The 288,283-nt window shown below is 40.0% G+C and overlaps 7 protein-coding genes across 15 annotated transcripts; 4 read left to right on the forward strand and 3 right to left on the reverse strand.

The window, feature by feature from the left end:
* Positions 1-6,875: 6,875 nt before the first annotated feature.
* Positions 6,876-10,753, reverse strand: rpl32 (ribosomal protein L32). Its single transcript, XM_030734042.1, has 4 exons — positions 10,693-10,753; positions 10,017-10,117; positions 9,728-9,909; positions 6,876-7,041 (listed from the first exon to the last, which is right to left on the reverse strand). Exons 2-4 carry the CDS (start codon positions 10,110-10,112, stop codon positions 6,912-6,914), a joined length of 408 nt encoding a protein of 135 aa, XP_030589902.1. The 5' UTR covers positions 10,113-10,117; positions 10,693-10,753; the 3' UTR covers positions 6,876-6,911.
* Positions 10,754-10,940: 187 nt separating this feature from the next.
* ssuh2rs1 (ssu-2 homolog, related sequence 1) lies at positions 10,941-20,597 on the forward strand. 4 transcript variants are annotated; one of them, XM_030734039.1, is made up of 14 exons: positions 10,941-11,388; positions 11,492-11,534; positions 11,636-11,700; positions 13,660-13,761; positions 15,044-15,119; positions 15,296-15,425; positions 15,563-15,623; positions 15,843-15,964; positions 16,081-16,143; positions 16,240-16,322; positions 16,441-16,533; positions 16,668-16,773; positions 19,833-19,940; positions 20,047-20,597. In XM_030734039.1, the coding sequence occupies exons 2-14, from the start codon at positions 11,512-11,514 to the stop codon at positions 20,185-20,187; spliced, it is 1,173 nt and encodes a 390-aa protein (XP_030589899.1). In that variant the 5' UTR covers positions 10,941-11,388; positions 11,492-11,511; the 3' UTR covers positions 20,188-20,597. The 4 variants fall into 4 exon arrangements, with proteins under 4 accessions (XP_030589899.1, XP_030589901.1, XP_030589898.1 ...); XM_030734041.1 differs by having other exon boundaries at positions 13,663-13,761; XM_030734038.1 differs by having other exon boundaries at positions 10,941-11,534.
* Positions 20,598-20,789: 192 nt separating this feature from the next.
* On the forward strand, positions 20,790-42,011 carry dcaf1 (ddb1 and cul4 associated factor 1). The gene is made up of 25 exons (XM_030734130.1): positions 20,790-20,985; positions 24,890-25,010; positions 25,702-25,778; positions 25,867-25,940; positions 26,039-26,152; positions 27,323-27,460; positions 27,630-28,226; positions 28,787-28,888; positions 29,450-29,608; positions 29,926-30,105; positions 30,256-30,465; positions 30,610-30,779; positions 30,923-31,047; positions 31,412-31,647; positions 33,445-34,526; positions 34,629-34,827; positions 35,876-35,958; positions 36,386-36,470; positions 36,560-36,793; positions 37,311-37,404; positions 37,872-37,976; positions 38,153-38,226; positions 38,305-38,400; positions 38,485-38,782; positions 40,646-42,011. Exons 2-25 carry the CDS (start codon positions 24,898-24,900, stop codon positions 40,699-40,701), a joined length of 4,701 nt encoding a protein of 1,566 aa, XP_030589990.1. The 5' UTR covers positions 20,790-20,985; positions 24,890-24,897; the 3' UTR covers positions 40,702-42,011.
* A 5,867-nt stretch (positions 42,012-47,878) lies between these two features.
* LOC115783130 (dedicator of cytokinesis protein 3-like) lies at positions 47,879-105,360 on the forward strand. 3 transcript variants are annotated; one of them, XM_030733796.1, is made up of 54 exons: positions 47,879-47,915; positions 56,736-56,819; positions 58,738-58,778; positions 60,708-60,763; positions 68,035-68,131; positions 69,559-69,707; positions 71,293-71,377; positions 72,662-72,703; positions 73,948-74,102; positions 74,289-74,370; positions 74,468-74,528; positions 74,623-74,770; positions 75,763-75,851; positions 77,082-77,207; positions 79,906-80,030; positions 80,128-80,290; positions 80,415-80,521; positions 81,069-81,240; positions 81,324-81,421; positions 81,865-81,948; positions 82,026-82,126; positions 82,238-82,319; positions 82,734-82,904; positions 83,578-83,770; positions 83,928-84,055; positions 84,168-84,314; positions 84,425-84,523; positions 84,621-84,715; positions 84,909-84,984; positions 85,110-85,210; positions 85,316-85,374; positions 86,087-86,235; positions 86,347-86,432; positions 86,546-86,572; positions 86,669-86,764; positions 86,854-86,914; positions 87,021-87,114; positions 89,979-90,127; positions 92,363-92,449; positions 92,708-92,812; positions 93,477-93,618; positions 93,980-94,146; positions 98,201-98,287; positions 98,451-98,630; positions 98,726-98,809; positions 98,910-99,026; positions 99,149-99,291; positions 99,511-99,646; positions 99,892-99,973; positions 101,237-101,352; positions 101,479-101,563; positions 101,655-101,777; positions 102,223-102,305; positions 103,567-105,360. In XM_030733796.1, the coding sequence occupies exons 1-54, from the start codon at positions 47,879-47,881 to the stop codon at positions 104,173-104,175; spliced, it is 6,261 nt and encodes a 2,086-aa protein (XP_030589656.1). In that variant the 3' UTR covers positions 104,176-105,360. The 3 variants fall into 3 exon arrangements, with proteins under 3 accessions (XP_030589656.1, XP_030589658.1, XP_030589657.1); XM_030733798.1 differs by having other exon boundaries at positions 99,170-99,291; XM_030733797.1 differs by having other exon boundaries at positions 99,167-99,291; positions 103,567-104,175.
* A 3,771-nt stretch (positions 105,361-109,131) lies between these two features.
* Positions 109,132-146,389, reverse strand: LOC115783470 (poly(rC)-binding protein 4-like). Its single transcript, XM_030734302.1, has 14 exons — positions 146,010-146,389; positions 132,938-133,127; positions 132,462-132,485; positions 131,066-131,098; positions 127,610-127,726; positions 124,013-124,144; positions 121,778-121,906; positions 120,481-120,555; positions 117,943-118,014; positions 115,507-115,548; positions 115,335-115,410; positions 114,864-114,913; positions 112,002-112,171; positions 109,132-110,079 (listed from the first exon to the last, which is right to left on the reverse strand). Exons 2-14 carry the CDS (start codon positions 133,043-133,045, stop codon positions 109,734-109,736), a joined length of 1,374 nt encoding a protein of 457 aa, XP_030590162.1. The 5' UTR covers positions 133,046-133,127; positions 146,010-146,389; the 3' UTR covers positions 109,132-109,733.
* A 14,557-nt stretch (positions 146,390-160,946) lies between these two features.
* LOC115783311 (dystroglycan-like) lies at positions 160,947-173,178 on the forward strand. 4 transcript variants are annotated; one of them, XM_030734083.1, is made up of 3 exons: positions 160,947-161,896; positions 169,057-169,620; positions 170,643-173,178. In XM_030734083.1, the coding sequence occupies exons 2-3, from the start codon at positions 169,201-169,203 to the stop codon at positions 172,950-172,952; spliced, it is 2,730 nt and encodes a 909-aa protein (XP_030589943.1). In that variant the 5' UTR covers positions 160,947-161,896; positions 169,057-169,200; the 3' UTR covers positions 172,953-173,178. The 4 variants fall into 4 exon arrangements, with proteins under 4 accessions (XP_030589943.1, XP_030589942.1, XP_030589941.1 ...); XM_030734082.1 differs by lacking the exon at positions 160,947-161,896 and adding an exon at positions 162,586-162,711; XM_030734081.1 differs by lacking the exon at positions 160,947-161,896 and adding an exon at positions 162,611-162,867.
* Positions 173,179-186,228: 13,050 nt separating this feature from the next.
* LOC115783334 (metabotropic glutamate receptor 7-like) lies at positions 186,229-259,373 on the reverse strand. The gene is made up of 12 exons (XM_030734117.1): positions 259,328-259,373; positions 257,885-259,199; positions 231,492-231,708; positions 223,127-223,262; positions 222,395-222,549; positions 218,728-218,865; positions 216,752-216,952; positions 209,282-209,421; positions 203,357-204,292; positions 193,365-193,617; positions 187,269-187,291; positions 186,229-186,951 (listed from the first exon to the last, which is right to left on the reverse strand). The coding sequence occupies exons 2-12, from the start codon at positions 258,386-258,388 to the stop codon at positions 186,913-186,915; spliced, it is 2,742 nt and encodes a 913-aa protein (XP_030589977.1). The 5' UTR covers positions 258,389-259,199; positions 259,328-259,373; the 3' UTR covers positions 186,229-186,912.
* Between the last annotated feature and the right edge of the window lie 28,910 nt (positions 259,374-288,283).

Raw genomic sequence — 288,283 nt, forward strand, 5'->3', positions numbered from 1 at the left:
TATAAATGGAAAATTTTAATCTGAACAACTTTATGAAAATCAAATGCATTTCCTCTGAGGCCTGACATCTCATGTTTCCCTGTCAGGAGGGTTAGAGGACCCTTTGCTAATCCTTCAGGGCCCTCCACCCATCACTGCACCTGTCTGACCATTTGTTATGAACAAAAGCCTCGACGCCTGCCACTTCCTGACCCGCACTACAACCACCATCAAAACAAACCCCTTCTTCAGCCTCACTGGCAGCACCTTGAAACCTCATCTGCCCCTGTTTTTGGCTCACCGCAGGCTGATTAAAAAAACAAAACAAAGGTGGAATATTAAGAAAAAACCATAAAGTCAAACCAAAATACATAAAATTCAGACAAAACTTTAGACCCTTTGTTCAAACAACGGCCTTTTGCCCAGGTGTGTAAAGTGATTACAAACAAACATTTCCATGTTTCTATCTGCTGTTGCATGGAGCCTAATTAGTCAGCTGTTCCAGTGGACACAATACTCTTTGGTGTAGATAATTTCCTCTGAGACTTTTGTCCTTAATACCCCATTTACAGTGTGAGCGAGTGTAGTCTTTCAGAGCGAGACTAATTAATTTCCACCAGAATAAAGAGAATCAGGAGATGGAGCAGTGTGTCGGACTGATAAAAACCTCTGGGAACAGACTGGCAGTGTTATAAATATGGACTCTTACATTTCCTCTAGACTAGAAATCAACATCACCGATTTAGGGTGAATGATAAGGTATTGATAAGTTTAAGAATGCACAGTTTTTTGCTGTGACCTTGAAATTAAAACAGAGTCAAAGTGAAAAAAGGCAGAGAAAGGGGTGCAAAATGTTTCAGAATCAGAGAAGACGATGACTTATGACTGCTTTCACTGGTTTAGTGCTGATCCGTCTCCGCTGCTGTAGAGAAACTGCTGAAAAGAGCTTTCATTTACTTTACATTAACATTATTCCAGAAAGGCGGCCCTGGAGCTTAACCTCAACATCGATCAAACTGACCACACTGCCATCTTATGGTGATCAGCTTCAGCTGCAAGTACAAGTGTGAGGAGCAAAATGACTAATTCACTTGTCAGCCAGCACATATCAGTGTGGAAAAAAAAGGAGCCAGAGGAAATGCATGTCCCACACATCACACTCCTGCGTTCCTGTTCACCTCTAAGATGGATCATCCAAGAATTTTTTTCAAGCAAATGTTCAGTTTCACAGGTTTCAAGCATAATTACACGTTTATATTTAACAGGCCTGCTGCACAAATGCAGTTTTTAAATTAGTGGAGATAATGTACATAAAGAATTAAAGATAAATACAGAGATAAACTAGTGTAAGTTATTTTGTGAAATTACATAACAAAACTCTGGATACACTGTAGAAGTCTTGCATGTCTTGTTAAATATCAAATCTCAGTGTAGATTTTACCTTTTGTCCTTCCTCTGATGACACCCAGTCGGCATCTGAGAGAAAAGGAGAACATCCTTCTCTTTCCTCCTGCAGACCGGCTGCCTTTCCTCAGAGAATCTGTCTGAGGAAAGGCAAAGAAGAGCTGTTTGGACGTGAGGTGCCCTTTTCCAAATGCAACCCTTGCTGACATGTTCATTTTCTGACCAGTGAAAAGGAAAAAATAGATTCTGTCCTCTTCCTGACACTCTCACCATCTCTCAGACATTGCAGTCTCTGTCTGCCCTGCTGTTCTTATGTTCTCCTCTCTTTCTCTCTGGAGAACATCCAGTCCTCTCAGGTGAATCTTCCAGGCCACTCCACAAACAGGTGCTGGTTTTGAAATGAGGAAAGCTTCAGATCCAAGACTCTGCCTGTTTTTCCCAACCATCATTGGTAACTTACTTCCACATCCTAAAAGCCACAAGCTGACTGGCCAAATAAATGTTATGTTTTTGCTTCTCTGGCAATGTCAGTTTTTACAGGAACAGATGGCAGAGGGCTCAGGGCTGTGGGGCACAGCTTGTCTGCCAGAATGCAATGGAAACTTTCTCTGCAGGGAGCCGGCTCTCAACATCATCAAGCAGTACACAATCTGAGCAGGCCAATTGAAGCAATGGCTTTTGATTACATTGTTTTTGCTCTATTGATACAACATAAGCAATTACATGAATGTGCCAGCAGAGACTTTATCTGAACACGTTCATCCATAGAGTCAAACTGACTCTAGGCTCACAGTCCAAAACCAGTGAACTAACACAAGTCAGTAATTGTTGGCGCATCCTGTTCCCTTCTATACAGAAGGGTTGAACAATGTCCTTTATGGCTGAGAGAGCTTTTAGTCAGAGATAATGTCATCAAGCTTAACTTGGGATTAGGTAAGGCATATGAATCTTTACAGAAAGCCTTGTTATGAACTGCCTGGGGCAGGTTTCACAAATAATGTGTGCTCCTTTTACTTAGATCAGTGGTTCCCAAAGTGTGGGCAGCGCCCCACTGGTGGGCCGCAGTAATTGAAATTCAGTTTTAAATTACTCACAAGTATGCATAGTTACATATTCACATAAATGCATTTATATAAAAAGTGAATTAAAATTGGTGATAGGAGGTGGTTAGTTTGTGATATTACTCATTATTCTGACTTTAATTTATTGCTCTTGCATTGATGTTTGTGTCTCAGTAACAAATGGGTCACATACAGGTACTAACCTATTATGACTCTTGGACTCTATATTAGAGAGGCTTTGTGGCTATAAATACTCCTTACTTATCTTACACTAGACCTCACTTGAGCCACTGTCTGAAACAAGCTATAATAGCCCCTCTCCCTTCAAGCAAACTTTTTTTCTGATTGGTTGCCCCTCACAAACATAGGGCTGATCAGCAGATGGGCATATTAAGCCAGAGGTGTCCATATTAAGGATATTTGTTTCCATTTACATCATACAGAGCCAAAAACAGAAAAAAGAAATGCCTGAAAGAGCACATTTAGAGCAGGCTGATGCATGTGCATGATCTAAATCTTTGGCTATTTTAATACAAAACTGTACCAGTCCAATAATCCTTTTAGTGTCTTAAAGGTCACATTTATGATTTTAATGGTTTATGTGGAGACCCTTATGAGTGAAAAAACAAGGGAACAGTTTACCCTGCCCGGGATAGGGTTACCGGGGCCCCACCCTGGAGCCAGGCCTGAGGAGGGAGCTCGAGGGAGAGCGTCTGGTGGCCAGGCATTAGCCCGTGGTGCTTGGCCGGGCGCAGCCCGAAGAGGTCACATGGGCCCGCCCTCCTGCAGGCCCACCACCCGCAGGAGGTGTCGTAGGGGTCGGGTGCAGTGTGTGTCGGGTGGTGGCCGAGGGCGGAGGCCCTGGCGGACTGATCCCCGGCTATCGAAACTGGCTATTGGGACATAGAATGTCACCTCTCTGGTGGGGAAGGAGCCTGAGCTAGTGCGTGAGGTTGAGAGATACCAGCTAGATATAGTTGGGCTCACCTCAACGCATGGCCTGGGCTCTGGAACCAGTCTCCTGGAGAAGGGCTGGACTCTGTTCCAGTCTGGAGTTGCCCTCGGTGAGAGGCGGCGAGCTGGGGTGGGTATTCTTGTATCCCCCCGGCTTGCTGCCTGTACGTCGGAGTTTTCACCGGTGGACGAGAGGGTAGTTTCCCTGCGCCTTCGGGCTGGGGAACGGGTCCTGACTGTTGTTTGCGCTTATGCGCCGAATGACAGTTCAGGGTACCCACCCTTTTTGGAGTTGCTGGGCGGGGTGCTGGAGAGTGCTCCATCTGGTGACTCCATAGTCTTGCTGGGAGACTTCAACGCTCACGTGGGCAATGACAGTGAGACCTGGAGGGGCGTGATTGGGAGGAACGGCCTGCCCGATCTGAACCCGAATGGTGTTTTGTTATTGGACTTCTGTGCAAACCACAGTTTGTCCATAACAAACACCGTGTTCGAACACAAGGATGTCCATAAGTGCACATGGCACCAGGACACCCTAGGTCGCAGGTCGATGATCGATTTTGTAATCGTATCATCAGATCTGCGGCCGTATGTTCTGGACACTCGGGTGAAGAGAGGAGCTGAGCTGTCAACTGATCACCACCTGGTGGTGAGTTGGATCAGGTGGCGGGGGAAGATGCTGGACAGACCTGGCACACCTAAACGTATTGTGAGGGTGCGCTGGGAACGCCTGGCAGAAGCCCCAGTCCGGGAGATCTTCAACTCCCAACTCCGGCAGAACTTCGACAGCATTCCGAGGGAGGCTGAGGACATTGAGTCCGAATGGACCATGTTCCGCACCTCCATTGTTGAGGCTGCTGCTCAGAGCTGTGGCTACAAGGTGGTTGGTGCCTGTCGTGGTGGTAACCCCCGAACCAGATGGTGGTCACCGGAGGTGAAGGGAGCCATCAAGCTGAAGAAAGAGTCCTATCGGGCTTGGTTAGCCTGTGGGACTCCGGAGGCAGCTGACAGGTATCGACAGGCCAAGCGGAATGCAGCTCGGGTAGTGGCCAAAGCAGAAACTCGGGTGTGGGAGGAGTTCGGTGAGGCTATGGAAAAAGACTTTTGGACGGCATCGAAGCGATTCTGGCAAACCATCAGGCGACTCAGGAGGGGAAAGCAGTGCTTCACTCACACTGTTTATAGTGCGGGGGGGGGGGGGGGGGGGGGGGTGCTGCTGACTTCAACTGAGGCTATAGTCGGACGGTGGAAGGAATACTTCGAGGACCTTCTGAATCCCACTGACACGCCTTCTGTAGTGGAAGCAGAGTCTGGGGATGAGGGGGATGACTTGACCATCACTGGGGGTGAGGTCACTGAGGTAGTTAAACAACTCCTTGGTGGCAGAGCCCCTGGGGTGGACGAGATTCGCCCTGAGTTCCTGAAGGCTCTGGATGTTGTAGGGCTGTCTTGGTTGACACGCCTCTGCAACATCGCGTGGAGATCTGGGGCAGTGCCATTGGATTGGCAGACCGGGGTGGTGGTCCCCATCTTTAAGAAGGGAGACCGGAGGGTGTGCTCCAACTTTCGGGGGATTACACTACTCAGCCTCCCCGATAAGGTCTATGCCAGGGTGCTGGAAAGGAGGGTGCGTCTGTTAGTCGAACCTCGGATTCAGGAGGAACAATGCGGTTTTCGTCCTGGTCGTGGAACGCTGGACCAGCTCTTTATCCTCTCAAGGATATTCGAGTGTGCGTGGGAGTTTGCCCAACCAGTCTACATGTGCTTTGTGGACTTGGAGAAGGCATTCGACCGTGTCCCTCGGGGTGTCCTTTGGGAGGTTCTGCGGGAGTATGGGGTGTCTGGCCCATTGTTGCGGGCCATTCAGTCCTTGTACAACCACAGTGAGAGCTTGGTCCGTATAGCCAGTAATAAGTCGGATTCGTTTCCTGTGGGTGTTGGACTCTGTCAGGGCTGCCCTTTGTCACCGATTCTGTTCATAATTTTTATGGACAGAATTTCTAGGCGTAGCCAGGTGGCGGAAGGCTTCTTCCTTGGTGGCCTCAGAGTCTCATCTCTGGTTTTTGCAGATGATGCGGTTCTGTTGGCTTCATCAGGGGGGGGCCTCCAGCTCGCAGTGGAACGGTTCGAAGCCGAGTGTGAAGCGGCTGGCATGAGAATCAGCACCTCTAAGTCTGAGGCCATGGTCCTCAGCCGGAAAAGGGTGGAGTGCCATCTCCGGCTCAGGAACGAGTTCTTGCCTCAAGTGGAGGAGTTTAAGTATCTCGGGGTCTTGTTCACGAGTGATGGGAGAAGGGAACGGGAGATCGACAGGCGGATCGGGGCTGCTTCTGCAGTGATGCGGACGCTGCACCGGTCCGTCGTGGTGAAGAGGGAGCTTAGCGTAAAAGCGAAGCTCTCGATTTACCGGTCGATCTACGTTCCTACCCTCACCTATGGTCACGAGCTTTGGGTAGTGACCAAAATAATAAGATCGCGAATACAAGCGGCAGAAATGAGTTTCCTTCGAAGGGTGGCTGGCCTCTCCCTTAGAGATAAGGTGAGGAGTGCGGCCATCCAGGAGGGGCTCAGAGTAGAGCCGCTGCTCCTCCACATCGAAAGGAGCCAGTTGAGGTGGCTCGGGCATCTGATTAGGATGCCTCCTGGGTGAGGTGTTCCGGGCATGTCCCACCGGGAAGAGGCCCCGTGGTAGACCCAGGACACGCTGGAGAGATTATGTATCTCGGCTGGCCTGGGAACGCCTTGGGGTCCCTCCGGATGAGCTGGAGGAGGTGGCTGGGGAGAGGGAAGCCTGGGCTTCTCTGCTTAGGCTTCTGCCCCCGCGACCCGGCCCCGGATAAGCGGAAGAAAATGGATGGATGGATGGATGGTTTATGTGGCTAAATAAAAGGGGGAGGATCTCAAGTCCAGAATATTCTTTAAGGTCAGCAGGCCTTAAAACATAAATTTAGCACCAAATGTAACTGTAGTCTGGTCTAGATCAGGTTGTAAGAAAAGTGTTTATACAGAAGTTCTGTGACCTCATCTGCTTAAAATACAGGTCAATGCTCCTCTTCAGGCATCTCGCCCCTTTTGTTCTGTTCCAGTCATCCCGAAGAAGGTGGGCAACAATTTGATTTACCCAAGGGACAATGCAACCAGCTCTTTAATTCATGTAAGCATTTCTTACCATTTCTATGCCTGTGCAACATAAAATGGCTCATCTCTAAAGTTAGATGTCCCGAATGTCAATTTTTTTTTTTTCAAGAAATGTACATTTGACCAAAAGCCCAAACACTTCAGTTTTCCCATAAACTTTGGATTAATGATTTTGTTCACAAAGTATTAGTGCCAATTTTCATCTTTATACCAGTACTAGCATTTCAGGTTTAACACATTAAATTTGTTTCAGACATTCCCAAAAGTCCAGACTTAAGGCATGAGCTTTAAAAACAGGCAATGAAGTGCAAAAGAAAAAAAAAAAAGATCCTGGAGACATTTTCCATTTTAAAGTGTTTATTGTGAATAACCAGTTTATTCGTTCTCCTCACTCCTGAGCCTGGCGTTGGGGTTTGTGACCTTGATTGCCAGCTGAGCTGCCCTCTCCACGATCAGCTTCCTGTTCTTGGAGGAGACATTGTGGGCAATCTCAGCGCAGTGAGTCCTACAGAGGCAGAGAACAAGGTGTTTTCACTGAAATGCCAAAAAGTGGGATATACCTTTTGTGAAATTATTGGTTGATACTCATACCAAAGTTTAAAATAATTATTTTAAACAAGTCTTTCAGCCCTTTACTCTGAATGAGCACAAATTCAAATGCAAGTTTATGGAACACTAGCAAAATGTCAAAAAGTCAAGTACTGGGATGCAGTCTATGGTCTGGCAAAGACAATCCTCAAAGTCAAATCATAAATCACCTGAAAACTAAGCAGCTGATTGTCTGTCTTTGCTCCTGGCCTTTTGCACTGTACCCATATTTAAATATACAGCTAACTGCGATGGTTATGCATAAGGTAAGCACAAGTACAACAAATTGTAATACATGGTAGTGTAGGGAGTTAATAACCCCTATGTAGTGGAATGTGGCCAGAACCACATATTTCTCGATTTGCTGAGTAGATCTTTGGATTTCAACTTTCTGCATTTTATTTTTGCTTTTGTATGTCAGGGTGTCAGAAAAGACAAACATTGTATCACCACATTCTTCCACTACATTTACACTTTTTTTTTTTTAAATCCTCATCTCAACTTAAGAGCCTAACACGTCACGACCACCAATAAATGTCACGCTTTATTTCCCCTTAACCTGTAAGGGAAAAACAAAATGCAAAAGAAACACTGTGCATAAACACCTTAAATTGTGCAATGACAAAACAAAGGTATTATGTATAATACACAGTTTGAAATCAGTCTATCACAGTGGCACAACAAGATTTAAACGTCCCCTGAATCTATGTAGAAGGCCGTATGTGGACCTCATGGGAAAAAAGATGCCCTCAAAGTAAGCAGGAAACTTGTTTTAGCCGATGTCTACTGGTGTTTTTATCTGCCATTTGAACAGCAGCTCTAAACACCCATTTGAGCTGGTGTATTCTGTTTCACAGAGTGTTGTCAAACACTCATCTCTGATTTGAAGCCTATTTATGCAACTCTAATAATGATCCATAAGTAGAACAACATATATAAACATGTTAATTTTGAAGGAAAACAAGCAAAAAAATAAAAATCAGAAATACTTTAATTTCAGCTTAGCTCTTGCTGAAACAGAATCATCTTCACTGACTAGACTATTATCTCTGTGGATTTATGCTTGCACTCAAAAATTTATTTTTAAAAGAGAGAAGCCAATGAGAAGAGCCAGGCCTCCCCCTTGACCCACAGACCATAAAATTTGCCCTCAAGAGATTATAACTACTACTTTTAAAACTAGTTTGCCATTTCCTTTCATTACTTCAGTAGGGAAAGGAAAAAAAAAAAAAAAAAAAAAAAGTACTTAAAGTTCCAATACAGCTAAGAGACTAGGGCCTAAATTCTCCTATGGCAAGCAGCATGGATGCTTTCAGCCTTTTTAACACAAGCTCCTGTAGAGGAGACACCTTCTGAATCAAACTGCCAAAACATCCAATACTCTCAAAACAGATCAATTCACATCTCGGAAAACTGGCCGAGTGGCTTTATTATTCAATCAGACTAAACTCTTTCTGATATTAGTAAACTGTATTACAAGAAGTTAAATTCCTGCTCTGTCTGATGATGGGAAAACGCTGTAGTTTTCTATGCCTTCTTCCCTTTAACACTAAAGCCTCCACACTGTTTTGAAAGAGTGACCTGATAAAATTTGAGAACAAGATTTCTGGGAATTTAACTTTTTATGAATTATAATAACAATGAGCGTCCACATACAAGATCCTTCTTTTAAAACATCATCTGCATTTTTGGTTATTACCATGAAACTGCTGAGCTATTACACTATTCTCATGATGTAAAACCACCACAACAAAAAGAAGATGAGTGGCTGTCATTTTTGATTCTACAGTTAAGAGTTACAAAAATACATATTTTTGTGACAATTTTTCTGGCTCCAAGTAAGTCTTTGGGTGTTAATGCACAAAGGCATAACTGATCCACTTAATGCGAAGGCTAAGAATTTCAAGCCTGACTTGTTTTGTTTTCCTAGTTTTTTTTTTTTTTTTTTTTTTGCTCACTTGATAAACAAAAAAGTATTTTAAGATTGAGAAAATTAAAACCTACATCCTTAAAAAAAATAAATAAATAAATAAAAAGTAAAAAAAGTACAGTCCTCATGACTTTACTTTGATGGAAGGACAATTTTTTTATACGCCAGAAAAAACGAAAACCCTTTAAGAAAAAGGAAAAGCAGCAACTTTTACCTGAATGTCCCAGTCGAAAAAGACTGAGAATGCAAACACCCATCATTGTTAAAACTGTTCAATGCATCCAGTACTTATAAATATGTGAATTGCACATCATTTATGCAGAGGGTTCAAAGAAAAATCACCAGCTTTATAACAAGATAATTTTTCAATAAATTCCGTTTATTGGGGTTTCGGTGACTTAAACATAAAAGCACCATAAAAACCCTCCAATATATAACCAAAAGCTACACAAACACACACACACAAAATGCTCTCCTTGTACCTGTCTAACTTACTGTGTTTACAGAACTCAGTTAATAGTAATTTCTTAGAACTTGAAACACTTTTGTGAGAGCTAAAATTGCAAGACAAGAATAATAATTAGAAAACACTGGAAAATGTACATTATTCCATAACTACCTCCTTTACTTATAAAGCCGCAGTAATCTACATGTATGTGCATTCATAACTTACTTGTTGCTCATCATCAGGACCTCGAGCTCCTTCACATTGTGCACCAGGAACTTCTTGAAACCAGTTGGCAGCATGTACTTGGTCTTCTTGTTGCTACCATAACCGATGTTGGGCATCAGCATCTGGCCCTTGAACCTCCTGCGGACCCTGTTGTCAATACCTCTGGGCTTACGCCAGTTTTTCTGTAGGTATATTTGAAAAAACGTGCAGGTATTAAAACTCACTGCCATGAGTTTGTCCTTGCAAGTAAATAACCAAAACTGACGGGCATCTATGACATCACACTTACCGCAATCTTGACATATCTGTCGGACTGATGGCGAATGAACTTCTTAGTTCGCTTTTTGACAATCTTGGGCTTAGTGAGGGGCCTGAGGGCTGCCATGATGACTGAGAACAGTTTAAAAAGACAGGTTTAGTACAGAATCTGCATGCCAGCTTCAGTAGACACTGTCATGCAAATCTCTTAAGAACTGGTTGAAACAAAAGCTAAGCATAGCGTTTATGTCTCGGAGTATCTGCCTTCCCGAATGAGCCTCAAAGCAGACGTGCAGAACATCATTAGCTAGCGCCCACAGTGGCGTCAATGTTTAGCTAGCTAGCCAGCCATGCTACTCCGCTGTGCGGATTTCACGGGAGTTTGTATTTTTATGTTTAACCCCAATAGTGTATGCTCCATTTTGTACTCTGTCTTGTATTATATTTATTCCACGCTGCTTTTTTGTGAGACACATGGTACAGCAGGGGTTTAATGATTACTACAACCCCATGTTACGTCGATGGCGCTGACAGCCGGTAAATTTCTTTAGTAGCAGCACTTTGCTCAATTAACGCACATATGACATAATTAAACTGTACATTTTAGCCCATATATGTACAACAAATGCCAATGATTCGTGAACCATGTCGTGATGAGTAAATAATGGCCTGAATTTAGCGGATTGATTTAGATAGTATCAACTCACCCGCCGATGTAAATCCGAAAGGGACCTGATCGACAGCGGAAGGAAAGAAAAAGGACTTCCGTGGGTGTTGCAAAGGATTATGGGTGCTGTAGTCTATCAAAAGGAAAGAAAAAGGACTTCCGTGGGTGTTGCAAAGGATTATGGGTGCTGTAGTCTATCAAAAGGAAAGAAAAAGGACTTCCGTGGGTGTTGCAAAGGATTATGGGTGCTGTAGTCTATCAAAAGGAAAGAAAAAGGACTTCCGTGGGTGTTGCAAAGGATTATGGGTGCTGTAGTCTATCAAAACTGCAAGAAGCTACTTTACGACGCAACTGGATACTTCTTTCTCAAAACTTAACGAGCTAAATATTTGGAATCTGGCCGTTGTTATTATTCGTAAAGTGTTTGTTATCTTCCGGTGGTACTCTGAGGCTTTGAGCTGGACATACATTTTTTGTTTTTTTTTAATTTTTTGTAATACGTTCCCATAATGATTAGTGCGTACTTCCTGAACGGAAGGTTTCGTTTTTAATGTGTGTTCTTGGGGCGGGGGTCCCTTCCTGTACTTCTCCAAACTGTTATTAAATCCTCCTTCTCCACAGTTCCCAAATCGAAAAAACCATAAAGTTTTTTGATCCTGTTGGACTGTTAAAGCCGGAACTGGCAGTGCTGAAGTAGCTGAAAACAGGAGGGAGGTGTGACGTGATGTGATAAAAGGTGAACAGTTTTCTGTCACATGATGATGACTTGTGATGAACTGACTGACAGTACGTGATTAGATCGCGTTTAAAGACTGCACGGTGTGAATTTTCTCGTGTAGGTGCTGTGAAACACTTTGAAATGGACCGTCAGCCTTTAATTACGTAAGTGTCGCATGGCTATTGTATTTTTGCTCCAAACTTTAACGCAGCTCGCTTATTCTGACCCCAAGATTGATTTAACGTTCGTTTCCCGGTGATTACAGCCAGCCAGGTAAAGATTATGGACTTGCCACCCCCGGCTATATACCAGCCGCTGCAGGGGCACCAGGTAAGATATTTTACCCCTATTGTTATTTTCTCACTCATTGTAAACGAATGCTAAATGTAAGGAATATCCTACTTTATAGTGAATGTTTAGTGTGCCAAAAAGTGATTTCCGGGATTTGCCAGAAATTGCCTGATTGCCTCCATTTAAACAACTTGCTGACTTATAATCTGCGAAACATATGTCAAAAATATTTCTCATTAATTATATGAAATCATTTTGAGCGAGAAACAACATTTCTGTGAAGGCAGAAGCTGCAATCACTTTGCTAAAAAGTGATCGCAGATATATAAAAGTGATTTTAGATATTCTTTATTTATTAGGGTTAAAACTGCCATTGATATTAAAAATGTCTTTTTAAAGAGAAATCTGAAGGCAGCAGAAATAAAAGCAAATATACCTAATAAAGGTCAGTGGAAGAGAATGGATGGATGGATAACATTAAAGTTCTATAAAGATATTTTAAGTGGCCAAAAAAGACCGGATTGGTTATACTGTAGGTGTAGGTGTTATCTGTGTAGCTAACACAGAATCATAAAGATACGTGCAAAACAGGTAATTTCTTTATTTTATTTTTTTTTATATAGAAGTCTTTAATAAATCCAGTTGACTGCACTCCTTTTTTCTTCTTTTTTAAAACTAATATAAGGAAATGCATTATACATAAAAGCACACAGAAACATCGAAAATCACTATATGGCAGACGATCGGCTTTTGGCACATCTGTTGCACAACACCTGACGTTCCCGCAACTTTTAGAGCGCCTTCTTTTGCTGTGTTGCGCTCTTGTTTTGAAGGGTTGTTACGTTTGTGATGCGATACTCTGCTGGTTTCCAGGTCGACAGTGCGGATAACCACGATGTAGTAAAAGAATCAGGAAACAAACTGGTATTTGGATTGTTTATAAGTTCACGTTTTGTAAGAAACAAGCTTGTATCGTCATTTACTTCATTATCTTTATTTTATCGATTTTATTTATAACACCGCGTAGAAATGCACACTTCGAAATAGAGAGCTTGCTGGCAAAGATGGCTAAGATCTAAAACCAAATTAGCGCCCATGGAAAAGTGGAATGATGTATGGAATGTTGATTGTACGTCTTATGAGCGATGCTATTTATTTATCTGAGGAATTAATGTCATTTCATTTGTTCATATAAGTTAAATTGCAACTTAACTTGTCGAGTCTACAGGCAGTATGTGTTTTGTGAACGTTTAATTTGTTTATTTAATAGAGATGTGATACACTTGTTAATATTTAATTTTTGGTTGCATTTTTTGAGTTGTGATTGATATGTGAATATGATGTACATAAGAATTACATGTCACTCTGCTTTTGTTCTGTAGCATTCGCGGTGTCACAGTGTCTGGTGTATGGTGCACTTCAAAAAGAAGAAATAAAATGACACCCGTTTGAAACTCTACGGGTCTTGTTCATACAGGCCAAGGGGCCTCTACACTCATTGAGTCAAACTATTGTAGTAAATAATTCCAGTTTTCCGACTGTGGGAGTGACATCATCAAGACGTACAGGTCGTTTTAGGTGGCTGGAGGTGTCCTGTGTAGTGCAATATAATGCTCGGCAGGTGTAGTTTTAAGGAAGTGAGATCCATCACTGCAGAAACACTGCACCAGAGATAAGAGATTAATCTTGTCTCTTGTCTCTGCACCACACTGAAGTGTTTAGTGCAGCAAAAACCCTGTCAGAATAGATGTGATTGTGGAAGAGGGCCAACATAAGTCACACTGCACCCTAACACTGCACACTAACACACTAACGTGTAACTTGGGGATGCCCCAAGATTTCTGAATAGACTGAGTGATGCACAGTGGTGTCTTTTACAGATTTCTTTTTTATGATCTGGCTGTGGATTGTGAAAATGTTAGAACATGAGAGAAGATTTGTATGATTTCAGAGTCTGTATCTGGATGTGAATGAACTCGTTCTAATGGTTTGTTTCAGCAGGGTTTGCCCCACCTGCAGCTGACACCCAGGGCCCCAGTGCTCCTCCAGCCAGCATGTTTGACAGCATGCCTGGATATGAAGGAACAATTGCAGGAGGAGGTATGATATACTGCACATACTTTGCTTTTGCTACTGTGAAGAATGCCCCATGTGGAGGCGCAAAGTCTTTGATAAAAATAAATTATCAAAATATAAAAAAATTGAATTTAAACATAAATCATATTGATAAATTGTGTTAATAATAACTGACATCATTACTTAAATAAAAAATAATTTTTTTGTTTAAAAATTAAATGGTTTTATTACTATTTTTCTTTTTAAAAAAAACTTATTTTATGACCCTTTTTTTCATTATAAGTCTTCAGTAACACATGATGTCACACACTTCAAAATTTGGGAGAAGTAACTTTGAGTTAACCATGTTCGTGCCTCTGTAGTGTAGTGGTTTACACATTTGCTAACAAGTGAAACAGCACTGGCTTGAACTTGGGAGGATCTCTTTGGGTTTGTGTCAGTAATCCATCTGATGTAAATAAATAATTTTTAAAAAATAATCTGCCAAATCAAATACGTGGTGCTACCTGTTGTGAATAAGAGAGCAGCCTTTAAGTACCCTGACGGAGTTTCATCTGACTCTGACTTAGCCATGTTAACTGCTGCCTTTAACATTGTCTCCTCACTTTGCTGCTTCTCTCACTTAGATACGCTCACTAGATACGCAAAAGGGTGGGTGCTTGTTTATGTGTGTTATTACTGCATTTGATTCAGAATTACTTTGACAATGTTGTGACTCAGTTTAACAGGAGGTAAAATAATAAACCTGAAATGAATGGCAGAAAGGTGAGAAGACAGGGAATACAGTACTTATAAATAAATCATTTTGGAAAGCAATATAATGCAACAGTATACAATTTTACAGTAAAACTCCTATGATGATGAAGTAGCATATAGTAATATAGTATTTCACAAGTATTTCACAAGGTTCCCAAATACATACTGTATACTGTGTGCTCCATTTTATAGGTGTACCTAATATATATGGTGTTAAATAAATCATGTGTTTATTACTGCAGTTGTACTTTTGGGGGGTATTGGATTTGGCTGCGGCATTGAAAGGTTGCCCTCATTTTTGTAAATCTTTCTAAAAAAACAAAACAGAAATTGTCAATTAAAATTAGCCCAGTTCAATATTTTCAATTAAAGCAGGACATTATCAGCATGTTTTCCAGACATGGATTAAGCCTAGTTCCAGACTAAAAGAAAGCCTCAACTAAACAAAGTTGCCATCTAGGGCTACATTTTATCCATGTTCAGGAAACCAGCCCTTTGTCTTGTTTGCCTTTTTTTTGCTGCATGAAACTAAAAACATTTTGTTTTCAAGGTGGATTTCTGCCACCTCCCATGCCTGCATACCCAGCGCAGCATCCTGAGCCTGCACCAGAACAACCCCAGTGGAAGTAAGGCTCTAACTATTTTCTTTCGACATCATAGCCAAGGGTACTGCAAAACACTTTCTATAATGGGATTTAGGAACAAAAGCCATTTCAGAGTTTCAGCGCTTTGACAACTGTTACTTCCTATTAAAAGATTAGACTATGTGACATACTCTATCACCTTCCTTCATTGCTGGCAGCATCCCCTCAATAACTGAAGATACAGCCCGGAACGCCTTCATCCTGTTCACAAAGAGTAAATGCTGCTACAGTTCTGCACCGGCAAAGGAAGGTGTGATCACAGACATGGAGGCATTCAATACGTACAGGGTAAGATGAAGTAGTCTGTTTTTGAAAACCCTGCAACAATGACAACGGAACTTTTTAATACATTAAGAGCACGAATAATCGTTAATAATAACCAATAACAATATTGTGCTTTTCTGTTTGTTTTTTTTTTTTTTTAGTACCGCCTGGAAACATTCACTGAATCCAGATCTACAGAGTGGAGTCACGAGCCATACGCTGGTACATTACTGTTATCTTTTTTTATGTTAAAAACTGTCATTAAGTCTAAAGTAACATCTTTAACCTGGATTTTGTGTCAAACAGTCCAAAACTCAAAGGCAGATTTATTTATCAGTATATTACAGTGAATAAAATTCTATTGGTTCACTAGTCAGTAGACTCTTTGTGCATTACTTCAGCTGTAGGCCAACTATTTAGGATGCATTTTATTTTTAACAGGTCAGCAGGTGGATGCCTATATCCAACCACCTCCAGGGCCCTGGGATCTTCCTGCTAAAACCCCCAATTTTTTTGTGGATGACAAACAAACTATCAAAGTTCCTTACACATCATCCATGAAGGCAAGCTGTATAAAATTTGTTAAAAAAAACAAAAACAAAAAACTTCTATAACTATTTTTACTGTTTTTTTTTTTTTTTTTTTTTAACTTCATGATTTTACCTCATTTCATTCACAGCCCTGCCATAACTGTTTGGGAATGGGACGAAAGCCATGCAAAGACTGTGCCGGCTGTGGTAATGTGAGTATCTTGCACAAGCCTTAGTGGAAAAAAGTTCACCTGCTAAAAGTCATCTTTTAGCAGGTGAATCTTATTTATTTATTTTGCTCCTGACAGAAAGTTTGTTGGGTGTGCAATGGATCTGGCTATCGTCATGGAGCTGATCGCTGCAACCACTGCAATGGCAGAGGGAGGGAAAAGTAAGCATCACCCATAGATTTCTAATATAGCTTTCTGATAAAGGATCAAACAGGGTCATGGATAATCACTGTCATGTTTACATTTTCCTACAAAATACTGATAGTTATTCTTTTACAGCTGCAACCGCTGCTTTGGGCAGGGATCAAGGCAGTGTGACACATGCCATGGAAAACAACAACTCCTGGTCTACATCAAGCTCAATGTGAAATGGTGCGCATTCCTAAATATTAAGAGCTTCTCAGTTGGCCAACACAATAGTCTGTTAATAAACTGAATCTCATCCACATACAATTTAAAGCTGTTGTATAATACGACTGGACTTCCTCTTATGTATATGCTTGCAGGACTAACAACTCTGATGCATACATTGTGGATCAGTTAAGCGGACTTCAGGGGGAAAACCTTAGCAAGGTGTCTGGCAAGGAGCTCTTCAGAGACACCCAGTACATGGTAAAAATCAATGATGATATTACTATCCATAAATTCGCTATAATACTTGGTACACTGCAAGAAAACATTTTTAAAAAATGCATCATCACATCTTTGTAACCAAAGAAGAAAAAATACCCAGAAGATTTTCTAATAATGTGACAGTTAATTAGTGCTCCAATTTGTAGTCTTGTGAAAAAGTTCTCTACTACTGCTTTCATAGGAATTAAGAGGGTAAGTAGCAGACAGGTGCTTCTAATCAAATGCACTTGATTAATTGAGCATCAGCAAGTGTGGACACCCCCACCCCCTTGCATAAAAGTAGACATTTTGTCAGTTTGCTGGTCTGGAGCATTCAGGTGGTGTTAACACAATACCACAATCTTCCTAGGAGTAGACATCCAAGAAAATTTACCCCGGTGTTAGACCATGCAATGCTCAGGCAAATTGCAAGAAACCCAAGAGTTACATCTCAGACTCTAAAGGCCTCAGCTAGCATGTTAAATGTGAAAGTTTATGACAGACCAATTAGAAAAATACTGAACAAGTGTGGCTTGTTGGGAAGAGTTGCCAGGAGAAAGCTTGTCTCTAAAAAGAACACAGCAACTTTTCTTAGGTTTGCAGAGTTGCATTTGAGCAAACGACAAGACTTACGGAACAATGCGCTTCGGACAGCTAAGACTAAAGTGAAGATGTCTGACAGTAATACAAAACGCTGCTTTTGGAGAAACACAAACACAGCGTATCAGCACAAACATCTCATACCAGCTGTAAAGCACAGTGGTGGGGTGATGTTTTGGGCATGTTTTGCAGCCACAGGCGCCTTGCAGTCATTGACTTGTCTGTATATCAAAGTATACTGCAGTCAAATTTGAGGCCTGACAGCTAAAGCTTGATGAAAATTGGGTCATTCAACAGGAGTCCAGATCTCCACCTGATTGAAATGCTGTGGTGGGACTTTAAGAGAGCTGTGCATATATGAGCAAAATTCAATAAACTGAAGCAACATTATAGCAAAAAGAGTGGGTCAGAATTCCTCCACAACATTGTGAGAGACTGATAAAGTGATACAGAAAATAATTACTTCAAAGTCTTAGGCTAAAGGTGGTCACAGGACTGCTTTGTAATGATGGGTCAGTCACCAGAGGTGGGAAGTAACGAAGTACAAATACTTTGTTACTGTACTTAAGTAGATTTCGGGTATCTGTACTTTACTTGAGTATTTATTTTTCTGACTACTTTTTACTTTTACTGTGCATCCATCAGTCCAACTGGAAGAACAAAACAGAGCAGGCCATAGCAGGAAGGAGAAACGGGATCACCCCTCACAGGACCTTGATTTTTCTGAGTGCCAGTCTTTTGTTTTTTATAATTTATATTTGGAGCACTCTATTCTATGTTGAGTATATAAATAAACATTGGATATAATGTATGTTTTTACATTAGTAATTCATTTTACACATATTTTTGAAATAAAATCTGAGGAGCTACTTAGTGAGCCAAGCCAAAAGAACCGGCTCTCAAAAAAGAGCCAGAATTCCCACCACTTCTGCACAGTCATGTGAGAATTTTTGACTACCGTATTTTTCGTACTATACGTCGCTCCGGAGTATAGGTCGCACCAGCCAAAAAATGCATAATAAAGAAGAAAAAAACATATATAGGTCGCACTGGACTATAAGTCGCACTTTTTGGGGGGGGGGGGGGGTTGATAGAATCCGAGACCCAGAGCAGAAATTCCATCTTGAACGGCAATTTAAAATAATAATGGATTAAAAAACAGGACGAACACAGTTACGCCTACGTTATGCTAACGTAGCACATTCAGCTACATGACGCACAACGAACACGTGTTCGGTATTGTAACGTTGTAAACACACTTCCAAAGTCGGCGATATTCACAACAAAGGTCGTCTTTATTAACAGAAAAACGGCTGCTGTAGGCCACAGCCACGCCAACCACAACTACAACAGCGGAACAGCAACACACACACAGGCAAGCTCTCGGTCTTTTTCTCTCTCTCCATGCTGCCTTCACGAACCTCCCGAACAGTCCGAAATCCCACAACATCAACACGCTCTCTAACTAAGAGAATCGCTACAGTATGTTAACGTAACATTAAGTTATTCAGATAACCATAGCATAAAGAACATACTAACAAGTTAACCAAACCATCAATCCATTGAATTCTTCATCCTCGGTGTCACTTCTAAACAATTCCGTACACTCCGTAGACGAAGCGCCGCTTCCTCTTCTGTGTCGCGTTAGTCAGACTTGTCGTCAGCTGCAGTTCCAATTATTCCAGCCTTTCTGAATCCCAACAGGATGGTTTGTCACTGAAGCCCATGTTTTCTTGATCCATCCAATGACTTCCAGGAAAGTTGGGTGGCGCATTCTCCCAGTTGCCGTTAAGCTGTGCTCTCCATCCATCATCCACTGCGCCCACAGGTTACGCAAGACTGCCTTAAAGCTGCAGTTCACGGAGATGTCAAGTGGCTGGAGTATTTTGGTTCATGTGTTATAAATGTCACATATACGTCGCTCCGGAGTATAGGTCGCACCCCCAGCCAAACTATGAAAAAAAGTGCGACTTATACTCCGGAAAATACGGTAACTATTTAGCACCTTAATTAATATTGCAAGAGGAAACAATATGTTAAAATAATAAAATAAAATATCACTATTTTAGCCCACCCCCTGCACATTTCACACAAATGTTGCTTGTAACTGTAGTTCTTGTGTATTAGACTGTGACAACTATGAAAACATTGCTAACCACAAAGAACACACTGCTGCTGAACACATCCTGTGAGACCATGGTGTAGGACTAGTTGCTTTTGTACTGTTTTAACTATGCCATTTTTATATCAGCTTGTCAGAGGTCATAACTGTATGCCTTTGCATCTCTGGTAATGTAATAAATTACATTACCAGAGATGCAAAGGCATACAGTTATGGTAATGTAATAAATTAAACTCTTTTTTACCCTGCTTGAAACATCTATCAATAAGTCAGTGCAGTTTAAACAGTGACAGTGTCTCCGTGCTCAACTTCAATTTACTGTGATCACCCTTTGCAGGTATACCCACTGGTGAGCTTCCCTGAGCCTTCAGTGGTAAGTGCTTCTCAGCGCCTTGTTGGTGATCACCAGGGCAAGTACTCACAGACATCACGTATTCTACAGCAGGTATTTATATTATGTTAATAGAATATAAACATTTTTGTTTGGACATGAAAATACTTAGTCACAGCATAATTTTGCACCATGTCATATTTACTTTCTTTCTCTGCAGCGTCAAATCATAGAGCTGATCCCTGTCACCAAGGTCACGTACACCTGGAAAGGAAACTCACACATTTACTTTGTTTATGGAAACGAGTTTAAAGTTGATGCAGACAACTATCCTGCCACCTGTTGCTGTACTGTAATGTAAACACAGTAATTAGGCATATTGGAACAAAGGAAACCATATTTACCCATTTACAGTTCTGTCTTGTTGATTTAAAAGGGATCTAACTTTTAAGGCAAACATGGCCTTATTAAAGTTTGATGTGCAGAAGCAATTAAAAAAAGCTCTGAATTGACCACCTCACAAATTAATGGAATTGAAAAAGCTTCTTTAATTTTGCATGCCACTGCATAAGTCACAGCTACAAGATAGCTCCTTTAATGTATTCACTATGGAAAAACAAAGCTTACTGAAACAATGTAAACTCTAATTATGCTATGTTAACTGAATCCCTTTGTCTTGTGATTGTCTAGTGATTTTTTTTTTCCATTATAAGTAAAATTCTTTCTTTTTTTTTTTCTTTTTTTTTTGAAGCAGTGTCATTTTTATTTGAACGACCTATTTTCCTGTTGTGGAAACTGTTTTTTTTTTTTGTTTGTTTTTTGTTTTGTTTTTTTTTTAAAACTTGTATGGCTTTGTAATACTTGCTTTGCAAAACAAAAAAAAACTGCTAATTAAAAAATTTCGTAATGTTTTGCTGTGTGGTTGACTTCGTCATTACTAGTCGACGGTCGCTCGTGAAATGACGTGCAGAACGTGTTCGCCATAATGATAATAAACCGTCAACACAACGCTGCAATAAAGCAAATTAAGCTGGGACTGTGAGTCAGTGATTGATGAGTCGATAATCAGTCTTCGGCTATTTAAGTCTGGATTAACACAGGTGGATGCGAATCTTGGTGAAACTGAGAAAAACGAGCAAGACCTGAGCGGAATAACAAGGTAAAGTTAGCATGCTAGCTAACTACCCAGGTTCACCTGTGATGCTTCTAGCTAGTTTCTCGGTACTGTGCATGTGCAGGAAGGTCTTTTAGGTCCAAGCATAATTTGAGTCTAAAAGGATAAATTGTGCCTGTCTGGACAGTTCGGCCTTTCTGTAAACTGCAGTTCTGGAATCGAATAGTGGCGACTTTAGCGTGCTAAGTAGATTAGCCTTCTTATTTAACAGCTAGCCAAACATCGCAACAGGCAGTATATGTGAGTTTGCTGCTGTCTGCTTCGGTTACGGTTAAGTGCATGTAGGAAAACACACAACTCGTTTGAGTTTAAATGATGTTTCAAAAAGAACATAAAATACTTTTGGCAAACACTCGCTCGAACAGAAGTTTGACAGTTGCAGCAGTCCCTTGAGGACAACTGCAGCTGCACGCTCAGCTGTGAAAAGGCAACGGAGCGAGTCAACGTGCTCGCGCTTTGTTCTCCCGACCAGTGAGTGAACTACGAAGCGAGATTAATGGCTTAGCGAGCTATGTCGAGCCTAAAGTCAGAGTTTTCGGAAGTGTTTCTCATTTTCGTGGCTAAATTGCCGTGGTAACTTACGAGTGTTGTGCCAAAAAGTGATCATCTGCCATAGAGTGATTTACGATGTTTGTGTGATTTTTATGTGTAATGTCTTTGCTTATATTGGTAAATAGAGTGCAGTCAGCATGATTTAAGAAAGGCTTATATATAAAATGAAGAAATAACTTGTTTTTCAAGAATCTTTCGTAGTCTGTGTTATTGTATCTACATTATAATCAATCCATTGCTTTTTGGCCACTTATAACATAAAGATATTTTATTTATTGTGATTTCTGCAGCCTTCTTAGCCAGAATTCTGTTTAAAAAGACATTTTTAATGTAAAGGACAGTTTTTACCTTGATTTAAAAAAAAAAACGAATATATCGAAGTCACTTTGTCAAGAACTGATAGCAGCTTCTACCTTGTGATTGAAAGGATGTTTCTCTCTTAAAATGACCTGAAATCATTCATAAGAGATATGTTTGACACATGTTAAACAAATTATAGGTCAACGAGTCATTTGTAGCCGTTTAAATACAGGCAATCGCTTTCTGGCAAATACCGGAAATCACTTTTTGGCAGACGATCACTTTCTAGTACAACACCGGGTCGAGAGCAGGTTATGTTCCAAGTCTCGGTTTAAAATCAGCTAGAAGCGCCACGTTTTCACCGATTCTCTTATTTGTGTTTTAAGTGCGTTATACATTCTCTGCTGGGAATATGCAAGATGGTAAGCCGTACCTTACTAAAACTATGTCAAGAGAGCATGTATTAATTTGGTGATGCAGAAAATGTATAAATCTTGTACTTCATTCTAATCTGCTTCAGAGTCTCCTTTACTCTGGTGGAATTGCAGCCATTAGAAGACAGAACACACTAAGTTTACCTGTTAAATCAGTCAAATTAATTTCACTTTGATCTGACTACAAACTAAAGCCTCTTTATTAGGGTGTGGGACAGTAACGTTTGAGGTCTAAACGGATCAAGTTTGAAGTTTCCGAGCTCTAATGTGCAGCCGCACTTTAGAAATAAACAGCAGCACTGAGAATTTTTTTTTTTTTTTTACTGCTCTGCAGGATAAATCTGAAATGAACAATGTTCTGCTACATTAATCTCGTTTTATTTGAAAGAGTTTTGTGTTTTACTGTTTTTTTTTTTTTTGTTTGTTTGTTTGTTTGTTTGTTTTAAATATATATTATATATATTCAGAGATTTTTAATCTGCTTTATCAGCATCATCTGATAGAGTCTCTGATTGGAGTAGGTTGCACTTTTAGGGATCATCTTGTGCAGAAGAAGAGTCATATAACCTGCAAAACTTTTTTTTTTTTCTTTTTTTTTTAATGAGCCCCTATGGACCGTGGAGCAGGAAGTCTGGCTTAACAGAGGAAGCAGATAACTGGTTTTAGGATGGTGGTCATCTCCAACTGAGGTTTTTGGTTTTGTCAAGTCAGTAAACCCAAAGAAATCCTGACTACTTTGAACTTTGTTCCTAGGGTACCCCTCTGAGCAAAACAACCTTCAGTTCAAATAAATGAATAGGTGATCCTGAATTACTAACTAGGCAAAGTGGGTAAATGCGCAATGGCTCCAAAATTCTGAAAGTCTGTCATTTTATGATTCATGTGGTGCTGTGCAAAAGTCTTGAGCCAACCCTCCTTTTTAATTTTGCGTCAAAGTTTTTCTTTGGATATTGGCTGCTTTTTTTCTTTTTTTTTTTTCTCATTTTCAATCCAGTCCTTGTGTTTTGTTTGTCAAGCAGCTTAACTGGTATATGAATCATTCAAGCAAAATAGTATTTTTGCATCAACAAAATGATTACCAAAGAATCTGTTGGTGGAGAATGTGGCATATCTTGGCATGGTGTGCACTGTCTTCAAAAAAAGTTGGATAAGCTGAGAAGAAGCAGCAGGCCTAAAAACTACAGCAGATGAACAATATCTGAAAGTTATGTCCTTAAGAAATTGGGGGGGGGGGGGGGCAGCAAAGACATGGCACAGGACCTGAGAGATGCATCTAGCACTTTAGTTGATCCATCTACTGTTCACCAAAACCTGGTGAACAGTAGTATTCTTGAGGAAGTGAAATTGGGGGAAAAGGCTGAGGTATGCCAGATTACACAAGAATTGGACTCAAAATCAGTGACAAAAGGTCTTATGGAGTGAGGAATGTAAATGTGAAATTTTTGGTTCAAATCATTGTCAATATGTATGTCAAAAGATGAGCTTTGAATGTCCTTTAAGAAGCCCAGACAACTAATTTTGAAGACAAATTAAAGAAATTACAAGAAAGCTTGCCTAAGAGTTCAGCTTATGTTGAAGAATAATGGTGGTCACACTAAATATTGACATTCAAACTCGTTGGAATTGTGCAGTGTTTTTGCCTTGTACATTGTATTCCCATTTGTGTTTGTACGATTTATTAAAATGTGCATTCTTCAATTTTTTTTTTTTCCTAGCAAAATATAAAGAAATGAGGGGAGGTTCAAGACCTTTGCACATTGCACATTGTCCAGATTAATGACAGAACATGGTGACGTTGGTGATGTTTTAATTGTACGTTCTTGTGGCCGAGCCTCAAGATAAGATGCACTGAGACAGAGAAGTTAGTCTAGTATTTTCTGATCTGTTGCTCTCTTTCTAATGTATTATTTAATTGTTTATTATTTGGTTGATCCACTGTTTAATTAATTTACTGGAGTTTACCTTTAAACATTTGTCCTTTATTCATTGAGTAAAAAAAATGATCCCTAACAGTATATATTCCTCAACTATGTAAAATTGTCAGGTCCTCCTTCCTGACCATGAACAGAAATTTAGCTTGAATTTTATGCCTTGAATTAATCATTTGTTGTTAAATTGTCATAATTATTTGACACAGAAACTGACTTGTAAAACCTCCGGCAATGTCATATTACATCATCAGAGAAACTTAAAGTCTCTCACCACCAATTGTCATTCCCAGTACATTTAACAATCTTCTCTCATGTTTAAATGTATGACATTTAGGAAATGGTGAAATAAATGCCCTTTTTTTTCTGGCAGGCAAAATAAAATGTATTTATATCACTAATTTTCTGACTGCTGATGAAACAAAACAAGAGATTTAGCATTTTTAGTCACAGACTAGTGTTAATACTAGTAAATATTCATATTTGAGAAGTTGGTACCACATAATTTATAATAAAAGGAATCTTTTAATCACCTTATCTTTTTAGTTGTAAAATAGTGTGGTTTTTGGGTGTCTGGGGAAATGGTAAAACTGAAAAAAGCACAGGTTGTTAAAGGCTTCTTAAGAGGTTAATCCAGACACAATATTAAATGCATTTCTTGTGCCATGCTTACAGGCTGTGCTATGGCATCGGCATCTGCCAGTGTGGACTCCAAGGCAGAGCTGACTGCTCTACTTGAACAGTGGGAGAGGGAGCAACAAGGCAGTACACAGGAGCTGGTCAGCATCCTCACCAAGTAAGTAGCTTTGTATGTTGTTTATGCTGGTGATGCCCAGTCTTTTTAATCATCATACTATTGAACAGTCAGTGTTGCAAACTTCTTCTAGCATCTGGAGGCAGAACCTGGATGTTTTAATCATTCATATATTTAGCCAAATAACTAATATCCCATAATTTACAGATACATAATTCTTAATTTTTGCTGATTATTGTGGATTTTTTTTTTTATCTATTGTATTTTGCTTTTAAAACATACTGAAAGTTTAGCAGTACAGTTGATCTTTCAGACTTCTCAGCCGTTTATCCCATATGTGGCTACAATCATGTATTTTTAATTTTAGCTAGCTTTTTATTTGTTTTAACAAACCACCTGATCAAATACTTTGAGCTAATTCTTACTTTTAAGTATCTTTTTCAACTGGTCATTGATTACTTTTGGCTAAATGGTTAGACCTTTGTGCTTTTTGCTATTGAGTTTTTATTATTCAAGCTTTTTTTTTTTTTTTTTTTTTTTTCTTTTAATGATGTTATGTTGTTGTCCACCATTGTAATAGAAAATAAGGAAGAGCATAGATCCTCTTAAAGCTAATCTTTCTATCATTTGGAAACTGCCCCTGCATAAAAGTGACTGTTTTATGCAATGTAATAGGAATGATTTGACGGTGACGTAAAAAGGGTTAAACATGCTAATGTGCTGTAATTTTCAGAATCTCAGAGCTTGTTGAGAAGGAGACAGAGGAATACCACAAAGCAGACCCTGACCCTTTTGACGATCGACATCCTGGTATGACCAATAAACAGACCACAGAATTGCAAGTCTGTTGCTGATTTAAGTATCATTTATGCTTTTATATGTCCATTGTGGCCTCTAGGGAGAGCTGATCCAGAATGCATGTTAGGGCACCTCCTCAAGATCCTGTTCAAGAATGATGACTTCATGAATGCAGTAAGAATATTGCATAGATTTGATATCATTACATTCAAAGTAATGGGCATTTTTAGCAGCTCCCTCAGAAGATGATTAATTTTTATTTCCCTTTATAGCTTGTGAACAGCTATGTGATGACCAGCAGAGAATTTTCCCTTAATGCTGCAGCTTGTCGTCTGCTTCAGAACATCATGCCCGGATTGGAGACAGCTGTGGTCTTTCAAGAAAAAGTATGTGACTCCTAACTTCATTCTGAGATCACATTTAGTCTATTTTCTGTTTTCTGGTTGGAAGAAAACAGAAGAAACTGTATTTCAGCTGTTATTGTAGCCTTTAACATTTGTGGAGTTTGAAGATGGTGTATTCAGTGTTTAAAGGTACATAAGTTGACTACAACAGAAAGTTTGCAATGTGACTTGATTTTCATTTAACTCACAATTTTAGACAAACACAGTCCGACTGAACTTTTATTTATCTTGTGTGTATTGAACACATTGAGTAATCAATAACAGTATAGGCTGGAAAAATTGAACTTCTGAAATTAGTATCTCCATAAAACCTCCTTCAGCAGCAACAACTCCTATCAGATGTTTCCTGTAGCTGCTTGTGGGACTTCCACTATCACATGCATGCACACAAAACTGTTGCTGATTGAACAGGCCTCAACAGGCAAGGCCACAGCCTCTCAGTTTGCTTATTTAGGCCATTCCAAAGCATTACATTCTTTTTAATTACTCTGTTCATTTGCATGGCTGCTTCTGATCCATTTCTTGTCATCTATCCTCTAAGCATCAGGTAATGGACTGCTGCTCTAGCACTTCTCTGTAAACATTTCTTGATACAAATTTGCATCCAGAATCTGAAAAGCAAAGAAGTCCCAAACCATGGTGCTTTCTTTGTCATGCTAAACAGCTTTGATGCTTTTGAGTTTCTGTGCAGTCCCCTTTTCCCCTCAAAACATCAGGTAGTTTTTGCTGCCAGTCTGTTGAGTCACAAAGCAAGATTAATTTCTTTGACGCAGTGATATTGACTGACAGACCACCCCATCACGTTTAAATATGCTGTCTAAACATGGAATTTTTGTTTGTTGAGTCACAGTCCAGCCTGCAAGTTGAACTTTACTTGCAACTCTGTTTGTGGCCTGTGGAAATAAATGCCATGCTTCTTTTCAAAGCAGAAATCTTTAAACCTTTTATTTTAAAAAAAGAACATCCATATTTACAATGTGTATATATACTTGCATTTAGACATTTTTGTAAGATTGTCTTGGAAGTCATAATACATTCTTAATTGAGCAAACAACAATAAAAGCCAACTTTGAAATTTGGTGCTCAACATGTTTTCTATTCATATTCTTGTGTCTGCGTGTATGTCATCACTCCTGTGTTTGCTCTTCTTAGGAGGGCATAGTTGAAAGACTCTTTAAGTGGGCTCAGGAGGCCGAGCAGCCCCTCAGAATCTATGCCACAGGCTTGTTGGCAGGTGCCATGGAGAATCAAGACATTGCAGCAAACTACAGAGAGGAGAACTCTGTTTTGGTCAGTTGAGGTTTCTGCTCTCTCACATATCAGGCTACATTAATGAAGTAATGGCATGTAATGATAAACAAGTAATTATAACAGTACATTAAAAATATTATCCAGCAGTTTGATCCTAACCAGTAGGTGGTGTAAAGTAGCTTGCTTTTTTCTGCCTTACTTTTGACAGGTGCCTTTGATGCTGCATCGGTTGCGTGAGCTTCAGGATAAGGATGCTGAGAACAAAAGGGATATCAAGCGGCCCAGCCCCAGGAAGACACTGAGCCAGCCTTTGTTACCTCTAGATGAGGAGACAGTTGATGGAGGCTTTGAAGAGAAGCCATTCACACCGGGTAAAAATGGAACAGAAAAGGAGGGGATGGGACAACAGGACGATGGTGAAATTTCCTTTTCAACTATCGAGCCTGAAAACGAGCTTTCGTTTCGTCTTAACTCGCCTCACAAAACCAGCAGCCGTGTCAACTCTGCTGTTAAAACCATGATGAAGCCCATGTCTGCTCCGGGATCACTGGCACACCAAGGCATGTCTGATGGCAGCAGTTACCTAAAAAGAAAGGCAGAGAGGGAGAGTGGCAGGATCTCAAAACAGAAGCTAAATTTCTCTTTGCCAGAGCCAGAGAGGAACTTCAGTGAGCTTTCCAATAGCAGCTGGTCTGAGATGAGCCCCTGGGTGATTGGCAACAACTATCATCTGTACCCTTTGACCCCAGAGATTGAGCAGAGGCTAATTCTGCAGTATCTCACACCTCTGGGGGAATATCAGGAGGTTGGTCCATTTTTATAGACTGTTTACAGCTGTAATGATTGGCTGAATAATTGATATGAATTCATATTTTTACAGTTTGTTAATTGAAAGTAAAGGTTTAAATTGTTTCAGCATCCAAAATGTGATTTTTTTTTTTTTTTTTTTTTTTTTTTTTTAAGCATATGACAGTGAACTCAATATTTCAACATTTTGGACTTTGACTATTGGCGCTTATACTTTTTTAAAATGTTTTTTTCAGCTCTTTATAATATGGCTTTTTAGTATTTGTAACTGTGCATAATGTATTTGAGTGCTTTTAGGAAGTGAAAGTGTATCCCCTGTCTTGGCCACATATTTACCAGCAGATGTCAGTCTTCCATAATTATAATCAAAGAGGGGGAAAAAAAATCTTCTGACCATTTAAAAATTTTGTTTTTTAGGAGCGACCTCGTACATTTTCAGTTCATCATGGAAAATTTTTTAAAAACTGGCAAACTTTGTCATTTAGAATTTCTTAAAGTAAAATACATGGACCAGATTTATGAGTTCTCCATGTTCATTCCTTTTTCTCCTTCCTACAGCTGTTGGCAGTGTTCATGCAGATGGGAGCTCGTGAGTTGCTAATGCATTATATGGATTTAAAGCAGACCAATGATGTGCAACTTACCTTTGAGGCTCTCAAGGTAAACACACTGTTCTGTATGTCTGTGTAGATTCTCAGTCATCCAGGTCATAGTAGTCTCTGGAGCTTGAAAAAGGCGACTGGACTTCTGAACAGAGGAGGTGGATTACGTCACCAACTTTCCCCCGCTTACAGTGCTGTCCTGAGCTCCCTTCCCAGACGTCTCAACCCCCATCCACACCTTTGTTCCAGTGACCTCAATAGGCCACAGGAAACAATGGAGCGGAGTCCTAAATTGGTTTCAACTGAAACCACTGATTAAATATGACCCACGCCCCCTTCACACCTGGGCACATGTGTTCACGCACATGATCAATAGAGGGTCATAACCACCTCCAGGGGACTACGCCCACAGGGGTTTAAATACCTGGGTCTCTCCACCATTTGGTTGAGAACTGAAGAAGCCTTTCGGATGAGAGGTGAAACGTCTTCAAGAAACAAAAAGAAGTCCAGTCGCCTTTTTCAAGCTCCAGAGACACTATTCTGTAGTTGACCTTTCATAGTGCTGAAGCACAACAACAAGCTCCTCCAAAGCTTACCAATTTACTTTTCATCCTCACAGTATCTGGCTTCGCTGCTATTGCATAAGAAGTTTGCTGCAGAGTTTGTTGCTCATGGAGGAGTTCAGAAGTTGCTGGAAATCCCCAGGCCTTCAATGGCTGCTACTGGAGTGTCACTGTGCCTCTACTATCTTGCCTATAACCAGGATGCCATGGAAAGGGTACAAAGAGTCACAATAAAATACAACAACTGGAATTGTCCCATAATTCTGCTACTTAAGTTTTGGTTGCGGTTTTTTTTGTGTGGGCTAAAGTCACAAAGTTAGAGGCAGTCAAAGCCTGTTGTAAAAAAATTGCAGTGATTTATTTCTCAATATTTTTGTGTGCATATAAATATGTTGGTGCACTATAGAAGATAACATAATTCTGTATCATCACTCAAAAATCATTTATGCTGAGCTATTTGATTAGAAGCCACTCTTAGATTTAACACTGGTATGAGTTCACATTTATGTTCATGGCTTTCTCTTCTTTCAAGGTGTGCATGTTGCCACACTCCATCCTATCAGATGTGGTCGGCTACACGCTGTGGCTGCTGGAATGCTCACATGCATCCGGCTGCTGCCACGCCACCATGTTCTTCTCCATTTCCTTTTCCTTCCGTGCTGTCCTGGAGCTATTCGACAAGCAGGATGGACTCAGACGTCTTGTCAATCTGGTGAGTCAAACCAGCAGTCCTCACTCTGACATATAGACTCTGTGTTTACCCATAGATGATATGTTTGAAACAATACAGTATCAATATTTTATTCTAATGTAGCAGATGCTGATTGTGTATTTACATATGATGTGTACTGACTGCTTTCAGATTAGCACACTGGAGATCCTGAATCCTGAGGATCAAGGTGCACTGCTGAGTGATGATGAGATTTTCTCCAGCAGGCAGACGGCCAAGCACACCTGCATGGCCCTACGCAGGTACTTTGAGGCCCATCTGGCTATCAAGGTGGAGCACGTGAAGCAATCCCTTCAGCGCACAGAGGGGGGTGCCCCCATTCACTCACAACCATACTACAAGGTGAGCAGAGGACATTTTATCCATTAAACATTTTTGAAATGTTTTATGCAGGTGTTGGATGCAGATATGCTGGTTTTTGTTTATGCTTTAGTAATGGATATGTGTTCATGAAGTAATCTTTTGCAATGGTGTCTCATTTCTCAGGCTGTCAGCTATAGCCGTGAGCAGGTTGTGGAAATGATGGAGTTTCTGATAGAGCACGGTCCACCACGACTCTATTGGGAACCAGCAGAGGTCTTTCACAAGCTGTCATGTGTTCAGCTCCTCCTGCAGCTCATATCGATTGCTTGCGATTGGAGGACCTACTATGGCAGGTATTGACAAGAAAGTCATTGTTAAATACCTTTTTCTTTTTATACATTTTACCTTTTCATACATTTTAGCGATTTAGAGACCTAGACAGTGAGTTTTATTAGTGTATTCGTATAGTGATTTTATAATTTTTCTTTCCCTGTAGGAGCGACACTGTGCGCTATGCCCTTGACATCCTGAGTATCCTCACAGTTGTTCCAAAGACCCAGCTTCTGTTGTCAGAGGCTGTTGCTGTGCTTGATGAGGGAGGATCTACCGTTTCCACCGTTGGTAAGTGACACCATTTTAGTTGACATCCATCTACCAAAAACCCAAATTCTGTTCAGTGTATATCTACGATTAAATTTTCATCTTGTGGTATTAAGTCTTGTTCTACTTGCATTGCACTGGTATTCACTAAATGGGTACAGTCAAACAGCTTTTTATGTGCCCATGTCTTCACAGTGCCATTAGAGAATTTCTTGTACAATAAAATAAAAATTTATTATCACTATCCACAGAATGTAATAACATGAAGCAGCTTTGTTTTCATTTGTTTATTTCATGGAACCTTTGCCCAGTCCTTTTGAGATATGGCATAACTCCAGGTATTATTCCTTTGCAGGGTTTTTAATTTGTTTTACTTTTCTCTCAGGGATGAGTATAGTCCTGGCAGTGGCAGAAGGAGAGGTATTCGTGAATGATGCAGAGATTCAGAAGTCAGCACTGCAGGTTGTCATCAACTGCGTTTGCGCGCCAGATAAACGCATGTCCAGCATTGGCAAGTTCATTGCAGGAACCCCCCGCCGTCGTCTTCCACAGCAGACCAAAGCCAATGAGAGTGTGCTCACTAAGATGTGGAATGTAGTGCAGTCCAACAATGGCATCAAGGTAGAATCGACATACTGCACTCACTAAAAACATGATGATTCTTATATTTTTAAGATGTAGGGATTTTTAAGCACTGACAAAAATGGACTTGGTTTGTTTCTGGTCAGTCTGTAATACAGTGAGTCTAAGTCTAAGAGTGTGTATGACTGCAGTGTTAAATCAAATGGATTTATTTTACATCTTTTGTAATGGGTAAGACTACTTAAAGGGTAAACCTCTTAAAACCACAAGCACCCACATTAATATATTGAGGCACACCACTGATGAGACACTAAGGAGATTGAGTCCTGTGCAGCACCCACTTACAGTACTAGTGCAGGTGAGATATTACAGAAAGAACTACCTAAATAGTGTGACTTTTGAATTCAAAGGCTGCAAGAAAGATGTGGTCTGCTGGTGAAAACTCACTAAGTTACCAGCTGTATAGTACAGAGATGTACTGAAGCTGCAAAAGTTTTATAGTTATCTCGCAGCCTAAGCTTTTAAAATAAACCAAGCAAAAGAGAACTTTTTTTCCTTTTTATTTTTTTTTATTTTTTTTTTTAGGAAGTACAATATTCCCTTTCATTGTTATGCTGATGACATTCAAATTTATTTCCATATTAAATTGTATGCTTCTGTCTACGTCCAGTGTTCTTTTTGCAGCTTCTGTTTAACCATCTGCAAGATGTCAAAGACTGGTCAAGACAGAATTGTTTTACCCTAAATGAAAACAAGACTGACTTTAGAGTGAAGTTGTATCCCATTGGATAAGTTAACTGATATCCCTGGTCTTCTAGCTCCTCATTTTTCCCTGACTGTTAGAAATCTTGGAGGTTTTTCAGCAGTTCTTTAAAGTTGAGAAACAAGTGACCACAGTTCTGAAGACCGGTTTTTAGCAGTTGTGCAAAATTGCCAAAGCAAAATCCTATCTTCCCCCAAAAGACCTCAGAAAACATATTCATGCCTTCATCACCTCTTGAGTGGACTGCTGCAATTCTCTGTATTTGGGTCTTGAACACTCATCTCGCCATCGCTTGCAGTTAGTCCAAAATGTTGCTGCATGCCTTGAGGTATTAGAAGGCATAATTACATCACTCCAGTCTTAGCAAGTTTACACTGGCTCCCTGTCTGTTTTTGTATTAATTTTAAGATTATTTTACTTTTAAAGTTTTAAATAGTATGGCACCCAGCTATTTAACCAAGCTTCTCAACCTATATATTCCCAAAAGAGCACTGAGATCATCTAGCCAGATGCTCTTAGTGTAGCCAAGGTCTTGATTTAGATGCTCTTAGTGTAGCCAAGGTCTTGATTTAAGCATAGAGGTGATGAGGCTTTCGCAGTCGCAGCCCCTAGACTCTGGAATAACCTGCCACTTGATATCCATAATGCAGAGTCTATACAGTCTTTTAAATCCCATCTTAAAACTTCCTTTTTTTTTTTTTTTTTCTTTTCTTTTTTTTTTCTTTCTTTATTTATTTATTTTTTGTTTTTTTGTTTTATTTTTAACTAACTTGTAAAGTACTTTGGCCAACCTTGTTTTTAAATGTGCTATAGAAATAAAATTGTCATTGATGTTGGCATTTCTGTCAGGGAAGAAGAGAGGATGAGAGGAAGCATAAAATATGACAATAAAAAGCACTTTTATCTATGATAAAGTACTGAATCACACACATTAACATTTACAGAATTGGTCCACTGCTTATTATGTTCTCTGCTTGAACACCACTGTTACTTCCCTCAGTTGGGAGCCTTCCTAATCAGGACACTTTCTGCCAGCCCTTGCTTCTAACTTACATTTTGTGTCTGTCCTCTAGGTGCTGCTATCCCTGCTGACAGTGAAGATGCCCATTACAGATGCAGATCAGATTCGAGCTCTGGCCTGTAAAGCTCTGGTGGGTCTGTCTCGGTCCAGCAGCGTCAGACAAATCATCAGCAAGCTGCCTTTGTTCAGCAGCGGACACATCCAGCAGCTCATGAAGGAGCCCGTGCTCCAGGACAAACGCAGTGAACATGTCAAGTTCTGTAAGTTTGCTGCTGAGCTGATCGAAAGGATCTCTGGGAAACCATTGCTGATTGGTACAGATGTGTCTCTGGCATGGTTGCAGAGGGCCAGTGTGGTTGCTCAGTCCAGGATTACCTTCCCTGAGAAAGAGCTACTGCTGCTTATTAGGAACCATCTTGTGGCCAAAGGCCTTCATGACACAGCCACCACACTCACCAAGGAGGCAGATCTCCCAATGGCATGTCTGTCTCACTCTTCACATTCGTCTTCTACCTACCCACCTGTTGCTCCTCCCCCTCCTGCCTCTCCTGTTGCTACTCTGCCTCGCACACCACGGTTGGCCAATGGTGTTGGATCAAGACTTGTGACCCATCCCTCTCATTCATCCACTCCAGGATCCAGCCATCCTCAAACACGTCCGTCAACATCACAGCCCAGTGGGATGCCTGCTTCTTCTACTGCTTTTCCATCAACATCTGTCCCTCATTGTAACAGTGGCTCTCCATTGATTGGACGAATTGTTTTCTCACGTGAACGGCAAACAGGTTGCAATACAGTAACCTGTAAAAAACCTCGGGTGCTGAGGCAGAAGTCTGATCACGGGGCCTTCAGCCAGAGTCCAGCTATGAAGAAGCAGTTTGACAGGCATCTGCCCTCCCCCCCTGCGTTAGACAGCATTATCACAGAGTACCTGAGGGAGCAGCATGCACGCTGTAAAAACCCTGTCGCAACCTGCCCGCCATTTTCTCTTTTCACCCCGCATCAGTGCCCTGAGCCCAAACAGAGACGCCAAGCACCCACCAACTTTACATCCCGACACACACGGAGAGTCGTATATCCAAAATATGGAGGTGTTGATGGAGGATGCTTTGACAGACATCTTATCTTTAGCAGGTGTGTAGCTTTGTTTTATTTTCTGTTTTGGAGTCTCAAGAGCCATTTAATTGGTCAGCCCCCCAAAACCATTTCTTTATATTCTTTGTTCTTTTTGTCCAGGTTTCGTCCTATCTCGGTGTTCAGGGAGGCAGACGAGGATGAAAGTGGATTCATGTGTTGTGCCTTTTCAGCCCGTGAGCGGTTCCTGATGCTTGGAACATGTACAGGGCAGCTCAAACTCTACAATGTGTTTACAGGCCAGGAGGAAGCCAGCTACAGCTGTCACAGTTCAGCTATCACTCACCTGGAGCCATCACGGGTTAGTAGCAGAAACCATTAATATATCAACAGTTGTGTGTTTTGATTTTTGTTATCATCTTGGTGTTTGACCATGACTGCACCAAGCGTATTTTTCCCCTCTGTACTTACCTTAAACCTGAATTTAACAAACATTTCACATCATATGATTCACAGCACAACTAGTATGGTTGGTTCAGTGTGCGTTTTATGTTGGGTGTTTTTATTGTGCAATGTTGGGATTTCCAAGACAGAAGATGACAGTATGGGGGGGGTCTGACTTCAAAACGGTGGTGCTACATCAACATTGGCGATGTTTCAAGTTGGCCTTCTGATCAAAGATTGAATTTAGGATAATCATCTTGTAATGTCCACTAAACAACCAACAGAATTTAAGGATGAAATCACACACTGACAAACATGACAGTGACACTTATTGAAAAAGCCAAAACAAACTTGAACATAATAGATGACAGTATTTGTTCAATTGTTTTAGGATTCTTAAATAAAAAAAAAAGGGAGGGGGGGGGGGGTCTAGTTGAGTTATGGCAGCAGGAGCCTTGTTTGTATGATGTGTCCTCCAGCTGTTATGACCACAACAAGGAGGACAGAACAAGGAAAGAAATGGCCGAGGAATTGCAGCCGTGCGTCATCATCTTACAGTCCACATGCATCATACTCGACGTTGTACCCAAGGTTGATTAGATCTGTGTTGCAGTGTGCCTCACAGTAAACTTACAAGATTGCTGACATCTCAGTGTGTAGATGCCTTTACACAAGTGTGATGAAGAAACTTCAAAACCTCTAGCACACATACACTGAGACTAGATGTTTTAAGAAGACATCCTATCAAGTATTTACATCTTAAAGTGAAACACTTGCATTTTAAAATATTCTGAAGTTTGTTTGTTTTTTAATGAGGGAGAAGGGAATGCAATTATAATTTTTACATTAAGGCTTTTTGCATGTCGGGGGAAGGGGGTATCTTCTACTAATTGCTTTTTCAAGAACAGTATTGTTTGAAAACATGTCTAAAAGAGGATTTCTAATCATTGTTATTTCTTTTTTAGGATGGTTCTCTGCTCTTAACTTCAGCTTCTTGGAGTTACCCGCTGTCTGCACTGTGGGGTATGAAATCGGTGTTCATCATGAAGTAAGCAATATTTTCACAAAGCTCTAAAGTCATATTTACCCAGCTACATCGCACTGCACATTAAAAAAAAAAAAAATCATTAAGTATAATGCATAATTTAAATATATTTTTGGAGTATGAAACTATTAGAAACTACTACCACATAACTGCTGATTAAGTCTGTCATGATCTTACTGCCTCCATGTATGTGGTCTTCTTTGCTCAGTGGCACAGCAGCTTTATTCTGTCAAAGGAGCTGAAATGTGGTTTAATTATGCACGCTAATGGCCTCTGGGCTGTAGCCTTCATGGAAAACAAGCATGTGGCTTTATCCATCTGAAGAGTTTAACCAAAGCAATATTTAGACCTTGAGTTTCTCTACAGTATGAGACAAAAGTGTTCTGCTGGTTTTGGGTTTTTGCTTAAGTTAATGATGCTCTGTCTTTAGGCATTCCTTTCTGGGCGACCATTATGTAGAGTTCAGCAAGCTCTCACAAGATCATGTCATTGGGACGAAGGAACACATAGCACGTGTACGTATGTTTTGAGTGTCTAAAGTATTAAATGCAAAAAAGGTTCAGTAGAAGGGTGAATGTTCATTCTCTGTGCTGTTCTTCACCAGATATATGATATCCAAACGGGTCAGGTTACCCTAACTCTAAACAACCCGGACCTGGCTAACAACTACAAGAGAAACTGCGCCACCTTCAACCCAACAGATGACCTGGTACTGAATGACGGCGTGCTGTGGGATGTGCGCACGGCTCAGGCCATCCACAAGTTTGACAAGTTCAACATGAACATCAGCGGAGTGTTTCATCCCAATGGCCTGGAAGTCATCATCAACACAGAAATTGTATCCTTTCTTCATTGGGCTGATTAAAGACCGCAGCAAAATTTGTTTGACTTTTGTCGCCCGTCACACCTTTGGACCTTTTCACTAAATATAAGCTGTGTTCCAACAGTGAGGGGTATATTTTTAAATACTTGGTTTAAGATGAGTTTATTTAACATAGGGAATATTTTTTTTTACTCTTTCTTGTTGTTAAAATTCTTTTTGTTGAAATGAAATCAGCCATTTTATTTTGAATGACTGGAGTAAATCAACCTTTGATTAGAAAATGTTTAAAATACCCACATTTGATCATTTCTTAAACTATATTTAAATTGAGAGATGAAGTGGATGCACAACTGAGGCCCAAGGAATGCTTTTTAACACTGTAAATATAATGAATGTGATTACTTTTGAGGATCGTTTTACTGCTGAACATAAAATATTTATTCCATTAAGTTTAGGGTCGCCTTGGGGATTGTGGTTATTTTTGTTGCTATACAAATGAGATAGTGTCATGGTCTTTAACCTGGACTTTTAGTGGGATCTGCGTACTTTCCACCTCCTCCACACAGTTCCTGCTCTGGACCAGTGCAGAATAGTCTTCAATAACAGCGGCACTGTCATCTATGGAGGTAAATGCAGAATCCACTGCGTGATGGGTAATGTAGCACATTTGGCATCAAGCCTGCAGTGTGTGTGTGTGTGTGTGTGTGTGTGTGTGTGTGTTTGAGTGCAAGGTTGGTAAGTGTGAGGCATAGTGAGCATGTGTGTATTTGGTGAAAGGTGTGAATAGAGCCTGCAGAGGTAGAAGTGGGGTGGGTGGGTGGGGGTGTGTGTGTGAGTGAGTGAGTGAGCGCACTTGGTGCTACTTGGTACCACAGAGTCAGAGCCATATGGACTGAAGGCTCAGTATTGGACTGGCAACAGAAAGAACCAGCTGGTTCATGCCACCTCACAGGAAGAGCCATGGGCATGCAGTACTGGCTCTGCCCATACAATGAGCGTTTCAGCCACTCAGGAGCCAGAACTAAAGCTAACCAGCTTGCTGGGCTCCTTTTTATTTACTCTCTGTGGCTCTCTGTGGCTTTTGTTTTTGTAGCAATGCTGCAAGCTGATGATGAAGATGACATGATGGAAATGCAGATGAAAAGTCCATTTGGTTCATCATTCCGGACTTTCAATGCCACAGACTATAAACCAATTGGTAAGCGTTCCTACCTTTTTAACTACTTCAAATTGATCCTTCCTCATAGTTTCACTGGTAATTAAGAATTTGCTCTGACACTGTTTATAATCCTACACTGTAGTACTTTCTTTTTTTAAGCTCACTAATATTTGTCTTCTTGTCCTTTCCTGAAACATTGTTTTTCCTCTTCTCAGCCACTATTGATGTCAAGAGGAATATATTTGACCTCTGCACAGATACAAAAGACTGCTACCTAGCTGTTATTGAGGTAAATTCTTGTTCATCACATTAACAAAGATTGTGGTTATTAATCCTAAAATACATGGAAATGCTGTCTGCCCCATAGAACCAAGACTCGGTCAACACTGACACAGTGTGCAGGCTGTATGAAGTTGGTCGGCAGAGGCTTGCAGAGGAAGAAGAGGAAGACGAGGAGGACCAAGTACTAATTTTTGATTTGGATGCAGTGTTAGTACTTCAGGTGAAGCTGAAATTTTAAAGAACTGATTTTCTGTTTGTGCTCCAGGAGGATGACGATCAGGAGGAAGATGACGACGATGACGAGGATTCAGATGATGATGTTGATACAGATCCCCTCATCGCTGAGCTGGAGAATGACAACGGTGGAGAGGATGAAGATGACGAAGAGGAGGATGACGGAAATGATGAATTCTCTCCTTCTGATGAAGAGGTAGCACGTCTTCTCGAAGAGGATGTTGATGCTGCAGATGATGATGACGATGACGATGATGATGACGAGGATGACGACGACAATGATGAGGATGACTCTGATAATGACGATGTAGATCTGGATGGCGATAATGGTGAGTAGGGGGTCTATAGTTTTACTTAAATGTTTATTCTGTAGTTTTTAGTTTTCCTGTCCTGCTTGTGGTTTGTAGGTGCCCATTTTAGCTGTGCATGAAGGTATCTGAATAAGCCTGCTTAACATCCTTTCTTTTTTCTGATGGGAGGATTTTTTTTTTTTTTTTTTTTGATGAAATACTCAAGTCTCTTGAGAAACTGTAATTATCTTATAAATCTGTTTACCAAAAATGTAGAAAAGAGTTTACTTTAAGTGATATTTTCTGCATATAGAAACAGAAAATATCACTTCCAGCTATGACATTGTGAAGAGTTTTTGTCATTTGAATAGTAGCAATTGAATTGTTCTTATGTTATTGTTCTTAAATGGATTAAGTTTATAAACATTAGGGATGTTAGTTGGTGTGCCAACCTACCTGCTGTCACCATGTCCTGAAACCTGGCCGTCTATCAAAGGCTGGGCTATATTAGGAAACAATGTGGTTTACAACCCATTTTCTGAGCTGTAACACATCAGGTGTGTTTCCTAAACTGTGAAGCTGGCAGTCATAGACAGAAGACATGAAATGCACTCACTGGACACTTTATTAGGTACACATTCCTAGTACTGAATTTGTCCCCCCTTTGCCTTCAGAACTGCCTTAATTCTTCATGGCATAGATTCAACAAAGTGCTGGACACTGGTCACTGTGGAGGCCTTTTGAGAATAGTGAACTCATTGTCATGTTCAAGAAACCAGCTTGAGATGATCTGAGCTTTGTGATGTGGCGTGTTATCCTGCTGTAATCAGCTAACCAGAAGATTGATTGATAGACTGTGGTCATAAAGGGATGGACGTTGCCAGTAACAATACTAAAGTAGGCTGTGGAGTTTAAACACTTGGTACTAAGGGTTCCAAGAAAATATCTGCCTTACCATTACACCAGCAGCAGCCTGAACCACTGATACAAGATAGGATGGATACACGCTTTCATGTTTAGGCCAGATTCTGACCCCCACCATCTGAATGTCATAGCAGTCCTCTGAACTCTGGCATCAACAAGGCATTTTCGCCCAGAGATTTTCTTTTTCACACCATTCTCTGTAAACCCTATAGATTGTTGTCCCAGTAGATCAGCAGTTTCTGAACTATTCAGAATCCCATCTGGCACCATGCAAGATGGGCTGATTCGTGCCATGTTCAGTCACTTAAATCACCTTTCTGCCTCATTCTGATGCTCAGTTTGAACTTCGGTATGTCATCTTGACCATGTGCCTGAATGCACTGAGTTGCCGCATGTGACTGGCTGACCAGATATTTATGTTAAGTATTACAGTTTAGCTGCTCATTAACAAAGTTGCCTTTTCGTGTATTACACTAGAAACTAACTGTAAATGATGCTTGTGTCGATAAATCAACACATCTGAGTGCAGTCACATAATCCACATTATATTGATTATGGTTTCAAATGTATATTCTAATTACAACTTTGTTCAAGATTAACAAATTATATTTTGTGTTTACGTACAAGCAAATAGGTTAGATGGATGAGAATTGGAGAGTAACCTGGAAGCTACATTTGGAAAATAAATCTCTGGTCTCATGTAAATAATGAAAAACAACTGTTTGGTCAAGTTTCTGTTTTAATCCCTGTCTGGTCATCCTTTTTTCCCCAATGGAATGTAAAAACTGCTGTCGTGGTTTAAAGCAGACATTGAGATGGGAGAAAGAAAAATCAGAGTGGATGTAAAGCTCCTTAACATTATTCCAAAGCTGCTTTGTTTTTGCCATTTTAGCAGTTTCATCACTCACCCACTGACCTACTCAGCACAAAATCTTACTTTCCCATTTCTAAATCTGTATTTGTCTATCACACAAACAGACAGCTCTGACAACTCTGACCTTGAGGATGACATCATCTTGTCCCTGAATGAATGAGGAGCCATCGGCATCTGGGATTGAGGAACCAGATGACATGTCAAAACTTCTGCCCCATGGACATTTGAGCTGCAGAGCAGCGGGCACGGGAGGAGGATGATCAGTGCATAATGTGGTTGATACCTTGGAGCACTGCCAGTGTGAAACAGCGTGTCTGCACACTTTGACAAGACCTAGAAGGAACACGCACAGAGATCAAGCAGGAAAATCCATGCGCACAACTTGGCTTAATGTTGGGCAAAAATGATTGTATATGATTTTAGTTTTATTAAAAAAAAAAAAAACTTGTATGACTAAAATGGCTGGTGTGAAAATAGGTTAAAAAGTTTTATATTTTACCACATTAATGGTTCTTTAAATGAGCCTATTCATTTGATATTGACTCATTTTGTAAGCCTCTGGTCACAGATTAGTCTTTGTAGGAGATGCAGCTTACTTTGCAAGACTTTGGGTCTGTGTTTGTGTGGCTAACGATACAACCCTTTCTCGAGCTTGTACTTCACCAAGCCACCTGGCGTAATCACCAAAAGGTCTGAAATATTGAATTGGGCAGCTACTCTAATGCACAAACACATTGCCACTGGTTCATAAAGTATTAAAATCCCCCTACAGGTTTTACTTTCACCATAGTTTGACCAAAAAAGCTACACACAGCAGTGCTATTAGTGAATGTTGCCTCCTGATTTCATTATGTAAATAGAGAAATTCAGCTTGGTGCTCTAACTAGTGTGGACACTGTACACATCTGCTTGCTGTCAGCACGACAGGCTTAAGAGGCCTCTACAGCTCTCTGCCATTGTGTTACTTTGCAAGCCTTCACTGGGGCCACACAAGTTTTTGGATTGAGTGAGTTGCTCATTAAGATTACAGGGGTTTTTTTTGTTTTGTTTTTTTTTTGTTTTTATTTTTGTTTGGTTTTGTTTTTTTTGCTGTGGGTGATGTCACAGATCAATACAATATAAAATTCTGTCAGAAAACAAAGTATTTCTCACAGTGATTTTGGCTTGTTAGAGGATGGACATCTGGCTAATTCTTGGAACTTGAAAGATAAATTCAGCAAAAATATTTAAAATTTGTGCTTTCTCTGAGAGAAAAACAGGAAACTTATGACTGAGCTTTGTGAAAACTGATGCCAAGCACACGCACACTTTAAGCGCAGTGCAAACATTTCATGATTTTTCTCATGTTTTTGCCTTGTAATTATTCATTTTACCTGTTTTCATTTGAAAAGGAAACTTTTATTTTGAGTTCCTTGACAATTTCTGTACAACTTGTATGTATCTATAAAGTATTTTTACTATAAATAAATAAATGAGAAAAAAACAGTTTAATAAAATGTGAAGGTTTTTTTTAGATGGTAGATGTCTGTTATAGCAAAGGCATCTTAAACACTGAACTTTTTAAAAGACACACAATATTAATTGTCCTGCAAATATGGAGCCACTGGCTCACAATCTGAAGATTAAAAAAAAAAGTTTTCTCTTGATAAGAAGAAAACCACTTTACCACTCACCATCACGCCTCTGACTGTGGCGGTATCTTATGCTGAATTCACCTCACTAGTAACAAGAAAAGTACTACATACTTGGTACCACTTTAGAAATGTTACCTTATTGTTCATCTCAACGGGTCACAGCTCTCTTGTGACTACACTAGTAAATATTTAATTGTAACTGCCATCTCTGCGTGTAAATGTAATGAATTTTGGCATAAAATGTACATGTCATTTTATTTCCAGTTCCTGTGTAGAACTCTGCAGAAGAGCTCTTGCTCTCAATGAGATGATCGTGTAAAGGTTACATATGTATAATACTGAGACTTGGTGCAGCCCTGCAGTTCATCCTCTGTCTGAAACAAACTACTTTAGCTCATCTTCTTTGAAGCCAGCTTCCTGATTCTGATTTGCTGCTCTTCACAAACAGAAGGTTTTTAAGAGTGGGGCTGCTGTGCTCATAGCAAGAGCCGTGTGACAGATGAGACCTTATCAGGAATATCCACTCTGACATCATACAGACCAAGAGTAGAAAAAAAAATACACTGAAAATAAGTGTTAAGAGCAGGCAGAAGCCTGAGCCAACTTATTTGCTGACCTAAATATTAGAAACTTTGGCCAAGTTTAATATGATCATCAGCTTTTACAGTTGTGAGAACCCCTAGGCGCTCCAAGCACTAAGTGTGTCTATTTTGCATTGTGCTGTCCTCTGTCCTGCTGGAGCTAATTGGAGGGTAATTAGCCTCATAAGCTACACCTGGGCCCAGTGAGTTCCCTCCTTCCTGCAGTCACCCTCTGACCCTGACCAGCTCAGCTGCACAATGTTCTTGGGGGTTTTGTTTTCTTTCCACTGCCATTCATCCATACGTTACACTGCCAACTTGCTGATTAAAAACACGTTTTTTATTTATGTTTTTCTAAATAATTTTTCTGTTAACTGACTTATCAGCTCTCCTTGTCCTCCAATTCTTGTCACACACTATGTGAGTCGGGCTGTGACACAGTGTATGCTCTATAAGACAAAAAATAAGGAAAGTCACAGCAGGTCCTCTTTAAAGTGGGATGGAAAAAAAAACCCGAAGCAGAGTTTGATACAATAGATCCACCACTCATTTTAGTTGTGCTGTACATTTGTTACATATGAATAATCACGCCTTTATTACTGCGATATCCCTCATAATGTCTCTCAATTTGGTGACATTCCTCAGCACTCTTCATTGGTGAATTGTGCATGCAGAAATTTGCCACTAAACATTTTCCTGTGGCCTCCCCCACAGCTAATAATAGAACACATTAAAATAGTCACCAGAAACACATTAGGATGGATCAAATAAGTATTCTAAAATGTGTGTGTGCCTACAGAGGCACGTGTGTTTCCATGTGTGCAAGGCAGATAAGTTGTGCTGGGGATCATAAAGTGCATGATTTTGAGAAGGGCAAAGACATACAAATGTGTGTGTTGGTGTGAAAGTAGATGATGGATGAGATGGTACCACATGCTTCTTATTACCTCCTCTGCTACCTCTTATTGTGTGCTGGTTTGGGGAGTGTTGAAACAGATAGCAGCTCTTACTGCATAAGTCAGTCCATGTTTTCAGTGGACCAGTGGCTTGTTCTCACAGTGCTGCTGCATCTGAAGGAGCAAAATTTTGCAACCTAATTATAAAAATATGTGTAAGGCATTTCTCAAATTTTGTATTATCTAAAACATCCTTTGTGCCTCGTGCATTAGTGTCTCTTGAACACATTTTTGAAGATTATGCTGAGTTTTTTCCTTCAATTTTTATTAGCTGGGATGCATATTTGGCTTATAAAAAAAACGCCCCACACTCCTGCAGCTTTATGTATGTGATTGGAACACCGCCCACAGTGTTCCACTTGAAGTAATAGACAGATGGGAGTCAGTCACAGCATCGCTATGATGGAGAGAAATTACCCTGCTGAATGCTGCCCTCCCTCCCACACTACATCAAACTCACTGGACGCTCAATATTCACAAAATCACTCTATTTTTCTAGTCATGACTGCCTTGTCTATAGGACAGGACAGCTTAATGCACTGAAATGACCGCATGTGGTTTGAGCAGTGGCTGAGATGCTGTATGACAGATTTTACGACTCGGTACTGCACATTCATCTGATTTCAAACATCAGCTCTCTGGTAGCGTATTATTTTCCCACACATATGAGAACATTTCAATCAATGTCTGGCTGCTTGGTAGAGGAAAAGAAAATATTTCAAGACAAACCATTAACAGTGTTCTGAGATAAATGCATTTACAAGCATTAGACTGTGTTTCTTGATTTTGTTCAGGTTTAAAATCTTCCTTTCATTCATTCTGAAATAATTATCAGGTCAGCCATCATCATTGTTGATGTGCTTTATAGCCCCCACACAAACTCTACGGCCTTGAGGTTTCACGCAAAACTGATGCTCATAGAGTTGCTCATTACCCCACACACCATTTTAATAGCAGTGACTCATTCTGTGACACACAGTGTTTCAGCTAAATTCACTGCATCATATATATGTCCCTAAAATCCAAATTAATGAGCTTACAGTCAAACTGTTTGCTCTGAAAGCTGTTTGAATCTACACAGCTGAGTGTTAATCACATTCATTTTTCTTAGAGTTATAGTTTTAGCAGCTTGAAGGCAAATTATTTCTTATGTGGTGGATATATATATATATATATATATATATATATATATATATATATATATACACTCCTGATCAAAATCTTAAGACCAGTTAAAAAATTGCAAGAATTTGCATTTTGCACTATTGGATCTTAAGAAGGTTCTAAGTAGAGCTTCACAATGCTAAAAGAAGTAATCAGCACGAGAGACAAAAACTTTTAAACAGGGAATTTATTGAAAACTGCATTTACACTCAAACATGATTTTTTCAGCTGATCAAAAGTTTAAGACCATAGCTCGAAACTCGAAAACCCCCTCAAAACAGAAATCAAAGTGTCAAAAAAAGGACTCAGTAATGAGTAGCTCCACCATTCTTGCTGATCACTTCAAACAATCATTTAGGCATGCTTGATGCCAGTGTTTCCAGGAGGCTAGTGGGAACGTTGCTCCAAGTGTTGAAGATGGCTTCATGAAGGGCATCCACTGTCTGGAACTGATGTCCATTTGTGTAAACTTCCCTTGCCATCCATCCCCAAATGTTCTCAATCAGATTTATATCAAGGGAACATGCAGGATGGTCCAAAAGAGTTATGTTATTCTCCTGGAAGAAGTCCTTTGTCAGGCGGGCATTGTGAACTGCAGCAATGTCCTGTTGAAAAACCCAGTCATTACCACACAGACGAGGGCCCTCACTCATGAGGGATGCCCGCTGCAACATCTCCAACTTTCTTCCACCTTTTAATGTCCCATGTTTGGTGCACCCTTGCAAAGTCCAAATGGGCAATTTTGTGGTGTTGAAGAAGACGTGGCCTTTGAAGACGTTTTTTGTTTCTGAAGCCCTTCCATCACAGATGCCGTCTGATGGTTATTGGGCTGCAGTCAGCACCAGTAATGGCCTTAATTTGGGTAGAGGATCGTCGCGTATCTTGACAGACAGCCAATCGGATCCTGTGGCTCAGCGCTGGTGAAATTTTTTTGGGTCTACCACTTGACTTTTTCGTTCCATAACCCTCAGGATCATTTAAAAAATGCAAAATGACTGTCTTACTGCGTCCAACCTCAGCAGCGATCGCACATTGTGAGAGGCCTTGCTTATGCAGCTCAACAATCCTACCACATTCAAAGTCAGTGAGCTTTTTTGCTTTTGCCATCAGGAGGTCTTGACAGTGTAAAGACCTGACAGAAAATGACATGGAATCCACATTTTTGCACAGCTTTTGGCTTTTAAAGTCTGTGGTCAATAAATTCCCTGCTCAAAAGTTTTTGTCTCTTGTGCCGATTTCTTCTTTTAGCATTGTGAAGCTCTACTTAGAACCTTCTTAAGATCCAATAGTGCAAAATGCAAATTCTTGCAATTTTTTAACTGGTCTTAAGATTTTGATCAGGGGTGTATATACACAGACACACACATATATACATATACAAACACACACACACACACATATATATATATATATATATATATATATATATATATATATATATATATATATATATATATATATATATATATATATATATATATATATATATATATATATATATATATATATATATATATATATATATATGCACATATACATACATAAAGCACATACATAAAGCTATATATAAATATATATATTTTTGTTTCAATGTGACTTTATTACGCCAGGAAGATATTAATGAATAGTTAACGACTACTAGTTTGTTCCCAGCAGGTTGGCAGTTTTGAACCATCATTTAAACATTCAACTGTGAAAGTGAAATGTAATTGAACACTTACACTGCAAATATTCAATTCCAGGGACTTATTTCAACCATTTATATATATGAACTGGAAGGTGAAAAAGAGTGCCCCTAAAGTGAACCTCAAGTGTGTAGTCAAGCCCAACATTCAACAAGTCTCTACTAATTTCCAGTGGTCTACCGTTTGCTGGTTAACAAATAATGACAAGAAAAATTTCAGAAAGTGAAAGGCATCCATAAACCAGACAGAGGTGTTGAGATGAAGGTCTGTTGGGAAATCCAGCTTACAAAACCCATCAGTCAATTTCAAAGGAGCAAAGTTGCATCTCTTCTTTGTGGGAGCATGACTGCACTATGACAAAGCATCGCGGGTAGTGGGCCCGTTTCTTTGAAATGACTCAACCAGGAGGTACTTCCCCACATGGTCAGGCCTGATGTGTAACACCGGGAGCTTTTCTTTATGGCCGGCAGCTCCCCTAAAGTAAAACATTCAATCACACACACACACACACACACAAAAAGGCAGACTGCCAGCCAGCCAGCATGAGCATCCTAGCAGGAGAAAATGCAGTTTGTGTTTTTGATGGATGAAAGTGCCATGCAGAGAGAGAGCGAGAGTGAGAGAGACAGAGAGAGAGAGAAAGAAAGGGAGAGAGAGGGCGCATATATTTGCAAATGCTTGACACATCAGTGTTGACAAAACAAGTCATGTGACGACCGCGAAGATGGCGCAGCTTAGGGTATATTGCAGTTTTCTCAGTATTTTCTTGCACCAACTCGGCAGTTTGGACCGGTGATCAAATATCGCGACCTATTACCTACTAATTACCGAGCGATCCCGCGCGTTCACGCTGGACAGCCCTTTGTGGATGAGACAGACTTGAGCGGATGAAACACGAGGAAAGAAGAGAAGCACAGAGAAATTAAATAAATAAGCTTCGAGGAAAATGAATCTCTCCGTTCCACTTGAAATGCGGCTGCAATAAAAAAAAAAAAATCTTTTGTGGAGAACAGAATCCCGCTCACCGCGTGCGCGTGCGTACATTCGCGCGTGTGCGCGTTACATTAGGTGGACACCGAGACTGCATCAGACTAGAGACAAACGCCGGGACATAATAGAGCTGAGATATCGAGGCTTTCAGGGTCCTTCTTCCCCCCTTGCACACACAAACGTCAGGACACTGATTCCGGTCGAGACATGTAGTCGCATGTATGAGCAGCCAGGATAATTTGTAGCCTTCAGCTTTCATTTTTAGCAGCATCATCTCACGATATCGACATAATGTGGCTTGCTCTTCCGAGGGGAAAATAACCAAATATGTGGATACCTACTGAAGAGGAGAAGATCGGAGTTGGTAAGTCAACAGTACCTTTTATTGCTAATTAACGACGTTTGGTTTCTAGTTTTTTTTAACTTGACTTTATTTATACAGCCTTGCGATGTCAGTTTTTTATTTTATTTATTTATTTTTTTGCAAGCGAAAACACCCAATTTTCTTCTTCGAAATCCCGCATTGGCTTTGCAACCTAATTATTTTTTTCTGTTATGAAGCCCATTACACCAAATGAAAAACACATACACTTATAATGGCTGATATACATGGACACTGCATAGAAGGGGAAATTGCGTGGGATGATACAGCCTACAACCAACCACCTTAAAGATGCCATCAAGGTCTATACACAGCTGCATGTGGTGCGTTAAATGCGTTCCTACTCTTTAGTTTGAGGGTTTTATTAAAAAAACAAAAAATGCGTCAATGTAGCGTTTTAGCCTTTTCTCCTTCTGAGCGTGTGTAATGTGGGGTGGGGGGGTGGGGGACGCAATTCGTATTGAAACCACGAGGGGGCATCGTGACTGCGTTCCTCCAACAGGTGCAGGCTGGAGTGAAGCTGAAGTCTACCTGTAGACAAAAAAAAAAAAAAAACTGACATGCTGCCGCATCGACAAGGACTGCAAAGTACCACTCTTTTTATTTGTTCTCTCTCGCTCTCGCTCTCTCTCTTTGTGTGTGTGTGTGTGTGTGTGTGTGGTGTGTGTGTGTGTGTGTGTGTGTGTGTACTTTGACCTCGAGATTCCAAGTGTCTTAATGCGAGGGCAGCGTTCTGGGCTCGTAACATTTCATGAAAAAAGTACATAGTTTAATTACCAAGGGAGGAAAAAGATGCCGTCATAAGATACCGCAAGGTGTTTATAAATGGACTGTTGAGTCCCGCAGTGGAAGCGTCTATAGCGAGATTACACTATAGAGGGTTTCATTAGGGGAATGAGTCATGTCCAGATGCTCTGCTGGTTCTTATACTAGCAAGGCTACTCGTGCTGACTCGGACATGAACCCCCCCCGCGCGCGCCACACACACACACACACACACACACACACACACACACACACACACACACACACACACACACACACACACACACACACACACACACGCCCACACATATACACTTTCTTTGGAGGCATGGTCATGATGCTTTCAGGCGGAAAGCCCCAATGGCAGCCCCCCATAACGTCGCTACTTCCAGCGGCTGCACTGAAAACAGATTGCATTTAATCGCTCCTATGTTCTTCCAGCCTTTCGTCCATTGCAGAATCACTGCAGTACTTTTCCAAGCACAATCGTGTGTGTGTGTGTGTGTGTGTGTGTGTGTGTGTGTGTGTGTGTGTGTGTGTGTGTGTGTGTGTGTGTGTTGGTGGTAGTGGTGGGGTGTTACAGGCGGAGGAGAGGGTAGTTTTGTGTTAGGAGAAGCAACAGTTCGGCGCACCCTCCGTCAGTGCGGAGTGACCTGGTGCTGTCCGTGGTGCTGAAATCTGGAGATGACGCTGTCCACAGTTCTTAAATGCGGGGAAGCAGAGCCGCTCTGTACCTACTCAGTACACACTGTACCTTGTAAAGGCTGAACAAATCACTCCGGTTGCTATCCCCCTTTGCCTCAGATAACATGTTGGCTCGTGAGGTTCAATATTTACCGGCATCATTGCAGATGAAGCCCACAATGCTGAACTGTTCCGATAAATGGCAATACAGCCCCAAAGCGTGCTATCAGTTCTTCTCTTGCCTCATCTATGTCATTAGTGGCACCATTTTGCATTTTCCCCCTATCTTCTTCTCTTATTATGTCATTGACTGTAAATTCTCTCATATTACCCATATTACAATGTAGATATGAAACTGTGTGAGCTGTAGTCTGTCATCAGCCAACCAGGGCTTTCTTTTTCTGTTGCGTTATCTTAACAGGCTCCATCTAAAAAGAAGCAGCTGAAGACCACCTCATAAAACGTTAATAGCTTTCTTTGAATCCCGGCCTATGCATTGTTTGTGTTGATGCCATAAATTTTAGGTTCTATATCTGTTGGTGTTCTTCACTCTTACGTTATAATCACTAGTGTGGAATATTCTAATACACTGTTAATCCAATAATTACTTGCCTTGTTTTTCAGATAGTAATTAGGTTGCAGTTTGTCAAAAGAAGCTAAAATATAACTCATTATGCCATTAAAATATGAGACAGTTTTGAGGTTGGGAATTATAAATATTTAACATAATAACAGAATATTTAAATTATTACTGTTAATTCACTATCCTAAAATTAGTCTTCTTGAAATGTTTTCTTCCAGCAAGCTGAAATCTTTTCTTTTTCTTGTGTGCAGATGAGTCACTGATGGATTTTTCTCATATAGGCCGCAATATTTCTTTACACTTTCATTGGAAAGCACTCTGACTGCTAGTCAGTACCTGCCCACAAGAGACAGAAATGAATCAGATGCCTTCATCTGTGGTTAAATGGACGTGGCTCAGACACAAACGACCACAGCACCAAATAATCAAGCAGTCTAGGCCATCATCTGAAATAGACAACTCTAGGATCAAATGTTTTCATGACAGAACAAAAGATAGAGCTAATGTTCAGCTGACAGTGGGATTACAGAGATTTGCCCTAAGTAGCATTTCTCCAGTTTCATCCATGGTTTTAACCCTGTTTGCAGAGGAAAGCTTTCCGAGCATCATTTCAGCAAGTGTTTCTTGGTTTTATTACGGCCTCCAGATCAGCTTGTTCATTAGTACCTTTTGTTTCTTGTCCCTATACTAACTTCCACAGTAGTGCAATAAAAATAGATATTATTAATTGTGTGACAGTCATGTACACAGATGTTTAAAAGTTACACACACTCCTGCAGTTGGGTGGCATGACTAGATTTCTGGGACACTAATTTGGAAGCAGATATAGTGAAATGCTCCTCTGCCTCTGTGGCAGAAATTGCTTGGTTGGCAAGACTTCAGTGCAGTAATGTGTCTCAGCAAGTGAGTGTGCATTCAAGTCGTGCTGAACTCCATGACTCAGTGGGCGAAGCCCAAAGACCATTGTGTAATTTTTAACTTACCAGAGATCTGGGACAGGACTGTTCAATCCAGGAAAGCAGGACCTTCATAGTGTGCATACTCACTTTGTATTACTGGAATGGTTAAAGGATGCACTCACTAAGCATTTCAGCTTCAGTTGTACTAGTTATGGCTCACTGGAACTAAAAGGAAAAAGGAAACCATGCAAATAAGTTCATCCTTTTGCTGTGGGTTAGAGGGGCGCAGTGTCCTCTTTGATAAAACAATTCTCAGTACAGTGGTGCCATTAGCATTCAGCTGTTGGAAAATACAGCAGACAATTTATAATCCATAATAGTGTTTACTGTTGTACTGGCAGATTTTTGATGGCATTACCACCTTCTCTGCAGAATATTTCTCCCCTGTGGGCCATTGTACAGTTAGGTGCTGTATTTGTTTATCACTAATTCTAAAGCAAGGGCATATGGCTCTATTTAAAACTTCACTGTATTACATATAACGATGAAACATTTTTCAGGACATGACAGGAACAGTCAGTGTTTACACTGGAAGCAATACAAGCATCTCCTTCATCTGTTGTACAAAGGGAAAATTGATTTTATTTCAGAGCTATAGAATAGACATGTCTCAGGAGTAGCAGGAAAGTGAAGGCTAGACAAGGAAAACAGGTCAAAGATGAGACTTAAACAAACATGCAATAGACTGATGTTCCATAAGAGTATGGAGTAAAATATTTTTTTTGCTGTCATCTCAGCTAGTAATATCACTGAGAGCAGTACAGTTTATCACATTTTTAACACAAACAGACAAACAAACAACAGCATTGAGGAAAGTAATACATTCCACACACATCCATATTCCTGGAAACAATGTGCACAATTGCACACAATAAAAATCTTTTCATCAGTTCAAAAAGCACAAAAACTCTTCTGATTGACTTGCTGCAAGATCCAAATCTTACACATATTTAAACCCCCCTTGTTTGTTTTTCAGGATATGTTTTTCTGTCTAGTGAAAGGTTTGACATCATTTGTGGATTTTGGTTTATGATGTTTTTTCTCTAAAAAACAATGTGATTTGATGTTAGCTATTTAAAAACTATGGGGTCCATTAATGTTTAAAATTTTTTTATTATAAATCAGCTCTTCTACAAACCAAGTAGAAATGGATTTGGGTTTTGGTGGGATTTATTCTGACCTTTTCCCAAAATGTTTTAACCTTCATCCGCTTTCCGATTCAGTGGAAAATTGTTCTTTTAGCCTCTGTACACATACCCAGTATATTATTACAATGAATTATTACAATATCTAACTCGGCAAGAGTTACATATGTTTGCATTAAACCACTTAATCCTGTTAACCTGGGTTTATACCTCTTAATTACTATTGCTCTTTGCTAATCTTATGCAAATGTGATACATGACAAAAAACATGACATGGGCACAATGTTTGTGGTGCTATAATTCTCTCGTTTAACACTGTGGAGATGTGGAGGTTTTAGAGGCCGGGGTTCTCAATTGCCACATTTGTCTGCAATTGTTGCTTGAAAGGCCTTTTTACGCTGCATCACTACAGGATTCAGCCAACAGGGATTTTGGTGTTCACTCATACAGTTGGCTTACTATTTCAGAAATCACACTGAGTCTGTTCCCACATTCTCTGGTTATATTAGCCTTTTTCCTACACACCATTGGTGGCAGTACTGCTGGTGAGAAGCAGTGAGTTAGAAAGTAAAGGCCCAACTGAGGAAAAGTGTGACGGATTCTCACGATTCTCACGATGGCTGCATACGTGATTCATATTTTGCAATTGAGCTCCATTTTATCTCCAATTTGAGTCTGCTTTCCCTGTGTGATTCTCTATAGTAGGTGACCAGCATGATGTGGTCACCTTGCTGCTTTAACATTGGAATATTTTGCATGAAATAACCCAAGGATAGTACCTCTTTTGTCACACATGAGGTGTTTGTGTTGGAGTCTAGGTGCTGTCATAGAAACTCATCTGCAGCTTGTCTTCTTTCTCTGTGGCAGCACAGAAAACTGGCTTCTTAAAAGCTTTGCCACTTTGAGTTTATGTTTTCCCTGTTGATGCAATACAGTAAGCATCTATTCTTACTAACGGGTCTGCATGGTTATCTTTCTACCTTAGATTGAGTTTATCATTTCAGAAAATTGCTGTATTTACAGTTTCTGAAAGAATGATAAAACCATGAGCTCATTTTTCATTGATTTGCTGCTGATTATAAATAATTTATGAAATGTTTTGTTTTTTGTTTTTATTTTTGCACTTTCACTCAGCTTTACATGCAACTGAAAATCACAACCAAATTTTTAAAGAAGGCAAAGTCATCATGTTCTCTTGAGGTTGGGAAACACCATACGGTGCTGTGAAAAGGTATTTGCCCAATTCCTGATTTTGTTTTCTTTTTTTTTTTTTTTTTTTGAATATTTGTCTCACTTACTTGTTTCTTATAATTAAAGTAATTTTAATATTAGACAAAGATAACCCAAGTAAATACAAGATGCAGTTTTTATATGATGATTTCATTTATTAAGGGGAAAAAGTTATCCCAAACTACCTGGCCCTATGTGGAAAAAATAATTGCTCCCTTAACCTAATAACTGGTTGTGCCACCCTCGGCAGCAAGAACTGCAATCAAGCATTTGTGATAACTGACAATGAGTCTTTCACATCACTGTGGAGGAATTTTGGCACACTCTTCTTTGCAGAATTGTTTTAATTCAGCCACAATTGAAGGTTTTTCAAGTATGAATTGCCTGTTTAAGGTCAGGCCAAAGCACCTCAATCTGATTTAAGCCCAGACTTTGACGAGGCCACGCCAAAACCTTTATTTATTTGTCATTTTATTATTACTGTTTTTTCTGAGCCATTCAGAGGTGGACTTGCTAGTGTGTTTCCGATCATTGTCCTGTGTGTCACACTACCACCATGTTTGACTGTTGGTATGATGTTTTTCTATGAAATGCTGTGTTTGTTTTATGCCAGATTTAGCGGGACTTAAACTTTCTAAAGAGTTCAGCTTTTGTCTCACCAGTCCAAAGAATATTTCCCCAAAAGTCTTGGGGATCATCAAATCTTTTTTGGCAAATGTGAGACAAGTCTTTGTGTTCTTTTTGGTCAGCAGTGAGTTCACCTTGGAACTCTCTCTCCCATTTTTGCTCTTTCTTATTGTTGAATCATGAACTCTGATTGAGAGAAGTGAGGCCTGCAGTTCTTTAGATGTTGTTCTGGGTTCTTTTGTGGATGAGTCGTTGATGTGCTCTTGGAGTAACTTTGGTAGGCCGGCCACTCCTGGGAAGGTTCACCACTCTTCCAAGTTTTTTTTCATTTATGGATGGTGGCTGTCACTGTGGTTTGTGGACTCCCACAGCCTGAGAAGTGACTTTGTACCCCTTTCCAGACTGAAAGATGACTTTGTTTCTCAGCTGTTTCTTTAGATCAAGGCATGATATGTTGCTTTATGAGCTCTTTCTGCCTGCTTTGTCAAACAGACTATTTAAGCAATTTCTTGATTCAGCAGGTCTGGCAGTAAACAGGCCTGAGTGTGACTGAACTCAGATTTCCAAAAAATTGTGGTTATTCACAGTTAATTCATGATTTAACAAAGGTGTGTGTGTGGGGGTGGGGGGGTGGGGGGGGGGTGGGGTGGGGGGGTTTACACAGGGCCAGGTAGGTTTGGATAACTTTTCTCCCTTAATAAATGAATTCATCATTTAAAAACCGCATTTTGCATTTACTCGGGATATCTTTGTCTAATATTAAAATTTGTTTGATGATCTGAAACATTTAAGTGTGAGAAAAATATGTAAATAAAGAAATCAGGAAGGGGCCAAACACTTTTTCACAGCCCTTTGTCACTCTGTGATGTGTTATTGGGCGATATAAGTTCTGACAAGCTAGTGCCCAAGACTGAGCGGGCTCCATAGTGTCTGAATGGTAGTGTCTTTCCATTTATTTTTCACTTTTATTTCATGCTGTAATTTTTTTGAAATACACTCTGGCATTTGACCAATTTTACTAAGTGAGACCAGCCAAAAGATGAAAAAATAGCTTTTTTTCTTTACAGATAAAAGCCCAGTGGAGGAGTGGAAGAAGTATATGACTGACTTTAAGAAGCTGGCAAGCATCCCAATCCCAACTTTCAAAAACATGTTTTATTAGTTGATAGATAAATTAAGCCAAGGTACGTACAGAAGAATTGACATGTATTTGTGTCATACATGGAACAATGTAAGTTAGCAGACAGCAGGACTCTCCTGCTGTGCTCAATCCCCATAATTCCTTCCAGTGATTTACTGGTTACACAATAGCAGCCCTCAGATGCTGTGTGGATCATGAATTCAACTAAATAGAGGGACAGTCTGGACTGATATACTGTTGTTGAGTAGAAAATGTTTTCCTTTGCCAACATTTTCTACTCCCTGTCCCGTCATTCCTTCCAACATCCTACGTTCAACATGTCGAAGTCTGAAGCTGAATTTTGTTGGTTATGTTTTGCAGATATGCTAATGCTCTGCAGCTCTTAGGCACAATGAAACGAGTGTGTTTCTGCGTGTTTACACAGCTTGGAGGTTTTGTGAGGGAGGACTTTGAAAATATGAGCCTGCGTTGTGTGCCCAGCTCTCTAAAACATGACAATCTCATCTTGTTCTGACGTGGCCTCTGCTGAAGAGTTTTCAAATGATGTGAGTGCAGGTTTTGCAATTCAAATGAAATTGAGTCCATTAAAGAATAGGACTCTGAAATAGGAAATACTTAGCCCTGGCTGGAGGCAGAGTGAAAAAGGTGACAAGGATGCTCTTTGAGTTTGCCCATCTCTCTTCCTAATACATCTAGTGCAATGCAACATCCATAAGCTTGCCATTTTAAAATGCCCTAATCCTGCAGCAGTTACAGTGAAGAAAGCCCTCCAGTTTGTGATGATCTGTTGCCATAGTTACCCGAGCACAGGAACTGAGCACTCGCTATCCTCGTACAGGCAACGGAGCCGAGCTCAAGCCCCTCCTTCCTTTACTCCCCCTCACTGGGTCCCCTGGCTAGTTCATTAGCATAATGATTCACGCCAAACTCTCCTTGAAGGGCCACCATTTGTAGGTTTTTAAAATCATCAGTGGAGTGCTGTCATTATTAAACAAGTTTGTCTTTACTGGGGCTTGTATACTGTTTGTTTCGTGGCTCGTGTTGCCGAGCTGCAGTGCTGCAGAGATAAAAACCAGCTCCAGAGGTGATGCAGTTTTTAAGGCCTTAACTGTGGCGTCTGTTCCCCAAAGAATAATCATGTCATCAGTGTTTGAGTCAGTGGCTGTGACTGTGGCTGGTGGTGCAAAAGCAGGTGGCATTCAAGATTTATGCTAATAACAACTTGTGATAAATCACCATTTAGCTATAGTATTTAACAGTTTGTGTGGGGTCTATTTAGGGAGATAGTTCAATTAACTTAACATTAGGAAAAAAAATCAGGTCGTTCATGAATTAATTGCTTATTAAAATGACTACCTACTTCGGGGTGGGAGCTTGTTTACAGTTCGCTAGGCAGTGCATCCTGTGTGACACTGTGTTTAGATGTTTGCATTAAACAGCTTATTAAAAGGATGCAGTAACTACCCCGATACAACCTCAAAACTCATGCTGAGTGAAGATATGACAGTGAAGAGGGATGCTCCCTGCTCAATCAGAGGCCACAAAGATGAAAGCAAGCATATAGCTTAATTGGTGATGTGGCTTTTGTTGACAAACAGAATTTAGATAAAAAGTGGTGCATGGGTAAATGTTTTTTTCATCGTTTGCTTAATTTTTTTTTCTGCACAGTGATCTGCAACTTCCGGTCAGCAATATGTCAGGCGTTGGTCCTGGAGATTGGGGAAACTGTACAGATTCTGGAAAAGAGTGAAGGTAAAATCAGTCTGATCTCTTTTAAGATTAGATTAAGATAGTGTTTATTTGTCACATGCACAGTTATACACAGTACAATGCACAGTGAAATGTATTTTGTACCTGCAACCATATATACACACACATATAAATAAGAAGAATAAAAATAAAAACAAGTAATTCACACTATACACTATACTCTATATACTATACACTATGCACAGTTTTACATGGAATTATAGAATATTATAATATTTACAAAGTGCAATAATAGTCCAGTTAGGGCTCAGAGTTGAGCAGACAGATGGCTTGTGGGTAAAAACACTTCTTCAACCTCTTATGGCAAAAGTCATTTTCACCCAGGGCTGTTTTAGGTAGTTCAACTGTATCAGGTATGCGTTATAGTGTTAAAATACTTACTATTTAAATGTCACTACTTTTTTACCAAATTAAATAAAAGTTTCTATGTAAGTTTATTCCTGTCTGTCAAACCTATATTTCACTGTACAAATTCACCATTTAACAATGCATTTCAAAGAAGCTTCTTACTAACAGTTATGTATGCTGGTACTAATTATGTGGAAATGTTGTGAAGCACATTTTTATCAGTCTCTTTATAAGAAGTTGCTGAGTTCCAGAAAGATTTCCTGCTTCCTATAAAGGGGTGCACTTTTCAAATAGAACTTATAATATCGCTGAAGCACTAAGTAAAATGTTTCATGTTGCTTTTCTTTGAGTCATGCACTTGGTGCAGTCTTAACTTTTTATCAGGTGATGAACCAGATGTGGTAGCTTGATTTGCCACAAAACAATGAATCTGAAAAAGGTGCAAAAGTGAAAAAAATTAAAAAAAAAATCTTGTAATACCCTCTAATAACGCTCTGGAGTTGAAATTTTGAATTTTCAGCTATTTCAGTGAGCACCCTATAAAGGGTTAACGGCAAAAAGAAATTAGTATTCTGCTTAAAATTTTAAGACACCTTGGCACTTGAGCAGAATGACTTGCAAACCATTAAAACTCTGATTTTATTTGAAAATTATACAAAGATAACAAATGCCAATTGTCAAAACCATATCAAATCAATATTCTTATTACAGATTCAATGAATCTGGAGAAATCCCTTTGCGGTAAAATGAAAAGCGCACATTATGAACTTAAAAACAAATCAACAGAAAAGGCTGCAAACTGTTGGGCAGCAGAAAAAAAAAAGTTTTGAATGCTATAGTAATTGTTCTCCTTGGTTCCCAATAGTTCACAGACTGTTGAAGGAAGATGTGATGCAACACACTGGTAAACAGGCCCTGTCTCAACCTTTCTGAAACATGCTGCAGGCATCAAATTTTGAATACAATGCTACTAAACTTATGTATCAGACATCAGACTGGCTAGCCTTGCTAAAACATTAATACATTAATTACGCTGCAACAACAGTGCTTAGTTTAGGTGGACAAACTTAAGTTACAGCATTCACAGATGAAAACCATGTGGTTTTCTCTCATAATTAACAAATAAACATGATTTAATTACTGTATTAAGGATATATTTTAGTGTAGTGATTTACACATTTTACCTAACAAGTAAAAGATTCCTGGTTTGATCCTAGAAGGAGACGCAAATCCCTTTATGATTGTGTCAGGAGGGGTATCCAGAGTAAAAATCTGCCAAATCACATATGTGGAGCTGCCTGCTATGGTGACCACTTGTATGAATGAAGGAACGGCCAAAAGTAGCTTTTTTTTATTAAGGATATATTTTAGCTATTGTGATCATATCAATGCCATCACAGCACAGTGTTGCAGTCTGATTTAAAACATCTAGTTCCTGCATTAAAATTTCACTTGTAAAGTTTTCACAACAATTTATTATGTCCTCCAGCAGAATGGAGTCTTTCTTTTTGTGAGGTTAACCTTTCTCATGTACACTTTGCTTTTTCTTTAGGTTGGTACAGAGGCTTTTCCACCAAGAAGCCTTCTATCAAGGTAATTAGAGCATCTTACACAAATTACTAGTGTGGCATTGTGTTGATTGCCATCTTGAAATTGTAAGACCCAAATCTGCACACAAAGACAAATAAGACAATGTTGGATAAGAGTTGATGTGAGTTGTAAATGAAGCCTATAATGAGCTATATACTAAGACTGCAAACTAGTAAAGTTAAGATTTTATCAGGGAAATCAAGTGTCAGCAACGCATCTATAAAAATGGCTGCCATGCAATATAATGTGATCTCCATACTTTTCTCAAAGCCTTCATAATTTTTGTGAATGATAATGTGATGTGAGAGATGTGCGCCACCAGAAATAACCTAGACAACAAAGACCTTAATGGCTGATTAACTTATTGAGTAGAGCTTTGATTAGACAGAAATAGAAGTTTCCTGACCTGCATTTTCCAGAGGTGCTTTCAAGACACATTTTAATCAAGATGTTCTGACTTTGTGATGCAGAATTATGAAATGTTGTGTTATCCTCAACATTTTATTCACAAATAAAAGAACACATCATAACAAGAAAAGAAAAAGTTCATTAAAAATATGTTCCGTGTGCATCGTATGCCGGTGCTTTTAAATATGGCACTAAAATATGCGCTGCTTCTGGCCTTCATGAGCAGAATTCTGTGAAAGATTCAAATTGTCTTTTCCTTTCAACCAGCAGATGGTGCAATTATTAACCCCATTTTACCAAAACAAGCTATTTTCAAAAAGTAAAATCATTGTTTAATTCTAATCCATAAGAGAAAATGCTTTCTTTAGTGTTTGCTGCAGGAAAAGTGTGGGAAGAGAGAAAGTTCAGATGAAAGGCAAGATGGAGAGACTGAATCTAAAAGTCTTAGTTCTCTGTTTAGAGTCTGTTAATGCTGTGTTACTATTAAGATAAATCCTCTGCAATGTGCTCAATAGGAAAAGACTATAGATGCGCCACAGTTAGCACCATCACAGCTGAGAGGGTCAGTACTGTAGTCTAATACTATACTGCATGGTTAACATGTATCTGCCTTCCATAGAGCATAGAAGTAAGCATTATTGTTCACTACAGCACGGCAGTTTGGAAACTATATATATATATATATATATATATATATATATATATATATATATATATATATATATATATATATATATATATATATATATATATATATATATATATAAAATAAAAGCAATGCCTTCAGAAACAAAATATCAGATATGCTATTAGAAAGATAAAAGCTGAAGGTAATTTTGTTGTGTTGTGTCTCACTCCGCTTTAAAATGAAGTGCCAGAAGCTTAAGTGTTATGTGATGCTGCTGGATTGTTTTAAAGAAAGCACAAATGCTGTCCGGTCCTGGTAAATGTAGGTGTTAGTGGCTACATGCTGTCCTTCTCTACTCTCATCGGCTATTTACAGTTCTTACTAACACCCCTCCATTTTGTTATGTACTCCGCTGCCCACGTTCATTCGCCCCCATACTCTCTCTGAGCTGAGAGAATTACTTGTGCTCACTGTGGCCGATTCTTCACATCTGGTAGATTAGAATAAGAAATATAAACTGCAAGGGTGGCAGCCGGCACCACTCAGTCTCTCATGCCCTTCCGCTGCTAAGTCAAGGCACAATAGATATCCTGCGCATTGCTCTGCCTCCCGTCTCTGCACTTTTTAAAAAAATTCTTTTGCATAGAAAATGTAAGCACGCAGCAGAAAATGTCAAAATACATGTAAAGCAATTATTACACTTCCCTCAGCATATAATGTATTGCCAGCAAAAAAATTTTAAATCTTTTTTTCTAGTTGCTGCAGCCAACACGGTTTAGGTTAGACTACCTAATAACACAAGTGTAACATAATACTTTTGGTCACATGGTGCAGGAGAATTAGACATGTAATCCTGTCACACCTAATAACATCTTTGCTCCGTCCTCCATCCACAGGGTATTTTCCCAGTCAGCTATGTCCACTTGAAGAAATCTACAGTGACAAACAGAGGGTAAGATGTATGATTAAGTGTTTTTATTTAAGCATGTGCAGCATCATAAGTAGAGCACAGTCTCAAATCCCGAATTTCAAACTGCTCGACAGGGTGTCCACCCAATCTGATAGCATTCTTGTCCCAAAATAGGAACTCATCAGCACCATAGGAACAGGCTTTCCCTTGCAAATGAAACAGAATGAAACAGTGTAACTGGTAACAGAAACACAAACAAACTTTATTTTAAGGCCCTAAAAAAAAAAAAAAAACTACACTGACTGTCCACTTTATTAGGTACATCGTGCAAGTCTCGAATTGGACCTCCTTTTGCCTTTGGAACTGCCTTAATTTTTTTCATGGCATGGGTTCAACAAGGTGATGGAAACATTCCTCAGAGACTTTGGTCCATATTGACACAACAGCATCACACAGTTGCTGCGGATTTATCAGCTGCACATCCATGATGTGAATCTCCCGTTCCACCACCTCTAAAAGATGCTCTATTGGATTGAAGTCTGGTGACTTTCGAGGTCATTTCAGTACAGTGAACTCATTGTCAAGTTTGGAAACCAGTTTGAGATGATTTGAGCTTTGTGATATGGTGGATTATCCTGCTGGAATCAGGATAATCCACCATATCACTGGATGCAGTGTTCCCAGAAGATGGGAACACTGTGATCATAAAGGGATGGACATGGTCAGCGACAATTCACGGGTAAGATGAGGTATTTAAACAATGCTCAGTTGGTACCAAGGGGCTCAAAGTGTGCCAAGAAAAAATTCCTCTTACCATCACATCACCAACAACAACTTGAACCATTGACAGAAGGCAGGATGGATTTATACATGTTGTTTAGGCTAATTTCTGACCCTACTATACCAACTATCCAAACCATCCAAACTGAGCACTGGAGCTCCACAGGGCAGCGTTCTCAGTCCACTGCTGTTTACACTACTGACTCATGACTATACAGCAATGCACAGCTCTAATTACATCATAAGGTTCGCAAATGACACGACCGTGGTGGGTCTCATCAGTGAAAACAAGGAGTCAGCATATTCTCCACTGAACATCGACGGCTCCTGTGTGGAGATTGTCAAGAGCGCCACATTCCTTAGTGTTCACCTGGCAGAAAATATCAATATAAATTAGAAAGCCCAACAGCATCTCTACTTTCTGAGAAGACTGAGGAAAGCTCACCTGCCACCTCCCATCCTCACCACGTTCTACATAGGAACCATCAAGAGCATCCCAAGTAGCTGCATCACTGTCTGGTTTGGGAATTGCACTACATTGGACTGCAAGGCCCTCCAGCATGTAGTGAGGACAGCTGAAAAGATCACTGGGGTCTCCCTTCCATCTCTCATGAACATTTTTAATAACCGGTGCATTCACAAAGCTCTCAGCATTGTGGACGACCCATCTCACACATCACATGGACTTTTTACTCTCCTGCCAGCTGGGAGGAGGTACCTGCACAAACACAACCAGACTGTGCAACAGCTTCAATCCACAAACCATCAGGCTGCTGAACTCCAACCTGAACTGATGGACTCAGACATACACACATATGACAGACTGATACCCACACATGGTGGACTGACATGCACACACATGATGGGCTCTGATACACACACATGCATATGTTATAGACTTACGCACGCACGCACACACACACACACAGATTCATGTTGGACTATGACATGCACACACACACGTACGCACGCATATATACACACATACATACATGACAGACTCTTGACACACAACTTAATGCACCCTACTATTTTATTGCACTACTGCACTGCTGCAACCTTGTACAATATTGTAGTTTGCACTTACTCTGTTACCTTGTTGCTAGAATCTATGCTGCTAAATGTATAATAATATAGATTGTCCATTGTACTGTCATCTTACTTTATTACTTTTTAGAATAAGAACTTTTTTCTGTATTTATTGTAGTGTATATTTTTCTTGTATTTAAATCTGTCTTGCACTTTTTGTTCTATGTAGCACCCCTGGTCCCTGGAGGAACATTGTTTTGTTTCAATATGTACTTGTGTATATCTGAAATGACAATAAAACCTCAGCTCAGCTCAACTCAACTCAACTCAAACATCACAGCAGAAACTGAAAAAGATAAGGCAAGGCAACATTTTTCCAAATTTTTGTTGTTCATTTTTGGTGACCCCATGTGAATTGGAGCTTCAATTTCCTGTTCTTAGCTGATAGGAGTGGCACCTGGTCTTCTGCTGCTGTAGCCCATCTGCTTCAAGGTTTGATGTGTTGTGCATTTCCGAGATGCTCTTCTGCCTTGGTTGTAACGAGTGGTTATTGTTGCCTTCCTATCAACTGAAAGCAGTCTGGCTATTCTCCTTTGCCCTCCGTCATCAACTAGGCATTTTCTCCGAAAGAACTGCTGCTCATTGGTTATTTTAGTTTTTTCAGATCATTCTCTGTAAACCTTAGAGATGGTTGCCCAGGAAATTCCCAGTAGATCAGCAGTTTCAGAAATACTCAGACCAGCTCATCTCGCATGGACAACCATGCTACATTCAAAGTCACTTAATTCTGATCCTCAGTTTGAACTTCAGCAGGTTTCCTTGACTATGTTTACATGCCTAAATGCATTGTGTTGCTGCCATGTGATTAGCTGATTAGATATTTGCATTTATGAGCAGTTGTAACAGGTGTAACAAAGTGGCCAGGGAGCATATTTTCCCAGTGAACTTTTTAGCAGAGCAACGTGGTCTTACATGGGCTGAATATTAGAACAAAATTAGAACTGATGTCTTAAGAATCTTGTATATATTTTTTCAAAGTGAGCAGAGGTTAGAAAAAGGCAATGTCATATATTTTCACAGATCAGAGCTTTGCAACATTTCACTCGATGTATGTCGATAGGCTTGAAGTGTTTTGCGTATTTTCTCTGAGTTGCTAAATAAGTGTGATCAAACCACACCCAAACAGTCCTGTTGAGAAAGATTAACTGAGATTGCATAATAGCACAGGCCCTCAAGACACATATGCTGTAAACCATTTTTAAGATACCCAAATTACAGCTATAGTGCTAGGAGCAGCTGTAGTAGCAGCAAAAGTTCCTCACTTTGTAATCGAGATGTGTACATATCAAAATATAGAAACACATCTGCTTCTTACCTTTCCTGTCTGCTTTCTGCTGTCAGTGCACAGTGGTGAATCCCTACACTATTTTCTCTGTAAGAGTCCAATTCAGCATCTAATTTAGTCTTTTAGTTAACAGTGGGGGATTTTAAAGGGTTGATCTCTTAGTAAATAACAACTAATTACTCTTTTGGACTTCTTTGTGGAGTTGTTTGTTTTATAGAGTTTTCTCTATCAGTAAGAGATGAACTACATTGTTATGTAAACAATCATTTTGATCATTATGGTTTTTTACTCTCTCTCAACCTATTTTGGAGCATTTCTAAAGGTATACATGGCAGATATTGACAGGTAGATCTGTATTGCCACGCCCTTCTACCACTGTCAGTCAATCCCAACAGCTTCACTAAGGTTTGGGTGAAGGAACACATTTCACCTAAAAGAAACACGTCTATTTGTGTATTTGACTTTTTACAAATTTTTTAAGTCAGCAAATAAAGTTACATTTTTTGGAGTACTGAGAATTTCATTTAGGAGGGAGAGTGCTGTTCAAAATACAGAAGACCTACAGTATTATGTACAGCATCAGCAGCAGTGTTTGCCTACAGATCCATCACCATCAGACCTTTATTGAGACAAACTGTAGGATGACGAAAGGGTGATATGTTTGTTTTTACTGGTCAGACCTATTGGCTCTGCTCAAGTTGATTCGTTCTCTCATTACATAGCCAGCGTGATACTGATTAATCAACTGATCAATGTCAGTGGATGCAGATCCCTCCCTCCTTTGGCATGTAATTTTTACTTCACCACTGATTAGTGACAATCTATCGTCAGGAGAATTACCACCTGACAGCTGCTGACATGTGTGCGCACGCGAGTATACACACACACACACACACACACACACACACACACACGCACACACACACACACACACACACACACACACACTGCAGTCCTCTACATGCATCTTGTAACAGTAGTGGGCCATGGGTGTACAAGACTAGAATGGAACAGACAGAAACAGGCTCTTTATCTGTACTATTTGCTCTATTATTGAAAGGTCTTTACCTTACAAGATAAAGCACCTTGGGGCGACTGTAGTTGTGATTTGGCACTATATAAATAAAAATAAATTGAGTTGAATTGAATTGAATGCTGTAGCTCTTATATCACAGTCCTCCATTTGAGTTACCATATTGCAGGAGAACTCTCATTTTCACTCAAACAATTAAAACTGCAGACTTCAAAATTGACATTATTGTACTTCCTCACTCCAGGAGCTGCAGTTTGGGAAATCTGCTTTGCTGTCTCGTAGAGTTAATGAGCTGACACACCTACTGCATCTGTGTAGTTCTCCCAAAGCATCCCTGCCAGAGACAATCACCCCCACTCACTTCAATGGATGGAGATGCCTGCATTGTTCCAAAAATGTTATACAGTATAAAAGTTAATTTTTTGCAGTACAAGCCTGAGCTTCACAAGCAAAGTACCACAAGAGATCTAACCTTTGCTTTAATATTTCTCCATGAATGTGGTAACACAGGAAGGATGTGTGTTGTGGTTTTTAGTGGAGAGCTCCACTCCGTTTCCTAACTGCATCAAGAGAATAATCACACAGTTCCTTGTTGAAACAGTTATATGGCTGTATCTCCAGTATCCGTACTGATATAGAAATTTATCATTAAAAGTTAGCATACCTCAGTTTGTTTTGCAGTCCTTGCCTTTAAATCTAACCTCTCTTCTTCCTCTCCTGTCCTCTTCTCTCTCACTTTGCTCTCCCTGAAATACAGCAGCTCTTCTTTTAGCTAGCAGACACACTGTGTGACAAACTGCACACACTTTGTGTGTTTGCTGATATTTGTTGAGGTGATGGTTGTCTCTTATATGTTATTATTCCTCCATTTGGGCTCAGATTGTTTGATGTTTGATGGAAATGCAAACTTTTCTCAGACGTGTTAAACCTAAAGTAATGAGTCTGTTTTGAAAATGTAAGAAGTAGAAAGTACAGATACTTGTGGAAAAAAATGTAGGGAGTAAAAGTAAAAAGTAGTCAAAATAAATACTCAAGTAAAGTACAGATACCTGAAAAATCTACTTAAGTACAGTAACGAAGTATTTGTACTTCATTACTTCCCACCTCTGTTATCAGGACATACTAAAAATCATCTGCTCCTTAGCAGGTCTTAAAAGTAGGTAGATACAACCTCAGCTGAACTGCAAAACATGGCATATTACATTATGTCATTATTCATTCAGCAAAAACTAAGCCAAAAACAGTGAAAAACAGTGTGAAAAATTAAGTACACCCTTACAGCTGCCATAGGAATTAAGAAGGTAAGCAGTATGAGCGCCTCTATAAAAGCTGATGTTTTTGCAGTTTTCTGGTCTGGAGCATTCAGGTGTGTTAACACAATACCAAAGAGGAAAGAGATCAGCAATAATCTTAAAGAAGCAATTGTTGCTGCTCTGAAATCTGGGAAGTGTTATCAGGCCATTTCCAAACAATATGAAGTCCATCATTCTGCAGTGAGAAAGATTATTCACAAGAGGAAAACATTCAAGACAATTGCCAGTCTTCCCAGGAGTGGGTGTCCCAGCAAATTCACCTCAAAGTCAGACCGAGCAGTTCTCGGAGAAATTGCAAAAACAAACAAACAAACAAACAAACAAACAAACAAACAAACAAACAAACAAACAAACAAACAAACAAACAAACAAACAAACAAACAAACAAACAAACAAACAAACCAAAAAAACCCCCAAGAGCTACAGCTCAGACTCTACAGGCCTCAGTTAGCATGTCAAATGTTAAAGTTCATGACAAATGATCAGAAAAAGGCTAAAGAAGTATGGCTTGTTTGGAAGAGTTGCCAGGAGAAAGCATCTTCTGCCTAAAAAGAACATGGTAGCATGGCTTAGGTTTGCAAAGTTGCATCTGAACAAACTATGAGGCTTCTGGGACAATGCCCTCTGCACAGCTGAGACCAAAGAGGAGATGTTTGGCCATATTGCACTGTGCCACTTTGGGAGAAAACTGAACACAGCATATCAGCGCCTCATATGAACTGTCAGCACAGTGGTGGAGGGCCGAGGATTTTGGTTAGTTTTGCAGCCACAGGACCTGAGCACCTTGCAGTCATTGAGTCGACCATGAACTCCTCTGTATACCAGAGTATTCTAGAGTCAAATGTGAGGCCATCTATCTAACAGCTAAAGCTTGGCTGAAATTGGGTCATGCAAACAGGACAATGATCCAAGCACAGCAGCAGATGTACAACAGAATGAATGAAAAAGAAAAGAATCAAGGTGCTGCAGTGGCCCAGTCAAAGTCCGGGCCTCAGCCCAACTGAAATGCTGTGGTGGGTCCTTAAGAGAGCTGTGACTAAACGAATGCCGGCAAACCACAGTGAACAGAAGCAAAGTTGTAAAGCACGGTGGGACCAAATTCCTCCACAACACTGTGGATAGAGTCATATAGAAATGACTTCCAGTTTCTGCTAAAGGTGGTTCTGCAAGCTACTGAATCATGTGATGTGGTGTTTTGGTTTAATTTTTGTTAAATAAATAATGACATAATGTAATATGCCTTGTGTTGTTGTATTTGCCTAATTCTAAGACCTTGTAGAGAGATTAGATTAGATTAAACTTTATTAATCCCTTTGGGAGGGTTCCGTCAGGGAAATTAAAATTCCAGTAGCGCTTTTTACATTATAGTCACACAAGCAGAGATATAGTTGGAAATATTGTCAGTCGGAAATATACAGGAATATACAGTCAGAAATATACAGAATATACAAGAATATACAGTCAGAAATATACAGTCAGGAATATACAAGCAAAGAATAAATAGATAAATAATAAGCAAAGATACAACAAGACAAAGAAGATATAGGACTAGATAAATTTTTATTATGTCCAGATATGTAAAATCTTAGAATTAAAAGTGGGCTTATTTTCTTTTTACTCTTTTTACTCAATACAGTTTCATGCCGAACAGCAAATTTTCATCATGTACATTTTCTGAACTAAAGAGATAAACACTGGAACTTTAAGAAGAGTCTTCATATTTTGTAGTATGAATATATATATTTTTTTGTAACAGTGGTACTGATGCTTCAGGGATTGATCTGACTTTCATGCTCGTGTTTTTCCGCTGCAGGCTGTGCGAGACGGTGGTACCCCTCGAGGACCCTATTATCACAGAGACCACCTCCACACTGCAGGAATGGGGCGTTTTGTGGAAGCAGCTCTATGTGGTCAGTTACAGTACATTACAGTACATCGTGCATATATCAAAACAAATCACCAAGCAGTAAATGTGAGAGTGGATCTGAGATTACTAAGATCTCCAAGAGATTTGACAAAGACAAAGAAAACGCATCCATTGCTGCTTCATTTGCATTCTTCTAAATGGTTTGCTGGAATAATGTTTTCTTTCCTGCTCGCAGTCTAACACCTGGTATAAAAAGGTTTGCCAGCAGGAGTAGTGAATTGGTTGAAATATAGTCCAGTGACATCTCCTTAAGATATTTCTCCACTGCATGTCGTTCTGACTGTCACCCTGTATTTTCTTGTACTATCTATGTAGGAACAGAAATGGTGGTTGGACACAGATAATGGCCTACAGACCTGTCGTATGCAATTTCATGCTGTGTCATTCTGCCATTTATTGATCTTGGCCTGCCTCTCACCATTTCTTAAGATCTACCACCATCACTCAGCCTTTACTTTGCCGGGCAAAAGTGATTACTGGAAACCTAAAGCAACCTTAATCCTGCTAAATGTCGAGGGGGCAGGCAGAAGTGGTTGGTAGGGTTTTGAGTTGGGAGCTGAGTGGCTATGTTGCAGAGCAGGCAGCGAGTTTTTACATAACCTCTCACTGAGGACTGCTCATGCTCTGAGCAACTAAGCAGCCTCCGGCATTGGAGTGGTGATGTAACTTGCTCTGAAGCTCGACTAATATGAAGCCGTGATTTAACAGTGCTGGTTTTGGTGCTCACCCCCTGTAGGATGCGGCACTGGCTGGATGTTGATACATTTCACCATATTGTTGCCAATTAGAATTCATGGTATTGCTTCAGGGAGCAATGGCCTAAGCATAACTGTGTATCTGTTATAATGTTCGTAATTAGTCCTGCAGAATAGCGGTCTGAAAGGGCTCATCAACCCTGACAAAAATCTTTGTTTTTAGCAGCTACCAGCCTTTGAAAGCATGTAGTGTTTATCCTCATTAAATTTATATTGGCATTGTAGCAGCGTTTAATCTTTGCATTTATGTAAACAAACCTGGGTGGTTATGTGGACTTGTCATACCATTAGGGAGAACAGAGAATGCCTGAATTAAAACTGTTGTTCTTGGTCTGCGATGGTGATGAAATTCAGTACTGTGATGAGGTAAAGCAGACTTGTAAGGAAAATGTATTTTTTTCATTTCATTAACAAAACCAGTGGGCTTGAAACTGAGTTGCAACGCATTGTTCTGCAGCATGTACACGCTGACAGAAGGTTGGATTCAAAGCATGAATTTGTCTTGATCGACCTGAATGCAAAACAAAATCATTGAATTCTTCTTTCAGACCAATCAAAATAGACTTTTATTTTTCTTGGTGAGTTTGTGTAAATGCTGCAGAAGGAGCAGATCCCATGTCCAAACCTAACTTTTTTTTGGCCTTTTTTTCAACAGAAACACAAGGTGGATCTATTTCATAAGCTGCGCCATGTGATGAATGAGCTCATTGACTTGCGTCGGCAGCTGATCCAGGGTCACCTCGCCCAGGACCAGACTCGCGAGATCAAGCGGCACATCACCGTACGGCTTGACTGGGGCAATGAGTAAGTAACACTTGCACTTACTGTTTTGAGATTAAGAGAGTGGGTAAGTGAAGGCATGCTATAAAGCATGCATTTCTTTCAAACTATTGGCCAACAAAGAATTAAAAAAAAAAAAAAAGAAAAAGGCACTGAAGAGATCTGCCACAGTGGATGAGTGGGTGTGTAAGAGCATTGCCGTGATGTAATTTTATGGTCATTTAGCAGATGAGTGAATCTGAAGCAGCTTAAAGTCAATGCAAATCCTCCTGGAAAAACTGTAAAGCCATATTCTTACTGTTGCCAGCTTCAAACCCCTTCCAACAGAGCCGTGACAGGCATCCATAACAGAAATAATGATGCGAGGGCTTCAGCTCAGCTGAGGAAGAGCTCTAGGTGGAGGGAACATCTGTCAGTTTAAAAACAGATTTAGAGATTTCTGGATATAAAATTCACTTTAAATGAGTTTATTTGGTCAATATTTGTGCATATCATGCTTGGAATAAAATATAAAAACTCTCAGTAACACTCAAAAGTATGGAATCGTTTTTCATGCATGTTGGGGTCAGTTCTGTATAGTGCATGCTGATCCGCGAGCTGTAGTGATCTAATTTCATGGTTAAAAGATCATAGCAGTGCAGATAGTGCTCAATGATTTGAGGCTGCACAATTTTGCTTAATTCAAGAGTTACAGTATGAGATACAACAGCATGAGACAATTGTACCTGGCAACAGAGTACTGTTACTCCAGTACTGTTCTTAACCCCTTTAGTGGGTTACTACACAAACTCATGTTGAGTGGTTAAGTACCATTCAAACCCATAAATCCTCATTCTGCTATGAGTTTCCAGGGATGCCAGAAATGTCTTACAGAGCTGTTGGAATAAAATAATTTAATATTGTCTGCTGGATGTGGTAGTGTAGCCCTTAAAAAAAAAACCAAGCTTTCCGTTTGAATTTTTAATTCTGTGTGGGTGCTACACCAAACTGTACAAAGTATGCAGTTTATGTAGGTTAAACTGGTTAAGAAAAGGTGTTTTTCTTGGGTATTTCTGTTTACATACATATAAATATATTAAATATCTGAGGAAAATATTGTTCTCACGCTATATATATATATATATATATATATATATATATATATATATATATATATATATATATATATATATCTTTGAATCAAGATTCAAAGATTCACTTGAGGAAAATTAGCTACTAAATATGTACCAAATCGTGATTTTTGAATTTATTCCTGAGTAGGTTTTGTTTGGATTTATAAGTGAGGTTTAGCTGGTATTATGCTCACCATTATTATGCTAAATTTCAGGCAAATTTCAACTTGATTAAAATTGTGGAGTAAGTGTTGCGCACTGTTTTTGACTTCTGAAGTGGATCATGCCAGGAGGAGTTTCAGAACCACTGTTATTGAGGAATGTTAGAAGATTTTATTGTGGTGATATGACAAAGGAGCACATTTCTATAATTTTTCTCAGGGTTGTGAGAAAGAGTGAGAAAGATTTACACTTTTGATTCAGTTTCGCTAAAAGCTGTCATGTCTTTTTTCCCCTTCTCTTTTTCTTTACACACCCCCAAATCCCTCTTTCACCAGACACCTTGGCTTAGACCTTGTTCCCAGAAAAGAGTTTGAAATGGTGGATCCAGATCAGATCAGCGTATCAGAGCTATACAAACTGGTATGTTGGCTGGAAATATTGTTGAACCAATTCATGCTGTACAGACACATCCCTCTTAATTAATAAATAGAATAACTTTGTAAAGCGAATTTGTATTCTTTGGAATGCAATTAAACATGTCCCTGCAGCATGTAAAAACTATATGTGTAGGCATAACTTATACACTGTGCTTTTTTTACCTAGAGTGTGCTTTGCACACACTTCTTTTTCATATAGGATTGTGTTGTTGTAGTGACGCGCGAATGTACTGATTATCAAATCATCCATAACAAGGTGACTCACGAGAGAGTGCACGATTCAGCTGTTGGAGCTGCATCATGTGACTTCTTCTTTATGCTTATCTTACAGCCATATTGAGTGTGTCCCTTTTTTTACATGCACGTGACTCTCGCCAGTGCAATTGCTAGCTAGTAATGCATACATAATGCAAAGTGACAGGCCCAGGTGAGGCTGTGGCAAAGTACAGTACATGCAAATTAATATTTAATTGTTATTTTTTAAAAATAAATTACAGGTTTAAATCCTGCTTGCTTTAAGCCAAGAAGCAGACTAGAGACACATTTCTATAAATAAGTTATGTCTCAAATGTACTTTAGCTGTAGTGATGTGGGACTTCCAAACCTATACACAAAGAGGAGATTTGCTGAAGCAGATCCAATTTTAGAAATATGTGATTACAGCACAGATGTTATGAAATCTAATGTAATGCTGCTGCAGACAGTTATCTAGGAGGGAGATCCTTTCTTTCAGTGGCTGAAGCACCATATGCTGATGAAATCACTCTCCAACTGCCCTGCAGCCTCCTATTATCCCCTTGCCATGTTTCTCAGCTTTGCACGCAGAATGTTTGTGCACTAAATGCTCTGTCCAGAAACAACAGTGCAGGTCTTCCTTGCCAAAAAGCCTCCTGACTCTGTCGATGAAAGTGAGCTTGTCTTTGGCAGGGCACAAGGCCTTGGCACCTCCTGAGGTATGGGAGTAGAGGAGTTCTTTTAGGCTGCTGAGCAGAGAAGGGGGTGTGTGGGCGATACTGGCTTTGTCCTCTTCTCTCCCACATGCTCACGTTTTGCCTCATGTGGGCTTCTTTTAGCGCTGCAGGAACACTAGCGTAGCCACTCGGCAATGTACGTAGGTGAAATTTTGTCAGATTTGAAGCATCAACGAAGGCATCGCTCATGTGGTGTTTGTCTGAAGCTCTTGTAAGGTAAATAAGTTCAAAGCTATGTGGGATGAAAAAAAAAATGGACTCACTGATCTGACATCTTTTCCTTTGAACTTTTTTAGCATGTATCCAGCAGACACTGTGGTCAGCAAAGCACAAACCAGGTATGGTCGTTTCAGTGGTGTTTGTTCATGAACTCATACTGTCTCATTAAATCTCAGTTTTCATTTTTTACCAAACACCAAATGGGTATCCTGAAGTCAGGTCGCTGCTCTGGCATTAAGGCTATCACAATTAGACTCTTTGGTGTTGGTTGCCTATAATACTGGTGAGAACCTGACACCAACTGACACCAACACTGTCAGGGTGTGAGGACTGGTTCCCACTGGGATCACATATGTCCCAGTGCATGCACAAATGGTACTGTAGGCCATATCATAGCTATTTTGTGCCTTGACTTGCTCTTGTGTGAGCAGTATTTTAAAGACAGGTTGCATTTAGTTGCACTATAATGTCTAGTGTCTGACATTAAGGCCCAAGTAGACTGAAACTACAGCAGTAAATATAAAGATATACATAACATAAACTGTTATTAGTCCAGTAAAAGCACAGTGTCTTCTTGTTAGCACACTTCAGCTTTTATACATATTAAATAAACAAGGTAATTTGTTAATTTCTGGATTTCAGAGGTATTATAAACTACGTGGATTTTGTGCATTCACATATACCAGGGGTGCCCAAACTCGGCCCGCGGGCCGCTCCGGCCCCGCCCCCTACTTCCGGTTCACGAATTAATGTCAAAGATAACATAAAATTTGGCCCTTTAAGTTACTTTTTTGACATTTTGCCTTCCCCTCCAATTAAAAGAGTTAAGTGAAGTGTCAAAAAAGTAACTTAAAGGCCAAATTTTATGTTATTTTTGACATCAATTCGCGGACCAGAAGGAGGCATGGCCAGAAGCGGCCCACAGGCCGCAAGTTTGGGCACCCCTGACATATAAATATGAAAACTGTTTCTTTTTATTGCTTAATTCAATTACATTTTATTTATATAGCGCCAAATCACAACAAACTGTCATCTCAAGGTGCTTTATAATGTAAAGTAAAAACCATACAATTATATATATAGGATACTACACCCTCCGTTTAGCCCCTTATAGCAAAGCCACCAGTTTTCCATCATTCTGCTCATCTTTCATTTCCTAATTTGATGACAGCCTTTATGTCTACTGATTCCACTATAAATAGAGGTTCTTGCAACATACTGTAAAGAATATATATGAATTATTCAACAGTTTCAGTACTTCCATTGATCTGTTTAATATACATAACTATATTCAGTGGCAGGTAGTTGGCCTTACTCGCAGTGTGGTCTTGCACAGAGTGGTCACTTTCTTTTTTGTTCCCAGGGTGACAGCATAAGACAGCGCCATGGCGACGGTTGCCGCGTCCCTGTGTCACACCACCTCTTCATCAACCTAAAGAGCTTCACTTACAACAGCATCAGCGAGGATGCAGATGTCTTCTTTTCTCTGTACGACAGTCGCGAGGCCAAACAGATCAGGTACACCGAGGAGTCTCAGTGTGCACATAACAGCCTCGAATGGGCCTAAAGTATTGTACAAACTGTATCCATTCAAGGGCAGAGGGACAAACACACATACACATCTACACACAATCCCTGTCCAGCAGATTGAGGCATTCTGTGGTTGACAGACACTCTGAAACTGTGATCTGGCTTCGATTGCAGTGAAAAGTTCATGGTGAAACTTAACAAAAATGGAGGACCAAAGAATCCAGAGAAGGTTGATCGCCTGTGTGCTCTCTTCACGGTAAGATATTTTTTCTTGAAGTGAATGCAAATATTCCATTTTTTTTCTTTAACTCTTTCTTGAATCCTTTAACATTTGTCTTCCCGTTTCTCTGTAGGACCTAAGCAGCAAAGACTTGAAGAGAGACCTGTACATTGTTGCACATGTTATAAGAACTGGTAAGTACAGAGTACAGTGTATGAAAACCTCTTATTCGTGAATGTAATTTTTCAGTATTTCTTCTTGGCACATAATTTCTCTTTTTGTTTACAGGTCGTATGCTGCTGAATGACTCAAAGAAAGGCCCACCACATGTGCAGTACAGGCGACCTTATGGCTGCGCTGTACTTGCCATGAGTGATGTTTTCCACACCATCACCGACCTCAAAGAGGAGAAGGACTTCGTGCTCAAAGTGTATACGTAAATATACCACTGAAGCTATTCTCCTTTTTCTGCTTCTTCATCTTCTAATTGGCTGTTTTGTAGCTGTAAGGCTTCTGTACTCTCGTAAATAGGGTTAAAGAGTCTATGCAGTGGGGCAGAAATCTGTAAATGTTCTAGAAATGTTGAGCATGACAACCTAGTGTTGATGCTCGGTGTGTTTTGACCAGAATGATAATGAAGCGTCCTCTGGAAAATCAATAGCTTCTCACCCTGGGCCTGAGATAGGGCACTTGGCATGTTGTGAATCTGGCTGCTTCTGTTAGGCTTTGCCACAGAAAGGCACTCCTGTACACCAGCCAGCCCAGCGAAGGAAGGAGACACAGAGAAGGAGAAGGGAAGAGCCCGAGAGAGATGACACATAGATAATTGAGCAAAGTTAGAGGACAAAGCAAAAATAATGCCAAGCTCAGCATATTTCTTGTCAGTCAACAACTAGATGTCTCCTTGTGTCTGCACTCTCCTTCTCTGAGTCCACTACTGCCCTAAGATCATCTTTACGCTTTGCCATCCAGTTGCATTCTATTTTTCTTGTGAAGTACAGCTCAGCGTGAAATGAAGATTTCTCGAATAGAAAAACCGTCGTTTTTATTGGATTTCTCTGTGGACACAAAGATCCCTTCCCTTTAAAAAGGAAGCAGTGATTCAGTGCTGAGCTGCTTCCAAACTGTCGGCTCTTATATCGCTCCAGTATGTGCATTTCCCCATGCCTTTCCCAGGGGCCTTCGGGCCCACAGTAATGAAAAAGGCTGGTAGAGAGCTGACTGTCAGGTTTGCTTAGTGCGCCGTGCATTTCTGCTAATGTGCTGCTTGATAGCACCTCCCCCTGCTGCTACCTTTTCTCCAGGAGGAAATCGGCTCTGGGACTCATGCTGTTCGTGTAGTCCCCGTACACACAATCCTGAACCCTCCATCTGGACCCTCTAATGGGTGTGTTGTTAACAGCCCTACCAAACTGTCTTTCTCTCCAGATGTAACAATGAGAACGAATGGTACCAGATACATGAGAACATCATCCGCAAGTCCAACACCAAGTACTCAGCCCCCAGCACCAACTATGGTAAATATCTTGTTTCTGCACATCTCTGAACTGTTAGAATGTAATTTTTTTTTTTTGCACATTTGCTTAATTAAGTAGGCAGGCTGGGAGAGATGGGGGATGGTGATGGTAGTGGGGAGGGTGAATGGGGGAACTATTGCTCCAATTCACTGGATTATTCAAAAACAAATACAGCCTTATTTCAGAAATAGCTGGAATTCTATCTTGCTGTAAATAATGACAGAACATCCTGTATTTAATTGAAAATAGTAAACACACAGCAAATGAAATGTTTTTTTTTAAATATATGCTCAGCTTAAAGCCAACAGCATATACTTTTTTTATTTCATTTTTGAGTGTTGATCCTCCAAATGTTTCCAATATTTGCCAGGTCACCTACTGCAGGCAGGCCAGTTTAACACCTGGAATCTTTTACTGCGCAGAAGAATGTGTTTTGGCATTGTCCGGCTAAAATAAGCAAGGTCTTTCCATAACAGTGTCAACTGGATCTAAAATCTGTCTATACTGTTCAGTACTAATGGTGCCTTCACAGATGTGCGAGTTAGCCATCCAGTGTGCACTAATGTACCCCCATACCACCACAGATTCTGGCCTTATAACTGGGTGTTCATAACAAGCTGGCTGTCCCATTCCTCTTTAAACCAGATGCCCAGAGATGTCCACAAGTTTCAAAAATAATTTCAAAACTTTTGATTCAGATCAAAGGACAGCTTTCCACTACTCCGCTGTCTATCATAACAGGCTCCGGCTACTTTGAAAAGAACGCCTTGTGTCTTGTTAAACAGTCTTGCTTTGTGAAATATTGAAAACTGGAGAGACTGTAAGGATGAGCTTTCATAATTCACTGTTACAGCTCTTCCTGTGAGTATCTCATAGGTTATTTAAGACTCAAATCTCACAATACTACGGCCCCAGATTTGTGCAGAACCCATACTTTCCCTCAATTCTTTGTGTAATTCCAGAACATAATTTTCCCTCCCTCCCTGTGTTCTGGCTCTGATCACGTCTCTCCATTCACTCTTCTATCTGTCTTCTCCTCCCCCACATTCTGACTAATGTCCTTTAAATACCCCTTTGTCCCTCCCTTCTTGCATCGCTCTTCTTTTTTGTCCCTCTGCTGTCTTTTATTCAATTCTGATTTCCACCCACAACCCCACACCTCTTCATTTGCCCTTTTCCCAATTTATACACACTTATTTATGCCCACGATCCCTTTGCCCTTGCCTCCAGGCCTCATCATTTCCCTGCAGCTGCTGCGAGGTGAGCTGGAGCAGATCAGAAGGGAGAACCAGGCTGTGTTCAGCAGGGCCTTGGCACTCACCCGCAAACTGGGTTTCCCAGATGTCATCTTGCCAGGTAAGAAGTTAAATAATAGGCAGTTACAATGGACACAGAGGTTTGGTGTACAACCACACCTTTATATTTATGTTAAAACATGTTAGCTTTAGGACACCAAAAAGTGAGATTTTTGGAAATTCTGCTTCCCAGTTTTATTTTGAAAATTCCTCTGAGCGGGCAGATACAGAATATTTCTTACCTTGTCTTTCTTTGGCAACGGATAATCTTTGTTGTCCATAGAGGAAAACAAAGATTGTCTTATACAGGAACAGTTCCACCTCATCGTTCATCTCCAGTTTTACTTTTTTGCCATTGCTGTTCTTTTTCTGTAGTATTTTCTACAAGCAACCAACCCTCTGCTTTGAATGCCAATATATATGAATTATCATGTTGCTCAGTTTATAGGAATGTTATTACAGGTGGAAATTATTTCTGAACCTGTACAATGCTCGCCTGGATGGAGATCAGAGAACATATTAGTGTGGGTGTAGCCTCAGAGAGAAGGTGGAAACCAGAGGCCAGATGGCTTGGATACAATAAAAAACGTCAAAGGTCATGGATCATTGTTAAGAGGAATCAAATGAAGGAAAAGGGCAGGTCAGGAAGGATAGGGAGGCTTTAATAGGACAAAACAGAAAACAGTAATAGAAAGATGTATTGGTGTCAACAGTTTGGGCTCAGGTACTGAAGAAATGGTATATAAATCGGTTTCACAGCATCTGAATCTGTATGTTGTAGTATGTTGTACACTACTAAGTTTCTACTAACATTTCCATTTGCTACTGCTTTGTACCCACACATGTCATTTAGTTTTTACTGCACTTCATTTATCTGACAGCTGTAGGTGGTTTAGCTGACATATTAATGACTGTACTACTTATCAGGATTTTACATTTAAAATATTGTGAAAACTTATAAAAACACAGAACTTGCACAAAGTGTAGAAAATCTGTGGCCTGCTGAAGTTCAAACTTAGCATCAGAAAGGGGAAGAAAGTGACTTTGAACATGGCGGGGTTGTTGGTGCCAAATGGACTGGTCTGTGTATTTCAAGACTGCTGATTTATTGTGGCCTAAACAACATGAAAGCATGGATCCATCATGCTTTGTATCAACAGTTCAGGCTGGTGGTGATGTAATGGTGTGGGGGATATTTTCTTGGCACACTTTGGGCCCCTTAGTACCACCTGAGCATCATTTAAACACCACCTACCTATTGTTGTTGACCAATGTCCATCCCTTCACCACCACAGTGTAGCCTATCTTCTCTTGACTGCTTCCAGCAGGATAATGCGCCATGTCACAAAGCATCAGTCATCTTAAACTGTTTTATTGAACATGACAATGAGTTCAGTGTACTCAAATGGCCTCAATAATCACCAGATCTCAACCCAGTAAAGCATCTTTGAAATGTGGTGGAATGGAAGATTCATATCAACAAAACTGTGTGAGGCTATGATGTTACTATGGATCAAAATCTCTGAGGAATGTGTCTGGCACCTTGCTGAATCGGTGCCATGGAGAATTTAGACAGTTCTGAAAGCAAAAGGGGTCCAATCTGGTACTAGTAAGTCTACTTAATAAAGTGTATATAGTAATGCAAACAGTACATACACACAATATATATATATATATATATATATATATATATATATATATATATATATATATATATATATATATATATATATATATATATATATATATATATATATATATATATACACATATATATTTAAAAAAAATTTACTTTTATACCAACTACATTTAGCTTATGTTCCCTTTTTACCTTCACTTAAGTAATATTAAAATTGACAACTTTTAATTATAGTGGCGTCTTACTATGTTAAATAAATAAATGACCAGTCGTGATAGAGTACTTTTCCCACTCCTGTTTTGTAGACTCTCAGTTCTTTGCGCTCACTGCATGAGATTAGCATGTAGGTCAGGTGCAGAGCAGATTTTAAAGAGCAAAAGTCTTTAAAGATAACTCAAAGAAAGAGAAAAGGAAAAAGTGTGTTTATTTCGGAATATTTCATCAGCTGACATTGCAGTGCTTTGTGTCTACTGAGAATGTATAATCCTGTCCTCTCCTCCCCTCTCCAGCTTATTTCCAGTTAGCCTGAAATACCTCCCAATATCACTCCTTGTGAGTCATCTGTCCCCAAGGAAATGACTTGGATATAAATAACTATAATCTGATTTTATAAATAACTGCAATATCTGCCTGCACTGTTACCACTGATATTTATTCCATTAAACACTGACCTTACAAAAGGTGCTGAGGCAGTCATGAGTTAGTGTATTGCAGCTCAGCGGGTCATTTTGCATTGAAAAGAACAGTGACATGTAGTGCACGTTTGAGTCCACATGGAAGCTTAATTTATCTTGACCACTCACAGTTCTTCTGTGGAGCAGAGGCTCACATGAACGTGGCTGGAGACATGGTTGTTGTCGGAGTCAGGGAATTTCAGAGATGTCTTCGCTGTCCTAATGCAGATTAATTGTTTCCCAACTCCACACTTCCAGATAATTTTTTCAGACTCAGCTGACCTCAGAGTGATCTCACTTGAGGCAATCATATTTTGTGAAACTCCCTCAGGAGCCACAAAAGAGCCTCATAATTTTTTTTCTCTTATGAACAGCAGTGCTCTCTCTGACAAATTTGTGAAATAATTTCCCCCCTAAGTAAAATTTTGGCTGTTTAATTTTCCTAGGTGACACACGCAATGACCTGTATCTGACCCTGGAGCGGGGGGAGTTTGAGAGGGGTGGCAAAAGTGTCCAGAAGAACATCGAAGTCACGCTCTATGTGCTCTATGCCGATGGCGACACACTCAAAGTATGACGCATGTGCACATGAGTTAATACGTGCCATGTCATCAGTATATGAATAACAGCGAGTCTAACCTTCCTCCCATGCATTTTTTTCTTTGCAGGATTGCATCAGTTTAGGCAGTGGGGAGCCTAACACCTCTGAATATCGCTCATTTGTCCTGTATCACAACAACAGTCCTCGCTGGAGTGAGATGGTCAAGCTGCCCATTCCTATAGATCGCTTCAGAGGCTCCCACCTACGATTTGAATTCAGACACTGCTCCAGTGAGTCAGTAATGCAACCCCGTGGCAGTGTACAAGTTTATTTGGATGATTGCTCGCAGTATGTAAGGTTTATGCAGCGTAGTTGAGTATATGATTTAGGATATTATGATGTGTTTCCTTTCAGCTAAAGACAAAGGGGAGAAAAAACTGTTTGGTTTTGCCTTCACTCCTCTGATGAGAGAAGATGGGACCACACTCTCAGATGAGAGCCATGAGCTGTATGTGTACAAGGTAAGATGGTGCAGACCTGTGGTGCTCTGCAGCAGCTGTAGAAAGTGACTCATACACAGGTGAAAGTCAATATCTCATCCCTGTTAGACGCTTAACATACCAACAGTTTTTGATATGTGATCAGCATATGTATTTAGCACGTTACCATATAAATAAAAAGGTGAGAAGAACACCCAGGTCAAGTGTGGCAGTTGCCTGGTTTCTTTATTGATGTTTGATAGTAAATACACATACAAGCCACTTTCACATACAGCTTTTTATGCTATACATGCAGGGCTTCTCCTCCTGATGGCTAAATCTGGGGCAGTTTGGGGGGTTTGGTACCTTGCCCAAGGACACAAGGACATGTGAGCTGGAGGAGCTGGGTACCTTATGTTTAGTGTAAAACCCGTTCAACTTCCTGAGCAACAGCTGCCAAAACCCCACAGCTATAGCCACCCAGTAATTGACTAGAACTGCAGCTTTTTGTGCAGCAGTATTCTTTCATTAAATATTAACTCTCCACATGTGTGTCTCCAACTCTCACTGTCCCATTTCCATCCTCTAGTGCGATGAAAACGCCACCTTCAGTAATCAGGGGCTGTACCTGAGCCTACCCTGCTGTAAGGAGGACTTCAACAGCTGCCCCAACCTGCCTGCTAACCTGCCCTTCCAGAGAAGCCCCAAAGAAACCTTCTGGGTCTCAACAATACTCTGCTCCACCAAACTAACACAAAATGGTAATCTACCACATGCTCACATGCTGCTCGTCCGTGTGTCTTACTATTCAGTTCAGCTTTTTCTGACTTCTTTCTGTTTTCAGTGGACCTTCTGGCTCTTCTTAACTGGAAGGCCCACCCAGACAGAGTGTTGGACATCCTCGGTCGACTACGCCAGATCAGTGGAGAGGAGATTGTCAAGGTTGCTGTCATCACATTACTTCTGTAATGATGAGAAGGGTGTGAAGAATATTCACCTTCTGTGTAACTGGAGGTTGTAGCAAGCTTCACTTAGTGAACCTTATGCAAATATTTATCTTCAGTTTTTAGTGTGAGAAATCAAGGATGGTTTTAGTTTTCTAAGACTACTTTGTGAGTGACAAAGTGTGAAGGTTACTGTTATTATCCTATTATAATTATATTTTGTTTATTTACCAGATTTTATGGTGTTGTGATTAAGTAGTAAGCTCTGTTGAGCCATCACACTATCATTTCAGAAATTAAAAAAAAAAAAGTTTTATTGCCATTTATTGACATTGACGGGGCTATCCTTTTTTCTTTTTTCCTTATTTCTATTTTAGTTAGCAGTAAGCCCTTTAATGTGATGCTTGTTTTGAGACGTGCTCTTTGTTTTTTCCCTCGCAGTTCTTGCGAGATGTCCTGGATACGCTCTTCTGTCTTTTAGATGACAACACTGATAAATATGGACCGCTGGTTTTCCAGTCTTTGGTAAGAAAATTAAAACCTACATTGTGACTTTTAAATAGAAGAAAGGTTTTATAATGCCTGTATATTTGTGTGCTCAGGTGTTCATCATTAACCTGCTCAGGGACAGCCGTTTCTACCACTTCAGACCTGTCATGGACTCCTACATCCAAAACCACTTTGCAGGAGCTTTGGCATACAAGTATAGCAATATTTACCTAAATCTTTTGAGTCAGTTTGTAGCCTGAACAAACATGAAAATCAGATTCTGGTTATGTGGAAAGTGTCTTACTTTGAGACAATTTGTTTGCAGAGAGCTGATTCGATGTTTAAAGTGGTACATGGACCGTTCAGCCGAGGTCGTCCGACAGGACCACATACAGGAAGCCATGAGGGTAAAGTATTGCACTTACTTCCTTCTGGTTCTTCTCTGCCTCATTCTGCAGTGATTAATTAGCATGGCATGAGGAAATGGTCAGACAGATGTGCTGATAAGGAATAATATGACACCATATGTGGCCTCAGGAAGCGGATGTCCTTCTGAGAAAAAAGCTAATGAAAGGAAATCCTCGAAAACTCCGCATATGTGGACATATAGAATGCAGCATTTCCATGTACTCTTTAAATTTCCTTTGTGATTAAATCTCTTAAATAGATGTTTGTCACAGGGCCTGATTAGAAGCATTTCTTTTATTTATTGATTTTTAATATTAAACCGATTCATTGGTCAGGTTTTGTTCTTTGGTTGGAAACTGATGAAGTGCACATCATCTGACTCTGTGTCTTCATCTTTCCAACAATCACCTCAGGCATTAGAGTATCTGTTCAAGTTCATCGTCCAGTCTCGTATCCTATACTCAAGAGCCACCTGCGGGATGGAGGAGGAGCAGTTCAGAGCGAGTATCCAGGAGCTCTTCCAGTCGATCCGCTTTGTCCTGAGTCTGGACAGCCGCAGCTCCGAGAATCTGGTGTTCACACAGGTCAGACAGCTCACAGCTCAGGACAAATTTTTCACTTTCTGCTGCTCTGAAAATCCCCTCTATGTCACCTGCTCATAGGCCATTTTTATCTTTTGTCATAAATGTTTTTTTAATTTTCAGTTTTGTTCATCCTCTTAGTTTGCATTCATATTTCATTGCTTGATTTTGTCTGTTAACTTCTTTTATTCCTGTGACTTGTTCCATTTTCTTTTATTGCTTGTGTTCTGTGATTGATGCTTCAATCCTTCACTGCCACTGTTGAGCCATCCTTGACTTGATTTTGGACAGTCTAGTGGTTTGATCAGCTGCATGCCTCTCTGTGTTCACGCTCCTGGGCTCCCATCCTTCTCAGTAAGTTACAGCGCCCCCTTGTGTTTCTTCCACAGTGCAGCAGATGCTGTGCAACCACAACCCTAGATCTTACAATTTATACTTATTTGAGACTAAATAAAAATAACTAACTGTGTTATATTACTATATTTGTTGAGCTCCTTTAGGAGTAATATCTGGATTAATTTGGGGTTTTTCTTTTGTGTGTGTGTGTCACAGAGAAAAGGGCATTTTCATTAATTTATGTCATCATTTGTAATGTATTTGTAGCATCCTTGGAACTGGATTTTTGTTCCATATGTATTCTACAACTTGCATCTCTTTGTCTTTGTTTCCCCTCAAGGCAGCGCTGTTGAACAGTTTCCCTGATATCTTTGATGAGCTGCTGCAGATGTTCACTGTTCAGGAGGTAGCTGAATATGTCAGGGGCACCCTAGGGAGCATGCCCAGCACAGTGGACATTGGCCAGTCTATGGATGTAGTCAAACTGCAGTCTATTGCTCGCACAGTTGAGAGTCGCCTCTTCTTCTTCCCCGGTGAGAGAGTTTTGAAGGTTTAAAAAAGAATGTTTTTCTTTGAAGATGACAAAACAGCATGGTCCTACAGTTTCAGTCCATGTTAATGTAGTGTGCATACACTGCTTTTTAGTTTCATATTTACTTTATTTTCTTCCTTTCTTTACTCTTTCCTCAGAATCTCGTAGTATATTGCTGCCAGTGGTTTTGCATCACATCCACCTGCATCTACGCCAGCAGAGGGAGCTGCTCATTTGTTCTGGGATCCTGGGCAGCATCTTTTCAATAATCAAGACAAGCTCTATGGTACAGTCTGCTGTTCTTTATACATAGTTAACACATATTATCATGCTCCATACTATTGTTTTTTTTTTTTTAGGTTCTTTGTGTCCTTCAGTTTGCTCCTTTGGTGTTTCAGGAGTCGTCTGTTCAGGAGGAGGTGGAGATGATGGTGGAAAGCTTACTGGATGTGCTGCTTCAGACTCTTCTGTCCATCATGAGCAAATCTCACTCTGTAGAGACATCCAGAGGACAACGATGCCCCCAGTGCACCGCTGAGATAACAGTAAGCTTTGGTGCAATCTGCATCTTCAATGGACAATACAAACAAGTGAGATTTAGTTCTTCTTCTGTTGTTGATTAACCTTTCTGCATCCGTGATGTTCTTCCATGCAGGGGGAATATGTTTCCTGTCTTCTGTCTCTGCTCCGACAGATGACAGAGATCCATTTTCACCATCTACTCAACAACTTCCACAGCAAGGAGGAACTGAAGGTGGGAAACTCTCGGCTTCTCAAAGCCAAGCTTTTTGCAGTGGCCTATTTCCTACATCCTAAAACTGCATACGCTTTGTTAATATATTCCTCTGCAGGAGTTCCTGTTGAAGATCTTCTGCGTGTTTCGCAATCTGATGAAACTGACTATCTTCCCCCGTGACTGGAGTGTCATGCGACTCCTAACCAGTCAGTGAGTCTGCTTTTTCCATTTCTGTCATGCAGTCTTTGTCCCAGAGATGGTAAGGGAATACAGCCAAACATTAGATCAGGCTCTCTTCAGATAATCCTGCTCTGAAGGTGACGCTTGTGTTGCAAAATTTTTCATCTATTTTTGGCACCCAGCTCATTTTGTAAGCTGACAGTGAAATGTTTGCTTTCTGCAGTATCATCGTAGTGACAACACAGTTTCTGTCTCCGGCGCTGCACAAGAACTTCTCAGACGCAGATTTTGATTTCAAGGTGTGTGTCAGAAGAGCAGCTAGTGCTCACTATACCATGAAGCCACAAAACAGCTGAGTATCGTAATATAAATGTTATGCAGTGTTGCACTTATTTACTTTTGTTTATGTTTCTTTGTGTGTCAGGTGTGGAACTCCTTTTTCAGCCTCACTGTGCTGTACATCAACCAGCCCAGCCTGCAGCTGGAGTCACTAACCCCTGCTAAGAGAAAGAAAGTTCTAGACAAGTAAGAAAGTGCTGGGTTTTTATTGTGCGTGGTTTCTTCCAGGCACCATGTTGATTACTTATGTAATTTTGTACATTTCATCTCTTTTCACCTTTTTATTTGTAGGTACGGAGATATGAGAGTTATAATGGCATATGAGCTCTTCAGCATGTGGCAAAAATTAGGTTTGTTCTGCCCACTTTTCCTCGCATGCTGTATCTTAGGAAATCACCAGCATTTACATTACTGTGCAAAAATCTTGAGTCGCCCCTCATTTCTATTTATTTTGCTAACAAATTGAAAAATAGGTGCAGGGATGTATTGAGTTTGTACAATCTGAACAACCTTGAAAGTCAATATTTGGGATGATACCTGTTGTGTTTTCTGTCCATGTTGAAGACAGTTTGAATCAAAAAGTTAAAATTTGAATTAATTTTAAGGACACGCTGCTTACCATGCCATCATATACCAAGTATTCAGCTAATAGCTCTTTGGGATTCACCTTGTTAGTACAAAAATACTATTTTATGCATGCCAAACTGACAAGAACTTAAAATTGAGTTTTTGCTGAGTTGTCAGTTATATGTAGACACAACATTAGTTCATCCCTTGAATCAGGGGCTTTTTTTCTTTCATTCCTCTGAAAGTGGTCAAGCACAAGGACTGGACTGAACATGTGTGGAAAAGCAGCCAAGGTCCAAAGAAAAACTTTGAAAGACCTTCAGAAAGCCTGGAGAACTATTGCTCAAAATTACTATAAAATTACAATAAAGTCTGGTTCACTGGAAGCAAAATATAAAGAAATGAGGGGTGGGTCAAGACTTTGCACAGTAATTTATATATCCATAAAACCAGTGCAAACAAATATGCCACATTGTACAAATCTTTTTAATCCAGGTGACAACAAGCCGCACTTCATCCCAGGAATGATGGGTCCCTTCCTCGGTGTGACACTGGTACCTCAGACTGAGGTTCGAAATATTATGATCCCAATTTTTCATGACATGATGGATTGGGAGCAGAGGAAAAATGGAAACTTCAAACAGGTGACAGAATTGTGACATTATTGTGCATTGAAATGACCATTGTTTGCTGCAGCAATGGACAGCTCTTGGTCACATAACATCCTTTTGCTGAATGTGTTTGTTCATGTGTAGGTGGAGGCAGAGCTGATGGATAAGCTGGACAGCATGGTGTCGGATGGGAAAGGCGATGATAACCACAGAGAGCTCTTCAGCCTGTTGTAAGCACTGAACCCATGTTTAGTGAGCCTGTCAAATGATACTCAGGATAATGCCATTCTATTAGTATTTCCTTCTAACATGCTTTTTTTGTTTTGTTTTGTTGTAACACGAGGACCCAACTGTTTGGTCCTTACCCAAGGTGAATGGACTAACAGACATATTTATTCATATTTATTGAATTCCTGTGCTCATCATCTTTAGTAAGAATGCCTTACTTACTGTATTATCTGTGCAGCCTGCTGGAGAAGATTGAGCAGGAGACCTGGAGAGAAACAGGAATCTCATTCGTCACCTCAGTCACAAGACTTGTTGAGCGAATACTAGATTACAGGTGGGCTAATATTTAGCTGCCATCCTAACTATGTCGCTTTGTAATAATAAATTGCAGAGCAATAAGAAAACAATACGTGATATGTACAGGGACTGCATGAAAGGAGATGAGATGGAGAACAAGAAAATTGGTGGCTCCGTCAATCTTATGGTGAGAGGTTTTATGAGTTTTTATTCAGGATTTTACAAAAGCACAAATCTGTATTTTGAAAGATGTAAAACACATTTTCACCACTCATTTTTGTTTTCAAAATCAGAACTTCTACAAATCAGAGGTCAACAAAGAGGACATGTACATCCGTTATATCCACAAGCTGTGTGACCTGCATCTCCAAGCAGAGGACTTCACAGGTGACTGGGATACTTTTATGGTGCCTCCTTTAGGATTTGTCATACAACCCCTCTAACTGGGTATTACTAATGAAGGCACATGGCAAGAAGTAAATAAATGCAAGAAAAGAATAGGAAAGGTAACCTTTTTCTTTGGCTCTGTGCAGAGTTTAGTCCAACTGGACTGCTGAGAACAAAAAGTCTCTCTTATGTCCAGCCAGTTTGAGATACTGACCTTTTATATTGCTGTTTTATGACTGCACAGCACAATGATGCAAGCAGCAGAAGGGAGGATGCTACTGCTGTGTAGTCATAATTTGCAACTTTGTGGACTGTTGTTATTAGCCTGCTAGCACTACCCCCACAGTTTATAGGTCAACAAATACTTTTTTTTTTTAGTTCCCACCTTAGCTTTAGCCACACTACACAGATGCACTGTTCCTGGTGAAATTCAGTTTGACTTCACCTTCAGGACAGTGCGAACATGTGCCCATTCATTGATGGACATCTCATTCATGCACCAGTTGATGTTATTACTCCTGCACATGAAACTTACTAGCTTTGCTCCACACACTTTTTTGCCTGAGAAGAATGAGCAAGAATAAAGGGCCGGGGGGTGCCTGCTATTCAGCAGGTAGCTGCAGTGAGTCAGCTTTCAGCATTTGAGTCTGTGGAATCATCTAATTCAAACTGGTGAAACTTCACTACAGCTGACTGCATTCTTTGTTGGGATACAGATAAAGAAGATAGAATCTAATGGTGTGCTAAAAACAGCGATATCACATGAGTGTAATGACACCCATGGTTAAATAGATAGTATAAAATAAAATAGAGATAATTATGTGCTGTTAGTTTAACATTAAGATGTGAAACTATTGCATGGTGGTCGTACAGCCAGCTTTTTTTATGTATGTTGTAAATGTGAGATTTATATCACATTTAACCATTTTATTTGGAAAAGAAGGGGTTTTACAGTACATTTACGATGCAGCAATTTGCCTCAGAGTCACATAAAGCAGAAATCAGGGGAAGTTGTTGTATAATCTAACTGTGTAAATGGCTCGTGTGAGTAAAGCTTTACTCACATCATCAGCAGTGGTGTTATTGTGTGCGCGTAAATGTAGCCAAATGTGACTAATTGAATTCAATCTTATTCATCGTCACTTACGCAAAACAAACAACAGGCAGCTGGGAAGATGATCAAAACACACTTAAGTGTCCAGCAGAGTTGGTTGTGATTGCACATGTGGTTATTGTGTGAATCAGTGTTCATCTAAAAAACTTTCTCTTTTCAAAAATGTGATACAATTCAAAAGGGTAATCAGTGGGTACAGTGGGTTCATAGTGCTGGAACACTTACTAATTCTTTTTATTATCAGTTAATTTGCTAATTTATGTGTTTACCAGATTAATCATTCATTGTGTAAAAAGTCTTCTTTGGACACAAAGGCATAATCAGCTTAAAATGTAGTTTGGTGATAGCTAAGTGTTGCTGGACTCCGGAAATAGTCCATCCAACACTCAGAAACCCAAAGAAATTTAGTTTGTACAGCATACATCTTTAATGACTTTAGAAAACAAGAAGTTTCAATAAATTTTATACTGTCTGTAATCCACACAGGGTCACAAGTATACATACAGGCTCATATACACATACACTCACTTAAATATTTTAAATGGTGGTGCTGAAGATTCTACAATGTATTTTAATTCAACAAGGCCTCTTAACTTCTAGTTAGTGATCATGATTAACTAGAGCTGGTAGTTTTTGTTTGACAGCATAAAAAGTATTTGTTTGACAGCACTCACTGGATTGACCAATACTGAGAACAATGGGAAAGTCCCAAGGTGTGTATTAGAGAAAATCCAAAATAAATTCAAACTTTTGCATCCAATTCTTGCTTTTTTTTGGTTTTTTTTTAAATCATTAAAGAAAAAGAACAATTAAAATCAATCATTAAAGGCCAAAATTACCATGACATTCATGCCCATGATGAGTGTATGTAAACTTTTGACCACAACTATACATTAATTCAGTAGTAAAATCAAATATCCTCTATCCGCCAGTTTATTCAGTCTTCTGTTTGTACCTCTCTTTTACTACAAGGATTCACTTGTGTGATACACGAGAGACCAGGGGACAGTCCAAAAACCTAATTTTTTATCTATACTAGGGCCATATACATGGCCTTCAGACAGGGTAAGATGCAGGCAAATGACAGCATTCAGAAAATATTAGCAAAGGTCATGCACGATTAGAAGTAAACTACTGTATGAGAAGAACACAAAGGCAGTAACAAAATTCACAATAAAAACTAGAAACCAAAAAAGGAGGAAAATAAACTGGGAAACTAATGATTAATTTACTTCAGCATACAACCCCAATACTGAAGGCTAGAGCCCTTGGTTCAGCTGCATGAATTTGAATCCATATCTCGCATGTCATTCCTCCTCAGTCGTTTCCTACTGTCCTGTTTGCTCTTCACTCTCCTATTGAAAAAAGGCTAAAGAAATTGCCCAAAAACAACATGGTAGAAAAAGGCTAGAAACAGAATAAAGGGAAGCAGCAAATAGTTTTACTGAAGAAGAACAAAGTTTTACAAAATAAAACAAGAAGCAATTAAACAGAAACTCTAAACCATGATACAACTGGGTTCAATGGTTTTAAGTGTGCAGACACTCCTTGCACTCTGACCACCTTTAAACAAAAACACAATTCTTGGGGGAGCTCATGCGAGGTGCAGCTGACCGTGTTCTGTGTCATGCATCTGTTCACAAAAACTGGACTAAAAATGTCCACTGTACCTAAATCCTCTGTTTTTTTTTTCTTTTTTTATTACATGGAAGGTAATTATGATTTTTTTTTCATTCCCTCTTGACAACAGAGGCAGCCTTCACCCTTCTGCTGTACTGGGAGCTGTTACAGTGGGAGGACCGGCCCCTAAGGGATTTTCTCCACTATCCCTGTCAGAGCGAGTGGCAACGCAAGGAGAACCTGAGTCGTAAAATCCTCCACTACTTCAACAAGGGCAAGGCAAGTGAATTTTTTTTTTTTTTACAGCTTTTTCTCGTGCTCCTGTTTTCACTGACTTAAATCCAGTGTTTCATGCGAATGTTAAAGGCCTATAATTTCTGACCTGTGCCAACCTCTGACTGCACTGCAGCGCAGCCTCCAGCAGTGAGTCAAATGAGGAAATGAAGGCAAGGCTGAGTTAACTTTATAGTGATAGATCGATATTACTGGGTTCTGCTGGCCAAGACACATCTGAAGCTAAATCAACTTAGATGAACATACATGAAAGCGACATTAAATTTTATAGTTTTTTTTTTTTTTGTTCAAGGGCTGTTTGTTCTCATCTGCAGTGCAGCTGTTCCCGAGTATAATCAAATTTTGCCCTCATTAACTCTGGGAGTGAGTCAGAGTCTTGTAGTGCTTTTATTCAAGCCTTCTTCCAAGTTTTTAGTGTGTTTCACATCTTTTGCCAGCCCTAGTAATTGCATATCTCCACTTATTTTTCATAAGTTAGTCTTGTTGGCACCTGCTAAACTAGAATTCAAAGTGGTGAAAGAGGGACTAACCCTTTACCCAACCCTACAATGTAAAACCCTGCACTATAAAAGCTTCAAAATGTTATATTCTTGCAGAACTTTAATGCTGCAGCAGTTGGGGGTGTTCCTACTGTTAACCATCCTGTGCAACGTTCAGTAGTTATATCATTTCGCTGTGCAACTCGATCAGCATATGCGGAAATTCATTGGAACTATAGCCAGCTAAATTAAGTTAAGAGTTCTTGTGCTAAAGTAAACATAGACTATCATAACACGAATACAAACATGCAGCTTTTGCACGCACCAGCGAGGATCAGATTTCTGTTCAAATGTGATTTGCTTCCCAGAATCATTCCTCCCTGGCTGGTATTCATCCACCAAATTGAATTAGTTGACTGGTGTTGCTGCTTTGGAGAGGACAATGCCCTCTGGACTCTGGGAGCAGCTGAGAAAGAAATAAAAGTGGCCTCCTTCATTAAATCAGTGTTATTGCTGGTCTGCTTTAAAAAGCAAAGCTGTTCTTTACCCGCTGCTACATTTGTTGCAGTTCATGCACAACAAACAGAAATCTGTGTTTGTTTGAAGAAAAGCTTGTGAATTATATAAATGTATCTACTGTATATGGTTAACAGAGAAAACAGCTAGGTGAGGTCAAGTTCTAAGACTATGATCTTGTCATTTCCTCTTTTTTATACACCCTCAAAAGACACATTTAAAATAAACATTTATTTATTGACTTTAATACAGATCTATGTAAAAGAAATGTGACTAATGATGCTAGCGTTTTTGCATGCACAGTACAGTAATAATAATAATAATAGTTACAAAGTGGTTTACAGAGCACAATAAAATAGATCATTATCATAATCAAATTAATCAAGAAAAATACAAATGAAAAAAAAACAAGGCAGAGCAACCTGAAGAAACAGTGTGAATAATACGACAGGTAAAATTAATAAATAGAAAATGGTAGTAGAAGCATTAAATGCTGTAAAACTAAGTTTTAAATTATATACTGAGTTTGCTAACATCAGTTCTGGTAAGAATTACAGCTGCAGAACTGCAGAACAGAAAATGCCTCAGGATGAGGTAAACTGTATAGAGCTAGAGTACTATAGTGGTTTAGTCAAGTTTAGTCAAGCTACATTGAAAATCTAATTGTTATAACTGCACAGTTTGTTAACATGAGAGCTATAAAGTCCTGGCATGAATGAAAAACATTAAAAATATGTTAATTTAACAAATTCTAATTGTGCAGTAATAACATAGAAAACTAAGGTTGACTAAACATAACTTTATTGTGTAAAAATGATGAACTTTTTTCATGTTAATTCAACAGATTATTTTTTTCAGTGTAGATCTCAGTACCAGAAGCTGCTGCTGGTAATGGAAAATGGAAAATGTAAGGTAAAAGGTAAAATTGCCATAATTAGATAACAGACTTAAAAACACTTTCTACCGCACATAGCAGGGGCAGCAAAATGGCCTCTCTTATGTGGGAAAAGGCAAAAATAACAATAATAAAATAAAGAAAGCCTGAGATCGTAACAGTCTCTTTGCATTGATCACACAATTTTGAAGCTGAAATTATTCCATTTAAAATCTCAATAACCTCCACCTTCCCCCATAATCCACCTGTTATGATAGTCCTCTTCATTATAAAGTATAAATGAAGGTTTAGTGATTATTCTCATTCAGCTTCATTCATATGACTTTGCAGTGCTGGGAATATGGAATCTCTCTTTGCCGGGAGCTGGCTTTCCAGTATGAGACTCTATATGATTATCAGAGCCTCAGCTGGATACGGGTAAGTCCTGCATGCGACTCATTTCCGCTGTTATTAGCAAACAAGCTTTCTTTGTGATGATGAAGGTGGTGGTGGTAACGGTTCCCTCCGTAATTGTCACGCTCTGTTATTTGGTATGATGCGTGCATAGCGCCCAACACAGTGTCCTAATTACCTGTGCACGCCCACATTCACAAGAAAATGCAGACGATTCAGTAATGCGTGTGATTACTCTGTTATTCATCTCGACTCTTTTGCATGTTTATCATTATGTGGCAGAAAATGGAGGCAGCATACTATGACAACATCATTGAACAGCAGAGGATTGAACCGGAGTTCTTTCGAATGGGGTTCTATGGCAGGAAGTTTCCTTTCTTCCTCAGGGTAGGACTTTCCAAATCCAAATTCCAAATGAGGTCTGAATCTCATTGATAGAAATTGATGCAATAAAATATAATTAAATGTGCTCTGGCATCAGATTTTTTTGTTCATTTTTGGCATCTGTGGCAATGGGACTAAAACACCATAATTCAAACATTAAGAGGTGTGACCCAATACTTTTGCCCATACACTGTATGTGCAGCAGTAGATGAAAACCCAGTCTACCCTGTCTGCTCAATACTAAACAATAAGCAGGCACAGGCAGTAATGACCAGAGACAAGCTTTAACCAGATATTTTTAGCTAAAAGACTCAAAATGAATCAGTGCTTTTTAACTGCTGAATGTTGCAATAACTGTCTTATATTTAATCACATCAAATTAAACGTTAATAGTTTGGGAGGGTTTGTTTCTAACTCAGTTTTAAAAAAAATCTTGCAGAATATTCATAAATACTTCACTGGAAATCCAACCATAATGCCTTTTTTTGCAGTTTTATCTATTTGTATAATACCAACAAAAGCAGTAGTACCAACACTCAATCAGATTGTACTGCCAAGACTTAAGCACCGAAAAAGTCCAGAGGACCACTACTTTACTTGAATTCTGAGAGTCATGTGCAGCAGATTATCAGCAACATCTCAGTCTTATGTCGTCTTCTTTCTCCAGAACAAGGAGTTTGTCTGTCGAGGGTATGACTATGAACGGCTTGAGGACTTCCAGCAAAGGATGCTGGGGGAATTTCCGCAAGCCATTGCCATGCAGCATCCCAACATTCCAGATGACACCATCCTGCAGAGTGACGCTCAATGTATCCTGATGGATTCACTAAAGCTAAAGAGTGAAATTGCACCATCAGTCCACAGATGTTCATATTGCACTGACACATCTGAAAACCTGTAACCAAATTTATTTTGCATTTCTGCAAAATAGATGTAATGACTTGAATAACAGCGATTTCTCCATGTGTTGCTTTTGATTACTCAATTAAGCACTTGAGCCTTGTTATTAGAGATTATTACAGTTTAAATACTGAACTAAAAACTTTCCAGGGTCACACAGTGAAAACAAACAGTCGTATTTCCTCTGAAGATCCCTTCTGCTCTTCCTCCTCTGTGAATGTGCATGAATGTCGGACTTTTTCTGTCACTTCCTTGACACTTGGATTCTAGACTTGCAGATCTATGCGGTGACTCCAGTGTCAGACATTTCTGATGTGCCTCAGCTGGAACGTGTGCCTGAGAGGATCAAGAGTTTCTACCGCATAAACAATGTCAGCCGCTTCCACTATGACAGGCCTTTCCACAAGGGGCCCAAGGACCGCGAGAATGAGTTCAGGGTACGGTGAGCCCACAGTGCCAGCTCAGCCTATTTCTGACTCACAATTTAGTGTATTTTAACAAAAATACTGAATGCAGCTATAATAGTATTTAAAAAAATATGAAATGGATCCAACTCTATGTAAACTGCAGTGTGTTTATGCTGGGCAGCATGGCGGTGTGGTGGATAGCATTGTTGCCTCACCGCACAAAGGTCCTGGGTTCAAATCCACCATTTGGCCAGGGTCATTCTCTGTGTGGAGTTTGCATGTTCTCCCTGAGTCTGTGTGGGTTCTCTCTGTAGTCCGGCTTCCTCCCACAGTCCAAAGACATACACTTAGCGAGGTTAGGTTAATTGGTGATTCTAAATTGCCCATAGGTGTGATTGTGAGTGCAAATGGTTGTCTGTCTCTCTGTGTTAGCCTTGTGACAAACTGGTGACCTGTCCAGGTTGTATTCTGCCTCTTGCCCCATGGCTCTGATAGGCTCTAGCCCCTCTGCGATTGGATAAGCAGAAGAAAATGAATGGATTGATTTATGGAGAGACTTTTAAAAAAAAAAAATTAATTGGTATAAGCAGATGTAACACCTTAAAGTGACCACAGGGGAGTGCCTACAGCTCCTAGACAATAATACCTTTACAGCCCTGAAAAGCTTGGACATTTTGAATAGTTCTCTGCTACATGAATAACCAGTAACTGAAGATAAATGTAATTAGATTTACTTTATTACAGGTTTTAGACTTCAGCAGTGCTTCATCAGCGCTGTGTAGGTTCGGTTTGATTAGATCCGACAGCTGACATCAAACTAAAAAAATTTCAACAGTTAAACCAGGTTTTAATAAGATTTTTAGTAATGTCAGCATTAAATCTAGTCAACGAAAGTCAATATTGTCACATTTGCTGCATTATTATTTGAGACATGTTTTGCCTGGTGTATTAGTTCTTCTGTGTGTAGTAAATTGAGTTTGTAATATCAGGTTTTCATTCAAATATGACTCAATTGTGTGGCAGCAGTCTCTGACTATGACTATGTCTGCGTTAGTCATAATCACTGCAAAATTGCATAATGTGTGAAGAGGAAAAGTAGAACTGTGCTAGCATAAAAGAATTATACATACATAAAATATACAGATAGAAATAACACTCATCAGCCACTTTATTACGTACACCTTTTGGAACCCCTTTTTGCCTTCAGAACTGCTTTAATTCTTTATGGCATAGATTCAACAAGGTGCTGGAAACATTCCTCAGAGATTTTGACCCATGTTGACATGATAACATCACACAGTTGCTAGAAAATTGTCCGTTGCACAATCTCTCATTCCACCACATCCCATACAGGCTCTGTTGGATTGAGATCTGCTGACTGAGTACAGAGAACCCATCATGTTCCAGAAACCAGTTTGAAATGATTTGAGCTTTGTTACAATGCATGTTACCCTGTTGTAAGCAGCCATCTGTAGATGGCACACTGTGGTCATAAAGAGATGGACGTGGTCAGCAACAATATTCAGGTAGGCTGTGGCATTTAAACAATGCGCAGTTGGTACCAGGGGGCCCAAAGTGTGCCAAGAAAATATCCCCCACACCATTGCACCAGCAGCAGCCTGAACCATTGATACAAGGCAGGATGGATCGATGCTTTCTTGTTGTTTAGGCCAAATTCTGACCCTACCATCTGAATGTCACAGCAGAACTCGAGACTCATCAGGCCAGGCAGCATTTTTCCAGTTTTCCGTTGTCCAATTTTGATGAGCAAATTGTAGCCTCAGTTTCCTGATCTTAGATGACAGGAGTGGCACCCAGTGTGGTTGTTTGCTGTTGTAACTCACCTGCTTCAAGGTTCATTGTGTTGTGCATTCAGAAATGCTTTTCTGCATACCTTGGATTTGACAAGTGGTTATTTGAGTTACTGACTTGCCTTCGTATCAGCTTGAAGCCATTGTTCTCTGACCTCTTTCACCCAGAGAACTGCCACTCACTGGATATTTTCTCTTTTTTAGACCATTCTCTGTAAACCCTAGAGATGGTTGTGCAGGAAAATCCCAGTTGATCAGCCTGTCTGGCAACAACAACCATGCTACATTCAGTCTTCATTCTGATGCTCGGTTTGAACTTCAGCACATCGTCTTGACCATGTTGATTGACTGATAAGATATTTTAATGAGCAGTTGAACAGGTGTACCCAATAAAGTGGCTAGTGGGTGCATAGGATACCAACTGTCTTTCCTGAATGATTTCATAGTGTTTTCTTCTTGCCATTCAGTCTGACACTGAAGCCCATCCTTACTATGAGATTTGTTTTTTCACAACGGTTTTAATAAAAACACTGACCTGTTCCTGACTGCCTAGATTGTGTGAACATTTAGATCCTTCCATTTTCAGTGCACTCACTGTAACATGTGACACTGTAAAATGTGCTGAAACCCAGCAGTTCCCTAGTTGCCATCACACATTTGGGAAATAAATGCTTAATAACCTTAAAAGCTGTTTGAATGTATCTGCTGGAAATATCTTTTCCCACACCAGTCTTTTTTACTTTCTGAACCATAGCTGCTCTGTTCCTTTTTGACTCCTATCCAGGATGAAATGTCACCATCAAACGGTGAAACAAAATGTAACAGCGTACAGAGTCAGTAGTAAAAAATGTCAAGCAGTGACGAATAATGCTTTGTTATTTAGACTGGCAGTTTCTGAAATACTCAGACCAGCCCATTTGGCACCAAAGACCATTACAAAGTCACTTAAATCACCTTTCTTCCCAATTCTAATGGTAGGTTTGAACATCAGCAGGCCATCTTGGCCATGTTCACATGTATAAATGCATTGATTGGCTGATTCGATATTTGCTTAAATGAGCACTTGGACAGGTGTACCCAACAAAGTGGGCAATGAGTGCATGGCTTAATACAATGATGATAAAACAAAAGAAATAATCTCACAAGGTGGTGAAAAGCATTCATTGTATTAAATTCATAATTTTATGTTGTATTTAAAGTTACAACCAGTGATTAATTCATAACTTATTTATAAATATACTTATTTTATTATACTTATTATACACTTAAATCAAAGCTAAAATGCAGTGATTTTGAATTTCCAGTGAATTTGTTTACATGTGCACTAGGTTTATATTTTAGAGTCTTTGTATGACCTGGCTCAATAGCCGCAACATAAAGTGGAGACTGACACCAGAGTTTTAAGAAACATGGATTTTATTTTAAATTACTTGATATGTGCCACTAAATCAGTTGCAACCCAGAGAGCATGAAAACAAGAAGCAACTTCAGGCATGCCTTTAGCCACAACATCAGGTGTAGTCAATCAGCATTTAACCAAGTCAGGACCTGAAAATTCTCACTGCAACTGCAAAGAGAGAAGGGGTTGCAGAGGGGCGTAAGACTCTTATTCTAATTTTGAGCTGCAACATGAGAAATCTTATTACCTGCAAACAGGATTATAACAGTATTGGATCATTTCTCGTCATCTAGGCAATGCAGCCTGGACCAAAGAAGAATTTTAAATAATATTTTTATGTGCCATAATATTCTGGTTGCTCAAAACCAGAATGCAAGTTTCTAAAACTAAAATAAGATGTTTACATCTGCATAACACAACCAGAATACTCCAAAAACACAACACTGTGGATACTACATGTACATGAGATAAAATAAAGAATGAATCTAGTTTCCTGAAATTCTAAGTTTATCAACATTTCAGGCTTAACTTTTGTTGTTGTCACTTTACCCTCCATCTCTATCTTGAAGCTAACAGTGCTCAAATCCATACAACCTTCAGGGCCTAAGAGACTTGTAGGCATGATACTGTAGTTTGTCCTGACACAGTAACCCAAATTCAGAATCAGACCACGCAGGAATTCTCAGTCCTCTGAAATGACCTATATCATACTCTGCAACATGTTGTAGAAGAGTTTGCCAACCCAGTTTTTTTTTTTTTTTTTTAATCTGTTGAGAACTGTCAGCTCTCCACTCAGTTTTCTTTGATATTAGCCTTTCAGATGTGGCTGATATGAGATGGCTTAACCTCACTTCTTTGTCCGCATGTGTAACAGAGTCTGTGGATTGAGAGAACAACCTTGATCCTCTCACGTCCACTCCCTGGGATCTCCCGTTGGGCGGAGGTGGAAAGGAGAGAAGTGGTAAGGAGCTCAAATGTTCTCTCACTTGTCTTACATTGCACATGTTACCTGATGGACACTTTTCTCAAGTCCCTTTAATCCAAATCAGTGTTAAAACGTATAGTTGCACCCTGCTTACCTGAAAGCTCAGAGTAAATATTTGTATTTTTTATTTTTTTTTAAGGTGGAGGTGAGCCCTCTGGAGAATGCCATTTATGTGGTGGAGAATAAGACCCAGGAGCTGCGGACTTTGATCAGCCAGTACCAGCACAGACAGCATCATGGCAACATCAACCCGCTCAGCATGTGCCTCAATGGGGTCATAGATGCTGCTGTGAATGGAGGGATTGCCAGATATCAGGAGGTACTGCTGTAGGGTGGAGGGAGGATGGCAGAAATGATGAATGATGAATTGGCGTTGTGAGAGATCTTTCATTTTTTACTTACCCTGTACCACAGGCATTCTTTGATAAAGACTACATCAGCAGCCACCCAGAGGATACAGAGAGGATCTCACATCTGAAGGATCTAATGCAGGAACAGGTCCGGCTCAGCTTAAAAAGTTCAACACATGTGGAGCAGCTGTCAACATATGCTTATGAAACTTCTTGTTCACTATTTGTTCCTCGGATTTCATCAACAGGTGCACATCTTAGGAGTGGGGCTGGCTGTTCACGAGAAACTGGTCCATCCAGAGATGCGTCCTCTGCACAAAAAGCTTGTAGACCAATTCCACATGATGAGAACAGGTTTACACCATGTGAGTAGAGTAACATGACTCAGAACTATGGTGGCATGTGTTTCTGTGCAGCCACAAGCCCGCAACAGTCCACTGAGTTTGTAAGTGAGTGCATGTGTGAGCAGTGTAAATATTCAGAGCAGTATATGGTTGGGTCCCAGCAGGGTCTGCCTGGCGTGGATCGATTTGGACCTGCAGGGTGCCCAGGGGTTAATTCTTCCAGAGGCATCCTCTCCTCCCACAGCCACATGAGCCCTGAGAGTGTTCGGCTCATGCACAGACACAGGTCAGTCACAGAGCTGCCAATTTAGAGATATGTTTGGTGTTTTAATCTCATACTTTTCAAACATTCGATAAAATACCCAGAGCAGCTGTATGACTTCATGCACTGTCTGTATTTTAGAATGTAAACCTGTGGTAGGCCTGTGATTTGAATCTAAAATGCGGTATGAGCCAAACAGAGAAAAATGTTTTAAGGATCTCAACCGTTATGTCTATCCTGCAGCCCTTTAAACCTGCAGGGCTCAATACGACACTCATCCTCCTCCCTGTCCTCTCACACGTCAAGTGAGGCAGGAAACCTTGTAATCATGACTGACGGCCTGATGGGGGAACACCCTGAGGAGGCATTACACATGCAGGTAGGAGCTGAATGACATAAAAAAACAAACACTTGCAAATGTGGTTCAAATTGTAATAGTTTGCATTGTTCTTTACAGAGTGTAACTCACATGAAAACTGATCTTTTGAGGATGTAAACTATAATCTAATGCTTTCTCTTAATTATGTTTGACTTTTTAATTCACAGCATTAATCATTAGTTTATTTCACAAAAACTAAAAAAGACAAATAAAAACTTTGTGTTTGAATGTGCTCTGTTTTGCAGCCAAGCCCTTCCTCCTCCAGCCTGAGCTCAATTCGCTCCAACTCTTCCCAGATTATCAACTCTGCCCCCTCAAGTGCCAGAGGTGAGCAACAAAGCTGCGGAGCCATCCATCCATCCATCCATCCATCCATCCATCCATCCATCCATCCATCCATCCATCCATCCATCCATTTTCTACTGCTTATTTGGGTTGCAGAGGCAGCGGTCTAAGCAGAGAAGCCCAGACCTCCCTCTCCCCAGACAACTCCTCCAGCTCATCCTAGAAATGCTGAGGCATTTCCAGGCCAGCTGAGAGACATAATCTCTCCAATGTGTCCTGGGTCTATCCCAGGGCTTCCTCCCAGTAGGACATACCAGGGACATGTTGCCCAGGAGGCATCCTAATCAGATGCTCAAACCACCTCACCTGGCTCCTTGGAATATGTGGACGAGTAGCCCCTCTCGAATGACTTCACTCTTTACCCTATCTCTAAGGGAGAGGCCAACCACCCTTTGGAAGATGCTCATTTTCACACTCTCACTACCTAAAGCCCATGACTGTAGGTGAGGGTAGGGACATAGATCATCCAGTAAATCGACAGCTTTGCTTTTACACTCAGCTCTCTCTTTACCACAATGGACAGCGGCTGCATGACTGCAATCCATCTGCCAGTCTCCTACAGTATTCCCCTCTCCCCTCAGAAACAAGACCCAAGATGCTTAAACCCTTCCACTTGGGCCAGCAGCTCATCCCTGACCTGGAATGGGCACTCCACTCTTTTCCTGCTGAGAACCATGGCCTAGGATTTGGAGGTACTAATTCTCATCCTCGCTGCTTCACACTCAGCTGCAAACTGCTCTGGTGTGAACTGGAGGCCACCACTTGATGAAACCAACGGAACCATGTCATCTGCAAAATGCAGAGACGAGATTCTGAGGCCACCAAGGTAGAAACCTTCTGACACTTGGCTCCACCTTGAAAATCTGTCCATAAAAATTATAAACAGAATCGGTGACAAAGAGCAGCCCTGCTGAAGTCCAACATCCAACAGGAACAAGTCCAGCTTATTGTGGGCAATGTGGACCAAACTCTTGCTGCAGTCGTACAGGGATCGAATGGCTCGTAACAACGGATGAGTCATCCCTGCTGTCCCCAGACTCTGCTTCCTCTTTGGAAGGCGTGTCAGTGGGATTGGCTAACCCTTCTTCTTTATATCTGTTAATATGCTGTAATATGATGGTCACATGATGAATCACAGGGGAAAGAATTAGAAACACGTTCACTTTTCATTTTTTTCAGATTTTTAGGACAACAAATCATCTTTGTTTGGCATGTATTTTCAAATAGAATCTTTCTTTTGTCCAGGCTCTCCGTCTTTACCCGATAAGGCCAAACACAACCGAGAAGTGATGATTCTGTTGCCGTCTCATCGTGAGAGAGCCAACAACTCCATGTACTACAACATGGCAGAGAATGGGCAGGTGCGGGCAAATCTACAGTCCCATAATGCTGAATGAATGTGCACACAAACTAGATGCAAAAATGTGTTGACACATTAAGGCGCAGTTTTTGTAGAGTCTGCCATATTGTTATTGTATTTTTTCCAGAACAACCACATGCAGCGTGCCTTACTTCAGCAAGTTAGCCCCTGTAAGCCTTGTACTGATGCTCACATGACTCTACCAGAGAAAGGTAGTGTTTTAACAACATGCAAGTTACTTTTGTGCACAAGATGTTGCAAGATGATGCACTGTGTAAACAAGGTTTTTGTATTCCCCTGCAGTCTTTACCAATACTCCCAGCAGCTGGAGTCTGGATGGAGAGAACAGGGAGCAGATGTCCTACATTCCAGCTTCTACTGGAGGGGTAATAATGCCCCCTGTCCCACCCAGATCCTTCCCACCAGGTACTTTTTCATTTCACTTTACAGTTATGCTTTACATGGTGTTCATGGATTCTGTCTGGTTTTCAAAAGTATCTTTTTCTCTTGTCTAGCTGTTGATGGATTCAGCTGCCAGCTCAGACTAAACTCTGGTAGCAAAAGCTAAACTTGATGTTTGATGTGATATTTAAACAGAGTTTAACCACATCAGATCTGAACCACTTTTTCCCATTTTTTATTTTTCTCAACTGAAATAGCATAATCTTGTATAATCCTTACTCTATAAAGCACATTGAAGTTATATAGCTTTCTGTCTGGGGAGTATATGCCATCAGAATATGTTATTTTTGTCCTTTTTTAGGTTTAGGGTACCTCTCATCATTGGTGATTACATAGCTCTTACAGGCTGTGTATTTATTTTAATAGGACTCATTTTCATGACTTTTATGGCTTTAACATTTCTTCACAGGACATTTCCTGATGCACTGTGATGCGTTTCACCACCAGAACAGCGACCCTCCTCCTGCCTTGCCTGTCCGTTCCCTCCGAAAGGTACAAGCTTAAGAGAAACATCATCCTCTACAGCAGTGGTTCTCAAATCCAGGCCTCGTGGCCCACTGTCCTGCAGGTTTTAGATGTGTCTCTGCTTCAATACACCTGAGTCAAATATAGAAGTCATTAGCAGGACTCTGGAGAACTTGATTGCATACTGAGGAGGTAATTCAGCCATTTGATTCAGGTGTTTTGGATCAGGGACACATCTAAAACCTGCAAGACACTGGGCCACGAGGCCTGGATTTTGAATTTATAAATTTGCACTGGCCCCTTTTAGAAAATTCCTGTTATCATAAAGACCCCAACACACACACACACACACACACACTCACACACACACACACACACACACACACACACACACACACACACACACACACAGACTCAGTCAGATAGGCATGCCTGCTTTCTTTATTTTTTCCACACTTTTGTCACCGTCTTTTCAGACAGAGCCAAATCTAGTTCAGGGCGCCAGCCTCTGTAGACTTCCAGCTGCCAAACTAAGTTCACTCCAGACACCTTGGTCCCAGCACGTTACTGCATAAGTAGAAGAGACATGATTAGATAAGGACTGACAGCTGCCAGCCTCTCTTGGCACTGCCCCCCGAACCCTCTACTCCACCCCCCCTGCATCTGAGCCAAAGACCACACCCTGCTACCAGACCAATTTTGTTCAAGACACATAACTTTCACAACTGCCAAATGTACTGTCTGCCTTTTGTTATTTCATAGGAGTTCTCGTATCCTTGGTCCTCTTTTTTTAAGATTAACATTAATATATCATCTTAATTCTTTCCCTCATAAAGACAAAATTTGACAACTCTAATAGGCATGACTCTGAAATGTAAACTCAGCTTTTGAAAACACATTTCAACTGACAATTTCACAAGAAAGCTACTTTCTTAGAAGCTCTTATTTACGAAATTCTCTGCTTACACACACACACACACACACACACACACACACACACACACACACACACACACACACACACACACACACACACACACACACACACACAAAGACAAATTAACTGAATCTTAACCAAAGCACGTCAATTTACTGAATGGAAACACTAGTCAAGTCATATTAAATTGCCTCAGTGAAACTTTTCTGCTTAATGAAGGAATCACTGATGTTACATTTCCTTTGGGTTCTTCAGTATGTTTGAGATGTAAGGAGGTGTGTTGCCATTACTTTCAAGTGAAAGACACCCGTGACATCCACTCTCTCTCTCACTCTCTCTGTTTCTCTATAGTCTCCTCTCCACCCAATCCCTGGCTCTCCTACTAGTCCTCAGTCGGCGTTGGGGGGCAGTAACTCCACTCTGTCAGGCAGCGCCAGCAGTGGTGTCTCCTCTCTGAGTGAGAGTAACTTCGGGGGTCAATATCCTGACCCCGGCCCCATCAGGAACGATGCCTTGGAGCCTCTTCCCAGTCACCTGTGGTCCCCACCTGATGAGTACCTGGCCTCTCCCTACATGCACATCCACTATGGCGGAGCAGAAATTGATTCCATGGACCCAGTCCGCCCTTTCCACTACCGCAGCCCTGCATCACACCCGCACACCCACCCACACCCTCACACACATGCCCACCCCGGGCTGGACAGCCACTCCCATGGGCCACCGCCTCACCACCATGCTCCTACTCATGGCCCTCATCACATCCCTTACCGCAGGCCTCAGCCTCCAGCTGTGCCTCCCAAACCCTACTTGAGAGAAGGCTGCATTCCTGAGGAGGACCTGCCACCTCAACCCATCCCGCTCCCCCGCAGGATCTTCCATTCCCCTCATGGCCACAGGGAAGACCAGGGTAAACATCCCTGGGAGCAGTGCATTAGCGAGGAGCACGAGGAGGCACAGTGATCTGAGGCTCCAGTTCAGTTAGAGCTTTTTTTCTCCTTATCTTCTTCCCTTCATTTGCATTGAGTAAAAGGGGCAGTACTAGAACAAGTCTAATGTGAAGCAATGGAGCGTGCTCAGTTGTCATGCTCTGCAGTTTAACTTCAGTGCACATGAAGGAAAGAAAAGAAGGAGCTAACATGGTTGAAGCTACAGTTTGAGGCACAACTGCTGTCGCTGCTCCGCGTGGCCTCTTAGTATTAAAAGAAAAATATCTCTTGAACAATGGGATCGATTAACTTTTGTTCAAAAAATTGATATTGATTGTACACAATTGTACAACTCGTCTGTGAGCATGTTTTTTTTTTCATTTGAGAATAATATGAAAACGGTTTTGTGAAACATGATGACCACGATCATAACCAACATGATCCCAGGTGCAGTATAAGCTGTGAACTCCCTTAATTTTGCTTTTCATGTCATTTCACAACACAAAGAAACTACAGAAGGTTATTAGTCACAGTGAGGTGACTTCTCTGCTTTAAATGCTTCATATATATGAATTCTTATTTTGATAAATTTGCTACATTATAGTGTTTTCAAAGGCTTATGTCCATTATGTTTTTCAAAACACTGTTAAGTGCTCCTTAATAGTGAATCATATCAAATGCGCACTGTAATATGTGTTGCTGCTGGGCTGTCACAAATCGCTGGTGTCTAAGGTTGTACTTGCAGCTCTCCTCTTGGACCAGCATCTCAAGAAGACATGAACTTCAGTCACTGGTGATTTCCCATCCGTACCATGCGTATGGAAACCTACGTGAATGTATTCAGATGAGATGTTCCTACTTGTATTGCACTAGTTGCAATCCTGGTTAATGTTTAAGTGCTTTAAGTGGAGTCTTTGTTGAAGACGTCTCTATTTGTCTCTTTTGTGTGACAAAGATATCTCGAGAGGAATGATGGTGTTTGGCAGGCTGAAGGGAAACTGAGGACAATTGACAGGTCCCACATCTGTCAGCTTTCTTGTTCATGGTGAATGAAGGACTGTCCACTTCATACCTGCTGGACGCTCCAAACTAACACCAACACCACTCTCTCTCTCCCCATCATTTTCCTTCTCTGTGTATGGTTGTTGGACCACGTTGAGCAGTGAGGGCTGAAACTGGACAGCTGCAGTGGCAATTTGTGTTGCATCTGACGACAACGTCGAGCCCACCCCCCCCACCCCCCTCCCCCCAAACTGCTCAGCGGCCGGTCGAGGAGCCCACACAGACAGCATTGGAATCGCCTACCTGCCTTAAGTGCACTCAAATGCAGTTTGACCTCTCATCCGGACTGTGAGGAGCTCATTTAGTAACAGCCATTCTCCTTTTCACTTTCTTCACCATATACTCCCTGAAGGAAACAAACAAAAAAGAAGATATCTACCTAGTGATGTTTTTGTATGGTTTTGTCCCGCTTTAGTTTCAGATTGTTGTTTGGTTTGTAGCGCTAATATTTCTTATTCTGCCTGCGGCTCTTTCTCAATTACCTTCTGTTGTTTCAAAACTGATGACATGTTTCACAAGAACGCGGAAGCTCAGACTGACAGAGAGGTTTACTTTTATTGTGGAGCAGAAGGAACAGCGCTCTTTATTGTCCTGTGGGGTTGGAAGGATATAGCTAATATTTTAACAATTACTTGTTTTCCTGGTTGTTTTTTGCAGGTGGATGCTTTGTGTTACTGTACATCAAGTTTTCAGCTGACTAGACAACATCTATTTTTGTATGTGAGATCATCAGTTGTGTGAACATATTTCAGAAACCGTACCGAGACAGAAGGCACAGAATAGGCTGCTGTACTTTGTATGGAGTTGAACATGAGGTTATTAGATATATACAGCACATGAGTATCTCTTGTGAGCTTGATGGTGTTGAGGATAACTGGTGACTGAAGTGATACTCAAAATATAGGTACAATAGAATTTTTCAATGTAAATTCTGTTATTGTACATACAGCAGTATTGTGAAATATTTTTGAGAATTATTGCAGAAACCCCCCAAAAGGTTTATTGTTGTTTTGTGTATATACATGTACTCCAGAGATCAATGTAATTGATAAATATCTATAATCAGTGTTTGGAAAAGGACGAATCCATTAGACTGTGGCTGTCTCCACCGTTCTTGACTTGAGTCCTCTCATATAAATACTTTATACACTTTTCAATGTGCTTTCCTGTACATATGGTGTTAGCATGATCAAACAGTGTTTGGTTGTAAAAGTGGTTTTCCTACTCCCATAACTGCTGTGGTATGGAATTCATTAACAATGCCAAACATTAAAGACAATCTTTTATCAGCTGTAACTCTTCCTCATTACCTTTTCTGCACTGCGAATGATCAAATGGCATACTGAGTCGACAGTAGAGGGTGCTATTTGTCACTGAATTACAAGGCTGAGTCCTTAAATGGTAAAAATGCAGATATTTGTGCTATTTTCAGTTTTGTGAGTGCATAGATAACAGCATGCCACACATCCCAAGAGTCCACCACAACTGAAAAAAGACAACAACAAAAAAAAAGGAAATGTGACAGCTAAATGACAGCTAAGGTCCCCGCTGTCACCAGCTCAAACTTCATGCTTTGATATTCTAATGGAACATATCTGGTGTGTGGTAATGCAGCTGGAATATCAGTGGCATTTATCTGTTCATGCAAAGAAAGCATATTTCACCGTAGCATAAAAATTTATATAAGCTATGGACAAATCTTGAAATACTATTAACTTCGATTTGCTTCAGATTTTGACTGTACTATAAATGCTCTAAACCCCTATCACTATAAACATTAGTTTTTTATAGTATATATTAGAAATAGACTACAGTCATCTGAAAAATAAAGTTTTCAAAGGAGTCTGCAGTCCTGTGAAGAAGCAAGTACACCCTTAGTGGTTCTATAGGAATTAAGAGGGTAAGTAGATTATCAAGTGTGAACACCTCCATAAAAGCAGACGTTTTAGCACTTTACTGGTCTGGAGCATTCAGGTGTTTAACGCAGGGCTACAATCTTCCCAGGAGTGAACATCCCAGCAATTTCCCCCGAAAGGTTAGACCGTCTAAGACTCTACATGCCTCAGTTAGCATGTTAAATCTTAAAGTACATGGCAGTACAATTAAAAAAAAGACTGAACAAGTAGATGTTTGTTGATGCTTTTTTGGAATGGTTGCCAAGAGAAAGCCTTTTCTCTCCAAAAAGAAGAGCATGACATGAGATGAATGCCCCTCCCTGAGCCTGGTTCTGCCAGGAGTTTCTTCCTGTTAAAAGGGAGTTTTTCCTTCCCACTGTCGCCAAGTGCTTGCTCATGCTGTAGGTGGTCATTTTGACTGTTGGTTTTCTCCGTAATTACTGTAGAGTCTTTACTTTACAATATAAAGCACTTTGAGGTGACTATTTATTGTGATTTGGCGCTATATAAATAAAATTGAATTGAACTGAATTGAACAAACTACAAGACTTCTGAAACAATGTTGTTTGGATGGACAAGACCAAAGTGGAGATGTTTGACCACAATGGACAGCACCATATTTGATGAAAACCAAACACAGCATTAAAGCAGAAACACCTCGTACAGTACCAACTATCAAGCATGGTGGTGAAGTGGTGATGTTCTGGGTTTGAGAACAGGACCTGGGCACCTTGCTGTCATTGCATTTACCACAAACTCCTCTCTGTACCACAGTATTCTTAAGTCAAATGTGAAGCCATCTGCCGGACAGCTAAAGCTTGACTGAAATTGGGTCACTCGTGAATGAATCAAAGTGTTGCAATGGCCCAGTCCAAACTCAACCTGCCTGAAATGATGTCGCAGGACCTTAAGAGAGCTGTACAAACATGACTGCCTGCAAACCTCAATGGACTGAAGCAACACTGTAAAAAGAGTCAGCCAAAATTCCTCTACAACGATGTGAGTGACTGATAAAGTCATACAGAAAATACTTATTTGAAGTTATTGGTGATGAAGATGGTTTTGATTTGTTATTTGAAGGTTCTACAAGCTATTGTATCAGGGCATGAACTTGGATTTAGTAGGTCCTGGAAAGAATATCCTTACAAGAGATACTGGCAAAGAGCCAGAAAAGAAAATCAAGGACCTCAAAGATCAATTTTTCTTTGAATCATAATTTAGTTTCTCTGTTTGGTGGACTTCAGAAGAATATCAGTGAAATTGAAGCATAAGCTATTTTCTGACTCTGAAGAGTGAATATGTTTGATAACAATGAGGATTGTGCACTCATAGTGTCTTGCATATCCATGATGCAGTCACAGAAGAAAAAAAAAAAAAAACAGAAATAGGATGAAAGGATTCAAACTGCCTCTCTTGAGGATGATGATGCTGTGGCGCATGCTGATGCAGATCCTTTCTTTTTTTTTTTTTTTTAAACTGCATCACTGTGAATCCTCAGATCTTTTCCAGCTCCTAGCTATGTTAGTGCCCCTTTTTTCACACAAACTCCTCTGCCTTACAATCTCACTATAGTTTGTCTCAAGGGACATACAGAGAGCAGTTTCTCCACACAGAACAAACACAATATGATCGTGTATTTTTATACATGTACACTGGCATGTGAGCACGTTGCCCATCATGCAGGCAGAGCTCTCTTCTCCTCTGAGGTCGCACTCTCATTCTGCAGTTATTGTTTTGGGCACATGAGCACAATAATGCGAAAAGCATCTCTCATCAATTATTGCAGCTAAAATGAGAAGCTGCCATCTTGTTGGTGTTTGGGTGAAAATAAAAACAACCTAAATCTGGCATTGCTTTTTTTTTGTGCGCGCGTGTGTGTGTCTGTGTGTGTGTCCTGTCTCTTCCTGAAAATGAGTTTCTGCACTGCTTCATTATTTTACATTAGTTTGGTTCAGCTCTTCGAATGCCTGTGAAGGAATCGGATACAGCCACCATTAACAGGAACCAAAGACTTTTAATAAATGAAACAATACTAATAAATAAAGATGAACCAAGTTGCACGATCAAAATAAATTCCAACACAAGAGACATAACACTGAACAACGTAAAGTACAGTAATATAGCACAGATTATTTAAAAAAAAAAAAAAGGGAAAAAAAGAAAACCCCCAGACAATTACAAATTTTCTTAAAAACTTCAAGAGGCAAACATAGACATTGTATAAAAGCATCATACAGTAGAACATCTGTCATCTGAGTATAATTTACAAATTTATTGAGGATAAATACTTAGCTGTTTTCTAACTTGAGACACACATGTAAAAACTGGTAAACATGTGTCTCTCAGGTGAGGCTCCAGCCCTTTTTTTTTTTTTTTTTTTTTTGTGATCAATAACAGTGATGAGGTGACAATGACGGCTGTCCATCAATTCATGGGTAACTCACAAATTATCTATAGTTGTAAATAAATTTTAATAGCTTTATCCACATCTCCATCGGTCTCGTCTCTGTTGGTGTATCATAGAATAAAAGGCAAGAGCATGTCTGCCAGCGGATATGGCTACATCAGGCGTTTGTGAAAGAACACTGCAGCTGTCCTTCATCTGACTCTCTGCACATGGAGCTCAGAGGCTTCATCAGTAGGGAGCGAACTTCTGTCTCTCTGGCTTTTTGATGCAGTTGGCTGAGGAAATTTTGGCCGTGTAGGCAGCCAGAGTGGTATGGGAGGGTGCTGCAGTGACAGCTACGGTGGGGGCTGGGCTGGACAAAGTCAGAAAGGGGACAGACTTCACCCCCAGCAGCCCAGAGAGGGGCATGGCACCGTATGGAGTTCCCAGAACATGAGCTGGGGTCAGGGTGCTCACAGCAGCCAGGGTGGGTGCAGGAGAAGCAGCTGGGGAGGCTGGCTGGGTGAAGGCCATGTTGAGGTCAACTGGACTTGCCATGCTGGCTGCTTGGGCTGTAGATTTGGCTGTCTCTAAACTATGATAGAAAAAAAGAAAAGGGGGACATGGAGACAGGACAGGGAATGGAGATTAGAGGATTATTCTGTTGCTGCAACACTGGGGGAAGTTTCTGGAAACTCATTAAAGGGGAACTCCACCAAAGTTACTTATCAAAGTCTGTTTACAGGTCTTGGGGAGCATTACTGCATATGTGAAAAAAAAACTGTTATAGCTCCAGAAGGAGCTTCGTAACGTAATATCATAATATACTGGAAGCAATGCCATTAAAGTCAGCAATTATAAATATGAAAATAAAAAAAATCTGCAGTTGGCATGAGTAGTGAGTTTACCAGACCTCTCTAGTCTGCTCCTCATTTCTGCTTGAGGCAAATACTTTGAAAAAGTTTGAAAGACTCAGGGCCTTCTTAAAATCTTATATATCTCAGATTTATGATTTTATACATAATTTTATGTAACTGCTAATAAACTTGTTTTTTTTTTTAAACTTATCTTTAATTTCAGTTTCAGTGTTTATGTATTTACATGTACAATTCAGACTCTTGTTTTCCATTTGTTACATTTAAAGCTGCATCTATTTGTATCGGGATAGTTAGATACAATAAAAAAAAAAAATTGACAATGATAATGACTGAACAGAAGTGCTAAAGTAAATATTCCAATTGGGGAGATTGATATATAATTAAACAGAAAAGTTAAATTAACATAAATAATTAAAGAAGAAAAATTACAAAGAAAACAAAAATAACAGCATGAGAGGGAGAGGAAAAAAGAGAGAAAGGAAAACCCCACCATGTGCCTATCTATAGGACACAAATATGTGTGTTGACCCTGTGACAGACTGATGACCTGTCCAGGGTGTACCCGGCCTCTTGCCCTATGTCAGCTGGGATGGGCTCCAGCCTCCCGTGACCCTGAGGTGGAAGAAAATGGATGGATGGATGGATGGATGGATGGATGGATGGATGGATGGATGGATGGAGATATGTGTATTGTTTCTGCTCTGTAAGTTAACTCAAATGAGTACACTAAATCAGGAGCTGCCCGCTGCCATTTGATAAATATATCTTTTTGAATTCTCAGGGAGTATGTCATTTGTTCCATCTGCTATAGCTCCCATAACTTCTTGACCCATTTGCTATAAAGGTTTGAGCCACTTAGCTGATACATGTGATTGCTGCAGTGGGACATGACCAAATATATGAGTATGGTCACCAATATATGGCCCACATTTTCTCCAACACTTGTTTGACTGTGTTGTTCAAATTTCTGCCATTATGACTGGTGTCCAGAAAAATCAACTATCTTTCATTTGAATCTCTCCATTAATTGGAGTTGGTTATTAGGTGTACTTAGTACATATATAAATATGATTTTGATTTTGTTGAAAGTATTTTTTGATATTCTTTTGTCACTGTTAGTATATATTTTTATACATACTATTGAGATGTGTTGTTTGAGGAATACCAAATGTAAAGCCCATCTAAACAAGTCACAAGCGTTGAAGTGGGAATTTTTTTTTTCTCGTTTTTTGGAAGCAGAAGAAAAATATACATTTTTAATCTCTAAAAAAGTAAAGGCTGACACCTAAGAAATACTAATTAAATACTATTAATATGTTTTGTTGTCTAAATTTTTTATGTGCCCAGTTTTAATCTGCAACCTGTCATAAAATTACTTAATGATTATTTTCTTTTGCTATGCTCTTATATAGTGGAAAAGTTAATTAAAAAAAACATGTCAGAGTATAGTAATAACTGAATTCCAACAATACATTACCATATGACACACAATACAGAACTGCTTTTACTCATTCTTCATACCAGCAGCACCTCATTATCAGTTATAACATGACCTTTGACCCTTTTAAGCCAGTGCACTTCTCTCAGCCCTGCGCTTGCAGCCATTCATTAGATGCCTGCATGTGTCACTGGGCCTTACCAGGAGGTAATGAGGTACTGGGCCAGGTTGATGCTCACTGGTGTTCCTGTGATAGTGACATGGCGATCACTTGTCCCGTCCAGCTGGCTCCCGATTTTAATCTGAGCTCCTGACACCTGCCTGATCTCGTTGATCTTAGTGCCCTGACGGCCAATGATCGAGCCAATCAGCTGCAGGGAGGACAGAGTCGAGACAAATCAGGTCAGTTTGATGGAAAAATTAATTACTATGTAGATATACTGAAGCTGAGGACTTTAATAAATCATTTGACTGAACACAGCTTTTTCTCAGTGTCGGATCTGCTGTGCTGATCAAAGTAATTCTGACAAAGGGGGCAAAGGAGAGGGAACACTATAAAAACTGCACTGCTGTTGAGCTGACTTAATGCAGCCCACTTCAAATATTGCAATTACATTGTTTGTCTTCACTGGATTGGTCATTCATCATGCATGTCAAACTTCCCCCCCTCTGGCGAGTCTCCCTTAATTGCTACTGTGTGCGCACCGGTAAAAGAGATGAGAGAAGGCACATTTGCCTCTCATTAATCTGAGTGGCTAAAAGGTTATTGATTCCTCAGAGTGGTGATGACTTCCCAAACAAATCACTTCCCAAATGCACGCCAGCTAGATGCATCTCTGCCCTAATGGAAAACATAATGGGAAAATAACTCAAATATATAATATACAGTCCCATCGGCTTGAGTGTTCTCTCCGCTGAGAGCAGATTAGACAATGACACGAGTTTTATTGCATTCCAAAATACATTATCACTTTTGTTTTGCTTTCATTACCTGCACCCTTGGCTATTAGTGGCAATATTCAGCAGAGCCAAAGCTTGGGGCATCAGCTCAAGTGCAGGGTGTCAAGGCTCAGGCGACAGGGTTATGTTGCCAAATATATTGTGAGTGGGCCAGACAGTGATGAAGTACTTGTAGTAAGTGAGTGCACAGGAAGTTTAACAGTAGCTGACATATAGGCAGAAACACACACACATGCACACACACACACACTAACACAATGTCCTCTCTCCATTTTACATTCCTTTCCTGAGAAGTAAGCAGCCTGTTCCACAATGTCTGATCTGTCACACAGCGACCTGGTTGGTCTGCCTGGCTATTATTGGCTCAGCAGTTTATTCAGGGGGGAAGAGATACATAGAGAGCAGCCAGCCTAGAGAGCAACTCTAGAAACAATGGTCACTACAGAGCTCAAATCACAGATAACGTCTCTACCACACTGAGACCAAAAATCACAGCTCTTTTACACCAGCTCGGCCACTTTGGTGTGGATGACAACCAACAGCATCTGTGTATGAACAACCTAAGAAAAAAATCAGAAAAATAAGCTTGTAACTAAGCAAGCTAGAGCTGCATAATGCTTTTCTTAGTGGTTATTTTAATAAACAGTAATGCTGCACAGTGCTCATGGTCCTCAGTTGTTAAGTGGCCTATATTTTGTTGTTTTCCTGCTGAGGCAGTCCTTTGAAAGGACACAAAAAGAGGGATGGGATGGTGAAGGTGCAGCCATTTTTCTTCTGGCTTAAATCTTCCTTCTTCCGCAGAACTACAGTATACTGCTGACTTGGTGTAAGCAGTTTCTGAATACATCTGTGTGTGCGTGCAAGTCTCCTTCAGCATTTAGTGTGTGAGCACACAGCGGGATTGTGTGGCCGGAGTGCGGCCGGCCTGAGGGGAGGCGGAGGGCTGAAGAGGCTCAGTCATAGCTGTAAGTCTTCTCTTCTGGAACAATGGTTGGAGCTTACAGCTGTCCCTGTCACATACAGCACTGGACTCCCTCATACCTCTGATGCATTGTGCTGCTTGCCATGCGGGGGTTTGCTTGGGGGAAGAAATGCCTTCAGGCATTTTAGAAATGTTGTTTGAGGGATGTGGCTATAGCCTCCATAGTGCATTGTAAATTTAAGTAACCAGTCCAATTCTTGCTTTTTCCCCAGTTTCAACAAAGACAGCAGAGCGAAAGCTATTTTAATTGCCTATTGCTGTTCTTTCATTGGCAAAGTATGAAGCTGAAAGAGTATTTTTGAAACCACAGTGTGGCTAAATGCTCACTAGCATTTATTACCCTGTGGTCCAAAATAATCCCCAAACAAGAGCAACATTTTTTTTTTTTTCCTGTTTCAGTAATGATCGGTTGATCAGCTGATTGGTACCCAGTTTTTACAAAATTTAAACTCCAGCTTTATGGTTTAATTTTCAGAGCAATGTTTCATTAATGTGAATAATTGTAGTCCAGGATAATTAAAGTTCAATTATAAATGACCTCATTACAATTTCAAATTTTGAATAATTAAAAAAAAAAACCTCAGAGCAGACCATCTGATCAAACAGTGAATTTGAAGGGAAATGTAGTATAGTTGAAGTCAAATCTATATCTTGTAACTTCAGCTCTCAGATTGGAGAGACATTACATCAAACACTGGTGGAAGCTAAGTGAAGAGGGAAAGGATCTTTGTCTGTTTCCTTATTGGCTGTTTTGACAGCAGACAGCTTCTAAGTAGGTCAGGGAACATGAGAGGATTTACTGAACACTCACGGGAGTCCCTCTAAGACATTGCAACTGCAGCCCAGACAATAATGCGAAAGGATCCATATCATCTCAAAATCCCTTTAACCTTGGGCTAGTCCGAGGTTAAAATAACGAGGATAATTAGTAAATTGCAAACACGTCTCTTGTGTCTTTTGAAGTCACGCCAGACGTCTTTGTAGTTGCAGCTAGTCACCTGCTTCGGTGCTGCGTACATGTGAGATGAGCGCTGACTTCCTGTTGTTTTTGCTGTTGTAAAATAGGAAAATATAAACAACATACAGAACAGAAACCCAAAAGCGGACTTGCTTTTCCTTACATCATTGGGAATAAGCAGCTCCTGAGACGTCTGAGAGTTTGAGTCCATCCCTGATAAGAGAGAAAATACAAGCAGCAGCTGAATAAAATTGAATTGAAATATCACTTGGTTCTTTTAGTTAGCAGAGCCATGCAAACCACCACTGAGACTGAGGAAAAACCCTTTCAGCTGCAAACTGCCAGATATAGTAAAGCATTTAATTTCCATTTTAATGGGCTGATGTTTAACACGGCACTCATTCTTTTCTTTCCCATAGTTCTCTGACTCTGCACAACATATCGTTTCACATAATAGTTTCTCTCTCATACTAGGAGATATAAGAAAGCTATAAAGCGCCCTCTCCTCCCATCTCATTGACAAAAGCTCATAATCAGCACAACTAATAACAGCTAGCATTTATTTCTGATGTCTAAACACAGTTTAGACATCTGAAATTAAGAAAACAGGGATTAAAATTACTACAATACACACCAGGTATGACAGCTGAAGCAGGCTGGGCAATAGGACTCAAGCCTTGCTGCACTGACAGCTGATGTAGCTTGGCCAGCTGTAAAACAAAGAGGAAGAACTTTATTCAATGTACACAAAACCATAAACTATTCATGCTATATTAAATTTTAAAACGTCCACCAAATGGTCATACCTCTGAGTGTGGAATGCCATATTGGTTCTGCAAAGTGTAGGCCTGAAAAAGAGAATCCTGCATTAGGTAAATTACAGCAATAAAAATGTCATATGCAGGCAATAAATCTGCTGCCTCTTAATGGAAGTGCTTCACTGTCAATACATGCCTTTTTCTGATAAGCAAAAATTAATGCTAACAAGCGCACCAACTGATCATACTAGAATCTAAATAACAACAACAACAACAAAAAACATATTGTCTTCATTCACTTGTATTGATTCAACCAATGCAAATGCGGGGCATCCAGCACCAGTAATATAATTTGTCTGTTTGTCAGAAAGCACTAAAGTACTCGGCCAAACTTCCTGAAAGTTGGTGAAGAATGAGCAAAGAAAGAAGTCATTAAATGTAGGATATCAGCGAGTGACCTTGGTGGATAAGTTTGCTCTCCTTCAGGGACTTTCTACTTTTGGTTTTGTTTGCCCAGGTTTAGAAATATCTGCTCCCGAGACTTCTACCTGTACCCCAATACAGGGGAGGCCAATAGGATTTTGCTTGTGGTGCTCAGGGCATTAAGATGACTTATAAAATATTCAACAGAACATTTCTGTCTGTACAGTGTCCCTTTACTCTGGATAATCCACAGACCCTAATGCTGACAGTTTTCAGAAGGAGAATTTCATCAGTTTCAAATCATTTATATGAAAAACTGTGGTTGACTTGTCTGAGAAACTGGCACAAAGTTGGGAAATACACAAGACTTCTTAAGCCTTGGACCTGGCTGAAATTGGCTTTACTTCTTCTTTGTTTGAGTTTTCGCCGTCTCCACTGCTCCACTACTAATAAAATTAGTAGTGGAGCAGTGATTTTATTAAACCTAATATGGGGGAAAGTACTGAAGCAGAACCTTCTCATTGCCACAAACTGGACTTGCACATTTTGTGAAGGGGACAAAATACAGAAATGGCCACTGTGAATTATTATAACCAAAAAAGGAACACAATGAATGTTTTTAACAAAACATGCCTTAACAAATTAATCTCAAATGTAATCTACTTTGGTTGCCAAAAAGTAATTTACTGACAAAGAAACCATAGTATCCTGACACACTGGCAAACCTCCAGAGAAGTCTCATGAACTAACTGCTGTATATAACAGGAAATTTAAACAGAGTAGTTTAATTTTGAGGAAGGATTATTGTGTAAACACTCCTGTCAACACCAATACAGATTTAAATAAAATCTGTATTATAACCAGATTTTACAGCTGGGCTCTCTGGGAAACAGAAGAACTGCATCATTTTTTTGTAGCAGCACTACTGAGACGTGTCAGGAAAGCGTTTAAAATTAAGTGTGTTTTTGAGCCGTGGAGTCTCCGGGACCTCAAGCAGAAGATTAGGGTTAAAGGTAATGGTTAAATGCTTTAAACTGCACAAAGATTCCTTTTATCTCCATTGCAGTGGGGTGTTAACAGACACCTGAAACCTGAAATGTCTTAAAACCAGGGCAAGAAAAGCTAAATGGAAGGTAACCACTGAAAGTAAATCAAAAATAAAGTTGATTTTTTTTTTCCTGTTATTTGTGTGAAATGATCTTTTAAACCATCAACTAAGCCCAAGTATTTCTTGGGCTTACCAAATCTATCTATCTATCTATCTATCTATCTATCTATCTATCTATCTATCTATCTATCTATCTATCTATCTATCTATCTATCTATCTGGGGTGGGGTGCTCTGCAGCCCTCCCTCAGTACAGTTGTGGCTCGACCAGACAGCACTTAGCTTAACTCAATTCTGCCTGACGCCAGCGGTCTGGCTGCTATTACCAGTTCATCCTATAAGGTCATAAACTGGAGAGGCGAGCTCATCTTTACAATGCATCAATACATTAGAGCTCTATTTATATAGGAAAGCATACACAAACCGCAAATTCACTGCAATAATCCTACCAGTTACAGCACAAGTAATTTCAGTTGTGAACTCTCTATTTCATAAGCCACAGTTAGATTTTGTTTAACTCTAGGGCTGTTTTGTCAAAGGTTATTGTTTCCTTTCCGATATGACAGTATCTGATAGTGCTGTCATGGGAGGAATATTCCTAAAGCCGCAATTTTTCTGGTGTAGAGCTGGGTAGAGCTGGGATGGACAAAAAAGAGATGGCAGAGTTGCGGTTGTGGTGGTGTGTGTGATGGCATCATGTTTCAGGAGGGGTTATAACTCTTATGACAGTCCAGAACAATAGCAGCAGCTTACACTCAGCTGTTGTTTTTAATGCCTCATGCCATATGATGCACTGTGTAACTTTGGGCATACCACACAACCCCTCTGCTCACTCACCACTGAGATCCTCACGGCCCTGATATTAATTTGTGTGCTCCACAATGGAATCTAAGACCAGTGTTTGATTCCTGAAGAAATTTTTTTGAGTGTGTGTGTGTGTTATTGTCCAGTTACCTGCTGGAGGTCCAGGCCACCCTGGGCGACTGAGTAGAGAGGGTGGGGTGCAAATTCTGATGCTTCAAACACCTGAAAAACATGAGACAAGCAAGAAATGAAAACACGTGCTGGAGCTTATTACCCAAATATTGTTGTTTCTAAGTTCTGTTATTATTTTTTTAAATGACAGCGATGACACATAGATGTCTGAAACCTTTACTGGTAAATATGATGCAAAAATAATGAGTGAAAAAAAATATCCAATTTCTTCTTCTTTTTTTTTTCTCCTTGGCTTTAACTATAGAAATTTGGTCTGAGATGGGCTCTAAAGGCTGCATTTCTGTCACCTTTCCACACCTAACAGGCTTATAGGCTATGACTCATCCACAGACCCTTTCCCATTCCACTTCACTTTTTCCTCTGACAAATTATACAAACACCCCTTATCACTGCGCTGCCTTCATTAAAGATATCTCTCAGCGACCAGGATCACGCCCCGGGTTTAATTTGATAGCCTATTATGAAGAATATCAAAAACACAAAGCCATTCCATAAATTGACCGTAGTCTGTGGCTGCACAAACAGTGTAGGAACTGCTGACAGCTATGCAGAATATCTGGCTGCTGTAGCCAGAGGAGACGGCAGGTCTCCAGTCTCACTTGCTAATCTTGTGACTCGCTCCACAGGAGGGTGGATATCTGTCCTTCCTCAAACAGCAGCATATATGCTACTCAATCCCACCCTCATGCACACACATAAAATGACTGATCCCCCACTGAGAACCCTTTGTGTGACTCTTGTTTCAACAGTGGGGTTAGTTTTCAAGGATGTCTTAGATCCGAGACATCCAAGCAATGAACAAAGCAATCACTGGCAATACCTCCCCAAACATCCTCCAATAACCATTATATTTTCAATAACCATATATTTCCATGAAAGACAGCCCCAGATTCTAATTCAGCAGAACTTAGACTATAATGGCACAGTAGAGTGGCAATCTTCAAGACTAACAAATGAAGCCAGCAGCCAAGTGCCAAAAAATGTTGTTACTCATTATGGTAGGCTCCAAAACATCATTTCCCAGAAAGGTTCATGTTAAAAATTCGACTTTACAGTAAAAATAAACATATTATTTATATTTACATGTTGTTTATTATTTTAGTTTCTATAGTCAATTTACCATTTGCAGCTGCACAGAGGGTACAATTTTATACAGCCCACTTGTTTATATTGCGTTAAAGATTACATTTATGCGCGATAAGGCACACGGCCACCTTGAGTAAAAGGTGACGGCAGACGGGGTAGCTAGCTGTTTGCTATTTGGAGTCACTGAACTGGACCTCTTGGCCATGTGTGCTGGTACATTATGGATCATTTTAATGTAATTATCTGACTAATAATATGGCTTGCTTTGTGATTAATTGTACTAAGAGGCCATCCAAGAAACCTTTGCTTTGCTTTTGCAGTCCCCTCTGGTAGACAAAGTATGCAACGTCAACATTCATAACATAGTCAGAAGGTGTTTCTTCCATCTACCCTCTACTCTTTAATTTTCATTAATTTGCCATTATAAATGCATAGATCAGCAAATAGCTAATATCAGCTAATAAATCGGACTTGATATCAACTCTTGAGTTGGGAATATCTCTCTCTCGGTGGGTCTGCCTGTTCACTTTGGTTCAGATTTGTCAGATGTTCATTTTCCATACATCCTAGTAACTTTGGTGATTTTGTGATTTTGAATTTTCCTTTTGCATCACTGTGATGACATTTTTCTTTGATAGCAAAACATTTTGACAGCAATTTGTTTCATTACCAAGAAATGTGGGAGACTGTACCTGGTTTTTCACCATCAGGTCACATTTTAATTTGGTCCACATTTTAATGTTGTAACCAAAAGCCTGCAAAGCAAATAGCTTCATTCCATCAGTCTCAGCCATCGTGAGTGTTTTTGTGCTAAACAGGAATTTTTAGAATGCTAAACTGAGACGATTAACAAGATCACATTAAATCGCAAAGCATCAGCCTGTTAGCACTGACAGTGAATTTTGTAAATCTTTAATCAGATTGGTGAAATGAAAATAAACTTAGCTGAAAGTAATTCTTTTGAGAAAACTTTACCAGAATCACCAATCTGAATCTAATCCTTTCATCTATATGAGCTTTGTGCTCTGTTAATGACTTTTTTTTCAGTTTGCCTTTGCTCCAATTGTAAATGCCATAGCAAGATCATGATCATTTTGATTGGTCATTACTTATTTTTCTATTCTCCCCTATCATTAACCTTTTCATCTGAGGCTTTAGTTCTGTTATACAGAATCTTGCCACCCTGCACAGTGGGAGTCTTGCTAGCCTCTAATCTGCTTTTGCTGTTCCCAGTGAAACAAAGTCATTAACCTTTTGCTAACTCAAGACCTAAATGTAACTCCTGGTGTAATCCTCTGTAAAACCACTATATGTGTAACAGCAGTTTTACCCCATCTTTTCAGAATCACTATGTTACTCATCATCATAGATAACCTAACCAATGTGTGAGGTAAAATCTTATTTTCTCACCTGGTTTCCTGCAATGAGGAGAGCAGCTGGTGAGGGGCTTGGTCGATAGGGAATGGTTGCACCCTTTGGGGGAGACTAAGGAGTCAAAAATAGGCCAAGGTGTCAGAGGATGCAAGATAAGATTTTTACCATGAATAAATCTTTTAGACATGGATGAGCTTTACACAGCTACTTTGAAATAAAGTCGGCAGTGGTGCGTAAGCCTGAAAATGAAGTGCGAATGGTGTTAAACTCCCTACAACATTAAAATACAATAACAGTTAATGATGAGCTAAACTGCTAATGACACTGACATTATTCCCAGTCTTGTTTTTTTTTTTGATAATATTAGTCATTCACTGAATAAATGAAGGAGTGTAGTGAGCGCTTTTTGTGGATAATAGCTTTGAGGTTTAGTGTGTGTCAGAGCTCAAGGCTTTGCTAAGGTTTGCCCTCTGGATAAATCAACCATCCACTGACATTTGAAGATAAAATTCTTCAAACACCAATAAGAAAAGGAGATTATGCACTGAACATGACACTGTATATCTTATCAAGTAACTGCAGTGTTGGCAATACTGTTTTGGGGTTGAAAATGTAGAGCAGTCACAGCAAATTTTTTCGTATAACTTTGCATAATTTAAATCTTGGAGCCAAAAGCAAGGCGCCACTGGTACGGAATTCTAATGAAACTCACAAGCCTTTGAAGAAAGCCCTGGAAAACTGGATCAAACTAGCAATTAGTCAGTCAGGTCCAGCTGCAATGCTAAAACAAAAAGGACTTGTGCACTCCCATGAACACACAGGGTGAAACTGTGCTTGGGGTTGTTTTCCTCTCATCTCCCCGGTTTTCTCAAGAGAGCTGTTGTCTAAAGGTGCACAGATTTCACTGCAGGCCCGTTAGTTTTCTGTTAGCTGACTAGTGTCCTCTCCAAGAATGCTGTACTCTAACCTGACAGTGGCACCTTTCGACTCTATCCAATGTCTTGCGAGGCAGATTACAGAAGGTTCAAACAATAGAGAAACTCAGCACCTATTTTGCATTTTCTATATCCTATATAAGGATTTACGCTGAATGTACTTTGCTTTAACATAGTAACAGGTATCATTACATAAAAAATAGGCCGACACAGCCTACTAAAAAAAATGCATTTATTTCTGCTGCAGTGGAATTGACAATAACAGACAGCATGCTGGTGAAATAAAAGCATGCATGTCAATAAGAATTATTTTCCGCAGCCAGCTACAGCAGAGCAATGACAAAATGTCAGCAAGGTGTGGGTGCAAGGAGGAAAGAGAGGGATGGTACGCTTCCTACCTCCAGGATTACTGTGCAGATGAGCTTGACACACTGGATTACCGAGTCCTGATTCCCAGATATCGTCACCCCTCGCTCAGTTGAGTTGGGTAGCAAATCCCCTGCCACCTGTATCTGAGCTCCAGTGCTCTGCAAATGATAGGGTTTTAAAAAAAATGGCTTGATCCTGGAGATAAGGTGAGTTGTGATTACAGGGCCACAGCCTCCTTTTTGTCCCTCTCTGAGCTGGCTTTGCTGACATTATATTTTTCCACCCCCTACTGAAGACCAGCCGCACTGTAGCGTGCTTAACATCAAGTCATGGCAAACTAACATCCACATCTACAATTACAAGATGCCATGCTCTTAATTATAGCTGATGTATACCTAATACAGCATGCCTACAGGCAAAGAGTGCTGGCTGAGTTGAAACTTTTTAAGCTTTATCTATACTTGCTGATATCAACCTATTTCTGGAGGCAGTGGTTGAAACACACAAATAACCATTGAGGCTGTAACTGATGAGTCCTGTGGCAACCAAACAAAACAACAGAAACAAGTTTAGGATATGAACAAGCCAACAGAATCTATCTAACCACAGAATATCACCTGGATGCCATTACTGAGGAAGGTTAAGCTAAAATGAGAGACATTCTATTTGTAGATTGGTACAGACCTACAGTTAAGGAGTCAGATGTCTCTGGCAATGGATCTGATACGTTTAATCCTAATGTTTCAACTGGGCCTAAATGTAGTCAGGAGTTTTTCCCCTATCAAAGCTGCCACTGCTGAGTCACAGTCTCTGTTGTGTTAAGTGATATATCTGGACGCCACTGTTTCATCAATTTCCTGCACTAATGGTCAAACATCACAATGTAAAAAGTGCAGATAAAAAATATCTGCTACAACTTGTCTGTTTCCCAAAAATGTTGCTCTGTGACTTGCTTTATATTTAGCCATACTAGCAACATAGTCCTGAGAATGACAGCAGTGTTCTCTTGTGTTTTTAGGTGGAATGCACCAACTACTATCAGGTGCATTGCTATTAAACTACATACATAATTGTCCCCACAGAAATAATTTCACTGTGGTGACTCCCAATGTGTCACCAAAGTGAAATTTGGTGATTCTTTTTTTTTCATGAAAAAAAAAAAAAAAAAATCAGCTCATCATCAGGTCAAAATTTTGTATCTCCAATACTTTGTTTTATGATGAAATACAAACAAATTATAATAATTTTTCTTCATGTCAGTATAATATGTGTGAAGTTGTTGACTTTGTCCGAAAAACTGTGCCGTGACTCTAACAGTGCACACCTTGAGTGATGCAACAGCAAATATAAACATTGTTTTACCATACTTAATTATTTATAACTTCTATATATCCCATGCATATGATATTTCTGCAGACATAAGGAAGAATTATGTTACAGGCTTGGGGGATTAGTTTTGTGCAGCATGTTGTGGGCTGTAGCATCTCTAACAGTAAATGACATACATCACAGGGCTTACATGTGATGCATTAATATGCACAAATGAGAAACATTTTGTTTTACTCAATTATAAGTCTGATTTAAAAATAAATATTTTAAAGTACAAAAATATTGATATAAACTAAACTAACATTTATTAGTGTGTACTTGTTTTCAGTGAATTGTTACGCATTAGATGTGGAATATCACCATCTTTTCCATCATCCCAAGATAATATCCAGATTGTTGCTGTGTTACTTAACATTGTATATATGTATATGAAAACAATTTGCCAAAAGAAAAGAATTAAACTGAGGTAAACTGGAACAGTCGGTAATTGTAACAGCCATTCTGCGGTGTCCATAACAGAAAATAATTCAGTGATTCCCTTCAAAGCTGCACAATTGTGAATACTTCACAAAATTTTAAACCCTAATAATAATGATAATATTTGAACTATTTTTTTTTTAATTTCTTCATATAAGCCTGTATATTACTGGTTGCAGCAACATATACACAGAACTATTCTTAATATAGTATTATATTTGAACTGTAAATGCAGTTTACAGTTACAATTAGAGTGTCTACTACACAAAAGGTATTACTGCAATTATGCAGCCTGCTAAAGTCCAGCAAAACTGTAGAAAAAAAATATCACTCCTTTCCAGCAGCAGCTTCTTTCCACATTTCCAGGAGGAGATTTGTTCTTTTAATATTTCAAACATGGACCTTTCTGTGAAGCGAGGGCAGAGAGGATGGACTGGATTTGTGTTCTGGCTGCTCACCTCCCTGATCTCCTTTATCTTGGCCCCTCCCTTCCCGATGAGGGAGCCACACTGGCTGGCAGGGATGACCAGCCGGAGGGTAACCGGTGGCTTGGAGCTGATGGTACCATTGGCCACCAGTGCAGTTAAGTCCTGGAGGGAGATATAGGAAAATAGCAAAAATGCTCTGAGAGTCAACAATAAAGAAGAAGTAGAGAGAGAGAAAACCACAGAAAAAGGTCTGAGACTATGGGTCAAGGTGCATGCACACACTGAATACTGCTAATTTTACCTGCCAATTTGGGATTCATATTAATCTAAAACACTCTTCTAATGTGAGCCAATCTCACAACTTATTAGCAATATTAATATTACGTCCAAGTCTAAAACAATGACACTAGTGCAGACAATATAATCATGGTTTGGGTTGGGCCAGTTATAGTGCAGCCAAATGTAATTACAGCTGCATCAACAGAAATCCAACAATAGAAAAAGCCAGTGGGATCCACACAGGAAGTGTCAGGTGTGAGGCAGAAAGTGCAAAGAGCAATCCATCATCTGTACCTAATTAACCTCTGTGTCTGTAGCTGTATGTTCGTGTATTCGTGTGGAGCAAAGTCCTAGAGATCTTTTTTTTTAGTTAATGAGTGGATTTTGCATGAATAATACCCCCTTAATAAAAGGCTTAATAAAAGGCTCCATGTCTTAGGAAAATGCAATCTAAAGATAGGTTTTTTATTATTATTATTTGTTCAGTTGGTGTTCTTGAAATGTTTAATTAAATCAATAATTACTTGAGAAATGCTTATATGCTTATTTACCTCAGGTAAGAATTACTTCCCTTTTGAACATATGCCCCAATGGAAGCTTGTTTTCACCACTGGGGAAAAAATGCCAGACAGAGTGAAGTTGATGTTATTATCTCAAAATTTTGTGTTAATTACTTGAAATTCTGAGACACTAAGCTGAAATTTTGACCTATGGATGGCAGACTTTGACTTATAAGTGGCAGAAACAACTTTCCATACATCCCTATTTCCTTTCCCTGCTTTAAGTGACAAAGAGTATACAACCTTAAGGGAACCACATCTCCTGAATGAGCCAAAGGTGAATGTTCAGGCTTTCAGAGTAAATGGGTTCATATGCCTTTCTTATCAACCATATTTGCATCTTAGCAGAAATTAGATTTTGGCACTGAGTTTATGAGTGTTTTTACAGTGCAGGTAGCAAACATCCATCTGATCTGCTGTGGGTGGGGATCGAGGTTTTAATTAATGAGCAGTGTCTCTCTGTGAACCTTTGAAATGTAAATATGCTTCCCATCAGAGTTCAACCAACAACAAATGTGTGACAGAATGCAAAACCCGCTCCTTGATTTGAATGGTTTGCACTGGAACCAGTTTGAAATCAAATTAGCAGTTTGGCTAAAAAGAGGACAGCATGTATGTGTAGCCTTAAGGGATTTTACTCATGAATGGAACAGCCTACTGTTTCTAATACTGCTCAACCTTAAACTTCAAAACCATATTCTGATGTGCCTCTTGTGCATCTCTGCTCCGTGTCTATATTTAGTGAGGCAGATCAGACTCTCTGACGTCTTGTCTCATTAGAAGATGCACACGCAGCTCGTCTGTACAATCAGAAGACTCTAGGCGTCATTTTGTTGATTTGATCTAAAAATACGAGCCACATCTTAACAAGTGTGAACGTTCTGATACTTTCCATAAAGAAAAGAGGCTCTTAAAGCAAATTGGCGGAATTAAGATGGCTGGTTACACAAGCACCGCTCACACAAAGGGTTCCTGAGCTTAAATCCCCAAAGCATATTGTGCTGCTGGTGAGGTAAGGACTCTAATACAGAGAGATTATGTGGCTTTTGTGCTTCAACACCTGACAACAAATTATATCCATGAAAGTGTAGTGCATTTCCTGATCATTAGATCACTGTATTTCCATAAATGTGGCAGCAGCTGGGGGGAAACATGAACTATAAATCACATGAGCACAAAACTCACACAACTGATCAACTGGCAAATTAGAAATAAGTGAGGTTTTGCTACTCTGTAACCATAAACTCTTAAGACAGAAACAAAAGCTTATACTAATAGTCAGTGCCCAAAATTCTTTCTATTTTCCTTTGCTTTTAATTAAAAGTATCAGACATACAATAACTCGTGGAAGCAGTGCACAGTGGGTCAGCTAGCATGTTGCCATGGAAACTCAGGCGTTTCAGGGTGAGTGTGAAAGATCTTTAATGAATACTGCACTGTGCTCTCAGCCAGAGTATGTTTACTGAAGGCTGTCGACCTGAGCAGGGAGCACCTGTTTCATTGCTATATCTGCTGAGATGCTAAATCACAGTGACGACGACTCATTCCACCACATTAATTAGCACCGTGATGGACAGTCACCGGTGTGATTAATAGCATGAAGAAACTGTCATAACTCACCTATAGATGATGAGACATGTACAACACATTCTCATTAATGAGTACAAAGTAGTAACATTTGCTCTTTATCACCTGGACTGTTTGCATCACCCAGGAAAAGTATAAAGAGAATAACAGAAAAGAAATAAAAATGATAGATGTACTCCAACAGCTTGCTGTACATCATTTATAATGACATTCTTGCAAAAGTCTAAATGGTTTTGCAGCAGCAATAACATTCACCTAACCAAAATTTTCATCTGCAGAGTAATCTAATATGAAAGCACATCAAGTACTATGCAATGCAGTCAAGTTTTTTCCTTCCATCACTGCAGTTTAGAGTATAATCGATAGTGATAAAAGCACATTAGTGGTAAAGCTGAGATGAAGCACAGGAAATTATTTCTTGTACTAATGTGGCAGAATGGCTTCGTCCACTTTTTCGAGGTTCAACAAACAAGATATTATGGCTTTGCTTAGAATTAGACAACTTCCAAACAAAAACTGCATACATTTTCTGATTGTATCCCGATTGGTTTTCTGTATGAGAAACCTTCATATGCATATAGCTATCGCTGATCTCTATGTTGGTTTACTGTAAAATAAAGACATGAACTCATTTCACTTGCATGTCACAGCAATGTATGATGATGAGGCCCCATTATATCTTATAAACTTCATAATATACTCATAATACCATATTATCCCAATAGAGCACTTGGCTCTTAGGGTGCAGGCTTATTCGGATTCAGCTGACAGACTCTATTTTAAAATTAGGCTTAAAACTTTCCTTTATGAGAATAGATATGGCTGGATCAGGCTACTGGGAGACATCCCATGATGTAGTGAGCAATTCTCCTCCACTCTCCTCTTTTCACTCCCCATGTGTTTATAAGCTACAACTACATGTCATAACACTGGTCTTCTCTTTTCCGTAGTTTGTTTTTTGTCCTGTTATTTTTGTTCTCTCTTTGCTTTTTTTCTTTGCCCTCACTCCAACCAGTTATGGCAGACTGCTGCACCTCCCTTTGCCTGGTTTTCCCAAAGGTTTCTTCCTATTACCAGGGACTTCTTCCCAACTATTGCCAACAGCTTGCTCACTTGTAGGGTGTTTACATACAATATAAAGTTTTGTGGGAAAATTATTGCTGTGATTTGGCACGATATAAATTAAAATAATTGGAAATACCTCCTCCAGTTTGTATGTGATCATGGTAAAAGCTCTGAAGACGCTGTCTGTGGAGCCAGTAATGGTGATGATCCTTTCTGGACAGGAGCCTTCTGAAATGTTGACCCGTGCGCTGCTCTGTTGAAAGAGAGGTCATCAGGTTATTTAAAGTTCAGTTAAGGAATAGTTCAATAAATAACTCCTTTTGCATTTGTTCTTATGAACTGGGGTCTCTGCCAGGTGTTCCCAGCGCACCCTCACTATATGTTTAGATGCACCAGATCTGTCCAGCATCCTCCCCCGCTTCACCTGAACCTCCAGAACATAGGGCTGCGGATCTGATGATATGATTACCAAATCAATCATCGACCTGCAACCAAGGGTGTCCTGGTGCCATGTGCACTTACAGACATCCTTATGTTCAAACATGGTGTTTGTCATGGACAAACTGATATTCACAGAAGTCCACTCGGGTTAAAATCAGGCAGGCCATTCCTTCTAATCATGCCCCTCCCGGTCTCAAATGACTGTTGAAGTCTCTCAGTAGGACAACGGAGTCACTGGACGGAGCGCCTTTAGGTACTCTGTACTGTCATTCTGCACACAAGCACAAATGACAGTCAGGACTCTTTCCCTGCAGAAGAGAAGAGAAGCAACCCTCTTGTCCACCAGTGAAAACTCCAATGTACAGTCAGCAAGCCAGGAGAATACAGATACCCACTTCAGCCTGTCGACTCTCACTGAGGGCAACTCCAGATTGGAACAAAGTCCAGCCCCTCTCCAGGAGGCTGGTTCCAGAGTCTGTGCATTGAGGTGAGCCCAACCATATCTATCCAGTATCTCTCAATCTCACGCACTAGCTTTGGTTCCATCAGAGAGGTGACGTTCCATGTCCCAGTAGTCAGCCTCAATAATGGGGATCGGTTCATCAAGGCCTCTGCCCTTGGCTGTTGCCCAACACACATTGCACCTGATCTCACAAGATCTTCAACTCCCACCTCCGGCAGAACTTCGACAGCATTCCGAGGGAGGTTGAGGACACTGAGTCTAAATGGACATTGTTCCACACCTCTATTGTTGAGGCTGCTGCACAGAGCTGCAGATGCAAGGTGGTTGCTGCTTGTCGTGGTGGTAATCCCTAAACCAGATGGTAAACACTGGAAGTGAAAGGAGCCATCAAGCTGAAGGAGTCCTATCAGGCCTGGTTAGCTTGTGGGAGTTTGGAGGCAGCTGATGGGTCTCCATCTACTTTGGAGGCCAAGCGGAATGCAGATCGGGGGTGGCTGAAGCAAAAACCCAGGTGTGGGAGTAGTTCGGTGAAGCCATGGAAAAAGACTTTCGGACTGCCTTGATTCAATTCTGGCAAATCATCAGGTGACTCACGAGGGAAAAGTGGTGCTCTACTCACATGGTGTAAAGTGCAGGCGGGGCGCTGACTTCAACTAAGGATATAGTCAGGCAATGGAAGGAATACTTCGAGGACCTCCTAAATCCCACTGACACACCTTCTGTAAAGGAAACAGAGTCTGGTGATGAAGGGGTGACTCGCCCATCACTGAGGAGAGGCCACTCAGGTAGTTCGCAAGTCGTTGGTAGCAGGGCCCCTGGGGTGGATGAGATTTGCCCTGTGTTCCTAAAGGCTCTGGATGCTGTAGGGCTGTCTTGGTTGATATTCCTCTGCAATGTCGCATGGAGATCTGGGGTGGTGCCACTGAATTGGCAGACTGGGGTGGTGGTTCCCATCTTCAAGAAGGTTGGTGTGCTCCAACTATTGGGGGATCACACTCCTCACCCTCCCTGGGAAGGTCTATACCAGGGTGCTGGAAAGAAGAGTTTGTCCGTTAGTTGAATCTCATATTCAGGACGAACAATGCAGGTGTTTTTTTCCTGGACCAGCTTTTTATCCTCTCAAGGATATTCAAGTGTGCATGAGAGTTTGTCCATCCATTCTGCATGTATTTTGTGGACCTGAAAAAGCCATTCGACCGTGTCCCTCGGGTTATCTGATGATATGTGAGTATGGGGTGTCTGGCCTGTTGTTACAGGCCATTCACTCCTCGTACAACTGCAGCGAAAGCTTGGTTGTCTCAGAATCTCATCTCTTCTTTTTGCAGATGATGTGCTCTTGTTGGTTTCATCATGTGGTGGCCTCCAGCTCACACTGGAGTGGATCGCAGTCAAATGTGAAGCAGCTGGTATGAGAATTAGCACCTCAAAGTCTGAGGCCATGATCCTGCCTGTTTTCTGTGTTTATGCAATGCCAAGATAATAGCCTGCTCACTATGTCACCATAGTTAGGATAAAAACATAAACAATATATCCATTCTTTTTTTCTTATTCTTGGCAACAAGACATATTATACATATTTCCCAAAATCTCAGCCTGTTCCTCTTGGTTTGGTTTAAAGTGGCAGACCAGTTCATAATTTTTGAGAAAGCAGAGTGATAATGACGTAACGGTAACATGAGAAGGTGACACTGTTTCTCCTCATGTAATGGCTTTAGACAATAAATCTTTTTCCATTTTGTGCCCTGGTATTTGTGTGTAAAGTCACATGATGAGACACAGGGCAGTGTTCTGACCTCTAAGACATTTTCTCTAGTCAGTCCACTGAGTCATTCCCCCCGCTGTGGCTCTAAGGCTCAGGGAGAACTGACAGGATGAGGCTCATATAATTGGGGAGCAACAAAAGGCCAGAACTCCCAAGCTGGATGGATGGATGAATGGATGACTACCATGGATGAGCAGTTTGTCCGGTAGCTCTGCTGAGCTGCCTTGTCCTATGACCTCACTATTCTTCTATTTATCTGTCTGCCTCATAAAGTACAACATAAAACCTTAGCAGCAAGAGAAAGAATCAAATGTGCTATAAAGTGTCAGCCTAATTACTTTCTAATACAAAGAGTTATCCAGGCAGCATTACTTTGGCTGCACCCTTGAGATTTATAAAGAGGGAATCGAGGAGCAGACATAGAAGAAAGGAAGTTGTTTTAAGTAGGAAAAGAAATAGAAAAGAAAATTTAGAGAGAGAGAGAGAGAGAGCAGCTTGATGAGGCGCAGCGAAGGGAAGAGAGGGAGGATTTAAATTGAAAAGGTGCTGTTGCCCAAAAGGCAATTCGGACAATGCACCTGTTCTGTATGCTTTTCAGACTCAAAGCTCCAAAACAAGCAGAGAGAACTGAGCTGTACTATTATTACATGCAACTGCCAGAAAGCCTGACCAGTATTCAATGGCCTCTTGAGATTAAATTATGTTTTCTCTGGAGATGGACCTTCTGAGTGCCTAAAATAAAAGAGATCTAGTGGCTTCACGTCTTATATAAAAAATATTACAAAAAATAGGGACAAAGTGGTACATGGTAACAGCTAATCACTTCAGCATAAATACATTCACCAAAAATATAATAATTAACTAAGCAGAATGCCAACAAATACTATTAAATGTATGAATGATGATTGAAATCGTGGACACTGTACCTCTTCCCGTATTCGTTTGACAGTCTCTCCTTTCTGAAAAACACAAGCCAAAGGACAGCTTTAAACAGTTAGATACAAATAATAGTTATATCACAATGTCCTTAAGTGAAATCTGACATTTCTAAATATGTTTTACAAAAAATTATCAGGAAAAAAAAGTTTAGATAGGGTTTCAGTCTGCAGTGTATGCTGGCAGTGGTAATTTTGCAAAAACATATCAAATATATAGTATTTGAGCATATAAAGGAAACGTACACCTGCTTTACCATCTGTGCTTGCAGCATGTGTGAGGAACTCCTGCCAGCGACAATAACATTTTGTCTGACTTGTGTCATACAGCAGCACATCCTCCGCTGATTTTTTGATTGCTTTGTCTCCCCTCTGCTATTTTATTTTGGCTAAACTCCATCAAATCTGTCATACCTCTGTTCACACCTCTGTGCACCAACCGAGGACCACTTTCTTTCGCAAGTATCAAATGCAATGCCATCTCACACCTCAGCCACACTGTTGTTTATGTTCTGGGGAAATGTATTACTTGGAGCCTATTGTGCCAGTGCTGTTGGTGTTCTATTGACGGGAAAAGGATGACAGGTTTTCCAAAGAGACAGGAACGGGAAAAAAGGCTGGAGGGTGGAGCAGTTATTATTTAGAGAACTTATTAGTCCAAGTACTTCAGATAAAGTGCCTATATCTCAGTCGAGCTGCGCAGTATGTTCCAAACTCAAACGCTTTCTCCCCCTTCCTTTTTTCCATTTTCTGAGATATCGATTTCAGCAACACATCGCACATCCATTGTGAGTTTCCAGCACTTCCCAGTTTTCTGCATTCCTTTATTTTTCTTCTTTCATCCACTGTGATGTCTTTTGTAGGTGTAGAAGGATTGAGAGTACAGGCTACTGAAGCAACACAGTCTCAACAGCCTTTCCTACCAGGCACTTTTAGCCCACAAGGGGCCAACTGTAATGCAGTATGTCCTTGGAGCTCAGTTTCAACAGGAGGCTTGCAGTCAATGCTCTAATGTTTTCGTTTGATGGATTACTATGGTGCTTTGTGGAAGGTGGGGGAGGAAGTGAGGTCTTAAGAGGGTTGGTTGAAGACAATTACATTTAGGATGGGAATATTCAGAAGAGCAGTTCTTTGTTACAAGGCTTTGTGTTCTGGTGTTTTTGAAACAAAATCAAGACACGGGGAAATTATTCTACAAACACAAATTATGAATCTACATAAAAGCCATCAATATTGTGTTGGAACATAGCTATAGATTTGCATAAGATTAGATGCAGGCATTGGATTTTGAAACATTATCCTTATCTGATAAATTATTGTTTGTTTATGATTATTACCTTTATATATGCAATATGGTCAAAAGTGGAATAAAAATAGAAATTCTTACCTTTCCTATGATGCTGCCAACCTCCTGAATACAAACAGATGAAGATAATAAGATAAATAGAAAACAGGGAAATGGAAAAAACAGATAAGCCTTACAGTAACCTTTTATTTTATTTTTTTTATCAGCTCTATAAAATGAGTATATACAAAAAAGTTTTCACAGGACTCCATGCAGTCTTGCAGGACGTGCACTCCTGGGAAGACTGTGGCATTGTGTTAACACACACCGGAATGCTTCAGAGCAGCAAACTGCCAAAACATCTACTTTTACACAGGTGGTCACGCTTTGTGATGATCAATTAATCAAGCGCATTTGACTAGCAGTGCCTGGCGGCTACTTACAGTATCCTCTTAATTCATATGGAAGCAGTAAGGGTACACTGTGAAAACTTTCTTTTTCACATGACTGTAATCTATGAGGCTGTGAAAAATCCCGTGGTTAAAAATGCACCACGCATGCATTCATTCATGAACAACCTTTCCATGCATGAGCAGTCGTAGTGTGAGGGTCACTCCCAGGCCCCCGTCGCCAAAGTCCTGCTCACAGTTCATGGTGATGTGGGAGTGGCACTCAGGGAGACGCATGAACAAGGCTCATTCGCTGGTCACACAGTCAAGCGAAGGCCAGCACTTGTTCTCTGGCTGTCTGAGATCCTTCAGTGCTGCTCTGAGAGAGAACAGAATTTAGAAAATATAAGTCTTAATTATTTAATATATGCATACCTGTATCCATAACATATCCCTCCTATCACACGTGTTGCATACGCTTATACATACACCATTGTTTGTAGCTCATGGATGACTGCACAAACATTATAAATACTTGAAGAGAAACATTAATTTAGCATCATCATTCACTGAGCATTATGTGCCACTAATATAAGTAATGGTGTTCTCATTCATTTCTGGGAAATTGCATGCTTATGCTGTATCTAACTCCATTGTTGACTAAATGATCATTCTGTGAGATCAAAAACATTCAGATGAACAGAGGACAATTCAAAGCGGAAATCAAACACATTTGTGACATGGAAGGGCTTTCACGCAGCAGAATGTAATTGCAATTATCTCTGTGAGAAGCTTGTTCATTAGTTCAAGTCGATGTAATATCGATGGTGATATTCATAACAAAGTCATAATGAACACCACTGTGCATGCAGGATATTGACCAGGAGCACCAGCAGTGTCAGCGATGCTGCATCTCATCATAGCTTTGGGATTGTAAGAGACTGTGGGTGGCCATCGATGACTAACTGTGTCTTCATTACCTGACAGCCAGTTTCTCTCACAGAGAGCCGAGTGATTTTTAAAATTGGATGTAACCAAAAAAAAAAAAAAAAGTATAGCATGAGATTCATGCAAAGTTAATCAAATTCCATTTGTAACAGTTTTCATAAAATGGAAGATGTTTCAGGCTTCTTTGCGGATCTGGTTTTATCTGCTCCATCATACTCAGCTGGAGGAAACAAAACGTGTTATGGTGAAACAGAGAAGAATTCATACACAGACAGATGCATCTGTAGTCATCCTAGGATGATAATGTGGCAGCAGCTTTGTGCATTCCAGTTATATGACAAACTGAACGATGATAAATGCCTGGGTCACCTGGCTGCTTGCAGTCTTAGCATGATGTGCATAATTAGTCCATTGAGTTATTTATGTTTTCTCTTCTTTCTTTTTTTTCTTTTTTTTTTAATATTTCGTTACATTTGTAAGCATGGAGAGTGGAAGGGCACGTAGAACGATTTGAGTAAAAGATGTGAATTGATGAATCTAAAGGGAATGGAAATGGTTTCTAATGAGTTTTCTAACTTTCCAGAATTTACTGTCAAATGCTTTATAATGCTTTTTTAAACAAAGTTGGCAACAATATTTTTTAGTCTGAACTAAGCAGCTTAGGTTGCGAAGTAAGAATTTTTACTTTATATAATCCATGCCTGTTCCTTAGTTCAGTAGTGCTAAAAGCTAAAGGCAATTGGTGAGCACTCTCACAAGGAAAATGCCAAGCCTTAATGTTACCATATTAACCATCTCAGATTGATGTATTAGCACATTATACATTAATTAGCACTAATGTCAAGATACAGCAGACACTGATTTGAATGTCATTACTGTGCAGTAATTCTTAAAGGTTCAGTGTGTGAGATTATGAATATTGATATAGCAGCACACAGCTCTTTGCTATGTACATATAGTAAAGTAATGATCCCTTAGCAAATAGTGAAGTCACATTTATAGTGCAGCTACTTCAGTGAGAGGTTGCTTACTACACAGACACTGGCCTAATCCAGTTCCACCTCTAGGGCAAGCCCAAACCAAAACCTAACCCTGACCAGAGACCCATTTGGCTCTGCAGTGAGCACCATTTGGGACCGGGAGCACCCCATCCCCATCCCCATCCCCACCCCCCAACTGTCCCTGTGTTTTTTTAAAGAGACAAAGTGAAAGTGGAAAGAAAAGTGGGATGGCAGAGTGCAGTCCAAAGTGTTCTGCTAACTCAGTCCCCCATAACAACTGATAAAAGAGAAAAAAAAATTGTATTTAATTAATGCAATTATATATCACCCAACTTAAGTGCACTTGTATCTCAGCTCAGTATAAGAGTCTTTGCTGGTGTTTTACTGTTCTCCTCTACTCTCTTTTTCACAATATGTGCGCCTCCTCTGTGAAGGAGTAGATTTAACTTAATTAACTTATCACCATTTTCCCTTAAAGTCAGGAGAAGAAAAAAAAAACAGTGCTTCCCGAGCATCTTGCAAAGCAGCAAGCAATGCTGAGCAGACACTTCCCGAAACAAGCTTCGTGATGGAGGCCACTTGGCAAATGGCAGCAATGACCAACTTGGAACAGACAGTAACAGCAATAATCAACTCCTTGGATAATGAAGTAGGCTCAAAATCCAATCAGCTACAAAAATTATTCTTTGTAGGGATTTATAAAACTTAATCTATTAAGCTCAAAGTCATCATCAGGAGGTTTTCTTAACCTTCCTCAATAACAAAATATTTCCAGACTGTCAGTTTAGCTTGCTACGCTCTGAGATGGTAAAGGTCTTCTCTGATCTACATTCAGGATTACCAGTTTTACCCATATCCTTATCCCTATGATCCCATCTGCCTTAGAAGTTAAACAACTACTTTTATGGTCCAGTAGACTACAGAATTTGACTGAAAATAATCACTTACCTTTGCTCCAATTGTAAAAAAAACAAAAAAAACCTTCTTTTTATTATCAGACAGAGACAGCATTTATTCTGTGATTCAGAAGCGGTTATGATTTTCTTTAAGAACCTCCTTAAGAATAACAAAATGATCTCCTTTGAAACATTAGATTCTCCCTTCAAGACTGTCCTGCAGTGGACCGCTAAAGGACAAACAAATAAACCTTAATGGTCAAATCAGTAGGACACAATCCAACACATCAATCATGCAAAACTGACTAAGACAGAAGATGCCTGAAAACAAGACCTTAAAGTTATGGAATCTGATTGTTAGCTACATTTGCATACCAAATCCACTACTTTTTTACTTTTTACCAGTGTTAATTGTCTGAAACGTTCTGAATCTCTAATTCCAGTCATCCTAGATATCAACAATCACCAGTGACAATGGGCCATTTGTTAAGGTCATCTAATTTCTTCCTTTTTAAAAAAAAACAAACAAAAAACTGGACCTCAGTATTTGAGCTGCACTAAACCAGTGATTCTAACCCTTATATGGCAATGTTTGTCATGTCATACCGGTCAAACGCTTTGAGATTTAATACACTTTTAGCCCAGTGATTAGTTCAAATTAGATGGAAGGCTGCCTGTCCCCATTTCTAAACAGTGGATCAATGAATTCATGTTGTGCTGAGAAATGAAGGTGAGATACTCTATTAATGTTTCACTAAAAAAATATCACAGATATTTTCTTCACTGATTATTCCTTAAGTGTAAACAACTTGTAATTTATATACACAACTTATTTTTATATATAAAAAACAAACAAAAGAACATAGAACACCTACTAATAAATCTTAATTGGTTAGAATAAGAATAATGTCTAATAATAATTTATAGCAGGGTTCATTAATTTAGAAAAAAGCGAGAGATCTACACCTGGCAGTGGAAACCTTTATTGCCATGGCTTTTGTTAACAACTTGCATTTGCTAACAAAATGTAGATATCATTTTCAGTTGGGATCACGCCAGCCAGGGTGCCCATGAACATGCTGGTATTACGACCCATGAGCACTCAGTAGTTATTACTACATCATTACATCATATCTGGAGTACTCAGTAGTCTCGAGTCAGATCGCATTAATCATCACACTTTTGCTTCAGTTTGAGCTTAACTACACATCTATAGTTCAAATCAAAGTTTTGCAACTGTATCTTGCATAGTTCTGATGCTTTTACAAAATCTGTTCACAAACAGGCAGAGAAACACCTGCTGAAACCAGCTTTATTGTGGTTCCTGAGTGTCTTCGAGACTACATTTTTGAACAATGACACACACTGACTCACAGGATGAAAACAACAACAGCTACAGTTTTGCAGCTGGTAATTAATGTCTCCCCTCTGACTTATCAAGGCCACTTGTCTGCCAAACACATTCCAACCAGCCTACAGAATAATGTATACCAGCCTACTGCTGCAATCCTTCTGACAGTGCCTGACTTACGTGTGTGTATGTGTTTTTATAAATCTACATTCTGTCTATAGATTCGGTGAGCTACGAGAGGAGATCGTATTTAATAAATGGCTGTTATTTTAGATGAGATCCTATTCCACAGTGACTTGTTGTAGGCAGGTTTATTGCTTTTACTTAGTGTGCAAGGACATCGCTGCTTGCTTGATTTATTAATGCATGGGATGCTTGTTCAAATGCTTGCACACAACCTTCTTAAGATGTCGCAGAGCTTGACTATCTCTGTGAGCTTTATATTCCCACCATGGCCATGACACGCCTAACATGCCAGGCCATCAAAATGTGGCAGGAAGTGGAGAGAGGTGCCTTTGTGCTGGATTCAGTTGCATCAAATCAATCAACCTTCATCTGCTTTTTTGAAAGCGATGTGCACTGGACTGACTTACAAAGCCTAGAAGCACATCTACATACAGTTTTCATAAATATCAAAGAAAGCCAAAGGGGTTGAAGATAAACAAAAACTGGAGCATTTTACTTGCCATCAGCTACAGACGTAAGGCTAAGTAATCATGACTTTAAAGCTGATCGATGCATCCTGAACACATGTGTTATCACAGAGCACATTTATGCAACCCGTGGGCTAACTTCATTATCTTTAGGCACTGAGGGGCATGGCTAAAATGTTAGCACTTATTGCATTAGGAGTTAATGGTTAGAGGGATCATTATGTGCATCTCTGTGGGTTGATAACAAGGCATGTGCTCTGTGTCGATGTGAGGGCGGTGAGTCTCTGAACTCTTCATTTCCAGAATCCCAAGCAGCAGTGTTGCAGGATGAACAGAGCCCCTCTGTTCTAAATTAGACCTGGTAACAGAGAACACGGAATTAGCAAAGTGCAGACTGCAGCACTAGGCTGCCAAACTGCAGTCAGACTATGAAAGAAAGGTGAAGAGCCCATCTACTGTTCTTCTCCTGTGTTACTTACATTGTAATCTGGGTTTTATTCTGTTTGACTGCATATGGCATCAAAGAGCTTCAGTTATGAGTCACCGCTTTTACCCAGCTTTATGTACATTGGATTAAGCATGATATTGTGAAACAAATGACCACAAGAGTCTTCAGTTGCTGTAGTCAGATATAAAAATTATTAAATGATTTTTATTATTATCATTTATTTATTTATTTCAGTCTGCTATGCGTAGTTTTGGATAAAAAAAAACATAGCAAAACTGAAATATGACCAAGCAAGCGATACCAGTCACCACTTTATCAGTTTGTCTGGATGGTTACAAAGAGCAGTTTGAGTAATAACTGAATTAAATTAAATTACATTTTATTTATACAGCACCAATTTACAATATGGATTTTACTGAAATCATTTTCACATTGATACAAACTTTTCTTCTTGCTAGCATCACAATAGGGCTAAACTGTCATGACTCTATGGACAATAATGTGATCAATACTTATTGAAACTAATCACATTCTCATTAGCCTAAGCTGTACTTTGGTTTCATGCAAATGATCAGCATGCTAAATTCATCAATTGTGTACAAGAGAAGTACAGAGCTGCTGAAAACTGAAGCTGATGTGGAAGTGCCTTAAACCTGCATTCTTCCTTATGGCAAGCAAGGGAGTTACCCTAGTTGCAAAGGGATGTCCAGTTTGCATTGAAGTCTATGGGAAAATGAGCCCTTAGTCTATGACCTTGGTAAACACTTTCTTGATGAATTTATGGTATAATATCAGTCACTAGTTTCAAGTTATTTAATTATTCTTATTATTTTGTAAATCGTTTCCCATTAGAGTAAAACAACAATGACAAAGCAGGGTATGCTTTGTCATTGTTGTCACCTTCGTTGTGACAAATAGATTTGTTGTTGACAAATCACTATCACATCTGGTTTCACACAGATAGCATGAAAAGGCTATCACATCTGAGAGAAAATGCTCAGTTTAGAAGTTCTCAGCTAGACTTTACTAACTTTGCGTGATTATACATGGCTAATTCCACCTTTTATATACAGTCTATGGCTAAACTAGATCACAGTAGCAGGAAATTCATTTTCTTCATTTCCACTGTGAGCATATGCTAGCATGGTGATGTAAGTATTGCTTAAAGGCACGAGTTTAGCCTGGCTTTCTTTACAAAAGGTTGTGTCTTCAAAATATTTCTAACTCCGTGCCAAAGAAATGAAATGAGTGCCTGAGTGCAAGCAGAACACACAGCATAGAACACATGATAACAAATATAAAAATGTGACAATGTTATAATAGATATGAATTATTGCACACGAAAATTACAACATGTTTGCTACCAAAAGATGCAATCATGTAAAACTATCCTTTAAGTTAAAGAGCGCAAGAATCCAGAGTTGCTGTTTTTTTGTCAACCATCCATAACCTCAAAGATATCACAGATAAAAGCAATCGGTATACATCCCCTGACAGCAACCACCATTTTTTCTCTCTTGCCATATTTTCAGGTGCTTTCACTACAGAGAGTCTGTCAAGATGAAAAGGATGTTTTACAGCGGGCTTGTTTGGAGGACTGGGCACCTGTTCTGAGACAACCATGTCCCACACACAAACCTGGCAAACAGGCGATTCTGGGCTTGCTTATTGGAAATGAAGAAAGACATGCCCAGTCTCCATGGTGAACAACAGAAACAGGGAACTCCCCCATGCATTCAGCACATATGTGGGACCGGGAGTATTGTGTGTCAGCTCCATCAACATGCATAGGGGAAGAGGACAGGGTGTCCCTTGGGTGGGCACATATGGAGCAGTAAGTGAGAGGGTGTCAATGTGTGTACACATGCACAGTGAGGACAAGAGACCATTCACACACATGCATACGCAACCCCCCCACCCCCACCCCCACGCACACATATACAGACAGCAACATTCATATCTCTATGTGCCCCAAAATAAAACTCAAAACAAGTTACACACACAGCTGCTGGGATGAAAGAAGTCAACAATTCACACACACGCACGCACGCACACACAAAGTGTCCAGTGGAAGCACAACAGTGGACAGGCTTTGATCTACTCAGAACTTCCACGGGAAGTCTTTCACATTCATCTGTCATGAAAACCTCAAAATGCTGTAATGTTTGAGTACATGGGATGACACAATGAGAGCTTCATCTCCTCAGACAATGATGGAAAAAAAATACAAGAGACAAAAGAAATAAATCTCTAGGCTCCTCTTTGCTAGTGTTTAGTCTGTCTCCAAACTGAGATGAAATGCATACATCTGCTCAACTTACTGACTTACGTCTAAACAAATGTTTAAATGAAGTCTGCCATTTCAAGTTTCTGTCTATAAGTCTGATTACTTACGGTAGACGAGAGGGCGTGTGAAAGCTCTGAATAGTTGATGGTGGTAGGCTAACACAGTTAATGACTGCATGTTGAATACTTGCAGAAATTATGCAAAGGCCTCTTGATCAAATAAACGCTATTCCCTGTAATTGAAATTTTCAAAGTGGAACTGCTTGTTTGGATTACAATTAACCACATCACAGCAAATGGTCGGTCCAAGATTCATCACTTACACTACTTTACGAGCAGCATCACAAGGATTTTAAGACAGCTATGTGACTTTGGACTTTTTTAAGTGAATGTTTGCCTTTGTACAAATGCAACATACTGTCTTATGAATGCTTTCAAATTCTCTTGAAGCTGCAGCTAATAGTAAAAACATCATTAAAATTTAAATCTCTGCTTCAGTGCTACAGTGTTGTGTGGCGACTCAAGAAAAACTTTCAACTTTCTTCTAGTTTTCATTGAAGAATTGCTCAATTCTGATCAGACCAATGAAACATTTTACATCATCTATGTTAGATTACCAAGAAAAAAAGCACAAATACAGAAATCGTCCATGAAATAAACAAAATTGTTTATAGCAAGAATCCGATTGAGAAATTCTACTTTAAATCCTGTTTGATACAGTACAGTAACATATATTGCAAGACTAATGAGCACTTGATTTAAGAGTTAAATGGTGACACCAATACAGCTGCACTTCCACAATCTCTCCAGGGTTGAGAGGCAAAAAAAAGAGACAGGAGAAAAGGGCTTTAGTTGTGAAACAGGAGAGGCTTGAAATTAAAGAGTAGTGTTTCATCTCTCAGCATGTCTGTCTCAGCTCTGTCACATATAATAGGAGGGGTCAGCCCTCGGCACAGAGGGGACCGTCCTCTGCTATCAGCCCACGGCTTCATCTAGTGTTAAAGCATAACCGTGTAAGCCTGCAGTGCAAGTCGCCTGTCAACCACAGGGCCCCAGAGAGGGTTATCAGACCCCTGAGCTGTCGGCTGCTTCTGGAGCCAGCTCGGCTCCTCGTGCAGCAGAGAGAAAGGCCACCGGTCGCATTCGCTGCAGCCATCGTGCCTAAATGTGGGTTGGCGCTGATAAGATTACCCTATGGCAGTGTGTTTTTAATTCCATAAAGTGCAGCAGCTTAAAGAGTCAGTAAAACTACAAGATTTCCCACAGATTGCATAAACAATGTCTTCACAATGGATGCTTCTAATTGAAAATCCTTTGATCGTGTGCCTTCTGAAACTGTATGGGTTTGTCGGCTGGGGTAAACAATTTTTAGCCATTTATACACAAAACAATCTTATTCACACAAGCTCTGTTTGTTTGCATTACTGATACTGGAAACAGCCACATTTGCAAAGTCTGTCACTTTTTAAAATGGCATGAATCAATACTGTCAAGGCTTCTTCTTGTCATAATAACTTACAATCGTGTCAGTTTGCATGTGCAACTCAGGCAGCTTTCTGTGGCAGAATCTGCATACTTACAAGTAAATCCAGCAGCTAATGAACAGCAGCGTAATTGACACACGAGTACGGGGAGTCTATAAAATGCCATCAGTTTCCCTGACTGTCAGGGTGGAGTAGTATTTATTTAGTTCTGGCTCAATGGGGATTAATAAGCATATACCCTTGAAGGAACGTGGCCACTCTGCAATTGATCAGCTCTTGATGCAGTTGTTTTCACAAAGAAACACATCTCCTCATTAGGTAAATTCGAATCTCTTCCTTCTTCTCATTATTGCCGGTGGAGGAAAAAAACAAGTCAAACATACAGATAATGAACCTTACAGGGACATGCTTCTGGGCTGTCAATTGTTATATATCCCTTGTGGTTGTTGGACCCAGGCACAGTGTCACTGTCTGAGCCTGTATTTACACTGGCTTTAGTTAGCACAGGGACAGTGTGGCCCAGGCGTACATATTGTACAACTGTCCTTTAGCTGTCAGTTATACATAAATCCCCCTGAAAAAAAAAACCCAATCTGTTTTCATATAAAAATCTTCAGCAGATTTTGCATGCTATTCCCAAATTTTTATCCCTCTTGATACAACATGAAAATTTTCTAATGATCCGCCTTGCCGTGCCTTACAGTACAATGGCATGTCTCTTATTATCAGAGAGCTCCTATTAGGACCATATATCATTTTGAATGGTTTTTTGGCATGGTGGAGAATACACTTTGGCAGGGTATTAACTCCAGCTTTTATCCCATCCTTCTTACTGGATGAAGGTCACTCCCTCTATCTGCAAAATGACTTTTCTCTCTTCTCTTTCATCCCTGCTTTCCTCCCATCCTCCACGCCAGGGCATGAGTCAGAGAATCTGACACCTCACAGGAGAGGAGAGTAGAGGGAGGAGAACAGTGGAAAGAGATGGGAGACAAATTGAGGAGGAAAACAAGTAGAGATGGAGACAGTTGGAAGGAAGAGAGACATGTTGATCAATATCTCTGAGAAGCAAGGAACCTGAGACAATCTGGAGTGGCCCCGCTTCCTTGAGGTACAAGACGCTGCATTAAACATGGCAAATTCATCAGTGCACAGATGGTGCAGGAGTCCTCATCATAATTCTCAGCTGTGCAATGTCCTTTATAGTTGCTTACAGTTTGTCTGCAGAATTATTCTGTTTGCAGCATCACTACGCTTAAGCTGGCTGAGTCAGTGGTGTGTTATTTGAAATAAAACATTACCGTGCATGTTGAGCTGAAACTACAGATTACATAAGCGCCACAACAAACTGAGCACAAACCCAAAAATAGTGCGGTCGCTGTTAAATATTTCACGCACTCGGCAGCTGAAGGGGGGATAAAAAGCTTCTCTCCTTCTCTGTCGCATACACACACACACACACACACACACATGGATGCAGATGGCCAATTGAAAGAAAAACCTCCATTTAGTGTTCTGTAGAGCAGAGCGGATTACTTTCGTGAAGGCAGTCTTTTAGCTTACTTGTATGATATACAGGACTTACTGGATTGGTGTGTTTAGAATACACCTATCATTACTTCTTGAGTTGCTCTGTAAAGGCAGTATAAAAGCTGCTCTTTGAGGGTAACTTCTGAACTAAATAAATCATGCTCATGAGACTCTTTGCGAGACACAACAGCAGAGTCATGAGGCCTGCTTGGTCAATCTTTGGAGCTCAACACAGTGCTATCTTTTCATAGCAGGGACAGCCTGAAGCTCTGTCAGCCACTGGGTCTGTTTAAAGAACAGCAGTGAGGGTCACATTGTGTTACAGAAGAAAGGGTCTCTTCATAGCAATAGAAGAAGGTCCGAAAAGGGGCCTCTGTGCTGTTTATATGCAGGGAGGGTGCCAGATCACAAATCAACAAGTACTCATGTCATGTTGTTCCATAGCTTTCTCGTACAGCATTGTGTGCTTCATGGTAAAGCATAAGAATAATGATCACAAAGGGAGTTGAGCCTCAAGTGTCTGTAGTTATTAGATAGTGACAAGCACAGGTTAATTACCCAAAAGCAGGTTAATTGCTACAGGGGATTTATCTCAAGTATTAGAGAGGAAATTAATTTGTATCAAAACAATGCTCCTATGACAGCAACATCTAAATTAATGCCTGAATCAAGATGATGACACTTATTTGCTTCATAAACTGCAGAGTGCAAAAGCACTACAAGTTATTACAATTTAATTACTGCTGAAAAGCAGAAACTATATAAGACAAATTGTATTCTGATATAAAATCAATAGAACAGTATAAAGAATCTGCATCTACATGTAATTCAAGGTGATTGTTATCCCATGTGCAGCTTTGACAAAATTATACAGGAATGCTCTTCCTGTTTTCTCATTCTGAGTAAAAAGTGATTGAACATCCACATGTATCTCTCTGCAGAACTGTTTTTTTTTTTTTTCTTTTAAGCAAAACTGCTGTGCTGAGCTACATTTACTTGATGACTGCAAAGCAAAACTACGCATTGTGCCTTTTTTTTTTCCCTCCCCCTTCACTCTGCAACAACAGCATCTTAGTAGATGAGAGGGATTATTGGCAGTTCCCAGACGTTGGAGCAGCACGTGTCAGGTCTGGCTTCTGTTATTTATGAGGCCTCTCAGCCCCAGCCCTCACTCTGCAGCAGAGATGCAGGTGGGGTTTCATTATTGAAGATGTTCTTCCACTTCTTATTAGATCTCTGACTCTCAGAGTGCATTAAGCAATTGCAGCTGGACAGAGAATCAGCAATACATGATGGCCTACCTCTTTGCCCCCTGGAGTGCTTCTAAAAGATACCTGTGCCTCTTACATCAGCCAAATTGTATGTCCTATTCCCTTTCCAGGAATGAATAGTGTTTGCACTCAAGCAGATGCCACCCCCCCACCCTCCCCCCACACACACACACGAAAATTCAGTTTGTTTTTTCTTTATTGATCTCTGCTTTGTGCTTTCAGAACACATATCTAAATCATGTTCTACTTCTTCTGTCGAACCGCCATAGAATGCATTACATCCAAGCCAAGTACCTATACTCCAAGTAATGTGCAGTCTTCTAATTGTGCCCCATTTCTCTCCACCATTGTTTGACCAGATAAACACAGGATGTGGACATGCAAGATTCATGAGCATCTCCAGGCAGCAAGGACCATGATTTCCTAAATCGATGAGAAGGCCCACAGTCAGATTTAAAAAAAAAAAAATTGATTCTATTGTATTGAACGGCCTAAAATATGCCCAGATTACTGTAAAATGTAAACAAAATTGCAAGTGGAAGCTGAAATATCAGAACCAATATGTTTGGAAGCCACATCTAAATGAGAATAATCCTTAAAACGAGTACTGCTTATCAATTGTGTCTGTATTGTTGGGGTGGAAAGTAAGAGATCCAATTGTAGTACTGTTCTGTAACTTTACCCTTACACTTGGACAAATGTGACGAGATTCACACATGTACAGTAAATTAAAAACACAATTTATATATAATTTTTTTTTTTTGGTTGGATGGGGGTCAGCTTATGACAGTTCTTCCACCCAGTATAATCCTAGTGCAGTTAGGCATCTTGGTGAATAATGGTGCTGTCACATACACTCGCTGCCTCAGCACCAAGCGGGCGCCCACAGTACGGGACTTGTTGAGAATGATCTTTGTGTTTCAGGACGGGCCTGGCCAACGGGCTCCACTTTCATTATCATAAAACCGTCCACGCACAAGAGCCCAATTGTCTCCTCGGTCTTACTGCTGTCCCCTGCTCATCTGGGGACTTTTTGCCATATGCTGGATTTAACAACCCAGTCATTTTATGGCTTCATTAATTCAGCTCCACACACACAAATGATTTCATCCTACACTGTTCTCATAAGAGTGCGTACAAGTAAAAACATTAAGGACTGTAGTAATTTAGAACGACGGCAGGAATCACACAGTTAAAGGGACTGATTCAGGTTGTTGAGACGAATATGTAAGCTAAATTGAAAATGTATGGCTTGATGCAGGCCTGATTCGCGAAATAAGGCACTGTGTTTGAAGCAACCAAGCGACCACGTATTGGATAAGAGATATTTTAAGTTGTAGAATGGGGAACTAGCTGTCCAAAAATGTGCCTTTCCAAATAAGCCGTCACTTACCTGATTTCATGTAAAAGGTCGCAGTCAGCAGTTCACTCTAAACAATCCCCATGGATCTGTGTTGACCGGGCTTTGTATCCACATAGAGTCCAATGACACGGAGGTGTAGTGCGGACTGTCCTCCCGGTGTGTCAGCAGACTGGAGTGCAGAGCGCCTGTGCGCTGAAGAGAGGAGAGACACACACACACACACACACAGATGCAGGCTGCGACCACCCCGCTCACCCTGATCGCTAATAACCGAGGCAGCCCGTGGGACAGAGCCGAGTGCTCCTAGGGTAAAAATCCTCTGGCTCAGCTGCTTCCAAACCTCTGATATATCTGCATCCCTGCTTCGGCCGGTGTGGTGCTTTGTGAGCCTTCCAGTCCCCACAGGACCTGTACTGAGAGCGCGGCGTGTCTCTTCGCCCTGTGCGTCGCACCGCAGATTGGCACACTCTTGATCACGAGTGCTTGCTCAGTCTCCCTGTACATCAACTTGTCTCAGTCATGAAACACATTTGCATGAAACAAGTTTCAGACCTGAACGATATCCAAACTTAGCCTACGTAAAAAAAAATAATAATCTAAAAACATTACATCACAATCGAGTTTAATCAACCACCTTAAACACAGTACAACTGAGTACAAGTCAAACCACGCAGCTCTGAGTATTGCTTCGGGTTTTAGGCTATTGTGATTCGGTGATTCTAATAATGTAATGTAAAAATATGAAATTCAAAATTCAATGGCTCAAGCAAAGTTGGTCTTAAATTTAAGCTTTCCTTTGAAGTTTGGACCAATAACGGTCTTTCACATAGCGCCATCTAGCGTATATGTCTTGATATTGCAATTGCTCAAAGAGTTTCCACAAAAAGGAGGGACACAGTTATATATCTATATCTATCTCTCCCTCTCTCTCTATATATATTTTTTTCTTTTTTTATTATTAATTCTCAGTATATACATTTTCTGGAGACACTTATCCTGTGCAGGGCTGGGACTGTAACGACTTTAAACTACATATATTTCTCAGGACTACATGTATCAGAAGCTATTCCCTGGAGCAAGATATCCAGGTAGCTCCCACAGTTCCTGAATGAAGGAGGAACCATCTAGGTAATTTGAGCATGACCATCCATTTCACAAATGATCTCAGGTTCATCTCATTCATGCTAAAGAATGAGGACAGCATTGATGTGAACTTGTATTTTTTATTTCTAAATAACAGACTGTTATTCATTACTGCTTGACTTTTTTTTTTTTTTTTTTTTTGCCACTGTCTCTGCATGCTGTTACATTTTGTTTCATTGCTTGATGGTGACATTTTGTCCTGGCTGTGAGTTAAAAAGGAACAGAGCAGCTATGGTTCAGAAAGTAAATAAGACTGGCGTGGGAAAAGATATTTCCAGCAGAAACATTCAAACAGCTTTTAAAGTTATTAAGCATTTATTTCCCAAATGTATGATGACAATTATGTCCTAGGGAGCTGCTGAGTTTCAGCACATTTTGCAATGAGTGCACTGAAAATGTTAAAGACAAATCCAGATGCGTACTCAAAGCTAGGCAGGCAGGTACTGCTCAGTGTTTTATTTAAAAGTGTAGTAAAAAAAAAAAAATCATGTCTTACAGTAAGGTCTGGGTTTCAGGATCAGACTGAAAGACAAGAAGAAAGCACCACGACAACCAAGAATACCATTAGGAAAGACAGATGCTATAGTCACTTTATCAGATACATCTGTTAAACTGCTCATTAATGCAAATACTTAATCAGCTAATGGCATGGCAGGAACATTTACCATGTAAGCATGGTGAAGATGACCTGCTGAGGTTCAAACTGAGCATTAAAATGGGGAAGAGAGGTGATTTAAGTGACTTTGGATGTATTATTGTTTCTGGTGCCAGAAAGGACACCCTGAGTAGTTCAGAAGCGGCTGATCTACTGGGATTTTCTACACAACCATCTCTAGCATTCACAGATAATGGTACAAACAAAAATATCCAGAAAGCGGCAAATCTCTAGCTGAAAATGCCTTGCTGATGCTGATTCAGAGGAGAAGGGCCAGATTGCTTTGAGCTGATGGGAAGGCCACAGTAACTAAAATAACTTCTTGTTACAACCAAGGTGTGCAAAAGAGCATCTCTACAGTAAATGCACAGCACGTTGAACTGGATGGGCCGGAGATTCACATCATGGATGTGCAGTGAGCAAATCTGCAGAAACTGTGTGTTGCTATCATGCCAATATGAGGAATGTTTCCAGCACCTTGTTGAAAGAATTAAACCTGTTCTGAAGGCAAAAGGAGGCCAAAGCCAGAACTAGCAAGGTGTACCTAATAAAGTGTCTGGTAAGTGTATTTGTTGTGAACTAAATGGGAAACATGTATAATGACTGTAGGAATCAGGGTTGCGTTGTGTGGATGGGAATTATCTGAAAACAGGGATAAAGTGTTAAAAATGAACAGGGATGAGACAAAAATTGTGAGAATGATCAGGTTTGATCAGGGTAAAGTCGTGTCATACCTTAACCATGAGGAGAGACACATTACAGTATGTCTTAAAGTTTGGACTTTAAAGCAAGCGTTGGTATTGCTTTCATACTGTTGTTGGGTCTGTTACTGTATGAATCAGGCACTCAACCATAAAGCTTTCCAGATAAACTTACCGTGATTCAGCCAGACCAGTGACAGAGTGATATGGTATTTTTCAAACAGCAGGAGGAGCTGTGTGATTTTAAATCCATCTTGCAGGCCGGCTGTTATATGCTCTTCAAAACATAATACCTCCACCACTAGGGGTGTGTGGGTCAGACCAGTTCCAGTCTTTAGACACGATGGAGCTAACCTGGGTGATGATTGATTGACTGATGCACACTGTATACGATGCAGCTATATATTATACAAATTTAGTTTCTCTGGATTTGGGATTTCTTAGAAAATTAATCAGAATTCCTCCCTGGTATGTGTGTGGATGCTGCATTGTTGCTGCTGTATAGCACGGATTTCTATTTATTTTTGGAAATGCATTTGTATTTGGATTATTTTAATTTGACTTTAGTTAAGCCTGGGATGCTGTCATTTGTTTGCTTTGATACATCATAATTTCTTTAATCAAATAGAGATGGAAATGAGATGGCGATCAAAATTCACAAAAGCACTGCTCATGCTTTAATCAGCTGTGTTATACAGACCCCCATTTGCTTTGCTGAACAAAATGTATATCATCCCTGTTTGTCTGGGACCATTCGAGCTTAACAAATACCTCTCGTACTTAATGGCATTGAAACAACAAGAGATGACACCAGGGCAACAACTAGAATCACTCAGCTGTGGAACAGCTTTCTTCTTTTTTTCTGCTCCTCTCATGCACAAACAAACATGGTTAAACATTCTTTCCATTGAATTTCAGGACATTTCTTTGTCCTGACTAATGGTGAGTGAAAACGTATGGGAGGGAGGGCTTGAACATAGTCTGCTTTTGTATGCTTCCACATGCCAGAGCTCACAGTAGGTTTTCCTTTCATTAAAGTTACTTCTGCAGTAGTTTGATCTTCTTGAAAGCTAAAATCATCTTTGATTCTCTCTCAAGCAAGGAGCAATGGTTTGACATATCTTTTTTGATGTTTACTTATAAAACATGAGGGATTTTTTTTGTAGAAGCTTGAAAAACCAGCTTCCTTTATAATTTATGTTCTAAGACTACAGAAACAACAGGTTTTAACTGTCCAGTAAACATGTTAACGTGAGAAATTATACACCTTCAACATGAACAATGAAATCCTATTTGAATTTAAATGCATAATATTAAACACATATCACAATAATCATAACTTATATAATATTTTCTTTGACCCATAAGTGCTTTCTGTTTTGTTTGTCCACACACAATAAAAAGATCTCATGCATGAAAGAGACCAAGGGTGACATTCATATTGTGATTTATCTTATATGCATTTGTGGTGTGATATAATTCATTTAATCAATTAGCTTTGTTTGCACAGTTTATACAATTGCCTAATTAAGACAATTTACAAGCATAAATGCACAAAAAATATACATGCTTACTGCAAGACAGAAAAATGACATTAGCAAAAGAACCAATTCTGACAAGAGCAGTAAAAATTCTACAAAAAAAAAAAAAAAAAAAAAAGACAAGGTCAAACTGGGAACATTTTTGAGCAACATTTGAAGAAATCCACTGGATGAGTTTTCCTCAAATCCACAGAGAGCTGTTCCAACTTATCAAAGGCACTTTCAGACCTGTTTTTGACATTTCTATCAAAGCTAAGATTGAAGGAGAGCATCTAGCATTCCTCACAACTCTTGAGTATTTTTGATCTGTCATTTGTAATGAAGTTCTCCACTCGGCCAGTTACAGCTGTAATAAATATTTGTATTAAATGACATGAAAACAATGTGACAAGTGAAAGGGGTTGCTGATAAAGATGAACCTGCTGAGAATTATCAGTCAAATCTGTAGCTCCCATCCTTTTTTAAAAAAGAGCTTTACAGCTCAACTTTCAGCTCATTGTTTAGTTGTCAGGCCAACAACGTCATTGTCCTCTAGAAATGCTGTATAGACTATCTGCCTGGCACCACAGAGAGAAAGAGCTAATTATTTCCCTCATGAGATGGTAGTTTGCTTCTTTTTAAAGATAAAAAAAGCAAGGTGAAAGAGAATTAATTTTGAGCTTACAATACATTGCCAGGTGTAAAGAAATCTCTAAATGAATGATAACATGTGATACACTGTAACCGTGGAGGAAGTTAAATAAGCAGCTGTGCTATTTAAAAAAGAAAAAAGAATGCATGCATTGGTCTTTTGACTGTTGGAGTATTGAATTGATGATGCGTTCCTCAAACATTTGATCGCACCAATATGTTTGCTTCCCTGCTACAGTTCCTTTATAGCCATCTGATAACAGTCATGCAATTTATGTTAAAAAAAAAAGATGAAATAAATCATCATAATTAATTTTTTTTTTACATAAGTGCTCACATCATCTCATTTCTAAGCAACACCGATGGCTCAGTGTGGCTGAAGTTGTCCTTGAGCAAAGCTTACAAAGCTTGACTTCTCAACACTGCGTAAAACTGCAGTAACACAGCTTAAAGCTGCATCCACAGCTCTCAGCATTGTAAAATCATTGCAAACATATTATCAACTTGAATCACAATGTAAACAGGAAACCAAAAAGTGGTGTGACCTGTCACACTGAACACCTCATACACCACATTTTCCCTGATAAGAGTTCAGAAAGTCTACCAAGGTACATGTGATGTTTTTAATGTGAAATGACTGAGATACTCTTGTATCTCAGTCATTTCCTGTTTAATTACAGCTTACAGTTCTGAGAGGGCATTGTTTTAGATGTAATGGCAGAGACATCCTTTATCCTTAGATGTAAAACAGAACTGCACACTACGACACCACTTAGTGCTAAAACATTTTTCATCTAAATCCAAAGGCAGAACTTTAAAAGCACTGTTTTAGAGCTTTGTGGATGCAAGACTATCCCTCCACAGTTTTACAAAAGAGACAGGTCATTACCATATTTCTTTTCATTTAATAATAATGAGTCTTCTCTCGCACTGAGATAAATTAAGCTTTGTCCAAAGCCGTGCTCCAATTTTAATAAAGCCATCTTTAAAAAGGCAGATTTTATGCAGGGCGTCTTCTCCATTTTAATGTCTCAAAAACAAGACCACAGTCAAGGCCGTGGGTTGTAGGTCTCAAAGAAAAAAAGAAACTGAGGATGACATCATGGCAGATGCGAGAGGAAGTGTTCCTCTAGGCTATGTCTCGAACAGGGCAAAAGATAATGTATCATCTGCAGGTGCACAAATGTGCAATGTAGGCATTATTATGACAGGATAGTTTCTAGTCTTGTGGTTGGAAACAGCCTGTAGGCAGGAACTCAATCTTATAAGTATCGCGAAGGGGAGGAGTTCTAGTGTTCATTTCAAAGAGGTGTAAAAGAGGGAACAACACTCAAAACTGCATAAGCAGAAAAGAAATAACAAATCTTATGAATTCTGAAGTTCTCTAATTACTGTAAACAAAAGATGAAGCAGATTATATATATTAAATCTTGAAACTTTACTTTGCATTTTTCCTATCTCAGGATGCCTCCAGGCACTTGATTATAACTTCAGAAAGAGAGAGAGAGAGCTATGTGCTGACTCTGTTGCGTCAGGTATGAAGAGAACCTCCAAACAGCTTTTGATCTTGATAGTGAGAGATTGCGTTAGGGAAACAGGTAATGAGATCAGTACTAGAACACAATACTGTACTGTACACAACACCACAACAGTGTAGCGACATCGGTTATTGGGAAGTTTGGTTGTTTTTAGTAACTTTGAGAGGTCCTGAAAGTTAGCACTTGAACCACTGAATAGCCTGTGTTTGCTGACATAAGAAATATGCATAGAAGTAAACATGGTTCAATTAATATGTGATCCCGAATAGCAATCTTCTGCTTGTTTGTGTAACACTTATTGTCAAATAGGGGGTAAACTTTGTCCCGTGCTGGGCCTTCACCAGTGCAGATGATTTGCAGTGACAAAGAGGATAAAGGCTGAAATGTTTGTAACTATGCACCAAACAAGGGGAAAACTATTAGCTGGTTTGTGGGGCACTTTGTACCTGTTTTTGTCCCCCTTTAATTATTGAAACAATTGTTTATTCATCAGCTTTAACCCTTTGCTCTCCCATTCACTATTTTTCCAGGCACTCTTCCAATTGCTTGCATTACTTTCTAGCAATACAAGCACTGTTCAGGTTCTGGCAACTCAAAGGCTTAACTGGAAATTAGGGCTAAATATTAAATCTCAACCTTAAGTAAGTCCAAGGTGATTACTTATACTTCTACCAGGCCCCATTCTAGTCAGTGTTCTTGTGCAATTGTTTACTTTTTAAAAACTTGAACACACTGGCTTGCCCCCCCCCCCCCCTTCCCTATTTTCTTGAAAACAAGAATTTTCAAGAAAATATCAAAGTAAAAATGTTTTATTGTTGACCGAGAAAATCATCGTTCTTGTCAAAAGCATGAAACAGTTCTACCGAATATCAGTCCTGGTTAGGATTCAAAAGCCTTGATCAAAAGCAAACTGACTGTGAAAGACTGTTTGCCTATTCACAAGTCCACTGAATCACAGATTATTTTTTCATCAGCAACTGAGTTCTGAAGTCTTTATTCACATGTGGGTCCTGTTAAGTTTAATCTTTGCACCAGATTTGTTTGACTGCTTGGAGCTATGAATCTTTATTCAGTTATATATATTGGAAAGTTAAAAAAAAAAAACCCCAAAAAACTGAAGTGCATTGCTAGCTATGATTTTCATCTGAAAAAATAAAAGCAATTCAGGCAGATAAACAGAACAAATACATTGTGATTTACATTCTTTAAAACCACATCTGAGCCTAAGGGGATAAAGGGGAAAGATCCTCAAGGTTTTGTTTGCCTGCACATGCCTATACACATTCCAGTAATGTGGTGAATGGCGAGCGAGCGACAAGAGGGGCCTTGTATTTCTAGGTCTATCCCCTGCCCACCCTGTAGATTAGCCTCTTATCTGTTAAATGAGACAGTGCCGACGGATTTGGATAACAGGAATTTGGCATCAGCACCATGCTCCCTGCACTGAGAGCTCTGCTGGATCACAGAGAGTCCCTGTGCAAGAGTTAAGCAGCAGAGGCAGCCTTGGACCAAGCAGTGGGTGGATATGGGGAGACACATAATAGGCAGCTTCAGATGCTGGCATTCCTACTCCTTGAACACTGCTGGCGCTTTTTTTCTTCTTCTTCCTTTTTGTCCTGTCGGCTCTCATCATAGATACAGCTAATTTTTGGCCACCCCCTGGGGCAAGTTACATATTTTGTTGATTTATACGTGAAAAGAAGATTAAAAAAAAAAAAAAAGCAGCGCAACAAATAGATACAAAAATAACCTTTCTTCATGTGTTAATTCATGGTTAATTTTTGCTTCATGAATATGAATTTTAAAAAAAATTAAATAAAAAAACTGCAGTTGGGGCAGGCGCAAAGACATCCTTCACTATTAACTTGTCTTTTTTCATTAAAAACTGCGAGCTGATTGTGAGCTGGTGGTTCAAGAGCAAAAAAAGAAAAAAATGATGTGGTCCTCTGAATAACTTGGTGAGGATCTAGAAATGAATGCCTCAGTGTGAGGGGGATGGTATGAAAAGGACATCAAGGCTCTTTCTTAGGTTGCAATAGTCACTTTTTTAAATGCCATCTTAGGAGATCAAAAAACTAAATGGAACTGAATGTCTGCTGGGAAGGCAAAAACTAATACTCTTCTTCAGACACACTGCAATAGACATATATTATAAGTATGGTGGTGCAACATTGTACAGTACAACATAGTTTGCACATACAGGATCATCAGAAGCTTCACCATACCTGCAACCTCAGTACAAAAGTCAATGCATGTTGTATGCAAAGCGACATGTAGATAAGATGATAATATGTGGCTTTTATATTATGTGGCAACCAGTGGCACAGGAAAAACTGCGCAAGTAGAGGAAAAAAATAGCTTCATTTAAAAATCAGCAGATGGGTTCAAATATTATGTAGTCAGCAAAGATTTGGTACTGAAAAAAAAAAGACTAGCTTTTCCAACAGGGTAATTAATTCAAGAAACAAAATTCGAAGCTTTTGGAATGGTCACCTGACTTGAAAATCACTGAAAAGCTGTGGGTGGATCTTAAACATCCTGTGAGACAGCCTTAATATGTCTGCTGAAGTGCTGTGCATGGAAGAGTAGGTGAAAATTAAATAAAGCAAGAACAGAAAGACTCTGAAGCTGTGATATTTGCTAAGGGGGACTTAATAAGTTCTAACTTAGAATACCAAAACTTCTCCACACGTCTTTATTAGCATTCTTTTTTTTTAAGCTTGTGAAATAAGAAGTAAAAATTCTGTGACGTTTGAAGCAAAAAATCCTTTTAATGAGTGTTTGCTGCAGGGCTTGTTTTGACTTCTTTTCACTTTAAATAACATCAAAATGTGTCACTTGCTCAGAGGTGCAACAACTGTATGCATACATTCAGAGTAAGATTTAGAGTAACGCTTTAAAGTCTACATTCGGTTCACACTCTCATACATACTGTATCACTTGGATGGATTCTTGTAGGGGTTGACTCATTCCATCTCAGTCTGAACTGTTACCATGTGACTAACCAGGCAATAAGGCAGGCTGAAATGCATCCCCCAACTCTGACTCATGATTTGATCTGGCTTGCAGTCTCCCTCACCCCGGGCCGGAATTGATAGGTAGCGTTAAGTGCACACCTGGGACCCAGTGCTGGATCTTTTCGCTTTCTCCCCATTTTCATCCTCCCCATGCCCAGGGCCTCAGACAGATATTAAGCAGGAGTGGTGCACCACACACTTGGCAGCCCGCATAGACTTACTGAGACTGAGCTGCCTGCCACGTTAGGCGTGAATGCCAGTCACCGTCAGGTCCAATGGACAAAACTAGAGCACATTCCTGAGACCTTACACATTCTTACTAGTTAATAAATCCCTTATCCTGGCTAGGACAGACAACACAGGAAGGTGATGATTATCTAGGCCAGAGAGGTAAAAGCAGAGGACACGGAGTCAGGTTACGCTGAACAGGCATGTCATTCTCACAGGGATTGTACTCTCCCAGATATATAAGACATACTCTACAGGTAAGTTTGACATCTAAGGTTACCTGGAAGGGTACATGAAATAACAAGACTAAGGATTTATAGCTATGCTGACAGCTCTGAGAAACTCTGCTTTGGTACAGTGGTGCTGTGCGCAATACAGACTGATCTAAAATACAGTCTTTGCTATCCTCACCACTTTGAATATACACACTGGACATTTACATGTGAACCTTTGCCATTTAGTACAAAACACCAAGAACTGTTGAGGCTGATTAGAGTCATTAGTTTGGTGAGAATTTAGTCACAAACAATTGATTTTTTTTTTTAATCTAATGTTAATGCTTTATGGAAGGTTGACCCTAATGAAAAATTTTGTGATTCGTTCAAAGATTACCAAACAAAGTGACAAACATCCGCCTTATAGAGGTCACTACATTTTATGGCAGAGGTCAGCCAACCACCCAGCCAATACTGTGGGATACTGCAGGAAACAATTCCACTCAAAAAATAATGCTACCATTTAAAAAAAACTAAAGTAAGACATTTCTAAGGTCATAGCTTGGTCAAAGACCTCTTCATAATGGAAAATAAGGTATTGATGAGAACTTGTAGAAGGCTACAATCATAATTAAGTTCAGGTTCATTTGGACTCTTGTTTATGGCTGTGTAATCATGCAGTGTTGGATTGTGTTTAGGGTGTTTCAGGTAACTGCTAAAGTTACACACCACATTAAGGGGCCATTGAGGACCTGTTCAGTCACCAGGTTGGGATTTGATTACTGCGTTTCATTGGGGTCATCCTGTGGCCATTCCACTTGATGATTTCTGTATTTGCTGATGTCTTCTTGATGTGTTTCAAAGTCATTAGGCCTGTGTGTCTCTGATAACAAAAATATTGCCCCAGTCACAATAGTCATTAGGGGCTTTTCCTCACATTTCCATTTAGCATGAAGTCTCCTTAAGAGCTATGTGTTTACCCTGTAATGGAGTAGCCTTACCTGACACTGGTCCAAGTACAGAAGTGTCCAATCATTTGTAATTGCCTTCAGGGTGTAGGATTATGGCTTAATTATGCATCTAATTTGCAGATTATTAACTAACTCACTGCAGCAAAACCAGAAAGGGATTAATTTGCTCTGAGATGCATGTAAATATGACAAGCTGAAATCACAAGTCCCAAATTACTTTTCAATAAGACAAAGTATTTGGCAAATAAGTAGTATTTCTTTTACATCAACAGGAGGTTTTCACAGTGTGTTGGGTTGTTAACAATCTGTTTTAGGGTAAACATGCACAAGTGATGATGGTATCTCTTAGGAAATCTTATTTGTGCTGAGCACCAAGAACAGATAGCCAGGGGCATGCAGGCACAAACAGAAACTGTAGTCTGGTCTGGATGCTGTGCTGAAAGGAAATCATCTTTCTTCCTGTTTTATTGTAGGCTCAACGTAACAAGTGACAGAATAAACAAGTACTCACTGCAGACCAGAAACAAAAGGTTGTTACAGGTAAATTACGTGTTCCTAGAGCATTTCTTTTTAAGTGTTTCACTGCTGACCCTGATGAAATGGCCCAGCAAATTACTGTAGCCCTGTGCCTCATCATGTGAGTCCAAAACACTTTTACCGATACACTAAATTATGATTGTGAGAAAAAAAAAAATGTGGCTGAACAAGAGAGATCTGTGAGCACAACAGAGAAAAACTACAAAAAAGGTCCTTCCGTTTGTTATTGCATAAAGCCGAGAAGGTTGTCTAAAGTAATCTACCATTGTGAAAGAAATTGGCTTCATTGAGGGTCTCACTACTCAGCCAACCCCCTCAGCAGTCCAGCAGACCGCTCAGAATAACCCTTCTAATAAGTCACTTGGAAGAAAATGTGGGGAGTCAGCTGATTCTTAATCCTCTCTCTTTCTCTGTGCTCACACATCAAGACTCAGACTGATATGTGCAATCACATGAAAGCCCCTCTGCGGTGGGCCTATCATGGTCTAGTAGACCTGCAAGTATTGTTGTGTATGTGACTTGAGACAAAATGAGAGCCGGGCGATGTATTTGCAGTGAAAATCCCTCCTGTCCTGAGTGTAAACAATAGGATGAGAGAACAGCAACTGTTAGTAAATGCTTGCATTCGTCTCACCTGACACTGATACAATTTACATATTACGTCTGCGCAGATGGCATATTAATTCAATTTTGAGAGAATTAGTTGTAACATGCCTACAAAGAAACGATTCTCATTATAACGACTATATTATGTGATGTGTGAATTGTAATATGGGATTTAAGCAAATTGTCCCACAAAATAGTTACGTGATGATGAATTCTTTACGCACATATGTGAGAGCCAACTCTGAAAGAATTAAAGCACCAATGCACATTCATCACAGTGTGCATTTGACAAAATATTCCTTTAAAATACTGAATATGCTGCATGTACTTTCAATTATACATACAGGTATGCAGTTGCAAGAGGAAGCTTGTGTAGCCTTTAATTAACTCCATTACATTTTCAATTCATTTCAGTTTAGTTCACTTTCTTTCAGGCTTATCTATACTGCCAATGCACAGTACAATGGTCATGTCAGGACACTTTATGTTGCATGATAATATTGTATTGATTACTTATAAAATATCACCTGAGCTTCAACAACTTTTTCAACAACTATTCAGAGTTACTTGTTCAGGAATTGAGTGTGGAAAAGTGGATTAAGATGCACCTCCTAATGAATAAAGACATAAAGTCTGGTTTCTGATAAAGTATGCTATTCTCAAGAAAGACTGATTAGTGCAGAGCAAGCCTCAGTCACAGCAACCTTAGAAGTAGCATTGTAGAGATGCATGAAACTGGAAAAGGTTATAAAACCTTATCTAAAGCTGGGTCTTGAGCAAATTTAGGATTGCTGCTACTCTGAGTGGGCACATTGCAAAGACTGCATGAAGATCATTAAAGAGGGCAAAAACGAGACATTGTACACAAGTACAAATAACTACATAAATATTCCAAAACACTTCCAAAACTTCATCTCAAAGGTGAAGCACAGAGGAAGATGCATCGCAGTTTGGTGCTGTTTTGCTATCTCAGGGCCGGGATGCCATGTGATCAGTAAGGAAATGATGAATTCAGACGTCTGCACAGAAAAAAAAAAAGGAAGAAAAACTGAATGGTTGAAAATGAACGAATTTCAGATTGAGAAAGACAAAACGTTTTGGCTCATTGCTCAACACAGAAGTATTTCAGTTCCTCAATATTTCTGTGATTTCTTGATTGAGCAACTCTGTTTCGATGCCACCACATCTCAATGGGTTACCAAAATGTTTTGTCTTTGTGCAAGCCTCATAATCACCTGATGACGGGAATGAGGAAACAGTAAATATATGATTGAGGTTTTTGCTGCTTAACAGGGTGCAGTAGGTTCAATAAAGACATGAAAAAGTAATTGTTTCATCTGATTTTGTTTTGCCTGTATTTGTGATTTATATGAAGATCAGACCACATTTTATGCAAAAATCCTGCTAATGCCAAAGGATTGAAAAAAACGTGTTCTTGCAACTGTATATACATGCTGTTTTCATACTGTTGCCTTTCAGGGTGAACAAAGAGTCAGAGTGATTCAGATGACTGACATTTCTGTGAACTATTACAGACAGCCACTGTTTCTCTGTCTTAAAATCCTACTCATGCCTGCCAAGGGTTTTATTAGTATTTGAAGGTCCTTTCTTTGTTGCCATAAAAATTGACTCCTTTTTTTTTTGCTCCAAGATTTGTGTAGTTTATTCTTTATGATTATGTATGATGATGACATCATGTAAATGACACTGCATATTTCAGGCAAATATTTTCTGTGGGGTGAAAGACATCTAATGATTTGTTGGCAAAATGAATAAAGATTGCCCATGTTTGCTGTTTTATTTGGCAGTTTTATTTGACAGTATAATGAAATCGATAATTGTGGTTTCATTTTAAGAGTTTTGCAGTGCTGCTTGCCTCTTTTTCAATACCGACTGTCAGCTTGGAAAATGTTTCTTTTTCTTTAAACTTTCCTTTCTTCTTTCAAGTATTTTCCCCAATAGAGCCCATGCCCTATTTAAAACCATAATAATGCAGGATTAATGCAACCAGTCATTCATATAAGCTCAAAGATCTTCACAAAGGATTGACACCATCTTTGTGTTCCACTTTTAACAGCAAAGATAAGACATTGTCAAGGTGAAGAAAAGGGATTTTAAGGAATTTTTGCAATGCAAGAGATCAGGCAGTAGCTCAAACCACTGCTCCACAAATCCATGAACAAATATTGACCTTTTCCTCACTACTGTAACAGGAACAGGATTTCATATATTCAACATTTCTTGGTGAAAACGTCACATTACAGAATGTATCAGAAACTTATTAAAGATGCTTTAGCTGTGAAATGATAACGTAGAAACACCTAATTCATTTAAACCTTGGACCATAAACAACCACATGCTTGCACCTTGTGACTAATATCACAGATGCCTTCACTCAGTAGTCTGAGAACAAATGCACTCTTGCAAATGCACATTGCTGTAAACTGTGTGCATACAAAATATCCCCTACCCAGCCTTTAGTTTGTTTTGCTGATAAGAATGTACAAATACTGACTACATTTTACCTGCACAAACAGAAAATCCATCAGTTCAGCTATTAATCATTTCAACACCATTCTTTGAACAAATATAACCTTTAGACCATCAGTGATCCTTAAAGCACCTGACCAGTTTCTGCTGTGGAAAACAAGCAGAACCTAATCTGCTAAAAACAGCTTAGATATTTTGCCAATCTGTTGCAATGGCCCCATTAAATTTGTTGTAAAGCACAGAAAGAAAAAGACAGAAATATCACTTCAAGAGTGTTAGCTAAAAGGTTACATCCACGATAGAACGAAAGTACAAGTGGGAATACCTGCACCAAGAGCAGGCGTTCCCGTTTAATGTTACACCTTGGTGCATAAAAATAAAAAAAAGCTCTGCGGGGAAATACTCGTCCTTACTTAAGTTTGTATCGCAAGCAACTGTGAGAGTTAGGTTACAGCAGGGGTCGGGAACCTATGGCTCGCGAGCCAGATGTGGCTCTTTTGATGGCTGCATCTGGCTCGCAGACAAATCTTTAATAAAAAAAAAAATAATAACGTTAAAAAATATATAACATTTTCAAGTATTTCAATCCATTCATTTCCTACCGCTCATGTTCATGGTTGCGGGTGGCTGGAGCCAATCACAACTGTCCTCCGGGACCACACCAAATTTTTATTGGATAATGCCTAACGTACGCGGGTCGTTGTGAGGTCAGGGAGTAAACTTCCCTCCTTTTAATCAAGTAGTCAGCTAACTAATTGAGAAAACCTTTTACGAAGAAGATGGCTAAAAGAAAAAAGATGAGTATCGTACTTTTCAGCAGGAATGGACAGATGAATTCGCCTTTGTGGAGAGAGCAGGTTCTGCAGTGTGTCTAATATGCAGTGATAAAATTGCATCGATGAAACGGTCAAATATAAAGCGGCACTTCGACACACGCCATACTACATTTGCATCGAAATACCCAGCGGGGGACAGCAGGAAGAAAGCATGTCAAGAGCTACTGTGCAAAGTGCAAGCTAGTCAGCAGCAACTTCGTGTTTGGACCCAACAAGGTGACTGGAATTCGGCTAGCTTTGCTGGTGCTTTAGCAATTGTGAGAAACGGAAAGCCATTCACAGATGGTGAGTATGCCAAAACATTCATGCTTGATGTCGCCAGTGAACTTTTTGACGACTTTTCGGATAAAGACAAGATAATGAAACGAATAAAAGACATGCCTCTGTCGGCGAGATTTTGAGCTACAAGTTGCTGACCTGAAGGCCTCAGACATGTGGGTGAATAAATTCAAGTCACTAAATGAAGATTTGGAAAGACTTGCACGACAGCAAGCAGAGTTGGCGAGCAAACACAAGTGGGGAGAAATGAAAAAACTTCAACCCGCAGACCAGCTGATTGTCAAAACTTGGAAAGCACTTCCCGTCACATACCACACACTGCAGCGTGTGAGTATTGCTGTACTAACAATTTTTGGCTCTACGTATGCATGTGAGCAGTCTTTCTCACATCTAAAGAACATTAAGACCAACCTACGATCACGTTTAACGGATGGAAGTCTCAACTCCTGCATGAAGCTTAACCTCACCACGTATCAACCAGACTACAAAGCCATCAGCAAAACCATGCAGCACCAGAAGTCGCATTAATGGTAAGAAGTACTTTATTTATCATTGGTTAGCAACAGCATAACGTTACTAAATGCAATTCAGACTTATTGTACTTTAAAAGTGTTGGTCTTACATAAAATGCACACATTTACTTGTATTTAGTGTTAAACATATTGTATGGCTCTCATGGAATTACATTTTTAAAATATGTAGCGTTTATGGCTCTCTCAGCCAAAAAGGTTCCCGACCCCTGCTTTAGACCATCAGTGATCCTTAAAGCACCTGACCAGTTTCTGCTGTGGAAAACAAGCAGAACCTAATCTGCTAAAAACAGCTTAGATATTTTGCCAATCTGTTGCAATGGCCCCATTAAATTTGTTGTAAAGCACAGAAAGAAAAAGACAGAAATATCACTTCAAGAGTGTTAGCTAAAAGGTTACATCCACGATAGAACGAAAGTACAAGTGGGAATACCTGCACCAAGAGCAGGCGTTCCCGTTTAATGTTACACCTTGGTGCATAAAAATAAAAAAAAGCTCTGCGGGGAAATACTCGTCCTTACTTAAGTTTGTATCGCAAGCAACTGTGAGAGTTAGGTTACAGGGTAACTTCTGTTTTGATGCATACTGTCCTGCATCCTTTTCTTCTGTTGTCACCTGCACGTCTCCAAATAAAAGGGAGGTGGAGTCACGCTGGAACACACGGTTGGCCTCAACCTGTAGACCTGTGTGCGAGGAGGACAGAGCGAGGCAGCCAGGGAGGGGTAGTAACCGACATAATTACAACACAGAGCTGTGAAGTGTCTGTAGACTAACCAAGCCAGAGAGGAGACATATGTTACCTTGACTGTACCCAGGTACCCTATTCAGTACACACTAGATATATATTCTTTTCTCTGTTGCGCTGAAAGCGAAGCGCATGTTTAATGGCATTTGGGAAGTCTTCGCTGCGCTCTCCGGGTAGAAGAGGAGACATTACGGTGCGAGTTAGCTAACGTTAGCTCGCTAACAAGGTCAGTTTGTATTTTGGGGTTCCGTTGCTCTTTCACAAGTGGCATTAAGAAAAACGCCACCCTGGTCACCTTTACTAAATGGACTCATTTATAGAATTGGCACGAACTCTCGTCTGCTGACGAAACAGGTAAAGAGCTATATTAGTCACCAGCATACTCTCCCGGTGTTAGCTTGGTAGTTAGCCCCGCTCGGTGACTATCTCGTCGGTCCGGTCCTTCGACTTTGGTGTTTGAAAGTGAGCTGATTCACGGTAAAGCTGCCTTATGGAGCGCACTTCCATGTAGCCTATTGTTTGTGGTCTATAAGGATGCGATTAGCAGCGTTATTTCAAGAGAGTCAGGCATTTGTGTGGTGAATGCCTCGGCTCGCTCGCTCGCTTCTCCGTTTCGCCTAGAATAGAACAGGTGCATCTCTACGCTAGCGACGGACGGGCTCGGGATGGCACGCGTCCCTGTTACTGGATTATACATTATACATTTACCGCAGTTTTAGAGGGTTGTATTGCAGTTAAGGTAGAGTTTATTTGATGCGGGCTGCCAAATGGTTTATCAAGGTTGAACGTCGCAAGCGCGTTGTCATTCACAAAGGCCTCGTCTACCGAGTCCAACAGAAACGGGGCAAATGAATCGGGGCCCGGTAGCCAACGTTTAGTTACTTAGCTGGGGTTAGCTCTGGGGCAATAACTGGCTAGCAGACTGGCTACCCAAATTACTGTCACCTTTTAAACATTCAATAAACATATAATTTCGGTGTTTTTTCAACGCGCCTAAAACAACAACAACAAAAAACTAAAACCCCGCAGGATCTGTGATCTGTTTTGTTGCATTTGTTACGCTGGTAATTTCCTTTTAGCCTGATTCACTATCGATGCTCATTAAATGTGAATATCCAATTTTGACGTTATAGTAGCTCAGTAGCTTTACTTTAACCTTGTTTGTGGTTTGTAACGTCACAAACAGCAACAATCTTAGCTATAAATTAATTCTCACGAAGGAAGAAAATTAATAACCTACATCTGAACAAGGACCAATTTCCAGATTAAAATATATTTGGCTAGTTATTGCTTTTCTCTTGAAACTTCACTTCTGCTTCGTGCATTAGAGAGCTCTGAATGCATTAAAAAATACAAAGTGACTTGACTTCCTGCTCTGGGGTTTGACAGCATACAGTTGTTTTCCTGTAGCGTTAAACGAGTTGCTTGCAGGTCACCACAGCAGGTTACACTTTCACTCAGCCAAGGCCGATTTTGTATTTTCTCCACATTATTTCATTACTTTGTTGAACAGAGTGGAGGGCAACACAAGGGAAACATCCAACTGCAAAGCAAGCTTGTCTTGTGGATATGTTTGTTATTCAGCTCATGCACTATCTAGAGGCTGCTGGATGTGGTACGTCAATTCAATTGGCCCCGAGTGCCACTGTGCATCGGAGCCTTAATTATTTTTGATGGTTTTCAAGTTTTAACTACTGTTGAACTGCAGACTGCATGGATACCATGGCTGTTAAACGGTTTCGTGGCCCCACTAGTGCCAGTCTCAATGTGAAATGGGCAAAAATCACCCACGCTCAGGCCTGTGTCATTGCTTTGTTTATCGTACATAATAAAAAAAAAAGGTACTATCATAGAAACTGAGGTTTTGATGATTTTAAGCATTTATATAGTTTGCATAGGAACGTTTTGTGGTAGCAAATATATTTAGCTCCATAACATGTATCAAACAGAACAATTTTTGGGTTAATGCTGGGGATTTGAAACTGCACTTTAAGTATTTTAAGGAGCACCATGTATCTCAGGCCCCATGTTGTTGCAAAGAAAATGACAATAACTATGATGCATAATTATCCTGTTTATGAGCAATGGGAACTGTAATTAAGGCAGGATAGTTTTCTTTTGAATAGGGTGCTTTGATGAAGAACACTTTAGTTAATTTTGATATATTTATTGATTTGAACAGCAGAGAACCAGACTTGATGAGTAATCTCTTTGTAAAACCATGTTTAGCTTGCTGGGCTTCTCGTCAAATGATACATCCTCATTAGTCCTGAGGATTATTCATCTTAAACACACCTTATTATGCACACATTTCATTTTAAAACTGTTTAGTAGTTCATTTGAACAACATGTTAGAACACCTCAAATGCACATTGATTTGACTCGTTTAATGTTTCTTAATGAGATGTCGTTTGACTTTTATTTACAATTTCCTACTGAACGTGATTAAAATCTAGGTCACACTCTGGAGAGCTTACTTTGATGCTCAGATGTTACCCTTTTTTTTCTTTTTCTTTTTTTCCCCCCTTTTGTGTGTGGCAGCAGCCTGAGGTGAGGTGTGGTGCTCAGTCTGAATTAAATAAGGCTTATGGGTATAACCTGTATTTATGGTAATGTTTGTGTTTTACATTTTGGGCACAGATACACGGATAAAGCTGTATCTTTTGTCTTTACACTTAGTCGGCTTGTTGTAGTCTATTGAAGATGGAGCCATTGAGTATATAAGAACGCATGCTAAAGAGACTGCCTAGTGTTAGGAGTCAGAAGAGAGGTGGGGGAGAGGGACATGGGATTGAAATCCCACTGAACTGACTGATAAAAATCCCAGATAAGCAGCATGCTTCAGCCTGTTTTGTGTGTTAGGTGTGGTGTGACTCAGTACTCTTTCTCTGAGTAGGTGGCAAACCTCATATTTGAAGAACAAACCCATTGTCACTTTTTATATAAAAAACTAGTGTTTTAAAGTGCCTTTGTGAATAGATCTTGTGTATGAAATGTGCTTCTTTGATATGTCTCCCCAGCATTACATTATAAAATGTTGGAAGATACAGGATGTGAATTTTTCGTGTGTGATCATTTGCCCAGTTGGCAGCGTAGTCATGATGGTCCACATCAGAGTGAGACACTGCACAATATACCTGAAATTGATTTTGATCTTTGATTTGCAGCAAAATATGTATCATAGTTTTAATTGCTTTGTATGCATTCCCCTCGTTTAGTAATCTTCGGCTGACTGTCTTTTCTCGACACCTGGTCTGGGTTGAAAAATGCCTATGAAATAAAGTTGTGAGACGTAACCTCACTGTTTTTGTTGGACTTTGTAGCAGCGGGAAGTTTGTTTTTAAAGTGTCCTTATGTTGGTTAGGGCGAAATGAATAGTATATTCTCACTTAAAGGAGGAGGGGAAAAAAAAAAAAAAGGTGGTGTGACTAAAACTCTTAACCTCTCTCTCTCTCTACAGCCTGTTTCTTATCTATCGAGCTGACATTCATCCAACCGCATCCTTAGTTCCTCACACTGGGAGGCAGAGCAATGACGTTTGTAGCAATCCACACGTGCAAGTTCACCAACCTCAAATGTGACTAAATTTACACATGGGCAAATGTAAAATACTTGGGTGTATTTATGTAAGTAATCTGATAAATTATTGGATGGGATGTAGTTGCCCCCCCCCCCCCCCCCCCCAAAAAAAAGAAAAATCTGTCAAAAAACCCCAAATCAAAGCAAAAAATACATTTTTTTATTCATTTTTTTTCTTCCAGTTGAAAAATATGATTGAATTTTCTAACTTTAAAAGGCAGACTGACTGGACCAGTATTGTTGGTAGAAACAGCATCATCATCTGTCCATTTATGATTCTGTTCATTTGGCATCATACTGTGCCCAGCTGACACAAAATATTTTTTAAATGTAAAAACTGCGGGTTGGCCTCTCTTAGTGGCATTGGTTGAGCTGTACACTACCAGAGACTTCTTACAATTATAGGATTTTGTGTGACTAATGTGCACTTGTAAAAAGAAACTGAACATGGGCTATACTTAAAACTTGCAATAGTAGTTGTTGGTTGTAACATTTTTTGACTGTTTAAGAGAAGAAGGGTTTTAATGTGCTGCAAAAGGTAATGACAGTAATTTGAGCTACAAATTAATGTAAACTGTTATTTTGTTTAATTGGCTTTTCCGAAGAATGTGTTTCTGTTGCAAAAAAACCCACAAAGATAAACATTTATTATGTTAGGAGAATTCAGAACACAAAGGCTACACACTATTTTCAGTCACTGTTTTGCCACCTTTGTAAGATGTAAAACTCACACCCGAATGCCTTATCACTTACAGCAAGATATGGGTGCAGATGCTTCATTATTATAAAGGTTGTGGAGACCTTAAACTGAGGTCTGGGCTTAGGGAATTCCGATTTTTTATTTTTTATTTATTTATTTTTTTCCCCCCCAAACAGCAGTATGAGCAAATTGATAGTGTGCACCAGTCACATTATAGTCTGCAAATAATGTGCAGGATTTGCTGTTTAAGTTCCCTCGGAGGTCCTGATCACTCCCACCTGCAACATCACTTTGTATTGAAAACCTTCCAGTAGAGAAAATGCGGCCATTCAGCTGTTTAATCAGCTAAGTTAGAATACACAAATTGCAAATAAGGCTTAATAAATAGGTGTAAGGAGTTTTGGGGGGAAAAAAATAACAGTAGGAGCTAAGAATGGATAAACTGTTATGGATTGTGTGCTATTTGCAGATAACTGATAAACTAGATGTGCGAATGCAAGTAACAGTTGTTGTTAGGAATGGTAATTTCTTCTAAGAAGATTCAAGTTTAAATATGTTATAGATTGTATGAGTGGTTTGAGTTGAGAGTAAGAGAAACAAATCTGAGCATTAGATTTATTGCTGGTGCATTTCAGTTTACTGGTAGACCATGGAGTTTCATGCATGGTTGATTTCAGTAATGACTACCTCTCATTATGTTCATTAAATTTAATGGCTTATTGCGAAATAGTAATGCAGAGCCTGTGTTTCCACCTATGTAAAGTAAGTGTGTGTATTCTGTGATGTTCCTTCCTGTAAGTTCCCTCTTTTATTGCAGAGCTTCCTTTTTTTAAAAATCTTTTTTTTTTTTTTTTTTTTTTTTAAACTCTCGTATGAATCATCCCAGTATTACTGATGTTTCTGTATAAACGGCTTGATTTTTTTATGGCGTAGATTAGAGAAAAAGGTAGGCTAGTGAGGGACAAGCGTGGACAGTATATTGGAGTGTATCAGTTGACGTCATGCGTTGCGCGAGTCGAGCATTAGGATTCTGGGCAAACGGCTGACCCTCCTGTGCCCGTTTGAGTGCTACAGGATTGGGGTTGGCTAGGTCAGTACAATTGAGACTCTAATTCCAACCCCAGGGCATCTAATTAAAATTTACAACAAAGACAAACAACCTTTGACACTGCTTCAACTCATGAGTCGCTATAACTCAAAATGTTGTGATATAAAAAGAAAGATCAGTAGGCGATCAATGTCCCCCCCCCCCCCCCAATGATATATTTAAAATTTATTAAACAAGTATATAATTAAAATTTCAAATTTTACACCATTTAACTTAAAAAAAAAAAAAAAAAAAAAAAAAAAAAAAAGTGCATGCATTTGGGAACCTAACTGAATAATATCCTTCCTCCAGATTGTAGTGAGAAAATATAATGCTGTCTCAGATCCTCTTCATTCACTAGGCCTTGCATAATAGTCAGTACTTGACTCTGTGGTGAGCTACAAATTAACATGTCAGGCATTTAATATATCAAAATAATTATTTGCATAATTTATAAATTATTGCCATTTTGCACCATTAGTGACAGGTTTAGTGTTGCTTAGCTGTTATTTTCATATCTATAAAATAAGACATAGTATTTTGGGATTGTTGGTAGAAAGTGAATTTTCTTTTGATTTGCAGATGTGTACTGTAATATGCATTCATGTTCTCGCTGTGTTTTTTATGAGATGTCATTTTATATTAATTCTGGGTTCCCTTTTTAAAAGCTGGCCTGTCGATCAGTGACAGTGGGACGTTAAAGCATTTTTTCTGTTGCTGATTTAGCATTGCCATATAAATGGAAAAATGAAGTGTCCTAGCTGATCATTTTATTTTCCACTGAGCAATTTTTCATCACCCTCTTGTGTGTAGTACATAAATTTACACCAAGAATTATGGACATTAATATTAAATGTTAAATATTAAGAAAAGTGCAATAAAGCACCATACAGATTTGTTCAGAGAATGAATAGATATTTGCTGAAACTACATGCAACCCATAATGATGCATGTACGCGTATGTTTACACTGATGTTTTTATGTATGTTTCTACTTTGTCGCCCTTATGTTATTTCTTTTTTCTCCCCCCCCTCAACATTCCTATATAGCCAGCTGTCATGGCTGTCTAACAGGCTGCCAAAGATCTCTTCATGGATCACAGAGGACAACAAAAAGAAACCGCTACATTTTTGAGCATAGCCAATCACTAAGGAATCTGACTCACAAGCATATCATCAGACTGACTTCAGTGCATGTGGCCTCTTCAGTTGTTCATAGACATCTGGGCAGCCCAAAGGCCTATTGCTATGCACTATAAACGGAGAGACATGAGCTGCGGGGATGCTGGGGGTAGCAAGCTTATTTCGTGCAGGACTATCCCTCTGATAATGGGGCTTCTGGCGACCCTGACTCAGGGCACAGTGCCAGAACAGCAAGGGACACTTGTGGAGATGATATCTGTGGAACTAGAGGCTTCCATGCAGTCCTCTGTGCTCTCTGAGTTTAACGCTGCAGCATCCTCAGTTGGTGAAGGGCCGCCCACAGCTGTCCCAGATTCTTCTGCAAAGAATGGAGGAGTGCACACCAGCATCCCTGACTCCTCAGCAAATGTGGGCCAGGTGTTCCAGTTGAAGGTTCCACCAGGACCTGCCCATGCAGGCTGCAGTATTCAGGTAAAAAAAAAAAAAAAAAAAAAAAAAAAAATTGAGATGAATCCAGTGCATGTTATCTTTCATTACTTATAAAATTAATGTTTTAAAAAAGGGTTTCTCATGGAAATAAAATGGATGCTGTTAAATTTATTAGCCTACCCTAATAACATTTGCATATTATTTTTTATTTTATTTTTTTTGCTTCTTTTTGAATTGCTTTTATTTGTTGAAAAATTCAGCTATATTCCTCACTAATATGGATGTCATTGTAGAGATAAAAAAGACAGCTTTTAAAAGAAAGGTCTTTTAAGGTTTTAAAATATGTTGTTATGCAAGGCAGAATTGAAATTATATGAGAAATCAAATTGTATCAAAACTATATTTATTGTTCTGCCTCTGCTGTGTAGTTTTTTTTTTTGTTTTGTTTTTTTTCCTCTCATTGTGTGAATGCTATTTACCCTTCAGTTTTGATCACTGTATCACTGCTGATTGAAGCTGACTTTGTTGCAATTTGTTCAAGTCAGACTTACGAAAGAGATGAGATTATTATTGGCCCAAGTGGTGATGCAGAATGATATCCTGTCATACAGTAATAACTCAAAATGATGAGTGATGAATCTCAGTTCTTTATTATGAATAGACGCTCACTCGGCTTCCTGTTCATATTTGGAAGATTTGATAAGCTGAACTGAATGGAGTTCCTATTTTACTGGCGGCTTGTTCAGTGTGAAACATTAAATACCCAGTTATATATAATTGATTCACAGGTTTTCAGATAAGGCAATGAATCTTCTAATTACTACTACATAAATACTTGTCTTTTTTTCTTCTGCGTCATAAAATTTAAGCTGCTTGTCAGACCAGGTCATTTTATGACACTTGAATCCTTGTATATTTTCAAAGACATTTGCAGCTACTTCTGATATGGAGCAGTCAGTGAATGTTAGAAATTAATTTTCCCCTTTTTGTGCTTGACTTTTATCTCAAAATTATCCTTCTAGTGTAAAATGGTAATGATGTGTTTTTTCTTTTCCCTCTTGAAGGTCACTGAGATGGGAAAAGAGACTTTACCCTCCTGGCTATACTGGGACAAAGATAGCTGCATTCTTAGAGGTTTGGCTCTGGAGCAAGATAAAGGTGTATATCATATCATGGTGTCGGGTGAGGAGCAAAGTGAGAAGACTAGCAGCCAAGTCTTCCCCAGTACAGTCTTCTCTATTGAAGTATACCCAGAAGAACGAGCAGATACTGAGCCACCCCTGCTCACTCTTCAGTCTGATATTGGTGGCCTACAGCCTTTCACCTGTGGCCCTGAGGAACCTGTCACTGTCCTCACTGTTATCTTGGATGCTGACTTGACAAAGATGGTTGCTGAACAGAGGGTCAACTTACTGGGCAATATAAGAAAATTCTCACATGTACCACTGGAGCACATGAGGGTGGTCCCTGTCGTCAACAACCGTTTATTTGACATGTCTGCTTTCATGGCTGGACCAGGAAATGCAAAGAAGGTGGTGGAAAACGGGGCCCTACTATCATGGAAAGTTGGATGTGCTCTTGACCAGGGCAACGTTCCTGACATTAGCAGTGTCCAATCCTCAGCAAAGGATGGGACTATGTCAGCTAGGCTAGGATATCCAGTGGTTGGCTGGCACATTGTTAACAAAAAGCCCCATGGAGTTAGACGGGTCAGGCGGCAGTTGTACAATACTCCTACTCCAGTACCCTCCCTACTTCCTCCAACTATCAACCAAGAGCCCTATTCACGTGTTATTCCCACTCCAACGTCACCCTCAATTGCTCCAGCAACGGACAATTCTGCTCCCCCTGTTAGAGGCCCTTTGCCCCTTCCAGTGAACCCTACTATGAGGGTCAGAGATCAGATAGCCCACACACCTCTCTTTGGACCTCCCCAACCCACCAGAGTACTAGGAACTACAAGCACTATCCCCATTCAGCCTACCATGACACGGCCTACACTTGGGGAGGTCACTGCATTGCCAACACCACCAAGCACAACTAAAAAACCCAAGCCCTCTTCCACAAAAAAATCTAAGACTCGCAAACCCTCCACTCCAGCTCCCCGGGAACCAAAGTCCACCACTCCTAAACCACCCAAGCGCACCACAGCTTTCTCTCTGCCTCCAGAGTCAAATACAACTCCAGAGATCCGCAACCCCATTGATCAGGTTACTGCATGGGTTGGAACATACTTTGAGGTTAAGATTGCTGCCGATGCATTCTATGACCGAGAGGATGGTACTACCGACAAGCTCCGTTTGACTTTAAAGAGGACTCCCAAAGAACCAGTGAGTGAAACATCATGGATCCAGTTCAACAGCACTATCCAGCTTTTGTATGGCCTTCCAGAAGAACAGCACGAGGGGAATCATGAGTACTTCATGTTGGCCACAGATAAAGGAGGGAAGAGCATCATGGATGCATTTGAGGTTCGAGTCCACCGCTGGTCTAATAATGACAAACCTTCAGTAATGTTTACTGCTCACTTTCATGGTGACCCCAAAACTTTAAGCAATGATGTGCATAAAAAGATTCTTTTGACTAAAAAGCTGGCTTATGCCCTGGGTGACCGGAACAGCAGCACGGTGACCTTGAGGAACATTAGTAGTGGCTCAATTGTTGTGGAATGGACCAATAATAGTCTCCAGCAGAGTCCTTGTCCAAAGGACCAGATCACAATTCTCAGCAACAGGATTGCTGATCATCAAGGAAAACCTAAACTGGCCTTTATCAAAGCCATGGAGCCTGAATTCAAACCCATTATCATCTCAGTTCGTGGCACCAATAAATGCCAGAAATACACATTCATCCCACCAGGAGAGGTGCCAATGCCTGTTCTTCCTACAGCTACACCTTCACCTGGAACAGGTCGTAGGAGCAGTGATGATGTTTACCTGCATACTGTCATTCCTGCTGTAGTGGTAGCAGCCTTGCTGCTCATTGCTGGGATCATTGCTATGGTCTGCTATCGCAAGAAGCGTAAGGGGAAGATGACCATAGAGGAGCAGGCAACTTTCATCAAGAAGGGAGTTCCAATAATATTTGCAGATGAGTTGGATGATTCAAAGTCACCACCGTCCTCGAGCATTCCTCTTATCCTTCAGGAGGAAAAGCCCCCACTTCCTCCTCCAGAATACCCTAACATGTCTGGCCCCCACAGCACACTGCTAAACCAGGATCTGCTGGAGGAATATTCAGTTTATCAAGATGATGATCCTAATGCCCCACCTTACCAGCCTCCCCCACCATTTACTGTGCCCATAGAGGGCAAAGGCTCTCGCCCTAAGAACATGACCGCGTACAGGTCACCACCTCCCTACGTGCCTCCCTAACGCATACTGGGGCTTTTAGTTTGGAAAGCAGGTGCAATCTAGGGATGCTTGTTGAAAAATTACTACAGGAGTAATTTTACATGTTTAATGAACTGGCTTTGACTTTATAGAGAAGCAGGCAACCATAATCATATATCTGACCATCATGGATAAGACAATACACCATACAATTCTACTACAGGCACAGGGCGAATGGATGAAGAAGTGTTTGTAAATTTTTTTTTTTTTTTTTTTTTTTTTTTTTGTCCTTCAGATCTGCTTTTGACTTCTTGCATATTTTTTTTTTTTTTTTTTTTTTTTTGTTCTTGCTGAGAGGAGTCAATTTTATCTTCAATGATGTACTATTTCTATTGTATAGAAAACAATAAAGAAGCAGGAAAAACTGAAGCCCACAGGGCCGTTGAGCAGATGTCACCATGACAACAGACTTGAGGCTCTTCCTCACAATGTTAATCTTTATGAGTTCTATATCACTCTTATCTGTCTTTTCGGCTAGGTTTACTAAGATTTTGCACGTGTTATTTCTAGAGGGGAATGAAATCCATAATGCCAAACTGAAAGCATAAAACATTTTATTTACACAAAAATCTGTTTCTTAGACATCTTTCCTTCCCTGTTCTCTATGCTTTGCTCCCCTCTCGACAATAACATGCAAATGTTGCACTTATGCAAATTCTTGTTAAACCTTGCACTATGTGTCTTGCGCAGAATTGAAAGTATTACGTGGTAGTCCAATAAGGAGGGGGGTGGGGGGAAATTATCCGTGAACTCATTACATGACAGAGATTCCTCTGGTACTTGATCTCAAAGGACATTACACTGATCACGCCTGTTGTAGCCGTAGCCTAATTAAGTTAGAAAACAAATGATTTTCTTTTATTTGTTGATCTGTGCCACTGAATCTGCCTGAGATATCTGTGGTTATAAGGCAAATTTTGGAGGGTTGCTGGATAACAATGGGGCCATAGGAATGCTGTGCTTTAGAGCAGTATAAGTAATGTACTCGATGAGGTGGATCCACTGTCTTATATTCAGTTGGTTTTGTTGGCATGGGGGTGGGTGGGTGTAAGAGAGTACTGTATTATCACTGCTCTGCCTCTAGGTGTTGCACTGTTATGTTTTAGTGCACTGCCTGTTGTCAGTTCAGATGAGGCATGGGGACAAGGGGATGTACATAATTGTGTGCCTGTGAAATTAAACCACTCCATAATGTCAGTGTTTTATCAGTAAACCTAGTTGGGCAAAGGGAGGGCCAGAGTGGGAAATGATTTTATTTTTTAATTGTATGTCTAGATTTATGACCACAATCATAAAAAAAAAAAAGACTTTATAGTTTGTGAGGGTATAAAACGTTTACTTGCCCATCACAAAAAAAGCATTATCTCAATATGATGGGGAACAAAGAAACCACTATGTGAATTATGTACATTTCATATCTGATATCACCATAAGAAAAATGGTTAAAAATCTAATGTTTTTACTGAGTTTTTGATACAGTCTTAAACTTGTTTTATGAAAATATATTAATAAAATGTAATACTATTTGTAAAGCCTCAAGGACGGTGTACAGTCCCATTTATTTGAGAACATGGTGCCGCATTAAACATGTTTTCAATGAAGATGTGTCTGTGTGTATTACAGGGTCGATAAACAATTTGTAACAAAGTAGGATGTAAAATATGGTGCTTTTACATGCAGTACATTATATACTCACCCGATGCTTTTATTAAGTACACCTTACAGTGCTAAAACTTAATGCTCAGCGAGGTGCTGGAAAGGTTCCTCAGATTTTCGTCCACATTGACATGATCACATCATACAGTTGGTGCAGATTTGCAGATGCTAACTTCCCATTCTGCTGCATTCCAAAGGTGCCCTATTGCATTGATATCTGGTGACTGGAGGCCATTTGAGTACAGTGAACACATCATGATTAAGAAACCAGTTTGAGGTGGTTTGAGCTTTGTGGCATGGTGTGTTATTCTGCTGCAAGCAGCCATTGAAAGATGGGCACACTGTGGTCATAAAGGGGTGGACATGCTCACCAACAATACTCTGGCAGGCTGTAGCATTTAAAAAATGCTCATGTGGTACTAAGGGGCCAAAAGTGTGTCAAGAAAATATCCCCCACACCATTACACCACCTGCAGCCTGAACTGTTGATAGAAAGCAGGATGGATCCATGCTTTCAGGTTGTTTATGCCAAATTCTGACAACAAAGTCAAAATGTCTCCGCATAAATTGGGACGCTTTAGACCAGGCAACATTGTTCCAGCCCTCTAATGCCCAATTTTGGTGATCCTGAGCGAATTGTAGCCTTAGTTTCCTGTTCTTAGCTGAGAGGACTGGCACTCAGTGTGGTCTTCTGCTGTATCCCATCTCCTTCAAAGTTCAATGTGCTGTGTGCTCAGCGATGCTGCTGTGCATACCTTGTAACAAATGATTTGCCTTCCTGTCAGCTCGAAGCAGTCTGGCCATTATCGATATTTTCTCTTCGGACCATTTTCTGTAAACCCTAGAAATGTATGTGCTGGAAAATCCCAGTAGATCAGCAGGGTCAGAAATACTCAGACCAGCCCATCTGGCATCAACAACCATGTCACATTCATAGTCAATTAAATCGTCTTCCTTCCCCATTCTGATGCTCAGTTTGAACTTCAGCAGGTTGTCCTGGTTATGTATTTATACCTGAATGCATTGAGTTGCTGTCATATGATTGATTAGTTATGTTCATTAATGAGCAGTTGAACAGGTATACCTAATGATGTGAGTGTATTTACACTGTTAAAAGCAATGATGCCTTTTTGTTGCACATCAACTCAGGTAAAACGAAAGGTTGCGTTTAAATTTGAGTCAGTGGAGTAGATACTGCTGCAGTCTTATGTCACATTCTTGACAGTTTACGCAAGCATGCTACATTTGGCTCCAATAGTTGGCTGGATCTGTAACATGAGCTATGCTCTTTTTGTTGTAATAAACCAAGTACACAGCAAGCAGCCCCTGTGAGACGGCGTGATATTTTAAGAGAAAGGCTCTCTTTCTGTGGCATTTCGGTGGGCAGTTTTTCTTTTTTTAGCCTCTGTGCTCCTACGTCTCTTGGAGAAATATCAATAACAATGACTAATATCTGCTTTCAAATTCCTTTAGTAGAGAGTTGTTGTTACAATGGCTTATTCAAAAAAGGTCAAAAACAGCTTCATTGTTTGGTGACATGTTGCAGACCCATGCTGCTTTTGAAAACGTATATTTTCAAATGAAAATACATGACATTTTGATTGGTTCTTGCGTAGTCTGAGGAAAATCATTTAACTGCTGTGAAACCTCATGGCAAAGGTGTACACCAGTTAATATTTGAGGTACTTTATATTCTTTTTTTAATCTTTTGATAGGATTGCAAAGAAAGAAAGGTCTCTTCATTTTTAGCGCTGTGTTATACCCACGACTTTGTTTGAACCAGTCATGTATCAGTAGTAGGTGAAGGTTTATGTAGACAATGTCCATGAATTTAAAAAACTACATTATAAATTTTTTTGGCAGTTCTGTAATTATGCTCTCATTTGCTCAGTCTCACCAGTCTCTATTACACATAATTGATAATTATGAGGTGAATTATGTTACAAATTGAAGGTAATAATCATTTATCAGCTATCCAACAACCATCTAACTGTGGGCGACTGATTCATTTACAGGAGATATTAGTGGCCTGCACTTAAAAGCTCTGTTTCCTTCAAGCACTAACTGTGTGATTGAATATGGCACAGATTAGCCACAACATTAAAACCCCTGACAGGTGAAGTGTGTAACATTGATTAACTCATTTCAACGCAATGTTATGTTAGAAACTTGGCTCCTGGCAGTCATGTGTATGCTGCTTACCACCCAGCTAAATATTGCATGCCAAGAGCCTAGCCTTCAAGGCAAAGCTGCTCCCTGATGGCCAGACATTGTACCTCAGAGCACTGCAAAAACTGCCTAAGGATCATGACAGAGAGCCCAAAAAGTCCAAACTCCCCAGATCCCAATCCAAACAAGCTCCCACAGGGTGCACCTGAACAAGCCTCATGTTTTCTTGGCTCGGGGGAGACCTACACAACATCAGACAGGTAATTTTAATGTCGTGGCTGTACTGTTTATAAATATGAAGACATGCCAGCCCTTCTTGCAGTAATATCAGTCATGATGTCAGATTTTTATTAACTTGAGACCATTTTTACATGGCATGGAGCACAAGGGTAAAAAAAAGAAATTAAAAACAGCAGTTAGGCTTTAGGCCACCAAGTATCACAAAGTATATTCAAGTCTTCTATCCTACATTTTAACATAGGATAAAGACTCCAGTGGCTTTTGCCTGTAAGGGGAAAATTGTCCAAACAATACCAGCAAAATGCCCCCCTTGCAGCATACTGACTGTAATGATTTTTTAATTTGTCCCATTTTTACATGTTGATAGAATTCTGACTTTTTTCATAGTTTTGAAAAAAAGCCTTTTTAGAATTCTGAAAACAGTCATGACCCAAATGAATTTATTAAAGTTAAAACACAAATGAGAGCATAAATACAGCCTTTGGGTGAACTTTTCCCTATTCATTATGGAATTCTCTCTCAAAGATGGCTCAGTTATTTTCAGTGACACTGTTTGTGTTTACTAAACTATTAACACCCGCAGGATCACCGCTGGCCCTTTTTGTTCAACGATGACAAAAAGCTTTTGGATGTGCAGTTGTGGGATGAGAACACCACTGTGCTGCTGACCAGTAAAGAGTCACAGTTTCTTATGTAACTGACAGCAGCTCTGGACTTGAGGAAAGGCAGTGAACACAAGAAGAGTTTGTGTCTTTTTCTTGACTTAAAAAAAAAAAAAAAGAATTTTAAAACACAAACTGAATCTTGTTTGGTAAAATGCACAAATTTGCTAAACGTTGCGAAGGACTTGAAACAAAGTGACAGCACACACGGGTCTGCTTTCTATTTTTACTCCAGGTGAAGACTTACTAATTGCTACAGCTGAGTGATTTGATTCTAGAAATGGAGCTGAGCTGATCGATAAATAGCTGTAATAGTAGGGTGCGTCAAAATGTGGAGTTGAGGCTATTTTATGCCCTGCCAATCTCTCGCTTCATCAGCCTCCCCCACTGCACTCATTAATAATGTACCGGGAATGAAAGTTAATGTATGTGATGAAAAATGCATAAGCTCATGAAAACTGAACTGACCTTTCAGTTGTTGATGTGTCTGATGCACTTTACTCGAAAACCTGCTGTTGCGGTTGCTTTGCAGCTCTGCACACAAAGCCACTAATCTCATTTATTTCTGGACTTTTCATTTCTAAAATGAGAGCGCCTACAGCTGTAGATACAGATCGATACAAATGCTTGACTTTATGGCTTTAGTTATTGAAATTCTTTTACACGTATCTTTATGTCCACATTAGATGTTTATGCAACACCCGCAGTATCTGTTAATCAAAACTACTGTTTTGCAAGTGTGTTTATAATTCCTGTGGTCTCAACAACTTCTAATTACACCGGCAGCCATGCTAAGCCAGGCTGTTATTATACATAGGAGGGTAATTATTTCCATTGCACTGTATTATTGACACAAACTTTTCTCTTGATTAAAAAGGAAAAACTAATCAGTCATTGTATGTACCCTAGTGTTGAGGGGGCGGTAAGGCGATCTGCTACTTAGCACTGGAAATAGCAGAGAGGGTATGATGGTGGGCAGCACCATGTGATACGGACAGCTTAGTAATAGGCCTCATTAGATGCCCAAAGCCCAAGAAATGTGGCACTCTGTTTCCCATTAGGAAGAAAGCACCACAATAAAAAACATAATAACAATGAAGGATAATTGTCAGGGAAACACAGGGTGTATATTTCAAATATTATTATAGGCAATCCATAAAAATGTCTTGCATATAGCCATATTAGATCATGCAGAATGTGCTGTGACAGTATCTATAAAAAGAGGTAGACTTTAACCTCAGCATTCAAGGTACTAGAATATTAAAAATGCTGCCAGGCAAAACGAAACCGAACAAAAGGCAAGCCTGTTAAAGCCAAAAAACACTGTCAATAGTCACAACATGTTAAAAACATTCAAATTTTAAAATAGCAAAATAAACATACCTTCACAGACTTGTAGGGACACAAGTACAATCACTGTCAACAGAAGAAGAGACTTCTCTTTACCATTAGTTTTGTGAGATAACTACACCTAGTATCCTGCTAGCTGAGAGCTAATTGGCTGTGGCTTCACGTCAACACTGATTTTTTTTAATTTTTTTTTTTTTATCTCATCTGAAACTTTTTTTTCTTTTCATCAGAGATCACAGCTGCTGTGATAAGAATACAACATACCCTCACTGGCCACTTTTTTTTAGGTACACCTGTTCAACTTCTCCTTAAAATCTTTTATCAACTCAATGCCTTTAGCGATGTAAACGTGGAGAAGAAGATCTTCTGAAGTTCAAACTGAGCAACAGAATGAGGAAGAAAGACTGAACGTGACATGGTTGTTGGTGCCAGATGGGCTGCTTTTAGTATTTCAAAAACTATTGACCAACTGGGATTTTCCTACATAACCACCTTGAGGGTTTACAGTGGATTTTCTGAAAAAGAGAAAATATCTGGTGAGCGGCAGTTCTTTGGGAGAACATGGCTTGTTGGTATCTGAAAGAATGGCCAGACTGTGCTGAACTGAAAGACAGGTAATATAAATGACATCTCAGAATGCATAACCTGTTGAAGACCACACTGGGTGCCATTCCTGTCAGTGAAGAGCAGGAAACTGAGGCTACAATTTGCACATACTCACCAAAATTGGACAAAACATTGCCTGGTCTGGAATATTTGGATGGTAGGGTATCTTCGGGTCATAGTGGTGGTGTAAGGTTTGGGGAATATTTTATTGGCACACTTTGGGCCCCAACGGAGCATTGTTTAAATGGCACACCTTACCGGAGTATTGTTGCTGACCATGTCCATCCATTTATGATCACAGTGTACCCATGACTGCTCCCAGCAGGATAACAGGCCGTATCACAAAGCTCAGATCATCTCAGACTGGTTTCTTGAACTTGACAATGAGTTCACTGGACTCAAATGACCTCAGTTCTGAAGGGATAAGGGGGTTAAACCCACTAGAAAAGTGTACCTAATAAAGTGACCAAGGAGTGTACATTTGGGCAGTTTGGATTAGTTTTTGAGCTGGGTTTTTAAAAATGCACACTGAAGACTGAAGGTAGTTTTGTGGTAGCACTGTATTACCTATCTACAGTATCATATTGTGTGCATGTATTCTAGTATCATTTCGTCAGGACCCAGTCAGTCATCTAGGAAAGCATATTTTTATTTTACTTGTTTCTAAAGCATGACTAAATTGCATGTAGGCCTATGAACTGATTAAGGTGCAAAAGGCTGTTTTTCATTTTGCTGTGTTGAATGAGTGTTGTTGTATACCACTGTGGTATTTTTAGATTTGTATACCATTTTTGCTATTTTAATTCACATATTCTCAATAGCCTACCAGTTTTTCTGTAATTAGCAATGCATCAAAACAATGGAGAAGAAGATCGGGGTTAGACATATTGTATAGTTGTGGCAGAGTTCAATTGTGCTGTCTTCCTGAATAAGTGTATGTATGAACAGAACTGAAAAATATGATGAATTCCTGATCTCAGGCTCCAGCTTGCCCTTCTGTCAGCAATGACTGCAGCGCCATCTTGTGAAGGAATTAAGTAAGTCCATTTGAATGCTTTTTAACACAATACAATGAGCTTGCTTGCCCTGTGCACTGGACAGGAAGTCTGCACAAAACTACAGTTTGTTGTTTGTCAGTACTGGTTTGAACAGATCTTAAATTTAGAGACATGACAGTGATATCTGAAGGCTTTTGAGACACAGGGGGGAGAAGAAAAGATAGATACATTGCTGCAGTATCAATAGATGGCAGTAGCATCACACCAAGGCAGCTGTGCTGATTGATGCCCTTTGCATGAGATCATCATATCTTTTGTAGAGTAATAACAGGTAGCCTGAAGCTGTGGCCAACAGATACAAACCTGCAATTATCATTTATCAGATTCTGCATGTATAGACAGCACGGTCCTATTACAAGATATTTGTGTTCATTTCAATTCATTACCTTCCAGGAGGGTTACCATAACATAACATGTTCAACAATGAAGGTATCAATGATGCATGTGATGCTATTTTTTGAACAGTGCATCATCAAAGAAATGATCCTCGGTCAGTTCCCCGTGATAATAAAACGTGTCAGCTCTCTTAAGTCACACTCATAATTAGAAAGTGAGATAAGTTAGAACAACTGGGAGACTCCATCATTCAGTCACAGATTTAGAAAGTGTAGAGTAATTGCATTTTGCTCCTTATCTCATAAATTGGATCCATTCCAGAGCTGGGGATGGAAATCCTCGTCTTCAGTCATGGAAGGAGCCCGTTTGCGTTGAAGCTGTGGATTTTCAGAGGCATGAGAAAGCTAAGAAGTCGGGAGACTTTCACAATCTTCCCGGGGATGAAACAAGACAGATTTTTTTGCCTTGCACCGGTGTTAATGGTGTGTGCAGCATTTTAAGCCGAGGCTCACTGTGGCAGCTGTGGGTACGCGGCAGACACTTGTCGTGTGAAAGGTCACTTGAAATGTTTACACGGTTTTGCATTCAAAAGTAGAGAAGAAACAACAGCACTGAGGTCAGGTTAAAAACCCTTTGCTCTGTAATGTCATGTTAAGCCAACCTCCGCTTCACTTGAAAAGATCACAGCTGAATCAACATGTTGTTTCTGCTCTAAATTATACACAACACAGCAGCGGGATCGCTGTCAGTTTATGCTCCGTGCAGCATATTCCTCTTTGTGATATGCATTTAGCTGGAAACTCTGCCCTGTGTCATTATACATAGTCCGGACAACACACGGCATCTCAAAGTAAAACATGAGGGTTGCTCAGTGTGTGGTTGCTTCTGTACACCATTTCTACCTTTTACAGGCATTGTATAGTCTGCAAGGCTCATGTAAGCACAGGATGTTTGTGCACAGCTTTGGTCTTACTCCCTGCTGGCTCGATGGCCAGATGGGTCAGTGACAGTGTGGTTGGGGCTTGGCGGGCCCCTTCTGTTCTCTGTGAGGGTCCACTCATGGGATCTAAACCCCAGAGACCAGAATTATAGAAACTGGATCACAAGGTAGATGGATTGCAAGCTGAGCTGAGACATTCAGTGCGCACACAAAACTCCCCCCCACACAGTTAGAATAAGGAATATGCACTGTCGCCTGAGTAGCAGAGAGGGTACGTGAACACATGCTTACACGTGTATGGCATGTCGGATCCTCCAGGACGAGCCAGATCTGTCACAGGGCAGAATGTTTTACCCACAGAAACAGAAAAATTAACTAAAGAAAATGTGATTTTATTTAATAAGCTGGAAGCAGACCTGATCTTTTATCATTCAAGACAAACTGTTCAGGAGGGTTACACTGCAGAAGTGATATTTTTCTGGCCATGTCGTGTGGAAATTTAGTCAAGTCATCTTCAACTGCTATTGCAGTCCATTAACTCCATTGTGAAGATACATAATTGATGCAGCCTTTGGGTGGAGTTTAATCAAATGGAGAGTTCTCCACACTCCACTGCCAACTGAAAAATGAGACACACAATCCTCAGTGATGTAGTGCGTGAGGTAAGAGTATAATTCACACTTTGAATTGATTTATAATCACTGGACTGTATACTTCCTGCACAATGCCCAAAGCAAAACATGTGGTTAGAAGCTTTTAAAGGTGGAACTGTGTGAAGTATTTATGCGCCCGAGTCAGGATCACTCTTAAATAGAAAGTGTATAAAAATGAAAGCATAACAGCAGACAGCTGATTTTACTTATCTACTCCCAAACAAAAAGTGTGGTATGTGATTTATCCTCTGCACCTTTTGGGTTTTCACTTCCATTTCATTTTTGTTTGATGTGGATTTTCTATCACTCTTCCCCAACTATTCATTTCCATCTTGGTATTTTGATTCTCTTTAGGCGTTTACTTTTCTTTGAAACAACAGTGATCTGTGTGGGATGTGGAAATGCATTGTTTATGCCATGCTCCTTGAAATCAAGGGCTTAGCTCTCTAGTTAAATTTCACACTCAGCCAGCACTTATCTCTGTCAGCTCCTGTTTAAGCCACAGATGATCTGCCTTGTTTTAAATGCTGTTGGCTTCTGTTTGTGCCCTGAACCTGAGCTGTGATTCAGTGGTAGAAATGTACTACTTTATTTTATACAAGTACAAGTTCCTAAGAGTGCGCTGCATCTTTCATGCAGCCGAGGAAAAGAACAAATATGCAACATATTCATAAGATCTATGCCAGCTCGCGTATGTCTTTTCTCCATGAATGCATTTTTGTGACAGAGGAAATTGGGGGAAAGTGGCAGATTAGTGCACCTACTCAGCTGCAAATTCTGAAGAGCATTCGTCTCACTCAGCCATGCTAATAACACAGCAGTCAATTAAATCCATGAAGTCAGATATGTAATTTTCAAATAATCATTAACTAGAATTAGAAGTTTGGATACTGAAGAGATGGGAAGGGAAGATGGAGAGAGAGGCGGTGAGAGACGTATAACCATCATTACATTAGAAGCGACATGTACTAAATCCCTCAGCCAAAGATGAGTGAAGATAAAGGAGGTGACTGAGCTAATTGTGTACTGTCAGAATCCATATCTCTAATGACTGTCAAACGAGCAAATTTCAAATGTATTCTCTCCACCCCACCCCACCCCCCAAGGGGTGAAAGCACTGAGAGAGAGAGAGAGAGAGAGAGAGAGAGAGAGAGAGAGAGGGAGAGAGAGAGAGAGAGAGAGAGAGAGAGGGAGAGAGAGAGAGAGAGAGAGAGAGAGAGAGAGAGAGAGAGGGAGCAATAAATACCAGGAGACACTAATGTGATGAGAATGATGCCTGGTCTCTTCTGCTGATTAAAAATGCAATAACACTGTGACAAATACACGCACGCGCGCACACACACACACACACACACACACACACACACACACACACACACACACACACACACACACACACACACACTGTGTAGCCAAGGCAGGCCAAGGTGTTGCTCTGTGGACCAACAGATAAGAAATGGCACCCCGCACTAATTATTCACTTGGAATGAGAGGCATTGTATATTTTCATGTATCACTTCAAGAAAAAAAACAAAATAAAAAACGACCAAACAAACGAACAGCGTTTCACTGGTGGAGCAACAAAATTTACAAGTGAGCTTCCTTCACATAATTAGAGTCAATGAGAAGATGTGGATGTTGTGATTCATGCGTAGCCAGTGGCTGTCTTACTGTAATTATGAAATCTTGATGTCACTGTGTGCTGGTAATGGTAACTGGCCTGGTTTCTGGAGAACAGAAGGGATGCAGGGGAAGGAAAAGATGCTGGTAAACAAAAAGCATCACAAGGAGGTTTCCAGTACAAGATGCAGCAGGGAAGAAATAAAAGGAGTGAAGAGTGTCTTTATCCGCCCCATGTTATACCAGGCTTCAGTTGGTCACTGACGGGAAGCAGATAAGGTTTCACTCTGGCTGGAGTTGGATAATTGGACATTTATGGAGAGATAGGAGAGCCCAGAGCCCAGGAGCCATGAAACAGAGCTAATCTAGACCCAGCATCAGTAAATTGTCTGTGAAAGAGCGCATCAGGAGTTCTGACAAGATAAAGAAGGCTTTCCTCAAAGGCGGAGCTGGACCAAAGTGACATGAAAACTCAGATAGAAGAAAGCCTGAGCCTTGGGTGCTGGGACTTTTACAAGTCACATGACGTGCGCGCTGAAACGCGCATTTCACAGCGCAGCGGTGTCACCTTGTCATCCAAATTGGGTCGCGCAGACTTGTAATTCTTAGACGGAGAAGACAGTTTTGGCAATTTTGTAACGAGACAGCTCTTAAGAGCCAGAACTCTTTGCAAGCCGGTGTACATTTTTAAAGAGCCCATAAAATCTATTGTTCTGCATCAAACACCCCATGCCTAATAATCTGTGACTGGCATCCCTTAAAGTTTGAAACATTTAAGCCCTCCTGGTGGAATGTGCCTTGCTCTTAGTCCACCATGATTAGTTTTCTTCCTTTGATGTTTTTTTTTTCTCTCTTTTGAATCTCTCTGGACTCTGCTGCCTACAGAACAGGTGCATACTAAGCAGGTGGGTCCTTACGTAGGAGCCCTAAGAGTCTGGTGATGGAGTAGTTCATATCTCATACTATTTCAGGCAGGTTAAAAAAAACAGTCGAGGACATGCCTGGCTTTTTAAATATTTTCTGCACGTTAAAGATTTTCTTCTTTATATCAAGATCCAAAAATATATTGCTTGAACTATTTGTTTCTGTTCTTTTTGCTGAGCTGCAAACCTAAACTCTGTTCAGCCCCTACTGATTACTTGCACATAGGCACTGACACAGGCAATTAATTTGGTGGGGGAGAGGCTAGTCTTAATTGGGTATAAGTGGGATTTTTCTTGGCTGTGCGCAACAGAAAATGACAGACTGTGCGTATGAGAAGTAAAGACCATCTGGTCCCACAGGAGCGGAGCGAGAAGCCAGACAAATGGAAAGAGAAACAACTGAAAACCCGCGTGTATCATTCCTCCTCTTGCACAAACACACACAGACAAGAGGAATTGGCATTTCTTGGTCGTATATCATTTGCCCATGTAAAAGCCTAGAGGGTGAAGAAACAGAAGTCTCTGATGCGTGGTCTATTCATGTTTTGATGCAATAATCAATATTGAAAAAAGTAACATTATGCTTGTAGGCAGGCACAGGAATAAAGAGCGGTTAGCTCGTAAAGACTTGGTCATCAGCAGGACAAATTGATCTGACACGTTACATTATTCATGTAGAGGATTGGTGGTGAGACTCGGGAGAGGTGTTAGGGGGAGAGAGGAGCAAATGGATAAGTAAGGAAGTGAGCAAGTGGACGTCCTTTTCTCTCGCAGGGTCCTCTTCGTGACAGCGCTGTTCAGTGAGCGAGCACAAAGCATTTCCATCAGCTACGCAAACATACAGCATAAACAACACAACCGATTGTACTTACACATCAGTTTAAACTTGCTTTAATCTCACCTGCCCTGAAACACAAACACGCCTGCTCACAGAGACTCGCACATGCCGCACGCACAGAAATAACTATGATATGCTGCCTGGTTTCATTGTATAAAAGATAACAAAATGATTTTATTACATGTTCATAATTTGACAGACATCACAACATACTTGCAAGATTGCTCTGATATTAATGTTTCCCCACACCATAATTAGGCATAATATACCCAGTGTGAAACTAAATAAAATGAACATGCTTTTGCAGATACAGGAAAGGTCAATTCAACAACAGATTAAAGCCATATTCTGTCACTCAGTGAAGTTCACTTCTGGTAAAGAAAAACAACCCGCAGAAGGATGCTGAAGCTTATTATTTTCAGAATTTATTTTTCTTTTCTTTTTTTTTTTTTTCTTCTTTTTTTTCTCGAGTTTACATCAAATAGAACAAACATACATTGGCACATGCAAAGTGAACACTTTGTGGTGCTTTTCATAACCATTCAAATCCAACTGAACAAAGACTGGATATCTATTGTACTCCAAACATGAAAATACTCTCAGATATTTACAAAAAAAATATATACTTACAATGCCCATCACCCTAACGTAAGAATCATCTAAAACTGATTTGATTTCATTAAAATAAAAAATACTGTATGTGGCAGAGCTTGCTGTTTAAAGTTATTAAATCAACTTCAAGAAAGAAGAGGCACAGAAGAAAAAAAAAATCACTTTGAAACAATACAAACAGAAATCAGATAATGGGAACCCCAAGAGAATATGGCTTTAATGACATTTCAAACGAAAATATCTTGAAAGCAGATCCAGTGTCCCTTTCTGCATTCGTCCTCATTCACGGTGGCCCCCTTTTAGCAGGCAAGTTGATCTCTGTCAGAGAGAAAAGGGGGAGGGGGGGGGCCGTGACACATTTTAAAAAAACAAACAAACCCTACAGTTTGGTTCTGGATGCTCGACCCAGCCACACTGGCCTAAAGCTGTGCTAGTCTCTGTCAGGACTCATGCATCATGTCTGGATGAAAGTTGGATGCTATCCACAGTCCTGGAGTGCATAGGTACTGCAGGTGCTGCTGGGATGCCTCTGCCTGTCTTTCTCTGCTCCTGTACAGTGCTCTTTTCAATCACAGATAAAGGACATACAGTATTCATTTCCAAGCAGATCAGATCCTGAGGTTGTTGTAACTCACATATGTTTTCTTTGTCGCTTGACCTGAAATCAGAGTTAAAAATGAAAAAGAAATAAAATAAAAGTCAAGATTTACTTTGAGCACAGCTGAAACATAAACAGAAGGATGGAAAAGAAAGTATCTCGCAAAGGTAAATACACATTATCCTCCTTCCTGCTGTGCTGTGCATTCGAATCACCAGCTGTGTGCAATCAGTAGAAAACATTTCAGGCCTAGTGTATCATTTCAACTCACAATGCCCCCATGTAAAGCCTTAGATTCTATTTTCAGATGTTAACTAGTGATAAAAAACACAAACACCACACAAGTGGGCACCGAACAAATGCTGGGGCATGCAATGCGATCCCAGTCTGGATTGCCATGGAAACATATCAGAATGTGGCTGCGTGCCTGCATGCAGTTTGTGTTTGCGTGTCCTGCTGTAAATCTAGAACCACTTTGAGCTTCAAACCTTCAGAGAGAAAGCATTTTTTGTGCACTGAGGTCATCCCGGCTTGTCTGTTTTATGGTAGGAATAAAATCTGGAGTTCCGGTTAGTCTTTGGCTTACAGTGACATTTAAGTGGGGTGTCATACTGTGAAGAACGGGCTAGGGGAATGTGAATGTAGTCCGTAGACCAACAAGTAGGAGGATATGTGTGTCTGCCGGCTTTTTGTCCTGTTTGTACATTTTCTTAATCACAGACATTGCTATTCTACTACTTTAATGTTGCTATGGCAACCATCTCCCATGGGCTATGCAATTAAAGTCACACCATTTCTTTACAGCTGCATTTTGTAGTCTTGGCCGGGAACTATGATGAATAAAACATTAGTAAATGTACAACAGAGTCTCGCTGGTAAACATAGTCAGGAAGATCTTTTTGTTTTTTTTTTGAGCAAGATGTTTTTGTGTGTTTTCAGGTTTGATACTAAAACATTTTGAACCACATGTATTTTTTAAATAATCTGACTTTTCTGTTTATGATCTGCACCACAATAGCGCATGCATTGTGTGCATTAATCATGACCTGAGCTAAAGGAGAAGAACCGGGGGTTAACAGAAATGGAGCAAACGCCTGTGGGCTAGCAGCTTAAGCTATGCTGTAGCATCTATAAACATCCAACATTTACACACACACACACACACACACACACACACACACACACACACACACACACACACACACACACACACACACACACACACACACACACACAAACAATCACCTCCTCCCAATTTGATAGTCTATTTAAGCAGCAAATTCCCTATCTCTCCCTCTGACGTATCATAGCCGCTGCTGCCCTGCATCGCCACCTGTTGCCTAACCTCTCCATGACCCCAGCATCCCTGGTTAGGTTCCGCTGGGATAGTAGCTAATCACTTTTCCCAATTTCTATGTATCATATTTATGGGGAGCAGTCAGCCCAGAGTTTAGATACCTAACTCCAACAAAGTTTTTCTAGAAGCAAGTCTTGCCATTCTGCAGTCATCTTGGAACGCCTCATTTATGTGGGCAGTTTGAAGGATTATGTAAATTAACTTTAATTTCACTGGTCACTGGGACAGAAAAAAAAACTGCATGTATAGAATAACTGTTCAGATTTGATTAAAAAATAATATTAAAGTTTTATGACTTTCTGACTTTATCCCCCTCCCAAAGGCACACACTCTGTAACCGTAATAAATCGTCTCAAATGTGAGTTGTCTAACTGAACTAAAAACAGATCAGTATTTGTGTATATTTTCAGAAAAATTATTTAACTTTTGTCAGAGCATGTGTGCAAGCAACTGAACCTGGAGCTTTCTAACCCTACCTGCCTTTTCACTTTTTGATTACACTGTTTTTGGCTCGGTCACACTAGAGTAAAAATAGGACAGCAACCTCCTTGTGACTAGAAAAAAATTGGTGGTTGCCTAGTGCAACTGGTCTGCTAGAAGTTGAGTGTTCAACACTGTCAGTGTCTTGGTGACCACTTTGAATTGCAACATGATTGCACAGGTCGGTGAAGGTTTGCAAAAAATTGTCATCTAATTCATAAACATACACTTTGCCAACATGCTGCAAACAATCAGAGCTAGCCTGTACTGATGAGCGCAACTCATCTGCAAGGTGTCCCCTTGCAGTACGGGATTCAACTCAACTGGTTGTCAATTGGTTGTTTTCTGGTTATATTTCTTTATAAAAGCAAGGTTGCTGAGCACCAGTGTTGGGTGTAACGTGTTCCAAAGTAACGTGTTACTGTAATCAAATTACATTTTCCAGTAACGCAATAATATAATGCCTTTTTCCTCCTGCACATTCGCACTGCATTCAGCTGATTTCACTTAAAGTGCTGTGAGGAGGAAAAGGGTGGCGTGGTCTACAGCTTTGGAGGAATGAGGATTTTTACAGTACAAAAGGATGGATGGAAAAATGGAAACTGCATCCAGGACAGAAACAATTGCATTATCCTGCTAACACAACACGACTTCATCTCTTTGCAAGCATCTGCACACACACAGCATGTTAACATCACTCTGGGTTTTTCCCAGAGTGGTGTTGAAGCTGCTGACCAGAGCCCTCAACTTCAACAGGTAACAAAACCAATGACGAGCAGTCAGGCTTGTATAATTGTAGCCTCCTTTTCTACTTTTGTTTCTACAGTAGAATCACGGTGGTGATCACTCTGAAGTCTCTCTGGGCTGGTTTTCAACTTTGCTTTGTGTTGCCGATTTTGTGTTTGTATTGTAAAAACTAAAAGAAAGATTGAATGTGTGCCCTCATTAGAATTGGGATTTATGTTTGTGGGACTGTAGCCTCAGGTTTACATTGTAAACTGGTAATTATGTGACAATGCCTTTCTGGTTATTTTATGGGCTAATGGGAAAGTAATGTAACAAGTAGTGTAATGAATTACTTTCTCCAACGAGTAATTAAGTAATGTACTGCATTTCATTTAAGAAAAGCAATGAGTAATATCTAATACGTGACTTTTTTTGGGTAATGACCTTAACACTGCAGAGCAGACTGATGCCACCTTATTGCCCATCTTGATGCACAGAAGTTGCTCTGAAGATGGCAACTGACTGCAAGTGGTTGCAGACCTGGTCCCTATCTTTGAAACAACCACTGCAAAGGTAACAAAACTGCAAATTCATTGTACTCTGCAATAATTTTGGTTGTGCTGCAGGGCGACTGTAGCATTAGTTTGCTGAGCAAGTCATCCATCAGAGACCACCATATCTGCAAAGCTCATTTTAATTTAAAGGGGACAAAATACAAAATACAAAATACTCTCATCAGCTATTCAAAGTTTGTTTCTAAGGGGCAGCCAATCAGAAGATAGTTGGTTTAAAGGGAAGGTGGCCTTAAAGGGAAAGGGAGATAAACTGATGAACTTGGTAATATACATTTTCTTTCCATAAAAATAAATTGTTGTTTTTTTTCAAGAGCTTGGATCTTTTGGTTCTGACATTTGTTAGGTTGTGTTTTCTGACTGCAGATTTCTTTGTTAATTTAATGAAATCGGTCAGAGAAGCATTAAAGCATTCACACATATGCCTGTTGGGAAAATATAACGGGACAGTGAATCAATTTGACAGCTCAGGGCAGCGTCTCTACTCTGAGAGGTGTAATCATGAAGATATTACACCATATCAATATCAATGTAAATCTGCAGAATTGCTAATGCTCTTAATCATATAAATCACTTGGAGTTATCCCATATGGTTCCTCTGAAAAGGAGGAATTTGGCACTCCGATGGTTACAGGAATTGACGGACATTCTCCGGGGATGGTTGAGGCGCAGTTCAGGTTTCAGGGCGGTCATGCACATAAATTCGCCATTAATAAATGTCACTTCCACTGTTGCTAAAAAAGAAGGGCAAGAGGAGGAGAGCGCATGCAGGGAGGGGGAAAAAAGGTGAGAAGACATTCATGTAGGAGAGACAGAAGGTGAGAGACACACATAGCAGAAGACATGGGGCACTTTTGGGAGGGTCTTCCAGAGACCGCATGCCCTGCTTGGGGATTTTTGATGTGCTGCTGCAACAGATGCTAAGGTTTCACCCCTATTTACTCAAAGAGCCACATGTGTGACATCCCCTGATACACTTGCATCAGCACTCCGACTTATGTGCATAACTCACACTTTGACTCACACAATGATACACACATTGAAAAGCACTCACTCACAGATCCACACGCTCATTCTGCTCATGACAGATGAGTGTGACAACTGTTGGCTGTTTGGAGAAATTCCCAGGAAAATCTGTCATCTCAGAGGCATAATCCAAAGAGGGGTTGTGGGGCTGGTGCACCTGTGGGTGCCATGATCACTCTGTGTGATTAGAAATGTTGTGGGAGAAAAGGTCTTTGGAAGCTGTGATGTGTGATTTGCATGAGCTGTCAGTCTTCACTGTCTTCATCCTGACAACTAGAGATGAGCAAAAAGCTTCCATGGTAACGCTGGTCTAAAATCCAGCATTTGCAGTTTCTCCTCTTTAAAGGTCTTTTAATAATCTTTCTCATGTTGATGTTTCTCACCCACAGCAAACACCATATCACCTAACTATGGAAATATGTAGGCCTCCCCACTCACGTACTAATACCCAGCTTTCTCTCTGCTAACAGGATCACGCTTACTGTTTTAGATGAAGGGTGGTATGAGTAACACACAGCAACAGAGACAGATAATCTCCTTCCATTCCCGGCGACAAAGCCCTGCTCCTTCAAATCTCTTTAGAGTGCAAGTCCCCCCATCTTCTCTCATGCTCCCTGCCATGCAGTTGGCCTAAAGGTCGAACTATTAATCAGGATACGAGATAACTGGGTCCTTTTTAAGGGACGTTATACATAATTTTAACCAAGTCACCACCCTATTAAATTGGTGGAATGGGCTTTCTAGCACAAGAAAAGAAATATGAGTAAGATCTAAAAAAAGACTAGAAAGATCTGATTTATGTGTCTTGGGAAAATATAAATCTATTACACAGATGTAGCTCCTAGGTCATCCTTATGGTCTGTATCATTTCTTATGACTATACAGAGACTGACTATGCTTCCTTTCAGCAAAGCTGGACAAAGCAAAATTGCTAAATTTCACATGCTTCATAAAATTAATCTACAAACAGTCACAGACTGAGTTTATGTATAAGAAAAGTATATATATATATATATATATATATATATATATATATATATATATATATATATATATATTTGTATTTTTTAAAATAATTTATTAGTCCTGTATTAACAGCTTTAACATTTCTAGCAGTCCTTTGGTAATACTTTACAACCATAAATTAGCCTATATATAAAAACACAATATTAGGGCCATTGTAGCTTTTAAGTTCAAACCACAGCCTAGGAAGGGGTGTTATATTCAAAGATAAAATCTATTTTCGTTTTTTCCAGATTAAATTCATATGTGTGCAAGAAAAAAAAAATCTAGAGCAATTACTGCTTGCTGTGCATTATGCCTGCAGTAGAAGACCTTATCAAATTATGGTTTGCAAATTGGAAATATTTGTAATTTTAGCACAGAATTGCCACATGATTGGAAGCATCCGTGCTTTGAAGAGACATTGCCTGGAGAACACCACACACTGATCTGATGGGGAGATAGCATTTGTGAAACAGTTACTGCTGTGTCTCTTACTACTCTGTGCTTTTGGCATTCCCTTTTTGCTGGCCTCTGGGGTGTGATGCAGTTGGTCTAGCCTAGTGGAAGTGAAGGATGCTCTATTTCTGATACCTTTATCTTGTAATGTATTAAAGTTTTACAAGTTTAACCTCAGATAATATCACATTTCTTTTGTCATGAATTAAGAATTTTAAACTCAGAAATTCTGAGCTTTATCTCAGAAAACACTCCTTTCCCCCCCGCAACTCGCCAAGCTCTTGCATGGCCCTAATGCTCATAAGTACTGCACATTAACACTTAAAAATGTTTGCATATTTATTTATACATTATAAAGTGTAATAAACCATTCATTAACAGCCTGCAGCATGCTTACAAATGTTAACTACTACTACAGGTTTATCTATTTTAGTGCATGTTGATTTTTTGTGTTTCATGTGAATATGTATTTGTCTCCGAGGCTCAGTGATCCTTACACCAGGTTACTTACTCATGGGGTCAGCAGCGGGGTTCTCACACAGCTCGGTCTTTGCCTCCCCATTGGGCCTCTCATTGGGCTTCTGCGACAGACGCGATGACATTGTGGCAGCTGTCACCACAGCCTTGAAGCTGCGCTTCCTCTTCTGTACGTTCAGCTCGGGGTGGAAGATAATGATGTACACCTTGGGCATGTAGAGCATGCCCAGTGCTACTGAGGCACTGAGGTTCATGGAGATGGTCAGGGTGGTTGTCTGAATGTACAGCTGGAATGGAACAGAGACAAGTGAAGAGTGATTTTAATAAAGACTAGAATAGCAGCAGACAGAATGGGTAGCTCCTTTATGTGTGGCATTAGCTTTGATTTGGCTGCTCTGTGAGGCAGATAAATATGTTAGGAGTAGCATTTATACCCTTATAAAGAAAAATTAGAAACAAGACAGTGATGATGGCTAAACGTCTGTCGCCAATTACAGAACAGTCACACTGTTGAGCAAGGTGATGAGGCAAAACCTAACAATAGCCACTGCCCAATGACAAAATCTGAGCATCCAGAAGATACACTGCACTGTTGCCATTTTTTGAGTCTTGGAATGTGGTTAATGTTTCTGCAGAAGGATCTATGACATTAATCATTAGAGATTTCTGTTTTCTATCAACATATTTTTTGATACTGGCTTACTACTTAATTTAATCCAATTATACAATTCTTATTTTGATAACTTAATATTATTAAGAGATAAGTAGGTGATCTCAATACTTGCTATGTGTTGCTATGAGCAAAGGCGCACTCATGCGTTTAGTACATGATCTAGAGTCATTTATTAAAGCCTGACCTGCAGCTACTCACTCAAGTCAAAGACGGTTCAAGCGTATTAATGACAGCAGCACAAGAATCACCAACAAAATATCCTTACATGGCCTCCTTCCTGCAAGTCTGTTCACTCTATTCACTCTAGATTGATGCCGCACGCTGTCTGATGAGGATCTGTCCATAACACAATGAAGTCACCTTTCTTTTCCTTTTATCCAAGTTGTTTTATTTCAGCACTTAAGCAATCCGAACCCCTTCTTCTCCCACTAGCAAATTCTATTACGGGGCCCACTTTATTGTATATTCTTCTGAGAGTACAATAAAGGAACATGTATGGACTAAGAACACTGCATTTGCAGCATACAGCAAGTCTACATTTATTTTTCTGCAGCTTTGCACACAGTGGAGTGCAGCCTGAGAAAGGCTCTAAGTGCAGTAAGTGGTAGGATCACTCATTGGCCTGCCATTCCCGTGACACGAACACAGGCACATTCTCTCAAATGCATCCAACATTACATTCCTTTTCAGACGTTGCATAACACCTTTCACATTGTCAGCTTGTAATTGTGAGCTTACATAACCCAGATCACGCAAGTATTACAAATTTTAAACAATGAATTAATTAAAATGTAGTGATTTTTTTGCTCAGAGGTAGCGAAGTCAGTAAATCGCAGGACATTTAAGAGCTTTTTGTTTCATTTAAGGGTCTTGGAGGAGAAATAATCACTTCAAGAGGGGACATTATTGTTTGAAGGGCCAATCACCAAAGACTCCTCTCTAATCTACTGCACTTGAAAGCATCAGATGTCACTTATATGCTGCCATTCAGTCAGTCACTGGTAATGTGCACTAGGAGAGGATACGACTGTAAACACATTATCCACCGCAGCATGTCTGCGGAGAAGCGAAATGCTCAGTAGATCAGTGAGAGGAAGAAATGTCACCATTTGCATACAATCTTTCTTGGTAAATATTCGGAAACGGTAATTTCTTTCACTCATTTCCATGCTAGTCATGCCTTTGTCTTCTAATCCCCAAAAATCATTCAGATGCCTGATATCATCAACACGCCAATGCACTCAACTGCCTCCATCCCCTCCTGTTTCTCTGTGAAGCAGCATCAGAGGCAGTGATCTGGCTGGTACACCATGCATTAATAACTGTATGAATATCACAATACTCTCAGTGCACTCTGTTCCCTGTCACTCGAGGCTGGGGGAATGTCGTTTCAAGAGCTGCAAAATTTGCAGAGTTTATGACTAGATTTTTTTGGGGCCACAAGTCAAAGCGTTGCGAGGAGCACACGTGGCATCAAACACAATCACCAGAGAATCTTCAGCCTCTGCTGCGGCGCCTCCATGCTTGGTAGTTGGTAACCTGTCTGGTAGCCATAGCAACACTACAGAGTTAGGTGCAGGCAACTAAAGATGCCTGGAATAAGCTTTTAATGAGATTCTGATACCAAAGAGTCTGCAATGCTGACCCTATCACAACTGATTTATTGACCATGCAGGAGAGCTGATTTGGGAGCAGGCTCACAATAAGCCTTAATAGACACTTGCTATACACACACACACACACACACACACACACACAAAGGACGTGCAGGTTTGTGGGCTTTCACTCTTTCTAATACACATGCGCACAAACACACACACACAGTGGCGTAAGCACACCAAAACAAATCCTTTTTCTAACCATCTCTAATCACTGAGACAGGGTTTCTCCATTGTGTGTCTCTGCGAGCTCGACCTAAATTCGTACCCGCAGCTCAAATGTTTTGCTTGTCGCAGAACATTCATAATTAGCTTCTGTTGCTTTAACATAAATAAATACATGAAGTCCTTTTCACAATTGCGTGGCAACTTACTATTTATAACCACTGTAATGATTTATTAACATCCTCATCAGGAATCAAACGGTTGCTTTTGAATTTTACATCTCACTGACAAGCCAAATGCCAACATTCAGTCACAACAGACGATGTTTCTACCATTTAGACAAAAAGCTGTTGAGGGTAATTCTCATAATTATACCCACCAGGGATATACTTACTGCAAAGGCAATTTAACTGTGTATGGATGAGTACTATAAATGCACACAGTGATAAGGACTTGATTCAGTAAGTGACAATTAGGATGCTCCCTGCCCCGTTAGAGAATGCCTTCAATAATGAATCCAGGGGATTTGCAGTCTCCCCTCAACTACCTGGATGTCTCTTGTTGTTTTGGGTGGCCTACTTTCTACCCTGTCTCGTGTCATGAATAACTCTGTCTGGCTTTGTGCTCCAAAGCCTGATTCCATAGTATAGTGTGGATGGCCTTCACTTTCTTTTTAAATTTTTTTCTGTATAGGAGATTCCCATTTCTGGTATTTAGGATTGACAGATGAAGAGGTTGTGACCGATAATGCACTCTGCATGTGGCGGAGATGGTAAATAATTGTCACAACAATTAGAGGAAGTCATTTTTGATGTTGCCTTGACAGGATTTGTCAAAATACAGCATTCAGGACCTATCATGTGTGTCAGAGGGAGAATCTGCCCTAAAAACCAAAAAATTCAAAGTGACATAATTTTGGTCCCACAGGACAAGGAATAAAAGTCTTGGAAAATGGATCATTCTTTCCCTTACTCCCTTATCATATTCATAATACTGTTGCAATTGTTGACAAAGTTTCAAATAATGTGCAAGTAATTTCTGCGAACCAAAAGCTCAGGCTTCAAACTACTTTAATTGCTCAGTTTCAGGCAGTTCTCAGCAGTGCTGGATCTAGCACTTTACAAAGTGTTACCATCATGTTGTTGTCATGTTGTTACTTGCATTACAAAGGTTCTTCAGTGCTCTGCACGATGGGTGGATAGCAGGAAAAATATTATCAAAAGGGCCTTTTTTCTTTCTGGGTGCTTGCCATAGTCAGTTGACTTCACTTCATGTGGACAGAGGATGAAGATGGTGGAGCGGTCTATAACTTTTTATTGCACAAAAGGACAAGAATGTGAGGGTAAAGTGCAAACTGTGTCCAGGATAGAAACAACTATCAGCTTCTGCTAACACAGCACTTGCTCTTTGCAAGCATCTGCATAGACAGCATGCTAACACAAAGCCAGTAGTAAAAGAACTCAGGGTGATGTTCAAGCTAAAGAGTGAAGGCCTACCCGAGCCCAGCAGCCAGAGGCTGATCTTTAGCAGGTAACAACAAAGCAGCAATGAGCAGGCTTGTAGCATTGCAGCATTAATTTCTCCCTATACCTGTTACACTTGGACTGTGACCTTGTGTGTTGTCATTAGGATAGAAAGTTGTGTCAGTGTGTGAGACTGTAGTCTAAAGTTTATATTTTTTACTGGTTACTATGTGCATATTAGGCCATACAAAGTAATATAGTGAGCAGTGTAGAGTTACTTTTGTGTGTGTGTGTGTGTGTGTGTGTGTGTGTGTGTATAAGTGTGAGAGAGAGAGCGAGAGATCTTGAAGGTTCTTATCTATATCAGAGATATCAGAGATTATGATGTCATCATGTTGCCTAACAACCAGCTAGCAACACTAAAATGACTAAAATGTTTTTAGCATTTATGCACCCATAACACCTTATCAAATAGTAATAGTCAGTAGACATTAATAGAGACTAATATCTAATTTATGTCCCTAAATGTTGAAATATGCATGATAATGCATGCACATTGCCTGGCAACCACCTAGCCAACAAGCTAAAATAACCTGTTTTTATACACCTTATACATCATTTTAATTTCATGACAATACCATCGCTTTTATTTACAAAAAAGCTGAATTATACATGCCTTGCATCCAATGAGCACTGGCTAAAATGACACAAGTTTAGCATATATACAACATCTACTGCCTCTAATTTTTTATTTTATTTTATACTTGCTTACTCAGTGTGAGTAAGAAAGTATAAGTATGTCTATCAGTCTGCAAGCAGCACAAACAGGTTAAACAATAATGTAGCATAGGCATGTACTAGTAATGTGTAATACATTACTTTTTGAGTAACGGCCCCAGCGCTGGTTTTCAGACAGTGCAGATATCCTTAATATGATCACCTCAGGCACACAGCTCTAGCTGTGAGCACAGCTGGCCCACCTGACTTTCTGTTTGTCTGGGGCAGCCAATCAAAAGACAGCTGGCCTACGGGAGAACAGCTAAAATGTCTTGTTTCAGAGAGAGACTTAACTAAGAGACTGCGCAATGGCGCAGTGTAAGATAAGTCAAGAATGTTTTACTGTGAATTATGCTATTAGAGTCTACAAACAAAAATATGGAGCTGCAAATGAGCATCTTAGGTCCCCTTTAAAGTGTCTTCATTTAAGAAATTACTTCAACCTTGGTCAATATTTAGAAGAGCTCCAAAGGCAAAGATAATCTGTGAAAGAGAGACAGGTTTTGGTAAAGTTTGATGATGACAGGCCTATTAAAAGATACTAGAGGAGAACACATTCTGCCTGTGGAGAAACTCATGATCCTCCACAACTCCTCACAATCTGATGCTCTCTCACAATGAAGAAACTTCAGCATTGAGAGTGATGATTCTGCCAGCAACAACAGTTTCGACAACATTCAATCAAACTTTAATCACATACTCTGAGATAATGCACATTACACAGTTCCTCAGTGAGAACACAGCACAGTCAAGTCCCTCTGGCTGGATGGCATCCGTCATGAAGAGTATCTTAAATGAATTACAACAGGTAAAATCTAATATAGTGTTTTATATATTTATTCCAAACGATAGTGGAAGTACAAACAATGAACGATGCGTTCATATTGTTTCGATATTTCTCCGAGACTCGTTGACATTACAGAAATAAATTTCTTCCCACCTACAAGACAGAGGATGTCAAGGCAGTAGCGGAAGGTTGTTTACTGAAATAAACGTTTTGCTAGGTTATACTTTTTTCACCAAGGTTTCAATCAGTCGATCAATGATTCAGCAAAAAGCAAAAAGTAATATACATAAAAATCTGTATTATTTTTCTTCATTTCAGATTTTATCCTTGTCTCTTGGCTAAAATTTAAAGCCAAAACAGTCAGCAAAGCTATGAGTAATAAGTTTGTGCTTTGCAGCTCCGCGTATTGCATGAATGAATAAATGAATTTTTTTATTTCTGTGTTTGGACATTTATACGACCCCATCCCTCATGGGATTATCAGACACAACAAACCAAATGTCACTAAATGTTCGCATCATCTAGACTTAGACATAAATGCTCAAACAAACATAAACACAAGACTCCCCACAAATAATGCCCAAGGAGATATTTCACTATGGAAATATAAAAACACACGAGCACAGCCCACTAAAACCCAAGACATAAATAAATCCAGACAAATCAAACACTACTTCTGCATCCATTAGTGCCAAATGTTTTAAATGTGACTGGGTTCATCTCCAGCAGTCTGTAACTCATATAACAAAGTCTCCTGCACAGTTTTCTCCCGCGTTCTCATGCTTTAGAAATGTGTTAAGAAAATGCAAAAACATTATAAAAAAAGGCGTTTAATTAAAGCTCCATTCTCATTCCCTATCACATCTAAAACAGAAAGATTAACTTTTTTATACAACGGTCGTCATAAATTGTGATACGATAAAATGAAGTGAATTTCACTATCCGTCTCATTTAGCTCGTAATATTCACAGATTCTTTCATCTTTGGTCACACCTCTGTGTCTTCCCATTTCAATATGTAATGGCAATACTCTACATCTTAACTGTGCACCGAGTGTGAAACTGATGTCACACCCTCTTCTCCCTGATAAAAAATAATGGACTAAAGTTAAAATCACAACTACAACCTTTCTTTCTTTCCATTATACTTGACCACATTTAGCTTTTCGCCTGCAGTCTGCCTCTGGTGTAATCTGCTCAAGGTTTCATGCATAAAACAAGTGATAGGCAGGGGAATTTCACATATTATTTTTCAAAAGACTCCACATCTCCGCACTAAGTGTCACATCCAGCTCCTGTCAAGCACTGCTGTTTGCAAAGAGACGGGAGTTTTAAAAGATGCAATTTTACCTGCTGAAAACTGGAGTGAAAAAGTTTTTCCGCAGCATAGTTAGTCATTGCTAATGATGCTTGTCAGGACAATCTGTCCTCAAGAAGTTTATGTATTAAAGGGAACATCTTACAAGAGCCTAAGAGGTTTCCACACATGTATTGAGGCATATAAGCTTCCAGTACATGGAGTTCACTTTTAAGCGTGACTGACTCTTGTAGGTGTTTTATTAGAGTGTTTCAGTGCCTCAGGATAAATGTTTCATTATATCACCAACCTACTCTTCTGAACTGCAAGAAATGCGCTATGTTTAAACACGAGCCCTTGTGTTTATTGGCAGAATACACTGAATCTATTTGGTAGTCCTTTGCTCGGAGCAAATACTTAAGGTGAGACGCTTCAGGAAATAATTTTTTCTTTTTTGATGCACTGGACAATTTTGAAATTGTCTCATTTCATCTATTCAATCTGTCCCTAATCTACATACTTGAACAGAAAATTTCAGAAAACCTGAAATACAAGAAATTATTAAATGTAAGTAATCGACTTGAGCCAATTATTTACATTACATCCTTATTAAATTTCATGATGATATCTGTTCAACTGTTTATACCTAAAAAAAATAGTTTACAATAAAAATTTATGGAGTTTCACAAAATATACAATCACTGGTCACTTTATTAGGTACACCTGTTCAACTGCTTGTAATGCAAATATCTAATCAGCCAATCACATGGTAGCAACTAAATGCCCTTAGGCATGTAGACATGGTCAAGACGTTTAGGCTGATGATCTCTGCTGCAACATTAGGGTGAGAATTTGGCATAAACAATGTCAAAGCATGGACCCATCCTGCCTTATATCAACAGTTCAGGCTGCTGGTGGAGTAATGGTGTGGGGGATATTTTCTTGGCACACTTTATGACCACAGTGTGCCCATCTTCTGATGGCTGCTTACAACATGTCATGAATCGCAAACTGGTTTCTTGAACTTAACGATAAGTTCACTGCACTCAAATGACCTCAACAGTCACCAGATCTCAATCCAATCAAGCACATTTGGGATGTGGTGGAATGAGAGATTGTTATCATGGTTGTGCAGCTTACAAATCTTCAGCAACTACATGATGCTATCATGTCAATGTGGACCAGAATCTCTGAGGAATGTTTCTAGAACCTTGTTGAATCTCTGGCATGAAGAATTAAAGCTTTGTACCTAATAAAGTGGCAGGTAAGCATCATTCAGAGCCTGATTTTGAAAATCTGGCTGTTCATATTGCTATACGGGTAACACAGGCAGATTAGCAGATATTTAAATTGATAATGCATTGTTTACATATTTAAACCTTTATTTGACATACATTTCTTTTGAAATAATAAACTGGAGAGACTTCATGCTGATTTAATCTGGATGCAGGTGACTCTCATATTCATTAACTTGAGAGTACTGAGTAGTTGGCTGAGCACATGCAGGTGCACAGTAGATGCATCGTGATCATTTGTGTTTTTGCATGGCTTCTCTCACTACGAGTCTGAATGGGCAGATGGGGGGGGGGGGGGGGGGGGGGGGGTCACAGGTGTGAGAAATAAGGGTATCTAAATGGTGTGACATTAAAGAAATTCCACTTCTGCTATAAAACAACATTAGGTCAAACAGAAAAAGGGATTATCAGCTGGTGTCATGTCAGACTAGTATTATTAGAAGTCATTTGATATTTGAAAGAGAGATTAGTCATATATGACTGGGTGTGTGGCCACAGCCGCACATGAAAATACAACAGGGCAAGGTATTAGAAAGTGAGGACATGGTCACATTTAGCCTCCAATTGTATATTTCCACGCAGATCCAAACACAAGCAATCTAATCCCCTAATTACACTATTTCTGTATTTTGACATTACTTACAGGGAGGTAATATAAGGATCTTTTGAGCCAGTAAGTGCAGTTTAAGCAGAAGCAGATGTGATGAAAGCATGCTGAAAACTTGTGTGCAAGTTGGCTGAAAAGATGGAAAAGCTAGCTTTACTTCACCTTGACTTCACTGCAGCTTTTGCAAGGGATTTTTTATCAAGACATGCTCAGGCACTTCTCACTTGCAGTGTCTGGGGAGTAAGTAGAAATGCACCCTCAAAGGCCATTACACCCAGCTGCTACAGTGTGAACCGGAGGTGTGTGCGTGAGGCAGTGATCCAGTGTGAAGAAAGAGTTAACTGCATAAGGGGGAAAGATAAACACATTACTGCTTCGCTAGTCGCCGCAAGTAACATAATGAACTCCTAATCGCTGCTGAGGGTGTAATTCATCTATGAAATCAGCAGCAAATTGAGATGAGGAAAATCAGCTTCTGATCCATCTCATGTGGTAGCTTAGCAGGAAGGATATTGAACGGCGTGCCTCTCAAAAGGTTAGGAGCAACACTTTCCTGTCAGCATCGATATTCTGTCAGTAGAAAACTTCTCCTTGGCTTCGTCTTGTACACACAGGCCTGCTGAGCAGCACGCGAGTCCGGCAGATGAATGCATTTGTATTCTGCGCAGTGCTGGCCAGATAAGCAATGACTAGCAGAGAAGGTCAGAGTGTCATATTCTCAATCAACTCCAGTAGCATACAATGTCAGCTGCTTTGTTGAGTAGAGCGCAGCTGTCGAAAGATGGAATGTGTTGATTCAAAACTTCTATTTACCCCCTCATTTCTCTCTGCATTCCTTTTGGTTCTCGTCATTCTCTTCCTCCACCTGCCCAAACCGCTTGTCTCACTCTCCAGAATGAGGCAGAATAGTATATTTTGGGCCTAAAGCTACGATAATGGCATCTGGAGCTGCCGGCCTCTCAGTCATTCATGGATTCTGGTGCTTAATAGCATACCCCTTCCTTTGTCTTTACATGCCTGTTCCCTGTATGTTTGAATCATGTAAATGTAAACTCACAAAGAAAATACACCCATAACTCATGTAGTCACTAAATGTATGCGTGCCTGTGTGCGAGTGTGTGCTCCCTTTATGTACTGTTTGTGTTTGCACAAATATGTGTGTATGTGAATGTGTTTGGACAAGATAAAAACGGGGCCAAAGAAATGAAAGTGAAATTTGTGAGAGGAAGGAGAGAGAGAGACAGACAAAAGAGAAGGCTGGTGACAAAAAGAGAGAAAGCAAGAGAGAAAGAAATGATGACTCACCTTCTCCGCTGACTGGGCTGTGCCAAAGAAAATCGGGATGAAGGCCAGCCAGACTATGCAAGTTGTGTACATAGTAAAACCAATGGGCTTGGCTTCATTGAAGTCTTCTGGTACATCCCTTGTCTTGATAGCGTAGATAGTGCAGGTCACCATCAGCAGGATGCTGTAACCCAATGAGCAGATTATCTGTAGGTCTGTGATGTCACACTTGAGCACTCCGCGAGCCAGCATGGGGTTTATGGTTTTCTGTTCATCGTAGTCGATGATGGTGTTTGGAGGGTCAACAGCAAACCACACCAGCACCCCCAGCAGCTGCACACAGATTAGACTGGAAGTGATAGCAATCTGGGAGGTGGGGCTGATGAAGCGAGGGGCTGTGACTGTCTGCTTCCCCTGCTCGAAGATCCGATAAATACGGTTGGTCTTGGTAAGCAGTGCGGCGTAGCTGATGCACATGCCCAGGCCCAGAAAGATCCTCCTGAAGGCACACACAGCTACATCAGGCTTGGCAATCATGAGGAAGGTGATGATGTAACACAAAAAGATGCCAGTTAGCAAGACGTAGCTCAGTTCTCTGCCTGATGCCCGCACGATAGGCGTGTCATTGTAGCGTATGAAAGTTGCCATGACAAAGATGGTGGCGATGATGCCAAGCATGGCCAGGAAGACGGGGATAACTGCCCAAGGGGAATGCCACTCCAGCTTGACAATGGGGATAGGCTGGCAGCTCGTTCTGTTGGAGTCTGGCCTCATGTTGTAGGCACACAGTCTGCAGGAAGTTTCGTCATACTGGTACTGGTAGCCATCACAGAGCTCACAGTGCCAACAGCACGGCATGCCCTTTACTTTCTTCTTCCTCTCTCCAGTTTTGCAGGGCAGACTGCACACAGAGATAGGCACCTCCTGCTCCCCATCTGGCCATTGAAGCTCCTCCAGCTGGGAGAGATGTGACACACCACAGGAAGAGGGGTTAGCAACAGTGAGATAAGGAAGTGACAGCATGTGGGTACTGAAAAGCAGCTGTATTCTAAGGCAACAGTAAATTATGAAAAAAAAAAAAAAAAAAAAAAAAAATTATATATATATATATATATATATATATATATATATATGGCCAAAGTGTCAAAGGCATGAAAGCTTTTGTGCAAGCTATCCCCCTGAGCTAAAAGCTCCCATGCTGTATTGATGCAATTAATTGACTGGCTTATCACAACATATTAACTTTTCACTCATTACTATATCATCAATCTTACGAAGTTGCCGTTGTTTGCAAAAAAGTTCAAGGTAATCTAACCGTTTGGGGAGAAAAAATGTGCAAAAAAAAAAAAAAAAAAAAAAGATTAACCTAATACAGCACAACATCTTTCCTGCCAATTTCTTAGAGGGATTGCCTTTTTTAATACTTGAAAGTAATTGAAATCACCATGGCAACAGAGCCTACCTTTGTTCAGTGAAATAAAAATAAAGTGATGTGAAATGCAAAAGACATTATGTTTTAATACAGGAGCCAGTGAGGTATGAAATACGTGATGAGAAGGAAAGAGAATGGGATTTGGGATTGCAAAACGCTTCAGTTAGACTTCGCACAGCCATTTCTAGTTATGATTGAAAAGTGCAGTATACAGACACACTATCTGAAGGTCTAAACCAAAGAGGCCCCGAGGTGTTTCATGATTCAAGCTCAAACTATAGTTTCGACGTACAAGTCAGCCCTAAAAAAAGCCAAGAAGAAATAGAATTTTTAAGACTCTTACATATTTTGCTAGGGAGCTAAAAAAAAAAAAAAACTTTCAAAGTACTCTGAGCTGATCTTTTTATTTATTATGAAAGTGTACTGATCCGTGAAGCAGAAGATAAAAGATACACCAACATGGTTTCACAGCAACAGCGATCATCAGCAGTATCACGTAACTAAACTGAATAAACTGGAGTCCAACAAAAACAAAAGGCATTCATATTCTATGGTTTAAGTTTTAAAATGACTTTTTAATTGAATTCGGAAATGCTTCAAACTAAAAGATGCATTGAGTCAATGTGTGCGGAGCAACATGCATAAGAATTACAATCACACACTGTAAGACCGTACTGGAAAGAAACGGGAATTGAATTTAGTGATTACTTTTGTAGTGTGCTTTGATGTTAAGCGAATTCATGACTTAAAGGCTCCCTGTTGAGTTTCTGACTTCTGTGGTGTTGTGTGTCCTCATTTTGTTTGTCTCACGTGTACTCATAAAGAAGTACACCAATATGCATGTGTAGTTTAGCTGATGTGGCCCCACTATTTTACTTGTGGAGTGCGGGTGACAGTAAAGAAGACAATCAATTGTTTAACCTCCCAAGACCCTGCGTCCTCATCTGGGGATGTTACATTTTGTCCTTGCTGCAGCTCATACTTCATTCTGCTCAGTAGTATTTTATAGTTTATTAAGCCATGTTGACATTGTTGTGTTATGCTGTAAAATAAACCCAATGCCCACATCTAATACATTTTTTTTTTTTACAAATGCATGCAACAACCATGTAATAAAATACAACTTCCTATTCAAAGAGGAAGAAGTTATATATATATATATATATATATATATGTGTATACATATACACACACACACACATATATATATATATATATATATATATATATATATATATATATATATATGTGTGTGTATATGTATACACACACACACACACACCAGAGCCTAATCACAAATATCTAGGAGAAATCAAAAATGCATCACAAACAGGAACTTGGAGTACACATCTCACTCTCAGTGGCTGTCAGCATGGCCACCAAGCAGCTTTTACCCAGAAATATAAATGGTGAGCACAGATGCTGATGCCAGGATTTATTTATTTATTATTTCAGCCATTGACTTTACTGGTGTTGTGGCATTGTTTGGTGTGTATAGGTGTTAAAATAGTTTTCTTCACTGTAGAGGAATTTAGTATTATGTGTGGTTAGATGCAAGTTGCAAATGCTACCGAGCCGATCATGGCCAAATGTTGCAGTTGTCATTTCCCGTAATTGCACAACTTGCCAGATTTAATTTGAGAGAACACCTCCCTGTCAAATTAATTCTTAGTACACTTTCATGTAGAACATATTTTCCTGTTTTTTTCTCTTTTTTTTTTTTTACCATTTGATACACAAGAATGTGTTTGATGCTTGAGTTAATAAGATAATAATATCTGCATTACAATGAGGGTGATTATCATTGACATGACATTTATTAGACTTCATCGTTACACACAATGTGTTTTAGTAAGTCAGAGTGAATGCATGTTTCTGTTTATAAAAAAACTCTACAAGGCAACAACCAGTAACATTTGGAAAATATGGTCTATTTTTTTCTTATTTACTTATTCATTTTTTGCTCACCTGCTCATTAAATATGAAGATTGAGCCTGCAGCCTGTTACCTTAACTTAGACTGGAAACAGAAGACAATCACTGGCCCTGCATGCCCACCCATCACATCTGATACTTAAATTTGACTGCCAAGAAAATACAAGGAATCCTTCATCATCTGTAAACATCAATTCATCGAATGCACCATTTTTTTATTGTAAGTTTTAAAGAAACAAGATATAATGAGACAGTCAGTGAAATGATTTTTCTTTGGCCAGCTCAAACATTTGTAAGGTAATATTATGACATTTTTGAAAATACGCCTTTTTGCAGCTTTGCACTTACCAACTTCTAACACATATGGGACACAGTCAGACTCTTTAACATTATCACAGATTTAAAAAAAAAAAAAAAAAACTGCACCAGGTGCAAATACCACCACGTATAACATGAGTCTGGCATCACCTCAGGCGATAGCATCACCTCCTCCACATGTGGCAACTGCAATTAATTGCACATTCAGAACTGCACCACACTCAGACACAAATGTGCACTCACACATCTGTGATGTGTGTTTGTGATGTGCACACCTGTATGACGAATGTGTTGTTTCTGTGCTGTCTGGGTAGATTATCATCTGCCATTTATCTGAGGGCATTAAGGTGCCACTTGTTATTTGGACAATGAATGGAGCTCTCTGGAAAACCTCCCAATTACACACAATGTGGAAACAGTAATGAGAGCAACAGCTCTGTTGCCATGGAGACCAGAAACAAGATTTTTGACACCTTGGACTCGCTATGGAGACTATGCTATTTGGGGTTTGTTTTATTTGCTAATTTTACAGTTAATTTGTGCTTCTGCGAGCTGGAACAGCATTACATTGAACTTCTTTATTGATCATCACAGAGTGTATCAGGGTGCTCATTCCAGAGAAGCCTTTAAATTAGACGGCTCTTACAGAACACAGCAACACCTTTTTTTTTTTTTTTTTTTGCACTGGGCCATAATTGTATTGTAACAGCATTTGGTTTGTAATCACACTAAAACAGAACGAAGCACAAATCTCCAGCAGCAGACGTTGTTCCACCTGTTCTATCAAATGCATTTGGTTTAGTTTAATTCTTGTCATCCTGAGAACCATTATGCAAATGTTGACTCATCGGTATGTAAATGCCATGCTTTTTTTTTTTTTTTTTTTTTTTTAAATCTGAGTTACAAAGAAATTTCAGCTCAGGTTTCATCCTATCATACGATAAATGTCGAGCCATGTTTGCCTTGAAAAAATAAAAACTCATCAGTTTCTTTATTGCCCACATGAATCACCTGAGACCATTTCTTGTGTTGTGACAGTGAGATCTATTACAGTGGCATGAAACCAACTCTTGCACTTAAAAAAGCAGCTGCAAGCTTCAGCTCTGCACCTAAAACCTATATTAGATTTTTTTCTTTAGGTGAATTTAAGTTCCAAATGCAAAATCCATGTTGCTATTCCCTAGGTTCAGCTTTCATTTGGATGTGCCAAAAATGTCATATAAATCACACTTCCACATATTTTTAGATTAATATCCTTCCCTTTCCCTGTAACGCACCCAGAGCCTTCATACGGTTTAACTTGTACTTTCATTTCGTCTGATAAAATTTGATCATAGACTTTCATCATGTAGTGCAGGAAAGCTAACGAGCTGCAGTAGGAACACGGAAGGTGTGTATTTCAGGTGTCAGCTTCCAGCGACATCTTTGGTAGCTCTCTGCTGCCATGACTGAACACAGAGTATACGGACTGACACAAGTTAACTTCCCCTCTACACTCTCAGTCCTCCAACAGCTGCTGTGAAAGAATAATGATATGCAGCATCAGTGAGAGCTCAGCTAGCTTTTTTTACTTCCTTCCTTCTTTTTTAATATTGAACTCCCAAATCGAGTCGCTTCTGATGTATTAGTCTTGCCCAAACAGGCTTTCACTGGTGGAAACATATCAGATCTTTTTAATAACATACTAAATGTGACCAACTAAAATCCTTTTATCCCTTTTCATGCACTACATTTAAAATAGTCTGGTTTCCCTGCATATTTTTTTTTCCTATTAAAAAGCAGCTTTCAGGATATTTGATAACCTTTAACAGAACGAAATTTCAATTATGGTTATAAACATTTTTTCTTATTAAATAAAGTCTAAAGTAACTTTATGTAGGACTTTGGGATATGTTTACCATTTGGCTTACACTGTGTGTGCGTGTTTCTCTATTTGTTGTTGGAAGAAAATATAAGACCTGAAAATTCTGAAATATTGTCTGCTGGTTACAACGAACACTTTATTTTGCATGAACACTCATTTTCTGCACCTGAAATACATCAATTAGAGTGAAAGTAAAGATGTCTGCACCTGATTTCTTTCCATAATTGAGATGCAAAAAATGTGCACGTGGTTGTCACATGAGAGATTTCAGTTTAGAAAAACACAAAGTCTCCATGCTGTGAAATCTGCACCTACATCTCCTTTTTAAATGTGCATATGCTAACATTTGCAACTGCATATCTGTTGTCTGCTTTATCAGCAGCAGTAAATCATCATACCCTGAGCTGGAGGTTCTCCACCCACTGCCCTACCACTCTATACTCTGGGGTAGAGGAGTTGGTCATCTGGAACTGGAACAGGTCATAGCGTCCTGGAGCGTCGCCGTTCTTGTTAAACACAACGGAGGTGCCGGCGCTGCCTGTGCAGAGCAAGAGAGGAGATGCAGAAAAGGGTTAGAGGATGGTGTGCAAAAAAAAAAAAAAAAAGAACCCCCCCTCCCACACACACACACACACACACACACCATCTTGCTCATTCTGACTCCGTGGTGGGCTACAAGGATAACACAACCTTCCTCCAAATATAAACTTCCAAAAATAAAGATCCATACATTGAACCTGTGATAATAACATACAGGAGGGCTAGGAGCTCCCTTCTGACCAATATAATACTCTTTTTTTACCTGTTTCCTATTCATCATCACGCCTGCACAATGCCCACTTGCAGAATATATTCTTACATTTAAAACATGGTTAGTCATGTGGACTTTAAACTCTAATATCAAGAACTGCCTCTTGCTTCTTTAAAACAGCGCACACCTCCACAGATTAAAAGCAGTGCTGCATTTCAGTCACACTGTGGTCAACAACTGGGGATGTAAGGAGGACAAACAGGTCAGCCAAAGCATCTTCCAGTCCCCATCTGCTCTCAGTGTGCAGCATCCGGTCTTAAGCAGGGCCCTGAAGATTTCACTAATTAGCTTCCAGGCGACTGTGGACATCTGAAACATTTAAATATCTAAGGTTTTTTCTTATTTGAACTTGTGGAAGCTCTTGAGCCTGTCAGTTATTTTAACACTAGTACACGTGTTAATGCGTGCAGATTTTAATCTAAATGCCAGTCAACGTGAGTTCTCCTTTGCAGCGGGGAGTGCTGAATGACATTAGTGGGATAAAGGTTGTACTTTATTTTATACATGAGCTCTGCATTGTTGATGAGGTCATTTCTACCATCTCACAATGCAGGGAGAGAATGAAAAACTGCTGCATTTTACAAGTCTGTTCACCTTGGCACCGCATACAGTGGTTCACATGGATGGATGGCGATACCATTTTTGAAATGGGACAGGGGGAGTCTGATGACACTTGGCATGGGAATTAAGTACTTTAATAGCTCTGGCTATAATAAGTGAAGAGAATGGACCATGAGCATATGTCCACAACACTTTGGGAACATGTTGTGTTTTGTATCTAGAACAGAGCTTGTGGCTTTTGGATGGAAGGCCATTGCACCTTCTCCTTAGTTTTTAGCCAGAAGGGAATTTCATCTCCCTCTAGTTTTTTTCCAAGGACATTTGTCATTGAACATTCTACAAAAGTTTCAGGCTAAAAGTCTCTTGTTAAACAAGAAAGGCAGCCGTGGCAAGAGAAAATCCATTTTCAGAGAACAAAATAAGGGGATTTTCAAATAAAATGTTGTGAACAAGCATCCAAATTTTCTTTTTGACTTTGTGACACTATTGTGCATTACAAACGCAAGTTTTTGTCCTGTTCAGTGTTGATGCAAGACACAAACAGAGACACAAATCTCTCACATTTTGCAGTTATATAAAGTGACAGCGCCATACATTCCACATTAACACTAAAGAAATAGCACCAGTGGAGCCATTTGACCCACTGATGTTTCCATTTAAAAGTAGAACACTAATTCATGGGCATCCATGTGTCAGCACAGAAAATGAAGTAGGACGAGTGTTCAGTATTAATTCAAGTGTACTTGTAAAAGCTGAACTGAAAACTCTGTTAATGTGAAAACCAAACCCAAACTGGGTGGGCGTCAGTCGCCGTCCTGTCACTTCAGCTTCCGCCAAACAGAGAGTAGACTTGTTGACACAGTGTATAAAGATGTTGACAAGGTATTGACTCCAGTAAGCAAAAGCTGTCACAGGGTTAACATTCTTATTGCACGCCCCAGCAAAAATATATAGCGTGCACAAACACACAGTCATTCAGTAAAGTGACATGAATGATTAGACACTTGGCGCTCAGTTTCAGCTTCAGAGCAAATAATTAAGTGGCATTGCTGTGTGTGCAGATAAAAGGACATTAGAAATTCATTTTTATATTGTATTGCCTGATATTTTCAAGGGAACAAAATGCTTTGTGTAGAATCCTTAGTGAGAATGCTGTCTATGATGAAAGATTTATGCATTTGCATGTGGCTCTGAACTGAGACATGACAAAAGTGTACTGCTGCGGTGCGGTGCTGAGCAGTGTGGGTGGACGAGGGATCCACTGCTGTGTTTCTCTCGCATCATTATTCTCTCCTTTTTTTCCTGCTTCTCACTCTTCAGCTCTGTGACTCCAGCACAGTGGGGAGATCAACAAAGGAGGTTTAGACTCCTTGGCTCTCAAACACATGTTAGCAGTGGCACACGCACACACGCAAAATAGTGTGCGTGGCTCCAGTCAAAATGCAATAAGGGGCAGCGAGATATGCCTGACGCACCAACAGAGCAACCGGTTATAAAAAGGTGTGAGATATAACAGGAAGAGGTTGTGGAGACTGAAAAAAAGTGGATATCTTAATTTTGGTTCAGGTGAAATGAACTTCTTTCTTTGTCATTACCAAAATGACAAAGAAAACAAAAATGAAAACAAAAATGTTTTCTGAGACTGAAGAGCCAGAAAAGTGAGTAGCATAAATCCAGATGGTTATTGAGGTTGGACAGCAGATTCTCAATCCAGTGCATGAATCTGCACTTGCTTAAGGCCTTCTTGAAATATTTATATTGCTGAGTCAATTGCATATAGTCTGCTGCTTTAGTTCCACCTTAAAATCAGAGGGCTTCCTGCCTGCTGGAACTCTGCACTGCTGCCATAGCGACAGTGTTGGAGAAAGGCAGGCGGCTCTTTAGCCTTTAGCTCACTGAAGTTTGCCTTCATGCTTTTTAGCACAGAAGTATTTATATGGCATAATTAACCCTGTTAAATCTGGTCACTGCAATGCTTAGTGTCAACAAAGTGTCAAAAATACATTATTCAAACAAACTTTTAATGCATCAGGATCGTTTTAGAGCATTTTGTCAAGAATTACATTTGGAATTCCTACTTATTATTCTTTTTTTAACTGTCAAGAAATCTCAAAAAAAAAAAAAAATCGCTATTGATCTACTAAAAAGTATTATCTGAAATTAGTTTTAATAAACTGTAATCAACATCTGCATCCAGAGACTAATATTTTTTCAGTTCCTCAGTGCCTCAGTGTTTACCAAAGACTATTTTTATTGCACTGAATATATTGCTTCATTATGATGAGCCTTGATCTTATGTACACCAGCCTGCTGCTGTAAATACTCACTAAAGCACCAAATGTACATCCATCTGCAACTGCTACTAGTCCCCAAAATATATTGCCAAAAGTATTTGCTCATCTTTCACTTTCCACAAGGTTTAGGAGTGTGTTTATGGGAATTTTTGTCCTTTCTTCCAGAGGTGCATTTGTGAGGTCAGACACTGATGTTGGATGAGAAGGCCAACATCAGTGATCCAAAGGTGTTCTGTCAGTTTGAGGTCAGGACTAGTGAAGTTCTCACTCATCCATGTCTTTATGGACCTTGTTTTGTGCACTGGTGCGCAGTCATGTTGGAACAGGAAGGGGCCGTCCCCAGACTGTTCCCACAAAGATGGGAGTACGAAATTGTCTAAAATGTTTTGGTAAGCTGAAGCATTAAGAGTTCCTTTCACTGGAACTAAGGGGCAGAGCCTAACTCCTGAAAAACAACCCCACAAAATAATCCCCCCTCCACCAAACTTTACACTTGGTACAGTGCAGTCACACAAGTACTGTTCTCCTGGCAACCATCAGATTGTTAGTTGTCCAGTGGCAGCATGCTTATTCTACTGCTTCTGATACTTTGCATTGTGCTTGGTGATGTAAGGCTTGGATGCAGCTGCTTGGCCATGGAAACCCATTCAATGAAGCTCTCTACACACTGTGTAGAGAGCTTCATGAAGGCCACATTAAGTTTGGAGGTCTGTAGCAAATGGCTGTGCAAAAAGTTGGTGACATCTGTGCACTATGCACCCCAGCATCGGCTGACTCCACTCCAGTTGCTGTCATTCCCAATCGCTTCTGTTTTGTTATAATACCACTAACAGTTGTCTGTGGAGTGAGGAAATTTCATGACTGGATCTGTTGCACAGGTGGCATCCTATCACGGTACCACACCGGAATTCACTGAGCTCCTGAGAGTGACCCATTCTTTCACAAATGTTTGTAGAAGCAGTCTGCATACCTAGGTGCTTGATTTATATACCTGTGGTCATGGAAGTGACTGGAACACCTGAATTCTGTGATTTGAATGAGTGAGTGAATACTTTTGGCAATATAGTGTATATAATTTGCAAAAAAAATATATATATTAAGAGTGTACTTTTCTTTAGTTTCCTAAAATGCGTGTTTTGAGTGAAAACAATGAACTTGGGGAAATCTTAAGAGTTGGAAGTTTGTATTTCATCATTTTGCAGAAATAATCTACAGCAAATGTTCTCTAAGTGAAGCCTGCAGGTCAGGTGGTCAGGTGGCCCTTATGCTGCCCATACTTGCTCCAAGGAGAGAATTCATAACTGTATTCTTCATCCACAGTTAATGTCATACTTTTACACAGTATACTTTTACTTTTCCTTCTTAATTTTGTTTCTTCTGAAGCTTCCTAAAAATGACAACCAGTACTGAAAACTGCAATAGCCACTTCACTGATGGCTAACAAACTATAAAACAGCACAAAATTATCAACATAAAACCCCATCCTCTAAACAGAAACATTTCAAATGGTAACAAAAACTGTTTGATGATTGATTTTTTCCTGTGCAGCCCTCAGTCAAATGCTGGTTCCCTAAATTGGTGCTCATTCATCAAAACTTGGTTCTCAAAGTTTTGATGAATGAGTATTTGCAATAACAATTTTAAAAGCAATTTAACTAGGCCTGTTGTATGGATGATTGCAGCATGTCAAAAAAATTTTTGTCTTTTCTCTTTGTCCTGTCTCCCTATGCTGTTTTTCTTTTCTTTTCTTATCCCCCCCAAACTGGTTGTGGTAGCTGAGGGGAGACGTTTCTTACTGTGAAAAGGGTGGTTTTCCTTCTCAGTGCCACCTTGCTTATAGGAGGCTGTCTGATTTTTGGGGTTTTCTCCAGAATGCTGTAGGGGGTTTTACCTTACAGTATAAAGCACCTTGAGGCGACTGTTGCTGCAATTTGGTGCTATATAAATAAACCTGAATTGAATTGAATTGGCTATAAAATAGAGCAAATTAGGGTTCTGTAGAAAATTTTAAAAATGGGAATTTTTGGTGCAAGAAACAGAAAAATTCAAATAAAAACAGAAAACAATTGCTACAAAAAGAAAGAGCTGTGTGGCTCGTGGTATTACTGCTTAAATAACAAAACACTGCATAATTATGGGATTGTTGTGAAAACTGTTAACTCTTCCCTAACACACGGCTTCTGTTTTGACTGAAAAATGACATTGGTGGGATGGATATGTGACTGAACAAACAACCCTACTCGAACAGATACCAGCTACCACGAGCAACAGGATCTCTGAGTGAATAATGAAATGAAATGGAAATTTAGTCTGATTACCACGCTAGAAATGTAATTGTTCAAATTCCTCAAGCTACACGTGAATTAATAACAGCACTAAATATGCACTGCGGGTTCAAGGAAAACAGAGACTTGATCTCTGTTTTTGAATAATGAATGCATTCAATAGGAAAAATCCTCAAGAAAGTTTATTTACTATTTCTTTGCAGTAAAATAATATGCCCAGTTTGATTTTTTTATTACTTTAAATAAAGTCATCTAATCTCCCTGTTTCTTTTCAGTCATAGGATGAGTGTAAGTTTAAAAGACATCCATCCATCCATCCATCCATCCACTTTTTTATGCCCCCTTAAAACAAACAAACAAAAAACAAGAAAGGAAATACTACAATGTTAAGTAAATCATTAGTACATGTCTTGTGATTAAAGTACATATAGGTAAACATTTCCCACCTATTTCTACATATAATACACTACAGTGTTTTGCTATAATACTTAAGAAAAGACATGCTGAACTGGGTCCACCTCTAAAGTTTTGAGAGTTTATACTCATGCTTGAATCACTAAGATCTGAAAGCTAGCTGAATCATATCTGGAACACTTTGTGAAGACACCGTGTACTTCAAAAGAGCCTTTAATGATCACAGTCTGACATACATGCCAGCAGATTTGTAATGACAAAGGTTTCTATGTTTTAAATTCGTCTCTCAGTTGGCTCTCTTCTTCTGTGCTCTCCTGCATTTTAGAACAGCTGTCATTAAAAGCCATTTGGCATTAATTGTTAAGGATCTTCAAATTTCTGTACAGGGATGAATAATGTATGCTTTCAAGTACAGGCAGGCCCATCAAGTATCATATCGATGCAAAGTGCTACATATCTGACACATAACAGAGGAGGTAGTTTGAAATGACTTATGTTCATACTTTTGCATTTTTCTCTCTCTCTCTCTCTCTAAATCACATGATGTGCACACAGAGCAACTAAAATACTCAGGAATAAAATGATAATTAAAGGCATAAATATCATTGGTCTTCTTATTGCTACAAGTTATGATAAAAGACTGACCATTTTTACACATACACTGCCAAACTTTTCTCAACACTGGCTGCATATGGGAATGCAAAGATCTGAATCAGTCACATGGGACACTAAATGGTCTTCCAGCTTCCTTGGACAAAGTTAGTACAATATGCAACTGCACCCTTGTGCAAATAGTACTGATGATTATGCAGTAATCCATGTGTTTAGTTTCCTGCCTTGTCTAACCAGGCAGGTCCCCTCATTAAACCAAAACTAATCAGACTTTTTTCCAACTTCAAACAATTTCCTCACCTGATTTTCCTAATTCCTGGCTAAAATCCATGTGTAAAAACATTTAAAAAGAACATGTAGCTGGAACCAGGAGACAGTTAGCCTGTAGTAAAGACTCATAACAACGAGGATGCTCTTTTGTATTTTGTCCAAAAGCTCCCATTGCCCTTGAATTGAACTATGCAGAGCGTTCTTTTGCTATTGGCATCACTGTTCGTGGCCTAGAAATAGTCCACAAAACCATTAAAAAAAAAAAAAACCCTGAAAAGAACCTGTTTTCTTTAACCACAGTTTGCTTATAGATGATTAATCCATGAATGAATAAATGTTTGCATAGCTTCTCTTTCAGTTGATTCTATTATCCTCTCGCTCCAAAACAGAGCTTGAAAGATGCTGGACAGAAAGTGCTTATGCTGTTAAGTAAGACAACAGAATGGAGTGCAGCTGCAACGATAAGTAGCTGATAATTGAATTTTAACATGGTTAACTCCTGGGTGTACAAGCTTTAAATGCTGTCCAGAATTTTAAACATTTAAGTCATACTATAATTGAGTTTGTTTTTCTTATCTGCACAGCCTGTAAACATCTGAACTTTTACAGCATGTCACTCACCATTGAAGCTGGTGTTGCGTATGTACCTCAGCAGAGTTTTTCCCTCTGCCGCCTCCAACTGCAGACAAACGCCAGGATGATCGGGACATAAGTCTCGATGCATGTTGTGGAGAGCGTGGGCCATGGCGTACACTGCGTCAATCACAAACTGCACTTTCCCTTCCTGCTCATACTTGGAGTCGATCCCGATGCGCTCCTGGCCTGAGGGAAGAAGAGGAAGAGGAGGACTAAGAGCCAAATGCATCATGAACCATTAGATGTTACATTCCCGCAGCTCTCTCTGTCATCTCCACTTCCTTTTTTCATTCCTCAAGTTGTCATTTGTTGTTGTTACTTCTGTTTTGATTCTAACGGAATTGTACCTTAAGCGACAATGTGGCTAAGGAAATACGAAAACACATTTAATTCCCAAGAGGAATATATGAAGCTGGGACATAAGAAAGTGTTTATGACAAACAGAGCAAACTCAGATTTAATTACTGTGGTGCATTAGAAAGTAATGCATATCTAATAATAGACCTCATTTGTCCCATCTTAAAGATGATGAGGATCTTGAACTTTAGATTCTTCTACAGTGGCCTCCTGCTCTTTTATATCCTAGCGCACTGCCCTTTCACCACAGGCTGCTGTAAAGGTTCTGCCCTGTTCTGCTGATACATTGACTAAATATGTACTGTAACGTACACACTTACAAAGTTTTGTTGCAAACTGAATTGCATTTCAAAGGGTAAAATTATGAAAATTCTAACAACAAAAATACTACAACTCCTTTTAATGATAATAATCATCAACATCATTATCATTGTAATTGAAATATTCACACTCCCACTTAACAAAGAAAAAGAAAAAAGAAAAAAGCATCATCAAAAAGAAGACTAAAAGATGATTTCCTCCCCAGTTATAGCTGTTCGCAGGAGACTTCGGTGATGGTAATTGGCTATGCAGCATAAAAGAATGCAGAATATTTCAATAAAATAAAGGAGCTCAAAAGCAATCTGCACTGACATTCCAGCCCATTTCTAAGAACATACATTTCTGCCCACACATGACCTTTCTGATTTTCTGAGCTCTGTACAGGCTGCTCGATGGACAGTCATTGCAGTGATAAACACCCTCTTGTTAGTATTTAATATTCATAAATATCAACTCGGCTTGATGTTTGAAAAGAGACAATATATAGACATTTGTACAGCCATTTTCAGCAGAACTGAAGTAAACATAAAAGGCATTTATAGTCACTTTACGGAGGGTTTGTGGGGTTCACTAAGAGGAACACCATCTTTCGTATTTGACACACGATAAAAGACACCGAACAGGAGATTATAAAGGAAACAAAATCCTTCAGCAAACAGTAATTTGTGTCACGCTGCTATTACCGTCATCATGTATGCAAGCAAGATTAATAGAGCATCCCACATCACAGGCATCATCCACATGGATAATAGATGCAGTGCAATGCCTGTCACACCGCTGGCAGGCAAGTTTAGGTAAAATTGAGGATGCATCACTGCATGAAACAAGACTATCATTAATACTACTAATACTAAAGCAGAAGACATAATTTTCTGTCATTTTCCAAGCTAAATAAATTATACTCCGGCTCAGTTACTGTGCTGAGCTGCCAAGGTGACTGTGTTAAGGGGGAATTGAGGGAATATGGGATTAAAGAGTTACAGGACATTAGCCACGGGAGCAGACAGTCTGTAACTGTAGCAAGGCACGTGGTGCATTATTATTCTAATAATAAACTCTGCCTGTCCTGCACCCGCTGGGTAGAAACACCTGGTGTTAGACTTTCTGGCTGCACAGCAGACAAAAAAAAAAATTAAACCCTAACAGTGTAGCTGCAGTTTCAGCTTCGAATGCAAGCAAAAGGTCAAGTTCGCGTCAACCTGACACGGTAGAGTGAAATTATACATCACCTTTTAGTGTACTGCAGAGATACTCATAATTGGTTCATTTCACATCCCACATACCTGTGCATTTCCGGCTGGTATCTTCTTTCTTTGACGCGCTGAGCAGCTTACAGTCAAAGTTTTCCTCCCAAAACTCAGCAAACCACACATTTCTGCGATTGTTCTCGAGGGTGAGTGCAGTAAAGTATTCATCAAACCCTGGAAGAGAGGAAAGAAGAGAATGGCTCAGTTCCGGACCAATTACCAACCAATTCAGGGCTGGCGGAAATGTGCTGAAACTTTGAGCGCAGTGGTGGTGTAGCACTGGTCGCTAGGTGTAGGAACCACACCGGCAAGCACTACCTCATCAAAATTTGACTATGGTTGTTCCTCTTCCTCTCAAGCCCCGTGGAACTTTAATCACTTCTTTCATCTAGGAAATTACACTAATTAAAAACCAGGATGCAGAATAAATAACGCAGGGATAGTAAGCGATGCTGAAGCCTGCTTCCTCGGGCTGTGAGGCGCTGTAGGTGCTGAGCAGGTTTTCTTCACTTCATAAAATCCATTACAACGGAGATGGATTGAAGGCGTGATATATTAACTTAACACACATTTCAGCAGGGCTTTGGTGCCAGTATGAAGAATTAGCTTTATGAGAAACAACCGGCTGCAACAAAGGAAAGAAAGCCTGTGCAGTGAATTTCTCTTTTCTGTGAAACTTTACCACCTAATGTGGGTCAGCAAACCGAGCTGGGACAAAACTTCACTGCAAGCTTCATGGTGCAGTCATTTTTTTTACTTTTGTTTCTGGGCAAACAGCTTTATATGCAATAGGGTTGCACCAGTTTTGGAATTCTGAGTTGATACCTGCTTTTAAATTTAAAAAAAAACATATGTGGACATGACTCATAGCTGGTGTCCACATTTATTTTCCTGTTTGTTAGTTTTTTGTTCTTAATTCCCCTGAGATAGACAGGCGACCCCGCCTCTCGCTCGTTGGCAGCTGGGATAGGCTCCAGCCCCACTGTGACCGTGAAGTGGATAAATGGAAGAAAATGGATGGACTGATGTTATTTCCCCTTTTGTGCCAGGAATATTCAGAATTTATCATTACAAAAATATTGCTTTTCATTGTTTCAAAGTCTTTTAATTCTTCATAATGCCACATTTGAACATTTAAAATCAAATTGATGTGATGCCACAGATAAATATCAGTCACTGCCACTGTTAAATGTCACCATATTTGGCCGACAGGCTGATACCGTCTGATGTATTTTATAGCATCCCAAATGACTAGAGGACAGTCTGAAATCCCCGTTTTAATGTCACTGTGTATCCATTGTTATGAAGTCACATTGGCTGAGTTGTGGATAAAGGTAATAATGGTTAATCAGAGCTGAATGACTCAGCTGATTTTCCTTTCAAAGACCATCAATAATGCATGGTGGATTAATAATTTTCTCACTGCCTCCAGAGTGTACATTTGTCCTGGCTAGACCTCCCCTAATTAAGAAAAGCTTCATAAAACCCAGCCTTTCAAATTTCCTCAATTGTAATGATGAGTGGTTATTAGGAGTGTGACACTGAACAGAACTTAAAATAGATGGCACATGCTGAGAATATTTCTGTGGTAAATTTTGCATGTCTTGGCAAATGAAGCTGTATAATTCCCTTGTTCGCTTCCATTTTCTCCAGGGCAGACTTTTTCAAACTGCAGTTTTAAAAAAAATAACAGAGTTGTTAATGACATTTCATCTAGATATTAATGATATAAAACGTTAAAACAGTCAAAAAAAAATAATTGTGTACTGTTAAGCTTTTTCCCAAACCCACCATTAAGTGTCTCTTATGATAATGAAGCAGCGATTTTTTTCCCCTTACTTTTCTGTAATGACATTAATACCTGTGGTGACTCCAAGAGATGAAAAACTTTTGCCACTTATTTAAGTGTTTGATTTTTATTTTTTTTTAAAGTAGCCATTTTATCTGAATTGACTTTAGTTTGGTCATGTACAACCCACAGCCAAAGACAGCAACAAGGACGTACTTGTTCTCTGCAGGATGTCAAAAGCCATTCGGAGAAATGTAGGAAATTGTTTGCTGAAGCAGAAATACACGATGCAGAGGGAGGTGAAGTGGGTTGAAAAAAAGTAAATAAAAATATGTGCTTATTCTTAATAGTCTTTGAACATTGCAGTTTTTTGAGCAATCCGTCTCTGTTAATTGTTTTCTGGAGCACACTTATTTTCACTAAAATCCAATCTGTTGGATGAAACAGCTGTTAAATGTGAAAGGGATCATTCACTGTGATAAAAACAACAGAGAACTACAACTCTGGAGTTCTTGACAGCTTTGTGTATTTTAGGATCTTTTCAGCTCATTACTTGAGCTTTATTGTTTTCAATATTGAGTTTTCCAGTCTTATTTTGAAGATGAATCTGTTGAATCTGGCTCCAGGGTGTAGTGGTCAACACATTTGCCTTACATGTGAAAGATCCTTGTAACCCTGGGTGGTGTAACAAGCTAGTGTACTCCTAGTGCCAGTACCAACCTCAGTTACTGTAAATAGCAGGGTTGTCGTATGGTAGCCCCACACAGTATTTCTTTCACTATCCACGAATAAGACATTATATATTGCACAGCACAACCTTAGCTGGTAATCTTGAAACATCTCCTTTTGAGAAGCTGTTGTTTCAAACAGCTAAAAGGATAACTGCGCAGGCTGTGCTACCTGTAGTTTTGCAAGACCTTAGAGATAAATGGGAAAGAGATAATTCTGTTACAATCGATGATAGTGAATGGGACGATACATGGAGACATGCTAAATCACTTCCAGTTTGTAATTGTGCCAAAGCATGTGCAGTTCAAGATTTTACACAGAATGCATACTGTATATCTCCCAACCATAGACACAGTTTCAACCCCCAGTCTTTCACCGATGAGCCTGAAATGTAAGACAGAAATTGGTACCCTACTTTATCGTCTTTGATCATGTCATAAGCTGCAAAGATACTGGTCTAATGTATTATCAGAAATGGAAAATATGTTAGAGTTGGAAATGGTCTCTTGTTTTAGGCCTCCCTGCTAGATGTATACCAATTAGACATAGGAGACTGTACTGTCTTCTTCCTTATCCTGCAAGGAAGAAGATCTTACTGAAGTGAAAAAGAGTGTTAAAGGCTGGCATAGAGTGCTGTTTGAGCTGGTGCCATTAGAATATCTTACATGCATATCACATTCAAAATCAGGCCGATTTTTTTAAAACTTGGGAACCCTATTTGAACTACTTGAAACCTGATATATCTGCCATTTTGCTGCAGATTTTGGAAATAAAGGAGCAGCTGAAAGTATCTATTAAAATAAACAAATGAATAGATTCAGTGTTTGCTTGGAAAGTCCTATGTCAGTGTCAGTGTCAGATTTACAGTAAATGTACAGTACTTGATAGCCAAAAACATGACTTTCAGTGAAAACTAATGTTGTTCCATAATGACTGGCTGTGTAAATACTGTAGGCAACTGTTGGCATAAACCATGCCTCATCAGCTCAACAGGTAATAATGATAGTGTGGCGTTCACAGTATTTAGATTTATTTCTAACTTTCTTATTTTTTAGCTTTATTCACTTTAAACTGATGAACAAATAATCAAGTGGTGAAAAAAAAACCTCCCTTCATGAGTGAATGATTGAAGCAAAGTAACAAAAGATTCGGTGAAGACTGCATTGTGAATTTATGTGTGCCTACCTTTAATGGATGAGCGTTTCGGCAGTATAGTGATTGCTCCCACTGCTACATCCTCAAGCTGGTGGATCGGGCTGCTTTTGGACCCCCAGCTGTCAGATCCAATCCACAGGAAATGGCCCACCTGATTGGCTCTCTTGGTGGCACTGAGAACTCCCCTGCAAGAACATTCATGTTTATTAGGAGAGAGCACAAAAGGCATGTGCAATCTAATATCTATTACACAGATGCTCAGCCAGCTTTAAGGAGTTATTTGGACATTACAACCATCTCATGCACAGTTCTGCAGTCTGTCTCATAAAAGCTGAGAGGATAGCTGTTTTGTGAGTATGTGTTTATCTGTTATTTAAAGAAAACAGACAATTGTCCTGTTTTCCCTTTTCTTTGACATGCACATCCACTTTTAGTTGCTCCCCCTGAATTTGCAGTTACAACTGTAAATGTTTGATTCTGTGTTTTTTTTTTTTACGTCAGCATTACCCATGGGTTATTCTAACTGAAACAATATCTTTGTTGCTTTGTTGTGATCTGTATTCCCACTTCTCCTCAGAGGCATGCTCATGTTTGTGTTGTTATAGGTATGTTTGTGTTGCAGACACAGCCCATGCACATGGTAAATCTGTGCCTCTAGCCTTTCTTCAGGAGCTGCGACTCAGAGATTAAAGACCTCAATGTAGCAAATCATCAGCGTGCCTAAACAACACGGGTGAAGCCAGAATGTGCTGTTCTGCTCACCGTATGTCTTCTTCACTGGCAAAGATGATGACTGCCCTCGAGTGCTGTGTTTCCAGCAGTTGTTGGATGGTTTTGTCGTAATCTTCCAGCTTGGGGTTGTGTGGAATTTTCACAGACTGGGCGATGCAGATTCCACCTTTTTAATAGGACAGGAGTAAGAAATGATAAGGCTCCTGGGAATATATATCGCTCATTCTCTCTCACACAGAGATGTATGAACACACATTAGAGATGGAATGGTTCATGACAAAAATCTGCCCCGTTCGGGATGTGTGTGTTGTTTGGTTCAGGTCATCCATAAAAAAAAAAGCCTTGAGCCACTAACCCAAATGAAGGGCCGGAAGGGTAAAGTGTCTAGTGTAGCAGCCAGGCCGTGGAAATGGCAAGTGGTAAAGACAAAGGAGGATACATCAGTAGCAGCATTGTTTTGGTCTGCTTTGTGGGACCATTTTGGATTTAGTGCTACCTTGATGATGGCAGTAGGAATGCGGTGGATAAAACTGCGACGATATCTAAGCACTGTGCAACACGTGTTGCTTATGCTAGGGGCAACACATTCAATATGTTGGCTCATCCAAGGTGACATCACCCCAATGTGTCAATTGACACTGCGAGGAAGAGAGAGTCTACTCCCTGCAGCTTTTAAACAGCCTCTCGGTGAAACGTCAGACAGGGTTAAAGCCATAACGAAGGCACTGAGAAGTTTCATAGCTAAAGATATGCATCCTTATGCTGCGGTAGAAGATGCGGGATTTCAGCATATGATTAAAGTACTCGATCCACAATTGTTTTCTGTTTTTATTTTAAAGAAAGCAAAGTCTAGTGCTGGTTGATCTTATTCTCCACTCTTGTGGATGGCCTTTGCCTATGATGTGGGCATAATAATAGCAAAGTTAAAGCTCTTTTGTTTGTACAGATTTAGGTGTCACAGCTTTAAGCACCATCTTCCTTTATGTAATCAGAAAATTGCTGTAAGAACCACAGTAAAGTTAATTCTGATTAATATCGAATTTAAATTTTAGTCAGTATAGTCTTTATGTTCTGAACATGCATAAAAGGTCTTAAAGATGGCAGTAACATTTGTATTTTAGCATTAAGAAAATAAAGTTTTTAGTTCAGATTTGACAGTAGATAATGTACTTTGCAGGAATTTAAGGAAAGCAGCACCTTTAAAAAAAAAAAAAGACACTTTGAAATCAGCAATGTCTCCACTTTTATTGTACAAAAATCTCACCTTGCTCCAACCTAAGACTGTCACAGTGATGCCACACTACCTCATTGTTTCAGTTTTTGAATGGCTCCATTACATGTCCTCGAGAATAACTGAAAAAAACGTGACCCCAAAACCGTGATACGAACTGTACTGTGGATTTTGTGGACCATTCCATCCCTAACACACACACACACACACACACACACACACACACACACACACACACACACACACACACACACACACACACACACACACACACACACACAAATGCCCAAGGTCAAAATACTTGCTTTGTTTTCTTTTCCTCTATGGAAACCTCTCCTACATGGAAATGGAAGACCGATCTGAACACTCTGTTAATTTTAATGAAGCTGTCATACTTTCTATACAGTCTAAATTATGTATATTCTTGCAGTGTATGCACTTACATTATTGCTATGATCTGCAAACCACAATGGCATGGAACAGAAAACTCACACTGCTTCTTCTGACCAAGTATCAGCATCACTCTCAGAGTGAGGGAATTATAAACATATCTGCTATAACAAATCCAATAATCCACACCAACTGGGACATAAAGCTACAGATTTCATATTATGGATTTGAGAAAATCCAGCAGCTTGCCATTGAATTTTCATTTAAAGTCATTATCAAACAACTCTTACTGGAACCTGAACCAATCAGATAGCACAGCTGGCAATAACAAAGAGAGAGGATATTAATACAGACAATAAATCACTCTCCGACAGGTCATCACTAATGAGTTTGTACTGGATGGAGGGCGCTGATTGCTTTAGAGACTAACTAAATACAGCAGTTGCTAAATACTTTATTTGGCACAGTATATTATCACAACTGGCTTTTAGCAGATAACCAGATATTGCTTTCTTTTATTCATCAGCCTGTAATTGGGTTGAGAAGCAAAACTATGTCTTTAAAAATAAACAAATAAATAAAAAGGTCTTTGCCCTACTCTGGTGTAGTAATTGCAGATATGGAGGAAAAGATAACCTCTTAAGTACTTTGGGTAAACAGTTGATATGATCACCTGTGCCTGAGAACATCCAAACCACTGTGGGCCTAGATTGAAGGAGCAGCTTGTATCCCCAGTGAACGGCAAACGACCATTGAAACAATTAAAAATTTTCCCTCTCAAGCACTTTAATAGTTCCAATAACCTTATAGACTGAGTTTCTCTGCATAGACAGAGAGGTAGAAGGAATCTCCTAATTGCCACTCTCCTCAGCCTCATTACTTTGATATAAACAGCTTTCAGCTGACAGATCACACGTCTCCAGTCATGGTTTACTGTGGCATTTTCTGAAGGCAGAAGATAAGAAAATGACAACAACTAAACCTCCTCTTAACTCTCCATTTTTCTGGTATCAGCAAGCAAAATTTGTGGATTTTCTTTTCTTCATATGAGAAAACATACAGTATGTGCCAAAAGACCTCTGGGATAGCTGCTGTTATCCTCCCTACATGGACTAAACTTAAACATGGAGATACTGCCAATGCGCTGCTTGTTGCTTAAGGGTTTGTGGTATCCTGTTAAAGTGAAACGTGCTTGATGTCATTTGTGCAGACTAGCCAAAGCTGTTGGTCTCAAAGGAACGCCATTTAAAGCTTTGTTTCAGCACAGAGATTTCAGATCATTTCAACCTGAGTCTACAGAATGGCATTGTTCTTTCTTTCTTTCTTTCTTGCTTTCTTTCTTGGAAGCTCTAACACCATGCAATGACTGATTTTGTTAAATTCATATTAGCTGCAGTTTTCAGTTCCAGGTAGCAGTGTGCTGCAGGTAATGATACCTAGAGTGACTACAGAGAGTAAAAGTAAAAACAAAACAAAACAGAGAACATACGTCTACTGAAAAATGCATTAATGCCATTATATTTAAAAAAGAAAAGAAAAAAAAAACAACCTGCAGGCTTGTGTGAAGAGTCATGATGGTTTAATAGTAATGTACTACAGGTCACAATAGATACCAGAGGAGCCACTGATGAAGATAAAGAAGCATTTGGAGCAGATCCCATTTTCAGAAATGAAGAGCACCAGAAGTGAATGCGCTGCGAGCTTGAAACCACCCTAAAGGCTGCAGACTGTTGGTTGTGCAACGGTGGCTAAATTATTGAATGCCTGCAGAAATCCTCATCTGTCAGTTAGTCAGATGGTCAGTCAGTTAGTGTGGAAGGCAGGCACGATAAAACAGTGTTGTATCAGTGGTTCCAAAGTACTGTGCTGTGGGTCGGGCAGCTTTCACCTGTCACTGGAAGGTGTGCGGACTTGAAAGAGTCCTTGACTCAAAGAGAGGATTGTAACGAGGGGAGAGTGTCTGTGTGTGTGAAGTGAGACAGATAAATGTCAAGTTCTGAGAGAAGAAAGTGTTTTATTACAACTAATTGAAGTCAATTCAAGAAAGAGGACTACAGATAGAGATGCAGGTCTTTCAAGCTGTCGTTTACAGTCAATCAGTGAGGATGGAAAGTAGATTTTTCTAACATATATCAAAAGGCTCCAAATTTGTTGCAGTTGAAGTCAGGTGAACTGGTTTGTGACACTGTAAGCTGTACCTTATTCACTTATTCATTTACCTATGATACTACAACATAACAGGGAGACTATATACACCATGAACCTGTACCCTGTGCCCCAACTATGATTCATATGTCAAAGTCGGCTTAATGATAATGATGGCTAAATTCATCAGGCCCTTGGAAGTATCTGTCTGAGTGCCATAGGTCATGCACTGCATTAACTGCTTCAATTATTCATCCTCAATGCCCTCCGTTCTGGAAATGCACTGCAGGGTGAGAAATCCAGCATTGCCATTTTGCTTGGTGAAATACAAATCCCTTTAAATTAGAGGCTCTTGATGGATTCGAACCCCCCCCCCCCCTGCCTGCCTACTCAACACCCTCTAAACCTGAACCCCCAGGGGATCCATAATGCTGCAATTATATTTATCACCTCGATAGTCAAAAGGAAGGCCTGCTTCCCCCATTCTCCCCGACTGAACACATGGGAGTACAGCAGTATGGACTGACAAACAGCTGACATTCACATGCTACATCTCTCTGCGTCCTTCTTAATCCTGCGTGCCTTTTCACTTCTGGTCTGGGACTTACCAAAGTCAGAGAGTCCTGCAGAAGTACTGTGGTCTATTTTGCAGGTGTACCAGGCTTCATCCCCAGTCTCCTACTATAGCTAAATATGAGTTCTGTCCTCAACAGACCAATTTCTCCTCTCTCACAACTCCGACTAGATGTAAAACACATTGTGCTGCCAACTTACTGCGATCAATTCCACAGTGATACTTTGTGGGAGGTTTTTTCCTGAAATGTAAGTCTTTTTATCAAATGGGAAAACTAAAATCCATTGCTCTGGCCTGAGTCCAGACAGACAGAAAAGTACAAACTAGCGTTATCTCTGCCAGCTTCACCTGAAGCCAGAATGAAGGTGCACAATAAGATAGTGTCTAAAGAGGAGAGAGAAAGTGTAACAACAACAACAAAAAAAAAGGAGAGGAAAAAATTGAAGTGATCAATACAGGCTGACCATCACTGTAGCCTCAGCTTGGGATAATGGGCAGCCATATTGCATTAGTTCGCTAGATGGTTCTCCTTGAAGTGGTGAAGCGAGAATCCTACTAATGCATCTGACATTTCAATGCAACCAAACACGGCAGCCACAAAGAAACTTCTCAAGGCCTCGCAGATCAACTTGCAGAGATGCAGAAACAATACCCACTCAGCAATGTTGTTGTTGTTGTTGTTGTGCAGCTCTTGAAAAATAAAAAGTATTCTCTCAAATAAAATTCACTCATTATCTCTGATCAAGGCCAGGGGTGTGGATGACACAAACAAATAAATATGGCCACTTTAATACAGGCCAGCAAATGAAACAATCTCATCTGCCTGAAAATGTTTTTCAGTGTAGCTGCTAAGAAATTTAAAAAATTGCAGGAACTGTTAAGTTTGCAGTGTCCTGAGGGAGCGTGTCAGGGAACATCCAGGTTTGCGGTACATAGTTTATGCATGTGAGCTACAATTTCATGCATATTCTGTTATAATTGGTTGTTGCTTTTTCCCCCATTATATCTACAGTTCATTTGCTCATGCTGTGCTTCATTTAACTCCTTGTTAAATTAGCAAGTACAATGGGTAGCTGGATTGATCACCATCCTTGTTTTGACACACATCAGTGTGTTCAGGGGGAGCGGGAACCTCCAGGCTTAAAAGGCGACGCCAACCCAGAAGTGCCACAAACTATAGTTCCTCAAATAGCCACTTGAGGCTGGATCCAGAAGCAAGTCAATCCTCAAAGACTCCCATGTGAACCACCACAGCCTGTTACAGAAAATGCTTTTAGTCTGCAGCGCTAATTTTCCTGTTCATGAAAACTGTACGGGGGGTACATTTTTAATAACTCACCAGTTTAATTTTTATGAGGGCCTAAAGTTATGCATTATTAGAGACATTTCCGCTTTGAGTGACAGGCAGATGCAAACTGGCGGTTATAGCTGCTAGCTGTCTGCTACTTATCCGCTGAGCTTTCAATTGTGTTTGTGGCAATAGTGCCTTTTGGAGCATTTTTAATACAATTATCTGACTAATATTGCTTGCTGTTTGGCTAATTGTACCATCAAAGATGTCTGTGCTCTTGTATTTTGTTAAGTGTAAATTAAAGCATTATATTATTAATATATTAGGACTAATTAGCAGGTATCTGTGCATTGCACCCTTAGATACACTTTTCTGACTATCCAAAAATGACCTCTTCTGGCTCTAGAAAAACCAAGATGATGATGTCATAATGCCAAACTTGGCAACCCATTAGGTGACATCATGTTTATGGATTTGTGGATCAGAGTGATACTCTGCTTGTTGTTAAAAAAAAATTAAATGTTTTGCAGATAAACTCAGGCTATCTTGTTGATTTCTTGAGTCACTGCTCACCACAGTATTAAGCGTAATGCAGTAACTTTAACAGGGCAAGTGGGAGAAGATTGGAATGAGGCTTAGTACTTAATCATGATCACTTATAGTGATGAAATAGAGGATATTAGAAACGAAAGCCTGCCTCTAACAAAAGTGGGTTATATCCTGGAGTTGAGGTAAATAAAGGACGCGTCATTATTTGAGGAAATATAGCGAGCCATTTAGAATAATTCTTATTTAATTCAGTACCTTTCCACTTAGTTCTGGTGCAGAACCGGTGCCGCTGAATGAATTCTGTGACTGTACATTTATGCTATTACATAATTAATGTGTTTATTAAAGATAAGATGCCTTGGGTACTGGAAGCTTTTCGCTATAGGAAATAATTCCCATTTGTGTATGAATACAAAATATTGCAAAGTGACTGGAGCTCAGTTGCAACAGGGTGACAACAATGGCTTATAATTCCATAGCACTGATGTAGCTGTTGGAGAGTCATTATAATATCACAGTGTTTACTGCTCTGTGCATAATGAAAAAAGAGACATCAGTAAGAAATGAGAAAACTAGCTGGAAGAAACTGTGTTTATCTCAGAATACTGTTTAAGATGAATTAAATATCCAAAATGAGTTTTAAATCAGGGCTTTTTCCCATTTGTTCCTATTCAGGCTACTTTCTCACGCCACTTCTGCCTATGCCCGTCTCTCTGTCGATGCATATTACGCAGGCACAAACAGCTCCTTAAAGTTTTAATGAGTGATCACACTGGACATGAATGCACACAGATAAAATATTCATGCATGCTGGACTTCTGATCAGTACCTGTGGGACATCATTAGCTTCCCTTATTTTAGAGGTTTCTATGCATTAGTCTATTAGAAGAAGAGACAGAGATCCCTCCCTGCAAAATTACAGGAAATGGACTGGGAATCCATAGAGGTGCGAAGCAGCAAAGTACTTTGGTAGCATGGCTGTGCTATCATGGATGAAGGGTAATTTTTTCCAGCCTGGGTGACATTCATCTTCCTTGCACAAAGGAGGAAAAAGGCAGTGAAGTTCCAAAAGCACGGCTATTGTTAAATCTTGTGCATTAGGATCCTCCTGCAATCATGCAGCATCTTTGTTTGAATACAGAGGACATTGCAAATGCGTAGTAATGTACCCTTGTCCTAATTTCACGCACAAACTGAAGCAGCAACAGCAGAAAATCTCTACAGACCCTCTAAAGCACGACACAATAAACCATATTTTTTGATAAAGCTAGCTGACCCATTGTACTGTATATCAACTGAGCATCTCTTGGCGACAGCAACGACTGCTGTTTCACACAAACCACTTCATGCTAACAACAGCATCAGAGTGGAAAAAGCCGGTGAGTCACGCGTGTGCACAATTTTCAGCCCAGTTACAGGCAAAACCACTTCACCTGTGTGAATGCAAATCTCTGTTGTAACATCCTACCTCCTCTCCAAACACAAGTCTAAACATAACAGTCTGTTTACCCTGGAAAAGGATCATTGCTGCTTTTAACAATAAAAACCCAATAAACAAAGCTGTTTCTAATAGCTTATTTTATTGACCATTCATTCTCTTTTTAATTATATGGTTTTTGTGGGGGGAAAGCCTGAAAACGTTCAAGAAGCTCAGCTCCTTTTCTAAGCAGACTAAATATCTGAAACCCCTCTGCTTCATACGTGCAACCAGACCAGTAGTAGTCTGATCTGACTACCCGGAGCAACCATCTTTGTGACAAAAAAAAGGGAAAATGTAAAACAAAACTCTCCCAAATGACCAGTTTCCAGGCTATTCTCCTTTCGCTCAGCTGAATAAAGTGAACACATTAGACATTTCTTTTCAAAGAATTATTTTCTGTGTTAGCAAAATACTTAATGATTACATTTAAATAACAGTAAGATCGGTAAAGGCTTTGCTCATTACTGTGATGCAGCATCTTCTCTACAAGCTGTTTCTCTGTCTACATTTCTAGTAACACTCCACAACTCACTGGGGAGTGAAAGCAGAAGTTGCCAAACAGATCAATAATTCATCCACCCAAAGCAGATTTTATAATGAATTGGAAAGGCAAAACTAATCATCTTCTGGGTGGGTGCAAGTGCAAGTGTGCTTTAAAAATTGTAAATACACATTTTAGAAAATGATTAGAATTTAACTTTTGTGTAGTGTACAGCACTGGTCACCTTTCTTTACCTGCTTCTTTGGAGAGTTGCGTGAAGGCCTCCACTCCCTTTTCTCCATAGCTTCCCTCTGAGGCGATGGTGGAGACGTACATCCAGCCCAGTGCTCGGATAATGTCCACCATGGCCTGGGCCTGGAATGAGTCTGGTGGAACCACCCGTGAGAAAAAGTCATAGCGCCTGTCATCACTCAACTCCGGAGCTGTTGACGCATAGCTGATCTGCGGGATCTTAAAGAGAAGAGGCAGGGTTGTTATTCTGCTGCAGCAGCAAATGTAGCTTCTGTGGCGACTACCTCGACAAATCACATTTTTTGAATGGCTATGTTTGAAATTGCATACTATTTATTATACAGTGCACTACATTTGCTCTCTGTCATTTTATCTGAGTGCTCTCAATTTAGTATTCTAAGTGTGAAATTTATGCACTATATACCCTCGGCTCAGCGCGCTGGAAAAAAACAAAAACAAAAAAATCCCGCAGTGGAATGTGAAAGTATGTTTTTCTACCATTCTCAGAGAGTGAGACAGTGTTTACCCGGGTCAGCTATATTTTGAGGCTAAACTGCCTTGAGATGGGCGAGAAGACTTTTATGTCTCTGAAAACTAAACACAAAGCTATTTCCAGAGGCAACACTGACCAAGAAAACTGGAAATGAGGGGAAACAGCTTTATAAGAACAAAAGCATCTCTAAGGCTCAATACACGTTAGCGGTTAAAAGTGTATTCTTTAAGGTATGACGTTAGAGGGGACCTTGTTCTTACTCCATATTTATATCATCGACTATGTGGACAAAAGTACCAGTCCACCTGCATCGTTAGAACGACCCATCCTGCCACAAATGTTTGCCACAAGTCAGGCTAGCTGCTTGATTTTATACACATGTAGCAATGGGACTGAAAACACCTGAATTAAGTGTTGTGGGCCAATAAACTGCTCTTTAATCATCTCATACTGAGCCTTGTCCACACACTCAGCTTGTTATTTGAATGTTTGGTCATGTTACTGTAAATAATACATTCCACCATTATAACATATCTATGACAGAAAAAAAGGAAACACAAAATCGGACCCCTTTGACCAACACTCTGACTAAAGCAGAGAAAATGTTTCTCATTATAAGCATTGCTCGCCTTCTTTGCCCCTCGCCCCATCATGAGCAGATGTTGATCAATGGTGTTGACAAATGGCTTGTAAAATAAATGGGCATTACATTTTTATGTATCACATATTACCTCATCAATTGATCATCTAACTACATATTCACATTATGCAATATTTTATAAAGGCTGTATTGGGTCGATTATCCAGGCCATATGCGGTGCTGTCACTTCCAACTCTTACAGCATATCAATGAAGACCTATTGCAGAAAATGCCTTTGCGGCACTTTTTTTTTAATAAAACAGCAGCACAGACTGTGCTCTGTAACACTTACCCTCTAATAACCTTAATCTGTCTCCATCATCCTTTAGCATAGCCAAATATAGAACTTAAGGAATTGAATATACCTGTTCTACTGACCTCACTTAGGCACACATAAAGACAAGTCTATCCATTTCTAGAGCTTTCTATAACTTTCATTCACATCCTTTCTCAGTGGAGGAGGTCTGTTTAGTTTCCATGCACATGGCTCAGTTATCATCATGTGAAAAAAAAAATGATGACTCAAAAATCCGGAGCTAAAAAATTAGAAATAAATCTATCAAGTGCTTTTCTTTTATTGTTTGTTTGGTAAATCAGGATTCTTTATTGCCAAAGTCCTGTTTCCAAATTCAAGAATGAACTTTCACATTCACATCATTGATTTTTTTTTTTTTTTTTGTTAATGGAAATGACACGTTAACTAAAACTTGCAAACTGCTTCCATTGTACCTCATTAAGACTCGCATCTTCTACACCCATATTGCATCTGGTCTTAATGGGTTAAAGAAAGCAACATAATCACACTTAATTATCACTATGATCTACACCGCTACTGTGCAATTTAGTGAATGAGCAGATAAATAAGAGTGCCTCAGAAGAATGTAAAACAGATTCAGTAAGGTCAAGCTCTTTACAAAGATGCAAGATAGTCTTTTTTCCTAATGTTCAGAAAGCAGTTAATAGTTTGCAGGTGTTCTTCTTATGTCATACCCTTGGTTGAGGTTTTAATGGAAAATCATTCTGTCAGTGCACCACTTTGGCCCAAGCTAACCTACTAAAACTAAAACTAAACAATTTTATGCCATGAAACTTTTCACAGGACTTCACACATTTTAACTGCCCAGTACTTTGATTATAAGCAAATACTTTCATGTGGATGGCATTCCCACAGTAGACTTTGTGTGTGAAGACAGAAAATGAAGTCACTTTTAAAGTCACTGCGAGGATAAGACTGGGCACGAATTTGCCTGGAAAGGTACAAATTAATGCAAAGACAAATCAGTGTGTGTGTGGGTGTTAGTCTGTGCATAACCCAGGGATTTAAATGAAAAAGGAGAGTGGGAGAGCAGCAGACAAACTTTCACAGACACACACAGTGCACCCGGTGTTAGCTGTCTCTTATGCAGTAGCTGTACCTCTGGCTGTTTGGGGTGAACAAACACAAACAATCCACCTGTTAAATTTGTACAAATGACACAAGGTGAAACTTTGCTATAATTGTTTTGTCTGAAAACACTGTTACTCTTCTATTCACATGAGCTGTATTAACTACTAAATAATCCAAAATCCTCAGACATCAAAAGGGATCTAGTGTTTAGCCAGTGTGTTTCAGTTTTTGCCACTGTAACCGCATCTGCTGGCACTTCTAGGTTAAAAATGCCCCCTTTTCATTAGACAAGCAGAGACATACAGCATGTCCTCTTGAACCCAGTGAAGTAGCCCATATAGCTGTGTTTGAATGGCATTCATTTCTGTTAGCGTGATCAAAAGCAGTCGGACACTAGGGAAACACAAGAATGAGGACACAGTGGCTCGCTGATGGGAATGCTTCAACTCACGGAGTGTGAGCTATAGCTTTGACCCACAAAGGGGGTCAGCTGCATAAAGCTGACAAATGGAGGAAGAGGTGAGGGTTAGATTCAAGATGGCTCAGAATGTTTCAAGTCCCCCTTAAAAAGAAACAAAAACAAACAAACAAAAAAAAACACATTTAAAAAAAAAAAAAGCAGAACTCAACCAACACCAAATTTGTGATGCAATTAAGTCAATTTATGAGCGGGAATGCTGTTGCATCATGAGTCAAATCCCTTCAATGTCGCCTAAATTGAGTGTACTGGGTTAAAGATGAAGTACAACAAAGTAATGGAAAACCAAAAGCAACAGTGATTTGAATTTAAAAAGGCTCTTCTTTCTGAAAAGTGAAGCACCTATTTGGAACATTTGATAGGGTTCTATCTATCAGTGCTGCTGTAGTAATACTGTGGAGTCAAAAGGTGTTATAGGTTTGTTGAATCACGTCCTATCTCCGCTCCAGCTGGGACCGAAAGCTTCCTGAACATTTGTCTCTCAGGAGCTTTTTGCTGGAGGGAAACATTTAAGATGGCAATGTCTTTTTACTTTGTCTCAGGCTTGCACCCCCGTTGATATAATTTCTCCACTCCCTGTTTCACAGGGATTGCAGTGAAAACATTCACACGTTCAGTCGGTGCTTTTTTAATTAGCACTTTGACCTCCAGGTAACAAAAGTTCAAAACCCTGATTGAGAAAATGCCGGGTACCTGGATTAAAACTGCTGAAAGTATAAACTGATGCCGACAAGATTGTAACACCTTTCAATTTTTCCTATCTGGCAGTTATTCATTCAACTCCCTGTGTGTCATAAGTGGATTAAATCAAAATCTTAACTTGATTATCTTTCTCGGTAGATTAGAAGTAACCGAGTTTAGCGTTCCCACTTTGGTCACAGTTACGTGACCAATTTCCAAATCCATCAACTAAATAAGCTCTTGTTGCAACAAATTGCAGCAGATTTGAATGTCTTTAGTGACGCTGATAATGCAGACATAATCAGGCAAGGAGAAAAGATATTCCATCAACATTTTTCAATTGTTTTCTGCAAATGACAGTCTGGAGTCAAAGATTGTTTTCCTTTAGTCCTTCTATCTAAATTGCTTGTATCTATATTGCACTTTTTGTGGGTCGCGTGTTTCAATAAGACATTTGAAGCTATTACATGTGAAAGATGACAACATTCATAACGACATCTTCTACGCTACAGTGCCGACAAGGTGAAAAGATGTCACCGATGCCTGAAAGCAGTCTGTGTCGATGACAGCTACAATAACCATGAACTGATCATGAGCAACTGAAGTCAGGCCAAGAAGGAATGATTAATGATGCCCCCTTTCAGTATCACAATTACCCAAAGCTGATGTCTGGCACCTGTCATCTACAGTATAGATCAAAGGAAGGATTGCTGAGGGTAATCGCTGGCTTGCTCTTGAATGTATCTGGGCTGACAGGATCGATGGCGGGAAAACACAGAGGTCTGTTATAGGGGACACTGTTTTATTGATTTACCACCACAAAGTGCCGTAGCCGCCCTGAATAAAAGTCTGTTGGTGGAGTCTAAAGAAAGTGGAGAAAAAAAGAAGGCAGAGACTGAAGGTGGGAGGTGGGAGGAGGGTGGTAATCTGCTTACTGACATTAAATGAGAATTTCAACCTGGGTGTTTAAGTGGAGAGGTGACTAAGCGAGGTTGTGTAAAGGTTAGGCACGTTCACAGTTAGTGGGAATGCCAGGTGAAGTTAATTAGAGCACCGTGGCCTTTCGGCTGAATTTTCACATACAGCAGCCCACAAGCACCGCGGGCAGCTCTACAAGAGACTCTGAAAGACCATAATGTTTGTGCTTAAACTGTCCTGATCTACTAATGTGAAGGTGATTATTCTAATGAGCTGAGAGCAATTCTTGCAGATTATGCTAGCTGTCTGGTCTCTCGTGCCAAAATTTACGATTATTTGAAGAGAAATATGCAAGCATATGGCACGGCACGATTCTCAGTCGGTGTAATGGCAAACATCTATCCCTGCCATCTGAGAAGGGGGGAATCTGAAGATATGAAAGGACACGTATCCCCTGCCATATCACTCTGTATGAAACAGAGAGATATGACAGTCCATGGATTCTCAACCAAAAACAAGGGGGCTTCTTTCAAACACAGAGCTTCCCTCAATAAAACGAGGCACTGACTCCATCACTCAAAAATTAGGCACAGAACACTGGAATATTGTCCAGGCTGGGCTTTCTATCCATTAATCTAAGAGCAACTCACAAAAACATAGCTCCAAATGAACTGTGAGTGGCACAGCTCAAATGTTTCCCATGGATGGCTCTAACTGGAGCAAGAGCATCCAGGCAATTCTTGTTGCAGGAATCCCTGTGCCTCTATTTGCTGCATGATTAGCTTCTAAGTATATCTTGACATCAGTCAGCTCCACTTGGCCGTTGGTAACAATTCTCCACAGCGATGGCGGAAATGACAGCGGGTTCTGACAGACTGAACTCTAACCCCATGCTGTCTGCGGCTGAGTGCCAATGCACAGATTGTCCACACCAGCACAATCACATGCAAACTTTTAAGAGTGAACCTCTGAACTGGCCAACCAAAATCTACACTCCCCGCCGATAATAGGACAAATATTTGCTGCCAGAAAAAAAAAAACGTCTCTCATTGCAAGATTTATTTGTAACTCCACTGCCTGGCATTGTAAAACAACGGCAGTCGATATTCTATAAACAAAATAATGCAGTACTATAAACAGGTCTGTAAAGATATTGAGCAGTTACATGTATCAAGTTTTACAACTTTCCTGCTAAATCAAGTCTCGAAAGCTCTATTGTATGGCGGGGTGGGGTCGGGGGAGGGGAACAGGCAGACACGGGTTTGTATTCAGACAGCAGTGCCATTTGTAAGCAGGGCAGAGGTAATGACTGTGTCCATACATGCAACCTCAGGCTGGGCTTTGGTAATCTCTCTTTACCAGAGCGTGGCACTGCCAGCACAGCCGAGGAGGCAGGGAAGAAGGGTGGGGGAAACTGACAGCTTTCCCTCCCTCTCTCTGTCACCCTCTCCCCCCTTTCTTCCTGCCCATCTGTGTCTCTCATTCTCACTCAAACTCTCCTTTTGTGAAGGCTCAGTCTCATCAGTGTGCCCTCATACAACCTGTAACTTTCAGTCTCGCTCCCTTGTTCTCCACCCCTCTGTGTATTTCAAACCCTCTGAAAGGAGACGAGTGAGTTTCATCTTCCTGTGTGTCTCTTCTTCCCTGTCGTCTATCTGCATGCAGACACACCCATTCAGATGATCAGCAGACACTTCCTTCCCAGAGAGGTCCTTAGGCTGCCAGTTTCCCCCCAAGCCGAGACAATCTGCCCTCAGTCATTTACTCGAATGCCAGCCAACTTTGCCCTTCCTACTGTCCTTCGTCTTTTTCTTTCCATATTTTTCATTTTAAACCATCCATTCATCCATTTTCTTCCGCTTATCCAGTTCAGGGTCATGGGGGGATGGAGCCTATCTCCCAAATTTTCCCACTTGCAGCTAATTTGCAACAGCAAAACAAACCATCGGGATTTCATTCTTATAATTTTTATCAACGGAACATCGGCAAATTTGTCAGTGCCAGAGCAAAATCATATCTGTAGAAGGTTAACTGTGACTTCATTATATTCACAACAAATGATGTGCCAACTAAGACAGATCATTATTTTAATGACAATGTTTATAAAACATAAACATTATGTGTTGGCATTAAGTCTTGACAATAAAGTTGTCACACTGAAGCTTTGTTAATTTATACATATAGTAGACACGGACAATTAAAATAAATTAAAATAAAAATTCACATTTATTTCAAACCATTTTAAAAGCTGATATTCACTTATATGCCCTTATATAAAAAACTACCTCATAGGTCAGGCACGTTTTATAACCAATACATACTTTTTTAAAAATGAAAATAAGTGACATGTTTCTTCAGTAAATCCTGAAGAAATATGTGAATATTTCTGAGAAGTCTATGGGAACTGAATAGCATTAGATGCCACATGAAAAGCTTGATTAAATAAAGGAACTAGTTCTTATATAGCACTTTTCTACTGTATTTGAGCACTCAAAGCACTTTATACAACATGCCTCATTCACACAAGCACTTCAGCATTTTACCCAAGGATAGTTTGGCATGCAGACTGGAGCAGTCAGGGATTGAACCAGCAACCTTTTGATTAGTAAATGCCCTGCTCTACCTCCTGAACTACATTACACACTGGCATGACCAACATGACACGCAAAGCCACATGTAGGCGTGCTCATTTGGAAACACTCACATAGGTCGTTTTGGGACAAACGACTCTATTGTCGTTTGGATTGGAGGACATGCTGCTTAGCTCAGTTTTTGGTGTCTACCATGTATGCTACTACCGATCAAGAAAAGTTTCTTTAATGGTTCGGTCACACTAGAGTAAAAATAGGACGGCAACCTCCTTGCAACTAGGAAAAATTGATGGTTGCCCAGTGATTGCACTGACTTCTTTTGCTGTTGGAGACCGATTTCCAGTACCTGCACTGACCAACTGCTTGCCCAGAGTTTGAATGTGCAACAACCTCAACCTCTGGGTGATCATTTTTGATTACAAAGCGATTGGACACGTCACCTGGTGGGAGGCAACCCATCTCCAAACAATTTCAGTCCAACTCAGACTGACTGCTGTCACGCTCAAACAGATTGGTGAAGATAACCGCTGTCTGCAAACACCTGTAAATAACTGCTAATTTCTAAACACAGACTGAACACCCTTTGCCATCAGTCTGAGTCAATTTGCGCAAATGAACAAAACTCGTCTGTGACGTGTCTCTTTACAATAGAGACTCAACTCAACTGGTTGCCAACTGGTTGCATTCTGGCTATATTCCTATAAAACAGGATGAGGATTTAAATTAGTAAAATAACAGGACAACTGAATAATAGAACATCCATCATCCACATGTAGGTCACAAAATTAGTTGCCACACAGAACACAAAAAAGGGCTTCCTGCAGGGCCAAACCACCAAATAATAATAAAATCCCTACAGGCACTTATATTTCACAGCAGTTTTGAACACACAGTTAATTGCCGTGTTATCACCAATAGATTGCATGTAATTTCAAACTTTTCTCCATCCAATCGCAAACTGATACAGGACTGACACCGTCTTGCTATTTTACCACCATCTGGATACAGAAAAGTCGCTTTGAGATGAGAACTAACTGCGAGCAGTCCTCGTCTTCGAAGCAACCATTTGAAAGGTAATGAAAACCATTGTTTTCCCTAGTGTGACTGCAGCAGTTAAGTGTTCCACTATCTGTGCCAGCTAGTTGCTCTCTGCATCTGGCCTTGAACAGGTAAGGCAGGAAATTAGAGGTTATTATGATTTTCTCTTTTGTTGTATTGTTGCCTTAAAAAAACAGATATTTGATGTATATGTTATACTCTTGTATTGGATCTCTTTTCTCCCAACGATAGGGTACAATTAAAGTTAATGCTACTTAAAATCCTGATGGAGCCATGAAAATGAAACGTGCTTACCAGAGGTCGTGTGACTTATACGGCTGAAGTCAGCCATCTTGCAGCCTATAGTCAGTTCCTGTTTACAGTCTCAAACTCATGTGCTTTGTAAAACCAAGTATTCACATTTACTTCTCACTTCTTGGATTAAAAAGATACTGTAGTTGCCAAAGAAAATTAGGTTTTAACAGTGGTTTGGAGACAGGTTTCTTATTTTAATCCCTCCTCTACTAATCTCTTATTCCCTTCTTTCTCTCCTCACCAAGGCCAGCCTCATATCACTATTTTTGCCAGTTTCCAGGCAATCTTTCTACAAGGACATTACTTGAACACTATTTAACCAGTCGGGATGCTTATCGTTGGAGGATTTTTTTCGTAGAGAAATCACAACACCCTTTTAGAGTTGCCCACACTGCTGAACTAGCCCTGGTGTTACATGACAGAAAGTTAGGCTTTTATAATCCTTTATCTAACACGACCTTCCACCGTCTCCTTCTTTCCGCCCACTTTTCTTTCCTCCCAGTCGATTCCCTCACCCTCTGTCTCTCCCGCTCACTCCATGCCAGTCCCCTGGGCAGCTCCCGTGCTCTGTGCCGGGCCTGAGCTCTTGCATGGCTGCCCTGCCAGAGTGTATTTTAAGACAACCAGCATGTTTCTCCATGGGTATAGAGGCTAGGTATGACTCACAAATCAGATATTTGACCAGGAGAGCCACACAGTAGAGTAAAGCTGAGGCGTGGGAGGAAAGTGTGGATAGCTCACAAAGGGAACCTGACCGACCTCCATCTTTCCATCTGGTAAACAGACTGCTATTTCAACTGTATTGGTATTTCAAAGAAATAATAATTTCTCAACACCAAATAGCTCCCTATAAGCCTCATCAGAGAAGAGTCTGTATTGAGGAGAGGCTCAACATCTATGTAGTGCACTGTAAAGGTGTAGTTTTGCTGCTACAAACACATGTCACAAACAGAGCCTACTGAGTTCAGGATCCTGCCTTTCAAGCTGGCATGACAGGCAAGCTTTTATCCTGTCATTCACGAGAGTTATTTTGTACAGATACAGTATCTCTTCAAGTCATTTCATAAAGCTTCTTTTGACTTAGGCTTCACACAAAGCAAGGCCCCGCAGAGAACAATGGGGTTCAGCAGAACAGCCTTGATCATCAGGGCTGTGCTGTGTGCTCTCTTCAGGTGTGACAGAATCTCAACTCATGGTAAGAATAAAACACAGCCTGCAGGTTTATGACTAAGTGTTATCAAATGTATTCCTCTAAATCCACGGGATCTCACATTACAGTTGGCTGTATTGATTTTTCCCAGCTGCAAAGTGCACTGGACGCAGTTTCTTTTTTTTTTTTTCCACTGTGTTCTTTATAGCCTGCATGCTGGCTATATTTCTTTTACAGAAAAAATAGGAAATATCAATAATACTGAAATCTACATGCCATTATGCCTCATGCGATACATCTGAATACAAATGTCCATGTTTGTGCTGTAGGAATTATTGGTGTGTACAGCACACGTCGATACCCCTGCTCAGCCTCATTGCTCTGTCCAGCCCTAATATGGCTCTGACATATTTTTCACCAAAGAGCGAACATAGGTTCATGTTTTTCCCCACCTCCACCTGGAGCATGCTGGGTCTGACACATTCATTGTCAGTCGTGCACCTGCAACACTCTGACCTGCATCCCAATGACTCCCTCTCTACTCCACTTTCTCTCCCTATATAGCTCTCTCTTCAGACTCAACAGAGCATCATTGCCAGGCCCATTTCTCCCCTAATAGCGCAGACAATGCAGGCGAGCCTCCTCGATCTTATCGTTCCTGTCTGCTCCTCACAAAGAATTTTTTAGTAGGACCATGTAATTATGGATTGATCACAGGCATGGAAACTATCACAGATATCCTATTCCTTCTGTTAGGGCATCTGAGCCATGCACTTGAGACATATGTACTGGTTTGGAAGGCACACAGAACATTTTAATAGGCAGTTATCTGCTTGCTTGGCATTGCCTGCAGTGCTGCCTTGAACCTCTCCCAGAGTTAAGATTATAGTATCTTATCTGCAACACCTGCATTCCCAACACACACTAAAATCCCTGTCAGCTCTTGTGGATCTGCGTTTGAGAGTAGTTGAAAGAATGTGCAGATGAATGCACTTTCCACGCGCACATGAGATAAAAGAGATGTAATGTCCGCACACCTTACTGTGCATTGTGGTAAGCGTAGTGATTTTCAGAATGTCTGCAGTTGAAGCGTTGAGTGTAATTTATACGGAACTGAGATCCTTGCGTTACAAGAAATAGGCAGACTTAGCTGCTTAAACTGCCACTCACACTAAGATATTCACAGTCATCGACCACGGCTTTATAAAATTTGCATAACAACAATGAAAATTCAAAACTATAAAAATGCAATAAAAATGCACAAACATGAGAAATGTAGTTAAAATGAAATGAAAAACAAACGAAGGGATAGATGAACAAACAAATCCAGAAACAGATCAACAATTAAAATGTAGCTGCATAAAAACAAAAGTGAAAAAAAAAAACAGAAACTGTCAGCTATAAAGCAGATAATAAAAGTGATTTAAAAGAAAACTGTGATTTTTTTGTCTCTTTTAAGTCTTCACTGTAGAGCTTTTCACTCTCCTTATTTCTCTGGCTTTAGCTGCACATGAAGGCCTTCCACCCAGGCCTTTATGTACAAATCTTAACTCCTTCACAGGGATTGGCAGACTAACTGGACCTCACATTAACTGTTTTTCACACAAGGCCTTTTATTGGTAGAACGTGTTGGTAGATGTACAGCCACTGCCCTGGGAGGTTCAGTTCAGGTCAGTAAAGTCCCTTCTCTCTAGTGGTTTCTGGATCCTCACAGCAAAAGCCCATTCACCTATTTTCTTCTGTCTAGACAGGGGTCAGGCAGAATAGCCTCAGGATTTCAGTTTACGTGACTCATGAGAAAATAAAGGTTCTGCTGGGAGTCAGACCACAGCAATATGCTTTCAATGTGACTGAGCTGTCAATAAATAACTATTCAACAAACCCAAAGAAGTCCAGTCACTTTTTTCAAGCTCCAGAGACAATAAATAAACTTTAACTCTTGTAAAACAGTGAGTTGATGCCACTGTTAAGGATGTATACTCTTTAAATGTTTAAAATCCTGACTTCCTGCAATTTCATTATCTTACACAATACAGGCTAGCAAATAGACAGTAAAAAGTCAGTATTTTTGATAGCTATGGTTACTTTAGCTACATGTTTACTTTTGCACTGCTGGTGACATGGTTTTATGAATCTATGCCCACCTGATGATCAGTTAATCCACCACCGTGGTCAAGACTGAAATATGTCGATACCCCTTAGATGGGTTGCAGTGATATGCAGTGACATGGCTTCCAAAGCTTGAATCCAATACCTTTGGTGATTGCTTGATTTTTATTTTTCTAGGACCACCAGCAGGCTGAGTTTTGCTATTTTTGATGAAGTGTCTCAAAAACAAAGCCAAAAATTGCCATTAGATTAGACACACACGCTTCAGGGCCATCTAAAAATGATTTGTAATCACTTTGGTGATTCATCACTTTTCCTCCAGTATCGACAGCTAGTTAACATTTTGCTGTAATTTACCCACTACTAATTACATTTGAATGAACCCCAGCTTTACTCTGTGTTTACTGCTAATTGGATAGATGGTTAACATAGTAAGTACACACTTCAGAGCATCTGGCATCGCTTTAGGCACTAAGTCTTGTTGGATACTTCTTTGTTTTTTCTGCTTTATTTTAAATGTAATTTTTCTAACTAAACCTGACTAAATGCATCAACAAAGTCATGCATGTTAATCTTGCTCATTACCCCTTCTCATCCATTGCACTTTAAATTGCAGTTAAAAATTCAAAAATATTATTTTCCTACCATTACAGGTACACAACAATTTCTGAACATGACATTGGGATATTTATGAAAATTGCCTTAGTTGTTTGTAATTCATCACAGTGAACATCATCCATACATCCATCTTCTTAACTGCTTATCCAGTTCAGGGTCGCGCTAGCTGATATTGGTCGAGAAGTGGGATGAACCCTCTGTCGATACCTACGGCCAATTTAAATGCAGATATCTGACAGGATCAGAATTATGCATGTCTTTGTACTGAGGGAGGAAGCTGGAATACTCTAAGGAGAGTCATGCAGGCATGGGAGAACATGCAAACCTGCAAACTACATACGGAAAGGCCCTGGCCAACCAGTAGCTCCAGGAACGTTCGTGCTGTGGAGTGAAGGTGCTACTCAGTGCAACACCAACAGTGAACATGTGGTGATCACTAGCTTGGATTAAATTATGGTCATGAAAATGCAATTTTAATAAAAGTGATAAATGAGCCCTTATCCTTTCAAAAATAACTATACTACTATAATACTGAGGCCACTATGCTGGCTATACAGTGCTGTGAAATGATATTTGCTTCTTATTTTTTGCATATTTGTCACACTTACATATTTCAGATCATCAAACAGATTTGTCCCGGGCAGCCAGGAAAGCAGGCCAGCTGGGTGACCGTGAGGAGGAAGCATAGACCTAAACAGAGGCGCCTGGTACACCACCAACCTGCTCACTTCTCTAGCCATTTTTCCCTACTCGGCGACACACAAACTGGTTATTGATGACTCTGTTTTGAGAAAAATGAGGGGGCCAGAGCAGGTGACATTCAAGGAGATTTGAAACTGCTGGCTAAGACTAAACATAAATTTGGTAAGACTATAATTTACGTCAGCAGTGATGACACCCGGTTGCGCCAGTCGGAGGTGACTAAAGTTAATATAGACCCTTTCACCACCTACATCATCAAAAATATGCGTGCACAATTTGGAGTTCTTATGTAGCGCTTTTCTACTCGAGCACTCAAAGCACTTTATACAGCAGGCTTGCATTCACCCATGCAAAGGTGTTAGATAAAAAGTTTTTGTATTAATTTCATACAAGTACTTTTTATCTAACATTCGCACACACTCACAGCACTATTCCCATCTCTCATCCAAGTTCAAACCAGATCCGATCCTGCTTAGCTTCCAAGATCAGACAAGATTGGGTGTGTTCAGGTTGGTGGGCCCGTATGTTAATGAATTACTTTTTCATATAGGGTCAGTTAGGTTTGATTAGCTTTTTTTTCCCCCCTCATAACTGGAATCATCATTTAAAAACAGCCTTTTGTACTTACTCGGGTTTTCTTTGTCTAATATTAAAACTTGATGATCTGAAACATGCAAGTGTGACAAATATGCAATAAATAAAGAAATCAGGACGGGAGCAAATAATTTTTCATAGCACTGTACATTCTGCAATATACTCTGATGAGAACAACCCTTTGTTCAGTTATGACCAGACGGCCCCTGGGCTCTCTGTTCTGCTTTGTGCTCGGGGCGTAGTGCATCACTGAGGGCATCTGACTTCCCAATCGTGTCAGAAACACACTGGGATCACTGCACAAACAGAACAATGGACAATAGTCCACTCAGTCAGCACAAGAAGCTTTTTCCAGTGCTCTATTGAAAACCTGCCAATAGTGGAAGAAGTGGACACAGTCTTTCATGCAAAGCTATTCTGTGTAAACAGACTCCATTCTAAGTGAGATCACGATTCATCAAAGCGAGTGTCTCAACTAATGGACCGAGAAGATTTATGTGCAATGTGTTTTTGTGACATGAACATTTCACATAACTTCCAGTCACAGCGTAAGAAGGCTACATGCTGTCATGCAGTTCAGAGCTGGAATCAAAGATGCGCAACAGACGCCAGATCAGACAATTACCCTCAGACAAGTTAACCAGCTGAAACGGGAACAGGCCCAGCCAAATACAATGAAACTGTCACACATCACTACTGAAAGGTTATCTTTATTTTCAACATGAGCACGACCGTGCATTTCTCCCAAAACAGCTCATGTGGATCTCAAGTCTACTAATAACACAATCTGTCAAATGAGCTGAAATATCACAAACACGAAACCTTCAATGTATATTTAAAAGATCTAAAAAAGATGAATCTTGAGCTTTTGGGCTCATTGATCATTCAAAACACAATATGTATGAAGTCTTGATGTATTTCTGCAAGAATTTCATATGAGTTGTATAACGACAGATTTTCTCTATATATTTTTTGTGTTTTTGGGGAACTTTTAAAGTCTCAGACATTAATCCAAATCCCTATATAAGAATGATGACAGGGTTCAGAGACAGAAAATTCCTCCATAGCTGTATTAATGAAGCTAAACACATGAATACGGTATTGAAGAAAGACAGGATTATGTGAATTGCACATGGCCTAAGAGTAAAGTGCTAACATTATAGTGTGAGACAGTACAAAAATACACATCTTAGCCTCAGTGGTGAACTTGGCTGCTCCAAATCATACACCTATGATCAGAAGACTGATCTTTTAAGTGACTTAAATCATTCATTTTATGTTTATAAGAGCATATTGAAAACCACAACCTCTATTTGGATGGTTTTTCCAAATAAAAAAGGTAAGCTGTGTTTCCAACTGTGCACAGGAGCTGGAAAATCGATTAAGCATTGAGGGAAGGATTACTGTCAGAAACCATCCCACACACACGTATGTGTGTGTCTTTGCCGTCTTGGAATTCATTAAAGTACAATAACTCCCTGCAGATATACAGTAACTCAACCTAAACTCAGCCCTCATCCCAACCAGCAGTTAACCTTGTGGTAAACCACACATAAAGAATTACGTGAAGACTCAGCCACCAGGTCATTAAAATTCAAATGAGTTCTACTATCGATAACCACCAACTCTAACAATCTGCCAAAGAAAGCACCCATGTAGCCTCTAGCGTGAAGCTAATGTTAGTGACAGTGTGAAAGGCTGCAAACATTAATGCCCCCCACCCCACCCCCCCAGCAGAGCATGCAGCTAGGTAGATGCCAAATAAAAGTGCTCACATCAGGATTTTTTTTGAATAAGGGTCATGATTTCTGGAAGGAAATACTGTTCTTATACTTTTTTTTTTTTTTTTTTACAGTACACAGTGGGTATCTCAAAAACTGGGCACCACATATCAAAACATTTAGGACAGATAACAGCACTAGAGGCCAAAGAAAACATTTGGATTTGATTTTGAGGTGAACTGTTCCTTTAATGTGAAGAAATGGAGACATTTCAATACTTAGAAATACAATTGATGCAAGAAGACATAAAGACTTAAACATAAACATAAGCTGCCAGGCATATAGTGCACAGGCTGTTATGGCAATTTGAACTACAGAGTATTACATACATTTTATAATTAGGCTCACTGACAGAAGAGCAGAGGGAACAGTATTTGACAAGATGATGCAACATACAAAAATGCAGGAGCAAATTTATGATAACAAATATTGCATTTGATTGGACTTAATCTTCTAGGCAAAGAGCACATGACACCACTATGCATGATCCATTGGTAAACAACTTGCTATTGATTCACCAAGCCTCATTAAGGGTAACATGTAAGTGCTTCAGCACTGATAAGGCAGTTAAAAAACACTATATTCTGTCATCAGTAGCTTCTGTCCAGCAGACAATTGCAGTTTAAGCATCTTCTATTTGAAGGGAAAGAGCTTCCATAATTTGCAAAATGTCAATGGTGATTGAGAGCTTCCCTCAAATCAATGTACCTGTCAAAGACAGACGTTTCAAAGAACACTTGAAATCCCACAGGATTTGCATCTGAAAACAATAATCCAGTCAACTGATTTTTTATGTATGCTGGCTGCTGAGGCACAGTATACTTTTCAAGCTCAAAAGAACAGAGGACACAAACACGTTCAAACAGCACTTACACTCCACTGCATAGCCAGCAGAGAGAGAGCGAGAAAAAGAGAGAAAGAAGGGGGGAAAAACATTCACCAAACATTATCTCGAGGGAAATACACACAAAATGAAACTGAAGCTAATGAAACTCTGAAGTTCTGCTCTTTCATTTTCACGTGTAAAATCAACAGGTATTTTAGCTTAACTACCTGGGGCCCATGCTGCACTCTAATAATTTAGTCCCCCAATAAAGGCCACAGGGTGCTGGCTGATATAATGGCTATACCATATATTACAGCCTGTTGTATGAAAATGTTTTGATGCGCCCTGAAGCCCTGCTGTAATAACACAACTGAAGGACAAGGAATGAATCCCAGTGACAGCTTATTATGTACGCTGTGAGGGAGAGAACACTGGACCTCGACATCTCTGATACAAACAGCAAGCATGCACTCACTGACTGGATACTTTATTAGGTACATCTTGCTAGTATCCAGGTGGACCCCCTTATGCCTCCAGAACTACCTTAATTCTTTGTGGCATAGACTCAACAAGGTGCTGGAAACATTTCTCAGAGATTTTAGCATCACACTGTTGCTGCAGATTTGTCAGCTGCACGACCGCAATTTAAATTTCCCATTTGATCACATCCCAAAGGAGATTTGGCGACTGTGGTGGCCATTTGATCTTCGTGACATGGCACATTGTCCTGCTAGAAGTAGCCATCAGAAGATGGATACACTGTGGTCAGCTACAACAGTCAGGTAGGCTGTGGTGTTTAAAAGATGCTTAATTAATACTAAAGGGCCCAAAGTGTGCCAAGACAATCTCTTCCGCATCACTACAAACAACCTGAACTGCAGATATAAGGCAGGATTGGTCCATACTTTCATGTTGTTTACACCAAATTCTGACCCTACCATTCAATCAACACAGCAGAAACCAAGACTTATCAGACCAGGCAACGTTTTTCCAATCTTCTATTGTCCAATTTTGGTGAGCCCATATGAATTGTAGCCTTAGGTTTCTGTTATTAGCTGACAGGAGTGGCACCCAGTATGGTCTTCTGCTGCCTTCAAGGTTTGATGTGGTTTGATGTAGAGATGCTCTTCTGCATAAATTGGTTGTAACGAGAGGTTGAGCTACTGTTGCCTTACTGTCAGCTCAAAGCAGTCTGGCATTCTCCACTGACCTCTGGCATCAACAAGACAGTTGATGCTAAATGGATATTTCCTCTTTTTTCTGACCATTCTCTGTAAACCCTAAAGATGGTTGTGTGGGAAAATACCAGCAGATCAGCAGTTTCCAAAATAATCAGACCACCCTCTCTGGCACCAACAACCATGCTATATTCAAGTAATTTAAATCACATTTCGCCCCTATTCTGATGTTTATTTGAACTTTGGTGGGTCATTTTTTGCAACTTTATATTTTATTTATTTATTTGCATTTTTGGCCACAGCGACTTTCATTGATGGTAGAGGGAGACACAGGGGAAGACACGCAGGCAAGCTGGCAACAGGCCAGGACTCGAACCCATGCTGCCCGCACTGCAACACCGCATATATATGTGGGCGCCTGCTCCACTACTGAGCCACCCGGGCGCCCACAACTTTATATTTTAAATTTTGAATTTTTGCTTTGCTACATTTATTTGAAAACTTCAGTTTTATTCCCTAAATATTGAAGATTTTGCACACAGCCCTTTATTGTGTATATTTTTAATGTACATTAAATGACATGTCTAAGTCCATTTTGCTGATATGATAATACTTCTATGCTTTTACTTCAGTAAAAAAGCTGGACTACAATTTGTGAACAAGCATTTTTGCACACTTTTTTTTTGTGTCATTGTATCAGTTTCGCTAATTAAAGTAAAACATTTTAATTATAGCGGTGACTACATTAAACACTGAAATATACTAATTATACTTTTTAAGAATTGCCAAGAATTAACATCTCTTTCGAGAAGCAAAGTCAAATCTGGGGCACAGTAAACTGATACCACAGAATCTACATGACTCAGTGTCACCAGAGGAAAATAAGAAAATACAAACACTACAGCAGAAGGGCCATTGTGCTTTCACTTTCCTCTCTCGCAGTCCTAGCTGCAGTGTGGTGTCTCTGTCTAGTTCTTGCTGCTCTTCAGTGGCATGCCTACATCAGAGCCCTCACATGGGCATGCAGTCTAAGCAGAGCCTCGTGCCACCAGCCTCCAGGGACAGCAAGACAGACATGTGAACAGTGAACCTACTGCCACTTTTAAGTTTAAGTCACGCTGCAGGAAGTGTATTAAGTGTACGGTTTCATTAACCCTTAACCAAATGAACTGTGTGATGGAGACTTGAAAACAACCACGGTGATCTGGTCTGTCTGTCAGCAGGCTGAGCTGCCATTTTGGTCTGGAATTAAATATTTTTTTTAAAGCTGTCAGGTGGAAAGCTTGTGCAGAAATTCTTGGTCTCTATAGGATGGGTGCTGCGCTTACAGATTTGTTTACTTCCTGCAGCACTTTTAGCCAAACGTTCATTGTTTTTAGATATGAATATGTTAACCTTTTGTTGTAACTTTTAACTTTACTTTTATTTTATCGTTGTTGAATGATTTCTTAAAATATAAAATACATACAGAACTAATTTTGTTTCCATCAACCTTAGTTGGACTTTAAGTTCTAAACAGCAAAGTGTGTTTGCTAGTGAACAAGCTAACATTAGCTTCATTAGCTAATTCGGTGCACCAGCATGCAAGTATACTCTCACTGATCTGCTTACATTTCATACAATATTTATAAGCATGATGTGGTTGTAAGCAGATTTAAGTGGCTTATACTATTAGTTTCACCCACTGTATTTATAGACCAGAGTTCACCCATGGATATCCATAGGAACATGCTAATAAATGCATTAATACACATAGCAGCATACCTAGATTTTAGCATGTTCTGAACATTTATTAATTTTTATATACTGCTTATAAATAGAAATGAGGGCAATGAAAACACCCCCCCCCCCTTCCTTTTCTTTGCACCCTTTCCCTTAAAACTCTATACTTTTTATGTGTTGAGAGGAAACTCCTCCTGACAAGTAAATCCACAGTATTAGTCTTAAGTGCAATTTAAACTTCTAAGGTGTCATGTGATGCCAAGTGAAGAGTTGAGAAAGTGATGAGAACAGAGAAGAAAGAACACAGTCTGGGCCTGAGAGGACCACAATACACACCCTTTTGAAGAAGCACACACTCTCACAGGCAGCACTAAAAGCAGCCTTTTAACAGGTTCACTTAATTCATTTACTAGGTTTGAAACTTGTGCCTGGTAAAGAAAGAATTATATTTAAAAGGCGAATTTCATACAGATATCCTGTGCTTAACCATACAGCACTTAGATCCACTGTGGCTAAGTGGTCCAGCCTCTTAGCCTCTTGCTGTAGTTTGTTTCAGTTTGGGTGACCATTTTCTGTTGAGGCAACAGGGACAATTTTCCCTTTTGGAGGGATGAGTGAGAGGCAGGCCAGCGGAAACCTCGTCATGCTTTTCCAGTCATCCTTGTAAGGAGATTGGACGTAATGGGGTTTCCTCTTCCATGGCTCCTTCTGCTCACCAGATAAACTGCAGCAAACTTCCAACAAAGTCTTAGTGCTATTCTTGTCACATTTTACAGTCATACCAACAATAACTTTTGATGGAACACGGTTGTGACCTCATTGTGAGCGAAGCTAAGCTTTTAAGCAGGTGGCCTCTTTCCCACCCTCCAGGGCAGTGGAATAAAATAGGGGAAATAACCCCTCTGGGGAAGTCAAGCTGCAGCAATTGTCAAGAAGAGACCCGAAACCCATGTATAAATGAGGGATGGCACCTCATTAAAGACACCATATCAACATTTTCCAGCTATAAATGGAATCACAATGCAATAAACAAGCTGCATTATGTCTGAAAACAAAGACTGGAATAAAAATGTACTGGCTGTGTTTTCATTGAGAAACATTTATTCATGTAACAAGCTATTATGGAGCTTAATAATAAAGTGCACCATCCCCCCAGGCCTGCAGGGAATGACCAAAACCTTGATAAAAAGGCTTGGATGGCTTTTTATATTCTTCCCATGGTAGGCTATTGACCTAATGGCCTCATGTCAACAGAAATGACAACTAATCTAACAGGGATATTTTATTCATTTTATTAATATTTCATCACTTGCTTGCTATAGGTTGTGTTTGGGTGTGTGAATTTATACCTGGTCTACTGAAGTGCACTCACTCGCAACATTTGCTTAAACTAAAAAGATAAGAAGGAAGGAAATTTTGAAAATCAGGCTCTGAGTAGGTCTGATCCCAGGGTTTTGCAGACTTTTTGATACATTTTCCTTGAGTACACTTCATTATCTGAAAACATTCAGATCATTTTGTAAACACCACAATATATGCACAAAAAAATCCAATTTTCACATCAAATCCATGCACATTATTGCTTAACAAGATCAACGATTCTCAAACCTGCTGCAGTGCTGTCGGAACAGATAACATTGTTTGAGGATGTGCCGAGAAAGGTGAGATGCATTTTCCTCTCATCATATATTGATCTCCTCATCTTTCTCACTTCGTCCAGAGTTCAACATGTTTGAACTCTGGCCTGGGAAATGGCAAGTCCCGCCGATATCCAGCCAATTTAGAAGAGCCAGTGGAATTGACCTCTCCTTGAGTAGGTATTGATTGTCTGAATCCTTGTTTGTATAACTGTATGCTTAGGAAGGCTCTTCCTGAGTGGCTTGCCATGAGTGCAGGGATGCAAATATAGAAAAAAATAAGACTAGAGTAGAGAAATTGATAAAAATGGCATATGATTCTCAAAAAATTTTTGGATGCTCTTGTTAGCATGTTAATGACGTTAACACCTGCAGCCTATGCTTGTAACCCTGCCCACATTATTTCCTGTATTTAATTTTTACCACACCGTGTGAGCAAATTTCACCTTGCCAATTCTAGTTTAAAATGGCCATAAGTCAGCACTTGATTAAATGGTTGGAATGAAAACCAGCAGGGCTCTCAGTCACAACTAGAAGCGAGAGTCACTGAACTATAGATGACGCATTTAGAATAATAAAATAAAGTGTAACAGATTTATTTCAAGTCCAGCAGTCCTCTCTGCATATGCTTATGTTATTATATTTTTTTCCTTCCAGTTCTAGAAACAGTACATTATTTAATTTTGCTATAACAACAAAACTACAGAACTTGTAACATCAGCCAGCACTGCAACATTTCACTTATTTTTGTCTGTTATAAATAAAGCTAATTACTTACTGTTAACTGTTCTGATAGTCTTCACATGCATGGCAGCATTTTTACTACAGGATGTCTCTCTCAAGTATTACACTTTTGAAGCACCGTGTTCACAAACATGTCCACGTATCTGGTGATTGAATATTTGGGCACATCATCCTATTTTAAATGTGACTAAATGTGGATAAATCCACAGATCACAGCTGATGTGTCATCACATTTCAGCTATACATAGAAGCATGTTCGCATCCTTATTTGAATCTCAAGGTTGTGTGTCCAAGTAGAATGAAGGGAACAAAATGATTCCGTATCGTTTGTCTTTTCTGTAGATTATATTTACCAGCTTTTACATTTTCATGCAGGGAAACAGTGGTGCAGTGGTTAGCACTGTCACCCCACAGCACAAAGGTTCTGGGTTTGAATCCATCCACAGCCACACTTGTTAGAGTAATTGGTGAGTATAAATTGTCTGTGTATCTAAGTGTGAATGGAATGTGGTAGACTGGTGACCTGTCCAAAGTCTACAATGGTACAATGATGGATTGGGGAAAATAGATGTTTGCATGCTGTCTGTGTTAAAATTAAAAAAATTAAACTGCTTTTCCTTCTATTTGAGTGTGCCTGTGAGGCTTAGGTTCACTAAGCCACACAGGTACATTCAGTGATCTCATAATCTAATATTCAGTAATTCCCTTTTTCTTTTGTGGGTAAGTCACGACTGCAAAGAAGGGTGGATATAATTGGATGGGTTTGATGGCTTATTAAAGTCATCCATATACAGTCGAATTTTCAATTTCTATCTGCACGGTAAATCCCACTGATTTCTCAAAAGAGAACATTTGGAAATATCTAACCTATTTATTTTGTCTCCTGGATATAGTATAAATTCTGCTTGGTTTTTCTGTGCTGTTAAAAACATTTGCTGTTCTATTTGTAGCATACCTGACTTTCTTTTTGTAATGGGTAGTGAAACGTGCATAGTAATAAGATTTAATTCACTGTTCTCTTCAACAACAAATCTGACTCTATTGCTTGTGATCTTAAAAAGGTTTGCTTGTGAGTTAAACTCAGTTTAGGAAGAACTGGCAAGTTTGGAAAGTATTTTCTTTTTTCTGTATCCATGTTTCAAACACTTGTTATAAAGGTAAAACATACTGAGCTGGGTTTCTCTGTCACTGTCTGAATAAAAGCCAATTAGTAAGTGATGGAGAGAAAATACAAGAGCTGAAACCACTGGTGTGGATCATTAAATATCCACAAGAAGGTTTTGTTTCCATTCTTTCGGTATTGGTAATAGGCCAATTTGTGGGCATATATGTGCATATCTACTCATATGCTGGCTACTTAACATACCAACTGTGTCTTTTATCAAATGGCTGAATGGAGTACTAGGGATGTGACTACTGGACCTGAGCTGCTGCAAGCATCCATGTACAAATGGCAACCATCACTGTGTTCAGAAAACTAGATATATTAAACCTGTGCCATCTGATGTCACTTTTAGAGCTTGCGACATAACACACACAGACTTCCTTCATATTCCTTTGGTGTTCGTCTTTACCATTGTCAGCTAAATGGATCACACTGCAAGGCTTCAATCTCCTTCAAATCAGTCACAGTGATGATTCTGTGAAAAAAGAAGGGGAGATAAAAAGCCGACTGGAGCCTGTCAGGGCTATGAGAGCAGAGGACGTCAATGCCTCACTTAGACAGCTAGTCTGAAGAGGCCAGTTCCCCAGACAAGGGGACAAGACGGAGTTCACCTGCATCCAATACAAAGTTTTGCCACCGCCTTTGGGAAAAGAGATGCGACGAAGCATAGCAGGCTGCACTCCCTGATGTAGATGTCATCAGGATCAAAATCAATTTCATGATTCATTCAAGAGACCAGAACTTACAAACGTACAAAGTTGCCTGTTATTTATTTATTTTTTTAACAACAGTGTCATCTTCCAGCTTGGGCTCGTGCTCGCCGAGTAAGGACTCGATGATTTTTCTCACAGATGCACACAACATCGTAGATCCTGATAACAATTCAAAAGTTTGGCTGATTGATTTTTTTTTCCTCCTGTGGCATTGTTGATTCTCATTTCCAACACAGCATGAAAGGCACTGAAATAAAAACATCTTAGCAGCAAATCGGCCTCACCATGGCAACAGTATTGATCACCTCTCTTGGGTCCTCAGAAAAATCTATCCCTCATGTCAATTTCCCAGCACTAACAGTTCAGCAGCTACTCACATCTTGAATAGACAGGCATGATATTTAGAATCTAGTAATCAAACCTACAATCATTATTTAGCTTCCCTGATGATTCATTTATCGCAGGAGTGAGATACAAAATGACCTGATGATTTTCGCTGAGAACAATGCGGGGAATCGTCTGTGAAGACAGCTCAGAGAGAGGTCACTATTCACAGACTCGAAGCATAAAGATTACACTAGGATTTCTTGATTATGGAACACAACCAATAATGAAGCCTAATTGAAATTGACTAAGATAAGAAATTGAACACTTTGTAGAGAGCCCATTTGAGGTCTGATCTTTTTGATATAAAAAAAAAACATTGATTTGCTTCTTTAATTATATCTGAATGGGTGTTTCTTGGTTCTTTTCATGAGAATCACCGAGTAGTTTATAGATTCCATCTCAAAACAACCTCAGAAACTTCAAGTTGCTGCCACCTACCTAACAAACACAATGTAAGTAATGTGAGTAAGTGGATGTGTATTGATCATACAGTATCATGTGGCCTCAAATGTAATTTATTATCAATAATACCATCACTGCTGGTACCACTGAACACATAAGTGTGCCGAGAGACTAGAAGATTTGAAGGAAGACTGAATCTAACTTCTCAAGGTGTGCAGAGTTAAGTGTGCCGATTAAATCTACCTTTCTTTCATCAATTTCTGGAGATTAGAACAAATACAAAGTGATGGACGGGTCTGCATGACAGCTGCTGTCACTCCACAAGCTTGATTACAACACCTGAGCTTCAGCAACACCACGCCTACACTCTGACAGCTTGACACTTAGAGATGTGTTGGTACACCTGGTGTGAGGAGGAGAGAATAAAGAGAATTAGGGACTAATCTCACTTCCCTTAAACCCTCTTAGTTTCACAAATGCATCCATTTTTATGTTACAGAGATGGCATGAAAAAGAGAAACTCTCACAACCCTCATATTCTGCAACAAAATAGTAAGTATAGTGAGGATGCTTCAAAGCATAACTGGAAGGGCTTTAGAATCTTGGAATAATAAAAATTGAATCTATTAAGTCAGCCTACGAAGAGTGAACAGGAAACTGAAGGTTGTCGTGGGGACCATCAGTCTACCTGTCGAGCAAAAGGAACCACAAAACCTGAGAGGATCACAGAGGTAAAAAAATAAATAAATAATGATAATAATTATATATATATATTTATAATATATATATATATATATATATATATATATATATATTATATATATATATATATATATATATATATATATATATATATATATATATATATATATATATATATATATATATATATATATATATATATATATATATATACACATAAGAGTGTGGCATGTTCAAGTGTCTGCGTGAAAAGGAAGAGAAGAGGATTGGGCGGGGGTGGGGGTGGGGGTGGGGGTTAAAAGCTTGCTAAGTACTCTGATGGTCTTACAGATGCAATTAACCAGCTACTTACGCAGTTTGTCAAACTGAGCTGAAACAAAAACACTAAATGACAAGGCTTTGAGTTACAATCTGCAACCACAAATCATTAGCACCAACACTGTATGCAGCTCCTCCCCAGCTTAAATGCTACTTTCCTCACACAGGAAAAATGGTACAGAAAGTAATTAAATACTTTGCAAAGGAAATTAGTTTTAAATCATTAATCTTTCTGTACTGGTGCCTTGCTGCATTTCCCATTCCACTGCAGCATCAGCAGTGGGCCAACACTATCAATTGACTCTCAGCCAACAGAAATAGAGATGTTTTCCTACATACCCAAGCTATGCCATTTTGATATTGGTCTTGGAAATTCATTTCATTTACTTGCCGCCATCGAGCTCAATTAGGCTGCGAAGAGATTGAAACAAGCTCATTTTGAAGAAGCCCACCCCCACCCCCAGGTAAAAGCAAGGCAACTCAAGCATAATTCCCTGCGTTCAGGTTCAAAACAATTCAGAAAACCGCCTGCAGTCTGACGTACAAGAGGTTCATATAATCATGTGCAATCATATGAAACAGGCCTTTTATTCTCAGGAGGGGGGTGCTGAGTTTGGGTGTGATTGTGTCAGGCTGTCAGTGCCCACTCATCCAGACTCCGGAGTGAGTCTGGAACAGACGGGAGCTGTTCTTTCAGCACCACCGGGGACAAGCAACAGCACTCTCAGCTGTCTCATCCACACAGTCAAGTGGATTGGAAAACCACCCAAACTCACTTCACCTTCCTTTTGTGCCCATGTTTTAAGATGGAGAGACGCATCAGTGGGAACACATCAAATCCAATGCTACCATCTGAAAATAGACTGTTACTCATGATGGATTCTTTCTCTCTCTCTCTCTCTTTCTCAGACACAGTTTTCACTTGTTTTCCACTTTTGCAGTCCTTTCGATCTGCTTCTGCCTACTGAGTGGGCAACAAACAGGCGCACCACTTTTACTCGCCTATAAAGCGTATTATTACCAAAGAATTCCACAAACTACAGCTGCAATAGTGGGGAAAAAAATTATTTTAAAGTCACAAAACTAGTGCATACGCTCAGACTTGCCTGGAAGAGGCGTAGGATGTTGGCAACCATAATCGATACTGAACTCGCCGAGGCTCCGATGACTCCCACCACTTTTTCAGGCTTGACAAACACCGGTGGGTCCCCGTTAGTGCACCGCACGTCGGAGGTGTCCTTCGTGATCAGAGCTTGCACGAAAGTTAATGATTGCTCTAGCGCGTACGTATCCCTCGAACAAGTGTCCAGCACCCGAGCGCCTAAGGTAATGTTGGGTAAGAGTTGCTCGTCCTGGTTAATTTGGTCCAAAGCGTACATCATGGCCTCAAGCCGCTGGATGCCGTTCTCTTTTTTGAGGTCCCCGCACGGCGTACCATCGATTCCTCTGGTATGCACCGGGAAGAGTCCACCGAGGGTCAGGTGTCCCTCAGTCCGTATTGAATGGGGTGCATAAGTCTCCTGAGGTTGCGCGAAATCTACCACAGTCCTCATAAGCCAAAACACCCTCCATATAAAGCCCAGCTTCACGCGTACACCGGGACAAGTCATGATCAACGCTTAGGAAGGATGAAGCCTACGATCCTGCGATAAAACCAGAAAAGGCTGCGAAGTTTGTTAAAACGAACCCATTCTTGTCACCAGGGAGGAGATTCAACAAGCTGGGCTGAGGAACCAAGAGGCAGCAGAAGGCTCAGGCGAACTGCGCCCATCGTTTTACAGCAAGGAGTGAGCGGTTAAGCTTGTTGAATAGTGAAGCCCCTAACGATAATTTAGCTCTCTCAGGAAGGGAGGCTACATCCATTAGTTAGAGAGAGTATCAGTAAAAGGAGACTCAAATCCGCAGCAAATTGTCTGGCCTAATTTTGTCCATTTATGCTAAATCCAAAGAGCGAATAGAAACACAATGAAAGCGCTGCGAGGAACTGACATATCTTCACAACCTAAAGCCCGAAATTTAAGTATCATGTAGTAGGAATTATCGCTCTAAATCAATACTTCTTAGGACCGGCAGAAGTGGGTGACATTCTTCTTCCCCAGAACAACTCCACGGGAGCGCAGGAATGGCTCGCTCGGCTGTGGTGTTTGTCTCCCAGGGGTGCATATCATCTCCACAGTCTCCAAAGAAGGGGGAGGGAGGGAGGGGATGGGGGGGTTTAAAAGAAAAGGGAAAAAACCGTTTAGCGTGAACGCAAATGTGCGTTCATTAGGCAGTGGACTAAGAAAAACCAGCTAATTAAATCCCCGGCTCTTTCTCAGTCTCCGCAACCGGTCGCCTTTATACAAAATGAATGAGTCACAGCGAGGGATTCACTGTGTGCGCCGACTTTTCAACCCCCTTTCGATGCGAGACGTCATTCAGCTGGCAGCAGAAAAGAAAGAAAGAAAGAAAGAAAGATTAGCATCACTTTGTGGAAAGGTTTCCAGGAAGTTGGCGCTCACTGTCTTCAGACACGAGAGAAGGTAAACAAGGCAAACAAATGCACTTACAGACTTGAATAATAAGACAATTGTTCCTCTGAGTGCCTCTCAGTGGCTGCATCTCAGCATTATAATCTGTCTTCCTACTTCCCCTCCCTTCGTTATCCCCTGAAACACGCACACCCGCACCCACACACCCACACACACACACCCACACACACACAAGTGTTTTCCCCCTCTTTTCTTTTGATGTTGATGGTGGCAGGCATGAAACAGAGATCTGTGGCATTATGAAAACACAGAAGAGCTGCAGGTATGAAGGGCTTCACCCGCCGACTAAAAAGTGGCTTTCCTGAAATAGTTTTGGATTCATTACTGATGCACCTTTAAAACGGAGGAGAGGAGGGAGGTACGGGAGAGAAAGAGAGAGCAGAGCAGACACGTTTGGAGGGGTCCAGGCTGGTCTCCAAGGTAACCCTTCTTCAGAAGCCTCCTGATTCATCCTGTGCAACCCCCCCCCCCCCCCTCCGTACACACACACACACACACACACACACACACACACACACACACACACACACACACACAACATCATCATCATCCTGGCAAAACACACTGGTACATAGACTGATGAGAATTAACCACACCTTTAGGAGCACGGTGCCCTCACATCTTCCTAACAAAAGTCTATCGTCACCAAACTATTTAATTGCACAGATGGTACTTTTACAAACAAGCAGATTATGATAATTTGCTTTTGTGGGCATGCATTAGCCAGGGACTCACTTGGCAATTTGAGGCATTAATTAAAAAGGTAGTTTCTGCTTGGCATTCAAAGTAAATCGCACATTCAAAATAACAACAATAATCACTGTAGGCTCTGCTAATGAGTACATGTTCAGTGGGTTACATAGAAAGCGAGAGAAGGTGCCCGCTGAGCACTCTGTTAATACATAATTCATGCATAAACCTTCATTTCCAAGTAACCTTAGAAACTGACCACTTGTGAACCAGCCAGTACACATGTAGTAACAGCATCCATAGTGCTGCTGCTGTTAGAAGGAAAAAAAAAAGTACAGCAGCACTCTGGGAAACAGGAAACAGGAAGTGGATTATAGGATAAGTCCGTTAAGTTGGTTTATGATTGAGTAATAAGCAGCCTCAGAGAGTTGCTTTATCGTGAAAATGATTATGAGGCATGGAATCCCATTTTGTGAACATGTTCATTCCATTAGTTTCTGTTCAATTAAAAGATTAGAAAAGGCGATGTAGTTCTAATTGAAACATGTCCTATTGACATTACAGGCTTGGATGGACAAATTTCTAATTAATTAAGTTGAGATTAATTCGAGCCTAATCCGGCCATGTAGTGTATTTATCTTCATTAGCCACGCTGAGTACATGAATATCTTTCAACAGGCAAGTCGTGCATGTTCATTGTGGTTTTGGGTGCACATACTGTACACTGGGGCCAAAATTCATGAAATGCACTAAAAATACATTTAAGGAAACTGTGTGGGAACTGCAGGGAACAGACTGCTGAGGAGAGAAATCAGGGATGTGAGAGGGGAGGGAGGCAGATGGCCACCTCCACAGTGAGCACACTGAGACAGACAGGAAGGCAGGACTGGAAAAATGCAGCAACAGCCTTTACAAATGACACCCAGAGAGACTGGTGTCGCAACGCACGACGCTAATTCCCCTGCTCGGACTCGGTGGTGAGACTCCCACTTACACTGTCAATGGAAAGGTTACTTTTGAAAAATGGGGCCCTCACCATGATTTAATTCACTGAGTAACCCCAGGAAGAGGGGCCTTTCCCCCAGGGAGGCTGTGTGATTTAGACTGAGATTACACTTTGGTTTGGATCCTCTCTTTCTTTCTCCTTCCTTGCTTTCACACAGACACAGAGTCACGTGCATGCACACAGACTCAGACAAATTCCATTTCACTTTCATCATGGGATGAAGTAGGAAGCAACAAGAAAGGAGGAATGAGAGGTTTATGTTTAATACACAGCTGACCAAACAACCAAATAGAGTCATAGTTTCCACATGCCATGGGTCGCAATATTTAAAAGGCATCCTGCCAGATAAATTATAGTCTCCTTTGAAAAAGCTAGAGCTTTTGTTTCAAGCATTCAATAACTTGTCTGCTCGATACGGTCTTTTTCAAGTCAATTACGGGGCTGGCACAATGTGCTCCTCTAAAGAACGACGAATCCAAGAACAATAAAAAGTCAACCTCGAGGACAAGAGGCAATAAGGTTTCTTTTTGGGTAGACACTAGGCACAATGGGCTCTGTCTGTCAAATTAATTAACCTGGAAACCTGTTTAATTCCCAGACTTGAATGAAAGGGCGACAGCATCCACAGGAAAGAAATAACTCCAGAGTAGGAGGTAATTGCATGTCGAGGTGATTTGTTCGAAAGCACATAGGCCACCAGCCTGTTTGGAGTCATGCATATTCTGTGAGGGGTGAGGAGTTAATGTTAGATCAATGTAGGGGCATTGTTAGATTAGCAACATGAAGGTCACTAAGCTGCTGGGCCCTCTTGTCTCATTTTGTACCATCTGCTTTGGAATAATAAAATCAGGGCTATCTAAGCTTTTCTGCATCACTGTAAGCAGAAATAGTGTCTGTAAGGAGAAACAAACATGTTGTAATTCTACAGGCGTGCTGCATGAGAAGACAAATTCTTACCTCTTCTGCTGTTTATGCCAAAGACAAAGCAGGTGCAGTGCAGCTAGGACGATAGACTCTCCACACTCTCAATTACGATTGTAATCCATCTGTCATACCCTCTCCCTTCTAATTATGTCTCTGTAAAGCTGCTGCTGTGAGCTCAGTACCCATTCACACTCTGAAATGTGAAAGATAGACAGATAATGCACAAGTGACCACTGGAATACATAACTGCGGTGGGCAGCTTGGTGACAGCTGGTTTTCTCATTTTTGAATCTACTTAGATTATAGAGCACCTAAGCAAAAAATATAAAGTGAGAAATTGGAAGCCCAATATAATATTAACTCCACTATAGCTGTTTTTATTTGTGACAAGTACCTTCTCTTTATCGTCAACCAGCATGGTTGTGATAATGATTAAAGGTATTAAATATGACAATAATGAACCTTAAGGTGCTGACCTTCCACCCACATAGGGCAGGAATTTTCCAGAGACCTTATTATTGGGTAACTGGGTCTTTGTTTTGATGGCTAACTTCATGCTCCACTGGGCACACATGGTAAGTGGGTGCAGCTGTGTTAGTTAGCCAGGAGGACTTTAGCCACAAATGTGATTGTGATAGCAAATGCCTTTATCCCTGTGTCTGCTAATTAGCCAACGTTTTGAGCAGCCCTGGAACTCTGTGATTTTTTCTTCGTTTTTTATCTCAAGTGTTTTCACGTTGCATTGTGAAAGAGGAGATTTTATCCTTAGTATTGGTCAGTGAGTAATTACAGTCCCTCTTCATGTGTGTTTCTGTTTGATTGGGATGATATGACATGCCTGTGAAAGAATATGAAAAGCGACAACCAGCATTTGGTTGTCTTATCTTACTAAAGCACGGAGATTAGAAACAGAGGGAAACATTTAGCCTGGCTTAGTCCAGAGATAACCAGCCCCCCATGCACACAAAGGCTAGAGGGTAAAAACAAAAAGAGGTGTTAAGCTACGTTAGTTGTAATGTGGTACAGTCAGGCTTAAAGTAAAAATCGAAGTTGTTTCTATAGTTACTACTCAGACCACAAAGGCAACTGCAATCTTCATGTATCGACTTTACAACTTGCAGGATTTTAGATGATGTATGAATATTAAAGCTGGACATACAGCACACTTGACGAGGAGCTGACAGAGAGGTTTCAGTTCTGTGGGAGGGATTTATTTGAACCTACTGAAGAGCTGTTGCAGTTAATGCTGGACATAATCCAGTGATCGGTTTGTACCACTGCTTTCCACATCAAACAAACCAGTAAAAGCAGCTGAATCTTCTCCAAAACCCATCAGTGATTATATCACAGCTATGTACCAACATTTTCAGTGAACAATTATATCAGGTTTGAGTAATTTTAATCAAAGAAATTCCTTTCTTTGTCTTGCTCTGGAGGTCTTTCTACTTTCACTTTATACTGTTTTCTTAACCGAGACCCCTGAATTTAAGTTGAATGCTTTTTCTGGTTAGGCTATGAACTTGTACCGCTTGACTGTCAGTGTGTTCTTGTGCTGACTATAGCTGTTTTCTTCTTTCAGTGTCAGTGAAAGTGCCTTTTCCATTTCCATTATCCATAGATGCGGCAAATCAGAAGTGAAAATCAGGAACACAACAGCATAATAATGCATCCTAGCAACAAATGCTGCAAGGCAGCTGCGATAGTCACATGGGTATTCACGTGACTGCATCACTAAGATTGGGCATAGTTAAGAGTAGGTTTTAGTTTTGTTGCTGCAGCCAAATGATGTGCATAGATGACATCCATTCTAAAGACTAGATTTAATAAAGTCAAGACTGTGCTTAGTAAAGTCAGTTGGTGCAACTAGCCCTTGAAGTCTTGTTGTTGCTGTAAGGTTGCTGGGCAACCACGCGGATTTAAAAAAAAAATCTTTAAATTTGGTTAATATCACAGTAATATTCATTTTCTATTGAGCATAGAGCAGCTATTTTTTAATACTGGATAACAGCATTTACCTAAGGTTACTGATGAAGAATTAATTTCTATGCTTTTTAGAAATTTATTAATCCAAAGGCTAAAAGGAACACAGCAAATGGCACTTTTTACACCACCACAGTGGATTTTAAATTAAACTGTCAAGATGTGATTGAAATGCAGACTTTCAGCTTTAATTCAAGGAGTTTAACAAAAGCACTGCATCAACTGTTCAGGAATTACATTTTTATACACAGTCCCCCATTGTCAGATGTTCAAAAGTAACCGGACAATTGATTAGCAAACAATTTCATTGCCAAGTGCGGTCTGTTTCCTTGTTATTCCGTGATAGGTGAATAAAAGATTTGGAGTTGATTCCAAGCACTGAGCTTGCATTTGGTAGCTGTTCACTGAAATGTTCAATATGTAGTTCACAGAGATGTCAATGCAAGTGAAGGGGCCCATCAAAAAAACAAAACAAACCTATCAGAGAGATCCAGAAACTTTAAGAGTGGAAACGTCAACAATCTGGATTTTTTTTTCAGCAATCTTTCTTTACTTAAGAAAAATCACAACATCCAGCCAAGTCAAGAATGCAGATGAGGAGGTAGGGGTATCATTATCAAAGGCTACAATCAAGACATGCCTTCATGAATGAAAACGCAGAGGGTTTACAATAAGATGCAAACAGGTGGTACACTCAAAAAGGCCTGTCCAGTTCTGGCAGTTGTGGAAAAAAAAAATCTTTGTACAAATGGAACCAAGATGAACTCTTACCAGAATGATGGGAAGAGAAAAGCATGGAGAAGGAGAGAACCAGCTCATGATCCACAGCATACCACATCATCTGTCAAACATGGTGGAGGTAATGTTATGGCATAGGGAAATTCTTCAATGGCCAAGTCAGGTGTGTGATTTCAACCCAACAGTTGCTTTTCAGTTACTGAAGACAAAGTTGAATCCAGAGAGACTCACAGACACTCGACAACTGAAGGTGGTTTGAAGTAAAGACCAAGCAGAGCATCTAATGGGAGGAAACACAGCATTTGGTGATGTTCATGGGTTTTAGACTTCAGGCAGTCACTGACAGCAAAAGACCTTCATCCAAGTATTAAAAACAATCCTTAAACTGAAAATTATATTACCTTGTCCATTTACTCTTGAGCCTCTGAAAATGGGGGACTATGCATATTACATTGGCTATTTAGGAATTACAATCATATGATTGTAATTCCTAAATAGCCAATGTAAAATTGTTGTTTAAACCCCTTGAATTAAAGCTCAAAGTCTCACGGCAATCACATCTTGACAGTTTGATTTAAAATCCACTGTGGTGGTGTACAAATGTGCAAAAATTGTGTAATTGTCCAAATACCTAGTGGTTCTGAATGGGATAAGGACACTCATGTATACAGTGGTGATCCTCCAGCATCATACAGCACAATTAGTTCTTCTTGTGACATCCCAGCTTGAGAAGGCAGAGGATCTCAGAAAGAGTGGTCACCTGGAGAACAGTGGCATTCAGCTTTTGTGTATATGGCTGAGCAAAGAGGCCACGACTTTCTATGAGTTGACGGATACTCAGTTACTGGATTTTCCAGAAACAGAATGGCTTTGGTGAACAGCCTCCCATAAGAATACAAACGTTACCATAGCCACATATTTTAGACTGGAAAACACAGGTTTTTTTTAACAAAATTATACAACAATCATAGTTTTTGTGTGTTCATAATTCATTTGGAAATGCTTATGAGCAATGGTATTTTAACGTTTTCCTTAACCTACTTTGTATAAGTACTGGAGGTTGGCTTTAAAGGCTATGGAGAAAAATCTCCAGTCTGAGACTGCGGTTGATTATTATCAGTATTCTCCGCTGTAGCATTGTTCAAAGCAACACAAAATGATGGGTATGAGAAAAAGCTTTAATTTAGTTTTCAGAATTAAGCATCAATGCTTAACATTGATCTTCTCCCCTCACTCTCAGCAAGAAAGCAATTAAGTGTAAGATGTTGAATTATTCTTTTAATGAGAGTCTATATAATGGTTACCTCCTTAATATCTGTGAATGAACATATTATCAGGCTTTTTAGTGAGTTACTCTGAAACGACTGCTGAGTAACTGAAAACTAATAACTACCCATAAATTCTAATTAGAAAAACGTCAATATTTTCTTGCCCCTCTCACTTAAAGGGTGAATCATATCGAGTTACTTTACATAACGATCACCTTACCATTATCCACAGTTGTTCATAACAAACCAGACAGCCCTCTGAAAAAAAGAGATAAAACTTATACTGTGATAAAAATCCGGGCCATTTTTCTCAGAACAATGTGTGGCTGAACTGTTTTGATCCATGATTACCATTTTTATTCAAAAATGGCTTGTTCTTGTTTTGAATTGATTTCTGTCCCCGAGGTAAATGTCCAGCAGCACAAAGCATTTTGTAAAGTGCAGAGCATGGTGCCATATAAACTGTAGCACTACACTTGTGATGTGACACAAAGGAGACCTCCACTTCCAATCTCAGCACCTACAAGCTTCTCTCTTCTTCCCTTCCAGCTCAGAAGAGGCACAAGTGTTAAACAGCAGCGCATCTAAACGGGCAAAAATATGCCAGATTAAAACTATCTTCATGTTAATGAAGATGATAATACTGAGGCACTGCACATATTGTACTGCAGATGGATATCACAACCTCATCAGCCCTTTCACTTTGGCAGGCATGCCTCCTCATTTGTTATTCTTTTAAAATTATGTTTTGGCATCTGGTCACATACCACTGTAGTGAGTTAGCATCTGACATATTTGCAGTGCACGAGCCTGATGTCAAAGTATGTTGCCCAAATGAGCTCAATGTTCCATTTTTTCCACACAAACTTTACATTTGAAAAAGTGTTGTTGTCATTAAAACTGTGTGAGTGGATTATATGCCTGCGTTTCTTGAATTAACCGCAGTGCTGTTTGTGTTGCAAAAAAAAAAAAAAAAACATATTTCCTTCATCTTACATAGCTCATTACCATATGGAGCTGCTAGCAAGGACTGCGGTGGAGGGCAGGCCTACTTATTTCAGATAAGTGCCCCTGCAGTCTTCACCACAATTGGAAGTGCATACACAAAAGGTACACACATGCGCACACATTTTGAACAAGAATTTGCAAGAGTGCTTGCCACTGTGCTATTCATCATGCACATGAATTAATCTCTCTCACTCATTAGGTGGAAATTAATGGTGTAACAAATTACTCCACGTGGATATCACATAAAGTGGAACTATAAATCACTGCCTTTATGTATAAAAGCCATACGTTTCAGTCAACACTAATGGTTGCTGCCTCATACACTTTGTGTCGCCTCCTTTAGCTGGAAGCTGTACACAATTAAAAGAGGTTCAAGTTAAACCATTCCCCATTTTAACCACGTGCAAGCCTGAGGAGTGTGAAGTCTGACCATAATCCCCTGGGTTTATCTATTCAGTGAGTTCAGTGCTTTCACGGTCCCCAAGTATCCCTCCTGTCTCTCAGGCTTGGTCTGTCTCCCTTTAGACTCCCCCATGGCCCTGTGGTCCCATTGGAGCACTATGACTGGAACTTTGGGTCACAAAAGCTGCATTTTCCCAAGGGCACTTCTACTGTTGGCACACTGTGCCATAGATGGATGGATGTGCTTTTTTGTGTCCATCACAGCTGATGTCTTACATGTGAGGGAGAGTGGAAGAGAGCTGCATATATTTACACAAAGCTACGTGCTGGTAACATTATGGAGATAAGAAGTGTCACGGTCAAGTCAGGGTCCCTACACTGAGGTGACTGCTGAGCTCAAATGGAGAGAGAATATCAGCAAGCACAGTGTTTACAGAGTTTGGAGGGAGGAATAATTGTGTATTGTAGCATTTAATGGGCGCCTGACAGTGTCAAGAGAAAGTGAGTCCTGTCGGCACAGGGCACAGCACAATACCGCCAGAACAGAATGAGACTTCTTATGGTTGCTCGGGGATTGAATAAAGCCCAGTTCATTTGCTGCATATCACGTTTTGTTACATGGTTTCCGACAATTCCTCATATTTCATCTGTGCAGCTGGCAAAGGGCGTTTTATATCCTTCCTCTTTCCCCCACCTTTCAGCTCGTTTTAAGCTCCTGCACGTCATGATGGTGCTTTTTCTCCTTTTGGAATTTCTCCCTTCTTGCTTTCAAGCTGAAAATCAAATCTATAAATCAAAGGCAATGGGAGAAAGACATCGGGACTGAAGGGCATTTAAATCCTTTCAGAGTTCCCAAAGCTTCAGAGAGTGAAATAAACAGGAAATTAAAATGAAGCTGGAAATGGCAGAAATCCCTCTTTTTTGGAGATTGAAACCAGGTGCATTTCTCAACACTTCCTTCAGGTTTATATTAAGTACTGTAGGGAATGAAGCATCCCCTCTATTATTAAATCCATTACAAAAAGAAATGATTAAATTCTCTGAGAAATGCCAGACATGTCAAAAAATTATAACTGATTCTTTTTGCTAAATCGTATTTGAGGAGGCCACGAAAAAAAATGCTGTCATGCTTAATGTGCAAAAAGGCTTCCACTTTCAAAGTTCTCTTAAATTACATCATGTCAGTTATCAGGTTGAACATAGCCTATAACCATGTCTGCTCACCTGGTTGTGTGTTTTATTGAAATATTGCTGCCAAACAAAGTTGTTGGCTGACCTTCAGAGAGAACTTAATTTGCATAAAAGCTTATGATTAGACAAGGTGCAGCCACCACTGCAAAAACAAATTTGTTCACACTTGTCAAGCACTGGCAGCATTCACGACTGAGAGAACAGGTTACCACAATTTACCACCTGTTGCCCAAACTTTGGGCAATAGGTGTCCACAGTCAAGCCAGCTGATCTGTGACCCTGTGCGCAGCAGTGCTTTGAGCTAAATGTTTACTATCAAAATATGTCATCAGTTTCTGTACTTAGTATATGATAATTACATGTTTACCATGTTAGATTAGCATGTTAGCATACTAACATCTGGTAAACAGCACTACACACCACACAGACAGGGATGAGAATGAAGCGAATATTTTGGCATAAACAAATGCACTGAAAACGCAGAACAGTGGTGCAGCGGTTAGCACTGTCGCCTCACAGCGAGGAGGTCTGGGGTTTGAATCTGCCAGCTGGCTGGAGACTTTCTGTGTGAAGTTTGCATATCCTACTCTTGCCTGTACTCCAGCTTTCTACCACAGTCCAGGCTAACTGGTGATTGTAAATTGGCCAAAGGTGTGAATGCAAGTGGTTTTCTGTTTTTTTGTGTCAGCCATGGATTGGCGACCTGTCCAGCGTGTACCCCGCCTCTTCCCCTGTGAAAGCTGGGACAGACTTTGACGCTCACCGTGATCAGCGGAAGAAAATGGATGGAAAAGTACTGGAAATTTCTTTTGACAATCAAGGTTTTTGCCAGCATTTTACAAGCCCTGTGCCCACCTGACCTAACTCTACTGGGCCTAAGCAGAAGGGATGATTATTTCCTATTTTCTTCACAAAGCTTCATCCACTAAATTAGAATTAAACCAACTAAAAGGAAATTAAAATAAGAAATAAAGAACCAGGCAAATGCCAGCTGATACTCATCCACTTAAGTATTTCTGATGATTACAGATTAAGGTGAGCCAGATCATTCATTGTGAACAGTGTTGACTATCACTCTGTGAAAAGTTGTTAAGGTATTTCAGGTCCACCTGATACTGGATATTGGATACTGGATACCACCCTCCCTCGAGCCATATGGCCATAAAAAAAATATCCAGTTGCCTTTTAAATTGTATCCAAGGAAGTCTTAAAAGACCAATTAAGCAAAATGTAATTCTGCTTTTCCTCCAGAAAGGATGTTAGATGGAATACACTCAGACACTTACCAGAAGCTGACAATGACACAGCCAACGTGACTCTAACGCCTGCTTCCATGGTATCACAAGCAAAAATTATGAGTCATGTAATTCCTGACAGCCTCTTTGCAGAATTTTAATTAAAGCTAAGCCTAATGCCTACACACACGTCACACACTCTGTGATCACCTAAGTAGCACTATTGATTAACATCCTTAAGATCCTTTCAGAAAATTGGTGTTATTGAACGTTCATTTCAGGCAACTTTTCTTAATCAAAGAAAGGCCAGGAGTCCAGCTCTGCACAAACACAAACAGATTTACTGCTCATGGTGCATAGATCAATATTTTTTCTTCATTGTCTTGAGTTGACGTGTGAATGAGAAATCCAAAACTCAAATATAATCACATCAAAATGACTGCTGAGATGAAAAATGATACCTCTAGTTCTTTCCTTCATAGACTCCCATACAATAAACTGCACACCATCAAACTAGTTATAAATCATGGCACTCAGAGGTAAAGGCAGGAATGAGCAGGAATGAGAGACACGCTATCCTTTTAAGTGGAGGCTTACAATTGAACCTCAGGCACTAGAGTCCATAAATCGCAGCATCAATTATTAACCCAAATCTGTTTTAATGTGCCAAAAGAAACCCCAACGGGCAAGCTAATGCAACTAGCAGGAAACGAGGAGAACAGATAAAATGACCAGTGTGGCCAGAGTCTGCCTCTTTTTACGTCAGCGCTCATCTAGATTGCAGGAAAGCATCCAACACAAAACCATCCAGTCAGACTTCAGGGGCCATCAGGAGCCATATTAGCAGCTAACAAATAGAGAATTCCACTCATTTCCACATGCAAGCGGAAATATGCTGTTAGATTGAGCCTCAAGGGCATAATTGATGAAGACCTCAGAGACATGGCTGTACACAAGGGAGTGACAGAGTTCAACAAAGTCACAGCGTCTCCAGTCAACTCCCACATTGCTTTAAGAAAACATGTTCAAGTTTACAAAGTGATACAAGCGATTTGGAAGTGCATAGAAAGCCAACAGCAAATAATTAGGAGGCAACCTCAGCAAGCACGGTGCAGCTGCAGGGATGTGTGTATATCGTGATCTCAGGCTGAGACTAAAAGCAAACAAAAAATGAATTCCCTTCAGGGTCAGAGAATTTGTGTGCAGTTCATTTTGAGGTAAATGTTTTTTTTATTAACCTGTTCAAGTTGCTCACATATTATGCAGGAAGGACATTCTTGGCATGAAGGCTGTTCCGAGAGGAATGCAGGTAAACATCATTCATCATCATCCCTTATTAAATTTTGCTTATAAAACCCAATTACAAAAGGGGGGGGGACATAGATAAAGGAAAAAAGCGTTAGAGAGGGATATTTCAAGTTTGAAAAGAACAAATTGTACAAACTCAATAGTGGAATTTATTTTTCCCCTTTCTTACTTCAGGGATACTGTATAAATCAAGCTGAGGCACTGATGCCATTTTCCTTGCTTCCACTATTTATTATTTAATTATTCATCATGTTTTGAGGGGGGAAAAAGGCATGCTGATATGGGAGCAAGCCCTAATTTTGAAAAGCACTGCTTGCCAGCATTCAGCAGCAACCCAATTCCCCATGCTCTGTGTACATGATGCAAAACCTGTAACTGTTTTTGATTTTCATATATTAAAATATTGCCTGGAGCAAACTATACCACTAGCCAGTCAGTTGGTTGTGGTTGTTCTTACTTATTTAAGAAATTAACTTTATTTCCATTCGGTGATCACTTGGGAGGCTCTCCAGGATGTGCTCTGATCTTCTCCTTCATCTGACAGAGGAAGGGAGGGGAGTGTGTGAGATGGACACTGAAGCTGTCTTATTAGTGCTTAACTCTCCTACTTAGGGCTCCAGATTGACATTACAAAAAAAAAAAAAAAAAGTGTTCATGAAGGCTGCACCATAAACAGTGGCAGTGATAAATATCTGCTGTCACTTCCAACATGACTCACTTGTGTGACTCTTAGCTTTACTGCACACAAAGGAGGCAGGAGCAGAGCAACCATACACTGCTGTGAAATCTTTATTAGATTACAGATAATAGATGCACTCCATGAAATAGCTTATATTACCAGAGAGTGAGCTGAAGCAGAACACAGCTCTGCACCAAATAGTGAATAATGAGCATAATTTTACAAAATCACAAACAAACATTGATACAGGTAAAAGGCCATACAAGACATCATTACTCTTACAATGGATGGACCATTTGTGTAATTTTGTGTAGACTTCAGTTGCTTACTCCTTTTCCTGTGCTTACAACAGGTCTGCCTGTGCACCGGTTAGGATCAGGTTCTTTTTGGATTGCACTGAAGTAGAAGGAGGATGCCAGTCCACTCTCCAGGGAAACTAAAGGTGCATCATTATACTATGGCTGCTCCTTTAGAGCCAGAGAGCTCAGAATATTTTTTTCTTTTTGGTCAGTCCTGATTATTTAACATGATTGCTGTCAGACTTTGGGAAAATGGTGGCTTTATTAAAATTTTAAAAAAGAGGAAACTGCTTTTAAATTGGATGGTTTTCCTTGAATTTTAAATCTAAATGAGCAAATAAGTAAATAAATAAATGCATAAACAAAAGTAAGCTGAGCTAAACCTGCCACGGCGAATTCAAACTTTTACAGAAGGAGAAGAAATGCATTATGAAAGCATTGCTGCAAAGCAGTGGGGGATAATAATCATTTTTATCTTTATTGTCTTTGAGTGATAATTGTTGGAAAGGCAAAATTGTGATAGAAATTAAAATTTGATTAATTGCACACCCCCAAATTATACCCACACACTCACCGCTCACTTTGAACGTGACATGGTTGATGGTGTCAGGTGTGTTGGTGTTTTTGGAACTGGTGATCTACTGAGATTTTCCCACGCAACTATCTCTAGGGTTTGCAGACAATGGTCTGAAAAAGAGAAAATAACTAGTTAGCAGCAGTTCTCTGGGAGAAAATGCCTTGTTGACGTCAGAGGTCAGAGGAGAACAGCTACACTGCTTCAAGCTGATAGGAATGCAACAGTAACTCAAGTCATTGCAACCAACGTATGCAAAAGAGTGCCTCTGAATGTCTGGATGTCGAATCTTGAAGCAGATGGGCTATAGCAGGAGAAGACCATACTGGGTGCCACTCCAGCGACTACAATTCACACAGACTCACCAAAACTGGACAATAGAAGACTGGAAAAATTTTGGTAAGGTCAGAATTTAGTGTAAACAACATGAAAGTGTGGATCCACCCTGCCTTCGATCAGTGATTCAGGCTGTTGGTGGTGTAATGGTTTGGGGGATATTTTTGACACACTTTGGACCCCTTAGTACCAACTGAGCATTGTTTACACACCATAGCCTACCTGAGTTTCGTTGTTGCCCATGTCCATTTCTTTATGACCACAGTGTGCCAATCTTCCGATGGCTGCTTCCTGAAGAATAATGCCAGTGTCACAAAGCTCAAATAATCTCAAACTGGCTTTTTTGAATATGACAATGAGTTTGTTGTACTAAAATGGCCTCCACAGTCGCCAGATCTCAATCCAATAGAGCACCTTTGGGATGTGATGAATGGGAGATGGATGTGCAGCCAACAAATCTGCAGCAGCTGTGTGATGCTATCATGCCAATATGTACCAAAATCGCTGAGGAATGTTTCCAGCACCCTTTGAATCTGTGCCATGAAGAATTAAAGCCTTTATGAAGGCAAAAGGGGGTCCGGTCAAGATGTAACAAAATGTTCAGGAAGTGTAGTTAAGTAGATTCAATGATTGCATTTGGAAATCAAAAAATAACAGGGGAAATCAGTGGGCAAATAATAGGATAGGATAATATTTGTTAGTTTAAGCCTAGATGTCAAGTTTATTATCTCAAAAAAAGTGTTTTTATAAATGACCCGACAGTCCCTTTCCTCCCACAGCCTAAAGACATGCAAATTAAATCAGGGGGATTAATGACTCTAAATTACCCATAGGTTTAAATGTGCCTTATTAAATGAGTCAGTGATCACTCTGAAATCTGGCCAGGTTGTTTTTCCTTCTTTTACTCCAATGAATGGTGTAAAATATTCCCCAGGCCCTGAATATAAGTCAGAGAAAATGAATGAATTTTGTGTAGTTTCACATCAGACTGCATATATTAAGATATCCTCACACTCTGCAGTCCATATGCAGCATAAACCACAGTATTTTAATCACAAAAAACAGCCTTCCTTCCTTCCAGAGCTCCGCTGTAGCAATGTTTACATCTATCTTGTGATGAATTCTTCCTCTCTCACTACTGCCAGGATGAGTTCTGTTCAATCTAAATCAGTCAATAATGTTGTCTTTTGGGACACAAAGGACAAGAAACTCTTGTTAGCTTACTAATGCCAATCCATGGGTTGTTAAACTTCAGGGTCACTCCAGTCTGTTCTAAGGCAGTAGTGACAAGTTCTTTACATCACATTCCACTTCTATCTGCAGTCTTATTCTTTAGCTCACTATACAGAGTTTGTGGCCACAGGTAAGTGCATAAGCATGACAAATATAATGAAAACCTATTTCAAGCACAAGATAAACAATTCCTGTAGTTCATGGAAACCACAAATTAAGTCGCAGTAGAGAAGCATAAGTGCAATTTAGACTCTGCACTTGTAGCCAAGATTAGATAGTGCCTTGTGGCTTCTTGCTGGAACATTGGACTTTTACTATCTAGAACTGGTGCTAAATGAACCTGGTAAAAAATAACTGAGAGGGAGCAAAAGAAAGCCTTGTTTTGCCCTTCAGGTGGGCTTTTCCATAAAGATGTGACATCATGTGAAAATTATGAAAAGGCATAACCTTGCAGCTGTCAGCTTTTAACAAAAACCTTGAATTCAAGCAAGCATACATGTTTGAAACACACCTAGAACAAGAACAAGGAGACACTCATGGAGAAGTTGTTAGATTGCACTATGTAAAATGTTTTCACGCAATAGTAAAACCATTCATGTTTCACATGAATACCTTCAGAGAATGCTAAAAAACACAAAATGGGCCACCTGAGTTGATCAATGCCTTAAAAAGCAACATTCATGTGAAAAAGAATGTTTTTTCACAGGATTCTCTACATTCCTGTGAAAAACTAAGTACACCCTTACTGCTTCCATGGGAATTAAGAGTATGAGTAGTAGCCAAGTGTGATAATCATTGCACTTGATTAACTGGGCATCTATAAAAGCAGAGGTTTGGACCGTTTGCTGGCCTGGAGAATTCGGTTGTTTGTTCATGCCACAATCTTTCCAGAAGTAGTTGTCTCAGAGTCTACAGGCCTCAGCCTGTTACAAGTTCATGACAGTAGAATTATGCTGCATTTCCACTAGTACTTACTCAGTGCAGCTTGATTCAACTTGGCATGGTTTGTAGGCATTTCCATTAGTACCTGGTACCACGTACCAGGTACTTTTTTAGCACCCACTCAGCTGGGGTTCCAAGCGATCCAAGGCGATCTGAAAATGTGATGTCGAAGAACAGCATGCCACTGATTGTCCAGGGAGTGTCGTCATTAGCTGAGTCATGAGAGCGACTCCTGCACCAGAATCAACCGCGCCATTTTTAAAACCCGACAGCAAGAAAATGGAGGCTCACAAACCACCAGGAGGCTTGGTTGAAAGCCCAGACCGACGGTTTGTAGCGGTAGTTTCACAACAAGAGAGCCATCTGAAATGCGCACACAGCATACATATTTTATTACTTAACAATGATAACCTTCACCCATTAAAACATTGTACAGGGGACTTATGCATGATGATGATAATGATAATAAACTGGCATTAGCTACCGTTAGCTTGCCTCTATCTCATCCATTGTTGTGTTGCGTTTTGAGTTGCATACAAATTACATCAAGAGACTACTGCCCGCGCTGCTATATCAACTCCACCCACATTGATGTGGTACTCAATTGTAATGGAAACAAAACAAGACCGTGGCAAGTCGTGTCAAGTCGAGTCGACCCGCGCTGAGTACTAGTGGAAACGCGGCATTTGCATTTGACAAAGCCTGAAAAAGTATGGCTTGTTTGGAAGGATTTGCAAGGAGAAAGCTTCTTCTCTCTCTAAAAAAAAAAAAAAAGGACACACCAGACCAAAGTGGAGATGTTCAGCCATAATTCACAGTGCCACATTTGGCAGAAGCCAAACACAGCGTATCAGCACAAAGACCTCACACAACCAATCATGCATGGTGATGGAGGTGGAAGATTTGGGTTTGCTTTACAGCCACAGGACCTGGGCACCTTGCAGTCATTGAATCAACCATGAACTGTCTCTAAAAGTATTCTAGAGTGAAACATGAGGGCATCTGCAACAGGACAATGATTCCTAACACACCAGCAAATCTACAACAGAATGGCTGAAAAAGAAAAGAATGCAATGGCCCAGTCAAAGTCCAGACCTCAACCTGACTGAAATACTTTGGCAGGACCTCGAGACAGCTGTACATAAACAAATGCCTGCAAAGCCTTCAGTGAACTAAAGCAACATCACAAACAAGAGTGGGCCAAAACTGGTCCACAATGATGTGAGAGATTGATAAAGTCATACAGAAAACAATTACTTCAAGGCTTTGCTGCTGAAGGTGGTTCTACAAGCTATCAAATCATAATTATTCATGACTGCATAGAGTCCTAAAAACTTTCTTTTTCCACAACTGCACATCCAGCCTTTATTTGATTCAGATTGATCTTGAAATTTCTGCAATTTAGCCATGCAACATCTTAACGCTAAACATTATTGAGAGGACACTGACATAAAAAAAAGAAGAAGAAAATAATCCACTTGGATGTCAGTTGCTTAAATGGCGTGAGTACTCTCGTCTTTGCTTTGGCAACCACCAACAGAACATTTGGCGTTCTTTGCTCATGGCTGAAACACTGTAAAAGCAGAAGTGGCTATAGTGAGGGAATAATGACGGACTGTGAGACAGCTGCTCTCTGTTCGAAAACATGCCAGTAACTAGCTGCTAGGCTAGTTATCAGGCTTCATGCAGATGTGTTATGTGGTGATATGGGTAAGTTATGGAGAAAACCTGGACTGTATTTCAGGCAGTTTCTGGGGGAGAGAACTGGGTGTGGTTCTGCATGAAATCTATATAACACACAAAAAAGGAAAAAAACAACAAGTAATTTGTGCACTTTAATATAGCAGCAGTATGAAAACCAACAGACCTACAACCTACACTTACAACAGAAGAAAATTAACAACAGAAATAAGAAACAGTTTCAGAGTTAACAGGCTACAAAAACACAAAACAAAAACAACAACAAAAAGAAGCCTTCTGTTTTAAATGAATCAGGATTACTCCTTTTATTGACCACTCACCTCCCAAAGACAAACTGCAAAGTCTCAAAACTTATGACCAACCTGAAAACATTTACAATTCCAGATTTGATGGCTTATACTAGGACATTTAGCTTTAGACACCTGATGAATTATAAAGTGAGAAAATTACAGGATTAATGACTCCATGCTTTTCAGAGAAGCCATCAAGTCTTCAGTACTATGGCTCATGACAAAATATGAATGAAAATTTACCAAAGACCTGCCGAGAGTCCACTTCTTTTTCTTGGAAACCTGGCTGCAAAGAGGATTATCTGATGTTCTTTGGCAAAATATAAAGTGGAGCTATGATCAATGTGAGTTAATTAAATTTTTGTTTACTTGCAGCCATAAATGTGATTAATCTATATTTTGTTTCAAAGAACATCCAGTGTGCTTTTATCCACAGGATACAGCTAAAGTTTCCCTCTGAGTAATCTAGATTGACTACCTCTCATAAATGCCAGACACACTGGGATTGAAGTAGGATTGGCAGCCCTTTAGATTTCCTCCATTTTCATTTCCCAGCACAACGGCTACATGCAGAGCACATATGCTGCCAAAAAGCCTTTGCAACAACACCAACAAAAAAAAATCTTAAGAATCCTCCAACCTGGATTCAAACACTTCCTCTATTTGAATGCTTCAAGCAGTAGTGGAAACAACATAATAGTCCTGAAATCTTACGGCTTTTAAAAAACTAATGCAAGCATGCTCACCCGTATGCAATAAGCCACTTTGTTTGTTGAAAACTCGCCAAGTGGCAAAAAAGCAGCTGCTATCTCTGCAGTCTCAAGGGGCTAGTTAATTTTAGAAAGATAATCTCCTGCAATGTGCAGAGGGATTAAGACGTTAAAAGTCCCAACATGGAAAGACGATAAGACTGTATAGTCATGGACTGTGAGAGTCATCCAGTGTATTTTAGGGAATAGAGAAGTATGTTATCATGCTAATTAGCATGCAGATCAGGAAAAACAAACACCAGTTGTTCAATGACATGTCTGTGTAATTTGCGACTACCCCTCTCTGTCTGTGAGTCACAAATGATGATGATGATGACAGCAGTTCATCTTTGGCTATTACTATTGTCTCCCAAGGCTGAATTGCAGTACTTTCTCAAGAGATTACCTGCAGGTGAGGAAGGCTACACTAAAGCAGGGGCTGTACTTTCTTTGGCTTAATCAATGTCATTTGCATATGCAGAATAAAACTAAACCTCATCAAAGGGCGGTTCTCCACCTGAGGCCCTTTCTTGTCCTTTCCAAGCAATCCTTCTCTTATTAAATGATCCCTTGACGATATTCACCTTGCCAGAGAGAACAAAGCACACTCTCACTGTGTGCAGAGGGAGGGCATACTACAGGGATGTTTGGACTCAGTATGAAAGTGTGATGTGATGCAGAGAATAAAGACCTGGGGTAAAGCTGAGATGAATGTTAGAGAGTGTCGAGCAGACGTGCTACAATGCTGTTTGGGTTTGGAAGTCAACCAAACAGCAGGTTCCAGGTGAATAACAATGTGTAGATTTGCAGGAATCAGGTTCAAAGACTGTGGGACCACCGCTAGCTTGGCCAGGCCACCCACTTGCATCTTGGGATGTGGCCAAGGTTTTTTTTTTTTTAACTTTTTTTTTTTAGAACACAGCCAGGGATGACATTCAGCCTTCCCCTGCTGCTTCTCAGCTGTGCTTGTAGGAAACGCGTCACACACAGGGCACAAATATGCAAGTAAATACACCTGAAGCAAACCTACGGATGAAGGAGCCATTCCTCCATCAGAGGGATTTGTGTCACATTAGAGGAATGCTGAGCAAAAAAAGAACTGGGTTTCAAAAGATCCCTTAAGGCCTTGTATTGAGGAGACATCCTCTTACCTCTCAAGGGCTCCATTCTATATAAGATAAGCAAATTTACACTGGCAGACAAACGTGACTTTTTTCTGCTGCAGGAGGCGCTTAAGAGAAGGTTTCATAGGTGGGCAAAGCTGATAAGACGACAGCTGGGATTGGAGAGCCTGGAAAACCAGCATGAAAAAGAGATGCCAGGGGGCTGGATTTCTCCAGGCCTTTTCATTTGAAAACATCTTTTATGTAAAGATCCACAAACCAGCTGAGGTTTGAGCAGTCATAACCTGCATGTCCCAGACTGATGCGCCTCTTCAAGTTTATTTCTTTATGGTAATAGCCACCCCAGGGTGCTGTTTGGATGATTTTTTTTCCTGGCTGAGGTTCATAAGATTCTCACCCTGTTTATTGGCTATCAAATGGATTACAGACTCATTATCAACAGGGCTGTGTGGCCGCAGAGGCCTGTCGTTTAAATCGCATTTCTACTGTGTCAGCCACAACACCAAATTCCATGGCAGGGGAGTATCAAAGGGTACACGTTTTTTTTTTGTGTGTGTGTGTGTGTGTGTGTGTGTGTGTGTGTGTGTGTGTGTGTGTGTGTGTGTGTGTGTGTGTGTGTGTGTGTGTGTGTGTGTAAACCACAGTCTGAACAAAGTGGCTACACTAAAGGCATGGCTGATCCAGTTTAACACTGTGTCTCATTTCTAAAGTTTGAGCAAAGTGACTAGCCACTGAGTTTACCGGCAGACTTTAACTTCAGCACCATGGCAGCAAATGACCCGTGAATACACTGCAGCAGTATATTCAGTATTATTTAAAAAGAAAAGGCTTCTAGGTCACCACTTTTTCTGCTTCGTTTTTCTTTTTACTGCTCTGACTGTGGTGTTGCACCAAACTTAGATACGCATGTCTGCTGCAGCGCGCTGTGGTGAGGCTTGTTGGGGTGATATAATGTGATGTGATGCTCTCTGAAGGTCTAGGGTTCAGCAGTGCCATACTTGAGACAATTTAACATCTCCAGCCATTACGAATTTACCTGCAAAAGGTGATGGGAAAAGAAAGTAGTGTTATTCAGCTTGGAAATGACAGCATTGGCCAGAGTCACTCTAAATCAGATTGATGATCCATTTTTCCTGCCCCGGGGCCACAGTAATGTAAGGGCCTGGGATCCACCGAGGCTGCAAAGAGACAGATGGGACCTTGTCTGCTATGACCTTGCTGAGCTAATATTTCTCCCAGGCCTTGTCTGTTGCCTCATCATTAAAGGTGTCGTGGCTATTAACATTGGGAGAATACTTCAAAGACACTGTTTACTTGGACAGAGCACAATCCAGGTGAAGAAAATATCATATCTGCAGAGTAACAAGGTAAAGAGGGATTGTTTGGCAAATGGCGAGTGTCATGCAGTGCTGTGCATTTTCAGTATGCACATTTACACATAACTCATGCAGTACATCACAGCTGATAGTATATCTGAATCAAGTGGCTGAGCAAAAAATAAAAAAATGTCAGTTACAAGTTGAGAATTTTCTAGGAAAAATGTCTGCTTTTAGTCTCTTACACAGGAGAATTTTCTTGATCATTATGACTCTATATCACAGTAAATCTTGGCGGTTGGAACAGCTGGCGTATACCAAGTTTTGGAGTATGTAAAAGTTTTTGTAGACCCCTTTTGCATTTTTCTCACGCAACATTAAAATAAGCAGAATCAGCAGAGTGAATTATAGCGTGAGACAGTGGTTCCCAAAGTTTGGGTTGCGAAGGTACTGCAGGAGGGCCACAGTAATAACAGAAATTCAGTTTGAAATTACTCAAAAGTAAGTATGGGTACATATTTATATAAATGAAAAGTTACGATGCAAAATGACTATACTATACTATACACCAATCAAATCATTTCATGTCATAACCCATTAAATACAGTCTATGACTAGTCTGAATTCATGGCCGTTTCTCAATACTCAAGTATGCACATTGAGAAACGACCCGTGTGTTGCCAAAGCCTCTAAACGCCACTTCCCATTGCCCGCAAAAGCCTCTAAATCACTAGAACCAATCACAATGCAAGACTGGATCATGTGACTGCAAGCGTTTTCAGCACTACGCTGCAATGAGTAACTGGCGTTCGTTGGTGGTGATCATATTATAAACACAGGCTGTAGATGAGTCTAGCGTTATTTTGTGTAGAACAGATGTTCAGCGATCAAACTTGACTATCTAAAGGAAGTAAAAGTCTTAACGAGATTTCAGTCAGTGAACCTGCGAAAGGATCGTTACTGGCTGCCGAACTTACTCGCTGCCCGCACGGGGTGAGCGGTTCTTCCATCTCCTTTGCTGCGAGTGGCGGGGGCGGAGCATGTGTTATCCGAAAATGTGTGGCGGATAGGCACGGATATGGATAAACCTAACCATCCCCTTAATCTCCAGAAATGGTGAATGGGATTTTCTGGTTTTTAAGTGGGCCGCAGCACTGACTTTGGGAACTACTGGTACGAGACTAGTTTTGTGAGACCTAACAATGCATATAAAACATAAACATTTAAAATATGTTGTTTTTATTTGTCCGTAATGGCGGAAGCAATATCACCTGTTGCAGGATTCACTGGTTTTCTCATCACTGAAGATGTTTTTTAAGACCCCCATGTTATGAATTATTGTCTCGTGGAGAAAAACGGGCCAAATAATAATAATGATATTAATTTATTTGCTTATTTAAAAATAGTCCTTACAAAGTATAATGACAGGCAAGCAATAGCACGATGTAGGACACTCAGAAGGTAAGTCAAAACAGAAACAAAGATCAAATTGAGGTAAATTAAGGACAAAGCAGAGAAACAGGGAAGAAAAAAAAAAAGGATGCAAAAATGCCAAACACCAAATTTTAATATAAATAATTAAAAGAATAACAGTAATAACAACAACAAAATACAATAAACATGACAATTGGAAAAAGCAATAAAATTGCAATAAAGGGCAACATCACATCAAAGCAAATCTATTAAAAAAATGCCTTCCTGATGATATTGCTTGACAGCTATTTAGACAAAGCTGCTGAAAACATTTGCACAGTATGGTCTAAGACTATCACAGTACAGTTTTTTTTTTTTAATGTTGCCTGAAACAAGCCTTACATAAATTAAGACAACTTATTGAGATAATTTTCAAAATTAAAAATGTCTCTACCCCATTCAAAACCTCAGAAACCCACATTCATAAAGTATCAGCCCACTTACTCCCACTCCCATGTAGTACTGAAACCAGAGACATTCTCAGGAGAAAACATGGCAGTAAGTGAATCCTGAATATGAATCTGTGGAGAATTCTGAAAGCTGCCCCTGCTACCAAAGCCAAGCAAAAGCTGCACCAAGAGTCAGTCATGGTGGTGCACTGATACATGCACACCGCTCACAATAGTTTCAGCTATGTGGTGCCAGGCATATCTATGGAAGTTTGTTTCTGAGTTTTGAGTTAATAAGTCAAAATTTCAAGTTATACCTTGACATTATACCCACAATGTGAATTAGCAGACAGTTTTTTCAGTGTTGTGGGACCAGCCAGAGATGTTAATTGTACTGGCACACTATTTTTGGACCTATTCTTTTTGCACTGTATTTACTACCACTTGGACACATCTTGGGCACTATTAAATGGGGTCTTATATCATTGTTACACAGATGATATCCAATTGTACATCTATCGTTCGTGACTGTAGCAATGCCACAAAAAACAGAAGTTCTTGTTTGTGCTCCTGACAGCTTTGTTCCCACTGTGATGAACAATCTTGGTTCTTTGTCATCATTGCTTCAATCGAATGTCAGAAGTATAGGTAATACATTTGACCAGACCTCTTAGTTTTGATAAATATATTAATAGTTTTGTGCGATCCTGCTTTTGCATCTACAAAATATTGCTTGCCTCAGTCGAATGGGGTCCAAATCAGAATTAGAAATGATTATTCATGCATCTGTGTCTTCGCAATTGGACGATTCACTGTACATTGGTTTCAGTAAGTCATCTTTGGATCGCTTACAAATGGTCCAAAATGCAGCTGCGAGGCAACTTGCTAAATCCTCTAAGTGGTCTTATGTGACACCTATTTTGTCTTTGGACTGACTCCCCATAAAGTTCAGACCCATTTCTTTCCTTCAGTGATCACTTTCAGAACTCTGCATGGTCAAATGCCTGCTTACATTAGTAAACTCTTGCATCCACATATAACTTGCAAGTCAGTGAGATCTTCTGACTTCTGGTTCCTCGTTCTAGACTGAAAACTAAAAGAGACTGTGAATTCGAGGTTGCAGCTTCTAAACCAGGGCTCTTCAACTCCAGGCCTCGAGAGCCCCTGTCCTGCAGGTTTTAGACGTGTCCCTGATCCAACACACCTGAATCAAATGGCTGAATTACCTCTTCAGTATGCAGTCAAGTTCTCCAGAGTCCTGCTAATGACTTCTATATTTGACTCAGGTGTGCTGAAGCAGAGCCACATCTAAAACCTGCAGGACAGGGGCTCTCGAGGCCTGGAGTTGAAGAGCCCTGTTCTTAACTATGTAATGGACTATGATTATATTTGAGATCTGTGGACTCTGTTGAAACTTTTAAAGAGCAGCTCAAGACTTATTTGTACGGGCTTGCTTTTAACTAGTGGATATTGTTGTGTTTTAATATTAGTACTTTGATTTATTGATCTTTGTTATGAAGCACTTTCTGAGTAAAAGACACAAATAGTGATTTGCAACAAAATGGAAAAAAAAAATCTTTACAGATGGCAAAATTTCCCCCAGAAAGCAGCAAGGATGTCGTCTGTTGTCTCGTTTGCCACTTGAACATCATGATTATGTGGCATTTCTGCACTGCACTGAAATTTTATGTTACTGGATTTGTGTTGGATACGTGAATTTTTCTAATCAAGTTTACTTGTGGCTGTTGCATTTTTCCTGTTTCAAATTGGAGTGTGTGCAACAAGCAGTATGAGATGATTTCTCAGTTTTTTAGTTTAAAAATGTTTTAACTTGTCTAAGATTTGAGGCAAACTAGCTTTTCTCAAGATCGTAAAGAACAAGAAATATTTTAAAACAACTTAGACATATATCTGAAGCCTGGCTTTTCCTTAGATCTAAGCCATAGTCTATCATTTTGGAATTAAAATGTGTGATGTGCGTTTTCATTTTCACTTCAGTTTCACCAACCAATAATGGCGCATTCACATTCAGCCTCCTCATGGCTGCGCATTAGCTACATGCTCAACATAAAGTTTGTTTTATTGTGAATTAATTAAAGAAAATGGCTCAAAAATCTACTGACATTAGGAATAAATTGCAATGCCACAGTCAGACAAGAAAATATGGTCTAGGAAGCAATCCAGAGGGTCACTGTTACTCACCGCCAGCCAGTAAAAGAGAGAGATAAAGAAATAATCAAAACAGAGAGGCGAGGGACTACTTCAGCCAGACTGCACTGACAGATGGGTTCCCACTTTTATTCTTTGGTAACCCTCCTCTCTTATTTTATCCAAACCAACCAACGCATGCTTGATATCTGCTGGCTTTTGCAGAATATTTTGCCTTTTATAACCTTTCAGCTACTTTAGAGCTTAGTATACAATAAAGCAAAAGAACACCCCGCAAGCCCAAACTCCCTTATCTCTAGTTTCTTATCTCTCATTAGCTTTGGCCTGTGATGAATTTTGTGGCTTTACGGGGGGGAGCGATTATCTATTGGAATATGGTTTCATTTTGGAAAGACTTTATCAGCAAAGCTATTTAAATGTTGATAATGAAGAACACTGTAAATCCTCCAAGTGCCCCGGTACCACAGAGTATACACAGCACAACAGTACGCAGCAGGTGGTAATCATTGTGTAATCACTCAAACAACAGTACACATCCAGGCCCCCAAGCCTTCAGCCACTCCCCAGGCAGCCCAGCCCCTGATATTTGCTGGGCTTATGATTTGTTCTGGGATCTAAGCAATAAGTAAAGCCTCCTCGTGGCCTTGTAGCCAGATTGAATTGCAAAAACATGTTGCACCTGGTGCAGCAAGAATGGGAAAGAGAAGCAGCAGCACTGTCTGTATTCACTATCTGATGGCTGCAACCTTATTGAAAATCTGATAATGATATTTGGTGAGCTTAATGGTTTCCCTCTGCAGGCGACAATCAGTCTCACTCAATCCTGTTTTTGTACCCACTGCTCCCCATCCCCCCTTCTCTTTTTCATCTTCTGCCTCACTTTCACAGTGTGCGGCTGACAGAGAGGCATGATATATGGCTGCATCTCTCAGTTTTAGAACCCATGGCACCACATCATTTTTCCTTTGCATTTTGTTTTCAAGTTGAATTAGTGTCTGCTTTAGTGAATAATCAATGAGAATCACAGCTGGTGATCAACGCGAGTCTGTCTGCTTGTTATGTTCATTCTTTGGCTCCATTGTGCTTTGATTCACCTGCTGAATGGCATATCTGAAAGAGGTAAGGGTTCTTTGTCCAGCCCGAGGTTGTTGTAGCACACGCTTGAAAGAAATATTGTAAATGTATGATTCCAATACAGGTTATATACTCCTCCCACCCCCATCCCTCCCATCGGCCAACCCAACACCACCCAACGCGAAGACGTAATGACCCATTTGCCCACCGGCAACATTAAACTTTCATCAAATGCGTTCTAATGGAGTCATACATACTTTACTGAAAGACAGCAGGCTACATCCAAAGCCATATCTGTCTGCTGCTGCGGCTCACTTTCACAGCAGCCGTTTTATAACAGTTCTTCCAGAAGCACGAAGACTGCATCACTTCCTCTGAAATACCTGAAGGCTTTCAATTCACATTGGCATTTTCACTGTAACACATTTGCAATAATTAACAGAGCTAACTTTCTTATTGTGATTAATAATGGAGTAGAAGATAGCATTATTGAGCCACACATTAAATTGCACTCATTAAACTGACTTCCCTGAATGTACCAACTCAGACTGCTAAGCAGGACCATGGAAAGGTCAATGTGGTCGTTACATAATTTAGCTGGAGAACAATTATGAAATGGTCTAATAAGAGTGATTTCTAATGAGCGATGTGAGAGTGACACCCCTTCGTCAGTGGACCTAATCTATCTAATTGTCAAAATGTGAATATCCATTTCAGAGCTTAAACACAACCCAAGTATTACTCTCCCTGTTGCTGTTTGTGGTTCCTACATTCAGCGCTGCTAAAGGGACACAATTATAGTTTTGTTTATACTCAGAATATTTTTTATTCCATTGTATGCCACTTTATATTACTAATTCCTTTACAGATTAATATTTTGCATTTTAAAATATGAAATTGCTTATAAAAAATATGGTTTAAAAAAAACAGTTTGTCTGGTAAGTGCTTAGAAATAAGTGCCTGGTCAGGTGCCTTAAACCCTGTAACCCTGTAATCATCTAAGATGCATATATTACATGGTTTATAAGGATCATTTTCTGCAGAACAAGTATATTTACTTTTTCTTTTTTGAGTTTATTTTGAAGATAAAAATTTTCATTTTTAACCTAAAAAAAAAAAAAAAAGAAAAAGTCAGACTCACAAAACATATTCATTGTCATTTCCACATCCCTTTTTAAAAAGAAGTCATTCATTTCCATGCAAGGAGCACAAAGTAACTCTTAAAAAAAAAGACCTTTTTAAAGCTTTGACAGCTCATCTGCTTTGCTACAAATTCAGTCTAAATACAGTGTTTTCCCTCCTGTGCAGGCACATAATTCTGAAGCGGGGCAAAGTTGGAAATGGTTCCAGAAGACCAACTATCTATTCTGCTAGCTTCAGCACTCAATAGCTCCAAGATTAAAGCCAGTCCATTTTATCGATTGAAAAGGAAGGAGAAAAAAAACCCAGAACCTTTCAACACTTCAGTCTCCACTTCTCCATCTGTAAAAGTGGTGGAAAACCTTGACCATGTCCAGGCAATTTGGGCGGAGAGGGCCTCTCCTGTTGCACTCAGTGACTCTGGCCATGCTCTGTTACCTCATCTCATCAGCTGGGAAAGTATTTGTGCTTGTAGCTCCAGAGAAGGCGGCCACGAGTTAAATTGAGTTACCTGTTTGGAGATGGTTTCATTTTCCACGGATGGCCCCGGAGATCCTTGATGGAACTGCTAACTGCTCATCACCTTTCATGTCCCCCAGTGTCTGTCTGAGCAGAGAGCAGCGACAGGGCGACAGCAGCAGTGTGGCTCAGGTGGCACGGACAGCTGGCCGCAGGATCCATCACACTATCTCAACTGCGGAGTGCAGTCAGATAAACCTGCTCCAAATGGACATTGCTGTTTCCGTTTTTCACCAATGTGAAGCAACATTCTGTTTCTACCCTCGCCATCTCTTTCTTAATAAACTGACACAAGTTAAGGTCTGATGAAGCCCCGGCTTTTTTCAGCTTCATTCATTCATTACAGAACAGAAGAAGCCATGCATGAGGACACACGCATACATGCAATCAGACATTTTAGATAAGTGGGCAATGGATTCCCTCAGTAATGAGATAATGATTAATTCTATGGCTGTGATTTATATGAGAGGTCTGTATTATGTAGGTTAATCCTTATTGATTTGGGTATAATGGATTTTCTAAGATATGTCAGTCTCTCATAAGTGATATTGAAGGGTAAGAGGCTAGAGGCCTGACTCATGTCCTATCTGTCTGAGTTGATAACCCTGGGGCTGGAGATGAAAGGCAGAGGGGAGAGGTGTAAAGAACTGATGTATGGAGATAAAAGTTGAGAGGATAAACGAAAGGTGAGAAATAAATGATGAGAGGGGCTGAGGCAAGAAGCAAAGGATTGGAGCAGAAGGAGGGTTTGACAGAAGAGCGAGGAGGAGGGAAAGAAGCGGAAATATAGAAACAGAGCAGAGAAACAAGAGATGACAAAATCAGGGGAAAAGAAGAGGAAGAGAGGATAACACATAAAAGAGGGGGGGATAAGCAGAGAGCCAGCTACCCCACAGTCACGTCACGCAATTTACAATGTTCTGGCCCATAATGTTTTATAGCACAATCATTGATAGCACAGTAGTCAGTAGCGATCTCATTTCACAACCCATATCCTTCAGTAATGTGAACACAAAGGGAGAAGCAGAGCCATTAGCAGTGTCCAGTAGTCATCCACTGCTACTCATGCATAATTGGCTTTCATGGAAGGAAGCAAGAAAGGGTAAACAGCAAGCAATCATATTAACTCCTGTGAATCCTAATTGAAATCCGTTAGCAATCAGCAGAGATAATAGAGGCTGAGGAGACATAGTTCACACCCGGAACCCTCTGTCTGC

Source organism: Archocentrus centrarchus, chromosome 7, assembly GCF_007364275.1.
Source record: "Archocentrus centrarchus isolate MPI-CPG fArcCen1 chromosome 7, fArcCen1, whole genome shotgun sequence".
NCBI lineage: Eukaryota > Metazoa > Chordata > Actinopteri > Cichliformes > Cichlidae > Archocentrus > Archocentrus centrarchus.

Coding starts and splice junctions, on each gene's coding strand:
- ssuh2rs1 (XM_030734038.1), top strand. CDS start 11,512: ATGGACCGTCAGCCTTTAATTAC. Junction 15,120..15,295: donor CCAGAACAACCCCAGTGGAA/GTAAGGCTCTAA, acceptor CATTGCTGGCAG/CATCCCCTCAATAACTGAAG. Junction 16,534..16,667: donor ATCAAGCTCAATGTGAAATG/GTGCGCATTCCT, acceptor ATATGCTTGCAG/GACTAACAACTCTGATGCAT.
- LOC115783130 (XM_030733796.1), top strand. CDS start 47,879: ATGTGGATACCTACTGAAGAGGAGAAGATCGGAGTTG. Junction 80,522..81,068: donor ATGAGCTGTATGTGTACAAG/GTAAGATGGTGC, acceptor TCCATCCTCTAG/TGCGATGAAAACGCCACCTT. Junction 93,619..93,979: donor CCTGCAGAGTGACGCTCAAT/GTATCCTGATGG, acceptor CTTGGATTCTAG/ACTTGCAGATCTATGCGGTG.
- dcaf1 (XM_030734130.1), top strand. CDS start 24,898: ATGGCATCGGCATCTGCCAGTGTGGACTCCAAGGCAGAGCTGACTGCT. Junction 30,466..30,609: donor ACTCACAACCATACTACAAG/GTGAGCAGAGGA, acceptor CTCATTTCTCAG/GCTGTCAGCTATAGCCGTGA. Junction 38,783..40,645: donor AGATCTGGATGGCGATAATG/GTGAGTAGGGGG, acceptor TCACACAAACAG/ACAGCTCTGACAACTCTGAC.
- LOC115783311 (XM_030734083.1), top strand. CDS start 169,201: ATGTGGCCTCTTCAGTTGTTCATAGACATCTGGGCAGCCCAAAGGCCT. Junction 169,621..170,642: donor ATGCAGGCTGCAGTATTCAG/GTAAAAAAAAAA, acceptor TCCCTCTTGAAG/GTCACTGAGATGGGAAAAGA.
- LOC115783470 (XM_030734302.1), bottom strand. CDS start 133,045: ATGCGTCTCCCTGAGTGCCACTCCCACATCACCATGAACTGTGAGCAG. Junction 132,486..132,937: donor GACTGCTCATGCATGGAAAG/GTTGTTCATGAA, acceptor GTTTGTATTCAG/GAGGTTGGCAGCATCATAGG. Junction 120,556..121,777: donor TCTGCACAGTAATCCTGGAG/GTAGGAAGCGTA, acceptor TTGACTCCTTAG/TCTCCCCCAAAGGGTGCAAC.
- LOC115783334 (XM_030734117.1), bottom strand. CDS start 258,388: ATGACTTGTCCCGGTGTACGCGTGAAGCTGGGCTTTATATGGAGGGTG. Junction 218,866..222,394: donor GAAACGCTCATCCATTAAAG/GTAGGCACACAT, acceptor CCTCTCTTCCAG/GGTTTGATGAATACTTTACT. Junction 209,422..216,751: donor ACGCAACACCAGCTTCAATG/GTGAGTGACATG, acceptor TGCTCTGCACAG/GCAGCGCCGGCACCTCCGTT.
- rpl32 (XM_030734042.1), bottom strand. CDS start 10,112: ATGGCAGCCCTCAGGCCCCTCACTAAGCCCAAGATTGTCAAAAAGCGA. Junction 9,910..10,016: donor ACAGATATGTCAAGATTGCG/GTAAGTGTGATG, acceptor ATATACCTACAG/AAAAACTGGCGTAAGCCCAG. Junction 7,042..9,727: donor GTCCTGATGATGAGCAACAA/GTAAGTTATGAA, acceptor CTGCCTCTGTAG/GACTCACTGCGCTGAGATTG.